Consider the following 270,735-nt stretch of genomic DNA (forward strand, 5'->3'; position numbering starts at 1 on the left):
CTCAACATAATCCCAAATTCCATACAAATATCAATTTGAAAAGTCATCATATCTAAAAAGCATTGATGGACTTCCCAAATTCTTCCTAAGCAAGCAATCCCTCACCAGTAGAAACAAAAATCCTCCAGGTCAGTAGTATATTTTTAATTTTGGAAATAACATCAAGTCTAGAGGTAAATTGTGAAAATAAAAATAATATTAAAACATTCATATACTATTTATATATATTCACCTATTTTTTATATTTTATCCTATTAACTCTGTCATTAATGTCACTTGTCTATGTATCTATCTATATGAAAACGCTTTTTTGAACCATTTGATGATATTTCCAAAGAAAAGCAATATTATGTTTTTCATCAAAGAACAGTTGTCAACCTTGACAAATTTAATATCAATAATTGTTTTTCTCTAACATAACTTTGCATTACAGCTTTGTCAGTTGACTTAGCAGCATCATATATCATATTGCATAACCACAATTCCAGTATAGGATCCAGTTTAAGGTCAGATCATTGTTTTGTTTTGTTTTGTCATATCTCTTTGACTCGTTTATTGTTATTAACCACAATTGACTTATTGTACAATAGATTTCGGTAATGTATTTCTCCTGTCTAAATGAAAGTTTGTGTCCTTTGGCCAGCCACCCTCCAATCCTCTTTTACTGCAGCCCTTGATATCCACCATTCTAATCTATAATTCTATAACCTTGAAATTTTTAGATTCCATATATGAGAGAGATCTTGTGGTATTTGTCTTTCTGTTCCCAGCTATTTTGCTTATAATGTCCTCCAGGTTCATCTATGTTATTAAAAATGACAGATTGTTAAAAATAAGAGTGGGAATGAGAAAGGGAGAAGATGTACAGTTCGGCACATGTTCATTCAGACTAACCCTTAAGGGTAAAGCTAGAAATGTGCCATGGACTCCAAATCCCATTAACTTGGTAGGTACCAATGCCATATTACTAGTTAAAGTGATCAGTTTAAGTTCATAATTGATCATAAAGATAGCATTAAATGTCAAAGGGATCACATAAATAAGACCAGTGTCTGCTAATAATAATTGATAGAATTAAAAAGGAGAGAACAATCCAACATGGGAAGTGGGATACATACAGACATAGAATGGCAAAGGTCCTAAACAGCACTCTAGCCTCAGAATCATCCTTTAAGGCATTAGGATCTGGCTAAAAAAACCCATGAGAGTTTCTCAGGTATGGAAAGCCAAGATACTGTGGCAAAAAATGACCTAAATGAAAGATCTCTGTGAGTGAGATCCCAGTGGAAAGAATGGGCCATCAAAGAAAGAGGTATCTTTCTCTAAAGGGAAGAGAAAACTTCCACTTTGAATATGGTCTTGTCTAAATAAGATCAGAGTTGGTGAACTCAAGAGGTTTCCATAGCCTTGGCAGTTCATGACAAGAGCCTAAGGTGATTACTGACGCCATAAAGAAGAGTGTCAATTGTTAAATCAACAACAGGAGTCACTGTGCACTTACTCCCCATGTAGGATCTCTGTCCTTAATGTGATGTACTATGAGAATTAATGGTAAAACTAGTATTCAAACAGTACTTTCTACTTTGTGTGTCTGTGTGGGTGCAAACTGTTGAAATCTTTACTTAGTATACAGTTGACCTTCTGTATATAAAGATAATTAAAGAGGAATCTTAATGAAGGATGGGATGGGAGAGGGAGTAGGAGGTGAGATGGCTGTGGGTGGGAGGGAGATCATAGGAGGAAAAACTGCTGTAATCCAAAAGTTGTACTTTCAAAATTTATATTTATTAAATAAAAGTTTTCTAAAAAAAGACTTTTCTTCCCTTCTAAAGTCCAATACTATTCCAGTGTGTATATATATTTTCTTTATGCATTCATCCATATGTGGACATTTAGGTAGACTCCATTCTTGACTACTGAGAATGATGCTACAATGAACACGAAAGTGCAGATATTTCTTCAACATATCACTTTCTTTCTTTTTTCTTTCTTTCTTTTTTTTTTTTTTTTTTTTTTTACAGGCAGAGTGGACAGTGAGAGAGAGAGAGACAGAGAGAAAGGTCTTCCTTTGCCGTTGGTTCACCCTCCAATGGCCGCCTCGGCCGGTGTACCGCTCTGATCCAAAGGCAGGAGCCAGGTGCTTCTCCTGGTCTCCCATGGGGTGCAGGGCCCAAGCACTTGGGCCATCCTCCACTGCCTTCCTGGGCCACAGCAGAGAGCTGGATTGGAAGAGGAGCAACCAGGACAGAATCCGGCACCCCGACCAGGGCTAGAACCCAGGGTGCTAGAGCCGCAGGCGGAGGATTAGCCTATTGAGCCAGCCCAACATATCACCTTCATTTCCTTTGCATAAATATCCCAAAGTGTGATTTCTAGATCAAATGAGAGTTGTGCTCTAAGTGTTTGAGGAATTTCCATTTTGCTTTCCATACAACATAGTATCAGTGTACCAATTTTAATCACCATCAACAGTGTACCAGGGGGCCAATACTGTGGTGTAGCGGGTAAAGCAGCTGTCTGCAGTGCCTCATCCCATATGGGTGCCGGTTTGAGACTTGGCTTCTCCACTTCTGATCCAGCTCTCTGCTATGGCCTGGGAAAGCAATAGAAGGTGGTCCAAGTCCTTGGGCTCCTGCCCCCGCATGAGAAGACCTGGAGGAAGCTAATGGCTCCTGGCTTCAGATCAGCACAGCTCTGTTCATTGTGGCCAATTGAGGAGTGAACCAGAGGATGTAAGACCTCTTTCTCTCTCTGCCCTCTTTCTCTCTCTTGTAACTCTTTCAAATAAATAAATAAATAATTTTTTTTAAAAAATCAGTATATCAGAGCTTCCTTTCTCCATAACCTCATTAACACTTATCTTTCATTTTTTATCTTTCAATATGAAACATTTCTAGAGCCTTTTTTTGTCTTTCATGACATTGACATTTGGGAAAAATGTGGTCTCTTTGTTTAGAAAGTTCCTCTTTTGAGGTTTTCCCAATTTACCTAATATTTTTTTCTGATTATATTGAACTGTTATAATCACAGCTGAAACAGTACAGAGGTGATATTGTGTCCTCCGCGAGTGTCACGGCTGGAGGCACACAATATCTAGCTGTTCTTCAAGGGTGATGATAACTAGAATCACAATTTTCTGCTGCATAATTCCTGCATTTTTAAATCCACTTTATAACAGATAAGCAGCCTGTGGTCCTGTTCTTCATCAAAATTTCTTAAGAGATTCAGAATCCATTGATTATTCTTATCTGATCCAATCTGTACCATGATGATCATAAAATGGTAATTTTCCACCTCCAATCCCCCCCAAGCCAAATTCTCCAGTTTGTTCTTGGTATTCTATCTTCCTTTTTGGCATATTTATGTTATAAGCGTTTCAGTTTCATCTTGTACCTCTCTTGAAATCAGTCATTTTTCTCAATTATGTTTTAAAACTGTTGTTTAATGCCTGTGTTTTCTTAAAATGTGACACATTTACATCTGCCTTATCTTTATCAGAAAATTTTAGTCAAATATAAAAGCATAACAAACAGGATTCAGTGGAAAATTCTACTAATGGCTCATTTCCCCTCAGTTCCTTGGACAGGAATATATACTGCAATATGAGTTGAATTCTACTTATTGAAAATCGATGTATTATTATCCTAATCTTCTGAGAGCCAGTGCTTGGCAGATTTCCTCAAATTTTATTGTGAGTTACAATGCTGGTGATCAACTAATCCAATAAATTGCTCAGTTCTTCTAGTTATTTAGATCAAATATGATTGCTCTTTAAAAAAACACAAGCTTGTTGGAATCTATTTCTTCATCTACAAGTATAATGATTTTGACTAATTTTACACAAAAATATTGCCATGTGTGGGCTCCATAAATCTGTCTTTTTTTGTTACTTGCTACTCTCTACAGCTGCTTTGAGCTTAACAAAAATTTGCCAAATCAAAAAAGAAAGCTGTCATGTGCTACAATCTCCTCCTTGCGGGCATCTTTAACTTTTGTCATTATGTACATTAATCTTTAAAATATAGGACATGCATCTGATCCTATGCCCATGAAACAGTGATTTCAACTTTTTAAAACAAGAATTAAGAATTCAGGGAATGTAGTATTACAACTTGAAATTTGTCTTGAAGATTTTATGTGACAAATGTCAGCATCTCATCTAATTACATTTGTTAAATTACTCATCTTTAGGAACAAAATGTTAATGAAAACTCAAAACACTGAAATGACAAACAATGAATTTCCTTCTTGGCTTCTATGTTCATGTTGAAGGGAAGTCTACAATTCTTTGAATGACAGGCAGTTGATGTGATAGACTTTTGTGGTAGGCATACAAGATATAATATCTAAGAAATGCAATGCCAATGGCTAAGAGTTTAAATTGGTCAGAGTTGGTTCATTGGCTACTACAGCATAATCCAGATCATGTTTCATTAGGTTAAAAATTCAGAAGAGGTGAGAAATGTGGAGAAAAGTTTCTTTAAAACAACAACTTTATTGAAATACAATTTACATATCAGAAAATTCACTATCTTGATGTGTACAATTCAGCGGTTTTAGTATATTCACAAAGTTGTGCATAAATCGCCACTGTCTAATTGCTGAACATTTCCTCACCCCAAAGAGAAACCTCATAATCATTAACAGTCAATTTCCTTCCCCCATTTCCCTCAGCACCAGCCACCACTAATCTTTTTTTTATTTTTTTTTTTATTTGAAAGACAGAGTTACAGAAAGAGAGGTCTTCCATCTGCTGGTTCACTCCCCAGATGGCCACAACAGCCAGAGCTGTGCCAATCCGAAGCCAGGAGCCAGGTGCTTCTTTCAGGTCTCCCACATGGTGGTACAGGCTCAAGGGCTCACACCATCCTCCACTGCTTTCCCAGGCCATAGCAGAGAGCGGGATCGGAAGAGGAGCAGCTGGGACTAGAACCAGCACCCATATGGGATGCTGGCACTTCAGGCCAGGGCATTAACCCACTGCACCACAGTGCTGACCCCCACTAATCTTTCTATCTGTATGAATTTACCATTCTTAATGTTTTATGTTTTATGTCTGGCTTTCCACTTGATATAATATTTTCAAGGTTTGAAGTATGTGGCAGTGCTTCATTCTTTTTAATGGCCAAATAATATTCCAATGTATATATAAATACAAGCATTTTGCTTATATGTTTTTCAGTTGATGGATAGTTGGGTTGTTTTCACATTTTGGTTATTAAAATGCCGCTGTGAATTTTCATGTATAAGTTTTTGAGTGGACATATATTTTCAGTTCTCTTGGGTATATACTTATGAATGGAATCACTAAATCACATGTTTAACTTTTTGCAAACTTCCAGGCTGTCAAAACAAGTGTATCATTTTTAATCGCCACCAATAGATACAGATATCCAATTTTTCCAAAAACTCATTGACACATTTTATCATCTTTTTTTAAATTTTTATTTAATGAATATAAATTTCCAAAGTACAGCTTATGGATTACAATGGCTTTCCCCCAATAACGTCCCTCCCACCCGCAACCCTACCCTTTCCCACTCCCTCTCCCATTCCATTCACATCAAGATTCATTTTCGATTCTCTTTATATACAGAAGATCAGTTTAGCATACATTAAGTAAAGATTTCAACAGTTTGCTCCCACACAGAAACATAAAGTGAAAAATACTGTTTGAGTACTAGTTATAGCATTAAATCTCAATGTACAGCACACTAAGGACAAAGATCCTACATGAGGAGTAAGTACACAGTGACTCCTGTTGTTGACTTAACAAATTGACACTCTTGTTTATGGCGTAAGTAATCAACCTAGGCTCTTGTCATGAGCGGCCAAGGCTATGGAAGCCCCCTGAGTTCACCGACTCTGATCATATTTAGACAAAGCCATGGTCAAAGTGGAAGTTCTCTCCTCCCTTCAGAGAAAGGTACCTCCTTCTTTGATGACCCGTTCTTTCCACTGGGATCTCACTCACAGAGATTTTTCATTTAGGTTTTTTTTTTTTTTTCCCCAGAGTGTCTTGGCTTTCCATGCCTGAAATACTCTCATGGGCTTTTCAGCCGGATTCGCATGCCTTAAGGGCTGATTCTGAGGCCAGAGTGCTGTTCATCTTTTAAAATTATAATTATTCCAGTATATGTGAAGCAGCAACTCATTGCACTACTTTTTGTCATTTTCCTAAAAACTAATGATCTTGAGGATCTTTTCATGTTTCTATAGACCATTTTTATACCTTTAGAGAAATGTTTATTCAAATCCTTATCTTGAATGTAAGTTGGTCTATTTGTCTTTCTTCTCCCCATCTGTGGGTTGTCTTTTCACAAAGTACACTGATAATGTACTTTGAAACACAGAAGTTTGATGAAGTGAATTTTATTTTTTTCTTTTGTTGTTTGTTTTTTTTGTTTCCATGTCTAAGAACCATAGCCTAATGCAAAGTCAGAAAGATTTACTCCTGTGTTTCCCACTAAGAGTTGGATAGTTTAACTGTTACCTCTGTATTTTTTTATCTATTTGAGTGAAGTTTTATAGGTGGCATGAGAAAGCAACCATTTTCATTCTTTTGCATGTAAGCAACCAGTTGCCTCAGTATCATTTATTAAAGCGACTCCTCTTTTACTATTGAATGGTCTTGGCCCCTAAGTGTAGAGGAAGAGTCTTAATGAACTTATCTCCCACAAAGTTGGAAAAGACCTTGAAATTCCCTTTAGATTCTCAGTAACAAGACCCTGGGTTGCATAGAAGAATATAGTGATTTTCTTTGTCCTTTAATGGGCATGGATCCTTCTTTATTGAATGCCTGCAACAGACCATTAATGCACATAGGGAACTTTCCCTAACAACTGTTGTTCTCTGCCCTCTGAAGACCACGAAAATAATTATCTAGTCAAACACTGTCTCAAATCTCAACTGAGGCTCCAGAACCATAAGAAATACTTTTATTATTGAATCATTAAATAGTATTTTTGAAAAAGTGGTCTAAAATCTCCTAAGTTCACAAATTTGTGATCTGAAGTACAGATAAAGATGATACACTGAAAGGTTATTGAGGCAAACATTTGAACTGAGAGAGGGTCAGATAAGGTTGCAAGTAACCAAAAATCCATTGCAAAAATAGATTGGAAAGGTAAATCTGAGTCTGAGTAAATCATTCCACTTATAGATCCAAGTGGCATGAGACATAAACTATTTCTTTTTTATCTCATGTTAAACTCTGTATCAACAATTTCACCTTTATTCTTTCCTTGGAAGAGATCATATATTATTTCTAGCAAATCACTATAATAGACTACTTTCTTCTTTTGTTTTTTTTTTGGACAGGCAGAGTTAGGCAATGAGAGAGAGAAACAGAGAGAAAGGTCTTCCTTCCGTTGGTTCACCCCCCCGCCCCAAATGGCCACTAGGGCCAGCACTGCGCCAATCCGAAGCCAGGAGCCAGGTGCTTCCTCCTGGTCTCCCATGTGGGTGCGGGGCCCAAGGACATGGGCCATCCTCCACTGCCCTCCTGGGCCACAACAGAGAGCTGGACTGGAAGAGGAGCAACCAGGACAGAATCCAGCGCCGCAACCGGGACTAGAACCCCAGGGTACCAGCGCCACAGGCAGAGGATTAGCCTAGTGAGCTGCGGTGCCGGCCTATAACAGACTACTATCAAAATAGCCCCCAGTGATCCCTGACTCCTTGTGCAATCTTGCCTCCACTGTGGATAGGCTAGACCTACTGATATCCTGTCAGTATCTTCTGAAAGGAGATTATAAAAGACTATTACTTCCATCCTGGTAGCACTCTCTCTTGTCCACGTGCTCATTTTGACAAAGTCAGCTCCACTTTTGTTAGCTGCTCTATAGAGAGGCTAAATGGTAAGGAACCAAGGGCCTTAATACCACAGCCTATCAAGAACTAGACTCTGACAACAGCATTGTAAGCTTGGAATCAGATCCTACCAGTTAGGCCTAGAAATGGCCACAGCCTGGCTGATTGATACCTTGATTGCAGCCTTGTGGGAATAAGCTGGAAGATCCAACTAAATCATTCCCAGATTCCTGATCCATATCCAGTGTGAGAACATGTATGTTCTTATTTTACACCTCTGCATTTTGAAATGATTTATCATATAGCAATAGGTTACTCATACATGGTATAACATGATTTTCTATAGTTTAAAATTCTGTGCTATACTTTCTCAAGAAACTGAGAATAACATTGAAGAACTGATTCCTATATCTTGGGTTCCCAAATCCTTTCTCATAGCTGTATCTTTCCATTCTCTCATCCTTATTCAATTACTAGACCATTCTAGCCTTATTCAATACTTCATAGTCTCATTTTAACCACATCATCTGAAGGTTCAGTGTATTACCACTAAATTACACCTTTCCCATTCTCAAACTCCGCTTTTCTAGTGTTAACCCAAAGTAGGCTTTTGCAAAACCACATCAAAGCCTCTTTTAAAGGAAGAGATGCCTGCTCATATCCCCTAACTCACCCCAGCATCCAGTTCTGTATTTATGCCATTCACTGGTAATGAGATCTTCAGTCAGCTATTTAAGCTTTCAAAGCATCAACATCTTCATTTATTAACTGGGAATAATGACTACCATGGGAGATTGTTGTAAAATTACTGAAATGCTGCAGGCAAAAGTGACTGCCAGTGCTTATCATTCAGCACATAGCCAATTTATATAGGTTTTCATTTTGTGATACCAACTCCTCATTAATGTATTCATCGGTTTATTACTGAATATAGTACGGTAGTGTTTTTGAGCCAGGTCCTGGTGATACAAAGATGAACCAACCTTCAACGGATTCACAACCTGCCAATGGAGATATAATTTATCACATACTCAGTGTAATTATTGGTTGTCTCAGAATAGATGTTCATACTCTGGGAACACAGAAAAAGAGTAGCGCTACGTTACTCTGACATCTCCAGTAATTTATGTCACTTACTTACACCTGTCTCTTCGTTCCTCTTTACTGCAGTCTAGAGAATTCTAAGACATTCTCCATCCCTCACTCTCTAACTTCCACTCTTCTCTCACCATTGCTCCAAATACATTCAGTTACTATATTAAAATTATTTTAATACCTTGAGTTCACAATTCCTAGACATGTATTAAACCTAATGCCAAGCCAACTTTTTCTATTCACTAGGCTAGCTATCTTCACTCCTCTCTTAGACTTCATTCAAAAATGTCCGTCTTGTACTTGCTATTTACTTCTCCCCATAACATTTCCCTTTCCTATTGCTTGATTAATTTCTACTCATCTTATTCTGGTTTGTTCTTTGCCAAATGGGGCCCAGGTGATCACCAATCATTTCCTTACAGATACCTGATGATGCTTCAGCCTCATTGTATCAATCCCTATTTTCAGACACAATACATAATTTCTTTCTGAAATTATGCTCATTTTTGTTCCTTGAGAAGTGACCCTACCTTTCAATTAATATTAATCTATCAGAATCTTAATCATCTTCCAAGAGATGCCTAGGAAAATTTTCTTTTTATAAATGTCTGTACTCTCCTTTTTCCTAACCAACAAAGAAGTCTGTACCTCCTCGACAGTACTTAAACTATGTTACTGAGACTCAGGTGGTAATTTTCAGTAGTATATTTAGTGTTTGAGCTATATTTCCTAATATGTAACTGCCAAAATCATCTCCATGGCAGGATAAGAATTCTAATTACAGATCTTCAAATTTAGACAGAATGGTTGAACACGAACCCAACCTGCTGAACTCTGAAATCCCATATCTCATTTGTTCATTTGTGCCAAGGCTGTCCTCACTGTAGGCTGCTCCTGGCCAATGACTGAATACAACAGGAAATACCCAGACAAACCATTCTTAAGAGACTGAGACTTATTCTGACAGTCAACAATGACTTATGGACTCCCAAGTACACTGTTGAATTTCTGTTGGACTACACCATAGTCTGGAGCTTCTCTTACCCTTTTCCATTTGGGGTAGACTTGCTTCACAGTCTGAAAACTCTCACAGTCTATCCCAACTCCTTCCCTATCTCCCTTTATATGACATTTCTCTCAACTGTTTTCATACCAGTTTATTATTTTTTATTTGTTTTAATTTATTTGAAATGCGGGGAGAGAAACAAAGATCTTTCATCAGATTGTTCATTTCCCAAATGCCTGTAAGTGCCAGAGCTGGGCTATTTCAAAACCAGAAACCAGAAACTCAAGCCAAGCCTCCCATGTTGGTGGAAGGAACACAGGTACTTGAGCCATCACATGCTGCCTCCTAGAGTATGCATTAGTTGGAAGATGGAACTAAAAGCAGAACCATAACTCAAACTCAGGCACTCAGATATTAGATGAGAGTATTCTAAGCAGTATCTTAACTGCTATGCAAACACTTACCTACTTCTACATCTTTAATCTCATCTATCTTGCTATCTACTTGTTAGAGGACTCAGAATAACAAAAATGATGCCAAGAGAAATCCACAGAACAGTAGAGTATATGAGGATCTAGACAGACTGATGCACCAGTAGGCAGAGGAAGAGGGAAGCATCCTGATTGGTAGGAAGAGCATGGTTAGCATGAGGTAGCTTACCATTCCTCCAGACCAGGATATCATTTTCCACTGCAGACGTTCCTCTCACACAAAACTATAGATGCCTATGGGAAATAGAATAATATATACCACCAAAAGATGTCCATGTTCTAATGAAAAAATAACCAACATGTCCACCAGGTGATCCCCATGATGACTTTTAGCTATTATAATATTATTATAATAAAATTACTATGTTTAATAGTACTACTCCCATCATGCACCTGAGGCTATGACTCTTCCAAGATTTCCAGGACAGGGAAGGAAATGGGAGGTACTCAAATCTAGCCCCAAATTCCACCCTCCATGAGTATCAGTTAGACTCTATTCCAGACACCACTCCCCATGCCTTCAGATCTTATAAAGGGATTGCCCCTAACATTGCTGAACACAACTCACTCAAATATGCCCACATTCCCTCTCAAGTATGTACTTCCACTTTGCCTGTAATTATTTATTCCTCTGCTGACCTTTACCTATGTCTCACCTTGAATTTTTTTCTTGCATAAGAGATAAGAACCTACACCCAGACATCTGATGACATCTTGAACCAGGCGTTCCATGACTCAAATCTCCAGAATCTGTGACTGTGTCTCCTTACAAGGACCGTGCGAGTGTGAGTAATTAAAATCATGATATCTAAAAATTATCCTGAATTATTTGGGTGTGTTCACTATAATCAAGAGTCCTTTAAAGAGGAAGGAAGTAGGGTGGTGTTAGAGAAGTAGGCATAATGATGAAAGCAAGAGAGAGAGGGAGAGACAGAGATAGAGAGAGAGAATTGAAGATGCTATGCCACAGAATTTGAACATAGAGGAAATGACCATAAGTCAAGGAATGCAGATGGCTTCTAGCAGCTGGAAAAGGCAACTTCTCTCCTGCTGACATCTTAATTTTTGTAAACTCTGACTTCAGAACTATAAAATGCTCTTTGTATTTTTATGTCACTAAGTCTGTGATGATAATTTATTATATTAGTCACAGGTAACAAATACCATGTCCTCCTCAGGAGATATTCTCTCCTGGATTCCAGACTGCTAAGTAGGATTGATCTCAATGTAGTGCAGCGAGGACTCTGCTGAGTCTGATAAACTCAGAAAGAGATTATATTCATGTAACAAAAGAACTGTGTCCACTGTTTAAAAAACCAGATGATCAACTTTCAGCCATGGAGAAATACCCAGGTTTTCCTGGTAGGTGATAAGGAAACAAATAAAGATTGAGGGATATAGGCATACTGGGATGATTAAATTATGTGAGTCCAGAAGACCCACCAGAGAAGTGTACACTGGGAAGCCTGGAAAATACAGACATCATTCACCAAAGCTATCAGGAATGCACCACTGAGAAGAGACAGAGCACCATCACTAAGACTTTCAGAGGCGGGTTTCCTTTGCAGGTCATGGATGATAAGAAGCAAGATACCATGAAGCTTGGTTTGGTAGTATCCATGGGAGGGATGAGGGTTGTGCCCATGAATGTCAGCATAATCCACAACAAGACTGAGAGTCTGATCAATAGTTTCAGAAATGAGGCTTTAGTGAAGGAGAATTCAACGTATCAGTAAAAAACATAGTGAGGAAAAGTCCATATTTCACCAGTTCTTAATTCACCACCTGACTGATTTCAGCAAAGTTTCCATAATATGTTCTAGAGTCTTTATGAGGTTTAGAAATTTTTACAAAATAAAATTCTGCATGTAGTATGTGTTTTGATCAGTCTTACCTTTGCTAGGCATTATGTGTTTAAATAGCAAGGAACAGAAACTAACTAACCATTGACAGTTAAATAGTATAATCTGTAGCTAGATTGTAATCAATATATACAGATGTCATGCCAGTTATTTACTATGTAATCATAACCACTGTATATCTTACCAAAAAGGAGACCTACCGATAATACTGTCATCAGTACAGAAGAGGAGATGACAAACCCTTGATCTTGTCCAGAGGCATCATGATATAATGGGAGAAAATGGGCTCACAATAAGAGCTTTGAATGTCAGCTCTTCCATTTTCTAGTTTTACCATCCTACACATACATATTAACGTCTCTTACCTCAGCTTACTCATCTACAAATGAGAAAGAAGTGCAGGTTTCTTGAAAGCAATGTCTGATAACATCAACTGACCTCTGATCAACACATGCTAGTTCTGTCCCAACTCTCACTCCTTCTTGTGGAAGTATATTTCCTCTCCATCTCCATGTAACCCAGTATTTCAGGCTTACAATGATGGGGAGTAGACTAGAATATACCTAAGAGATATAGACCCAAACTTCAAAGGCATTTCCGTTCACTTCACTCAGAGGTCTCTTTAATTTAAAATGTTGGGTGTTGTGTTTGTTTTATTCAAATGGTTATACATATAAGAGTACTTCAAAATTAATGAAAACTAAAAGATAAGCTTATTTTGGTACAAAAACTAGAAATTCACCCATAGTTTCTTTCAAAATACATGTTTTCCGTGAACTTTTTGAAGGCTTCTCATAGTCTTCTTTTTAAAAAGTACTTAATATGAAATCCACTCTGTAAGAGATATGTGGGTTTATTGTCTATGTGAACAATGTTACACAATAGATTTTAGAACTTAAATTGCATATCTGAAATTTTATTCTCATTTGTTAAAAATTCTCCATTTGTAGCTGGGATTGTGGCATATCAGGTTAAGCCACGGCTTGCAGTGCCAACATCCTATATGAGTGCAGGTTCAAGTTCCAGCTGTTATACTTCTTTTTTTTAAACTTTTATTTAATGATTATAAATTTCCAAAGTACAGCTTATGGATTACAATGGCTCCCCCCCCCCTTAATTTCCCTCCCATTCACACCCCACCCAGTTCCTGCTCCCTCTCCCCTTCCATTCACATCAAGATTCATTTTCAATTATCTTTATATACAGAAGACTGATTTAGTATATATTAAGTAAAGATTTCAACAGTTTGCACCCACACAGAAACACAAAGTGTAAAATACTGTTTCAGTACTAGTTATAGCATTAAATCACAATGTACAGCACATTAAGGACAGAAATCCTACATGAGGAGTAAGTGCACAGTGACTCCTGTTGTTGACTTAACAAATTGACACTCTTGTTTATGGCATCAGTAATCTCCCTAGGCTCTTGTCATGAGTTGCCAAGGCTATGGAAGCCCCCTGAGTTCACTGACTCTTATCATATTTAGACAAGGTCATAGTCAAAGTGGAAGTTCTCTTCTCTCTTCAGAGAAAGGTACCTCCTTCTTTGATGACCCATTCTTTCCACTGGGATCTAACTCATGGAGACCTTCATTTAGGTTTGTTTTTTTTTTTTTTTTTTTTTTTTTTTTTTTTTTTTTTCCCCAGAGTGTTTTGGCTTTCCATGCCTTAAATAGTCTCATGGGCTTTTCAGCCGGATCCGAATGCCCTAAGGGCTGATTCTGAGGCCAGAGTGCTGTTTAGGACATCTGCCATTCTATGAGTCTGCTGTGTATCCCTCTTCCCATGTTGGATTGTTCTCTCCCTTTTTTGTTCTATCGGTTAGTATTTTCAGACACTAGTCTTGTTTATGTGATCCCTTTGGTTCTTAGTCCTATCATTATGATCAGTTGTGAACTGAAATTGATCACTTGGACTAGTGAGATGGCATTGGTACATGCCTCCTTGATGGGACTGAATTGGAATCCCCTGGTATGTTTCTAACTCTGCTGTTTGGGGCAAGTCAGCTTGAGCCTGTCCCAAATTGTACATCTCTTCCCTCTCTTATTCCCACTCTTATATTTAACAGGGATCACTTTTCAGTTAAGTTTCAACACTTAAGAATAACTGTGTATCAATTACAGAATTAAACCAATAATATGTTCAGGGAGAACATATGATATTTGTCCATTTGGGACTGGCTTATTTCACTCAGCATAATGTTTTCCAGGTTCCTCCATTTTGTTGCAAATGACCGGATTTCATTGTTATACTTCTAATCCAGCTCCCTGCTAATGCACCTGGGAAAAGCAGAGGAAGATGGCCCAAGTCCTTGGGCCTCTGCACCCATGTGGGAGACCCCAAGTAAGCTCCTGGCTCCTGCCTAGCCTACCACCAGTGGTTGCAGCCATTTGAGGAATGAACTAACGGATGAAAGATTCTCTTTCTATCTCTTTCTCTCTGTCTCAGTAATTCTGTCTTTCAAATAAATAAAGAAATCATAGAAAACAAAAATGTTCTCCGTTTACCCCTCACTCTAGCCCCTGACAACTGCAATTCTGTTTCTCATTTCCATGAGTTTAGGCAGACTGAGAAAAAAATCCTTTAAGATATTCCCTATGGGAACGGCATTTAGCTGAGCAGATAAGATACTCACATTGCATATCAGAGTACCTTGATTCAATATCAGGCTCCAGCTTCTGACTCCAGCCTCCTGCTAGTGCAGACCTAGTAACTGCACTTGTTTTTTAAGAATTATTTATTTATTTGAGAGGTAGAGTTACAGAGAGAGGCAGAGACAGACAGAAAGGTCTTCCATCTTCTGGTTCACTCCCCAAATGGCCACAATGGCCAGAACTGGGCAGATTCAAAGCCGGAGCCAGGAGCTTCTTCAGGGTTGCCCAAGTGGGTGCAGAGGTCCAAACACTTGGACCATTTTCTGCTGCTTTCCCAGGCCACAGAAGAGAGCTGGATTGGAAGTAGAGCAGCCAGGTCACAAACTGGTGCCCTAAAACTTCTGGGATCCACACAGATCTTTGCAAATCTTCCTCAGATAACCCTCCATCCAGAGACCTCTTCAGAAGTTCTGCAGCTGGTCTCCATTGTCAGCATCTGCCTTAGATAGTTAAAAATAACTATGTGTGAGTGTGGGGCAAGGTGAGTGGGGAAGGTGGTCCTTAGTCCAAGGCATTGCTTTGGTCAAGAAATCATTTATAAAGATCCATCGGCCAGCGCCGCAGCTCACTAGGAAAATCCTCCGCCTTGCAGCGCCAGCACACCGGGTTCTAGTCCCGGTTGGGGCACCGGATTCTGTCCCGGTTGCCCCTCTTCCAGGCCAGCTCTCTGCTGTGGCCCAGGACTGCAGCGGAGGATGGCCCAAGTCCTTGGGCCCTGCACCCCATGGGAGACCAGGAGAAGCACCTTGCTCCTGCCATCGGATCAGCGCGGTGCGCCGGCCGTGGCGGCCATTGGAGGGTGAACCAACGGCAAAAAGGAAGACCTTTCTCTCTCTCTCTTTCACTGTCCACTCTGCCTGTTAAAAATAAATAAATAAAGATCTGTCATTGGTTTTGTTCCTCAAAACTAGCACTTTTCTCATGTGGATTTTTAGTTACAACCAGCAGATAAAACACACTAGCTAATTTATGTCAGTTGAATAATGGTATTTAATCATTTAATGCAGAAAAATCATATTTGCATACATCTGTGGTGTTAAACAAGTAGTAACACTCCCTCCAACATTTAGCAGTGTCTGGAGACATTGGTGGGTAGGCAGTATCCTGTTGGCACCTGGTGGCAAGGCTCAGGAAGTTACTAAGCTTCCTATAAAGTACAGGGTAGTTCTCTGCAAAAATGAATAATCTGGCCCTGGTCCCTCCATAATTCACCTATGAGTGCCTGTATGTCACAAAAGGAAAGGGGGCCTATAATGTGGTATCCAAAAAGGATTATCTTGGGGCTGGCGCTGTGGCGCAGCAGGTTAAAACCCTGGCCAGAAGTGCCAGTGTCCCATATGGGTGCCGATTCTAGTCCCGGCTGCTCCTCTTCCCATCTAGCTCTCTGCTATGGCCTGGGAAAGCAGTAGAAGATGGCCCAAGTCCTTGGGCCCCTGCACCTGCAAGGGAGACCTGGACGAAGCTCCCGGCTCCTGGCTTTGGATCCGTGCAGTTCCAGCCATTGCGGCCATCTGGGGAGTGAACCAGCAGATGGAAGACCTCTCTCTCTGTCTCTACTTCTCTCTGTAACTCATCTTTCAAATAAATAAAATAAAATCTTTTTTACAAAAGGATATATTATTATAGTGAAAAGGGAAGCCTACACAAACATGATCCCTGTCACAGAACAAAATTTATGATGTTGAAATGAGGAGCAAAAGACTCTAAGGGAGTCTGCATTTCAAACAAGTCACTAAAACTAACTCAGAAGACAACAGAACAGTGCCCTTCACTTGCAAAGTATGCCAATGTAACTCTGACCTCAAAGACTCATGGGCACTATTCTAGGAATAAGAAATAAGTTCCTTTCATCTTTGCCTTTGTTTGAGCACTGACAATAGATGAATTCCCTGTGCCAAATCCTGCCCATGAGAAACTGATACACTGATCTAAGAACATGAATTGGCTTTATAGTTTCTTGTGGCATCGGGCTAACCTAACTGGATCAAACACAAATAAGATGCGGAGGCAGATGGTTGTAGGCAGTATACCATCTCCTTACAAATATATACTTACTAATAGGCAACCTGTTAGCGAACATGAACAAAAGCATCATTGCTCACAATCTCTATAGCTCCTAATACAGCTCTATGTGTAATTGGTGCTCAAGATCATTGGTTTACTATTTAATAAGCTATCTTGACAGGGATTCTCACAAATTCAGAATGTATAAGCAGATGCATAAAAAAGTTCAGCTAAGGACTACTGATTGTATACCAAGCACTGTGCCAGGGGCCAGAAATACAGTGATTGAATAAGATGAATGTGTTGTCCAATCTTTTTGAGTTTATATTCTCCATCAGGGTTTTTTCTGTGGCCTTTTCTACCTAAATGAGATAGAAACCCATTCCTATGGCAGAAGTAAACTTGGAATTCTCAACTCCTTGCTTCTTCCGTGAAGTTTTCCATCAGTACTATGCTAGCAGGATGGAACAAGAAATTATAATGTGTATTGACTAAATGGGAGTCAGGAAGTGTTGGATGAAGGGTAAAGAAAAATGATGTACCTTTGTAGGTAAGGAAATGCTCTTCAACAAGCTCTGTTGATGGTGGGGAAGAAAGTAGGCTGAGGGGCACAGAGTAGAGGTAGGAATATTCACCAGGGCCACCAGAACTACAGCAAAGATTCCAGCATTTCTTTTTTTTTATTATTTGGAGCATTTCTGTGACCAATGAAATAGTTTATAACCTGTCTGCCAACCTGTAGATCTTTTCCACCTGGGTATTAATTAGCATCAATATTTTATCAGCCAATGCCTTTAATAAAAATATTTGTGTATTTATTTGAGAGATAAGAGTTACAGACTGGGGGGTGGGGAAAGACAGAGAGAAAAGTCTTCCTTCCATCCACTGTTTCGTTCCCCAAGTAGCTGCAATGGCCAGAGCTGAACCAATCTGAAGCCAGGACCCAGGAACTTCTTCTGGGTCTTCCATGCAGGTGCAGGAGCCCAAGTACTTGGGCCATCTTCTACTGCTTTCCCAGGCCATTAGCAGAAAGCTGGATTGAAAGAAAAGCAACCATGACATGAACTGATACCCATAAGGGATGCTGGTGCTGCAGGCAGAGGCTTAACCTACTAGACCGCGGCACCAGCCCCACAGCCAATATGGCAAGCTTTGTTTTTTCCTCCTGCAAGAAACCCATCAAGATTACAGATGCATATATATCATGCTCCATATCTTCCAGGATAACTGGAATTATTGGCTTGAATTTTTCATTTTAGTGTAGTAATAGTTTCAATAAATGAAATTTATTAAATCTATTTATAAATGTGATTCAATATTTCTATCTATAGAATGCTTCCCATCTTTCATAAAGTTGAAAATTATGTCACACTATTATATACTAACTTAAGTAAAGTGGTCATCTGTTCACAAGATTAATAATCCCTGTTTTGAGGCTTAGAGACTCTGCAGAAGGTGACTTGACCCGAAGATGTGACTAGAAAATCAAAATTGTCCCACTTCTATTAAACCTGCCTCACTGGCACAGCCCACTTTGGTTCTCCTATTTCGTAGGATTTCGAAGGCTGGTTCTACATTCCTGTTGTCTCAGCAATAATTCTTGTCTTTCCACTAAAGCAGTTTTATTTCCTGACAGGCACTGCAGCTTATGGAAGTCAGTGCTATTGGGAAAATATTCCAAATGCACAGGTTACGTGGCTGATGGAAAATAGGCATTAACGGAAAAGGGACTGGCACCAAGTTCTCTTCCGATTGCTATTTTGGAACTTCTGGTTTTCCTGTGGAACTCCAAGTCAGTGGTGATTGCAAAACCAAAAAGCCCAAACAGAATATTAGAAAAGCAAATGGCCAGAAGGAGCTCATTTAGAAAATAGATAAATACAAGTTGTGTTTTATGAGTTTTTATTTTGAACTCAGACAGAATGGGTAACATCTAGAGAATGGGTAATGTTGAGCCTTAGAGAGCGATGCAGTGGAATTTCTTTATTTCTCCTTTGTTTCAAATCGGTCTGTATTTAATACCAGCCTCCTTAGAAAGATTCTGCAGTTGCGTGCTATGGGTACAAGGCATGATCTGACTTGTAGACAATTTTCTCGTGCAGCCTGTGGCAGCCAGCGCCACCTAGCTTCTCTATTTTATTCTCAACTCAATTTTCAAGATTGTTTAAGGAGTCGTTGTAGGTGCTCTCTACCCCTCTCACTGTTGGAAGCAGGGTCAGGACTGCCCTGAATGGCTTTCAGGTGGCAGGGCATGTTCTCCCAAGTCTGTAGAACTTTAGGTGGGATTGATGTGGCTTCTCAGTGCATTGCCTACTTGTCTTGTCTTTGACAAATCTTTATGTGGCAAGCAAATAGTGTGCACAGAGACCTGGCTTCCACACTTCAGTCACTATGCTACACATTTAGGAGAACTTCTAAGAAGCGAGTCTGTGCTAGGCTAACACTCAGGGACTGCTTCCTAATAAGGGAGATAAGAATAGGTCACCCCAAAATATGCTACTTTAATGTAAGTATGATTTTGACCTGGAGGCAACTGAGAAAATTTAAATATAGAATTATCTACCTATCCCCCTTAGGAAGATGTCCACCCCCTCTCTAATCCCGTATCAGAAAAAAGATTAACCTCTTGCTTTCTGTTCACATTTTCAGTCTCACTCTCACGTAACATCTTCAGTTATGCATGGCCAACCATGATCCAAAAATACTAAATGGAAAATTCCAGAAAGAAACAATTCATAAGTTTTAAGGTGCATGCCTTTTTGAATAGTGTAATGACATCTGGTATCAACCCACTCCATTCTGCCTATGAAGCATTCCTTTAGCCAGTATATCCATGCTGTGTCAGCTACCTGCCCATTGATCACCTAGTAGCTATCTTGGTTATCAGGTCGACTGTTGTCATGTCCCAGGGTTAGTATTCAAGTAACATTTCATTTAATAATGTCCCCAAAAGCACAAGGGTAGTGATGCTGGCAATTTTGATAGTGCATTGCTATAATTGTTCTAGCCTAATTTATAAATTTCACTTTATCATAGTCATGGATGTATTCATAAATAGGAAAAAATGTAGTGTACATGGGTTTCATTATTACTTCAGTTTCAGGTATTCAACATATCCCCTGCAGGTCAGGGGAAACTACTGCATAAAAAGCCTTCCTAAAGAGCCTTTAGGGGCTGGCACCGTGGCTCAGCGAGTTAAGCTGCCAGTTGAGGTGCTGGCATCCCATATGGGTGCTGGTTTGAGTCCCAGCTGCTCCGCTTCTTATCCAGCTCCATTTTAAAGTGTCTGGGAAAGCAGCAGAGATTGGCTCAAGTCCTCAGGCCCCTACATCCATGTAGGAGACCCAGAGGAATTTCCTGGCTCCAGCCATTACAATCATTTGGGGGAGTGAACCAGCTGAAATGAGATCTCTCTGTGTGTCTCTACTCTGTAACTTTGACTTTCAAACAAATAAATAAATTTTTTGGAAAAAAAAACTTTGTTTACCATTAATTGTCCCCATATATTTATCTCCTCACAATTTACCACATCTAGAAGACAGAAATCCCTTTCCTCTGTCTTATTAATTCTCTAAAACTTGCAACTCTTTGTTAAAATAGTATATGCGTCCCCAAATTTAACTGTTCCTCTGAATTTCTCACTTCTTTTTTGTGAAGTCACCATGCACGTCAATATATACACATTAAATAAACTTTGTATGATTTTCTTCTGTAAATCTGTTTTGTGTCAGTTTAATTCACAGACCCAAGCACTGAGTGTATAAAGTTAAAGAAAAAGGTTTTCCACCCATACACCTATCTAGGCCCAGTGAACAGTTGATGACTAAACCATGAGAAAAGTTAGAATGTCTAGGGAAAGAGGTATGAAGTGCTTGGCCTTCGTTCAGAATGTACTTAATCTTTCTGATGTTTCAAAGATAACCATGACTTCATCCAAAGCTTCCGTGCCCATGATAGCCAACTGTTATCATGTAAGAAAGAGGGGACATAGAATCATGGACAGGGCTTGTTCTTTGCTGTTGAAACCAAGTGTTCAGGAGCATGATTTCATAGACTTTAGAGTCCGTGAATGTTTGGAACATAAAAATAAAATCAACACAGGGAAATATAACAGGCAGGAAAATCATATACTTGGATTTTCTGGAAGGCCTTTCTTTTCGTTTTGTTTTGGAAGCTGGGACAATATAATTAACAACTACTAGTTCAGTGAGGGAATTTTCCAGATGGTGATGATGATTATGAAGACCAAGAAATTAGAAGCTGTTACATATTCATGAGAAGACTTTAATGGGCTAGACTCCCTGCTGCCTCCTGTAGATGTAGACTTTTTTTAAGAAAATGACTAAAATTACTTCAGTTTCCAGTGGTAGCAACTGGAAGGAGAAAGAAATAATTCCTACAAGTCTAAAAACTCTTTCCATTCCAATGAAAAATTAGATGAATATGTCCAAATTCAGCATGTTTCCTTGGGAGCTAAAATTCTATTATGCTATGTACTAAATGAGTCTGTTTTCCCCCAAAAGGCTCTGATTAAGAATACAAACCTGGGGCCAGCATTATGGCATAGCAGGTAAAGCTGTCGCCTACAATGCTGGCATCTCATATGGCACTGGTCTGTGTCCTGGCTGCTCCACTCCCCTTCCAGCTCCCTGCTAATGGCCTGGCAAAAACGCAGTGGAAGATGGCCCAAGTTCATGGGCCCCTGCTACCTACCCATGTGGGAGCCCTGAAAGAAGCTTCTGGCTCCTGGCTTCAGCCTACCCCAGTCCTGGCCTTCTGGCCATCTGGGGAGTGAAACACTTACCTTAGCCAAAAGGCTGAGAAATGATGGGGAGTGAAACAGCAAATGAAAAATATTTTATTCTCTCTCACTGCTTCTCTGTAAGTCTGACTTTTTAAATAAATACATAAAAATCTTTAAAGAGAGAGAGAAAAAAAATCTAAGTTACAAAACAAAGATAATTGGAGTCTAGCAAAAATCTCCAGTTCCAAGACAATCATTCTTTACTGATAAAAAGTGTGGATAAAAGTTCAATGTAAAATCCATGGAATTCTCATGCATGTTGTTTTGAACTGAGTTTGGACTATGGAATTCTTGAAATAACTCACACAAAAATCTCAGATGTTGATGTCTTTCCTGACCCTCCTCAAGGTAGCTATATGAGAAATAGCAATGACTTTCACCCCAACATTTGCTGACAGTAAAATATAATGTAAAACATTTATTTGTCATTTTGGAAATCACAGTCTGCATACCATTTAATGTACCCATAGTGTATTTCATTTCAATTTAGCATAGATAATCATAAAACCAGTTATTCTCTGATGCAGACCTTTTGATTTTTGCTTAAATCTAGCAATTTAAATGATGCTTAGAATCAAGACCCAACCAAAATTACATTTACAACTAAACATTTTAGAATTTTACAAGTTTTAAAATTTACAAGTGACAAAATAAGGAGGTTTTTTCTTTAAAAAATAAATATTTTCTTAAATGTAAACCATTAGCAAAGGGAGATTTTGGTTTACTCTCTGTAGTGGCCTGATTGGTGATCACTATCAAAATACAGGTCTATCCAAACCTATGAAAGTGAGTAGATTTGGGGAAGGGGGCTTGGGCAGACACAATTAAGTAAAAGACCCCAAAATGAGATCATCCTGGATTAGACGAGTGCCAGTTCCAGTAACAATATCTTTATAGGACAAGAAAAAGACACAGACAGAGAATGAGAGAATGAGACCATGAGACCATGAGAAAACAGAGACAGAGCGGGAAGTGACGCTGCTACAGAACACCAAATGCCTCAGGCCACCAGAAGCTGAAAGAGGTGAGAGAGGATTCTCCTCTGGCTTCATTACTGGAAGCATGACTCTGCCAGCACCTTGATTTCAGCGTTGCAACCTCCAAAAACATGAGAATACACTTATTTTGTTTTAAGCCACCAAGTGTGTGATGGTTCATTACATGAGCCCTAAGAAATTAATATACTCAAATATTACCAAAAAAAGTACCCACACAGAGGAATGCATATTTAAAAACAAAGCCTTCTCCACTAATAAGTGCAGGGAGCCGTCCCTCCCATTCAGCCTTTACACCCACCGGCATAGATACTACAGTAAGAAAGTTTTCATACTTTAGAGCTTGGAAGTCTAAAAATCAAAGAAAGCAGTGAAACTACTGAAACTACTTTTTATGCATCATTCCCCAAGGATGTTTTATTCAATTACTGCTCTGGATTTTCCTAAGATGCCCTCTTCTATTTAGGGAACCCCTATATAACCTTCAAGATGCAAGTCAATTATTGCCAATTCTTTTATAAAGCTGCCCTACACACACACACACACACACACACACACACATATATACACACATACATGCACATTACTCACTCTTTACTCCAGCTTCTACATTATTTGTGTATTTTTTTTTTACTTACCTCTATTGGAACACACATTACAATGCTTTGTAGTTCCCAGTTTATAGATCTATCTCACCCTCTAGGTGGTAGGGTTTCTAAGTACAACTGTGCTACCTATTTATTCCCCTACCTCTCTATATGTAGTCTGCAATCATTTCATGGTGCAGCCTGGATTTCTTTACAGCATAGTTTCTGGGAAGCAGAAGCTACCAGCTCTCCTAAAGCCTCAACTCCAAAGTCCTAGAGAGTCACTCCTGTTTCATTCTTTTTTTTCAAAGCAAGTTATAAGGCTATGCCCAAATTCAAGTCTGTGGGAAACAGATCACCTCTTGATCTAAGAAACTATGCAGGCTTGTAAAGAGGTGGGAGAACAGTCGGTGCCCTTATTTGGAAGCTAACTTATCTCACCTGCGCTTTAACATGAGCTCTGTTTCTTAGTGATGGTGTGACCTTGGCTACAGATACATGAATTCTATATTTGACATCTTTTTATTTGAGACTGGGATATCACTGTCTACTTGATAAGACTTTTTTAAAAGAGTCAAAACTATATTATAATTTACTTCATGTAGCATATACTCATCTGTTTTCCATTACTATAAATCAGTTTCTGAATCTTGGTGATGTGTACAGAAAAGAGGTTGATTTAGCTGATGGTTTTGGAGGATGAAAATTGAGGAGCAGGCAGTTCCACACTTCTGGCAATGGTGAGGACCCCACAGTGGAGGGTGCCATGGTGGAGAGTACCTGAAGAGAGGTCATCCGGCAGGACCAGAGTCAGAGCCTAACTGGGGTGTGAGGACTACACCAATCCTTTATGATGATGGTATGTCCCCAACAACCTCAAACCAGGTCCATCTCTTAAAGGTCTCACCACCTCATAATGTTGCAAAACAAAGCTGCCAACACATGAAACCTTGGGTGCCACACTCAAATCATACCCAAACTGCAGCATGTTGTTCTTTGCACACAGTAAGTAGCCTTTGAACAACTAATTTTCCTCTTCTCCTAAATTAGGAAGTATTAGAAAACAAGAAGTCAGTAAATGCCTGAAAAAGGAAATGGGGGGAAAATGAAGACACAGGGACAACAATAACAACATTTATCAACTCCAATAATTTTTTCTAAAACCTAATCGTGTTATCATTAAGCAGCTATAGCTGAAATAACCATATCTGTGAAGAGACGCATTCTTGGTACTCAGCAGCAAAGAGCACTCTTCTAGGAAACTTCATCATTAATTTTAAGGGTAGATTCTGCAGCTTTGCAAGATTTAGAGATTTGTGTTTTTTTAGAAACAGTTATTGCCTCAATTAAAGCAATACAGACATTGAGAAAATTTTAGATAATATAGGAACAGAGTAGGAAGAAAATGATAATCACTCAGAATGATATCACAAAATATAATGATTAGAAATATCTGAACATATTTTCTTAAACTTATTTTGTTATCAAAATGTGCATGCAGGGCTGGCTTCGTGACTGTACAATCTGTGTAGTCACACGGATTCCTATCTCCACCAGGCCTCATTTCTTATTTCAAGTACTCCTGCTACCATCTTGAAATTCTTAATAAGCTTTTCCCTTGTAGTCCCAACTTACCATTTTGCACATAACCCTGCAATTACGTGGCCAGTCCTGGTTGCACATGTGTTCATGTTTTCAGGGATGTCTGTGAACAAAAATGTGGATGAATTATTTGGTATACGTACATTAAGGCTTCAAGTATATTTATAATTGCACTGTCACATTTTAATATAATATTTCAATTTTACTGAACATATTTTATAAGCATTATTTTAAAAGCTGTATAGGTTTTTTGCACAAATTTGTGTTTCAACAAACTATCCCATTTTTATTAAACTCTCAGGTTATTTACATGTCAAATTTTATTAATTATTGTACAGCAAATAAATTTGTGCATAAATTTTCTTCTTCATCTTTTATTTATTTCTGTATTACATCCCTGAAAATGAATTAAAATAAAAAAGTATGACCTTTATAAGTTTTTGGAAAAATATCTTTAAGTTTTTGGAAAAATATCTTCAAGATTTTTTTTAGTAAAACTGTCCAGATTTATAGTCAGAGGAGCAGTCAACAAATGTCTTTGGTATATTTTGTAAAAACCACTTATATATAGAATTCATTTAGAGTCAATTTGCGCAATGTTTGAGAATTCATACTTCAGTTTTAATTATCTCCCTAATATTTACTACTGAGGTAAAGATTTTGCACAATCTCTCTGTGCCTCAGCTTCCTTATCTCCTTACATAAGAAAACCAGAATGCGTCTGGTTTTCCATTTGGATGGCAGGGACCCGAGTACTTGAGCCACCATCTGCTGCCTCCCAGGGTGTGCATTAACAGGAAGCTGTGTTGGAAGCAAGATCAAACCCAGACACTCCCTTTTCAGGTGCAGACATCCCATGCGGCAGCCCTACTTCTAGGCTAAACACCCACTCCAAAGCAGAAAACATAGTACAAGTGTAATGAGTACTATGGAAGAAGAAGAAGAAGAAAAAAGCTTTTCAAAGAGTATCCAGCTGAGCATTACAAATTTAAAAAACTGGATCTGTTGGATAGGTAACAGTATATACTCAAGTCAAAATAAGTCAATGAATGTCAGGTTGAAAGGTGTACCTGATTGGCACCGCAGTTCACTGGGCTAATCCTCTGCCTTGCGGCGCCAGCACACTGGGTTCTAGTCCCGGTGGGGGCGCCGGATTCTATCCTGGTTGCCCCTCTTCCAGGCCAGCTCTCTGCTGTGGCCAGGGAGTGCAGTGGAGGATGGCCCAAGTGCTTGGGCCCTGCACCCCATGGGAGACAAGGAGAAGCACCTGGCTCCTGCCATCAGATCAGCGCGGTGCGCCGGCCGCAGGGCGCCGGCCGCGGCGGCCATTGGAGGGAGAACCAACGGCAAAGGAAGACCTTTCTCTCTGTCTCTGTCTCTCACTGTCCACTCTGCCTGTCAAAAAATAAAAAATAATAAAAAATAAAAAAAGGTGTACCCTAGTGTAATAAGGTGGGTGTCCATATGAAGAAGAGTCAGGAAATCAGGGGTGGTGGGAGGTCAGAAAAATAACAGAAAGGAGGAGCCTTGTGTGGGCCAACAAGAAGCATGCTGACGATTCATCCTGCGGACAGCAACTAAAGCACCAGGGCAAAGGTACCTAGGATATTGGCAAAAGAAGTGACTAAAGCCATGAACTGTGGAATCCAAGCTATGGAGGAATGGAAATAAATAACAGAGGGTGCTCACAGAGAGAAATTAGAGATATTCAAAGACCAGAGGTCATGATCAAGACTAAAGAGAGGTCAGAATAAGAGGTCCTATAAGAGTCATCTGTAAGATAAGGGATTAGAGTCAGAGCAAGGGAACTCTGGTTTCCAGGATGGAGTAGCTTTAAGTGAAAAAAAAATGGACCAAGTTACAGTCATGACAGTAGGAGAGGAGATCAGTGGGACAAAGATGTCATCAAAATTAGCAGCCAGTGCAATGGACTGATTAGACACATGTAGCTGACATTAAATTTGGAAAGCATAAAATCACATTTATTCTAAGTACCTAACACTGTGCATAGTATAATCATAGTATATGTCTGGTTTTGATCTTGCTTCCAACACAGCTGACATTAAATTTGGAAAGCATAAAGTCACATTTATTCTAAGTACCTAACACTGTGCATAGTATATTCAAGAATTCAATAATTGGTAGATGTCATTGTTCTGAAAGCGCTCAATGAAATACACAAACCTAGAAGAGAATCAGAGTCTTACAAAGAAAATAGATGTTATCTTACAAAAGTGGTATCATTAGGTACCACAAATAAATACTACCTTACAAAAGTAGTATCCTCTCCAAAGATGGTTTAAACTCAAATTTATAGTATTTAAGAATACAGAGATAACAGGATGTTAGATACACCACTGATTAAAGGTATTTTCCATCTTACAGATTTATATGGAAGATGCTTGCTTCTCTGTCTTCAGTTATCAAAACAGAAACAGTTGTTTCTCGTTTTTTGTTTTATTTACTTTTAAAAAATTATTTGAAAGGCAGAATGAGAGAGACAAAGAGTGAGGGCATGTGTGTGAGGGACCCAAGGACTGGAGCCATGCCCTGCTGCCACCCACAGTGCACATTAGAAGGAAGCTGCATGGGAAACGGGGCAGGCACTCTAATACAAGATTTTTGCATCCAAGTAGTGTATGAGTAATAAGTGCCACACAGCCATCTCACTAGTGACTTTGTAATCAGAAAATTTCAGAGTGGAAGGGAGCGAGGAATAAATGCTTCTGGGACCATCCTAATTTGGAGGGTGGAGAGGAAGGAGAAGGAGAAGACAAAATATCTTAGAAGGAAGATAGCTACACAGCTCCACAAGCCATTATACAGATGCACTGGGACACCCAGATGGCCAAAACAAAAAGGAACCTGCTCTCCATTCTTTCCCACTTAAACAATTTCTACTTCATTTCATATAAAAACAATCTAGTTTAACGAGTTTTTAAAAAATTCAAAAAGTTGGCCAGTGCCATGGCTCACTAGGCTAATCCTCCGCCTAGCGGCGCCGGCACACCAGGTTCTGGTCCCGGTCGGGGCGCCAGATTCTGTCCCAGTTGCCCCTCTTCCAGGCCAGCTGTCTGCTGTGGCCCAGGAGTGCAGTGGAGGATGGCCCAAGTACTTGGGCCCTGCACCCCATGGGAAGCCAGGAGAAGCACCTGGCTCCTGCCATTGGATCAGCGCGGTGCACCGGCCGCAGCACATTGGCGGCCATTGGAGGGTGAACCAACGGCAAAAGGAAGACCTTTCTCTCTGTCTCTCTCTCTCTCACTGTCCACTCTGCCTGTCAAAAAAGAAAAAATTCAAAAAGTCTTTATTCAGAGCAATTTTCTGCCACAATATAATATATAATACATAATAGAAAGGGACTTCAAAAAGTTCATGGAAAATGGGGAATTAAATAATAATAGACTTTTCTATGAAGACCCCACATTTAACACTATACAACATTTGGGATATGTTTGGCCAAATACCAGAAATTTTCTTAAATATTTAAACTTCTTTTTCCTCTTTATAAGATGGTATTTATTTGAGAGGCAGAGAGACAGTGACAGACACAGAAAAAGAAAGAGACAGAGCCCCATCTGCTAGTTCACTCCCACAATAGCTGGAACTGAATTAGTTGAGCAGAAGCTAGGAATTGGGAATTCAATTCAGGTCTCCTACATAGGTGGTAGGATCCCATTTACTTCAGCTATCACCACTGCTTTCCAGATTCCAAGTTACTAGGAAGCCAGAATCAGGGACCAGAGCCTAGCATCATATTCCAACATGAGATGCAGGCATCGTAACTGCCAGACTAAATGCCTACTCTATTAAATGTTTAAGTTTTTGATAGAGGATCTTAAAAATCCAATTGTTCTCCTTGAATTTGATCTTATTCTGCCCTCTGAAACAATATAGGAATGAAAAGCATAAATTGAAGCTTAACTTCATTTAACCATCAATGCCTTTTGCTCTTTGTCAAATGGCTTGGTCCCACAACCTAACTGCAGAGAAGGCAACCATAATCTGACCCTGGAGAAGGCAATATAGTTGAGTCCAAAATTTTTAAGATGCATTCTCTGACTCAAAGTGTTTAGTACAAGCTGAAGTCAGTACATTTGGGGCAGGGAGAAGGGAGTTGTGAGTCAATCCTAGTGTGTAGCACAGGCCTAGGGATAGGCTAACAATAGTGACACAAAGATTTTGTTATGGCAGCCAAAACAGGGAAGATGGGAGGCTGGATGTGATTCAGTTACTAACTTGGGAAACCATGAGTTCTTATGAGTAAAGCATGCCCAGGATAATGAAAGTATAAAAATATATTTACACAATAGTCATTGAAGTTGAGTGTTTTTCATCTTGTTTTCTAGTCTACTGGCTAAACAGGAAGTTTTTTGCAGGATGCTCCAATATCCTCTGTTCAGGGTAACAACTTTAGCACTTTGCTTTCCTTTTCTCCCACGATACACTTAATGTTTCCGCTCTAGGTCCTGGACTCAGTCGCAGATTTCCTGCAGGAAGCTCAGGCTCCTTAACTCTCTGCAAGGATCAGTAATACCCTGCGTGAGAGTAACCAGGAATCACTTAGAGAGAGACTCGATTCACTGATGTGCCTTGGGGAAGGTCGGAATTGATGAGCTAAGGAAACCTCATACAAAATATTCTCTAGAAGTACTTAAAATAATTACTGATTGATCAGAAAGGAGAATAATAATAATCCACTGGGGTTAATTTTATGTGAGAAAGGTCTTCCTCCAGGCCCTCTCTTAACACCTAGAAATCATTACAAAGACTAAAGGCTATTGTTATTTAAAGATGATGATGAAAACAACATTAAGCCAATGGGAATTTGCCATGTGGTTTAATATCCAGGGTGATTATCTCAACAACTTCCAACTTTTATTGTAAATTAATCTCCTATTCTTCTGGTCATATTTAATTATAAGTTCTGCCCTTCTGATTCAATATGTTATAATTACGGAGAATGTGGACTGAGTCACAGGGCCCTGGGTTTAAATCACAGCTCTGATACTTCCACCTGTGCAATGTTGAGGCGGTAAGTCTATTTTGGGAGTTTCTGTTTTTCTTCTTCTTTAAAATGGGAATGGTAATCATATTTAACTGAATCACAAAATTATTTCATTCTTGTAGAACAAAATCCACATAATTTGTTATAAGGATTAAAGAGTTAATACATGTAGAGTTCCTGGCATACTGCTAAAGTTAAAATTCAATAAAGTAATTATATTTTATTTTTATTATGTTACATCATTTGTCTTTTCAATCTATAATTTTTGAGTGTTTTAGTAACATTCTGGAGTATAAGATCTTGAGGGCACCAGGTCTATAAGCATTGCTATAGGCTATAAGCATTCAGCCCTATAATAATGCCTGATACCTAGTATGAGCTCAATAAATATTTGCTGCATCGATGAATAAATTAATAGCATGCAGATAATTATAACAAGATAGACTTTACCACCAGCCTGATAATCTGGAGCTATTTTGTCCCATTTCTTGTTTAGTGAAATGAGCTACTTGTTGAAACAGCAACTTTTCCAAGATAGCAGGATTGGTGTATTTTTGAAATCCCTCATCTCTAGAGATTCCGTGACTTTCCAGAGGATCTACAGGATCAGACTAAAGAAACAGCTGAAGTTAAAAGGAGGGCTGTACTTTGAATAATGATTCGCAGCAGGGACACCCCTTATTGGCTCTTCTTGGCAAACTCAGCCTAGTTATGCCTATTCAGAAGCAAAAACGGGGCTGAATTTTGCCATTTACCTTCTCAACTTTATCTTTAGCTTAATTCCTTTCCCTCACAATAAACAAAGATAATTTGTAGCAAAATAGGTCTTAGGCCTGACCCTTGGCATTGACTGAATTTATCAGAAAGATAAGAAAATGGCTTCAAGCATGAAATTTCATGGGTATTTTGAATCTATAAATAGACATTGGTAATTTTAGCAAAATTAACATACTGATCAGGACTTTTTTTTGTAACAGTTGTATGGTCTTTAAGGAAGAGTGTGAATGTAACACAAGTGACTTCAAAAGTTCATGGAAAATGATAGAAACAGATACGTTTATTTGGGTACAGAAAATGCTGGAATAATGCATACTCTTTTTTTTTTTTTTTGACAGGCAGAGTGGACAGTGAGAGAGAGACAGAGAGAGAGGTCTTCCTTTTTCCGTTGGTTCACCCCCCAGTGGCCACTGCGGTTGGTGCGCTGCACTGATCCGAAGCCAGGAGCCAGGTGCTTCTCCTGGTCTCCCATGCGGGTGCAGCACTTGGACCATCCTCCACTGCACTCCTGGGCCACTGCAGAGAGCTGGCCTGGAAGAGGAGCAACCGGGACAGAATCTGGCACCCCAACCAGGACTAGAACCTGGTGTGCCAGCCGGAATAATACATACTTTTTAAAATAATATGAATTCCATTAACTTTTTTAAAGATTTATTTGTTTATTTATTTATTTATTTGAAAGGCAGAGTTAGAGAGAGGCAGAGAGAGAGAAAGAGAGGTCTTCTATCCACTGGTTCCCTCCTCAGATGGCCGCAACAGCTGGAGCTGTGCCAATTTGAAGCCAGGATCCAAGAACTTCTTCTGGGTCTCCCACATAAATGCAGAGGGTCCTAGGACTTGGGCCATCTTCCACTGCTTTCCTGGGCCAGAGAGCTGGATCGGAAATGGAGCAGCCGGGATTCAAACCAGCACCTTCATAGGATGCTAGCACTGCAGGCAACGGCTTTACTGGCTGTGCCGCAGTGCTGGCCCCTCCATTAACTTTTTGAAGACCCTGTGTATTCATGGATCTCAAAAATTTTTTGCACCAAAACTTATATGTTAATTCAATTTTCCACAGAATTTTTGAAGTACACATATATTTCCTAGTAAAAGTAAGAATGGTGGAACCAGTATCATGGCATAGTCACCTGAGCCATCATCTACAATACCAGCAGCCCTTATGGGCACCAGTTCATGTCATGGGTGCTCCACTTCCAATCCAGTTCCCTGTTAATGGCCTGGGAGAGCAGTGAAGGATGGCCCAAGTACCTGAGCCCATGCAAGCCTGGAAGGGGCTGAAGCCACTTTGCTCCTGGTTTCAGCCCAGCCCAGGTTTGGCTCTTGCAGCCATTTGGAGAGTGAATCACAGATTTCTCTGTGTCTCTCCCTCTCTCTGTAACTCTGCCTCTAAAAATAAAATTTTAAAAGTCTTTATTTTTAAAAAACAATACAAAGTAGGGATGGCTTACATAGGTACAATTTCATGTCAGTTAAAAATTTTTAAGTTGATTTTAAAATAAAATAATAAAAAATATAGCTAATAAAAGACAAGAATGGTACAGATAGGCTAAAGTGTAAGTAGCAAATGAACTGGCTCTGGGATACACAGTCTGCGTTCCAGCCTTTGGTCCATCACCTACTTACTGTAAGATTCTGGGAGAGCTACCTCACCTCCCTACGCATATGTTTCCCATGCATTAAATGAAAGTGCACACAAAGCAGCTTGCACAATGCCTGGGGTGGTGAGCACTTAATAAATGTCATTTTTTGCTGTTAATATGGTGTTAACAGAGATAACATCTGCTTCGGAAGAGGCGCTTCTGGAAAGACAAGATCATCAAAACCCTTTCTTCTTTTTGTTTTGTTCCCATTTGCATCATTTCCCCTAAAATAGTGTCAGTCTTGAGGTATGTAAATTTTTGCTCAGCTGAAAACAAGTTTAGTATTGTAGATATGACATGGTTGATCATATTCATGTGCTTAAAAATAAAAGATCAACACCAACAAAAAAAACCTTTTTGATGATGTCTACCGGAAATCTTGCAACTTTGCTTTATCTCTTGACCATCTTCCTGTTTCAATAAAGATTCTCATGAGACTCTTAGAAGAATAGAATCAAACAAACCCAGGAGTGAGCTGAACACTCGCTGGTGTTTTGAGGATGTTGTTGATATTTTAAATCCTGTTTTCTTCCTGGACGGAGTGCCGCTGGTACCAGGTGCTTCTCCCCCTGTTATCGTGTCCTCCCGGGCCCTAGCCTGCTGGAAGCAGCTTCCTGCAGCCCCTGTGTGACACTGGCTGCAGAAGTATAGGAGAGAGCCTGTCAAAGGTTATCTTCCACCTGCATTACAGTTTCCATGCAAACCAAGGTTCACCACAATCTGGTATGACCATTTACATGACGTGCGAGGGGCCACATAGAAGAGACAAAGTTCCTGGTGAAGGAGAACTCAGAAAAAAATGACAGGGGATGGGCCACTCAGATGCTGAAGAGAATCCCAAGTCAGATGCTGTAACACTGGATAAAGGGAAAAGTAACGAGTGCTTGACACTCTGTATCTGACTTTTAGATTTCTTTATGTATATCTGATGCTCATGTCACTTCCAAGAACAACTTGGGTTTAGCCATCCAGAGAGATAACTTTTTGAACCCTGCTTTGAAAGAAAAATGCTTTTATCTTCTTGGATAATAGAGCACAAAAACTGAGAAATAACAGACCAATTTTACTCTGAGACTCAATGACAATTCATGAACTAATCAGAAAATAATAATTCTGGGAAAAGCGTTTGGTGCAGTTATTGAAACACCACTTGGGATGTCTGCATCCAATATTGGATGGCCTGGGTTGGAAACATGGCTACTCTTCTGATTCCAGCTTCTTGCTAATGGACTTCCTGAGAGGCAGCAAGTGATGGCTCAAGTACTTGGGTCCCTGCCACCCACATGGGAGCTCTGGATTGAGTTCCTGGCTCCTGGCTTCAGCCTGGCCCAGACCTAGTTGTTGTGAACACTGGGGGAGTGAATCAGCAGGTGGAAGACCACTCTCTATCTCTCTGCCTGTCAAAACACCTAAAACAAATAAATAAAAATTTTTCAACAGAAGCAAAGGATCTTAATTTTGTACTCAAACCTCCTAATTCACAGAGTCAAAAGAAAGATCAACTTCTGTCCAGCACTCCCTCCGAGACTGAGAAAGCTTGCAGGCAGGCAGGCAGGGACTCCCTGAAATCAACAACTGAGAATCTGAAGTCTTACTAAAGCCCAGTTACACATTCCAAGGCTCGACAACAAACAAACAACGTGTCTCTCTCCATAAGCCACTTACTTAAGGAAATGAATTACTAAGGTCGTATCCTCTGAGTTATCAGTTATTGACGGTAAAAGTAAAGAGTCAACTTAGGAATAGGGAAAATATTACCCGTGACACTTCCCCTAAGCCAGTCACAGCTATTTCCCCTCCACTACTCATGGCTTCCTTTCAGACACTGGCAATCTCAAGCAGCAGTCCTATAAATCCTAAAGCAGGCCCATTCCACCCCAGCCAGCTCAGTTACTTCAAGGGCAAATCACAGATCACACATCACAAGGGCAAATCACAAATTACAGCATGATTAGTCATTCTCCTGCTTGGCAGATTAGAGGAAAAGAATGTAGTGGTAGAGGGGTGATGCTGGATGAGGGGAAAGGATTTCTTAGAATCATTGCTATGATCAGTTTTTTATAGATTTCAGAAAACAGGGATTTGGAAAATACACAGAACAGCTTTTGTTTGGAATCAGCTTTTCTAGATTCAGGTAAAAACCCTTTTTCCTGAAACCTAAGGAAAATCCCTTTCCAGTACTTAGACAAAACTAAGAAGTTTTTAGAACACAGAGGGATTCAGAATTCCTTCTACTAAGCTAGAACAAGACTTTGTATAAGAGAAGTCATATTTCCAATAAAGAGACTTTGGAGTCTCAAAAGTAAGTGAGAAAAACTATTAATTAGATTTCTAAAAAACAAGCAAGCTTCATTACTCTTTTTTTTTGGGGGGGACAGGCAGAATTAGACAGTGAGAGAGAGAGAGAGAAAGGTCTTCCTTCCATTGGTTCACCCCCACAAATGGCTGCTATGGCCGGTGCGCTGCACCAATCCGAAGCAGGGAGCCAAGTGCTTCCTCCTGGTCTCCCATGGGGTGCAGGGCCCAAGCACTTGGGCCATCCTCCACTGCCTTCCTGGGCCACAGCAGAGAGCTGGCCTGGAAGAGGGGCAACCGGGACAGAACTGGCACCTCAACCGGGACTAGAACCTGGAGTACCGGTGCCACAGGCCAAGGAATTAGCCTAGTGAGCCGTGGCGCTGGCCAGGCCTCACTACTTTTAAAATTCTAATCAAAAAACAATAAGATGTTCCAATTAAACTGCATATAATATTTGAACAGTGCTAAGACTCCACTCCAAAATATGTCTAACACAGCATCTAGCTGGAATCAGAAGAGGAGCCACTGCTCAAATTTAGAGATTTACCCACCTGAGTTAGGGTACTTATAGGTACCATATTAAACAATGGCTTTACAGAGATGTTAACAACACAGGGTCTATGCACTAATATTTAAATGTACTCCCTAATGAATTGGATTAAAAAGCAAAAATTGTCCAGCAATATTTCAAGCATTAAAATAAATCATAGTAACAAAATAAACCACAAACAAAATTAAAGACCAATGCGGTAGGAGAGAGAGAGAGAGAAAGAGCACATGTGCACAGAAGCTCTTCCTAACAATGTAATTCCAACTGGCAAACATAGATGAATAAAAAAAAATTTTTTTTTTGACAGGCAGAGTGGATAGTGAGAGAGAGAGACAGAGAGAAAGGTCTTCCTTTTGCCGTTGGTTCACCCTCCAATGGCCACCACGGCTGGTGCGCTGCGGCCGGCACACCACGCTGATCCGATGGCAGAAGCCAGGTGCTTCTCCTGGTCTCCCATGGGGTGCAGGGCCCAAGCACTTGGGCCATCCTCCACTGCACTCCCGGGCCACAGCAGAGAGCTGGCCTGGAAGAGGGGCAACAGGGACAGAATCCAGCACCCCGACCGGGACTAGAACCCGGTGTGCCGGCGCCGCTAGGTGGAGGATTAACCTATTGAGCCACGGCGCCAGCCAAAAATTTTTTATTAACTTCTGTCAACCTATAGTAATAATTGATATAGAGGTGAATTGTCAATAAATAACTCACTGATTAAAAGTTTGATAAGAAAAAAGTATGCTTATATAGACTCAAAATATTTTCCCATACAATGCTTATGAAATACAAGAGGAAACAGTAATTTTACAGTGGAGAAAATCTGACAGATATCACCTGAATCATAGATATCAAAATTAACATTATAAATAATGAGGAAAACAGGTATATATACCTGTTAGGTTGAAAAAGGAACATCATCACATTTAGGATATTCTTGATACAAATGCTTAACATAGATCTAACATGATGAAAATTCAGACAAACCTAAACTGAGCTGTAGATACAAAACAAATGGCCTGTATGAATCAACGACGTCAAGGTTATGAACAACAAAGACAGAGGACCTGTTTTACAGGGAATGAGAACAGAAAGGCCTAATAATGAAATAGCATGTGTGATCCTGGACAGGGTAACAAATTAGAAAATGGTTCTCTTTTACAATAAAAGACATTGTGGACAAATGATGAAATTTTAAAAGATCTATCAATTAGATCAAGGATTACAAACCTTTTGCTAGAAGATCAGACCATAACTATTCCCTGCCCTGTGGGTCATTTGGTGTCTGTTACATCTACTCAACTCTGCTCCAGAGAGCAGCCCTAGACAATCCAGGAAGTGTGCATGGCTGTTCTGTACATACAGAAGCAAAAAACTGACTCAGTGTCTCATGCTATGCACACAACACAGATGACTTTTGATGCCAGATGTATGGAGGTTTCCCCCACACACCCAGCAAGCAACCAATTCTGCACTAAATATCAGCTGGGGGTCTTCTAATTCAATTTAGTTCTCACACTATCTACCTGAATACCTACAGGCAGTATCAGATCCCACAGGCTGACTGCTCCCCCAAGACCGCTTCTCCCAACCTCAGATGCCAGTTGTATCTGTCCTTCTAATTGACTGGCTATAAATGGGGGTTTCCACAACCCCTACCTTGGGTTGCATCAGTTTGCCTGAGCAGCTCACAGGACTCAAAGAAGCAACATTTACTACTTAATTATAAAGGATATTTCAAAGGATGCAGATGAAGGGATGCATAGCCCTATGCATCCATTCCCTCTCCAGCTTCACCAGCCTCTAGGAACCTTGCTCGCAGATAGATCCCTGTCCTTTCGGGTTTTCGCGGAGGCTCCATTGCATCTGTGGGATTCTGATGGACAGGATGGGAAGACCCAGCAAGGCCTGGCCCTCTCCTCTCTCTGCAACATTTCTTCCTCCAGGATACAGGGCAGATCCCTAGGAAATGAGGAGAGTTTCCATGATCCATACAAATTACAATTTGTATGCCCTGCCTTGGTGAGGGAATTATAATCCAGGAATTATAGATTAACATAAAAACATACATATTATAATATCACAGCAGCGTTCCTTATTTACAAAGACTTCAGCAACTTCCAGACTATACAACAGTATCAGACAGATGTTAATTTTCTAATTTGTTAATTATTCTTTGATTAGGTAAGAAGGGCTTTATTTTCAGGAAACATGTGTCAAAACATTTCAGGGTAAAAGACGTCATCTTTATAACTTACTCCCAAAAAGTTCAGAGGAAGAAAAATTATAAATGTGATAAAATTTTAGTATTTGTGGGAGCCCTCAAAGATATACGGGAACTCTTTGCAATATTTTTGCAGACTTTCTTTAACCCTAAAGTATTTTCAAAAAAGAGAGCTGAAATGCAAACAAAATATGCATGCAATAGAGCAATTGCTTGGCACAGAAGCCACCCTTTGCATTACTACTAGGCATACAAATGGTTCTCGGTTACTGTTTGTTCAGAAAAGGAAAGAATTAATTCCTCAGTATGTTGCTTTACTAGGTACTCACTAAAGGAATGATAACCAGGACAATGTAAGAGGAATTTGAGGAAATTTATTATGGGCAGAAGTCCAACCGGAATGACACTATGTAGACACAGAGGATGACTTGAGAGATGGACGTATGACAGGCAATAAGCAGCTAGACATAAAATTTACAACAGAGACAGAAAACAGGGACAAAATTTCCTCGAGGGCTGTTTTCGAAGACCGACTTGAAGTAAAAAGGATTCCCACTTTGCTACAGGCTATAATCTTACATGGTGCTCCCAAAGCACAGTTGTCATAAATGTCTCCTCTGTTATGGCCTGTGTGCAAACGAAGGGTACTGCTCCTCCATTTTCCCTTTTTCACTTCTCGAATTGTTGGGCTTGTCTCCACAGGCATATTTGCATAAGGCAAACAGATGCCAAACATTGCAACCAAAACTTTTCTAGAAAAATGTCCAAATGACTGAGATATGAATGATGAGGTTGTGGAAAATAGGATCTTTACATCTAGGACCTTTCTAGGGTACTGCATGGAACCATGATCAAAATGTGGATAAATATTCTGATGTTAAACAATGATGCACTTCTTTAATTAAAAGGTGTGTGACTAGGGGCCAGCACTGTAGCATAGTAGGCCAGCACCCACCTGTGGTGCTGGCATCCCATATGGGCACCAGTTTATATCCTGGCTGCTCTAACTCCGATCCAGCTCTCTCTATGGCCTGGGAAAACAGTGAAAGATGGGCCAAGTGCTTGGGCCCCTGCACCCATGTGGGAGACCTGGAAGAAGCTCCTGGCTCCTGGCCTCGAATTGGTCCAGCTCTGGCTTTGTGGTCATTTGGGGAGTTAACCAGTGGATGGAAGACCTCTCTGTCTGCCTCTCCTTCTCTGTCTGTAACTCTACCTCTCAAGTAAATAAATAAATCGAAAGAAAGAAAGGAAGGAAGGAAGGAAGGAAGGAAGGAAGGAAGGAAGGAAGGAAGGAAGGAAGGAAGGAAGGAAGGAAGGGATGTGTTACTGGCCAACCAATGCTCTGCTGAGGTAACAGGAAAACCCCAAAATATGGGTAGACAGACGCAGCAAATGTTCATTACTTGTTTTTGTCAAAATAAGGATTATTCTGAAGAAAATCCTCTCAAGGATTCCACTATCTTATGATGCCACCAATTCACCATCTCAGCTCCCGGGGCCTTTGCAGTACAGGAGGACAGAACTGAATAGTCAAGAACAACTTCTTGACAGACAAGAAAATAGGAGGTGTGACCTCAGCTTGTAGCCATCTGTCAGAACCAGTCAACAGTTCCAATCCAGAGTGGGTCAGGCTAGACAAGGAGGCACATGAGCACTGATATTTTTTGAGCATTAAATATCTCCTCCACTAACTTTCTCCCAGATTTTATTTAGTAAAAGCCCACAATCTTAATCAACACTGCTATTTAGGGGCTGGCATTGTGGCGCAGCAGGTCAAGCTGCCAGATGAAAGGCCAGCATCCCATATGCGTGCTGGTAGGAGTGCAGATTATTCCACTTCTGATCTAGCTCCCTGCTAATGTGCCTGGGATATCAGAATATGGTCCAAGTGCTTGGGCCTCTGCTATAGATGTGGGAGACCTGGATGCAGTTCCTGGCTGCTGGCTTTGGGCTGCCCCAGTCCAAAGGCAGTTGCTATTATTTAGGTAGTGAACCAGCAGATAGAAGATCTCACTCTTTCTGTCACATACACACACTTACTCACTTTCATTCTCTCTTCCCTACTGCCTGTAACTCTGCCTTTCAAATAAATAACTCTTTAAAACAAAACAAAACAAAAAGACTGCTATTTAATAGTGCATGGTATTAGATAAATACCAAAGGCTACTCTATAATCAAGTTTACAGGGCATTCTCTCCCAGTTCTAAATATATTTTTAAAAAAACTTGAAAAATATCACAATGTGGTTTGGTATTAAACCTCTGCCTTTGAGAAAGTCTGTGTAAAATTTTCTTTGGAGCAAAAATTGATAGCAAACATTGCTTTGTTGTTCTTGTTGACAGGGAGAGGAGGTAGAAAGAGAGGGGTGGGGTTGGTTGGCTTTTTATTTCTACTACAACCTTGGAAAACTACTCAGCAACAAGTAAACAGAATACCAGCACCACGTGATAATATTGCAAGAGAAAAACATCTCAAAGAGAAAGAAGTTAATACATTTCTGGCATTCCAAGGTGTGAAAGGAAGCAATCTGACGTCTACAAGCCGGAAAAAAAACAGTTTCTTGGCCCATACTGCTCACATGCACCGAGGTCACCTAGGAACTTATTAGAACTCAAAAATAAATGAAATTAAAAGTCTATTTTAAATGATATCCTGAATCCGAAGGTTACAAACAAGCTCGTGCAGACTTGAGCATTTTCTCGCTCTTATCTGAAAATCCTCAATAACACAAGGCCCTTGTTGAATTCAGATTTTAAAATGATATCCTGTACCCGAAAGTTACAAGCAAGCACATGCAGACTTGAGCATTTTCTCACTCTTATCTGTAAACTCTCAATAGTGCAAGACCCTTGCTGAATTCAGACAAACACTGGAATTAGTGAATGATCCCCAAACACATTGCCCACCGCATATGGATACTGAAAGAGGAAAATTCTGGGAAGATTTTTCATTCAAAGATGCAAAAAGTGAACGTCAATACCCGAGAAAAGTTGGATAACAGAAAGGAACAGCCTTACTAGAATTGATGTTGTATTGAAGCAAAGGAAGCAAAACAAGATTTTTCCTGAAAGTCAAATGCTCTGTGGTTTCTAAACTACAGCTTAAGGGGAGATGTTGGTTTAAGATGCTTAAACCCTTATAAATAAAAGTCCTTCTTAGCATTTGATTAAAAGAAGTCCAGGAAGGTTTCCCTACAGAAGCAGAAAACACACTCCCTAAAACTTCACCCACCAATAGGCATTTCATTAGAGCTCATATTCCTGGACAATAATTTCCTGTGTCTGTCTCTGTCTCTGTCTCTTTCTCTGTCTCCCTCACACACACATGCATACACATACACACACACATACTAAAGTGACATGGGATTGGTGGGTTATTAATTGCACTCTAGTTCTAATATATATTTAGTGTGGCAAATTGGAAAGGCCATGCTGTGAAACAACGACAAGGGAGAGGTACTGAAAAAGTAGAAAAAATAAGACAACACTGATAAGCCTGAAATCGCACATCTTCTATTTGCATGCTATGATTATCATTTGTTAGTTCTTGTGATGTGTGATATGAGATGTGAGATAAATTACATTATTTCTCCAAGCCTCTGTTTGATTCTTTTTAATACAGGAATGACACCCCCAATTAGGTAAGATCTACAACACGACACAGCATTGACCATGCACTTCTTCCCTCAAGGATATCATCAATGTCATTGTGACCCTGAAAACCTTCCAAACACCCACATGTGTGTTGTTAATACGTTGAAACTGAATAACAAAATACACAGACTTAAGAACAGTGTCATTGCTGATAAAGGTGTGAAGAAAGAGAAAAAGGAGGTAACACAAAGGTTGTATTGGCACTTAGCAGAACAAACTGACCTATTTTTGGCCAATAGAATATTAAACTACTGTGACAACCCATCCTTTCCCCCAACCCCAGCTTCATCATGAAACAGAAGCCTACTGAAAACTACTTGCTTGCCATGTCGCTTCAAAAATTTTGGCAAATTATTCAACTCTTTTGAGTCTTGCTTTCCTTGTGTATAAAGTCGTAATGACTATTGTGAAAATAAGAAGTTGTATATAAAGAATCTCCACGACAGTGCCTAGCAGTTTTCCTGGATTCCAGCCTTCTCCTCACTCCATATATCTAATTCATGGGTAATTCCTGTGACACGTACCTGCAACTCTTACAAAAAGCACTCACTTGTTCCTATCTTGCAGGTTTAGTCTTAGCTCCTTACAATCTGTAAGTCACATAGTGTATTAGTATTTTCTAAAGCAATAGAACAAAGGGGTTGGACAAAGAGCTTGAGATGTTAATGAATTGTCTCGAGTGATTATAGGGACTGACAAGTCCAAAATCTGCAGGAAGTAGGCAGCAAACTGGATACCCAGCAAGGAGTTGATACTGTGGCCAGAACAGAGCCTGGAGGAAGAATTTCCTGTTCCTGTAGGATCACATATCTTTTTTCTCTTAAGGTCTTCCATTGATTACCTGTGGTCTACTCATTTTATAGAGGGTAATCCACAGCACTCATGATCTATTGTTTTAAGGGCAATCTCATCTAAAAACTATTTTCACAGAGATACGTAGACTGGTATTTGACCAAAAGTCTGGACACTGTGGTCCAGCCAAGGTGAACATAAAAGTAAATTTCACGTATCCAACCACCACACTTATCCCTGCTTCTGGGCCTTTGCTCCAACTCTCCCCACTGCACGGAAAACTCTTCCTCAGCTCCGGACTTGCTTCTTCACTCGGATCTCAACACAAAAGTTGCTTTCTCAGAGAAACCTTCCCTGCTCAGTCTGTGTGTTCCTGTTTCTCACTGCTTTCCTTACCACAATGCCATCTTTTGCCTCTCCCCTTTTATTTTATTTATACACTAAAAAAATTGTATTTATGCAGTGTCCTATAGTGTATCTGTGTTCTCCATCAACTCAGGGATAACTGGCTATGTGTAAGAAAAGATGTTTGCTTCACACACTATCTTTACTAGACAGAACATCTAATGTTGAGTAAGTGCTCGATAAATATTTACTGAGTGAATAAACCAACCAAATGGCACCTAAATACTATCTGATTATCATTCCATAGTAACTAATTTATATAGTTGATTATTATTACTTGTGCTCTAGTCTTTTGAAACCATGCCTATCCCATCTCTGGATCACCCTTTAATGATAGATGTTGGATTTATCCTTATTCCCAACATAGTGATGGTTTCAAATAAGTTTGTGAAATTTAAATTCTATGAAGTGAGGAGCAGAAGATGGTCTATAAAGGAATTGGAAACGAGTTATCTTACAAAGCTTAATATTTTATATATTAATTTTTCTAATTATGAGCATAAACAATAGAACTGTAAAAGATTATACCTATACTCATTTTCAAAACAAAGATGCTCAGGCAGAGAACAGATGACAGATGTGCCATCCCCCAACACCATGAGACCCCATAGGAACCACATCTCTGTGGAGTATTTATTCACTGGAAGCAAGACGGTAACAGAGACCCTCTAGGCCCTGTCACTGTCTTCTTTAGAGAATCTAACTCATCCATTACCCATTTTATATGGAGATGAGAGGGGAAAAGGAATCAAGCCTGATGCTGAGCCCTTTACCCAGAACCCCACCTTCTCACATGGAACAACTCCGGGAAGTAGGCATTGTTATTTCCATTAACAGACCTGGGCAAGTGATCTAACCTCTCAGCGACCCAACTAGTCCTAGACAGAGGCACGATTAACTTGTTCCACTTAGTTTCAAAGCCTGCCTACAAGCAACCTTCCATCCAGAATCAGGGAAAGCTGTTCAGTGGAAAATGTAAAGGCAGCAACCACAGAGAAAATATTATAGGACTGGCTTCTTAGAAAAACAAAGGAAAAAACATGTATGGCAACAAAAAGACATCATAAAGTTGAAAGACAAATGACAAAGTAGGATAATGCTTGCATATGTAAAAAGAAAGTAACATGCACTAGAAAATGAATCTTGTTAATCAATTGGTAAAAGAAAAGCAACTTCATGGAAAAATATTTTAAAAAGTAATTAAAAATAGCTAATAATAACTAAGATCTAAATGCAAAAATGTTCCAGGTACCCAATAATAAAGATTATGGACAGAGGGACAAAGATTAAGAAGACAAACAAGGAAAAGCATTTTGGTACAGAGGGTTAAGTAACTGCTTGGGATGGCCCACACCCTGTGTCTGAGTGCCTGTTCTAACCTTGCCTCCCCAGCTTCTGACCCAAATTCCTGTCAATGCACCTGAAGAGGCTGCAGGTAATAGCACAGTGCTTGGGCCCCTGTCACTCTTGTGGAAGACCCAGAGAAGTTCCAAGTTCCTGGTTTCAGCCTAGCCCAGCCCTGGCTGTTGCAGACATTTGGAGAGTGAACCAGCAGATGAAAAATACCATATCTTTCTCTCTGTCACCCAGCCATTCAAATAAATAAATTAAAAAAAAAAAAGACAAACTACTCTATGGCCAGGGTTTTGAGGAAATGGAAGTTTTTATATATTTTTGGAGAAATTATAAAATGGTATAGTCATTTCTGGAGAGATGGGCAGTGACTATAGTTATTATTTACTTGAAAATTGCCAACAGAGCAGATTTTTTTTTTTTTTTGACAGGCAGAGTGGACAGTGAGAGAGAGAGAGACAAAGAGAAAGGTCTTCCTTTGCCATTGGTTCACCCTCCAATGGCCATCGCTGCCACTGCGCTGTAGCCGGCACACCGCGCTGATCTGATGGCAGGAGCCAGGTGCTTCTCCTGGTCTCCCATGGGGTGCAGGGCCCAAGCACTTGGGCCATTCTCCACTGCACTCCCTGTCCACAGCAGAGAGCTGGCCTGGAAGAGGGGCAACCGGGACAGAATCCGGCACCCCGACCAGGACCAGAACCCGGTGTGCCAGCACCGCTAGGTGGAGGATTAGCCTAGTGAGCCGCGGCGCCGGCCACAGAGTAGATCTTAAATGTTTCACATTGAAAAGCAATGTTTATGAGCTAATGTGCATGTTTATTACCTTGATTTAACCATTTATAATGTATGCATGTCAAAACATCCCATACATGATAAATATCTACAATTTGTCAGCTACCTCTTGATAAAAAATTAAATTTGTAAGCCCTGAGTCAATAATTTCACACTTAGAATTTAACATGAAAGATAAAGCACATGAGAATTAGTGGTAGTCTGACAATAGTTTCCCCCAAAAAAATTCATCGATAAGCAATTCATTGAATCATACTGACCCTAAGATGGATGTCAGTTTTGAAAAAGATATCTAGTATGGGGGGGAAGCCATTGTAATCCATATTCTGTACTTCGGAAATTTATATTCATTAAATAAAAGTTAAAAAAAAAAGAAAAAAAAGAAAGAAAAAGATATCTAGTGTGCATGCAGATTTCCCTCTCATCTTTGTATCTTCCTTTTTTTCTACTGTAACCATAAAATTTTTTTAAAAAGTACTATCTCGAATCATAAAAAAATTATATAGGTAGCAATGATTTTGCTTTCTAATCTGTCTGAATAAAAAGATTCATTTCGGATTCAGCGAAAACCAACCATAATTTTTAAGGCCTTCAATATACCTAGCACTTTACAATTTACTAAACACTTTCCCACATTTTATTTTGTAGTAAAAACCAGCTCTCCCGTCCAATGAAACTAAAGTTTTTCATGCTTGCATGCCAACAGCAATAATTTCTTCTTTGCCGAAATTTTTTTTAATTGCGTAAAAAAAATGGAAGTAGGCTGGCTACCCGATGTTTGAGTTCATCAACCACGATCAAAAGGGAGGGGGAAATAGAGTTTATTTCAACCCCTCAAGCATCTTCAAGATCCTCTGGAAGAGCTCTGCGTGGTGCACCCTGTAGTGTTTTCCAGACGCAGCGCATTGAGACTCCACCTTCCCTGGGTTCTGGGGGGCTGGCCTTTCGTGTGGGCAGGAAGGAAATGACTGACAACTTTCTCATCTTTATGGAAGGTGGACTTTATTTCCAGCTTTCAGGTCAAAAGGTGGCGGAAAGAAAACAACACCGCTGAGAGATAAAGGCTAAAAATAATGTCCTGTGGAGTGAATCAACCCAGTTTGGGACCCTGAAGACAGCAACAAGGCAAGGATGTGCGTAGGGCTAAAACTGCGTCACAGGTGGTCGTGACCATTCTCAAAATGCCTGGACGCGAGAGGAAGCATCTCTGCAAACAGGTGCGCTGGAGGGAAGGCGTGGGGAGGGGAGAGGAAAAAGCCATTGAAACAAGTCTGGGCTGGGAGCCCAGACACTTTCCCAGCATTCACCTCCGGGAGAGCCCAAGGGCTGGGCACGGGCGGGGAAGGAGCTAAATTTGATTTGGGGTTTTGTGGTTTGGGTGATGCACTTTGAGTTTAAAATAGAAATAGATGTGTTTATGCTGTCGGGCTTTCTTTCTCTGTGCTTTTATTTGTCTCTTTAGACGAAATAAATCTATGATTCAGTGACTATTGCCAAAAAAAAAAAAAAAAAAGTTCTCATTAGGTGTTTTCCTATTTTATAGGAAGCAGTGGGAGAATGGGTTTAAAAGTCACACTAAAGACATCCGCTGCGGACTTTGATGATGAATATACAGATGATTTATCTTATTTATATAGTACTTTAATTGTGCTGTTAGCAACATTCTAATTTAGATATACAATCATCCTAGTATAGATAAAGTGGCTATTATTAATCATATTTTACAAGTTAGGAAACTGAGGTCAGATAAGTTAAAGGATTGTGTGTGCCCTTATAACCTGAGCTATAATAATCACACACAGAGAGAGAAAAAGAGAGAGAGGGAGAGAATCATTATTGCTCTAACTGTAGCACTGGAAGACTTTTAAAAGGGAAAACTGGTATTTAGTGCTAAAGAATAAAAAGCAAAAAGTAGTACTAAATGCAAGAAGTGTGAGAAGCCATCTAGCTACATGGATTTAATAACAAGCTCCATCACAAATGGGCCTGATAAGTACCTTACCGTGGGGCCGGCACTGTGGCGTAGCAGGTAAAGCCATCGCCTGCAGGGCCGGCATTCCATTTGGGCACCAGTTTGAGTGCCGGCTGTTCCACTTCCAATCCAGCTCTCTGCTATGGCCTGGGAAAGCAGTGGAAGATGGCCCAAGTCCTTGGGGCCCTGCACCCACGTGGGAGGCCTGAAAGAAGCTCCTGGCTCTTGGCTTCAGATCAGTGCAGCTCTGGCTGTTGCGGCCAATTGGGGAGTGAACCAGCGGATGGAAGACCTCTCTCTGCCTCTTCTCTCTGTGTGTAATTCTGACTTTCAAATAAATAAATAAATCTTAAAAAAAAAAAAAAAAAAAAAAAAAAAACAGTACCTTACGAGGCCTTTCCAATTGCACCAAGTGCCCTCACCTGGATGTCCCACTTGTACAAGACACCAGAGCGAGGTGTGCAAAACAAGACTGCTCACGTTTCTTTATTTCCTTTCCTTTCTATAGTACTTACTGCACCTTTCCTGAGGCTCCCAGACTCAAATGAGTTTCCAGATTCTCTACCCCTCCTTGCCTTCTACATTCAGTGAAGTCTCTACACTCAACCAACTACTGAAATAATGGTCGTAAGTATCTTGTCTTATTACCTGTTATTCCCATCACCTAGACAAATGCTATCAGTTCTTCTCACTGTTTCCAGGTCTGTTCTAGGTTCAGTGGGTTTCACACTCAATTTCAGCCAATCGTCCTTAAATGTGACTTTATTATTACACTAACCTGCTCAACATCTTTTGCTTGCCATAAAGTCAAAACAAGTTGGCCTTGACATATGAGACCATCCTTGGTCCCCAATTATACATCTCCAAAGATCTTCAAATTAAACAACACTGAAAAAGCATTTTGCCTTGAATGTGTCTTCTTATCTGGATGTCTGCACAAATTCTTGCATTTCACTTTTTAGTCTACAGAAACAGCTGCATCTTGCATTCTGCCCAGTTGTCCTGTCCTTGACAAAGCCCTCCCCAGTTCTCTGGGCCATTAGATGTCCCATTTGTTTCCCTCTGCCTCCACTGGCCTTGAAACCTCCCTTGCACCATTTATCACACATGGCCTAGTCATAACATTGTTTTGACTCTAGACAACAAGTTTTAACTAATAGACTAACAGCTCTATAAGGGAAAATTATATCCCATCTATGTTCATGTCATAGAGTGTACTTAAAATAATTCTATACTCACAAAAATATCCAATAAATATGTTAGACTAATAGAATTAACTGGAGTTTGTGGCATAACTTCTGAGTTATTTAAACAGAAAATAATAACACCCAATCACTGATAGTCCCAGCAATGATTACAGTAGAAGCAAAAGCTATCCTTTTCGGACATTTATTATATACTGAGGATATTACATACATTGTCATACTCACCTTATACCCATTGATATCAATAACCTCTTCAGCCGGCGCCGCAGCTCACTAGGCTAATCCTCCGCCTGCACCGGCACCCTGGGTTCTAGTCCCGGTTGGGGCTCCGGTTCTGTCCCGGTTGCTCCCCTTCCAGTCCAGCTCTCTGCTGTGGCCCGGGAGTGCAGTGGAGGATGGCCCAAGTGCTTGGGCCCTGCACCGGCATGGGAGACCAGGAGGAAGCACCTGGCTCCTGGCTTCGGATCGGCACAGTGCGCTGGCCGCAATGCGCCGGCCATAGCGGCCACTTTGGGGGTGAACCAAAGGAAAAAGGAAGACCTTTCTCTCTCTCTCTAACTCTGCCTGTCAAAAAAAAAATAAAATAAAAAATAAAAAATAATAACCTCTTCAAAGTTATACAGATATGAAGCAAATGAGATAGTCAAGTCATCTAATTCCAGAATGTGTTCATAACTACTATGCAATAACCACAAGTGACATCATAGATGTATTTTCACAGCTTCCCTGGGGAGTACAACCAGTTTCCCTTAAAAAACAATAATTTTTCACCAAAGCACATGTCCTCTTGCACAGCCTCCCTTGAGAACAGCTGTGTAAGATCGTGACAGGTACACTCCATGGCTCATTAGTCTGTGAGCTGAGAGGAAGACAGACTGCCGGAGAACTAGAATTGAGGCCAAGACGGGGCAGATCCCAGAAGTGACAAGGGTTGAATCCAAGACGCAGGGAAACTGAAACTGGACTTGGGTCAGACAGGGGTGGACAGATGGACAGGCACAAAATCTGAAGAGGCCAGCAGTAGGCTCAGGAACAAAACAAAAAGCTGCTCTACAAAGGGGTCCAGGTCACAGACAAGAAGAATGGGCAAAGAGTCAAGTTCAAGCAACCCCAAGGCCACAGTCCCAGATGTGCTGCTGTTTCTGGGAAGACAGGACACAATCCTGAACATTATCTGACTTGGGACTTTTAGGTAAAGATAAAAGGAAAATCCTGCCTAGAGAAGAGGATGGTGGGGGTAGATAGTTCAGAAACTTCTGATAATTTATTTGTACATCCCCAAAAGGGAACAACACAATTGACAGTGCACGGTAAATACTGCATGTACATTTGTTCAATATCCGTTAGATGTTGGAGGGTCGTTTGCTTTCCTCTCGTGAACACAAAGTAAATCACACCGAGTCATGTGTCTACCAAGGCCAATTCTTTTGCACAGTGCAGAGTTGAACCCTGTGGGAGGAAGAGTGTTCTATTTCCTCAGCCCAAGTGACTGGAAATGCCATACCTCTTTGCCAGGGAATCAGCAAAGAGTCCCTGCCTGTTTAGGAGTAAATACAAGCACTCCTCCAAATATTAGGATTTCAAACAGCATTCAGGAAGTCAGCTTGAGTATGGTCAAAATTCATCTCTTCCAGAAAGACCTACTCTTTAACAACCCTTCAAGAAACATATCTTCTTGTCCAAATTTTTTTTAAATGTACTATAAATATCATCAAATTTCCCAAAAAATCCAGGTTATCTCCATTACAGGTGCCAGAATTCAAAGCCAATCACTCACTCCAATATGATATTTCAGTTTGAAATTCCCAAAGTAGACTATAGAAGATAAACTCTGCCCTTACAAATCATGGGAGATGACAATTAATCTTTCAGCAATTTTCCCTGTACTCCTTGTTCTCAGAGACTCTGAGAGCAGTATTATTATTATCACTATTATATTCCAAATGATTACAGTAACACAAGTCATCAGGGCAAAGCATGTTTTTCATTATTTATGAAACACCAAATATTTATGCTATGAAACTTAGAAGACTTAGAACCTTAAGTAAAATACTCCCCTGCATGGGTCACCCTATAATAATACTATAATACTTTCCACTTGATCTTAGATAAATTTTCCCTGCCTGTTAGACAGAAATAAAAGGAGTCCACAAAAAGTTCATGAAAAATGTATATGATAGAAAAACCTACACACCAATATAAACTTATTTTTCAATTCCATTTTCCATGAGATTTTTGAAGTACCCTCACATAAAACCTTAAAAACCATGAACCAATTAAATATTTTTCTTAGATAACCTTAAAAAGTAGTAAGTCTTATATTTGTCCTGGATGTTGATATCAAATCATTATTCTCCATAAGAGGATTTATGAGGGCTGGCAATTGCCACAGTTGTTGAGTTGTCATTGGGACACCCAGAAAATGTACTTTTAAAAATAAGCTTATCGGCCAGCGCCGCGGCTCACTAGGTTAATCCTCCACCTTGCGGCGCCGGCACACCGGGTTCTAGTCCCGGTCAGGGCGCCGGATTCTGTCCTGGTTGCCCCTCTTCAAGGCCAGCTCTCGCTGTGGCCAGGGAATGCAGTGGAGGATGGCCCAAGTGCTTGGGCCTTGCACTCCATGGGAGACCAGGATAAGTACCTGGCTCCTGCCTTCGGATCAGCGCGGTGTGCCGGCCGCAGGGCGCCAGCCGCGGTGGCCAGTGGAGGGTGAACCAACAGTAAAGGAAGACCTTTCTCTCTGTCTCTCTCTTACTGTCCACTCTACCTGTCAAAAAATAAATAAATAAATAAGCTTATCATGCTATCATGCACATACACAAAGCTTAAACCCATGCATATGAGGAGTCTGCATAAAGTTGATGGAAAATGCATAGTATGAGAATAATGATGCATGAATTTATAATTTTTGCACCGTTAAACTTAAATATAAGTCATTTTTCCATGAACGTGTTATAGTGCCCTCACACATGGAGAGTATATCCATACTGTAGAATATGATACAACTATTTAAAGTAAACATGGTTCCATCCTGGTATGGAAAGAGCATTAAGAGATACTTAATGTGCCACAAGCAAGCTCTCGTTCATGTGTGTGGGTACTATCACTTACATCCAGCCAATACTGTAAAGAGCACAGATCTTCCAACAGAGTGTTGGGATTGAGGGTAGTCGTCAAGAAGGGCTGTGGGCTCAGATAAAAGTTTACAATGGATGTATTTTGTGTGCAAATATCTCCTGCTGCTCTGCCCTTCCTCTTACAAGGGTTTCTGCCAGTCATGGCTGCCGTGTTCAGTGATGATCAGGGCAGATTCTCACAATGAACAGCCCACCAAGCATGCATGCTGGGCCACACAGCTCTCATAGCACACACCACATGTGTGCATCTTGTTGGGAGATTTCTCTAAGCGTGCAGTTCTGGCTTTGGTTTGTCTTTCTAACCCAAGACTTTTGAGCATTTGTGAGACTCCACCATTTCATTCAGTGGAGATGGTATGCTGCTTTTGCAAGGAACTTCTGGGTCCCTTCTGCTCCCTAAAGCCTCCTTAGAGGGTCCCTACACCGACATCATCTTTTTTGGAATTAACCAATCTTTTTGTAGATTTCTGAAGCATTTAAGAGAGCACCACAGCTTATAAACCAGAATTAAAAACAACAACAACAAAAACCTATACCTTTTTATTTCCTCCAATTTATTGGGTTTCCCCAGGGTGGAAAGAGAACATCAACATTTCATAATGATCCCCCCAAGTAAACTAATAATGCAAGCCACACTAATAAAACATTGCAAGTCCAGAATTGTGCTAGTGACAACACCGTAGTTACAAAATTAATGATTTCCCTGAACTCTTCATCCAAAATCCTCCCACAGCACTTAATGGTTTTAAGATACCAAGGAGTTTTTGCACAAGCAGTTTGCTGGCTGCTCCCAGAGAGCACACATGGCCAGGATGGGAAATGTGTGCACGAAACTGGAAAATTACAAATATGTGAACCAGCTCTTGAAATTCCCCTTTGCACTGGATCAGAGCCAGGATACCAAGCCTTACACTTCCAGCCATGCATGAAAGATGCTTGGGGATTTTTTCTAATCCAAGACCCACAGGAGTTTTTCATGTTGACTTACAGGGGACAAGGCACTGAGTGAAAGCATATCTTGCCACACATTTGACTTTTATATCTTTTCTATTTATTTAAATGTGTCATAGCAGCTAACCACATATTTTATTGCATCCCATTAAGAAATAGGAGAGAAGAGTTGAGCCCATCATTGGATTTTATAAATAAGGACTTAAATCATAAATCTGAATCAGGAGAAATCTTCAGAAGGCCTGAAATTGAGCATTATTCAAATATAGGTAAAAGCATTAAGTACCACCCAATCTGTCCACCCACTGTGCATTAGCTTATCCACATAAAAACACTCCCTCAACTGTAGAGAGTGTTGCAAATGTAAAATATTATTTTAAAGGCTAATATAAAAGGTCTAGCCAGGACTGTGACCTAAGCATATTGTGCAGCACTGAATGTAGTGTTGGCAGGCACTAACACAAATAATTAGTGGAACAGCTGCCCATGAGACAAACACTAATCTTTGATATAGACTTACCAGGAAGAACTTCCGTGTTTCTCAGCCTCTTTCCTCTCCCCTCCCCTTGAATGAGTAAGGTCGACCATGTCTAGTGCACTGTGTATGTGCAAAGCAGCATGTGTAGACATCACACTCTTCTTTAAGGAACTTACACCCAAAGAACCGTGAGGAAGGAGCAAAGCTGAGTGTCAGAGTTGACTTCCAATCAGGATATCCCACCTGGAAGCAAGCCAGCTTCCGCCCCTTTGAATAAAGCAAGAAAGACGTGACCTTTCTTCTAAGTGAATGAACAATACCATTGGCACGGTCACTTTTGTAGGCTTCTGTCTTCAATAGGACTCCAAGTCTTTCGGTAACAAGTGAATTCCTGAGAAAGAGCCTGGTTTAGAAATAGTCATTATCCAGGATGGCAAAATTAAGCTGCCTCATCATTCTTCTTTAAAAAAAAAAAAAATCCCCTTTCAGTGGCTGGGTTAAGCTACTGACTGAGTGACTCCAGCATCCCATATGAGCACTGGTTCAAGTCCCAGCTGTTCCACTTCCAAACCTGCTTCCTGCTAATGCACCTAGGAAAACAGCAGAAGATGGGCCAAGTACTTGGGTCCTTACCACACATGTAGAAGGCCCAGTTGGAGTTCCTGGCTGCTGGCTTTGGCCAGGTCCAACCATAGCCTTTGTGGCTGTTTGAGTAATGAACCAGCAACTAGAAGATCTCTCTCTCTCCCTCTGTGTGTGTGTGTGTGTGTGTGCGTGTTTATCTCTATGTAACTCTGCCTTTCAAATAAATAAATACAAAAATATTTTTTTGAAAAATTCACTGTTAAATATTTTCTTTAACTTCAGGGATTAGAAGCAGGGTAGTTCAAATACTGATGAGAGAATATATGAGTAAGACCTTATAGTATCTCAGCATTATTTAATAACAAAAATTTTAAAATGTTCTTAATCTTAAACATAGAAATCCTACCTTTATAAATTTATCCTAAGTAAGCATCTGTACTCTCACAAAAGTTGGGCTACAGGAACAGTTTTTCATAAAACTTATAAGAAGGAAAAATTGCAAAACACCTTACATATCAAATAATGGTCAGTTACATTAATTTGGGTACACTTGAGTATGCTAAGTGGAACAAAAGCAAAAGTGTTTCCATTTTTGTAAATTTACATTAGTATTGAATGCATTCAGAAGAGAAACATACACACACATATACACACATATACATACACACATACATACATACACATCAACAGGCTATTCCTTAAAACGTTAACTATTTGTCTCTACTTGCTTGATTTGTAGATGAAGCACATTTTATTCTGCTTGCTTATGTATATTTCCTACCTGTAAATATTGTATTTTTATAATAATGAGTTCTTAAAAATTAGTTTAAAAATCTTGAACCCAGAGAAATAAAGGATGATTCTTGGTTTGGCTCAGTGTATTGTAATTGTTGATATTTTATTCGTTTCCGATTTTGTTTAGGCTTGTTTGCTGTTTTACAGAGAAAGCTATTGAGATACATTTAACTTCATGGATACAGGGACCTCTCCTGGGTAGACATCAGGTTTTCCTGCCTTACTTGTCTTTGCTGGCTAACCTGATGGAGCTGTCTCACCTACACTGGGGAAGGAAGGCAACCTGAAGAGGCAGAGTCAGAATAAAACAGAGGTCTACAGCCTAAGCAAGGATTGAGGGGCCCTTGTGAACACAACTGAAGTTCCAGATTGCCTGGCAGTCACCCCACATCCCCAGAGACCCATAGTTAGGCTTCCTGATGCCACTGGAGTAACATCCTTACTCTGCCACTCCCATGGGATGGTGGGGGTAATTCTGTTAGCACACACACAAGATTAAATCATCTTTTCATTTTCCAAAACAGCACATAACATCACCCTGACAATGAGCGCGGAGTCCCCAGTGACCTGCATATGACGCTGCTGTAAAGATGAATCTCTACTCAAAATCCAAGTTCTCACACAGAGAAAGACGAGCTATTCTAACTGTTGTTTGCTTCCTTTACATCATATTTTCCTTTTAGGTCATTTCCAAAAAAGGAAAGTAAATATATGTTCTAAATCATCTGTGGCAATGTCTCAAATTATGTGATTTCTTAAGAAGGAGGAGGAGGAGGAGAGGGGAGGAAGAAAGAAAAGGGAAAGAAGAGAGGATAGGGCAGGAGGAGCGAACACAGGAGTGGGGGAGGGGAGGGAAGACAAAAAACATCAGTGACTATCCTGGCTTCTTTTCTACAGGAGTTCCAACATCCTCTGATATTCTGGCAGCTTTGGGAATGAGCCATACAGACACATTTCTGATTAAATGCATAAATAGTGTCTGTGTTTACTTGTTTGTTTGGCAAGAACAGGTTTCCATGTTGAAAACCAACCTAAGAACCTCCCTTACAAATATTTAGCAAGTGTCTCATTGCGTCCTTAAAACTGAAGCACGGTGTCAGAAGAGAAACAGTATTCTACAGCTTATCAAGAATGAATAGAGGAACCTTGGTAAAAAGTACAATGTATGCATTTTCTAAGGTGACTGTTCCTTCTCCATGTTTTACAGGATAACTTCTCAAGTGTTTAAAGAAACACAGTGCATAAGAAATCTGCCACGAATTTAATGATGTTTCACAGTAGCTTCATCTGCAGGTAGGGGACCCAACAAGTATCACGGAGCTCTCCTCAGGGCTCAAAGAGGCTATGTCCAGCTCTAAAAAACCAAGAATGGAGTAAGACCTTAGAGAAGCCATTGACCTTTAACCTCCATTCATGCTCTACCTTACCCTAAGTTCTGACACAGTCACCCTGCCCCTTGCTCTGTAGAGAGAAAAATGTGAAGAAATACCATGGTTTTCAAGACCCACCCTCAATAAAGATAAATAGAGTCTGCCTAGAATTGTCCCCCAGTGCATAGCTATTCAGTGTCAAGGGCACAGAAGAGAAAACAAGACAATTTACATTTATGATATAAAAGAATACTGATTTTCAAACCTGATTTATATAAATATTTATTTATATATTTGAAAGACAGACAGAGACAGAGAGACAAAGACATAAAGACAGAGAGAGCAAGAGAGCTATCTTCCACCCACTGTTTCCCTCCCTAAATGCTCATAATAACTAGGTCAAAACCAGGAGCCAGGAACTCCATCCTGGCCTCCTACATGGGCAGCAGGAACCTAAGTATTTCTGTCATCATCTATGGCCGTAGGTGCATTAGCTTGAAGCTGAAGCAAAGAAGCCAGAACTCCATCTGGTGCCCCGATGTGGGCTGGTGGCATCAGAAGTGAAAGCTTAACCCACTGCACTGCGACCCTGGCCCCTCAAATACGGCTTTCAAAGTCAACAGGTGGTTAAGTAGATATGCTAAGGACATTCTCCATTCACTTTAATCTTTTGAAATTGATGCCATGGTGGCCAATTGCCATTTGAACACTTTTAGCAACAGAATGTGTAACATGAAGGATTCTGATCAGACTCCATTCTCCTTTGCAATGCCCATGGCATTACATGAGGAAGCGAGGATCAGACAACAGCTTCTATCCTTCTGAAGGTACAGTGAAGTTTCTGTCAAATAATTTGTGAAAATAAGTGAACACCAAGAGAAATCCCTTGTGTTCCTCTAGTATTAATATGAAGGGAATAAGAGTACATATACTAGTCCAGTGCTATGGCCTAGTGTGCTAAGCCTCTGCCTGCGGCACTGGCAACTCATACAGGCACTGGTTCTATCCCAGCTGCTCTTCTATGGCCTAGGAAAGCAGTAGAAGATGGCTCAAGTGCTTGGGCCCCTCTCCACACCCACACGGGAGACCCAGAAGAAGTTCCTGGCTGCTGGCTTCAGATCAGCTAAGTTCCAGCTATTGCGGCCCTTTGGGGAATGCAATACCTTTCTGTCTCTCCCTGTCTCTCTCTGTAACTCTACCTCGCAAATAAATAAAATAATCCTTTTAAAAAAAATAACAGTGTATATACTTTGTAGGTTATTAGGCTTTTTCTTTGTGCTATTCATCTATCTTATGAGAGAAACTACTGATTTAAAATAATGAAGATTATGGGGATAATTAAGCTCCTTTAACCCAAGAGTTTTTGTTCTTAGGGTTTGGTTTGCCTGGTTGTAATTGTAATTTATAAAGCACACTCCATGCAATTATTTAAGACACATGGTGAGCAACATGCTTTTACAGGTCTGTGAGGAGAGCTACTCCAAATAAAATGGAAAGAGGGGTCCCGCCTCATTTAGACAAAGGGTGCATTTTGTCATATTAAGAGAGACTAGGTGAAGCAAATTCTATGCATTTAGATTCTTCCTTAAAAAGACTAGAACATACAATAACTCCAGGCATCACCAGAGCTGAGTCAACTAATTTCAACACTTAATCCTGCAGACAAGGATGGCTCTGGATGTAGGAGATGCACAAATGGATGCGGTCATGAGTTTAAAGTCCTGTTGCTATAAATAGATTTTTTAGCTGAGCCTGGTTTGGGTCTGAAACAGTTGGGTGGCAACCACTTCTTCCATGACTGCAAGGAAGTCTCCCCTCTCCTCCCTCCCACAGCCTCTGCTGCCCTGATCCGTGCTAGGGAAGAGGGTCATGAGTCTGCCCTGTGCTGGCCCACTCCAGCTGCTAAGACATTTCCAACACCTGCAGGTGACTCTGACGACTTCAAGAGCTACCAATATCAGGGGAAAATAATGTGGGTAGGCACATGGCAGAAACAGCACCTATGAATCAAAAGCTCTTAGTCTCAAGCCTCAGCTCTTCCATCTAAGTTATATTAACCAGGCAGTCAACCTTTTTGAAATTCAACTTTTATTATCTATAAAAATGGTAGGAAATTAAAACCCATCTCTCACACTAGTTCTAAAAATGAAATAACCATCAGTTAACCACTAAGAAATGAATACTCAACACTACTACATCTATTATAATCATTTTACAACTGCTAAGTTCCTTGAATTCTTAACCATAGGCCAGACACTGAGCTAAAAGGGTGACAGGTATGCTTTAAAACAACCTATTGTATTAACCTCATCCTACAAGTGAAGAAACCCAAACACCTATAGATTAAGAGGCCAGCCCAAGGCTATACAATTTCACAGCCAGCATGCCTGGCAACCAAATCCAAATCTGATCATTGCCCTGGACTCTCCTGTATTTCTGGAAGTTTCCCAGCTGAAGTGCCTGGTAATTGGTAAGTGGGTCACGGGCATCTGTGGCTGCTTCTGCGAAACAGGAAGCTTCTTTTCAAAAGTTAATCGAATTGTCACTTTCCCCCGTTGTTCTTTGTCCCTGGTTTGCAGGAGGATCTCAGTGGGAGGAGGAGGAAGAGGAATTTACCTTGTGCTCCCCTGTTAACTGAAATGAGCAACTGTTGGGTTTTAGCTATTGGATCTAACCCTTTACAAGAAACACCTAGAAAGCTGGTCTCATGTATTCAACTATCCTACAAAGTAGAGGCCCCCCGCCCCGTCCTGGCTCACAGTTTCACTGTTTTTATGCTGAGGGTGGCTCAAAACCCAGGTTCTTCAATTAGTTCTTTCTTTTCCCTTCACCATTCCGCTGCAGCCAGGAGGCGGATTGTTCTTGCTTCCCCGCACGAAGGAAATCCAGTGTGTTTTGCTACCACCTTGTGGCCAAGTTAAATTTTTCTCTTTCAAGGGCTACAAAACCTGGATTAGAATTTTCCGATTAAAAATTCCTCACCTCAGAGGACCACGTACGCATTCTTTGTATGTACCATAAATTCAAATATATATAATATATACATATATATATACACACACTAGAATGTTCAGTTTCCTTTGAGCTCTGAACGATAGAGATGTCTAAATTCTCAAGTGTGTCCAAAAGGGGTCTTTGCTTGAAACTTCCACAATGTGAGACTATTTCTCTCCAAAGTTTAATATAGAAATTTGATCACTCCCCATATTATCAACATAAATATAACTTTACACAGAACAGGACAGAAGGAGAACTACAACCTGATGATCTGTATTATTTGCTTTATATGAAGATGCTTAACAATTTCAATTTTCAGTTGAGAGAAGAGAGAAGGCAGCATAAGAGAGAAGCCTCGAGTTGTTTTAATTTTACTCATCAGTGCTGGGGACATGTGAGACATCACATGCGCAGCTGAGACACTGACCAAGAAAGGAAAACACAACCCCCCACCCAAAAACACTACCAGGCATATGCATGCTCAAAACATTCATAGAAATTGTTAAGAGAAAATTTGTCGCTCCCCCTCTTCGTGGAGGAGCAACACAGGACCCTGCGCTGTTCTTTCGTCTGCTCGGCCTTCCCCGGGTTTGCTGCTGGTTCTTCCCGGGTTGGCTACTATCCCTTCCACCTCCGTGGAAGGGCAGTTCCCCCTGGCCACATTCCCCACTTCCGCAGGGGAGCGGCACACCGCCGGCCGGCTTTCTCGGGGGCTGCACGGGTTCCCTTAGATGTTCCCCATAGATGTTCCCGGTGCATGCCGTCTCTCTCCTCCTTTATAGTCCTCCTCCGCCAATCCTAACTCGGCTGCCCACACGCCGAGTACGCTGCTCTCCAATCAGGAGCAAGTCCTACAGTTTATTGGTTGAACTGGAGGCAGCTGTGCGGAAGCTGTTTACTTCTCTCCCAGTGCCATATTGTGGGAGAGCAGATGCATAGAATAAGTCTTAATTCGAGTAACTTAGTCTAGTCCGGATTGCTCCCCACAGATCCCCCTTTCTTTTTATTTTTTAGCGTTGATACGCGCCTGTCTTCGGTGTCCCGCGGCACACACTCTGCTCTACTTGCTAGAGTTGCCACAGGCTCTTACAAGTCCTATCAGGCAAACCGAATCCGGGTCCTCTCTTCGCCATTGTGAGGAGGTTTTTAGGCGCTGATGCGTGCCTGTGTTCGGTGCCCTGCAGCGCATGCTCTGCTCTGCCCGCAGGGGCTTACAAAACCTATCAGGCAAACCGAATCCAAGCCTTCTCATTGCCTTTTTGTGGGGGAGACTTATTAGTGTTGGTTCGTGCCTATCTTCGGTGACCTGCAGCTCATACTCTGGTCGAGCTGCTTGCTGGCGCTTACCGCCTTAAATCAGGCAGACCGAATCCAAGCTTAATATTGTTGTATTGTGGGGAAGCCTTACTGATGTTAATTCGTGCCTGTCTTCGGTGACCTGCGGCGCATAAGCTGGTAGCTGCCCGCAGGTGCTCATCGCCTCACTTAATTAGGCAGACCGAATCCAAGCTCTCACATTGCAGTGTTGTAGGGAGGCCTTTTTATTTCTCTATTTCTCTATCTCCGGGCATTCCTATTTCTCCCATTTTACTTCTATCTTCCAGCATTCCTATTTTTCTCACTTTACTTCTAAACTTCTGTTTCTCTTATCCCTGCGGCTTTCCGGCACCTCGCCCCGCCGGCGGGTTCCCGGCTCTGCGCCGCTTCAGCCCGCGCGCCTCTCTCATCTACGCAGCTTCCCGGCTTTGCGCGGCTCGGCTTCGCGCGCTCCGCGGTCTCCACGCTTAACCCTTTCACGTCTAAACCACGGCCTACGCCAGCGTTCCCTATCTATTCACGCCCCGTGCTCTCTCTGCACGCGGCGGCTTCCGCGAGTAACACAGCGTAGCTTGCGTCTCCACCACTAGCATTCAATCCAAGTTCCCCGGGCTAGCCTGGCGAATTCAACCCAGCGTACGTCTCCGCCCCACGATTTGGCTTCCCGTCCTTTGCTCCCCGGGCTAATCAGACGGATCCCAATCTGGCTTACGTCTCAGCTTCTGGTTTCAACTTTTCGCCCCCTATTCCCGGGCTAACTTGAGAACCCCAAAGTGGCTTCCGTTTCCGCCTCGGCCTGCCCCCCGCGGCTTCAATTTCCCTAACATTTTTCTCTACCCGGTATGTTTCCTTAAGTTTTCTTCCAACAATATTCCTCTCATTTCTCCTGGCTTCTCCCCACAGTCCGTATCCGAGTCCAAGCCTCCTCCAGGTTTCACTTTCGCTTTCAATCTCCTAGCTTCCCCGCCATAGTCCGCATCCGAGTCTATGAAAGCTTTCACTTTCGCTTTCAATCCTAACTTCTTTCCCACAGTCCATATCCGAGTCTATGCCTAGGCTTTCAATAGCTTCTTCCAGCACCTTTCTCGTCTGGCTTTCCCCTAGGCTCTTCTAGTCTCTCTCTCCGGTATTTTCCTGCTTCTTCCCGTTTCTTCCCTCCTAAGTTTCGTATCCGTCCTAAGTTTCCTATCCGAGTCACGTTTCTTCCCTCCTAAGTTTTCTATCCGTCCTAGGTTTCCTATCCGAGTCACGGCACCATTATGTCGCTCCCCCTCTTCGTGGAGGAGCAACACAGGACCCTGCGCTGTTCTTTCGTCTGCTCGGCCTTCCCCGGGTTTGCTGCTGGTTCTTCCCGGGTTGGCTACTATCCCTTCCACCTCCGTGGAAGGGCAGTTCCCCCTGGCCACATTCCCCACTTCCGCAGGGGAGCGGCACACCGCCGGCCGGCTTTCTCGGGGGCTGCACGGGTTCCCTTAGATGTTCCCCATAGATGTTCCCGGTGCATGCCGTCTCTCTCCTCCTTTATAGTCCTCCTCCGCCAATCCTAACTCGGCTGCCCACACGCCGAGTACGCTGCTCTCCAATCAGGAGCAAGTCCTACAGTTTATTGGTTGAACTGGAGGCAGCTGTGCGGAAGCTGTTTACTTCTCTCCCAGCGCCATATTGTGGGAGAGCAGATGCATAGAATAAGTCTTAATTCGAGTAACTTAGTCTAGTCCGGATTGCTCCCCACAAAAATTTTCTTGGATAGTTTTAAAGCCAGTTACTTAATTTAAATATCTACAACTTTTCTCCAACTTTTTCTGTGGTTCACTCATATCCATACCATACCATACATTAATTGTAGATCTAAGATTAATAGGGTGTTTCTCAACAAAATGAAAACAAATAGTTTAAGGGAGCATCATTGTGTTCCATGAAACAGTAATGATCAAATGTTTCAGAATGATTTTCTGCTCTTTTGCCAAAATTTCCTCTCCTCTACCTCCATTAACAACATAGTGAACTCTAAGTTTTGGATTGGGGTCAGCACTGTGACACCGGGTTCTAAGCCAAAGTCTGCAGCACTGTCATCTCATATGGGCTGCAGTTCGTGTCTAGGCTGCTCCACTTCAGACCAGCTCCTTGCTAATGCATCTGAGAAAACAGCGGAATATTGCTCATGTACATGGGTGACCTGGATGAAGCTCCTGGCTCCTGGCTTCAGACTAGCCCAGCCCCAGCCATTGCAGCCATTTGGCAAGTAAATCAGAAGAGAGATCTCTGTCTCTTCTGTCTCTGTAACTTCTTCAAATAAACAAATCTTTTTTAAAAAAAGTTTTGATTTGGGACTGGTGCCTTGGTACAGTAGGTTAATCCTCCACTTGTGGCGCCAGCATCCTATATGGGCACCTGTTCTAGTCCCAGCTGCTCCTCTTCCATTCTAGTTCTCTGCTGTGGCCTGGGAAAGCAGTAGAAGATGGCCCAAGTCCTTGGGCCCCTGTACCCGTGTGGGAGACCAGCAGGAAGCACCTGGTTCCTGGCTTCAGATTGGCACAGCTCCGGCTTTTGAGGCCATTTGGGGAGTGAACCATCGGATGGAAGACTTTTCTCTCTGTCTCTCTCTCACTGGCTGTAACTCTACCTGTCAAATAAATAAATAAAAATCTTAAAAATGTTTTGATTTAAGCTGCCATTGGGCAGTAAAAATATTATAAAGTGTATTTGTTAGGGTGTAATAAATCTATATATTAAGTATATACTGTACTAATACAATGGTTCTTCAGAAATTTCATTGAAAATGCACATTGTGGGGCATGGGCTATGGCATAGTGCGCTATAGCCCCCCACTGTGGCACCAGCATTCCATATGGACACCAGCTGCTCCTCTTCTGATCCAGCGCTCTGCCATGGCCTGGGAAAGCAATAGAAGATGGCCCAAGTGTTTGGGCCCCTGAATCCACATGGGAGACCCAGAGGGGGCTCCTGACTCCTGGCTTCAGATCAGCTCAGCTCAGGCCATGTGGCCATCTGGGGAGTGAAACAGCAGATTGAAGACCTCTTTCTTTCTCTCTCTCTCTCTCTCTCCTTCTCTGTAACTCTACCTCTCAAATAAATAAATAAATCTCTTAAAATGCATGTTATGAAAAAATTACTCATGGGTTTCAAAATTTTTGCACCAAGAAAAACTTTCAATTCCATTTTTCATGAACTTCTTGAAGTTCCCACATAGATTTTAATAATATAACCATTATATATAAAGTACATAGTAAATATGTATGATCATTATAACATAGTACCATATAGTATAAAGTATTATATAAAGAATATATGAAGTACATATATTGTACAAAGTATAATATGTTTTAATATTACATACAAATATTCAGTTATTTTAAATATATTTAATATATAGATAGTGCTTAAAAGAGAAAAGTTGCTGTAGATGTTTGAGTGTTAATGTGTTACAATCATTTAATTATCTGGTCTGGATAGGAGATGGGACACATTACTAAAATGCATAATAAATGTGGTACTCTTTTTTAATGTAAATAATATATTTTACCCTTTCACTTAATTGGTTGCAGAATGTTACTGCTCTCCAGAAAATGCGCGTGTAACATACACACACAATTTTGCACTTAATTTTGGGAGCCCATATTCCTTTACAAGCCATCCCTCAGTCCCCATGAAGACAATGGTAACCTTTGTCCAGAGCTGTCCATTCAGCACTGATATGGTTCATTACACTAATGGGAAGAGCACTAGCTCCCGAGGTTGAGGACAAGTAAGGTAACGTTCCAGTTACCGTTGCATGGTGATGGTATATGCAAAGCTAAGTGTCCGAGTGCCACTCTTTGGATGGTATATGTGAATTCAGCATGTTTTGGTGTTAAGGCAATCAAATAGGCCTGTGAAAATGCTGCATACAGATTTTACTCTGTAAATATCTGTAGATATTATTACTGACATTGCTTCTGGTACACCAGTACACACTCATTTTTTAAAAGACTATACCATATCCTCAGTAAATATTTGAAATCAGAATGTCTTACCAAAAAATAATTTTATAATTTGAAATGGATGCAGTTGTCTGATGAAAATTATATTGAGACATTGATTCCATCTCCAAAAAGTTGTTTGTATTGGTTTTTAACCAAAAAAGACATCATTTCTTTGGGGGGAAAGAGAAAAAAAAATTGCCAAATTGGCTGAATTGCTGACAAAGTTCAGGATTATCAACTACCTGACATGAAGTAAACCATAATGTTGGAATACAATGGAAAGAACTAGAGCAGAGCTTTTATGCTGTTCCTTGTTCACAAATCAGACAGTTCCTTCTAAACTGACTAGAAGCCACAGCATAAAACATCATTTCCCCTGCGAATGTTTGCTGACAACCAAAGGATAATGCAAAACTGCACTGTGCTCACTCTTGCAAGGAAAATGGAAATTCATGTCACAGGCCCAAGTGTATTATACATCTGAAAATATTTCCATCTGCTTCCGAAGTTTCCATAAGAGAATACCAGAAAGTCTTTTACGGATTAACAAGAGGGAAAATGGAGAGTTTTCGTGGAGCCTTTCCCAGCCACATCTGCCCACTTTCCCTGCCTGCTCCCCATCTTACATCCCTAGGAAATGTTTCCTATCCTTTAGCTCTTAATGATCCTCTACTCATATGCCAAAGATATTAACACTACATTTTCCATAACTTACTCTGACCACAAGAGACGTCCATTCATTAAATTGGAGACTATGCCAAAGAAACTGCTTGCCTATGTTCATCAGGTCTGGGATGCATATTGGGATGCTAATCACCCCATGCCCCCACCCACCCCCGTTCCCACTGCCCCTGCCTTCCAATTCTCTTGGGCCCCAGATCTTCCAATCCGATGTTAGAAAACATTACATTCCCTGGAAATCACTGTGACAGCTCAAAGGATCTAATCGAGTACAGTGTTCTCCCCTTATCAATAGAGGATAGGGTCCAAAGACCCCCAGTGAACACCTGAAACCTCAGGTAGTACCAAACCCTATATATACCATGAATCTTATGCATATGGACCAATGTTAAGGTTTCATTTCTAAATTAGGCACAGTAAGAGTTTAACAACAGTAAACAAAATAGGACAAATACAACAATATACTTTAATAAAAGTTATGTGAGTGTGGTCTCTTCCAAAATTCCTACTGTCCTGGACTCATTCTTCTTGTGGTGATGTGAGCTACTTGAAGAAATGACGGTGGCTTCTCTTGGCACCTCGGAATTGCCAGTATCACTGCCTCTGCTCCTGGGGGCCATTATCAAGTGGGACAAGGGTTACTTGAGCACAGCAACTCTGACACCACCATGACAATCAATCTGATAACCAAGACAACCTCCATGCGACTAATGGGCAAGTGGTATACACAGTGTGGAAACACTGCACAAAGTGATGATTCACCTCCTGGGCAGGAGGGAGGAGGAGGGCAGGAGATTTCATCATGCTAATCAGAATGTCGGCCGGCTCCGCAGCTCACTAGGCTAATCCTCCGCCTTGCGGCGCCAGCACACCTGGTTCTAGTCCCGGTTGGGGCACTGGATTCTGTCCCAGTTGCCCCTCTTCCAGGCCAGCTCTCTGCTGTGGCCAGGGAGTGCAGTGGAGGATGGCCCAAGTGCTTGGGCCCTGCACCCCATGGGAGACCAGGAGAAGCACCTGGCTCCTGCCTTCGGATCAGCACAGTGCGCCGGCCGCGGCGGCCATTGGAGGGTGAACCAACGGCAAAGGAAGACCTTTCTCTCTCTCTCTCTCTCACTGTCCACTCTGCCTATCAAAAATAAATTAATAAATAAATAAAAATAAATTAATCAGAATGTCATGCAATTTGATAGTTATAAGTTGTATATTTCTGAAATTTTCTCATTGAGTATTTTGAGAAACTAAAATAGAGGAAACTAAAATCACAAATAAAGACTTCTATGTTTTGTTCAGGCATGTATGACTATATTTATGAAGGATAGTAGAATTTTGTCTTGACAGAGCTCTGTGTATGTGTGTCTAGACTATATATATATATAATTTCATATATATAGGAGGAGTATATATATATATATATATTTCATTTTAGTTGAAAGGCAGAAAGGGAAAAAGAGAGAGAGAAATAGTTCATCCCCTGCTTCACTCCCCAAATGTCCACAACAGCCAAGCCTGGGCCAGGACAAAACCAGGAGCCCAGAACTCAGTGTGGATTTCTCATGTTGGGTGGCAGAGACACAACTACTTGAGTTACCATCTGCTGCCTTGCCAGGGTATGCATTAGCAGGAAGCTGGATTGGAATCAGAGCCTGGACTTAAACCAGGTACTCTGGTCTGGGATGCAGGAGTCCCAAGCATTATCTTAACCACTGGAGCAAAACACTCACCCCTGACATCAGTGACTCTTGAAGACTGAATTGTCTCCTTTTTCTCCTTTGGCCTAGGGAGTATAGGCAATTCATGTGCCCTTTAGCCTTGGTTACCAACAAGTAAGCCTCGTTTTTATTGTTTTGATTTGTTTTGTTTTGTTTTTGTATATTCCATCTAAATGGCATGGGTCAATATGCTTCCTATGAGTATCAAGTTTCAAAGGTGGCACAGGGTGACAATTTTGATTTAGACATTTTTAAGGACCTCCTGAGAGTGACAAACAAATGATTTGAGATCTCTTCTTCCTACACTTCTTTACATGTGTTCAGTGTGGGATCACCCATTCCTTCCAGATGGCAAATAGAATGCTTTGCCTCTGCTTTATGCTCAAAATTATAGGCTGTGGCTCCTCATCCCTTGGTGCCCCACATTTCTTTGATTGGACTCACCAACTTCTTTCACCTTAAGACTCAGTCGCAGCCCACCCATTGTGAGTGTGAAACAATAGTGTTGGTAGCCTCTGCAGCTGTGGCTGGCCACTCTCCACCCCAAATGACGGGAGCTGGTTTACAGTCCTGATTCCAGATCTGGCTGTCCTGTTGTCATGACTACCAAATTACGAGGTTCCCTGCATCAGGTCCTAAACTCCACAGTCACCTTGACTGTGATCCTTAAATGAGGTCAGGTACTCTAGACAGCCTACAACTCTCCTGGCTCTTAGGCTGGCCCACTGGTCTTGGTTTCTATTTTTACCTTCTTTTCTGAGCCCTGATCAGGACCCAATACTTTATTCTACTTGACTCCCCTCTAATAAAGCCAGACCCCACCCTAAAGTCTGCCAATTGCTGGTCTCCTTCCATTCCCACCAGGATACAAACTACACATTCAACTAACTCTCCCAATTCCAACCCTCTGGGCTTGCCTTGGCCAATGGTGACCCCATCTAGGGTTTGGTCCTCAATGGCCTATTCTGCTACTCAGGCCCACCCAGAGTACCCACATCCCAGATCCTTAAATTGGCCCTTTTAGAACACTAGTTTCTCTTGAAAACTGGGACTGAAAAACTATTCCCAGGGTCACGATAATCAGGAAATATTTCCTGTGTTTTAATACAAATCTAAAAGATACAAGACAGAAACCAGCCCTTTTTTCTGGCCCCTCCATTTACCAACTCTGTAAACTTGCTTGAAACTCTAGGGCTATCCTTCTCCAGCTCTAAAAAGGGTAGTGCATGGCTTGTGGACATTTTCCAAGATTTAAGTGGAATAATGCTAAATTGTTAATGTTACTATCACTTCAGATGTCTTCTCCTAAAATGAAATATTACCTTTTTATTATATTGAAAGTACATAAAATGGCCATATATCAAAACTTACTATGGACAGTCATTTTTCTACATGGTACTAGGTTAACTAAAATTCATGCATGTCAGAACCATGTTTCATATTTCTATGGAAACTAAGATCATTACCTCACCCCAGTTAGCATGGCTATTATGAAAAACACAAAAATAATAGGTGCTGGCAGACACAGGGAGAAAGGAAAATACTTAAACTCTGCTAGTAGGAATGTAAACTAGTATAGCCACTATGAAAATAAACATAGATCTACCCTATACTCCAACAATACCAGTATTGGGTATATATCCTGTGGGGAGCAACCCGGACTAGACTGAGTTACTGGAATTAAGACTTATTCTATGCATCTGCTCTCCCACAATGTGGCGCTGGGAGAGAAGTAAACAGCTTCCGCACAGCTGCCTCCAGTTCAACCAATTAACTGTAGGACTTGCTCCTGATTGGAGAGCAGCGTGCTCGGCGTGTGGGCGGCCGAGTTGGGATTGGCGGAGGAGGACTATAAAGGAGGAGAGAGACGGCATGCACCAGGAACATCTATGGGGAACATCTAAGGGGAACATCTATCCGAATAACACCTGTGCAGCCCCCGAGAAGAGCCGGCCGGCGGTGTGCCGCTCCCCTGCGGAAGTGGGGAATGCGGCCAGGGGGAACTGCCCTTCCACGGAGGTGGAAGGGATAGTAGCCAACCCGGGAAGAACCAGCAGCAAACCCGGGGAGGGCCGAGCAGACGAAAGAACAGCGCAGGGTCTTGTGTCGCTCCTCCACGAAGAGGGGGAGCGACAATATCCAAAAGAAGTGAAATCAGTATGTCAAAGAAATACCTGTACCACCATGTTTATTATAGCACTATTCACAAAGGCCAAGAAATGAAAACTTCATTGCTTATCAATGGATGAATGGATAAAGAAAAGGTGGTATGTATGTATAATGGAATATCATTCAGCCATAAAAAGTTAAATCTTTTAATTTCAGCAAAATGGATGGAACTTGAGGACATATCTCAAATATAATAAGCTAGACAGAAAGACAGATATTGCATGTTCTCTCTCAAATGTGGAAGCTAACAAAAAAGTCAATTTTAACATAAAATGGTAATACTAGAGGCTGGGAAGAATGGAGAAGTGGAAACACAGAGAGGTTGGTTAATAGGAACGAAAACACAGGCAGTTGGAAGGACTCAGTTCATCCATTCCACAGCATAGTAGGGTGACCAGAGTTCACAGAAACATTTTATATCTTATGAAGAACCAGAGGAGAGGAGTTTCATGGCTCCCAGCAAAGTGAAGATAAGGGAATGGAATGGCTAATGGCCCTAGTATGATCAGGATGTTCTGTGTACATGGGTTGAAATATCACACTGCACACAATATTTACAATTATTACACCTTAGTGAAAAATTTAAAAGTAACATTTCTAAATGAACTGAAAAAATACATTTTTCTTTAAAAATGAACAAAATAAGTCATGTGCAAAATGAAGACTTTGTTGTATATGCTAAAGTTCCAGATTCTTCTCTTTACAATTCTTACTGCCTCTAAATAAGATCAGAGTGTGTGAACTCAAGAGGCTTCCATAGCCTTGGCAGCTCATGACAAGAACCTTGGCTGATTACTGACGTCATAAATAAGAGTGTCAATTGTTAAATCAACAACAGGAGTCACTGTGCACTTACTCCCCATCTAGGATCTCTGTCCTTAATGTGTTGTACTATGTGAATTAACAGTAAAACTACTACTCATACAGTACTTTATACTTTGTGTGTCTGTGTAGGTGCAAACTGTTGAAATCTTTACTTAGTATTTACTAACTTGATCTTCTTTATATAAAGATAACTGAAAATGAATCTTGATGAAGAATGGGATGGGAGAGGGTGCGGGAGATGGGATGGTTGTGGTTGGGAGGGAGGTTGGGGTGGGGGGGAAGCTGCTATAATCCAAAAGTTGTACTTTGGAAAATTATATTTATTTAATAAAAGTTAAAAAAACAATTCTCACTGCCTTTCATTTATACATCTATACATTTATAACAGCTCTTACCATTTTCTCCTTTCTTAAGTAGGAAACTGAAGCTTACAATGTATAATAAACATATCCTAGGACCCAAGAGCTAGTAGTCAATAGAGCTGAGATTCAAAGACAGGCCTGGAGGACATCAAATATCTTGGGCTTTCCACTGACAGGTGAGTGAGCTCTGAGAACAGCAGCAACCATGGTTTCCAGAATCTCAAAACAGCATGGAATAGTTTCACAAGCACTTGATAAATGATAAGTTTTATATCTGAAATTATTTTTTTCTTCAGTATTCAAAGCATATCCTAGCATGTATGGTATTTTACTATTTGTGGTTAAATGAAATCAGCACATGAAACAGTTATCTGTACCTCCATGTTTATATTAACTCAATTCAATAGCTATGATATGGAATCAACCCAGATGTCCATAAACTGGTGGCTGGATAAAGAACATGTGGTACACATACATGATGGAATAGTGCTCAGTCATAACAAAGGATGAAATCCTGCCTTTTGCAACAAAATGGATGAAACTGGAGATCATGCTTAGTGAAATGAGGCATACCCCAAAAGACAAATATCACATTTTGACTTATAGCTAATATATAAGATATAAAAAAATGCAATGAATGTGACTGAAATTGACATCTTGAGATATGATTGTTTTTTGTAGCCCTTACCTGTACTCCTGGCAAACAGTGGTCTTTCTAGATTCTACTTGTTGAATTCTTTATTAGTGGAGGATTAATCACACGATATAAAGTAAATTGAAAACATGTTATTGTGGCCGGCGCCGCAGCTCAATAGGCTAATCCTCCACCTGCGGAGCCAGCACACTGGGTTCTAGTCCTGGTCGGGGTGCTGGATTCTGTCCCGGTTGCTCCTCTTCCAGTCTAGCTCTCTGCTGTGGCCCAGGAGTGCAGTGGAGGATGGCCCAAGTGCTTGGGCCCTGCACCCACGTGGAGACCAGAAGAAGCACCTGACTCCTGGCTTCGGATCAGCGCAGTGTGCAGGTTGCAGCACGCCGGCTGCAGCGGCCATTGAGGGGTGAACCAATGGAAAAGGAAGACCTTTCTCTCTGTCTCTCTCTGTCTACTCTGCCTGTCAAAAAGAAAAAAAAATGTATTGTAAAAATTAAAAGGAGAAAAGGAAAAAAAGAGGAGGTAGGGAGAAGAAAGGAAGGGAAGTATCATTATGGGTTTAAATTATGTATGGAATACATGAAATCTATTCTAAGTAAATAACTTTTTAAATCAGCACATATTGTTTGCCCTTTTTTCTGATGTATCGAATTTTAATCTTAATGTTATGAAAAGTTTTCCAGTATATATTGGATTTGCTATTTCAAAACTAGTTGTCACTGTTTTAATTTCATAAAATTGGGTTTGCAGAAGTCAAACGTTGCCTTTGTCACTTACATGAGTAGGTTAACAGAGTTTATAGTCTAGTATAGAAAATGAAAAATAGAAATATGTGTTTGTGACATAGACATCTGGCTCAAGTGTACCATCCTGCACATTCAGCCAACAAAAGCCAAGTGCTACTGTGATGCACTGGGTTAGAGGTTCTAAAATTCCTTTAGACTTGAAATTGCTTCAGTGTCTTTCCTTTGTATATGTAGTTATTTAATTATGTTTATTGAAGCCAAATTTGGCAGAGGATAATATCAGAAAAAACTTAGTGATTATGATGTGATGTGGCAGACACTAAGCTAAGTACTTACATTTACAGGCTTTTTTTTTTTTTGACTGACAGAGTAGACAGAAAGAGAGAAAGGTCTTCCTTTTTTCTGTTGGTTCACCTCCCCCAATGGCCACTGCGGCCAGCACACCACGCTAATCCAAAGCCAGGAGCCAGGTGCTTCTCCTGGTCTCCCATGCGGGTGCAGGGCCCAAGCACTTGGGCCATCCTCCACTGCACTCCCTGGCCACAGCAGAGAGCTGGCCTGGAAGAGGAGCAACCGGGACAGAATCCGGCACCCCAACTGGGACTAGAACCCAGGTGGAGGATTAGCCTATTGAGCCACAGCGCTGGCCTACAGGCATTTTTTAATTTAATTCTCACAAGCACTCTAAAGTGATCTTTTTTACCATCTCTATTTTGAGGGGTAGTAAATAGAGGCACAGAGAATTAAAGGTATATATCCAAGGTCACACAGCCAGTAGGTGATGGAGCCAGAATTCTAACCAGCCCACATGGCTCTAGATTGGAGTCCTTTTCCTTATTTCCGTACTAACTCAACAAGGACAGCATTGCTAGGACAAGACATGAAGTAAAAGGATTCAGGCATAAAGGGACAAACACAAAGTGTTCTCACTCTCATGCAGAAGCTAAAATGTTCTTCATTTCACAGGAGTAAAGTGTAGAATAGTGGATACCAGAGGCTGGGAAGGGTGACGGGGAGAGGGTTACTAGGAGGATGATAGGTACTAAGATGTAGTTACAACAGAAGAATATGTTTAAGTGTTCTGCAGCACAGTAGGGTCACTACAGCTGATAACAATTTTTGATGTGTTATAAAGGACCAGAAAGAGGAGTTCAAAGATTCCCAGTGCAAACATGACGCTTAAGATGGAAATGCTAATTATTCTGATTGTGACCATTATGCATCCTATACATGTATCAAATTATCACACTGTACCTCATATATATGTAAACTATTATATGTCAATAAAAATGTTTTGGTGGAGAACCTCCATCCTCTCCATGCCTCCTTAGTCCACTTCCTTAAATAGTTTTTTCAAATGGCATTTAGAATGAGTTGATATTGGTTTGAATATTTAGTTTTATTGTTTTTCCTCTCCTATGCCTCTAAGCTAAAATGTAAATTCCATGACAAGAAGGACTTCTTCTTTGATCATTCCTTTATTCTCAGTGCTAACATGGCATGCAGTAAAGCTCCACAAAAAAAAAAAAAAATCATTGAATGGAAAAAAATTAACCAACACAAGCTCCATTTCGTGCTCAGTTATTTAAAATCAACTTCACTGTTTTCAAGTAGTTCACCACCCTTTTGATTAGCATTATCAAGTTATGTTTCAACTTACATTATCCTGCAATTGTATGTCATCAATCATGGGTAGTTTTGCACAGGAAACCTAATTTTCAGGTAAGCTACAATAAAACTTGCAGGCTCCTTTATTTCTTAGACATTACTTGCACAAATGAAGAGAATTACTATTCTTTGTTATTGGCAAAAAGACATTAGCACTTGCCTTAGGCTTGCGGTTGGAAACCAACCTAATCTATTCTTCTTTATGAGTTTAGAGAATTGGATGCCCTGGCAAATCAGTATTTATGTTCGTTCATCTCCAACGATGACTCATTTGATTCCAGTGAACGGGTCCCAAAAGCCAATCAACTCTAGGAAAGGATGACCTGTCTAGTGATCACTATCTGAGTAATGAGACTAATTTCGCCACTTGATGGTGGAAGCTGTGAATCTTTCAGAAGTTTCCTGCAGCACACGGTGTCACTGGCTTGATTTTCCTGGCTGCCAAAGGGGATAAGCTAGAGAGATGGCAGCTCCTGGTAAACAGTTCTGCAGTTGTTGAAAAGGTCAAGTGGTTTAGCAAGTTCTTGTCTGAGAACAAGTCTTTGCCTCCCAGCACATAGGGTCATCCTGGATCATAGGATAACTGACTGCTCGGAGCCCAGATGACAGCTTGTAGGCAAAGGGCAGTGGGTTCTTGGGCTGCTCCTCATCATTCCTGGCAGGACAGAGCTACCATTTGCCAAGGAAGCTTCAGACAAGACTACCAGTGCAACGAATGACACAGACCCAAGGTGGGGCATGCTGAGTCCAGACAATATCAGGAAATCCCTGAATTTGGAAAGAGTGCAAGCAGTACTCTTGTGGTTGACTCTCTGAGCTTCATGGTCACCCTCTCCTGGACCACCTTTACTATGAAGCCCACCCAGTGGTCTGCAGCCCTAAAACAGCATTCAACTTCACTTAGACTACAGGTTGAGTGCTCACCACACCAACTGCAAATTCTGACCTTGACAATTATTGGCATCAGAATCATTGGACTATATTGTTGTTTTTAATTGGCAAACTGTGATAGCTGCATATTTCATAAATATAACAATGTCAACAAGTGGCATTACATTTAGAAGGGGGAAAAAGGCAATCTTCCACTTGTTAGGGGCAGACTTTATTTTCCCGTCCCTATGCTCAATCCTTTTCCTTCAAGAACTTCTTCTGAATAATTTCTTCCTCTGTGGATATTTCTCAAAGACATTCCTGATGTTCTATTTGACTCAGGGCATTTACCTTTAGGGCCATCAGGACATCACTGAGTTGGTAGATTCCAGCACTGCACATTTCCAAATCTGATTTCTGGATAAGCCTGGTGTCTTAGTTTAAAGCCAAGACCTGGAGAAGAATGAGTACTGTAGACTGGAAGGAGAGAGCTATGTGGAGATGAGCAAATCAAACTATTGCTGATGTTAAATCAGGAAAGTGATTAAGATCTTCTAGCTATTTAATACTTTTTCAACATAGACTAGTATACAAAAATCGTAAGAATATTAATCAAAATCCAAAAAAAATCAAAACTTCCACCAACAGTGAGACAGGTAAATATAAAATTAAGACATTTAAGCATAAATTACAATATAAGGTAGCCAATAAACTGCTAATGCTATGTGTATTAATTGACTTGATAAAGTGCCCATATATATATAACTTGGAAAGCAAGGCAGGTAAAAATAGCATAATCCCATTAAGTTATCCCTTTAGCATGCGTGCGTGTGTGTGTGTGTGTGTGTTTTAATGGGAAAAAAAAAAAAAAGGTATGAAGAAACAGATTTTTTTCCCCACTTGCAAGGCAGTGAGACACAGAGAGAAAAAGAAAGAGAAAGAGACCAGGAGGGCAGAGAGAGAAAGCAGGTGTGCACTCACATCTGTGGTTCATTCCTTTAATGCCCAAAAGAGCCAGGACAGGCACAGGCCAAAGCCAGGAGCCAAGAACTCAATCCAGGTCCCCAAGGTGGGTGATAGAAACCCAAGTATTTAAACCATCACCCCGCCTCCCAGGGTGCACATTAGCAGGAAGCTGGTGTCAGAAGTACAGCTAGCACTCAGATCCCAGGACTCTGAAGAGGGATGTGGGCATTTTAACTGGCAACTTAAACACTAAGCCAAACACTCATCCAAAAGATATTTTTAAATGCATGAACAATTAACTCAGAATTGTTTTTAATGCTTTTTTTTTTTGCATGTATTCTCTAAGTTTTCACAGAATCTATTAGTTTTTAAAACACAAAATAAAGCTACTTCCATTTTAGGGGAAAACACCTACTCAGCAAGTATTTATGAGCCATGACCATCTGGGTTGGTGGAGAAGAACAGACAGGGGTTCTGTGAGTCATTCATATCAATATTTAATTTTCTCCTATGTCATTTTAATTCCAACTATGGCTTAAGGTTTTCAGGCAGAAAAGGATCCCTTGCCTTCTACAGGAAAATGTCGACATTTTTATCAAAGTGCCTTCCTGCATGAAATTATGGGTGATGATTAAATATTAACTAATTTCAACATTGATTTTAATTCATTATTTCAACTGCCTCTTGACTACCAATTTAGGGAAGGGGGAATAAGACCAATTTTCAATGTTTGCTAGTGTATTCTAATAATATTGGGCTAACCAAGTAGGGTAATTGATTTTCGAGGATGTCCCCCACCATGAAGCACCCTTGTCAGTTTCCACAGTGGACCTTAGGCTGTGTGATTAATTCACAGCTGATTCTGGAGACATTCTACTTCCATGGAAAAAAAATCTGACACTTTGAGACAGCCAGCCAGTGATTAGTCCCAGATAACCACACAGAGGCTACATGGAAAGAGAATACCCAAGTGGCCCCATGATATCCCAACTGTTGAGGAGGTGAATTTGGGAAGATGATGTTTATCAAGTTCCCACACCTTTTGTCCATGCCCCCTTATCTCTGTCCTCCCATATGTCTGTCTCTCTATGGTAACTAGTGTCATGGTAACTGACAGGCCTACCTGCATGGCTAGCTGCCCACAAGTGTTTTATGTAAGTTTGGCTCTGGTCCACTTTTGTCTGTAAACCCATATAAGTAACAGGGATATGTCTAGGTGCTGCTGCTTGTGAATAGATGTGGACATGGGCACGGCAGTGTGTGGATGTCTGGATTTGTGGCTGTATGAGGCTATTGGTAGGTGTGGCCATACGTGGCTCTGTGTGTGTGTCTCACTACTGCCAAGGACATAAAGACAGACATCTCCTGTAGCCCACTGTCGTTAGGGGCAAGTGTCTATTCCTCATGTACTTCCTCCTGTTACTGTGACTAAATCATATATAAACCCACAAATGACTCCGAGTTGTCCTCTGACCTACTGGAATCTGGATCTGCTTGTCCTCGGCCCCAAGCCCTGGGCATACACCAGCCATCCCTGTGCAGCCACAAAATGTGAACAAAAAAGCCACCCATGACTCACCCCCACCACTGCATGAGAAATGCTGAGACTGACGGGCTGAGCCCAGTCAACCTGCAGATTGTCAGAAATAGTAATAAATGGTTGTGCTAAGTTACTAAGTTTTGGGGTTTGCTATGATTCAGTGAATAACCAAAGCACCAAGACACACTGCCCAAATGCTTTTCTGATTAACCCATTGCCTTTCTCTATTTTCTATCTTAATTAACAGCTTCCTACAAACTCTTGCATAAGCAGGGAGTCATTTTGATCAGGCATATTAGTATCAGTATTAGGAGAGAAGAGGAAAGAGAGAAAGCATTATACTCATCAAATGAAATGTACCATAAGATTTGATGTTATCTTAAAGTATGAAGACGAAGAATGGCTGTAGAGAAATGGGTAAAAGAACCTTTACCTATAACTCACCATCTTAATCATGTTTGTTTATGCCCTCCCTCCCCCACATACTTTCACCATTTGTAGAAACTTAAAATTCCTAGTGTTAAGAGAGACCTATACTTACGAAAGATGAAGGCTAAAAACTTTCATAACACAGTCCAGAGGGATGAGGACTTCAAAGGTGGTAGCATGGAGCCCACTGTTACTGGAAAATCATTTGGATGATGTTTGCAAAAGTGCAGAGACGTCTTCACTGCAAAACTACGGTGAATCCTTCACTTGGGATCCTAATCCCTGAAATGATGTAAATCGGGTGCTTTTAAAGAACTCAACTCCTGACTCAGCTGCTTCAACTTGTTTAGCAAGAAGTAAGACAGAAGTGAACGTGTGCCTCCTTAATAATGGTGATCCACTTAAACTATTAGTGTGAAGGCCCAATAGTTCTTCTCTAAACCAAATACATCTAGACATTTGGTTTATAGGACAAATCAGAGAACTTCGCAAACTCAACCACACTTAATGTTAACATTTTCTTTCTTCCTGTGATCATCGGAATCATGGCACTTCTCGAATTTCCTAACATGACACCTGTAGACATAGGAATGACTAGTTGGTCTCATAGTTCAGTATCAGGAACACCTGGAAGCCAAAAGAAAGTTGGTCTGAATCTTTTCATTTGAGCCATCTGGACTCGTCCTCACCACAGCCATCTGATTTCAATAATGAAATCCTGGCCTTCATGTCGAACCTAGGCTGCCTATGAGAGTATTGGATCTGGAGTGTACTAGGGATGAAAAGATTTTCTAATGAGTCCTCAAGACTGCAATCCTGTTGTGTGGTTATGTTTTGTTCTATTCTATTTTGGAAATAGGTGGTTGAGACAGGAGAAGAAAAAAGGAGAAAAAAAGAGGATAAATAGTCCAGACAGTTCTATCTGAAGGGCCTTTTACGCATAAAAATAGAATTCCTGGAACACATGAAAAATTCAATTAATATACAGACTCACTATACTTTTTAAAATATCTTTTATTGGTTGTACATTTGCTTATGAGATCAACACACCATTTCTCTCAAGGGCACGTTTATCCTGAATACTTATGTTGCTTGCCCTAGCTATGGAAGTCATAGCAAGCATTTTGACAGAAAGAGGAGGTTGGGTGTTAGTTTATTTGTTGCCATCATCGCTGTCTTCTCTATCTGTAAATTGCCGTTTGAGTCAGTTCAGAGATTGACACAGCATTGAGCACAACACACACAGTGTGAAGTTTTACATACACACGCACAAACATCTGGAAACCAGTTACAGTGTCAGAAGCTTGTTCCTTTCTCCTCAGCAGCAGTATGAAACCAAAGAATATCCTGAGATAGGAAATCAAAGTGAACACTCCTCATCACAGAGGAGTTCAAGTTTGACTTAATCTCCCAATTTCATGTTCCTTTGAGGTGGTGAGAGAGGAGCCAGGACGGTAACCACATGAACCATGTAACAACCTCTTGGTTTAACATCTCAGCCATGGATTCAAAGAAATATGTCACAGCACATCAGAAATACACTCTTCCTTTAATAGGCTCTTGGATCAGAAAGGAGGAGGGAAATGATAAGGTCATGCTTTTTAAAGGATACAGAGACAGGGAATTTCACTATAGAATAACCATATGCTTATAAGGCAAAATTATCCCCACCTTTGGCAATCATAATTCCTTGTTTATGGACAGGTAGAAGCCAATCATCCAGTCTACCAAGTACATCTCACCAACAATACTGTCACAAAAAGAAGAATCACTCAAGGATACAGAACTGGGGCAGGTGGCTTCTCCAAACGTTAAAAGCAAACATGACTTTTATCCTTCAATTCAGCATATTTCTGAGAACTCTATTAAAACCTAATCTTGTATCTATCCCAAGCCTGCACATTAGCTGTCTTCTTGGTTTTGGGATTCTAGATAACATAGCACTTATGATAAGCAATAGTTCAGAAGAAAAAAATATACTCAACTGTGGTAATAGAAAAACTAGGCTACAATGAAAGCATATGAGGCTATAAAAGTCAACAGGCAAAGAACACAAATATACACTGCCCCCCAAAACAGGTATTTCAAAATACAATCCTGGGTACTTCTGAAGTTATCATTTGACACACACAAATTTCCCCATTCAATAATGGAGAATGTTTTCAGTTTCAGAAAGTGTCGCAATTATTTCCAATATAAAAAAAAAAAAAAACCACAAAATTAAGTGTGGATCCCAACTCCTTCCTACTTCTGCAGTTCACAAGCAAAAAAATTTCCTAGAGCCAGAATTTAAAATTCAGCACTCACCTCAAAGGCATGGAAATATTCCACCCACATCCGTCAAAAATCCTTACTTTATAAACTTCTAATGAATTCCACACTCCACAGTTCAGCTTGTCTCATTCATAAAACAGAGATACCACAATCCACAAAGGAGTAAGGACTCCAACTAGGGATGGCTAGCAGTGAGTTGCACAGGTCAGGAAGGACTAAGGACTGGATGGGAGAATCCACAAAATAGTATAAATTCCTCTACTACAAACTCTGCAGAGACACTGACTTTAAGTGTTGCAGATGGATTTTGAAGTATAAGAGTGCAAAATCTCTCCAATTCTCTTTCAGAATATTTTAGGTGTCAAGAAGACGTAGCAGGCCCCTAACCAGCATATGGAATTACTTCATTCTAGTATTCCACTTGCCCAGGAGCTCTCTTAAAATAAGCATGGTTTGAAAATATATTCAGGGTGCAACACAGGAAAACAGTCAGTCATGTATACAAATAAAATGTTGTCTATCATAAAATTCACAGAATGTAAGAAAAAACTTTTTTTTCTAATGATCAGATTCATAAATGGAAACAGCATTTTTGGCTTTGAAACCTAAGCACAAAAGAAGTTGGGGAAATCCACCTATCCTATTAAAATTTTTTGTAAATTTCAATTACATAGGGAAGTTCCAACTAGTGTCTAATTGAGATTTCCACAAAATATGTAGAAAACTATTCATAAATAATTTGCAACTACTCCCCTAAAGCCCCTTTCAAATTATCCCATATGATAATTTTGTATAATAGAAAATATGTTCTATTTGTGTAAGTTAATTACACAAAGAAAACATTTTTCCTCTAAAAATACCTACTATTGTATTAAAACATTTCAGCTCATACAGAAAATCACTCCACTCAGAAAATAAATTTGAGACTAAACAATAAATCAAACACAAAGGTAATAAAAGAGATAAATTATCCAAATGCTTTTAATCAAAGTTCCTATGACTTTATAGACATATTGGCTGAAAATATGATGAAGGGTTGCCCACTGTAATTTTTTGGCAAAAATGAGTACAAGGTTCTAAACTGGTTGCTGTGAAACCCAAGTTGCTAAGTTTCCTTCAGTGGCAAACATCTATTGTCAAAATTCACCACCAACTCTTTCTCCACGTATAGAAGGGACCTGAGATGATGCAGAAAGTATCCACGCATTCCCCTTGTGTTTCGTTCATGACCAACACAGCTGTGTACTTTTCAGTGTCTAATGACTGTTACAGGTTTCCATTACCCTTGTACATCAACCACACCTTGTCAAAACCCAGCAAGGGGAAGCTCTGTTAGCTTGAATTCCAGATAGTATCCTTGTCTGTGTCAAAATCATCTGAAGAGTTTCACTTTTATTACTGCAGTTCAATGGACACAAATTAGAACTTCTCCACTTATATATCTAGAAATTTAAAAAAAATCCCACTATGTATCAAGACCTCAGTCATACCACTCCTCATCACTGGGAGAATGAATGGAAATCAGACCATTCCCAAATGATTTAGAAAAATAATCCATTTAAGGGTCTATATTTCATGGCCATCACTTATTGATTCTGTGTGTTTTCTGTCAAATGCATGGTGCTTTAAAATTAAAATAAATGGCCCTCCCTTCTTGTAGCCCACATCCCTAACTGTGTTAGAACTCAGTATGGCAAAAGCCCAAGATTCACAGATATGGGTGGCTAAAACTTTCCCAGATTCGGGAATTGTTTTGGGTCCTCAAAAGGTCATTTAACTTAAAATTCCCATGCCTTTAGTAGACACTGGGACGTGCAGTTAAAAGGAATAATAATGATGACCTAATGCTTCAGTTGAAAGTTAATGGGGCTTCAGTAGGCAACAGCAACCTTTATCACACTTCTTCCCCCTCCGCTCCTGACAGGAGACCTCAGGTGCCACTGAACATGATCTGGAAGCCACTGCCATCCTTCCTTCTTACCTCTCGAGATACTGAACATTCAAGACAGATGACTTGGGATCAGAAAAAGACAGAGCTACTTCTCCACAATTCATCACTTCTGACTAATCAAGAGTTTTGAGTGTTATATTTTAAAATTATAAATTCTAGCTCTTCTGATGAAACCTGTAGTCCATTTCTAGGAACACTCACAGCTTTCTACATTATGAACAAAAAGAATGCTCATCACATACACTTCTTTGGTGCCCACCTTACTTAAATACAACTGTCATGAGAAGTGAAGGTCAAGGGCTCAGGTTTCTCCTCCATATTTCTTTACCCAGAAGGCAGCTGAGGGATGAGCTATGTACACTTAAAATGCTTTACACACTTGACTCCTTTTAGTCAACTCATGTATCACCTCCTCTAATCATTTACTCTTATTGTGGGTGCCATCAGTTTCAAAGGGTGACGTTTTAGGATCAACAACACTAGAAAAGCCAAAGACAATTTTCTGAATGCCATTCTTTAAATTTTCTCATAGCTCAGGACATTGAAGGGGAAAAAAATAAAGATTTGACTTCTTGATGGCTTTTCTCATAGAAGATCACCTTCATAATATAGTAATACTGTAAATAAGTTAAAGGATATGTCTGCTTACCAGAATCTTTTATTATTGTTCTTCCTCCAAAAGGTTTCTAATTTAGTACCACTCCATGCATTTTTTTTTTTTTTGCCTCTCATTCATCAAGTATCAGTTTCTCATTACTCTTCACTCTTAAATTCCTAAGTCTAGTGACAAGAGAATGGTCTGACTTGCTTTCTTGAAATATCTTGCAGACTCCAGCAGAAATGTTGGTAGTGACCAAACGATGCTAATTACTCATTTCTGACCACAATACTTCAGGGACTCAGGCGCCCAACTCAGCTCTTCTTTAAAGGTCACATGGAAGTTCCTTTTACAAGGTCTCATATTTTGAATGAGAGTTTGTGAAAAGACCTCTTAGCTTTCCCTTACATTTTCAAGAACTGAGAACAACAGAGTTCAGCTCAGCAGACAGATGCAAAACTGTTGGTTTTGATTATTGATACATGAAAATGGCTGGATCAGTTCCTTTCCACAAAAGTATTAAGTCAGCCCATGTTATGTGTGACTGACTGAGGAATAATAACAAGCAAATGCAAGAAGAGAAACCAGAGAACACTACTGATGGCTGAGTCTAAGCCTCAGACCCTAGGGATTTCTTGGGAAATTCTGCTTTCCACATGAGAACTCAAGTAAATGACTGTACTTGCCCATACATTCCCTGATCTCAATCTCCAGGTCATGAAACCATTAGCCCCATTCCTTAGACCCAAAATCTCAGAAATGCAAATATATAAACTGGGGAAAATCGTGCACAGTCAAGAGTAACTGCACTTCACACATTTAAAGTTGTCAGGATGACAACTTTAAAAAGGAAATACCATGCAAATATCCCCAAATCTGTGAACTCCCAAGAACAAAAAGCTCAATGTCCTAATTCAAAAATGACAAAATGAGTGATATCAAGATATTGAGTCCTAAGGAATTAGGCTGAGTAATTTTAAATTCTATTAATAGGTGTTTATGTGACAAAGAGACATTGGTTTCTTAAAAACAAAAGCCTGTAGTACAAAGTCCTTGACTTTGCCTTGTGTTTCTGCTTAGGCTCAAAGCTTCTTCACCTCTGATAGGAAAGGGACTTGTAGAACATTTTTACTTTAAAAAGGAGTTTGGGGCAGGAACTGAAAAGATTAACCCCAACTAAAGTCTTAATTCCAAACTAGTCCCTTAGATAACTTGGAATTGTACAACAATATTTCCTTAGATGTCAACTGCAACTTTCTCAACTCAGAAAACCAATACTTCTTCCTTGCGGTCACCAGGAACACGTGGTGAGTGAACGGGTTTGGTGGTGATGGCCTGGACGGATAATTTCACTTTGCAGGCTTTGGAAGCCAGGTTTTTTTCCCCTGGGTGGAGAGAAAACATTCTTTTAGGTAAATCGCCAGATCAAATATTGAAATATGCCCTCTTAAGGCGTTTCTCAGCATCATTCTAAGTCTAATTGTGTTTTCCTGACAAGACAGCAGGGGAAGACAAGCGTTTCTGAGTAAGAAGGAGCCTACAGCTTTCACTCAGATGTGCTCTCCCCCTCTGCATGAAGAAAAAGGAGGAAGCTGATAGCTCTTTGTATAGTGTTCTGGGCAGCAAAGAGGGTGCAAGCACAGATGAAGCAGAACTCAGTCACGGAGCTGTTCTGCTCCAGAGGGAAGGCGCAGCTTCTGCTAGAAGTTTCTGGGGTCCAGAAACTCAACGCAGGCTAAAAAGCCAAGAAAATCACATCAGAAAGGAGGCATTTTGAACAGGCCCTTCAAAACTGAAATTACTTATAATTAAACAAGCATACTCCCCTGCAATCCAGGCACAGAACACAAGGGGGCAGGCCTGAGGCTTCTGTTCCAGGGAGAACTGGAGCTCCAAAGCTACCTGAGAACAAGTACTTTGCCCAAAACTACTCCTTCTTGCTTTCTCAAAAGATGGACAAGTAGACAAGGTGGATGAATTGGAAGATGTTAAGAATTCTATCTAACTGAGGTAAGCTCGGCCTTCCAAATCCCTAAACCCTAGGACAGTTCAGGGGATAGGGAAACACAATGATTTGTGTCCAGGTTCATGATTCCCCTGCATGGGAATCATACTACAGAAAAAAAAAAAAATGCAAAGAAACTAAGAACCAAGGAGACAGCTAACATGGAAGAGAAATGTGCCTTTAGTTTCCCAACTGAAGTTATGTTGCTGACTACGTAGAAGAGAAAGCAAAAACTCAGTTTATTCTGAAGAAAATTGTCCATTAACTTCCAGAACGATTAACACTTAACCTGAGGAAACTAACAAGCAAATTCCACGCAATTAAACAGCCCCCATCCTTTCTGAATTCATTTTCCTATGTCCAGCTTCCTAAACTGTCTCAATAGCAGCTGAACTAAATATCCACTAAGTGGAAGAACTCTTTATAGATAGCCAATCTGTATTTTATGGTCTCACCATGGCCTATGAACCAAATCTGGGCTATTGCTTGGTTTTGTAAGTAAAGCTTTATTGGAACACAGCTGCCATGCTCATTTACTTACATGTTGTTGATGCCTGCTTTAATACTACAACATCAGAGTTGAATAGTGGGAAATAAGACTGTATGGAACACAAAGCCAAAAATCAATATTTACTATCCAGCCCTTGACAGAGGAAGTTTTCCAGCCTTGGTCTAGGATTCACAGTACCCATTCTAGAGAGCAATGTGATTGATACTATGGGGGTCTAGAAACTGAAATCCCGCCTAGCAAAAAATGTTTCCAAAGTGGTGTGTTTCATACGATGTGCGTCTTCCTAGGGAAAAGGTCCTAGCTTTCAACAGATGCTCAGAGCAATCCAGAGTAACCCAATCAAAGCCAAGAAAACCAAAGAGTATCTTAACTATCAGCATTTTGAGCAGAGCTAAAACAAGCTCCCTACCCCCAGCAAAGAGGTATATGAAACTTCTAGAATAAAATATCTTTTTTCTACTTCTACCACATTAGGTAGTTTCCTCTTTCTAGATATTATTCTAGCATTCTTCCATGTGAATTATGCAAATTATCAGAGACCTAAATGAAAACTGCATCCTGCATTTGAAAAGTGACAACAACAATTAAAACAATTGGAGGGTTGTGGGTGGGTGGGAAGTTATGGGGGGGAAAAGCCATTGTAATCCACAAACTGTACTTTGGAAATTTATATCTACTAAATAAAAGTTAAAAAAAATTCTTAAGAAGGTGACAGTTACTCAAATACCTTTTCACTTGCTAATTCAATAAAAGTGGAAGAGTCTTTTGAGCCAATACATCCCTCCCTTAAAGTTACAGATAGATGTTAACAAGGCAAAATTCCAGCACAAAAGAAATTTAATTCATTTTACCAGATCTGACCACAAGCTCCAATGAATTTTATGAATACATGACTTGTACCTTCAAGGTCAGAAGGAGCTACACAGCCCCAAAAAGAATTTAGGTGGGAAATTAGGAATTAGGTATCTGTTTCTTGTACTTTCAGTGTTTTGTTGGATACTTCAGGGAGCAACAGAGCAGCTTCTCTGAGCAGAGAACTAAAGCCCCTGGCCAACAAGGACATTTTTTTGTGTTAAAGTGTGAAATATTAGTCCCTCTCTGCCTTCTTTGGGTATGGGTATTCCAAAGACATGAAATCTACTTCATTTGGAGAAGTCAGGGACCTTGTTAGTCCTGGTGCCAGCATCCTCTGACACAATGGCTGACGAGTACTTTATTTCCTAGACTATGTGGTCTTACAGGACTGGTCAACAGCAAAGGGCAGGATAGTAATTAAAAATTGAATCAGCCAGAAGCAAGCACAAACAATAACTTAGCAAAAATGGAATAATACAAATGGAAGAGTGACCAAGAATTCCAATTTGAGGGTCACCTGTTGTAGACAGTTGCAGGTATCACCATAATAAATATCTATGGTGCCCAAACTGGGCGTGAAGTATCCTAAGACTACTGCAAACTCACAGGCATGGCAGGGTCTTATGTATTTTTAAGAGAAACATGGAGTCATCTATATATAGGGCATAGTGAAAACTATTACTGTTAAGCTGGTTGACCCTAATTACTTAATACATTGAACTGTTAGGCTATTTGGATTTGGGTACCATAAAAAATTTCTAAGACAACTGATGGCACCATGAACAGCAAGTGTTTAGGAATCTGGCATATACAATTCTTTTAAGCTTGAAGGATATACAAGAACTTACCACACAATCTTGAGCTATACCCACACATACTTATTTCTATTTCAGATGGCTTAACCAAGACAGAAATTGCTTATTTAACCAATTTGTTTTGATGAATATCAGTGTGGCCAAACACAGTCTTTTGAATAATGGATTATTCCTCCACATCAAAGTCATAAGTCACAGCTAATAGATGATGCCACGTGTGAAATTGGTGACTCAGATAGTTTATCAACAAATATATACACATCTATGGAAGTTATTTCTCCTTCTGAGTGTTCTCTTATAAGATGACATTTATTAGAGGAAGTCGATTTGGCTTAAAAATAATGCACCCTTTTTTGGGAAACATCATTTGAAATTATCTTCACAGCCCTATAAAACAGCGTTTTACAAAAATTTGGTGATGGCTAAACTCCTTCCTTGAGGACAGATTTAGCTTTTAGTAATTGCCAAACAAAGCTTGGTACTACATCTGATAAAACAGGTAAATCAAAGAGGAAAATAACCTGGTAACGCTTTTTGTAAACAAAACACATGACAACAGAACGTGAAAGAGGAACTCTAAAATGATTACATCTAGATGGAAGGGAATGAATTCTGAAGCCTTTGCTGAAAGGGACACAATAAACATTTTCATAGCATTATTTATATAAAGAGTCCCTCAAGGAGGTTACTATTAAGGGTAATAGTCATTGACAGAGACACACATATTGCTAGCTTTTGTGAAATCATTCACATTACTTTTTTGGCACACATCTTAAATCAACAACATATAGAGAGAGATGAATATTTCTAAACATAAAAAGTATAATGTGGACAAGTGTCTGATGCCAAATAAAATACAATTGGAAAAATAATCATGCTCTCTTTTGTAGAGTTACACTGATTCTGTAATATACTGATAGATATAGACAGGGCTGATAATCAGACGGTCCATGATGGTTGAGCATTAACTATGTATTCAGAGGATCACCCCTGAATACAGTTATCCTTTTCTCTACACATACATATCTATCTGTATATACAGGAGACACCCAATTTATATGCATTTTGTGTATCTAAAATTTACTTTAAAAGTTGGTTGTTTAGAACTTCTAATGTAGGTCTCCAAACATAAAATTGTGTTCTAAAATTTGGAATCCTAAGGCTATCAACCCATTATACTTCAGTACACAGGAAACTTAATCATCATAGAGAAATTGCTTCTCTGGGGAAAAGGTATTCCAACTTTCAAATCAGTATCCCAGGGATATGCCTTCCCTGATGAAGATGAAAATACCCATACTGACGAGGATAGGGAAAGAAATGGGGCTTCCTGGTACTCTCATACAGAGTCATTGGTTACTTCAAGAGAAAGAAATTCTTAGGAAATCCTTTCTCTTTGGAAGGTGCTAGTCCAGTGTCTTTAACCCTCCTGCGCATAACAATCACATGAGGACATGCAAAGGAAAAACAGACTCCCAGTCTGCACTCCAGAGACATTGAAATTGACAGTGTTCACAAGCTCCCAGATGATCCCAATGTGTAACAGGGACGAGAATCCTAGTCCACGTCCTTAGTGACCCTGCTATAATTGTGTTCTAAGTCCCCGCCCAGGGCATACGGAGAGGCATACATATGAGAAACACACACTTTGTTAAAAGTGTTTCAAAGTCAAAAAACAAGTGAATCAGGCCAGAAACATGATTTGTTTTATCCATTTCACCAAAAATCATAATGGAGTGATCCCACATTTCCCCCTATTATTTCTAAGATGGGTGATCAGAGTGAAGAATATAGTTGTGATTGCTCTCTCACTTAGGAAGCTAAGTGAGCAAGTGCATGGCCATGAACACTAGGATAACACTCCTTTTCCCAGTAGAAAACAAGAGAAGACAGAGGTAGCTTCTAAGATGAAACTGATGTTTAATCAAGCAGACAACTCATATCCCTTGGAACTGCATACAAAGAACTGTATGCAGTACCATGCTCTCTCTGGGTAATTGCCACGAGCAAGAGATCCAAAGTAGGATGAAAAAATACAAACAACAAAAATTGTATGACAGCACTTCAAAATCTGTAAGGGAAAGGAAGAGAATTTGGGAGAGCACTTCTCTCCCCATTGACGAACATTGAGGCATTGAGACAAGAAAAGAAACAAGGTGTGTGTGTTTTTTCTTCTTTTCTTTTTTTAAAAATAAAACCCCTCTGACTTTATATTCCAAGAGTATCATTGTATAAACAAAACATCCAAAAGCAGTGCTTCGTGGCTATTTATTATAATCTGTATTTTCCCTGTCAATCACTTTACTTCTTGATCCTAGAGGAACCTAGAACCCCTAACGGAGAACCTGTGGCAAGGACAAAGAACTTTTGTTGCTTAGTTGACCTCTTAGGAGCTCACATAGTGAAAGCCTCCTACAGTGAAGTGAGCTAACACACACTGCTAAAGGTGGGCTCAATTCTACCCATCACACTGCTGTCATCTAGTCCTAGGAGTTCATTCAACCCTCCCTGTTATCTTGCTATCTTATCAGAGAACCACTAACTGCCTTTCATTTTCTTCTATTGCAGCCCTTCTGTTAATAGTAAGGCTTCTTCATTGAACAAGAAAACAACAAATAAAGCAAAAGAACACATTAACTAAAAGGCAATCCTTGGGGCATATACATTGGAGGAGGGATAAATGAAGAAGGCACAAGTTCTCTGTGGCTTGACCTACCCCCCTCAAGACAGGCAAATGTCCTCCTAACTAAACACAGATGTTCATTGGAAACCACTTGGCAGGACTTAGTACATACACACATACAGGTATGTGAATATAAAGGCAGATATTAAATCACATCACAAATCACTTTCCACTAATACTATACCACAAATGTCCACCTTTTTTTTTTCTACTGTTGGTGCTGTGATAAAAGTGACTTTTATGTTTTCCACAGTTGAGGAAAGAGTAGGATTCACTGGGATGTCTTGCCCCCTCACCTAAAATATGTGGTGATTACCCAGGATTGAGCAGCAGTTTAGAATGTGGCAGCAACCATGACAGCTGGCACAGAGACTTCACAAGAAGAGGTCCTTTTTGATATCTTTATAATATTCTTAAAGATGCATATTAAATAATTCCTTCTGGACCACAGACACGATTGAACTTAAAAAATAAAAGCCCTATAAATATTGCTAACCCAACTCTGTCTTTTGTATTTCCCTTCTTGCATAAAATGGAATCTTTGCAACCAAGCGCTTACACATAAATATTAAAATAATAAGTGGTACACACAACAAATCTACTTACAATTTCATCACTACGGTAGCACCTTTATGCCAGGGCCAATGCATTCATTTTGTAAAAAACAAGAGAAGTCTGAGAAGCTTAAGGACTCATATGACACATCATTAAATATTTAATCATCTTTTCAAGTCCTAAGCCTTTATCATATTTCATCCAGCTAGACAGTTCATTCTATACTATAGATTCCAAGGCCCCCTAAGGAGGGGAAAAAGAAAAGAAAACAGGGAGCAAACACCCTCTGAGAGACAGGGTTAAATTATCTCAAAGATGACTTCCTATCGGCGCTGTAGTGAACTTGCTTCACCCTGTAAACCCACCAATCCACAGTAGGGTCAACTGATTAAGTCCATTGCTTTTTAGTCTCCAAGAATCAATTTTACAAAAGATGCCACATCTGTTGCTTTGGATTCATGTACAGTGAAGAATGGATGTTGCTGGGAGAAAAAAAGAAAAACAGAGTATTAACATTTATCATTGACTATATATAAGACTAGGAAATTAACAGATTTGTTTGATAAACATTAAATATGCCTACCAGGGCAAATTTGGACTACTCCTCCTCTTAAAATCATGCACACATCTAATAATGCCAACATTTTAAAAGTATCTTTTAGGGGACTGGTGTTGTGGAGTGGCAGATTAAGCTGCAGTTTGTAGCACCAGCATTCCATATTGGCACTGGCTGGAGTCCTGGCTGCTCCACTTCTGATCTAGCTCCCTGAGAAATCAAGCAGAGGATGGGCCCTGCACCCATGTGGGAGACCCAGAAGAAGCTCCTGGCTCCTGGATTCAGCGTGGCTCAGTCCCGGCCATTGCCGTCATTTGGGGAGTAAACCAGTGGATGGAACATCTTTTTCTCTCTCTTTGTCTCTCTCTCTCTGTAATTCTGCCTTCCAAATAAATAAAATGAATATATTTTAAAAAAACATTTCTTAGTTACCATTCTTTCCATCTTGATGACTATAAATCTATTGCTTTTAAAAATATAGATGTAATTATACTACATAAAGTCCAACTACAATAAAACACAAAGATTGGCAAAGACCACCCAAAATTCTGACTTAAAAATAACCCTGTCCCCTACAAAGTAAGATAGAAATTTCATAGATTTAGGGAGCTTCATTTCCCATGAAACTGACAACAGAATGAGAAACCAATTTTGTTGAATAGTAAATGCGTGAAGAAGCGAGTTTCTGCTCTTGACACAGGGGAGCTGGTTTGGACAGAAACAATAAAAGCCATTTTCAAAGCCAAATTTACAGCCATGGGTTACACTTATTTCTCTCTTGACGAAGACTTGATCCAGCTGGAGGAGGGTGTGCCGGACTGCCAAAGTCTGGCCATGTGCAAAGAAAATTCAACCTTGAGATTAAAGATTAAAAAGGAAAAGCATGGTCTCTATTTATGCAGCTGAGATTAAATAAACTTTAAAAAATTCTTGGGTATGGCCGGCGCCACGGCTCAATAGGCTAATCCTCCACCTACCGGCGCCGGCACACCGGGTTCTAGTCCCGGTCGGGGCGCCGGATTCTGTCCCGGTTGCCCCTCTTCCAGGCCAGCTCTCTGCTGTGGCCTGGGAAGGCAGTGGAGGATGGCCCAAGTGCTTGGGCCCTGCACCCCATGGGAGGCCAGGAGAAGCACCTGGCTCCTGCCTTTGGATCAGCGTGGTGCGCCTGCCGCAGTGCGCCGGCCGTGGCGGCCATTGGAGGGTGAACCAACGGCAAAGGATGACCTTTCTCTCTGTCTCTCTCTCTCACTGTCCACTCTGCCTGTCCAAAAAAAAAAAATTCTTGGGTCTTAAACTTTGCTTGGAGAACAGGCACAGTACAATGGAAGAGGCCACACATTTCAAAACAGTTCTGAGGGATAGCCATTTTCTCTGTACCAGAACAATCACCCTCCAGTTGCTCAATTTTGTTTTACAGTAAGTGCCTGGCTATTACAACGGAACCTTTCACCTCTGATCAAAAAGGGATACAGCAGGCCATGACCCACAGTTCTGACAGCAGTAATAGAATCAACCAAACAACTCTAGAGCAACATGGGGACCCTGTGCCCAGAGCCACCCCCTACCTGCCACACCCATGTTCCCAACTGTCTGGTGGTAGGCACTATTTTCAATGATCAGTCGAGCAGCTAAATACGAGCTTTTTGCATGCAGACATGTAGATGACTCACTCTGTTTCCCCTGACTTTAGGGATTTGGGTTTACAACCTTCATATTGCCTATATGTAGGTTGTCTAATTATATTTGTCTTAAACTTGACAGCAGAGGGCTGAGTGAGTCAGCCCTGTGGGGAACCAAATGCCCACCCATGGAAGTTTTAGGAAACAATGTCAATGGGAGAGGGACAAAGAAATAACCCCCACACACACACACAAAAAGGTAGGTGGTCATTGTTAAGTATTGTGACTCAGAAAATGGAAGAGGTTTTCTGCCTTTGCCCACCTGAGGGCACAGGTTGGGCCTGGCTCAGAGCCTTATAGCCACAAGATCCACTAGACCTAGACGCCGGGCCTTTCCTCTGGAGCTCCTTGACAACTAAATAGCAGCACCACTTTCAATTCCCAACCACTTACACAGCACACTTACCAAGTGCTTTACCATCATGCTTATTAGCTTCCCCACATCCTCTTGACATTTGGAGATCCTTTAATGTATTTAAAAGCTTTTTACTATCAAAACAGGACACGTCAAACCTCAGATTATCTGGCTGATGGCTTCCAATGCCTGCCAGCCCCACCTTGCCTCTCGCTCTGTTGATATTAGCTCAGCAGATGTAGCCTGAGTCTGTGAATCAATTAAATAACCTGACCTGAAGTCTTTAATTTAAAAAAACCCGTAGCTTTCAGTTTATTCCCAGGCTGGGAAAATGCTGCGAGAGCCAGGAGGGCAGGGGCAGGGGACAGCTGGCAGGCATGTCAAAATGGAAAGTGTGACTGGTCTTCTAGTGTGGGTTTTGAGGCTGAAAAAGGGTTGGGAGGGAACCTAGTTCCTTAGATGTGTAAGGGATCAAGAATAGCAAGGACAGAAACAAGGAGATGAGCAAAAGGTACCATGAACAATCCCCAGACCATAGTCCCAGGCTGTTTCCCAAAAGAAGATTCAGGTACATGAATGGAGGATTCTGCACCATTCATGTTCACTGTTGTGCCTAGAAAAAACAGGGAGACCCAGGAGCATCCTGCCAGGAATAAAGAGAAAACGGGTCCCCATAACCCATGCACAACTTTTCATCCCCCAGAACTAGCTGTCTACGTGTTCAGGCATCCTTGTCTCACACTGCAATTCAATCTGAGACTTCCCAGTGTATTTGGAGAACATAATCATGTCTATATGGGCAATGACTTGAGTGACTTATCATTTCCTATGTTATTATCTAAGATAGGGGTTACCAAACTGTGGTCCCTGGGCCAAATCCAGCCCAGTGCCTGTTTCTTAAAGTTGTAGTGGAACATGGTCACAGCCACTTTTCTCTTTACAAATTGAATACAGTTGTTTTCATGCTACACCTGCAAATTTGAGGCATAACTCATAGCCCACAAAGTCTACAATACCTACTATGCGGACCTTCACAGAAAACGTTAGCTAAAACTTCCTGTCAAAGAACAACTCTAGGGAGTCTTGAGAGACATTTGGAAGAACAAGCAAATGAGGCACGTTACTAGGGATACACCCCACAATCTGTAGTACAGAGAGAAACACGTTGATTCCTGGGAGGTGCACATATGAGGCTTTAATGATATCATCCCTCACCTAAGGAAAGGATACTTTTTCCTCCCTATTTCTTCACCAACTCTTAAAATCTAAACAATAGTTTCTCTGCGTGTGTTTTCCCAATGCTAAAATCAGGGAGTTTGGACTCAGATTTTTCCATTGAAAAACCTCAATTCCACAGAAAAACAAGGAATAGTTATGGTTCTTAAAAGGCAAGTCCATTTCCAGTACCACAAAGACTAATGCCATAGAAAGAAGCAGGGGAGGAGTCCACAGGATTTTACAACATTAATATGTAAGCTATAAAATGTCACAGTGCTGAAAGCTATCAAGAATGTAGAATCCATCATGGGTAAATATATAGAAAGCATTTTTTCCCTCCAGTATGTTACAATGAAATTTATGAATAAAAGGTCATTTGGAAGAAAAAAATTCTTTATTTAAAAAGCCAAAAATATAAGGGAACTCCAAAAAGTTCATGGAAAAATGGAATTGAAAGATAAGTTTATGCTTGATACTTAAAAAAAAAAAAAACCTTTGTATGGTTTTTCATACTATATATTTTTTGTGAACTTTGTGATGAGTCCTGGTATACAAAACATGTTCTTCTTTTATGTGAAATTAGTTTTCAAAAGCACCAAGGCGACTTTAAAATAGGATCATAGAAGGGACAGATGTTGTGGCGCCATGGGTTAAGCAGCTTCTCGAGACACCCACATCTCATTTCAGAATGCGTGATTCAACTCCTGGCTACTCAGCTCCCAACCCAGCTTCCTAATCATGTGCCTCAGAGGCAGCAGTTGGTAATTTCAATGATTGAGTCTGTACCATCCACGTGAGCACCCAGATTGAGTTCCAGGCAGCTTTAGCCTGGCCTGGCCCCAGCTGTTGGGGCAAATGGATAGTGAATCAGTGGATAGAAGCACACTCTCTCTCACTCTCGCTCTCTCTCTCTCTCACTCTGTGCGTGTGTGTGTCTGTGTGTGTGTGTATACCTGTGAGTCTTTCAAATAAATAAAAATAAATAAACTTTAAATAGGATTATAGATTATAATATCTATAGAGATCATTTTTAGTCTACTGAATTTTATGTAAAATTAATTTTAAAATGGCCTAGGGGTTGCATACGCATACCAAAAAGGTTAGCCAGGAATGACAAGGCTATTAAAAAAACAATCACAGAAGAAATACTCAACCCAAAATGTAGGATGTTGAGATTTTTCATAAGTATTACTTGTCTTTTTTTCTTCTATAACTGTGGATCTTATTTGCTTGAAGTTGTTGAGAGCTGAACACCACCGACTGCCTTTTTAAGGGGACAGATGAAGCCCAAGGAGATGGCCTTGGCTCCAAATTATCCAACTGGAGAATGGACCACACTTAAATCAAAGCTTAACCATCAGAACCGAAAACCCACACAACTGGCTCTAAGTGACAGCTTTCCAGAACTGTCCTGCCTTGATCTCTCCAAGGTGCTCTTTCCCCAGGTCTCATCCACAGCAGGATACTTCTAATATATGCCCCAAGTAAGGCTTGAGAAAAACACTGCTTGTGGGTCAGAAAGGACAGGAACAAGTATTTAATGCCACAGGAATAATTCTCTTCCAATATTGGTTTCTGTCTCTTTCAGAACTGTGCATGAACCTAATTCTTCTCCTGCTCTAATTAAAAGGTTGATAATTGAAACAAATCTAGGGAGGGATTAACACAGCAAAGCAAAAAGTCTGAATTTTATAATCTTTGCCCCCAAAATGTATTTTTCCCACATTCAACATTTACTCAAATGTTGAACAAAGCATCACCAAGTTAAGGCCCCATCGAATCATCTGGAATTAGCTTAGAATTGGAATTACCACAATTTAAAATCTATTTTAAAGCAATGACACTGAGGTCTTATTTTCACTGTTTCTGTAGATAGAAAAGAATGATAAACTGCAAACACAGAAGTAGTATAATTCAAATTAATAGTGCTTTATCTTACAAGAAGTGGGGGAAAAGTTATGTTTCCCTTCCTTATCCACCTACCAAAAAATGCTCATCTAATAAATCCTATATTTTATCAGAAATTGATTGGTCATTTATCATTTATTCTTTTCTCTTGGCTGAAATCTCTTAAATCATGCTTCCCTTAATTTATATTGGTAATTTTTTATTCCTAAAATCTTTTACATTTAAAATATACATTTTATATATTATGACAGGATTGTCAAACTGAAAACAACTGCTAGGAATAGTGATATGTTCTAGCTTATATTAAATAATGATATACTATGATATACTATGAATGAAGGACTCAACTCTCTTTTCTTGAGTTCAGTTTCCATTACCAATGTCTCAATGAGTCAAGTCTCCCAATTTGATTACTTGATTATAATTTAGAGTACTTCCTTCATCTTTACTAGGTAGTAGTGAAAACTTGTTTACATTACTAACAATACTCACCATAAGCTCTGGATATGTAGGCCTTTCTTTGGAATTCTTCTTCAAGCTAAAGAAAAAAATTAAGCACATTAAAATCCAGCAACAACTTTTCACTAGATGGACTAGGATTTTAGAAACTCTAGTAATCAGTTTTACAATATATTGAAAATACTGGCCTCTCATTTTGATTTTTTTTTTGTTTGTTTGTTACATGTATAAGTTGCTTTTCCATTCTGGGTGTACCTTAATGTGAAATATTGGGGTATGTGTGTGTTGGAAGTTTCCTTTTAATACTTGTAATCAGTGACATTCAGGCTTTTTCTGATCTATTGTCATATTATGAAGAGGTATCAAAAAGTTTGTGGAAAATGAAACTAAAACATAAGCTTATCTTGTCACAAAATTTTTGAAATTCATGCATACAAAGGGTCTTCAAAATTTAACAGAAAATTCATGGTATAAAAAAATTACACAAGGGTTTCAAAAAATTTTTGCACCAAAATAAACTTACCTTTTAATTCCATTTTCCAAGAACTTTTTGAAGTATTTTCCTTCAAAACAGCTTTTAAGTCCATCTTGATTGACAAGGAAATTGGCAGATGATTCTATATTACATTTATGAATCTCTTTACTATCTTCAACTATCTAGTTGCCTTTGCTTCTGGTTTCCCTGGATGTATAATTTGCTTTCATCACTCCTAACCAAATCTGCCTCAGACAGAAGAAATAAACCCATAACATTTCTAAAGTAATTCCTCTTTACTATATCTTGGCTAATCAAAGAGAAAGCACACTCAGCCAGTGATTCAGCAATTACTCTTCTCATAAATAAGTTATGGTCATGTACTACTGTCAGTGACTTCTGATCACTCAGCTTTCAGTATTACCCAGCCATTTAATAACATTTGATTACAGAGACAAAAGTAATACGACAGCAAGGAGAAGAGACAAACCCAACACCCCACTTCTCCACCCGCCCCTATCCTGTATCCACCCATGGCTATAAAATGGAAACAAAAAAAGAAACAGTTTACTTGGGGGTTAGAATCCCAGGTTACAGAATGGAGGAAAGGATGGTTTTGAAAGCCATGAGTTGCAAGGCAACCTTCAGACACCTGTGTCCGTCAGGACACAAAATCATACATGAATGGAAAGGAATTTTGCTTGGAGTTGAAGGAACCAAAATGTGACAGATTATTAGGTTGCTGGGATTTGTGCTAATGGTTCAATCTGAGAAAATGAGATCTCGTGTGGGTGATATGAGCGCTGGTTCACCCATGTAAGTTAATCACAATGAGGAGAGAGGGCACAGAATTGTAAGAGTGAAGCCATTGAGACACTTGGAGCAACTGTGGTTGAAAACAAAACAAAATGAAAAAAAGAAAGAAAGAGGGAAAATAGTAGTAGTAGTTTCTGAAGCAAAACAACTTAAAAGCAGCCTACCCGTTTATTCCAGGCAATGCTGTGGGTAGAAGCCAGGGAACCTGGGACAGGGTACAGGTAGATGTGAGGAGAGAAGTTTCAACCTGGAACTGAGGGCACACCTAGGACCTAGTGACCTCAGTGACAGACAACCTATGAGAGAAAGTGTCATCTCAACTGAGGATAAAAATAAGAGCACATTAGAAAGAGGAATTATCAACTGTCCAAGACGGATTGACATGCAAAAATGTGCCTGAGACCAATGAGCCCCATAGATGGCATTCTGTGCTTCTTTATCTGGATAAAGGTAGTTCTCAACTGGGGGTGATTTTGTCCCCAGGGGACATATGGCAACATCTGGAGGCAATCTGAGTTGTCATACTTCATGGCAGGATGTTATAGGCATGTTGCTAAATACACTATAATGCACAGGGCTGTCCCCTACAGCAAGGAACAATCCAGTCCAAAATGTCACTAGTGCAGAGGTTGAGAAGCCTTGGGTCATGTGGACTAGGGTGTCCCTCCACGTTGCTACCTGCTAGCTGCTCCTCTGAGATGGAATTCACTTAAGAAACATCATCAACTGGTTCCTCTTTCCTGTGGGCACAATCTCTCTACTAATACCTCCCACCCCCACCCCAGGAAGGAAAGTGTTTCTAAGCTCAAAAGCTAGTTCACCAAAAAGGAATCGAAGAATAAGAAACATGATTCTAGGAGCATTTCTAGGGTGCACATAGACCCTAATTAAAAAAACAAACAGGCTTATATACAAAAGCCCTGAATTTCCAGAGCTCATGTTCAAACAAATCAAAACTTGGAAATTCTTCTCTATAATTTGAACAATTTAACTTGCTAAATCAATAACAAAAAGCACAAAGACAACATTATATTGACACTCAGTATCCAAGTGATTAACTTTGAGTGCCACTATTTCGATCCTTTCTCTGCATTGAACTGGAAGCATTCTCATGGAGGACCGTGGCCCAATCTTCCATGCCCAGCTTGATTTGGTCAACACCAGAACCAAAGAAATGATGGTCAGGGAAGAAAATCTGGTTTCTCAAATGTCGAAGTGACAGCCTCTTTTACCAACTAGAGATTTCTGGGGTAGTGCTAATTTTTGACCTTCTATTTAGAAGATAATGAAATGAGACTCTCTGCCCAACAGGTAGGAGAGCGTCAGTGCTTCCATTTCTTAAGTAAAAGTGATTTTTTTTTTAATCACAAGGTCTTATCTTTCTTCTTCTGGAACAGGTTATGAAAATTTCTCCAGAAACTTTACATTTTAAATATTTATATGGAAAATATGAGGAAAGTATCCTACGTGAATCCATCCTAAAGTGTGTAGGATTCCTGAAGCCTCAGAGACTGCTGGAGAACAGGCTATTCAGTGACTTATACCCCTAATCAGAAAGCTCAAAGTTTCCCCCATGCACTTTTACAGAGTATTACAGGAAAACTTTTACACAGCAAAGCCAGGCTGTTTATTGAATTGATATAACTGATAAAGCTTATTTTTCTCCATCTTTCACATCAACAACACTTCAAAACATGAGCTAAGAATAGCAAAATACCCAGGATAAGGTTAGGGGAAAAGACAAATTTTCCATGTTTAATAGGAAGTGCTTGAAATTCAGTATAAAATAACAACGGCGGAGTTCAAAGCTACACCAATTTCTTTTTGGATTTGAATCAGACTTTTGAATTTTCAAGTGGCTTGTCATTTTCAAGCGTGCAATTAGCTAACTGCCCTAATTCCTCTTCCAAATGCCACAATACACGCTTCTGACCAGAGCTGACACTAAAAAACAGCCTCAGGCTGTCTCAAGAATTGCTAGCCTGAAGTTTGTGCTGACCAGAGGATTTTTGCCCGTTTCAATTCCCCTGATCATTTCCAAGAAGGGCTATTTGGTCCATCCACAGAATCAAAACACATTGCGTCTCTCAAGCCATACATTTGTCATCAGCTAAACAAATACCCAGGGCTGGTTTTTACTGTCTTTCCTGGACAAGTAGGAGATAGTACTTGATTATCACAATTTTATACTAGTTACTCTCAGTCAAACAGTATTGACATCTGGATGGGTCTCCAACACACTCCAAAATACCATCAGGCTGACGCTGGCACTGCAGCTCTTCAGCAGGCCTGGAAGGAATGCAATGAAGAGGTCCAGCAAGCTTGGCAGTCGGGAGTGGGTTTCCAGCAACTTCCTTCTGTAAGCCTACAGGAAGAGGTTATCGCAAAAAGGAGGGGACTTCAACAAGTTCATGGAAAATGCCTGTTCTGAAAAAGCTATGCATGGAATTTCCAATATTGATGCACCAAAATAAATGTATCTTTTAATTCCATTTGCCCACAAACTTTGCAAAGTACCTTTACATAAGTCTGGCAAGATTACTTTTTATTTTTTTTTAAGAAACTCTTTTGCTAAGCCTTCTGTAGGACTGGAATACCAGCCTTTTCTATTAGAATTCTCTATTATGCAGACACATAGTCTATAAGTCTGCTCTACTCACCATGAAAAAACTCTTTAAAATCTCTATGATAAGGAAATCACATGTGGGACCAAAGGAAGAAAATATTATCTACTTGTTCTCTTTTAGAATAAGTACAGAAAGGAGAGGTTTGGAAGATACTGTGTTTTTACTTCAAGTTCATGAAGAATAAATGCCTAAACTTCCTTTTTTTTCCTTCAAGATAGCTTTACTCTGATTATTACCAAGAAATATGGCTGCTAAAACTTGGGGCTGCACATGCAACCTTGGGTGTGATGATGGCAACTTTAACAGCTTTCCAATCCATCCCATAAGCCATGATCTTCTGTCAGCTCACAAGCAGCAATCTGTACCGGACCAGGGAAGAGTGGTTGTCAGGCTGCTCTCTGGAGGCAAGTGCTGTGCTGTGACATCACTGAATACCTACGTAGGATACTTCCACAAAGGGTCACAAATGCTCTGACAGATTACCTTGGTTGTGACTTACATACCCTTTTTCTACATTTAGTCCATGTAGGAGATAAAAACATAGATGGATTTACCTTGAAATTTGTGATCAAGAGTGGGCATTTGGCCTAACAGTTAAGATGCAGCTTAGGATGCCTGCCTTTGAATCCCAGTTCTCCCTATTTCAGCTTCCTGCTAATACACTCTCAAGAGAAGTAGGTGAGAGCTCACATACTTAGATCCCTGCCTTCTATAGAAGAGACAAGTATGAGCTTCCAGCTCCTGGCTTCAGCCTGGGCCAGCCCTAACTGTTGTAGGCATTTGGGAAGTAACCCAACAAATGGGCAATCTCTGTCTCTGTCTCTTTGCATTTCAAATAAGTAAAAATCAGTGAATGAAAGAAGTTCTGCTGAGAGGTTAACCTTCTCCCTTCTTTAAAGTAAAATGTGAGATTAAATGCTTAATTTTCCAAATCTGTGTTTCCCTTTCTATACTTATCACAAAGACTTGGGAGTTTTTGAGAAGGCTCAAAGGACTACAGCCCGATTATGTCATAATGGAGATCACTCAGAAAACAGTCCTTTTAAGAGAATGAATTTCATTAGTACAGCTTTGATAATAAGATCATACAGAATCAGCCCATGGTTATAAAGCATAGCCTCTTTTCATCAAGTAATAAAGGGGCTCTCCAGTAACCACCTCTTCATTCTTTCCAGCCATCTCCGTAGTAAAGCTAATTCTATCAGTCACAAAACAAGTGAAATAACTAGACTATGACAGGGTGGAGGCATGTACCCATACATTAATATATACAAAAAATAAAATTACTTCTACAAAGATCTAAGCCAATCATGAGTCTAAAAGGAAAAAATCAGTACCATTTTTAAGCACTAGACAACATTTTCAACTCAGTTAATTCAAAATAATTTAATGTTCATCCTTAGGAGGTATCAAAGAAAATATATTAGTAGTTTATGGCAACAAAGAAAGGATTAATTTGGGGGGTGGTGCTGTGGCTTAGCTGGTAAGGCCACTACCTAAAGGGCTGACATCCTTTATGGACACCAGTTCATGTCCTGGCTGTTCCACCTCCAATCCAGCTGCTAATGGCCTGAGAAAAGCAGCAGAAGATGGCCCAAGTGCTTGGGTCCCTGATTCCATATGAGAGACCTGTAGGAAGTTCCTGGCTCTTGGCTTTGGACCAGCCTAGCTCCAGCCACTGCAGCCATTTGGTGAGTGAATCAGTGGAAAGATCTCTATGTCTGTCTGTCTGTCTGTCTGTCTCTCTGCATTTCAATTAAATAAATAAATCTCAAAAAAAGGATTATTCTGGTATCTAAAATAGGGGTCCTTGTATGTTCATAAAGTTCAATTGAGGGTAAGTAAGAATGCTCATAAACTTCAGAATTAATGCTCCCTTCTGCTTCCCATTCCAATAACAACAAAAAAAAAGACATACTCCTTTACAAAATTGATATTAAATGTCAGATTTGACCAGAGCTATAATACTGAGATTGAAGAAGAAAAATTTAGTCTTTGACAACTTCTAAGTTGAAGTGATTCAAGTTTTGCTTCTATTTCTATTATAATTGTTTTTAATAAGCCCCATGAGTGAAATAAATTCACATCTGACACAGAACTAACAGTATTAACAGAAGTAAGAGTTCCAGGAAAGCTGGATCATGTCCACAGCTCAAGACTGCTAAATTAATGAACTATGGTAACTGAGACTAAAACAGAGAGGACGAAAATGAGAGGGAGACCTGGGAGAAGTGGCCATGATTGACACGACAGGTGCTATGGAGGGATGGGGGCACAGTGTGGTCTCCATATAAAATAATACTGGTAACTGGAATGTCTACATGTATGTGTATATATAAACACTGGAAAACATTTCTCTCTCAGGCTTTCATTTTGAAAATAACTTTGGTGAAAGAAAAATAATTGAAATTTTTTAACAAACTGCAGAAGATAAGAAACATTCTGAACAGCAGGCAGTTGATAGCAGGTGCACAGATCTTATTTCAAAGCCAAAGCTATGGTTTTCCTAGATACATTAGAATGCTGGAGGAGCAGTCACAAAATGCTGATATTCTGGCCCCTCCCCAGACCAACTAAATCAGAATCTCGGAGGGTGTGGCCACAGGATAGTAGTTTTGAAAGTTCCCTGGAGTTTTAGAAAGGAGGGGAATTGAGAATCATTGGATTAAACCAATGATTCAAATAACACACTCAGATTTCTTAAATTTTTTACACTAGCCTCATTCTTCCTGAAATTTCTTGATATACGAAGAATGCTAGAAGGGGACATTCGGGAGAAAGATAGGGAGCACATGTTGAAGAGGCTTCACTAGATAAGATCCTTTCCCATTACCAGTTCTCTTGAGAATTCTTGGTCTGAACTATCCAAGATGACTCATGCCTTTTCCTATGTGACCTTTAAACATTTGTGGATAAGGCCAAACAATGAAACAAAACAACAAAAACCAAGTTCTTGAATCCAGAAGGCAAAATCACGATCCCATTCCAACCTGGCAGATGTACATTCACTCAGAGAAAACAGACTGCAGGACACGCCCAGGAGCCCAGAGGATGCATATTTCATAGGCTCCAAACAACAGTGTATTAGAGCTTAGTGTCCCAGCTCCTCCATGCCCATTCAGCCAAACACAAAACCAAAATCAAGCAACTACAGACAAGCCGTATATACCATTAGGAAAAAGTGTTAGGGATGAGAAGGGACCTAGAACTAACACTGTCCAAGAGACCTCAGTTCTACAAAATAACAGACAGTTCCTTGAATCATTATGTGTCCCAGTGAACCTCTATTCAAAACAGTTCTTCCAAAGGGCATAGAGGTCAACACCATGAGGAAGGGGTTGCTCCAGTCTTCTCTGAATCCCCAACTTCAGAGCTCAGAGCTCAGAGCCTTCAGAGCTTGGGGCCCCCCAAAGCCTCGAGTGGTCAGCATTGCTCCTCTCAAATGGTCATAGCTGGGCTTGCCTCCAGCTCTGACAGCTCTTCATCCCAATTCTCATCTGCTTTAACAAAATGCCGAGATAAACTAACTTGGCTCATTTGGGGCATTTTTGGCCACCATCTTGCACAGCACTGGCAATGGTAATGACTATGAAGTTAGGCTAGGCTTCCAGGCTGCAGGCTGCAATGCAGATGGAAAGCACTCCATTATCTGAACAACACTATCCTCTCTCTTACTTTACTGATGGCAAAGGCAGTTTCCATAGAAACAAAGAGTTGGTTCTTTCCACTCTAACTCTCTCTAATCTGCCTCCACCAGACCCACAACACTGCCCATTATATCCTCATGGAGCAGTGAATACACAGTTGGCAAGTGTTCTGTAGGAGCCAAGATTCCATAACACTTCTGTGTACCTAAGTGACTTTCTCAAAGCATTCACTATCTTCACACTTAAAGTGATTCTTTGAAGCTACTGCCTATCCCTAGCTTCTAGAGGTTTCCACCATCTTTTTATTTATGTAATAGTCAATATCAATGTGCTTACAACTCTCAGAAAGGAGTTTCTTGCTTTTGTGACACTGTGCATGATATTTTCTCTGTCTAGAATACCTTCATCTTCTGCTTGGAAAATAACTTTAATGGTTTCAGCTCAGAATTTATCTCCTCTAGAAGAATCTGTCATGATGCCTTTCTTCTGAGTCCCCCAATACCATATGTGGATCTCTATAACTGGGCTTGCAATATTGTTGTGTAATTATCAATTATGAAGACTTCCCTACAAGACTTTGAGCTCAGTGAGGGCAAGGATGTGATAGGGTCATCTTTGTCTCTCCAGCATAGAGGGTGTATTCCATAAATGCTATCGGAATGAATGTATGTGGAATGTACTAAACCTGGTGGAAGATTCTCTTTTAGCACTGACAGTTGGATATGAGGCTCTCTTACCACTGTGAGGTAAAGTCAACAAATTCTGCAGAGAACTTGTCTGCTGGGAGTTGTGGCGATGGCTCTTCTACCACCTGTTTGAGTTGCTGGAAGGGAGTGCCCCAAGAATCATAGGGAAACCGGAGGATGGCCAACTCAATCTAGGAGAGGAAACAAGGAGACAACTGTTTAAACTGGACTGACTTAGACAATCAGCAGGTTTCATTCCAGGAAAGCCAGAGGGAAATACAAATCTCCCTGAAGTTCAAGTTTAATTTTGTGAAAAATAAACAAACTGTTATTTTTCCCCAAGTTCCTAGAGTTAGTGATTTTTTTATTTATTTATTTGAAAGTCAGAGTTACACAGAGAGGAGAGGCAGAGAGAGAGAGAGAGAGAGAGAGAGAGAGAGAGAGAGAGGTCTTCTATCTGATGGTTCACTCCCCTATTGGCTGCAATGGCCGGAGCTGTGCTGATCTGAAGCCAGGAGCCAGGAGCTTCCTCTAGGTCTCACACATGGGTACAGGAGCCCAAGCACTTGGGCCATCCTCCACTGCTCTCCCAGGCCATAGCAGAGAGCTGGATGGGAAGAGGAGCAGCCGGAACTTGAACCAGTGCCCATATGAGATGCCAGCGCTTCAGGCCAGGGTTTTAACCCACTGCACCACAGTGCTGGCCCCTAGAGTTAGTGATTTTAAAATAATACCTAACTACAGAAGGCCATGTAAACTCATCTAAAGTTGGGTAGGTTTTGTGGTATAGTGGGTTAAGGAGGCCTGGGACCAAGTCTCTCCTGTACTTCCAGTCCAGCTTCCTGTTAACATGCACCCTGGGAGGCAGCAGGTGAAGGCTCAAGTACTTGGGTCCCTCCACCCACACAGGAGACTTGGATGGAAGTCCTGGCTCCTGGCTTCAGCCTGACCCAGCACTGGCTGTTGCAAGTATTTGATCTCTCTCTCTCTCTCTCTCTCTCTCTTTCTCTCTCTCTGCCTTTCAAAGAAACAAAAGAAACTTTAAAATAAACTTATCAGAAACTAAGTTGTTCACTAAAATCAACTGTTGTGCTTCACAAACATTCTAAGACAACCTAAAGCAATCAGGTTTTCAAATGTTTGGTCTGAAAAGTAAATCACACTGGAAGACCTAGACAGAGCTGGACATCTGCTGCCACCTGCAGGTCAGTTGGTGAAAAAGGGAGGAAAAAAGTAATCTAGGACCAAATGACTGATCTGTTTTTGGACTTGATTAAAGACCACTTTGCTGTGCTGGGATCACGTGTTTTCTGGGCATAGATGTGAAATAACTCACAGGATTTACTCAGCTGCTGTGCCTGGAAAGGATCCAGGACTATTGTGGATAATTCTAGACTTTAGTGATACACTGAAAATTTATGATCACCAAAGTTCTAAATAACACACTCTTTGTATAAATGTAGGGCCATGCCAAAGAACATTGAGCTATTTGTTACCAAGTCTTTAGAATATCCCTGACCTGTTCAATAGTCAAGACATCTAAAATAAAAATGCCCTGGGAAGCAGAGTCCATGTCTTGGATAACAAAGATCTTTGGGACTCTTTCTGTAGCTTCAACTTCTTGCCTTAACTACAACAATTTAAATTTTAAACCCTAGGTAGCATCTAGTCAAACACTCTCACTTTCTAGATGAGGACAGAAAGCCCATGTAATTACACCATTTACTCAAGGGCATATAATTATTAAGAGGTAGAATAAAGAGAAAATTCGGTTTGCCCAATACCAGTTCAATGCTTCTACTTCACAACACTGTAAATAATTATCTCTCAAAATCTCCTGCCAGTGCAGGCAAAAATGAATGATGAAGGCTAGCATTTAGGATATTGCAGCTTGGTCCCAAAATCCACCCATTGCAGCTTCGTTCCCAGAACCTCAAGTCCATGTTGATTATCATACACTACCATGGTGATGCCCAGACTCCAAATGTCAGACTTCACACTGTATCCCTTCTGGTTGAGCTCTGGGTTTATTCTTTCAGGCTGGAAAGGAGAGAGACAAGTGAGAAACTGGAAAGATAACTGAGATGACATTTTTAGCTCAATAAAGTCTTTGGGATGGGGGTCAGCACCACCGCCAAGTGAGCTGTTTTAAGCTGCTAACATGACTCAGGTCAGAAAGACTCCATAAATATAACAAATAACCATATCTCCATGGGGTTTTCCAGATATGTTAGTCTTTTCTCAGAGACAATAATGGGTCAATGTTCATTCCCAACAAATTTTAATTTTGCCCTAAGAAGAAACAGGTTATATGTCATAAAACTCCTTTGTCCATCTAGATTTACTCTTGTTAAAAATACCAACAGTAGGGCCGGCGCCGCGGCTCACTAGGCTAATCCTCCGCCTTGCGACGCCAGCACACCGCGTTCTAGTCCAGGTCGGGGCACCAGATTCTGTCCCGTCTGCCCCTCTTCCAGGCCAGCTCTCTGCTGTGGTCAGGGAGTACAGTGGAGGATGGCCCAAGTGCTTGGGCCCTGCACCCCATGGGAGACCAGGAGAAGCACCTGGCTCCTGCCATTGGATCAGTGCGGTGCACAGGCCGCAGCGCGCTGGCCGCAGCGGCCATTGGAGGGTGAACCAACGGCAAAGGAAGACCTTTCTTTCTGTCTGTCTCTCTCACTGTCCACTCTGCCTGTCAAAAAAAATATATATATATACCAACACTAATAAGAATCCCCAAGAGTGACCGAGCTCTGTCGGGTGAGAACACACCCAAGAAGCTTTCATCTAAAGACAAATGGGAAGCTTTGCAATCCCAAACACAAGTCCATTTCCAAGCAGGATACTCCCTCAGTTAACGAAGATCCCAAGGTCTCTGCTAACGGCAATGAATGTACACAGTTGTGAGGTTCTCTCACGATGAAATGGCCTTCCTTTGAGTGATTTAAATTCTACTTGCTATCCTGTCCTCAACAAACAAGGCGACATTCACCTACAAGTCACCGTGGAAATTCTGTGAGCTGTATGTATTACTTGTGAGTTTTTTCAAAGAGTGTATTGCTTTGATTTTTAGGAAAACAAATTTCGAACACTGTAGTCTGAATGTTTGTGTCCCCCCAAAATGTTGAAAGTCATCCCAATGTGCAGGCATTAGGGGGCAGAGCCTTTGTGTAGTGAGTAGGCTTCAGCACCAGCTCCAGCAGTGCCCTGAGAGAAGAGGCTCTGTAGTGAACCCCTTGTCTCCACCACATGTGAGGGCACAGCTAGAAGGCTCTGTAGTGAACCCCTTGTCTCCACCACATGTGAGGGCACAGCTAGAAGGCTCTGTAGTGAACCCCTTGTCTCCACCACATGTGAGGGCACAGCTAGAAGGCTCTGTAGTGAACCCCTTGTCTCCACCACATGTGAGGGCACAGCTAGAAGGCTCTGTAGTGAACCCCTTGTCTCCACCACATGTGAGGGCACAGCTAGAAAGAAGGCACCATCTGCGAACCAGACAAAAACAGACCCTGAATCTGAAAGCACTCTGATTGTAGACTTCCCAGCCTCCAAAATGGTGAGAAATACATTTCTGTTGCTTATCACCCCTGAGTTTACTCGTATTTTGTTAAATGTGACCAAAGGCACTAAGACAATGTATGAAGCCAGTGACTAAGGATTTCAGACCGGAAATCTTTAGGAATAAAGAAGATACAGAATATTTCTTGAGTCCTCAGGCACATTTCCACTTTTTTTTTTTTTTTTCAGTGGCTATCACCAATTTCGTACTTCCTGGAAGGTGCTAGGAAGTTTTGCCAGCACATTCATTCTGACACCATCCCCAGCTGCTATACTTACGGCCATGTATGGTTTGCAACCCGCATCAATTGTTTTAGCAACTGAATCCACCAGGTAGCCACTGATTCCAAAGTCACACATCTTCACTTGGCCCAGGGTATTAATCAGCACATTAGAAGGCTTGACGTCTGAAATAAGAACAACCGGAATCCATGATTCCAGCCTGCTTGGAAGTTCATCTCTCTGCCAGCAGGTGGCCTGAAATCTCTACTTGCCCTTCATCTTCTTTGCCCTAAGCTGCCCAAGACAAAAGTAACTGTCAACCTGGACACATACTTAAACACTACTCACTGCTTTCAGCTTGATTTTCCATTTCATGTTTAGTAGTTTTCTTGAAGGATTGCAATTAAAAATCAAGAAAAAAAATGATTTCCTCTACTCAGCTTTTCACCTTCATTGCCCCCACACATGTACCATGAACTTAAAAAACTATTGCTGTACCACATGCTCAGTTCAAAATAATCTGTTGCATACAGGGTACTTTGAAAAGTTCCTGGAAAATGAAATTAGAGGATAAGTTTATTTTGGCACAAAAAAAGATGAAATCTATGCATAAAAGAGTTCTTCAAAAGTTTGTAGAAAATGTGTTATGAAAAATCTACGTATGCATTAAAAATTCTGTACCAAAATAATTGTGTATTTTAGTTGCATGAATTTTTTAAGTACCTTCACATATACTGGAGGAGTAGTAGAAGAAGGAATGAAAAGGTAGATTTTAATACAATGATGATACACTAGCCGGCGCCGTGGCTCAATAGGCTAATCCTCCACCTTGCGGCGCCGGCACACAGGGTTCTAGTCCCGGTTGGGGTGCCGGATTCTGTCCCGGTTGCCCCTCTTCCAGGCCAGCTCTCTGCTATGGCCAGGGAGTGCAGTGGAGGATGGCCCAGGTGCTTGGGCCCTGCACCCCATGGGAGACCAGGAAAAGCACCTGGCTCCTGGCTCCTGCCAGGATCAGCGCGGTGCGCCGGCTGCAGCGGCGGCCATTGGAGGGTGAACCAACGGCAAAGGAAGACCTTTCTCTCTCTGTCTCTCTCTCTCACTGTCCACTCTGCCTGTCAAAAAAAAAAAAAAAAATGATGATACACTAACGAGGATCAAAGCAACCAGTTCTGCAAGAGACGTTTCAGGTATCACCATAGGGTAACACACAATAAACCCAGTATTCCAGAAATACGGGGCAGATCATGGGAGAAAGGGCATTACTAGGTGGATTTTAAGTGAGTTCTGTGGACTTGAAAGATATAACCTACCTATTCACATGCTCAAAAAATGAATTATTGTTATATCTGGGTAATGAAATTAGAAAATAGTTATTTTTTCCATTTATGACATTCTTTATAAGGAACATGGAATCAGAAGGAGATAGTTACTCTAAAAGCCTTAAAAATTATCTTTCATAATTTTTTCCTGAGATTGAATGACATATATATGTAATTCATTTTATTATTTTGTATATCATATATACATTCTCCAATAGGAATTAGTATTTCATAATTTTAAAATAAACCCTTAAAATCAGTTTCACATTTGTTGGCAGTCCATATTCTTTCTCCAATATGTATTCCTCCCTACTTTCTTCTCTTCTTCCTATTTTTCCAATTTTTAAAGACAACAATTAGTAATAATAAAAACAATAATAGGCATACTTTGCAAGGCACTTTACATTATTTACAGCCTCAGAGTTTAAGAACTACCCAAACCACAAAGTTTTATTAGATGAAATTACTTTCCATGAATTTTCTCAAAGACCTAGCCAAAGGCATCTTTACAAAGATTTCCCTGGCTATTGTCTCCCAAAGACCAACAGTTCCTGTTTTCCATTCTACCTATATTTGCATATCTGATGTTGTCATATTTGTAAGGTGGTTTATGTTTTTCCCATGTTCTTTTTGTATCTTTCATTTGGTTCTCTATCAAAAGAGCCACAAGGGAAAAAATGAAGGCAGGAGAGAAGGAAGTGTAAAATCATTTCATTCTGCCTTCTGGCTGTCTGAAATGGTTCTACTTTATACCAGAGACTTTCACACATTTTTTTTGTGCACAAGAGTCAGCTGGGGGCCTTGTTAAAATGCAGAATTCAGATTCATTTGGTGATTCTGCTTTTCTAACAAGCCACCATGTGATGGTCAATATAAGATGGATTTTTATCTATTTTCTAAAATTCTGAATGATGTAATCCCAAGCACTGCTTAGTAACAGGTACTTTATATTCAGCTTAGGTAGACTTTAAAGTCCATGTCTTCCTTAGCTCCCAGCCAAGTTAAAGAAAAAAAAGCTTCTTATTTGATTGGCTATCCAGTCCTCAAAGGAAGCACTTAGTTCTACTGCCTGACTCAACTCCACAGCCATCCTTGGGGAGGGATGGAGGGACTCCAGGTAAAAGAAATAAACTTTATAAGAGGAATAGCCCAGGAAGCTCCATGGTTCTTACCTCGATGAATGACAGAGAGCTTACTGTGTAAATGTTCTAATGCTTTTACAATCTGCAAGAGAAACACAAGATAGATTTATTTACCCTATCACTGGAAAGGAATTGAATGACAAGTATATCCAGGTTTATTATCCCTGGCTTAAGGAGACAGGGTGAGGTATTTTCTTAAATAGTGCTGTCCTATCCAGAAAAATACACAGGGAGTTACACAAATTGACTCCATCCACAAGAGAGGACTGTATCTATAGCAGAGAAGATGCCCCACACTGTCTATCTTGTTTTCATTTGTCCTCAAGAACTGTTTTCCTTCTTTACCCTCCTGAGCCTTAATAACCATTAAGGTCACAGTCATTCCTCCTATTTCTTCTATGCCTATTGGTCTTAAGAAAACATTCAAAACTCTACAAATAAAAATTGAAAACACAGGAATGCAATCATAGCAGATGAACACACTGCTTACAGTCATTTAACCTGGAAATGACAAAACTCAGTCAGTGGGAACATTGCTATGTGGTGCTCATAAGGAAAAAAAATATTTATCCATCTACCAATGAACTCATGCATTCAACAGGCACACGCTGGATGGTAGCTACTGTCCAGGCAGAGTTTCTTCATACTGAACATACATAGACATACATGGCCTGGACTGCTCACATTCTCCTCATGCTTGCTCATGATGTACTCACAGAAACAGCTATTTTCCCTAAGATGTCCTCTGGAATTGTTTGGCCTTTATCAATGACTTGTTTGTAGAATTTATCTAGTGATGTATCCATGAGCTCCATGCAGATCCAGACATCACCCTGAAGATCAATAAGTTCATGGATTGTTAAAGAGAATGGAAAAGGGAAAGACAAGAAACAGTTAACACCAGTCCTCAAGAACTGACCATTGTTTGCTTGAGTTTTGGGAGGAAATGCACATCTTCCCTTCAGGATCTCAAAGGAATTTCTAAGTGAGCAAGATTACCTCCAAAGAGCAACCCAAGTAAAATGTGTTGTGATCTCTCACTCATTCACAGAAACTAGAACCTAATTCCTAATGACCATAAGCAACAGAATCCTAGAAACCCAAGCCTTTACCATCACTGCCATCCAGGAGGATGTCCAGATACCTATCAATCTCTGATTTCTCACACTTGGTCAAAAGTCTGATTTTAAGACTGAGGTAATGCTTCATACTTCATGTAACAGCAAAGTGAAAAATGGAGGTAGAGGAAAAAGATAAAAGGAAATCCAAGGGGTTCATAAACGTATATTTGGCCAAAGGATAAAGCAATCTACAGATTCAATGTAATTCCTATCAAAATACCAATGGCATTCATAACGGAGTTAGAAAAAAAATCCTAAAATTCATATGGAATCACAAAAGATCTTAAATAGCTGAAGCAATCCTGAACAAGAAAAACCAAGCTAGAGGCATCACAATACCTGATTTTGAAGCATTCTACAAAGCTATCATAATTAAAAAAGCTTGATGCTGGCATAAAAACTGATACACAGATCAAATGAACAGAACAGAGAGCCCAGAAATTAATCCACATACATATAGCCAACTGATTTTTGACAAAAGTACTCAGATCATATGGCAGTATAGGGATAAAAATCTCTTCAACAAATGGTGCTAGCAAAATGTATGTATATGTGTAGAAGAATTAAATTAGATCCAAACCTCTCACCATATACAAAAATCAACTGAACATGGATCAAAGGCATAAATTTAAGTCCTGAGACTCTGAAGTTGATGGAAGAAAATGTAGGGAAAACGCTCCAGGACATTGATGTAGAGGCCAACTTCTTGGACAAGACCCCCAAAGCATAGGCAATAAAAGCAAAACTAAACAAATGGGACTACATCAAACTCAGAAGCCTTTACACAGCAAAGAAAATAATCAATAGAGTGAAAAGAGGACCAAGAGAATGGGAAAAAATGTTTGCAAACCGTATGACAAAGATTAATATCCTGAATACTCAACAACTTAAAAAATTTAACAAAAAAAATCAATCCAGTTGAGAAACAGAAAAAGAATTTCAATAAAAGTTCTCAATTAAGCAACACAAATTCACAACAAATATATGAAAAAATACTCAACATCACTAGCCATCAGGGAAATGCAAATCAAAACCACAATGATATATCACCTCACCTCTGTCAGAATAGCTAAAATCCAAAACAGGGAGTGACAGATGCTGGCAAGGATGTAGACAAAGGGGAACACTTTAATACTGTTGATGGAAATGTAAATTAGTGCAGTCACTGTGGAAAACAGTGTGGAGATTTCTCTAAAAAACTAGTGGCATACACCACTACTGGGTATATACTGAAAGACTTGAACACAGTGTATCAAAGAGATACTGCACCATCACATTTATAGCAGCACTGACCACAGCAGCCAAAATCTGGAACCAACCAAGGTGTCAATCCTAAAATGAATGGATAAAGAAAATGTGGTATGTATATCTGATGGAATATTATTCAGCTATAAAAAGAATGAAACTACCATTTGCAGCAAAATGGATACAACTGGAGGATAACATGATGAGTGAAATAAACTGGACTCAGAAAGGAAAATACTGCATGTTCTCCCTTATATGTGGGAGTAAAATTGAAAAAGCAAACAAGAAAGGAAAAGAAGGAAGGGAGGGAGGGAGGAGGAGGGCGGAAGAGAGGGAGGGATGGGGAAGGAAGGAAGGCAGAAAATGTGTGTATCAGTACTGCTGCAGATATAGTTTTGTAAAACTGTGTTTTATATCTTTGTGAAACAAATAGCTAAGAATGATATACTACTACAGTTTTAGTGATTTGTGATTACTTTATTTTTAAAGCTTTATTTATTTATTTGAAAGGCAGAGTTGCAGAGAAGCAGAGGCAGAGAGAGAGAGAGAGAGAGAGAGAGAGAGAGAGAGATCTTCCATCTGCTGGTTCACTCCCCAAATAACCTCAACAACTGGACCTGGACCAATCCAAAGCCAGGAGCTAGGAGCTTCTTCTGGGTCTCCCATATGGGTGCAGGGGCCCAAGGACTTGGGCCATCTTGTACTGCTTTCCCAGGCCTTAGCAGAGAGCTGGATTGGAAGTGGAGCAGCGAGGACTTGAACCAGCACCCATGCGGGATGCCAGCACTGCAGGTGGCAGATTTACCTGCTACACCATAGCATTGGCCCCTGTGATTACTTTAAAATTTACTGTATATGGGTAAAATGGTCATTTTTCTATTCAATTATTATACACAGCTGTTGCCTATATGCCCACAAAACTAGGGTCTTTTTGCTTGTTAAACTTCTTATTCAGTGAAGTGTTAAGCCTTTTTACTGTAATGTAAATTTAAAATGTTATGTCAAAAACTAAAAAAATAATACAGAAAGGGAGAAAGAAGGAGGATGGGAGGCAGAGGAGAGGAAAGGTGGGAGGAGGAAGGAAGGGAATATCTTATGTTCTCATCTACAAATCACATTGCATATGCTAAAAACTAAAATTAAAATTAAAAATATTATTTAAAAGCACAGAAATAAAAGAAATCAATGCAAGTCAATCTATTGACTTAGATAGTTCTACCAAAATAGACAAACCAAAGCAGAAAACAAAAGAGAGCCTCAGGATCTTTAAAGGGGCTAAGGATGCTTAGAAATCCCATAATTTCAAGCCAAACTAACACCAGGGCATGGCAGGGTTGCACAAGTGGAAAATCCTCCACACAAGTCAAGACTGATAAGAAAGTGTACCATGATGTGTATGGGACTCATGTGTCCAGAGAAGCTTCTTGGTAAGTGGTTAGTCTCTCTGGGCTTTGAATTGAAGGATCACCTACCTCCCGGAAGAGGGCGCCATAAAAGGTGACAGTAAAGGGACAGTCCACTGTCCTCATGGAAATATCCAAATCCATCAATAGCCTTTTCTGCTCCTGGCTATTTACTGTGGCCCGGATCCGCTGAATGGGAATGCATGGAAAATTTATGGTTACTACTGTGAGGATGTCACTTAATAAAACGGGGACCTTAAGGAGTTCCATCGTAAGAACAGTACAACACGTCACAACACAGCTCCTAGCACTTTGAATATCAACTCTAAGCAATCAGCTATTTGTAAAAAAGGAAAAATAAGGAAAAGGGAAGACATTTATTCTTGTGGTTTAGATGCCAGTTAAAACACCATCATTCTAGATCAAAGTACCTGAGTCTGATACCAACTTCTGATGCGGCTTCCTATTAATGCAGACTCTGGGAATTAGTGGTAATGGCTCAAGTAATTGTGTCCCTGCCACATACATGAGAGACCTGAGTTGAGTTGCAAGCTCCAGGATCCAGCACCGGCCGACTCTTGGTCATTGTGGGCATTTGGAAAGTGAAACAGCAGAGGGAAGTACTCTCTGTAGCTCTCTCTGCTTCTCAAGTGAATAGTTTTAATGAGAAAAAAATAATAAAGACTGTTACTTATTTGATTTCCTGAACAGTTCTTACTAAGAAAAAAAATTGATAGCATGTTTGGAGATTAGAAAAATGTTTGGGGGCTGGTGCTGTGGTGCAGTAGGTTAATCATCCGCCTGCAGTGCCGGCATCCCATATGGGCGCCGGTTCTAGTCCCGGCTGTTCCAGTCCTGATCCAGCTATCTGCTGTGGCCTAGGAAAGCAGTAGAGGATGGCTCAAGTGCTTGGGCCCTTGCACCCACGTGGGAGACCCAGAGGAAGCTCCTGGCTCCTGGCTTCAGATCGGCTCAACTCTGGCTGTAGCAGCCACTGGGGGAGTGAACCAGTGGATGGAAGACTTTTCTCTCTCTCTTTCCCTCTCACTATATGTAACTCTACCTCTCAAAGGAATAAATAAAAATCTTAAAAAAAAAAAAAAAAAGAAAAATGTTTGGGAATATATTCCAGGCTACCAAACTGATTTGGCTTACTGTATTCTGTCTATTGGATGTATAGAGTCCATAATTATTTTTGCTACTTATTTTTGGGTTAATATGAAAAATATCCCAGAGCCCAACTTTGGGAACCTGTAAAATTGCAGTAGCCACAGCTGTCCCTTGGTATCTCTGAGAGATTGCTTATAGGAAACCACACCCTCCACCAGATATCAAAATCCATAGACATTGAAGTTCCTCATATAACACGACATAGTATTTGCATATTACATATCACATCCTCCCCTATACATTAAATCATCTCTAGAGATTACTTATAATACCTAATACAATGTAAATGCTACACAAATTTTTGTTGTATTGTTTAGGGGGAAATATCAAGAAAGAAGTCTATTCATGTTTAATACTGACAATTTTCCCCCCAGATATTTTCAGTACACAGTTGGTTGAATACATAGATGTAAAGCCCATGGATGGAGAGGGTTGACTGTATCTGGAATAAACAGCTATGGTAAGAAAATCAGTACAGCTATAGGGAAAAGATGCAATCAAGCAGAAGCAGAAAAGCTGTTGGTGCCTATCCCAGTGCTACTGAGAGAAGAAAAACTTGTCTCACCAGCAGAGACTTCCAGAAATATGATCATGTTATTAAGTGACAGGAAAGAGATCCTTTGTCTTCACATTTTTTGCATACTTAGCAAAGGGTCAGTGGATGAACAGACTAGAAAATCTACAAGATAAGGGGAAGAAATCTCCATTCTCCAGGAGCTAAGAGATCTGAGTCACTAGGCCATTCCCAACAATGACTCAAATCCATCTGCTCATCTAGAGATGGTGATCTTTTCTAAGATCCTTCCAGTATCTACTCAAGGAACAGGAGATGATTCCAGATGTCTTTCCATAGTTCACAAATACTGCAGATTTACTCTAGAAGGATTTGTCCTCCCTTCTTCCACAAATGGAGATACTCTGTACTCTCAATTCTGGCTTCTTGATTTTCAAGAAAAATTCTTTAAAAGCAACAGAATTCAGAAAAAGACATTCATGATACATAGTAACAAAGTGCAACAGGTAAACTTTGGCTTGGATGCAGATTTGAAAAACCAACAGGTCAAAAAAATAAAAACACTTCAAATTGATCGTGGAAATTTTAATTTGTACCAAGTATTACATGAGGTTAAGGAAGTAGTAACTTTTTACATATGATGATGATATGGTGGTTGTGTAAAAAAAAAAATCATTTTAATGGTAGAAGGAGAGGTAAAGGAGACCTAGTTTGTTTTTTTTTTTTTGTTTGTTTGTTTGTTTTTTTTGACAGGCAGAGTTAGACAGTGAGAGAGAGAGAGAAAGGAGGGAGACCTAGTTTTTAAAAAAATATGAAGTAGATACAACTCAAAGCAAGTAACCATTTTCCATAACTTATAGGGAAATACTGTTCTCTGGAATAACATGTTCTTTCTTTCTTTTAAATTTTATTGATTTTATCACAGAGGCAGGGGGGAGAGAGATGGAGAGAGAGAGAGAGAGAGAGAGAGAGAGAGAGAGAATCTCATCCACTGGTTCAGTCCCCAAATGCCTACAATGGCTGGGGCTTAAGCAGGGAACTGAGATCACAATTCAGGCCTAAAACATGGGTGGAAAAATTCAATTACTTGAGCCATCACTGCCGCCTTCCAGGGTCTGCACTGGCAGGAAGACATATTCAGGATCCAGAGCCAGTAATCAAACCCAAGTTCTCTGATGTGGGGAGCAGGCATCTCATGGGTAGGCCACATGTCTGCTCTAATCTTTTCTGCTTCACCCTATCAAAGATTGTTTTGCTTCTATGCAAAGGGCTGGTTCACAGTTGAGATGGACAAATGTATACACCGCAGATAAAAAACATTTGGGGAAATGTCAACTCTACCTTCACCGCCATGATCTGCCCGCTGGGCACGTGCCGCATCTTCTCCACCACCCCGTACGCACCTCGTCCCAGTTCCATTATAGGTTCCAGGTCATCTGCCTTAACCTCAAAGTTCTGCAAGATAAAAAATAATAATAATAACCCAATAGGAAAAGATGCACCAAGTAGACACAGACAGTAGTCCACTATGGCGTCTCACAGTGTTCTCAGGGTTGTTTCCGGGTTGGAAGCTTTCCTGGCATGTCAAAGCAGCTGCTTCAAACACAGAGTTACAAGAAGTGCCAGGAGATGCGAAGGCTCCCACAGCAGGCCACCTGCCTGTCACAGGCAACACAGAGGCTCAACTCCACCCAACCCAGCTTCTGAATAGCTTATTTGAAGCCATCTACACTGCAGTTCCTTAACCATTCTCTTTTAAATACATTTATCATCCACAACGGACTGATAGAAAATAGATCTATGGCCTTTGAGAAATGCCCTTCCAAGAGCATCTCTACCCTCCAGCTCCTCCGATCAGAACCACAATAGCCTGATTTCAGTTCACCATTACACAGAACAGGAGAGCCACATACTACCACCCTTCACTGTCTAGATTTTTAGTCATTTTTTATCCTTTTAACAATTTTTAGTCCGGGGCTGGTGCCGTGGCTCACTAGGTTAATCCTCCGCCTGCAGTGCCAGCATCCCATATGGGCACTGGGTTCTAGTCCAGCTCTCTGCTGTGGCCCGGGAAGGCAGTGGGGAATGGCCCAAGTGCTTGGGCGCCTGCACCCACATGGGAGGCTAGGGGAGGCACCTGGCTCCTGGCTTTGGATTGGCGTAGCTCCGGCCATAGCGGCCATTTGGGGGTGGACCAGTGGAAGGAAGACCTTTCTCTCTCTCTCTCTCTCACTACCTAACTCTATCTGTCAAATTAAAAAAATTTAGTTGACATAATACTTATACATATTTATGGGACACAATATGATCTTTCAAGACCTGGATACAAGGTGTAATGATTAGATCAGGGTGACTGGTCCACCACTTTAACGTTAATCATTTCTTTCTGTTGGGACTACTTTCTTTGAAATTCAAACTTTTTTGGTTCATCCCTTGACAAAATGTTACAAAAAGTAACCTTTTCAGTGGCCAGTCAGAAAGCATACACATAAAATGCCCGAAAGTATTCACGGTAAGCGTGACTTCTCTCACCTGATTTCCAATAGAAATGCAAGCCTTGGAGTCTAAATCTCGAGGTGGCCTAAAAAGATAAAAGGAAAAAGAAGAAACCTGAGATCTTTAGTCAGGTGTCTTTCCAAAACCATATGCAACAGGAGAGGCTTTTCCTTACAAAGATCATGATAGAAAGGTAAAGCAGCATAAGAATCTGACTAGCACTCGATCACTTTGGGCGTCCCTTTCTTCCTTAAAATGGGGATATTGATATGTGTATTAGCACTTCATGGAATAGGAGCAAATATTAAATGAGATATTCCAGGTACAATGCTTAGTAGAATGCTTGGCACATAGTAAATATCCAATAGGTAGGAGCTATATGTATATAGTTATATGATAATAATGCTATAGCAGTAGGCTTCCCAGTTTTTCTTTCATTCGGGAACAACACTGCATTCAATTACTGCACTACTTTTTCCACAATTGTTCAAAAAAGAAAAATAGGCATATGGTTCTGTTACCTTACAATTCCAAATCTAATTTCCTCCCTCCTAGATAGACAAGAGACAGAGAGGTGAAGGGACTTGCCCAAGGTCACAATGACCTGGGACTCCTGATTTCCAACTCATTATTCTTTTGATTTTAATAGACTGTCCAATGACATCCAGTGATACTACTTCTGCACATAGTGTGCACACACTTCAGGAGTTTTCTCAGAATCCAGAGGTTTGAAGAGTCTCCTTTCGTGTATTTATTTGAACTACTTGAATGCTCTCTCTGCTGGGATCAATCTAGTTATAAGAAAGATGTTTGGCTTTGGCTAGTCCCTAATTAGGACCCCAGAAAGGCATTTTCTTTAATTGAATGTATCAAAAGTATCATGACAAAGGTGGCATGCCAAGAAACATACTGTCCCTATAACCAAACATACCAACCAGCAGCTAAAGACAAAAGAATCTGGTGTTGCCATTATAGAGGATGAACCAGCAGGGTGAAACTCAAGTCTCTCTGCAGGCATAATTCCTGCCCAAATTGTCTTTAGAAATAGCCAAAGAAAATGGAAAGGAGGGAGGAAGAAAGGATCTTTTGCCAATGACGATGTTTCCCAACACTAAAGAATTATGATTCTATCCCTGCTGCTGAAGCTGAACATACAATAAACCGACAAGGAAGAAGTAGGAAAATATCCATAGATATAAACAAGAATCTAAGATTTTAATGACAAGTCTTCCCTCATCTCAAAATTCCTTTGATACACATAGAATATTGAAAATAAAGTTTTTCTGTTCCTACTTAAAATCCATGTACCGAGAGCGATAGCGAGATAAAAACAAACAACAGAATCTAGACACATAAACACTAATGGCAGGGAAGGTGTGATACAGCTTGTGTTCCTGAGCAGGGAGTTTCCTTCAGAAAACTTTCCAGAAGAGTCAAATTTCTAAAAGTTTCCAAAGCTGTTATTTTCAATTTTTATAATTTATTTATACTATTTGCAATGGTACTTTGAAATAAAAGCAAATATAAGGTGAAACAGGGGCCTAATATAAACACTAAAAATCCTTCGTAATTACTCATACTCTGCCTTCTTTAAAAGTATGAGGCCACAGAAAGGTTACTCATTATTCAGGGTTATCTCTGTTTTCTGGTCATCCAATGAGAATATTGAATAAGATTTCCTCTAGGTCTCTTATTCTTGTATTCTATAGAGAGCACAGCAAATAACAACCTGTGGTCCAGCTAAGAATGGCTTTTACAAGCTTAAATGGTTATAATACACAACAAAGAATATCCAACTGAAGGCACTGTGGCCTAAGTAGCCTAAGATATCTGGCCTTGTGCAAAAAAGAAGAGAGAAGAGAAGAGAAGAGAAGAGAAGAGAAGAGAAGAGAAGAGAAGAGAAGAGAAGAGAAGAGAAGAGAAGAGAAGAGAAGAGAAGAGAGGAGAGGAGAGGAGAGGAGAGGAGAGGAGAGGAGAGGAGAGGAGAGGAGAGGAGAGGAGAGGAGAGGAGAGGAGAGGAGAGGAGAGGAGAGGAGAGGAGAGGAGAAGAGGGGAGGGGAGGGGAGGGGAGGGGAGGGGAGGGGAGGGGAGGGGAGGGGAGAAAAGGGGAGGAAAGAAAAAATAAAAGGTTTGGGGCCAGCACTTTGACGCAGCCTGCAGCGTTGGCATCCATATGGGCACCAGTTCTAGTCCTGGCTGCTCCACTTCTGATCCAGCTCTCTGATATAGCCTGAGAAAGCAGTAGAAGATGGCCCAAATCCTTGGGCCCCTGCACCAACGTGGGAGACCCAGAAGAAGCTCCTGGATTCTGGCTTCAGATCAGCTCAACTCAGACCGTTGCAGCCATTTAGGGAGTGAACCAGCGGATAGAAGACCTCTCTCTCTCTCCCTCTCTCTACCTCTCTCTCAGTAACTCTGTCAAATAAATAAAATAAATCTTTTTAAAAAAATGTTTGCTGATCCTGGATCTGTACTAACTTTGCATTTTTACATTACACCTTGACCTAATGAGAAGGCATAATGTCATTTTCCAGATGAAAAGAAATGAAACCCATAATAGTTTTGTGATGTTTTGAAGCTGTACAGTCAACAACAGAGCTGAAAATAAAACCCAGTTCTCTTGCATCTTAGTTTGCACCTAAGAAGGGGAATGAGAACAAGACAGAGGGACCACGAAGAGTGGTTTTAGTGCTTCGCCTCTTACCATCATTCCCATCCAAATGCAAGGAACCAGTTCCCCTGCAACCCAGCCCCTTCAAATGAAAAGGATCAATCCACCTAAGCCTTGGGTCGTTGGCTTCATCCAGTCTGCCAAAAACATCAAATGATGAGGCCAAGACTGACAGCTGGGGTTGGATTAGTTCACACTGTGCTCTTTCTGTCTAAGGCTAGGCATATTAGCTTGCCTGGAACATTGAAACTCTATAGGTGGTTTATATGATAGGTAGATGTTCTCTGTTAATTATTTGATATTTTAGTTCTCTGGGGGGAAAAATCAAGCATATTACAAAAATTACTTTCCTTGAAGACAAAAGGTATTGAACAACCAGATTTGGTTTACTATAATAATTATTTCTTCATAATTTTATATGATTATTATTCACCGATTATTGCTACAGTGAGTATTCAACAATATTTTAGTAAGCAACTACTTGTGCCAGAGATTCTGCTAAACCTTTTAAATAAAATAACTTCCTTAATTTTCATGACTCTTGAAGGTATTGCTATGTCCATTTTAATGCAAAGAAAGAACACTGAATGAGATTAAATAATGTAAGGTTATTTGAAGAGATGATGAGATTATAAACCAGAGCTGTCCCATGATGACTACTCAACCAAAGAAGTAAAGAATACTACTTCTTACTTCACTAACCATGAACTGTTTGGTTACAGTGTCAGCTTGTCTAATGTTTGGCTAAGAGAATATAACTGAGAGCCAAAGACCCCTGAGTTTATACTCCAGCTCTTCCGCTTAGAACCTGTGCCATAATAATAGCTTGGAGCCAACTTTCATTGAGCAGTTACAATGGACCAGGCACTAGTCTAGACATTTAATATGGATTATGACATTTAATCCTCATAACAACCACATCATTGTTTATTCCAGTTTTTTTGGAATGGAAAACTAAGGCTTAGTCCAGTGAGGTGTCTTGCCTAAGGTATTCAACTAGTGAAGTTCAGATCCCAAATATAAACCAAGGCATTTTGGCTCCAGAATCTGAACTCCTACCTACTAAACAATGCTGAACAGCTTTGAGCAAAGCACCTGACCTTTGCACAGTTCTGCTTTTTTTCACTAGTCAAGTGAGAGTAATAAAAAATGCCTCCTGATTTCCTTGGGAGGGTTAAATGACATGATATTGAGGAGCACAGAATTGATTTAGAATTAGTGACTATCAATCAAGTGAGGAGACAGCCCAGAAACCCGAGTCAAAGACACACTGGCACTGGCAACTTGAAGGAAGAGCTCAGGCGGAGGGACCACACACATGGAGCCAGGGAGAATGGAGCTCTGTCCCAGGCTATTTATTTTTGTGTAGCACTGCAGAAGGAGGCAGCATATGAATAGTAAGAATCATCAAACCAACCTCAAAACATTGCCAAGGAAAACACAAAATGTGGAAGTTACTTCTTTAGGAGTACAAATTGAAGCCTCAGTATTAAAGTAATAATAAGACTCCATGAACTAAAGTGGCAGTCTAATGAAGCATTGCTGTTGACCTTACAGTGAAACAGGAAAGTGTATTCAAAGTATACTATATCACATGAGGAAAAGAGAAAATAGAAACTACTTTTATCCTTACATAGATGTTTCTTCACTGACTTATATCAAGGAAGGATTATGGAAGCTTTCAAAAATTCATAAAGGATAGAAAATTAACACAAACTAGTCAAAGGCAAAAAATGAAAATTTTAAAGGGAAGGAATATAAAACAGCTAGGTGGTCTATAGAAGAATATATAACGGAGAGCAATGAAATTAGAAACAGAAAAACAATAAAAGAAAACTAGTTCTTTTTAAAAAAAACAATAAAATTGACAAACCTCAAACAAAACTGTCAAAGATAACCAAAGAGAAGGCACAAATTACCAAGGAAAGAAAAACGGGATATCATACAACATCCTGCAGCATCTGAAAGGGTAATTAGGAAATACTCAGAGAGCTTTACTCTCATAAATTTAACAACTTAGAAAAATGTACCATCTCCATTAAAGGCACATACTACCAAAAGTTAGCCATGATGACATAGATAATCTGAATAGTCCTACAACGGTTTTGAACATTGAACTTATAATTTAAAATTCCATAAAAAATCCAAATCCTTCACTAGAAAATTTTAGCAAATATTCAAAGAAGACTTACTACAAATTTTATAAAATACCTATCAGAAAATCGAAGGAAAATTCACCAACTCATGTTTATGAGGCAATACAGCTATATTACTAATATCAAAAATAATAGTACCAAAAAGTTAATAATTCAGCACAGTCAAGCCATCTCCCATGAACTTTGATGCAGAAATCCTCAAGAAAACGTCAACAAATAGAATTTCTTAAAGTAAAACAAATGCATAGCAAACAACCAGGATTTATTTTGGGTATGTAAGCCAAGTTTAATATTTCAAAGGCAATCTATGTCATCTACCATATTAATAGGACAAAGAAGAAAAATCTGCTGACCATATCAATTGATGCAGAGAAAATATTTAACAAAATTCAACACCATTCAAAACTGTCAGTGTACCATACAATTAGAGGAGAACTTCAATCTCATAAACAGCACTCACAAAAACCCTGGAGTTAATGTCATACAGCATAGTAAAAGACCTCTAAGACGCAAAACAAAGCATGGCTGACTGCTCTTATCGATCTAACCCAGCAGTGAACAACTTAGGATGGAGTTCGGTGCAACAGTTAAGCTACCACTTGTTCACATCTTACATCAGAGTGCCTGGGTTCGATTTCTGGCTCCACTTTGGGTTCTAGCTTCCTGCTAATGTGCATGCAGGAAGGCAGCAAGTGATGGCTAAAAAGTTGGGTCTCTGCCACCCACATGGGAGACCCAGATTGTGTTCCTGCTACCTGGCTTCAGCCTGCCCAGTCCTAGCTATTGCAGGCATTTGGGAAGTGAAGCAGAAGACAGAAGTGGTGGGCATTCTTGCCACTTTAGTAAGGCTAAAAAAGAAAGTTTGAAAAAAGTGCAGACTGGAAAAGAAACAAAACTGTCTCTGTTTACACATGGAATGATGGTCTAAATATCTAGGGGATCTACAAAAAGACCTCTACTAGTAAGTGAGGTTAGGAAGCTCAAGGTTACAAAATCAGCACAAAAAAATTCAAATGCATCCCTTTATGCTGTCTATGAGCATGTAGAAACCAAAATCAAACCTTGAATACCACTGACATTTGTGTCAAGGAAAATGAAATATTTAGGTGTAAAACTTTTTTTTGTAAGATTTATTTATCCATTTGAAAGTCAGAGTTGCAGAGAGTGAGAGAAAGAGGGAAAGACAGAGAGAAGAGAGAGATCTGCCAGCGCTGTGGCTCACTAGGCTAATCCTCCGCCTTGCAGCGTCGGCACACCGGGTTCTAGTCCCAATCGGGGCGCCGGATTCTGTGCCGGTTGCCCCTCTTCCAGGCCAGCTCTCTGCTGTGGCCCGGGAGTGCAGTGGAGGATGGCCCAGGTGCTTGGGCCCTGCACCCCATGGGAGACCAGGAGAAGCACCTGGCTCCTGCCTTCGGATCAGCGCAGTGTGCCGGCCGTGGCAGCCATTGGAGGGTGAACCAACGGCAAAAAGGAAGACCTTTCTCTCTGTCTCTCTCTCTCTCAGTGTCTACTCTGCCTGTCAAGAGAGAGAGAAAGAGAGAGAGATCTATTCACTGGTTCATTCCCCAAATGGACTCAATGGCGATGGCGGCTGGGGAAGGCTGAAGGCAGGAGCAGCAGCTTCCTCCAGATTGCCCACCTGGGTGCAGGGGTCCAAGCACTTGGACCATCTTTTGCTGCTCTCCCAGGCACATTAGTAGGAAGCTGGATAGGAAGTAGAGCAGCTGGGACTTGAACTGCAGCCCACAGAGCATGATGCCAGCACTGCCTGTAGCATCTTAATCCTCTGCACCACACCATTTGCCTGGTTTAAAGCTTAACAACACCTAATACAGGAAATCTGCACTATAAAATGCAAGAAGGAAATAAAATAAAATCTAAATATTTAAACAAATGTAATAAAAATCTAATTAAAATAAAAGTTCAACACATGTGAATGGATTTAAAGACTCAATATAGGAAATGTGTCAATTTTCCCTAAGTGGATCTATAGGTTAGACACAATTTCTACTAAAATTTTGGGCATAATCAAGCTTATTCTAAAACTTACATGAGAAGAGAAGAATGCTTTGAATAGTCAATATAACTTTAAAAAACGTAGTGGGAGAAGTTGCTTTTCCGGATGTTATGACCTTAGTATTTATCTCCAGTAATCATGACAGTGTAAAGCTGGCAGAAGGACAAGCACATAAATCAGTGGGGCAGAATAGAGAACCCAGAAACAGGTCCAGCAAACAAGCAAGACTGATATTAGAAAAAGGTGTAGAAGCATTTCAACAGACAGGGGATCGCCTTCTCAACAAATGATGTGGGAACTATGGGAAATCCAACATGTAGGCAAAACTCAACCTAAACTTCAGATTTTGTTCCCAAATTAACTCCAAATGCATCATGGACCTCAATGTAAAACTATAAAACTTTTAGACAATAATACAGAAGAAAACTTTAGGATCTAACGGCAAGGCAAAGAGTTCTAGGACTTGTCACTAAACCGTGATCTGTAAGAGGAATAAGTGATAAATTGAATTCCATCAAAATTAAAAACTTTTGCTCTTTGAAAGATCTTGCTAAAAGGATAAAAAGAAAATTTTAAACTGAAAGAAAATAAATCTATATCAATCCCATAGTTCAAAAAGTCTTTGTGTGTAGAATACATAAATAACTTTCAAAAGTCAAGAACAGACATTTTAATTAGACAATGGGCAAAAGAGATGCACAGACATTTCACCAAAAAAAAAATATAGATGGAAAATAAACACCTAAATGATATTCTATGTCATTACCTTCCAGAGAAGTGAAAATCAAAATTGTAGTGATATTATTACTACACATCAGAATGAAAAATACTGGTAATACGAGAAATTGGATCTTTCATACATTATTGGTGAGAATATAAAATGGTACAATCACTCTGGAAAACAATTTGGCAGTTCTTTCAGAAATAAAAATGGGCTTACCATATAATTTAGCAATTATAATATCAGCCACATAAAGTAGAGAAAAGAAGAGTTATCTTCATGCAGGAACTTACATGTGAAATATATTTATTTATAATAGCCAAAACGCTGAAAACTACCCATGTCTCTTCATAAACCTTCTGTGTGAAGTAAATATACCATAGAACAGGACTCAGTGACACAATGGAACTCTTGATATACACAACAACTTGAATGAACCTCAAGGAAATTATGCTGAATTAAAAAAACTCTTAACAAGAGATGCATGAATCCTTTATAGAGCAATCATGAAATAACAAAATGGTTAGTGGTTGTCATGAATTAGGAATGGGAATGGGGAGACGAGGTGGGTATAACTATAAGGAGATACTATGAAAGGGTCTTGTAACATTCAGAGTTGAGTATCTTGATTATAGTTGTGTTAATGTAAGGTTACACATGTGAGAAACTGTACAGAGCTACACACACACACACACACACACAAACACACACACACGTAAGTACATATATTTATGGTGGAATTGGCTAAGTTCCATGGTTTGTACCAATACTACTTTCTTGGTTTTGATATGCAACATAGATATGTAAGAGGTTAACATGTAGGGAGCAGGAATTTGGCAGAGGCTGGGGCAAGGGTGCTTCCTTCTACTTCCCTCTGTAACTTCCCATGAATCTATAGTTATCTCAAAGTAAAACAGTTTTAAGTATATCCCATAAAACAGTAGAGAGGTAGTAAGGGTAAGCCATCTATGTGACTCCAAGCTCTCAAGTAACCTATAAATTGGTGGGAACCACCAATTGCCCAGAGGGATCAAATAAAAGAAATAGAAAAAAAAAGTAATCTTGACTATAGGTATGGGAAGAACTTCTCCCTACAGTTCCTCCTTAGAGGTTTTGCCCCTTTGAGCTGCAGTCCAGAAGTCTGAAGAGAAGCCCTATACTGGATTCTGTCCTGAAGGTTCCTCACTGGAAATTTTCTTGTTACATGGCAGCCAAGGACCAACAACATCACCAAAGTCCTAACAATAGACATGGTCATTTTTTAAAAAGATTTATTTATTTATTGGAAAGGTAGAGTTACAGAGAGAGAGAAGCAGAGACAGAGACAGGTTTTTCATCCTCTGGTTCACTCCCTAAATGACCACAATAGCCAGGGCTGGGCCAGATGAAAGCCAGAAGCCAGGCGCTTCTTCTGGGTCTCCCACATAGGTGCAGGAGTCCAGGGACTTGGGCCATCTTCCTCTGCTTTCTCAGGAGCATTAACAGAGAGCTGGACCAGAAGTAGAGCAGCTGGAACTGAAACCAGTGCTCATATGGGATGCTGGCAATGCAGATGGCAGCTTTACCCACCGAGCCACAGCACCAGCCCCGACGTGATCATTTTTACAAGCACATCCCAACACTAAAGGGTAGATCTTCTGATAAAATGGATCAAAGTTAAGGAGAAAAACTTCTAAAAGGGGAAGCACTTTTGTAGATATGAGCAAACACCTTAAAAACTTAGAATTCCATTAGGGATGATTTCCCTTTGCTTATTCTGTCTCCTTGGAATCTCTACTGTAATCTGTTTTCTTGGGATTTCCATCCCTCCCATGTGGATGCTTTAGTAGGTGGTTGGGCCTCCAGTTAAATAGGAGGTACCCTCTACACAGGACAGAGAGACAAAGAAGCAAGAAGAAGGCTCATAGACACAGTGTCTTGCCTCACTAGAACTTGAGCTAACTCGGGCATTTGGGCCAAAGCCTCAGCTAATAAAGTTGTGTTCCTTTACTTCATCTTGCCTCCTGTTTATATGGGAAAGCATTTAAGTGTCAAATGTGGGTCCTCACCAAATACCATATTTCCATTTCAGCTCAAGTTTTATAGTAGTGGCCCTCACAGAGATTTGCTTGTTTGCTCCAATCTACAGGAGGAGGCAAGAATGTCTACATTTGAGGACCTCTTCTGAGTTGACACAGGGCTCCATTTGCCAAATGCACTTGACACTCAATTCTTTCATAATTGATAACTGGGGACATTGAGTTCAGAGCCATTCAGTATAGACTGACTGATGGGGCATAATTATTTCAGGTCTAAGAACAAGGAGCAAATGGCTTTTCCCTTGAAGAGCTCTTCCTTACAACAACTATTTCCAAAGCTGAAACCTCACTTGATAGTGCAAAATGGAACCCCCCTTGGAAATGGACAAAGTGCAAGTGTTCGAAAGAAGATGATTTTGTCAACTTACGTGGAACTGGTCTGAGGTTGTTCAAATGCTTCTTTTGGAATTTTAAGGCCAGGGTTTCGTTTTTTGCCTGTGTGAAAAGACATAAGGAAAAACTTATGATCTGAATCACAGAAAGCGAGCAAGGGCAGAGACTGTGACAGAAGGAAATGAGCGCTCTGTGTGCTCAGCTCTCATCAGCACTTCCACCTAAGGAGTCTGAGTGATGGAAATAAAGGACCAGGCAGAACCAACCTTCTCCAAGGCTGACTGTGGTTGTAGATGAGATGCTTCATCAATCCAGGGTGGAAATGTCAGAATAAGAATGCCAACTCTCTCTTCCTCCAAAGATCTACTTTCTCTACCTGCTGAGAGAGCCATTCCAACTTGTTTTATTTTTCTTTTACACAGTAATGGCGATGGCTTTTGCTTTCTCTTGAATGTCACTAGAATATCATCTCCTTTACCTTAGTATCCTACAATGTTCCATATCAGTCTGTAAACCACTGCTAGAGTTAACAATGGAAGTAGGATAAAAAATACTTTTCCACTGTCCTGCCCTGCCCATTAATCAAACACCTGCCACGAGCTGCAGGATAGAACAATATTCATTTACATTTGCCCTGTTCCAAAAAGGATTAAGATAACAGATGGGCTCATGCAAGGAGGTTATCACTCATTGTGGGGCCAGATGGGAAGGGAATCTGATGTTGTTCTTCCCTGGGCTGAAACCACGAGAGAGCTTGGCTCAAGTACTTTAGTTGATGAGCCAAAAAGAACCAGGCTGAGAAACACCAGCTTAGGAAGCAGTTCAGAGACCAGAGTCTTGTAAGAGTCTGGGATGTTCCTCATATCTGGAGATCCTGCATCTCTTTGCCACTTGCAGGGGAAACCAAGCAGAGCTGGACAGAACGAGAACGCCCATGGTTCCACTCTCTTTCTCACCTCTTTCTCCACACTGCAAGGGAGAACTGCAGGGCCGACAGAAGCCACGGGTAAGCCCCTTTTAGATCCTGAAGCTGCAAAGAAACTTAAGAAATCAAACAGGGAAACCTCCTTGCAAGGAAATGACACCCAAAGACTTCAGTGACTCCTACCACAGGGCAGGCAATGACCCAGTCAAATCAGAGTCCGAGTCTCCTGACACCCAAAGTGGGGGCTCCTTCTACTCTTCCACAATGGAAGAAGTGTAGAGAACAGAGGCGGTGGGATGGGAAAGCATGGAATTTTGGATTTTTTAATGGGTGGGGCGAGGGAAGCATGTTTTGAGCTTTTGTTGGTCGGTAGGAGAGCTTGCAACTTTAAGTCTTAAAATAACTGGCTCACATCTGGTTCTTCCACCCATCAAGTGACCTCCAGAGTCACTTTTCATCTGACTGTCAATTTGCTCAGTTACAACACAACATCAATGCGCACTTCACTGGACCAATGTGAGAATCAGCTCTGATAATGCACATGAACACTGAGACACCACAGGTAGTTCTTACTTATAGTCATAAGGGAAGCAATCTACACAGTCCCATTTTTTTAAATTTAATATTCTAACTTTATTTTTTTAAACTTTTATTTAATGAATATAAATTTCCAAAGTACAGCTTATGGATTACAATGGCTTGATGATGCCATAAACAAAAGTGTCAATTTGTTAAGTCAACAACAGGAGTCACTGTGCACTTATTCCTCATGTAGGATCTCTGTCCTTAATGTGCTGTACATTGAGATTTAATGCTATAACTAGTACTCAAACAGTATTTTTCACTTTGTGTTTCTATGTGGGTGCAAACTGTTGAAATATTTACTTAATATATGCTAAACTGATCTTCTGTATATAAAGAGAATTGAAAATGAACCTTGATGTGAATGGAAGTGGAGGGGGGAGAGGGAATGAGGGTTGCAGGTGGGAGGGAAGTTACAGTCTCATTTTTTAAGAGGTCAACCAGACAATCAGGAACAGAATTGCCCATATTATCAGAGCTCAATATAATGTATAATTGAGCTCTTTCTTTCCCTGCTTTTAAACCTAAAAGCTTAGATAACTTCTGCCAACTTGTATACAGTGAGAAAAAATATGCTTGGCAGACATGAACCTAAAGAACGTCTTTTAGGGCCACCTTCACTATAACAGGTTTTCTCAATTCTCTCCTCTTTAGGGCTTATCTGTGCATTTGATAAGATTCAAAACTCACCCTACTCTTGAAACCCAGATCACAATATAGCACTTGCTATTAAGTTAGTCAATATGAACTGAAAACACATGGAGTGAATAGCAACACACAATATGAATTCAAAATGCATAGGGACCATTATATTCCAGGAGCCATGCTAGGTGTTGGATTCAGTTGTGAGAATACAAATGCTATATGACCCAATTCCAACAATTCCCATCCATTTCCCTCAAAGAGATAGCAGATGCAGTTTTACATGAAGCAGATAGTCCAGTGAGGACTAAATGAGAGAGTCAGAATGGATTTGTTCAGATAACCACATACATATTTCAGTCCTGGGAATAGGCAATCCAGGTAATCCCAACAGATACAACACTCTAGTTCTCTCGAATAAAACAAAGCTAAAGTAAAATATATTTTGCCTGTGAAAAAGGGTGCCTGGTGGCTACTGAAGCAAATTGAAAGTAGAGGTTACTCTTTAAGTTCCTTTCTCTCTCTTTTCTTCTCTAACTCAGTTCTTAAAAGGTAGATGGAGAGATGGCTATTTATTGAGGAAATCTTCTTGGAAAAACTTTTACCAAAGCAATTAATTAGTAGCAACTACTAATAGCAATTACTATACCATAACTCAGCAAACCATAAATATCTATACGAAGAAACAGCAGAGAGGGAGAGAAAGAGAGAGACAGACAGACAGCAGAAACTGCTGGCACAGACACCAAATAAATGATCTGAACAATGACGAAGTATTCCAAGGATGGAGAAGGCGGCCCTGGATTCTCCCCCCACTTCACTTTTATACCCACCCAATCCTCATCCCACATCAACATCATTCTTACCCTGAATTCGCTGCCTCCTGGGTTAAATTACCAATCTCTTGTCTCTAGATTCTAGACCCTTGATTACATATAAGCTGAAGATTTGCATAGTTTTCAAAGTTTTCTTTAAATCCAATATTTCAAAGCCTATCAACTTCTTGCAGCAATAAGAAAAAATAGTTCAAGGAGACACAAAACCAAGTTGAAATACACTGTTAAAAAATGTCCTGCTTTCGCTTTAACAAGTACATCAAATGAAACACAAATCACACACACACCAATTCATTTACATAATTCACTTACTTGCTTTCCTGTAGAAGAGTAGAACAGTAAAAAACCAGGGGAAGAGGCTCTGATGAGATTTTCAAGTTTGCAAGCAGGGCCAGCATCAGGAAACCCCACAGAAGTCATTCTTTACTTAGCTCCTAAAACCACACTTCAGCTGGAAGAAACAGAACTGAGCAGACTCCACCCCCTCCTCAAGTTCAGATGGCAGTAAACCTCTGCAAGTTCATTGTTCCCAGCTAAGTGCCGCTGCAGGGAAGGGGGAAGGAGAGTGGGTTCCTCTGGCCACCCAGACATGGTGTTAATCATTAACCAGAGTTGGAGGAATAAATCTATAAAGTGATTCTAGACATCACCGGGTTCTCTGGCCTTTCTATAAATGCCTCTTCCAGTCCTTAGAAGAAAGAAAAAAACAATAGGTGGTCCGTTTCCAGCTGTGTTTATTTCAAAGCAATCTGTCCCCCAAGGAAGGCTGCCAACACCTGATGCTAACATTGAGCACTCTGTTAAAAAAATTAACGGGAGGGAGCAATCGGAATAATAAAGCTAAATGGCCAACTATGCGAAATGGTCTTTTCCCTTGATCTTCTAATGCAAAAGTGACAAAAGATCAGAAAATGGGCTTTGTATTACGCCACATGCTAGCAGCAAGCCTTCTCGGAAAGAGAATTCTGTGTGTATCTGCAGATCTCAGCAAGCCTCTCTCTCTTGTTACAATCTGCAAAGAGTAAGCTCATCTGTCTGATTGGGTGCATGCACCAATATATTACATCAGCGCCTGTCACACCCACGCCTGTTTTCTCTGAAAATATTGTAGTCCCAGCACAAACATATATTTTCAAAATTCATCTTAAACCAAAGCTGGGTCATTATAATCCTAGCCTGGAGCAAATGGCACTGCAAAAAAAAAAAAAAAAAAAAAAAAAAAAAAAAAAAAGCAAAACAACCCTTGCCAACAGCTAGAAAATATTTACCAGGCCACAGAAATGTTCACTAAGCTATGACCGTACCGAAAATGATGGGGTGCACCAGAGATCTTGCTCAGCACCCACTCGGAGAGGGTGCGCATAAAGGGCTTCTCTGATGTGCCTTATTACATAAAACAGAAGATTGTGTTCCAGTGCCAAGCAAAACAGCACAAGAATCCCACACAGTCAACAGAAGGTGGCATCCTGAGAATATTCGGATGCCTAAATATTTGTCAGCTTGGCCGAGAGTTGAAGAGCATGATTAGGAGGGTTTACGATTATTGACATAGCTTCACAAAAGGATGGCAGTGCTTCCAGTGCCAAATTTATTTTAAAAATTCGTTTCCCAAGATGAATGGGGTTTGTAGCCAAGTAACTGGCAACCTGGAGGCCTTGGCTGCCCTCTGCTTACTACTTGCAGCTAGGCTTAAGTTCCAAGGGTAGTTGGCAATAAAATTGGCAGAGAAGTGTCATTAGATGTTATTAAATTGCAATGCTCGTATGTAAAGCAACTAACAGGAGAGGGCAGAAAAGGGGGAGTGCAGGGACAAAGCTGGCTTTACAACAGCCTCTTAAAGCAGACAGGGAAGTGCTGGGAACACCTCATATTGTAATGCCTGCCTGTAGCCCTGGCTACACTCCTTGTTTCAGCTTCCTGCCGACATGCACCTTGGAAGGCAGCAGGTGACGGCTCAAGTAGCTGGGATCCTAACACCCATATGGGAGTCCCAGGTTCTGGCGTGGACCTGGCCCAGACTCAGCTGTTGTATTCGGGGTGTGAGCCAGCAGATAATCTCTCTCTCTCTCTCTCTCTCTCTCTCTCTCCCTCTGCCTTTCAAATTAGCAAAATAATAAATAACATTCAAAGTAGACAGAGACCCTTCCATCCTTCCAAACCACTACATCTTGTACACCACGGAGACTCCTGCCAATAGGGCATATTTTTGGAATTATGTAAAGTTTAGAGAAGCGAAGTTGAAAAACTCATGTGAAAACATGCAGCCACTTGGATATCACGGAGGCAGAATGAAGCTTCTGGGAGCTTACCAGTCCCCGGATGGTCCCCTCATCTTGTGGAGAGCTCCAGCCTTCCTGAAGAAGAGTACTAAGCTTCCGAGTTCCACTGCCTTGTCACGTGCGCCACAGAACCTTCGCAGACCTTACTGAGAACTCCCTGAGGATCCCTGTCCACACAGCCCTGCTTTCACATTCCAATATCCCACACAGGGCCTGGAACGTAGCGAGAGTCCAAGACAACTTTATTCAAACTTTGGTATTTTCGTTTAAAACATCTCTCTAACATAGATCTCATGGCCACTTTCCATCTATTTTCCTACTTACTTTTCTCACAATCTATAACAACCTTATTAATTTTGGCATTTGCTTATTACTTATTGGTTAATTAACAATGACCCCAAGAACAGTGAGTTTGCCAGCACCTACACAAAATAGCTGGTTACTGAATATTTGTTGTTTGTTTTCAACTGTTTTGAGCACTCACATTGAGCCCTTCAAGAAACAGAGAAAAAAAAAAAAAAAAAGAGAAACCCAGAATGGAGTAGAAAGAACACAGACTTAAATGCTAATAAGATATTATTCAAATACTGGCTGTACCACTTACTAACAAGGTGATCTTGAGAACACTTCTTATTGCAAACTCAGTTTCATGCAAACTGGAGATGATGGACCATCTCACCAGGTCACCAAGAAACTCGATGGCACACTGTATGTGACCAAGTCTAACGCTGTCCAGCATGTAATAGATACTCAATTAATACTCTCTCCTGCTTGTGCTTTTGTTTTTAAAATTTGAGCTAAATAGAGTGTCCCCAATATGGGCAACTAATTTCTTCAAATTCTCTTCTCTGTTTTTCCACTCTTATGTGACTTATGCTAAAATTACATGTTCCCAACATCTCAGCAACCTTGAACCATTCTCTCCTTGTCCCCTCTGCCTTGGGAGTTACTTTAGCTCTACAGATTCACGATCCCTGAGAATGAAATCTCAGCAGTCACATTTCTTACAAATGACTGAGATGCCAGCCAATATCAAGAACCCCTTGTCTAATATGTCTATGTAAAAGTTTCCCCTTCTTTCATCATTTTGTCACTTTACAATGAGAAGTTCACTTCCCCAACAACCAACCAGTAAATTTTGGCTGGTAGGAATTAAATTCCAAGTGAAACTCCTCTCTAGCTTTGAGCTGGCCCTGTCAATAATTCACCAACACAGACACTGCAAGACACAAAATTCAGTAAGATGAAAATTCTGCTTTGAAAGAGGTAGGAGTGGGGGATGAACATTCTGCTTTTAAAGGGGTAGGAGGTGAGGGTCGGAGCTGTGGCGTAACAGGCTAAGCCTCCACCTGTGGTGCCAGCATCCCATATGGGAACTGGTTTGTGTCTCGACTGCTCCACTTCTGATCCAGCTCTGCTCTGGCCTGGGAAAGCAGCAGAAGATGGCCCAAGTCCTTGAGCCCCTGCACCCCATGTGGGAGACCCAGAAGAAACTCCTAGCTCCCGGCTTCAGATAGCTCAGCTCTGGCCATTGAGGCCATTTGGGGAATGAACCAGCAGATGGAAGACCTTTCTCTGTCTCTTCCTCTCACTATCTGTAACTCTACCCCTCAAATAAACAATCTTTAAAAAAAAAAAAAAAAACGAAGTAGAAGGTATGAAAATCTAATTCCTATAACAATGAGTAGGCATGGTGGACAATATACAAATTGAAAGCCAGACAGAGGAAATGAGGAAACTAGAAATTGCTTGAATGGAAAAAATAGCATTTTGGATGGTCCTTTGGTAATCGGTAGCATTTGAGGGCACATCAGCGTTCACTATACTAAATATTTTCTTTGTATAGATTTAAATGTTTCCCAAATGGAAAAAAAAAAGTAACAGGTAAGGTTTGGGGTTTTTTATAAACGTTTTTTTATTTAATTGGCAGATAGAGATAGAGTTAGACAGTGAGAAAGAGAGACAGAGAGAAATGTCTTCCTTCCGTTGGTTCACCCCACCGAATGGCTGCTATGGCCGGAGCTATGCCCATCCGAAGTCAGGAGCCAGGTGCCTCCTCCTGGTCTCCCATGCAGGTGCAGGCACCCAAGCGCTAGGGCCATCCTCCACTGCCCTCCCGGGCCACAGCAGAGAGCTGGACTGGAAGAGGAGCATCTGGGACTAGAACCGGCACCCATATGGGATGCTGGAGCCGTAGGCGGAGGATTAACCCAGTGAGCCACGGCGCCGACCGCCACAGGTAAGGTTTTGACAGGACCAGAGAAGGCAACAGAGGGATTCCAAGTACAATGAGGTTGGGCTACAATGGTGGTGGGAAGCACTGTGGTGTCCTCAAAGATCTAAGTCATCTACTTTGGACAAGTGACAGGTGGTGGTAGAGAGAAGCCTGGATGGAAGGCTGGAATCAGAGAATGGAAAACTAACTGAAAAATGAAGTATTTCAGATTAAAAAGAGAAGTCGGCCATGTGTTTCAGTAGAGATGTGCCGTGACTATGTTTCAGAAAAAAAAAATCCTGCAACAGGATTAATTAAGCTAATATTTGCAGGATGTTCTGAAACTATGGTACACACACACACACGCACACACACAAAGAGAGAGAGAGAGAGGGAGAGAGAGATAAACAGGCTTTGATGTTTTCAGCGTCCATACAGGTCTTTGTTCATGTTTTCCCTAAGAAGTTCTTATTACCTGGTTCTCTTGGTCAATTTCAACATTAAGATCCAGCACCTTCTTCTCCAGGAAGCTGGGAACACAATGAACACCTGACTGTGCTGTGACAGCACCCCAGGCCTATCTTTAATGACAGCCTTCCTACAGGTTAACTGGGCCCAATTGTTCATCCACCTCTTCCACTACACATGGCTCTTCAAAGCCAGAGCCTGTGTCTTAACCTACAAACAGAGTAAGCAATAGACCCAAGAAACATGAAGAAAAGACCGCAGCTATCTGGTTAATAAATCAGCCACTTAAGCATTTCATAACCAAAATCTATAGGCTCTGGTTACTTATTAGATAAGAAGGACAAAGGAAAAGAAGCTAAGTAGTAGGAGGAGGAGCAACAGTAGTAGCAGTCACTGCCTCCATCATCATCATCATCATCACCTGGCTTTGCATGTCTAGCTGAAATTGAGTGAAATAAGAAAGCCAGGCCAATTGGAATGGGAGATGTGGAGAGAGCCGGCAATGAGTTCTAATTCAGGTGTATTGAGCATCAGATGCAGGAGGAACCAGTGGTGGGGTTCAAGCAAGTAAATGTAGCTTTGGGGGCGCCTGGGGAACATGGATCTGAGAGTGACAGAGACGTAAAGCACTGAAGACAGAGAGGGGAATGAGGAGGACAGCAGGAGAGAAGGCAGCCAAGCCAAATCAGTTTGGGAAAATCAGATGAGAATGAAGAATCGATGAAGAATCACTTTCCTGTCGAAGGGAATGCACCAGTGTACGCAGGGCTGCACCATCAACTAATTAGAAAATAGTCCTATTTCCAAGGAACGGAGACTCAATTCTCACAGCTTCACGTGACGGACATTGTTTCTTAAGATCTGGTGGCGATGAAGTGTGTTTTGCCATGTTAACAATTCAGTGCTGGGGCAGGTGTTTGGTATAGAGGTTAAGAAGCCGTTTAGGGAGCCTATGTCCAACATCAGAGTGCCTGGGTTCAAGTTCCAGTTAAGCTCCCTGCTAATGCCATCCTGGGGGAGAGCAGGTGATGGCTCAAGTGCTCGGCTCCCTGCCACCCACCTGGAAGAACTAGGTTGCATTCAAGGCCCTGACTTCAGAGTGGCCACACCTTCGTTACAGCAGTCATTTATGCAATGAACTAGCACATGGGAGATCTCTCTTCCTGTCTCTGTCTCTATCTGCCTTTCAAATAAATAAAAATTAATGAATAACAATTCAGTGCTAGCTATGAGCTCTTGAAAGAACCTAAAAGCAAATCACAGTCAACACCCTCTAACTGGTCTAGGCCAAGACTAGAGCTGAGGTGGGCAGGGGTTCAGCAGTAAATCCCCCTCATCTGCAGTCATCTCCTTCCTCATTTTTTGGTATTGCTTCATGTGAGTCTTTCAAAAAGATCTGCATTCATAAGGTTGTCAAAAATACCATTTTAAAATAAAAATATGTCAACAGGTTGCAAAGAATTGTAGGGATGTGTTTGATTTTTTTTCCAAATGCACACTGATCACAAAAAACTCAGAATATTCATAGTGATTGTGAGAAAGAAAAAAAAAAAGCTGTCAGAATGGCTATCGTCTAAAAGACAGCAACAAATCCTGGTGAGGATGTAGATAAAGGGGAACTCACTCATACACCATGGGTGTGAATGTAAATTAGTACAGCCACTGTGAAAATAGTCTGGAGATGTTTTAAAACACTAGACACAGAACTGCCATATGATCCAGCAGTCTCACTACTGGCTCTACACTGAAAAGACGTGAACTCCTGTTATCAAAGAGATAACCTACTCCCTCATGTTTATAGCAGCCCTCTTCACATTAGGCAAAATATGGACTCCACCAAGGCGTCCAACATCAGATGAACATATAAAACAAACGTGATAGTTATAATAGAATATTACTCAGCTATAAAAACAAGTGAAATTTTATCACTTGCAGCGAAACGGTTGGAACTGGATGATATCATGTTGAGTGAAATAACTCAGACACAGAATGGCAAATATTACACGTTCTCATTTATTTATGGGAGCTAAAACTTTTTAGAAAGAGAAAAAAGCAAACAAAGAAAAAAATCCATGAGTATCAGTTTTGCTGCAAATACAGTGATTGATCAAACTGGAGACAATTATGCTTAGTGAAATAAGCCAATCCCCCAAAAACAAATATCATGTTTTGCCTAATTTGTGGTAAATAATATACAGAGTATAAAAAAGTAATGTTTATGTGCAAAATTAACATCTTGAAATTTGATTATTGTTTATAGCCCTTGTCTATACTCTTGAAGAACAGTGGTTTTTCTACTTATTACTACTTGAATTCTTTGTTAAGTGGAGAGTTAAGCTTGTGATTATAAGGAAAACTGAAACTATGTCATTATAAAAGTTAAGGAAAAATAAGAAAAGAAGGAGGGGAGTGGGTAGCAGTGAGGGAGGGAGGGCAGGTATGGTGGGAAGTATCATTATGCTCTTCAAACTGTATATATGAGGGGGCTGGCACTATGGTGTAGTAGGCTAAGTTCTACCTGTGGCACACGGCATCCCATATGGACACAGGCTCGTGCCCCAGCTGCTCCTCTTCCTGTCCAGCTCTCTGCTATGGCCTGGGAAAGCAGTGGACGATTGGGCCCCTGCACCCAGCAGAAGTTCCCGGCTCCTGGCTTTGAATCAGCTGTTACAGCCACTTGGAAAATGAACCAGAAGATTGAAGAAGTCTGTAACTCTGCCTCTCAAATAAATAAATTCTTAAAAAAAATAAGGGGGGGGGGGGTGCTGTGGCCTAAATGTTCATCAAAACTCGTGTGTTGAGGCTCACTAGGCTAATCCTCCACCTGTGGCGCCAGCACCCCGGGTTCTAGTCCCGATCGGAGTGCTGGATTCTGTCCCGAATGCTCCTCTTCCAGTCCAGCTCTCTGCTGTGGCCCGGAAGTGCAGTGGAAGATGGCTCAGGTTTTTGGGCCCTGCACCCCATGGGAGACCAGGAGAAGCACCTGGCTCCTGGCTTCGGATTGGCGCGGTGCGCCGGCCGCAGTGTGCTGCCAGAGCGGCCGTTGGAGGGTGAACCAACGGAAAAAGAAGACCTTTCTCTCTGTCTCTCTCTCACTGTCCACTCTGCCTGTCCCCCCCAAAAAAAGAAAGAAATAAAAAATGCCCACTCGAGGCTGGCACCATGGCTTAGTAGGTTAATCCTCCACCTGCAGCGCCGGCATCCCATATGCACGCCAGTTCAAGTCCTGGCTGCTCCTCTTCCAATCCAGCTCTCTGCTATGGCCTGAGAAAACAGTACAAGATGGCCTAAGTGCTTGGGCCCCTGCACCAGTATGGGAGACCCAGAAGAAGCTTCTGGCTCCTGGCTTCTGATTGGTGCAGCTCTGGCCATTACAGTCATTTGGGGAGTGAACCAGTAGATGGAAGACCTCTCTCTGCCTCTCTTCTCTCTCTGTAACTCTGACTTTCAAATACATAAATAAACCTTTAAAAAAAAAAGACTACTTTGCAGGTGATCTCACTTTTAATTTATGTTAAACTGCTGGATTTTATACAACCTAGTAAGCCATATTAAACTCTTTTAAGATTTATTTATTTACTTGAGAGGCAGAGTTACAGACCTAATTACAATCAGGGTAATTATATCTGATATGTCTTCAAATATTTAATATTTCTTTAGAGTGAATACATTCAAAATCCTATCTTCTAGGATTCTTTTGGACAGAAATACTCAGTACACTAACATTATCTATAGTCATCCTACTATTTAATTACACTTTAAAAATATTTACCAAAGCTGAATTTTTCTGTATGTCTACTACAACTTGTGTTCACTTTTTGTGAACTTCCTGTTCATGTAATTTGCTCACTTTTCTATTAAATAATTATTATTTTATTCAAAAGAGGGCATTGCCCCTTTTATAAACACACACATACACACACACACCCCAGATGTGCACATTCGCTTTTTTTCCTTTCACATTATACAAAGTTTTTAATTTTTATGCTCCTTACTATCTCTGCATTTTCATAAGGCAGGAACATTCTTTCCTCTTCCTCAATGATGACATAGCTGTCTCAATACCACCTGCTAATTCTGCTCCTCTTTGCTGGAGTAAAGGAAGAAATGCTGACCTTCTTCCAGTTTTTTCTAACTCCCTGCCATCTGGGAGAAAAAGTTATAAGGAAGAAATATAGCCCTTTCTCCAGGCCTATGGCACATTCTGAAATTCTTCATGTTCCCTACCACCAAGAAACAAAAGGGTAAAGAAACAATGGCCAAAGCAATATTAAATATATGACAAGATGATTTACCCTATAACTCAAATCCTACAGCCTGAAAAACTTTAATCCTTCCCCCTCGTGGCTGTTCCTGCAGCATCAAGCCACCTTTGTCTCCAGAGAAGTGGGGTAGTTTCGAGAGTCGTGTTTTGCAAAGTGACACTTGACTTTTGTTTTCCTTTATACATTCCTGCCTAAGTGCATCTCTCACCGGTACACTTCCAGCTGGAGGTCCATGACAGTCAATTAAAAGGCAAAGATTAAGAAATAGTTTTAAGGAAACTACCTTTAAAGAGAATGTTAATCTACAAAAAAAAAAAAAAACCCTTATTTTTCAAAGTAGTTTGCTTTATGCAAGTGTATTTATATTTCAATACTATTTCAGATCTTCACATAATCCTTAAAGGGAAAATCCCATAGTTCTATTGAACTTAAACTTTTGTGTTTTACTTCTGAATAAACCATCATTGTTACAATTAACAAATATTGCTTCAAGCAATGCCATAACTCAGGGTGTGAAAGGAAGTGGAGTCCTCTTAGTCTTGAGGAATAACTGTGAAACCATTCCAAGCTGTCACCTTGAAATATGTAAATCAGTTAATATCCAAGCCTGAGCATGAGAAAAAAGTATAAAAATTCCCTATTACACAAAACAATGTTCCATCTATCTATGTGATCTCAGAAATATTAGATGTATGGATTTAAATATGCTTGATGATGTCTAATACACATTCTTACCCATATAGTGTCCAAACTGATTTCAAAGGCTAATCAAAAATAGAAGGAGTCAATTTATAATGATCCCTAGATACATTAAATTCATAAGATTTTTTGAAGTTTTTATTAGAGTAATTTCAGCTGAATGTCATTGATGAAAATTCTTGCAAGCTTTATTACTGGAGGCAGTACGAAATATTGAAGGAAGTGCTCACTCATACCTATAGATAGTCAGATGATTTGAAAGTTTCCAAGAGAGCCACATTGAATTCCTGGCTCTTGGATCTGGCCTGGTCCAACTCTGGCTGTTGGAAGCGTTTGGGTTGTGAATTAGCAGATGGGAGATCTCTATTTCTTTTTCTCTCTCTTTCTGTATCACTGCCTTTCAAATTCATTAAATATAATTTAAATAAAAATACATATTATGGGGCCAATGCTATGGCATAGCAGATAAAGCGGCCATCTGCAGCGCCGGCATCCCATATGGGCGCCAGTTCAAGTCCCAGCTGCTCCACCTGCAATACAGCTCTCTGCTATGGCCTAAGAAAACAGTACAAGCCAGCGCCGTGGCTCAACAGGCTAATCCTGCACCTAGCGGCGCCAGCACACCGGGTTCTAGTCCCAGTCGGGGTGCCGGATTCTGTCCCGGTTGCCCCACTTCCAGGCCAGCCCTCTGCTGTGGCCAGGGAGTGCAGTGGAGGATGGCCCAAGTGCTTGGGCCCTGCAACCCATGGTAGACCAGGAGAAGCATCTGGCTTCTGCCTTCGGATCAGCATGCCGGCCGCGGTGGCCATTGGAGGGTGAACCAACGGCAAAGGAAGACCTTTCTCTCTGTCTCTCTCTCACTGTCCACTCTGCCTGTCAAAAAAAAAAAAAAAAAAAAAAAAGAAGAAGAAGAAGAAGAAGAAGAAAAGAAAACAGTACAAGATGGCCCAAGTCCTTGCGCCCCTGCACCTGGGTGGGAGACTTGGAGGAAGCTCCTGGCTCCTGGCTTTGGATTGGCGCAGCTCCAGCCATTGCGGCCAATTGGAGAGTGAATTAGTGAATGGGAGACCTCTCTCTCTCCCTCTCTGCCTCTCCTTCTCTCTCTGTAAATAACTCTTAAAAATAAAAAATTTTTAAAATAAAAATATATATTATAAAAGTGTTCAAGAAAATTGTGTGTGATAATTTGGGAAAAAGAAGCCTAGTGGGAAGGTGCCAAAGCCATTCATTAACTTGAGAACTTGGGAAGCTAATATAGATAAATCTCATCTTTAAAATGAGAATACCAATATCTTCCTTGGCAGAGTTAAAAGGACTAAGCAATATATACAGTGAAGCTTTACAAACACATGTTTGGTAAATGAAGCTTTATGAGCATATGTGGGTAAGAGGTACTTTCTTAATAACAAGTGACTACTAATGAGAAAAACATCATAATGTCAATTTGAATTTATTGGGTACTTGTTACATGTAAAGCACATGCATTATTTAATTAATTAATTTTTTATTTTTTTAAATTATTATTTTAATGAATTATGTTTTTATTTTTTAAAATTTTATTTAAGAAATACAAACTTCATGCATTACAAACTCAGGAACACAGTGATTCTTCCCACCCTACCTCCCTCCTGCCCTTGCTCCCACCCTTCCTCCTCCTTCTCCCATGGATCATTACAATTGCAATGGGGTGAGTGTTATCTCCATTATTTCAATGACTCTGTCCAGATAAAGCTTATATGGATAAGAGCAGTCAGTTTTCTCATACAATATAATTGCATTTAGTCCTTCAACCAAAACTGCTCTTCATCACAAGTCTATTTCCACTAGCTTGTGGAAGGATTGTTGCTGAACTGTGTCAGGGCTATATATAAATTCTGAGATCCAAAGGAAAAAGTCCTGGATTAAATCCACTGTACTGGCTTTCTGCTCATATGACCAGGCTTCTCTAGATAACACATGCAAGTTATAAAGCTGTTTATTTACCAGGAGCTGATGTGACATGATCTAGGCGGTTCAGCGGTCTAGACTCAACTAGAAAACTATATTGCTATGACTTTTGCCCAGGATATTATAACCTTTCTGGATTTCAGTTCCCCTGATGCTAAATGAAAAACATTAGTTCAATGAACCAGTTTTCTCACTAAATAATGTTCTCGTATTCGAGAGGCGCCCTATAGAAGTTTATATATCAGTCCATAAAGTTTTCTACTTGTAGATACCTCTGCAGTGTGTTTAGAAACCAACAGCCCTTTCCTAAGGTTCATGATGACAATGAGAATCTTTTTCTCTACCTCACATAAATTACATTAGCAGGAGGGGTAATAATCAAGGGACTATTTGAAAAGCTGTAGATGTGGTCCCTGTGTGCAAGATGCTGTGTCTAACTGATGCTTGTGTTGTGTGTGGTGATGTTTCCCTCACTATATCAAAGAAAAGGGCTCTTAGTGAATCCATGAGTCATCGATCACCCTATCCTGATGGCAATGTCAAATGACGCTTCTCCCTTCCTGGTCAAGGACTCACCAGTCCCAGACTAAACAGTCAAGGTCACTGAGAATCTTAAATTTGATGTCATGCCAGAATTCAAAGCATGAAAATAAAATGAATACACAAAACTAAATATATGTCAGTGATTCTCTTGGGGCATTTTCTGTGTAGAAAGAATTTCTCTCTCTTAGGACTAAGGACAGTATTTTCTCTCATTCTCTACATGCCTAAAAAAATAAACAAACTAGGTCTTATACCAAATAACTCACTGAATCCAGCCCTGTAACCAGAATGTTTCTACTTGTGGTTGCTGAGCTTCTAGCACAATGCCTGGGAAAACAATTTAGAAAATCTGCTCTCCTCCATGTGGCAAGCTCATTTTTCCATCATATGAAGAATGTTTCTCAGTGTGATACATTCTAGACTTAATTGTAGCACAAGCCTCCCAATTCTGTCATCTCAGTCTCCTTATCAAACATTTAAATAGGGGCCAGCGTTGCAGTGCAAAGGGTTAAACCACCACTTGCAAAGCCAACATCTCATACCAGGGTGCTGGTTGGAGGCCTCACTGCTCCACTTCCATTACAGCTTCCTACTAATGCACCTGGGAAAGCAGCAGATGATGACCCAGATACTTGGGTCCCTGCCACCCACACGGGAAACCCAGTTGGAGTTATTGCCTCCTGGCTTCTGCCAGGCCTAACCCTGGCTTTTGCAGGCATTTGGAGAATGAACCAGTGGATGGAAGATCTCTCTCTCTGTCTTTCCCTCTCTCTGTCACTCTACCTTTTGAATAAATAAGTAATTTTTTTTTTTAAAAAGTTCACATAAATTGGGTGAGTGTTGGGCCTAGTGGTTAAGATACATTGCTGGGCCAGTGCCATGGCTCACTAGGCTAATCCTCCACCTAGCAGTGCCGGCACACCGGGTTCTAGTCCCAGTCGGGGCGCCGGATTCTGTCCCGGTTGCCCCTCTTCCAGGCCAGCTCTCTGCTGTGGCCCGGGAGTGCAGTGGAGGATGGCCCAAGTGCTTGGGCCCTGCACCCCATGGGAGACCAGGAGAAGCACCTGGCTCCTGCCTTCGGATCAGCGCGGTGCGCCAGCCGCAGCGCGCCAGCCGTGGCGGCCATTGGAGGGTGAACCAACGGCAAAAGGAAGACCTTTCTCTCTGTCTCTCTCTCTCTCTCTCTCTCACTATCCACCCTGCTTGTCAAAAAATAAAAAATAAAAAAATAAAAATAAATAAAAAATAAAATAAGATACATTGTTGGAGTTCGTGGGTTTGGTGTCCGCCTCTAGCTCCTGACTGCAACTTCCTGAGAATACAGACCCTGGGAAGCAATGGTGATGCCTCAAATAATTGGGTTCATGCCACCAACCCAGAAGCCCATACTGAGTTTCCAGCTTCCAACTTCGGCCTCTGTCCAGTCCTGTCCCTTGCAGGGATTTGAGGAGTGAACCAGTAGATGGGAGATCTCTATCTATAGTGTTCTCTCTCTCAGTGTGTGTGTGTGTGTGTGTGTGCATACACACACCTGGCTCTCAAATAAATAATATTTTTAAATGTTTTTCAAAGTTCATATAAATGAAAATAAGAGAATCCATAGAAAATTAACTGAAAAATAAGAGAGCATAGTATACCAGGAAAAATAATGATCTAAGGAATATTTGGATGCTTAGTTTCTATATATTTGTTGTTACTCACTGTCAAGGCAAGAAAAGAAGCTGGAGGGGTCAAGGGTCACAAGAGGGCAGAGAGGTGCACAGACATGACGGGGCAGTAACCCCCAAAGCACTGTGTTTCTGAAAATGCAGTGGAGTGATGAAGCCTCGGAGGAAAGAGAGACGATCTAATGGGAGGGAAGTTGAGAGAGGCACTCATTATTGATGTATAACTGGGTGTTCTGCCAAGATTTTCCCTGGGGTCCTATGAAACACAAAACCAAGAAACAGTAGAATTGGAGTTTCTGCACTTTTTTTTTTTTTTTTTTTTTTTTTTTTTTTTGACAGGCAGAGTGGACAGTGAGAGAGAGAGAGAGAGAGAAAGGTCCTCCTTTGCCGTTGGTTCACCCTCCAATGGCCACCGCGGCCGGCGCACCGCGCTGATCTGAAGGCAGGAGCCAGGTGCTTCTCCTGGTCTCCCATGGGGTGCAGGGCACAAGGGCTTGGGCCATCCTCCACTGCACTCCCGGGCCATAGCAGAGAGCTGGCCTGGAAGAGGGGCAACCGGGACAGAATCCGGCGCCCCGACTGGGACTAGAACCCGGTGTGCTGGCGCCGCTAGGTGCAGGATTAGCCTAGTGAGCCGCGGCGCCGGCTGGAGTTTCTGTACTTTCAAAAGAAATTTTACCCAGCACTTGTATAGTGTACAAGCTTCCGAGAAAGTAGTCAATGTCCTGCGAGAAACATGAGAGAAAATTCGAACAGGCAAGCAAACTATGCAAGGCTGAAAAGCAGACATGACCTGAAACTTCTTGATTTCTAAAAGCCTCCTCCTTCCCAAAGTTCCTCATCATAAAACCTGGAAACAAATGACTCAGAAGCGGTTCCCAGTTCAAGAACTGTGCACACATCTCAACGGTCACATGTAAGTACGTGATTTCTTTACTTTCCTAAAAATCTTGAAAGGTATTCTACTAAAGAATTTCAATCCACAATCTCCGAGTTACACACCCCACAGTCTAAAATATGATTCATGATATTATCTTTGCACTACAATTCTTATTAATAGCTGCTGAAATGTAATTTCATCTACTCACCTATTTATCATACAAATGACCTATTTAAAAGTGTGTAATACAGTGCCCATCACAGTCAATTTTAGAACATTTTCATCACCCACAAAACAAATACCACACTCACTAAAAGTCACTCCCCATCCATTTATCTCCATCACCTCCACTCCCACTAGCCCTAGGAAACCACGAATCAACTTACATTCTCTCTAGATTTGTCAATTCTAGACACTTTGTATAATGGAATCAATCATTATGTATGTTTTTTTATTTTTTGACAGACAGAGTGGACAGTGAGAGAGAGAGACAGAGAGAAAGGTCTTCCTTTGCCGTTGGTTCACCCTCCAATGGCTGCCGCGGCCGGCACGCTGCGGCCGGTGCACCTCGCTGATCCGATGGCAGGAGCCAGGAGCCAGGTGCTTTTCCTGGTCTCCCCTGGGGTGCAGGGCCCAAGTACTTGGGCCATCCTCCACTGCACTCCCGGGCCACAGCAGAGAGCTGGCCTGGAAGAGGGGCAACCGGGACAGAATCTGGCGCCCCGACTGGGACTAGAACCCGGTGTGCTGACGCCACAAGGTGGAGGATTAGCCTAGTGAGCCGCGGCTCCAGCCTCATTATGTATGTTTTTATGACTGGCTCATGTCACTTAGAAGAATGTTTCAAGGTTCCTCCAGAACATAGCCTGTATCAGTCCTTCTCCTTTCTATCACTAATAATGCCCATTCATCAGTTGATGGACATTTGTAATGTTTTCACTTTTTGACTATCATGAATCTTGCTGCTATGTGCATTCATGTACAGCACAACATTTTACAGATATATATATATGTATATATGTATATGTATATTTCATTTTCTTTGGTATATACCTAAGGGTAAAATTTCTGGGTTCAACAAGAACTCTGTTTAATCTTTCATGAAACTGTTAAACTGTTTCTCAAAACAATTATGCCTGTTTACATTCCCACAAAATTTGGATAGGATTCCAATTTCTCCACATCCTGGCTAACACTTGCTATTATTATTATTTTTTTAATTTTGCTATAGTAGTCATACTAGTAGATGTCAATTATATCTCGTGGGGTTTTGACTTGCTCTTCCCTGATAGTTAATGATGTTGAAATTAATGCCTTGTTTTTATTGGCTGCTTGTATATCTTCTCGGGTAATGTTTCTGTTTAAACCCTTCTCTTATTTATTAATTTGGGTATCTTGTTATTTATTTTTAAATTGTTAAAGTTCTTTATTCTAGATACAAGTCCTTTATCAGGTATATGATTTATAAATATTTCCTCCCATTCTTCCAGCTGCCTTTTCAGCTTTTTGATGTATCTTTTGACACACAAAAGTTTTTAACTTTGATGAAATCCAATTTATCCTTTTATCAGTTTCTTGGGGATTGACTGTGTTATCTGAGAAACCACTGACTCGCCTGAGGCCATGAAGTTGACAGCTATGCTTTCACATAAGAATTTTGTAGTTTTGGCTTCTACATTCAGATATTTTATTTATTTTGAAGTAATTTTTGTATGTGGTGTGAGGTAGGGCATCCAAATTCACTCTTCGCATTCGTATATCCAGTTGTCCCAACAGCATTTGCTAAAAAAGACTATCCCTTCCCCCACTGAATTCCCCTGGCTCTTTTGCTGAAAATCAACTAACTATAAGTGTGAGAAGCTATTCCTGGACTCTCAGTCCTATCCCACTAATAGATGTCTATCCTTATGTCAGTATCACACTGTCTTAGTCACTGTAGCTTTGTAGTAAGTTTTGAAATCAGGAAATGTGATTCCTTCATATTTGCTGTTTTTTCTAACCTGTTTTGGCTACTCTGTATTCCTTGAATTACCTTGTGAATTTTAGGATTAGCCACAGAAATTCTGATGAGAAATGCAATTCATCTTTAGGTCAATTTGGGGACTATCATCATCCTGACGATATTAAGTTTTCTGATCCATGAACATGGTGTGCCTTTCCACTTTTTAAGGTCTTCTCTAATTTCTTTGAAGAGTTCAGCTCCCAGGGCTGGTGTTGTGGTGTAGTGGGTAAAGCCACTACCTGCAACACCAGCATCCCATATGGGTTCTAGTTCATGCCCAACCTGCTCCACATCCAATCCAGCTTCCTGATAGTGGCAGAAAATGGCCCAAGTATCTGGGACCCTGTCACTCATAGGAGTCCTGGAAGAATCTTCTGGCTCCTAGCTTCTGGCCCAGCCTTGGCCTTTGTAACTGTCGCTCCCCCTCTTCACGGAGGAACGACACAGGACCCTGTGTTGTTCTTTTGTCTGCTCGGCCCTTCCCGGGTTTGCTGCTGGTTCTTCCCGGGTTGGCTGCTGACCCTTCCACCTCCGTGGAAGGGCGGTTCCCCCTGCCACATTCCCCACTTCCGCGGGGGAGCGGCACACCGCCGGCCGGCTCTCTCGGGGGCTGCACAGGTGTTCCCCTTAGATGTTCCCCTTAGATGTTCCTGGTGCATGCCGTCTCTCTCCTCCTTTATAGTCCTCTTCCACCAATCCCAACTCTGCTACCCACACGCCGAGTACGCTGCTCTCCTCCAATCAGGAGCAGGTCCCACAGTTTATTGGTTGAACTGGAGGCAGCTGTGTAGAAGCTGTTTCCCTTCTCAGCGCCATATTGTGGGAAAGCAGATGCATAGAATAAGTCTTAATTCCAGTAACTTAGTCTAGTCCGAGTTGCTCCCAGTTGCTCCCCACAGTAACCATCTGGGAAGTGAACCAACAGATAGAAGATCTCTGTTTCTCTCTCTCTTTCTGTAAGTCTGACTTTTAAATAAATGAATTAATCATTTTGTAAAAAGGAGTATAGCTTTCAGAGTATAAGATTCGCTTTTATTTTGTTAAATTTATTCTCAAGTATTTAATTCTTTTTGGTGTTATTATAAAGAAATTTTTTTCCAAATTTCATTTTCAGATTGATCATTACTAGCCCATAAGGATAATTGATTTTATATACTGATATTGTATCCTGTAACCTAGCTGAACTTGCTTATTCATTTGAATAAGTTATTAGTGATTCCTCAGAATATTCTGTACATACCACTTACAAGTAGAAATTGTTTTCCTTTCTCTTCCTTCCCAACATGGATGCTGTTTATTTCACTTCCTTGCTTTACTGCCCTGGCATTGGATAGGCCCTGGCAGTATAATATTGAATGTAAGTGGAAAGAACGAACATCCTTGTCTTGTTCCTGATCTGGGGACGGGGGATACCCTCTGATTTTGCCTCAGCTTGTGCCAAGCCCTCATACCATCATCACCAACTAAAATAAGGCTGCTCTGATATAGTAATTTGCCCTCATTTAAAATTATTTGAAGGGCAGTTTGACTAAGCTTGTCATATTAACTACACAGTCCTTTTGTCCTAGAAATTCTACCACTAGGAATATATCCTATAGATACAATTCACACTCATGCAAAATGACATGTGCGCAAGTTTTCTCAACACAGTAGTGTCTATATCATCAACTGTTCAACAACAGGGGATTGGTCAGATGAATTCTAGGAATTCACACAATGGAATTCTACATAGCTGAACAAGAGACTATGGCAGTTTCTTACATATTAAGATGGGAAGTTCTCCAAAATATATGAAGTGAAATAATGAAGATACAAAAGACTATATATTCTCATTTGTATTAAAAATGCACTTATTTGCTTGTATATGCATAAAACACCATTGAAAAAATACATTAGAAACTAATATTAGTTGCCAAGATTCTGGAAGAGAAAGCTATTCTACTGCAAACTTTCGTAAACTTTTTCAGTTTGGGTCATGTGGATAGGCTGTTTTAGGGAGTTGATCTGTAAAAAGAGAAGGAGGAAAGTGTATAGAAAATAAGCAGGAAGCTATTAGAAAAGATGTGGTCCAGGAGCCTGCATTGTGGTGCAGTGGTTTAAAGTCTTGGCCTGAAGCACTGGCATCGCATATGGGCGCCGGTTCTAGTCCCAGCAGCTCCTCTTCGGATCCAGCTCTTTGCTATGGCCTGGGATAGCAGAAGATGGCCCAAATCCCTGGGCTCCTGCACCCATGTGGGAGGCCCGGAAGAAGCTCCTGGCTCCTGGCTTCTGATCAGCGTAGCTCCGGCCATTGCAGCCATCTGGGGAGTGAACCAGCGGAACCTCTCTCTCTGTCTCTACCTCTCTATATAACTCTTTCAAATAAATAAAATAAATCTTAAAAAAAAAAAAGAAAATAGGTGGTCCAACCAGTGGTTGTGCTGTCTAGAATCCAAGACAAAAGAATTTGTTAGGTAGAGGTGAAATTGGTTAAAAGATTACTGATTATAGCTTAATTCTCCCTTTCCTTGAATGTGAGCTGGACTTAGTGCATTAGTGGACCAAGTGATTAAACTAAACACCGCCAGAAATAAATCATACTGATATCACATACTTCCCAATATAATATTATGGGAAAGACATGTCACCTCTCTTACAGTGTTCTCTTAAACTCACAATGCATTCTGATTATAAGAAAAATATTTCATGAGAAAAATATTAAATGGAACTAAAAGAGATTCTATGGACTGAATATGCCCCCTTTAATGGATTCATACTCATCTATTGAAATCCTACCTTCCCACATCTGACAGTATTAGAAAGTCAGATCTTTTGGTAATAAGGCCATAAGGTTAGAATCTTCAGAAATGGGATTAGCACGCTTATAAAAAGAGATACCAGGCCGGCACCACAGCTCAATAGGCTAATCCTCTGCCTTGCGGCGCCAGCACACCAGGTTCCAGTCCTGGTCGGGGCGTCGGATTCTGTCCCAGTTGCCCCTCTTCCAGGCCAGCTCTCTGCTGTGTCCCGGGAGTGCAGTGGAGGATGGCCCAAGTGTTTGCCCTGCACCCCATGGGAGACCAGGAGAAGCACCTGGCTCCTGCCTTCGGATCAGCATGGTGTGCTGGCCGCAGCGCGCCAGCCGCGGCAGCCATTGGAGGGTGAACCAATGGCAAAAGGAAGACCTTTCTCTCTTTCTCTCTCTCTCTCTCACTGTCCACTCTGCCTGTATGCAAAAAAAAAAAAAAAAAATAGAGAGAGATACCAGGCAGATCCTCTCTCTGCCAGTCATGAGATTATACAACAAGAGGACAGCCATCTGCAGAGTATGGTAGTTCTTCATCAGGCCTGGGATCCTCACCAGGCTTGCTGACATTTTGATGTTGAATTTTCCGGTCTCCGGGACTGTGAGAAATAAATGTTTGTATATGTAAGTCACTGACACTTTCAAATTCTGCTACGGTAGCCCAAATGAGCTAAGCCAAGGAATCTTCTACAAAATACTTGATGAGTGTTCTTCACAATTGTAAAGATTGTGAAAATTAATGGAAGACTTCAAAATTGCCACGGATCAAAGGAGAAAAAAATGTATGTTGACTAAATGCAATGTGCTACCATGGATTGGATACTAAGATGGAAAACTGGTGAAATGCAAATAAAGCCTGAACTCTGGCCAATCATGACACACCAGTGTTTACTGCATAGCTTTAACAAAAGCATCATGGTTTTATCAGATGTTCACATTAGGAGAAATGGGATGAAAAACACTAGGGAACTCTCTGTGCTATCTATACCACATTTTTGTGTGACTTTATACATGTTCTAAGATTAAAAAAAAAGTTAATCTAAAAGTAAAGAGAAAAGAAAAACAAAGTCAGATGACACAAAAGCCAGAAAACAGTAGCAAATAACAGAACAGTCTACAGATTGGATAGAAGTGGTATGTGATTCCATAAAGACTCCTGTTATCACAAGGACCCAGTTTATTTCCTCAGTCTGATGTAATTAGAATCTTGGAGACTTAAGTCACTTAACTTTCCTGGACTCAGTTTCTTTGCTTAAAAGTCCAGGGATCAGACTAGTTAATTTTACAGTCTACATATTTAATTGAAATATTTTCTGAGGTCAACCTTACACTAAGCCCCTTACATGCATTTACAGCTCATAACCATCCTATAAAAATAAACTATTTTCTAAAAATTTTAAAGTTGGATTGTCATATGATCTAGTAATTCCAGTCCCAGAGATATAACCAAAATAATTGAAAACAGAATGTTACAGGCCAAAATGTGTTCCCATAAAATTCATATGTTAAAGTTCTAACTCCCAGGATGTCAAAAATATCATTTTATTTGGAGATACGTCTTTAAAAAGATGGTTAAGTTAAAATATGGTCATGAGAATGGGGCCTAATCTAAGACTGCTGGCATCCTTATCAGCAGAAAAAACATGGACACACATATACACACAGTGAGAGGCCACTTGAAGATACACAGAAAAGATGGCCATCCACAAGCCAAGACAAAAGACCTTAGAAGAAACTAACCCTGATACCACTTGGATCTCAGACTTCCAGCCTATGGAATTTCCATCAATTAAGCACTATCTGGGGCACTCTGCTATAGAAGCCCTAGCAAAGTAATACACAGTCTTCAAAAAGATATTTTTGCACACATGTTCATGGCAGCATTATTTATAATAATCAAAAAGTGGAAGCAACTCAAGTGCCCATTGATGGATAAACACATTGTGGTATTTTACATACAATGGAGTGATTCTGTCTTAAAAATAAAGGGAATTCCGGCACATGCTACAACACAGATGAACCTTGGCGATCACACACTAAGTAAAACAAACCAGTCACAAAAGGACAGACTCTGTATGACTCTACTTATTATACAAGATACCAAGAGTAGTCAAATTCAAAAAGAGAAAATAATGATGGCTGCCCAAAGGCACAGAAATGAGTTGTAGGCTTTCGATGGGTGCAGAATTTCACTTGTATCAAATGAAGAGTGCTAAAGACAGATGATCAACCACATGAATGTCCTTAATGACATTGAATTGGACTCCAGTTAAGACAGTAAATTCCAAGTTATATGTGTTTTGCCACAATTACAAATAAAACTTTTTTTTCAAAAAGCAAAAATGAACTAGCATTCTCATTTTACAAGTTCAGAAACTAAAGTTTAAATGCCAACCTGTCCTTACGCACTAACAGTCAATATTCCTCCCAATTCAGGTCTAAATTCAAAGCTCAAGCTAGAAGTACTACTTTTCCAACCCAGCAATGAAGTTTTCCATTTTAAATAAAAAGGAAGCATTATTTTTTATTCTGCTTTCCCCATATATCCCTGAACTCAGGTTGTTTTCAGATGATTTTGCTTTCCCAACATGCATTTTGTTTGCTTAGCTACGCCAGAGGTGTAGACTTTCTTTGGAAGCTTATTTGAGTCCTTCCCAGCCTTCGCCTCCCTTCCCAATCTCTATATTCCCAACTGGTACTATGGCCCCTTGTTTCAGGATCTAACAAGAGGAAGAAAGAAATGGACTTTTTCCAAAATACCCAGTGGCTCTGGTGACAGATGCCAAGACAGCTTCCTCCTTCTATGCCAAAGGCTACATTCCCCGAAGTAAAAGGAGTTGCTACTTCTCCCCAATTGTCTCAATATCCAAGAGCTGTTGGGCCAGAAGCTTTGCTTCATGAAAAGCTGAAACTTATACCGTCCCAGGGGGTAATACTATGCAAAGAGTCCTGTTCTCCCTGCATGCCAAGTTGCAAACAGGTTAGGGCTGGTGGGGAGAACGGAATGTCCTGTGAAAAAGAGGAGGGGCTCCTGCTGTGGTGTTTCACGTGCTGGGGAATGAAAGTGAAAGAACATGAAGCAGCTGAGGGTAGAGATGCAAAATTCTAGGAAATGGTGCTGATTTTTTTTGGAACAGCTTAATTCCCAAGAACATACGCTCGTGAACTATTTAATGGTTATAAACATACATACTTTTTTCTTGAATTTTTATACACAAGAAAGCACTCAACCTGGGAATGTCAGATTATTTCTCCAAACCCTTCTGTGTTAGGGAAAAGCAAACAAAGAATGACGTGGCCAGAGAGATAGCGGACAAAGTAAAAGGACGTTTCCCAGGCTTGGCTCTCTAAGTATTCTTATGGTAAGTCAAACATCTGGTACATAAACTTCCAACATACTGAAATTCTTTCACATTTAATTCTCTTTGGGATAAGTTGGCAATTATGTTATTTTTATAAAACAAACGTTTATGGCTATTGTAGCAGGCTCTTTCCTTGCAGAATGCATCCTGGCCTAGATATTCTGGAAGAAGCTATAATCACTGGTCACAATAAGATTCCTTCTGAGTATTTACACAACCACATGATTTCTCAGTGAATTGAAAAATCGTGAAAGCAGGGACTGAAACACAGCTTGATCTGACCTAGGAAGATAAATGGAGAAACATACATTCAACATGAACCAAAGATCAAAATCCGCCCAGAGCCTTTATCCTCAAGACTTAAGAGAAATTGCGTTTGCAGTAGCTAGGAAGCAGGCCAGCGGTCCCTTCACAGCCAGTGCTGGCACAAAGAAGGAAAATGTCTTACCCAAGGGACCACATAAGCTAACAGTGCCATCGAAAAGGGAACTGGAAGAGACAAACACGGAGTGTTTTCATTCATTCATCCTTTCCTCAAATATTTACTCAGTATCAACTATGTTCCAGTACTGGGCAATGCCATGAAAATAAGAAATTAGAGCCAGTGTCCGTGCTCCTGCCCACATCCATCCCCTGGGAATGCTCTCTAATCTCAATGATTATATTAAATAGTGATATATTCTCAAAAACTGCAGGAAGAACAATTTCAGTAATTTCCTATATGGGCTGAATGGCACATGGGTAAGAAAAAGGAAAGTGGCCACTTTGGTTGAACTCTCAGTCTTTCAAGGAGTTTGCCCACACAACCTTCCAAATTTCCCACCAAATATAATTCAAACTCCTCCAACTGGCATTCATGAGCCTCCCTTAGCTGTTCTATCTTCCACTTTCATCCCCAAGAGACAGCCAAAAGGAAGTCCTTTCTATTTCCCTGGATGTACCTAACCTTGGTTTGGACTCTACTCCTCTGGACATGCTGGGCCTGTCACCTGGGATACTGCTACTTCTCCCTGCAACAGTAACACATTGTCCTTTGCCTTTTAAGAGCTCTTTTTTTATTTTATTCTACTGCCTTCTTCCTATGAATCTTCCCTCATCAATTGCCTCTTTCCGTTTCCCTCCCACTATGAGACAAGAAAGTTGTTTGTGCATCTTGCAACTTTCCATGGTTAGTGAGTGGATCACCAACATTTATACCTGGACCAAAGCAAGAAGTTACTGATACCATCTCTGTTAACCCTCTCAGTTGCAAAATGAGTTGTTATCCTCAGTGTGCAGATGAGAAAATGAACTTTAGAATGAGCAGGTAAATAAGTCAAAGTATTACAACTAGATAAGAGTGGAACCAGGTGTGTCATGCTCAAAGCCTTCAGTTTCTTTACTGTTTGTAGTGCAATGTGTCCGTGAGATACAATTTAGGAACATTTCTCTTAACTCATCTCCCCCAGTCATTGATGTGGCTTTCCGGTTCACCATAGGTTTTGACCAGCTTCCCAAAGAGATGCAATTTGACAGTGTCTCATTTTCAGCTGAGCCATCTTCTTCTCTAAATCTCCAATCTGCGGTTCTCTAAGAGTTGATGGAATGTTCTAGGCCTGCTGACATGCATAACCTGGGAGCTAAAGCATATAGAGCCATTGGTGATCAATGAACAATGAACCACTCTAGTCTCTTGGGCACAAAGTTCTGAGACACATTTCAGGAGGCTCGTAGAAGATGCAATGGGATCAAATATCAGTTGTCCCCGGCAATGGCCACTATATTGGTGTTCCCTTCTTCCCTGTCTCAACTCTACTGCCTCCTACCTCTTGGGTTCACACTGATAAACATGTCCCACATAAATAAGCCTCTATTTCAGGCTGTACGTTTCAAGTTAGTAGGTAGAGAGGTACAAAGCAAGAGAGGACACAGCAGTATTCTGGACTGTAGTGCAATATGCCCCGTAACTCAAGCCATATGAATCAGCAACTCCAGTGGTGCTTGATGGAACACATGACTCTTATATGGATGTCAGCCAGGTTCGTCTCCTCAGTCACCAGTGCTGGCACAGGGGATGCACAAATGCAGCGTCTCAGGTAGCAGGGGAAAAGGCTGTGCATGGTTCCAGCATTAAGGGCTCCCCGTTACCAATGACTGAGTTATTGCAACTGCTAAATGCCCAACCAACAAAAAAAGCAGAGAGAGATGCTGATCATATTGTCTCTTTAAGGATATCAGCCAGACCCTTGGTGAAAGGTTGATCATATCAGATGAATTTTACCCTGAAGGGAAGAGGGGAGATAGCAATTCCTGTTTACTGGAGTTGACATCTACTCTAGATATGGGCTTGCCTTTTATTTTTTTAAAGATTTATTTATTTATTTATTTACTTATTTATTTGAAAGGTAGGGTTAGAAGAAAGAGAGATATTTTTCATCCAGTGGTTCAATCCCCAAATGGCCACAATAGCCGGAGCTGGGCCAGTCCAAAGCCAGGAGCCAGGAGCTTCTTCTAGGTCTCCCACACAGATTCTGGGGCCCAAGCACTTGGGCCATCTTCTACTGCTTTCCAAGCCACATTAGCAGGTAGCTGGATCAGAAGTGGAGTAGCTGGGACTTGAACTGGTACCCACATGGGAAGCTGGCATTGCAGGCTCTAATTGCTAAACAACAACACCATCTCCCACTTCCCCCTTTATTTTGTCTTCTCTGCATGTAATGCTTTTGCAAGCTCCAGTGACATAAGAATGTCTAATCTTCTAGATACCATGAATCAAAAATTGGTTTAATATATTTAACCTCCCAAACACCACAGCTTAGCAATATTGTGAAGCACCAGTCATTTCCCCTCATGACTGAGAGCTGACTGGGAGCTACTGCATGTACCCAGAATATTCTGGCCACTGCCCAGAAGATGAAGAGAGTACTGTACCATGTATTGCTAGTGTGAAAGGGTCAAAATTCAAAATCTGAAGTACAGTTTCTGCTGAATGCATGTCACTTTAATACCATCATATAATTGAAAAATCATAAATCAAACCATTAAAGTCAGGTACCATGTATTATAAACCTTATTATTTAAAAGCAGCTGGCGGGGATGAATATTTAGCCTAGACATTATTGTGCCAGTTTAGATGCCAGCTTACCACATCACAGGACATGGGCTCAATCCCCAACCCTGGCTCCTGACTCCAGCTATCTACTAATGCAGACCCTTAGAGGCACTGGTAATGGTTTAAGTAACTGAGGTCCCGCTACCCATGTAGGAGACGCAAATTGAGTTCTCAGCTCCTGGCTTCAGCTCCCCTCACCCAAGCCATTGGGCACATTTGGGGACTTAACCAGCAGATGGGCATGCTCTCTCTGTCTCTTTCTCTTTCTCTCATCACCTCTCAAATAAGTAAAGTGATGTTTAAACAATCTGCTGTCTTAATTGAAATGTTGAATGGTCTGTTGAAGTGTGGACTGGTCAGTTAGAGCACTAGCTTGTGGAAAACAACCTAGTATCCCAGTATCACCATGATTCATGCCCAAGTTCTAGAATTTCTGCAAGGAGGACTGTTTCCTGTTAGTGAGAAATGCTGTCAAGATCTGGGTACCAGGTGTTCTCCTTGTTATTCTTCTTGATCATTTCACCAATCAGAACTAGGAAGCACATGAATGTATGAACATGCATGTAGACACACACATTTATAAATAAACATACATACATACCTGCACGTGAACATGTATACATACCTCCACGTGCATATTTTAGAAATCATGGGTTTACACAAATCTGTAATTCTAGTCCATTCCATAGGGTGTGTGTGTGTGTGTGTGTCTGCTCTCATTTGTCTAATCCTATAATACCACTAAGAGTTTCAAGACTGCTTCATGAGTACTACTGTCTTATTCTCATTTTAAGTGATAAAACTTTTCCCCAAAGCTCCCCAGCAAGATTACATGCCTGTCATATTTGCATATTTGTTGGAAATGTACCAAATGCTCATGCCTGAGCCCATCATTGGCGAAGGAATGGGACCACCATGATTGATTTGGATGATCCATCTCACACACACACACATACGCACACACACACACACACACACACACCACTGCCCCAACAACAACCATCCCTGGGGCTGGGGTCAGGCCTTCCTCCAAACACAGTCACAAAGAGGAGGGTGAGATACCTGAAGAGAAAAGGGTTTCTAATCAGCAAAAGGAAGGGAGGCTGCAAAGTGCAGATACTGGGGAAGCCACTGACTATCTGCCACCTTATCTCACAATCCACACCGTGGAGTGGGCAACATCAACCGTCTGCAATTATATGGAAACTGTTCGTTGTGTGTGCACATGCATGTGCGAGGACACCCCCCCAATTGTATTCCCAGAGTGCTTAGTGACCTAATGTTCGGCATCACTTTCTTCTAAACTAACACACTCTTCAATTTTATATTTACGGAGTCCAAGAGGTTTCCAAGAACCTAAAACCTAACTCAGCAAATGCATGCGTTTTCCCAGTCTCATTTACTACATTTCTGCTGCGAGGGCAAGCAGCAGAAGACTACAAGGCCGGTGCCAAGAGACAAACATTTGTCTCAACTTGAGTCCTCCTTGTACTTGTTCCTGGAGACTGGCTTTTCAGACTACTAGGGTAATTAAGGGGCACTAAATCCTCTGCGAATTAGACATGCTGCCTTTTAAAACGCTCATTTTTCTAAAGGAAAAAGGGAGTCAAACAGGAGTCCCTGAAGGAATAAAGGAAGCCGAAGTACAAACTGCCACACAGAAGAAACAAACCTATGGCTCTGGAGCCAAAGAGCAAATGTCAAGGCAGCTTGTCAATTTCAATGTGTTCTTGGGATTGTATCTCATTGCTCCCAAATGCAGTGTTTAAGGCCCTAGGAGTTTTACCACCATCTGCAACAGCTGTGATAATAGAAAGAGATCAACTTGTCCAGAGCTTTAATCCTCTAGCACTCCTTTAACAGTTCTATTTCTCTATCTGAAACGGCTTAGCACAAAGGCATCCACCACAGCCATTCATAATGCAGGGTAAGGGGGGGATGGGGCAGTCAAAAGCATGTACCCTCGGGTGTGGCTCTTAAATATTGGCCAGGCAAACATCTGCTGTTCTGGCAGATATGAAATCATGGGATCCAGAAGATTTTACATAGCTGCCTCAGCCAAAGGGTGGTCTTATAAAATAATCATTCCGAATAGGACACCTGAGAGTACATTAATGATTACAGCAAGACAAGAGTGCAACAGTGAAGTGGGACAGCCCCTGCTCAGCAGATATATGGCATCCGACTCAGCATACATTCTGCTCTGCTCTGCTTCCTGTCATTCACCCAGCATCACAGAGAAAATGAAAAAACAATTAAAATAAAATAGCATACCATAACATGCCCCAACATACCGGAACACACTATGTGAGCTTTGCTCATTAGAAGCCATCTATCTTCACTCCAACATCACTCTAGTTGCCTTAAGCAATAGCTATTTCTTTGACTCGCCTTGAAACCCAAAGTATCTGACGATTACTTTAGGCTAAGGCAGCAGGAGCATTTATTTGCATGTTTTGGCTTTTAAATCTTTGATTGAGGATATGTTCAGTGACTCGCTGATCTATTTTTGTCATAGAAATTAGCTGCATTAAGAAAGTCTTGCTATAATTAAACAGGCCAAAGTAGATGGACATCTTCTTAGGAACCACCGGAACAGCTGCCAGAGGTGGGAGACACACAGAACTGATTGGGTTTGCCTTGAAAGTATCTTGAGCCCTGATCATATTTTTACATTAACTTATCTCTAAATCCTCTCCTGGATCAACGATCATTTGTTTACATTCATCATCATTCTCTAGTCTGCTTGGTTAAAAGACATTTCAAATCCAAGACTCCTGATTTCTTGTACTCTTCAATGTTGCAGAAAAACAATGGCCATTTAACCACTGATGCTCCAAGAAATTTTTAAAAATACTTTTAAAAACAATAGATTTCCCAAGTTCAGAAAGTACAAAGTTTTGTTACAAAATTTAGAAAATAGAAAAAGACATAACAAAAAATCAAAATTGCCCCAATTCCACCAAAGGCAAAAATGGAGTTAATATTGTTTTGTTTTGTTTTTGTTTTTTGACAGGTAGAGTTAGACAGTGAGAGAGAGAGACAGAGAGAAAGGTCTTTCTTCCGTTGGTTCACCCCCCAAATGGTCGCTAAGGCAGGCACACCACGCGGATCTGAAGCCAGGAGCAAAGTGCTTCCTCCTGATCTCCCATGCGGGTGCAGGGCCCAAGCACTTGGACCATCCTTCACTGCCTTCCCGGGCCACAGCAGAGAGCTGGCCTGGAAGAGGAGCAACCGGGACAGAATCCGGCGCCCCGACCGGGACTAGAACCCGGGGTGCAGGCACCGCAGGCAGAGGATTAGCCTAGTGAGTCGCGGTGCTGGCCCTGGAGTTAATATTGTTGATGTATTACTTTGTAGACATTCCTGTACACAAATCTAAACTATATGTGAGTTTACTCACATACATAGAGATTTTTCTCTTAAAACTAAGATCATACTATGTATACAATTTTTAACACTGCTTTTATCACCTAGCATTTTACTGTGAACATTTTATGCAGACATTAATCATAGTTTTGTAAATGTTTTTAGTTGCAAAATATTCCATTGAAAGTACTACAAATACTGAGTGGGATGATGTGTATTTATTTGTCATTGTTAAGTGACCAATTTCCAAGTTCACATGCATTAGAAGCATGTATGGAATGTATTTGGTTCTTTAAAAAGAACAAGTTGGAGAATGATACATTAAAGTCACTCAGCTTTATAGAACTTGACATCAACCCACTTTGAAAAACTCACGGCCTCTGAAATGGATAAAGATCAGAATCAGGGTTCTTTCAGGCTACTTTTCTCCAAAGGGTATCAGGGAACAGAAGAAACTCCAGAGGGGAAGACCTGCTGGATAGCACAGCTTTTAGAAACACAGATAGTAGTAATGATTAAGTCATACAAAATCACTTATTTAAACATTTTAATGTTTTCTACAGGCTTTGCACTGTGCTAAGAAGTGGTGATACAAAGATGACTAAGCCATGATCTTTCTTCTCAAGGACTCTACATCCTACAGAGAGATAGAGATTCAAAGCTGACACTTTGAATGCTTAAGCCCACTGGAAACTGGCTGTTGAGAGTGGGCAACATGAAGCTATATAACAAGTTGGTGAAGAGCATAACAACAGTTCATGTCCACTGAACACATTTACTTTTCCTTATCCTATTCTGATATTGCTCACATATATGCGGAATCGATTTGTCTACCACAATACTGTTATATTCAACACTTACTGAGCTCTTAACATGCATAGGCACTGCGCTAAGTGCTATAGACACCAGGATGAAAGACACCTGGTCTCTGTCCTCAACAAACACGTATTTTGGTACAGATGGCAGTTACACAACAAATAATTAAATTAGAAGTGATAGAAATATAAGCAGAGCACACTGAGAGAACCCACGCTGCTGACTAGCTGGGGTAAGGGTGTGTTCCAAGGCTTGATCCTGGGGAAGAAGTGTGCACGGGGAGGTGGAGGGGGAAGATAGAAGTGGGGAGGAAAGGAAGGCGTGATAAAGGGGAAGGTTGGAAGCTAGAAGGTATTCCAGTAAAGGGCACCAGGAAACACAAAGTCAAGAGCAAGAGGTGTGGAATGTCCAGAGACCTATGTGGAATTGTGAGACTGCAATACAAAATCCAAGGCAGACAGCATCAGGAAATGAAGAGTGGTAAGCAGGCAGAACTGTGGACAAGCGACAGATTGGTGTGGTCATAATTCTTAGATGACGCTCCTGCTGCACACTTCACTGAAGAAGGAATGAAAGGCATGCCATGGGGTCTTATTCATCTCCCACCTTCTTGAAAAACTGTGGCATGTCCTTCCCATCAAAGGCCAATCCCTCCACTAGGCTCTGGACTCATTCACTCATGTCCTAGAAAAGTTTTTGTGTTTCAGTTGTTACATTCCAGTGCTGCGTCCTCTGCCTGATGGGCAAAGCATTCGTCCTTCCTGGATAAAGAACTCCAGGGTCTCATCCCCTGTCTGATGAAACTCCCTGGCATCATCATCATACACTCTTTTCTGGTTTAATTTTACCAGCAAACAACTATATTCTTGAATTTGCCATAAAAAATGGTTCACATTTTTCCATATCCCTCTCCAGTCATAAGCCCAGTTCTCTAAAGAGTTGTCTACACACTATGTTGCTTCTACATCCTCACTTCCACTGTATTCCTCCACTGGCCAAGGCTCTCCTTTGTCACCACACCCCTGAAAAAGCTCTTGCCAAAGTCACCAACCACATCTACAGACACTTTATCATTTGACTCCACCTCTGTGGCAGGCAGAACCATGCCCACCCCACCTTCAGAGAAACCCATGCCTCAACCCCTAGAACCCACGAATATGCTACTTTACATGGCAAAAGGAATTTTGCAGATGTGATTCAGATGAAAGACCTTGAGGTGGAGACATTATCAAAATATTTTGGTGGGCCCAACTAATTACCTGAATTCTCAAAAGTGGAGGAGTTAGTCAGAAAAATGCAATGTGAGAAAAATTGTTCTGCCCTAACAGGCTCTGAAGATGAAGGAGTGGTGGGAAAAGTAAAATCAGCAAGTCAACAGGGATCTCAGTCTTACATCCCAAGGAAATGGAGACTCAACCTCTATTATTTGCAGAAGGAAACACAAGCCACCGACACCTTCATCTTAAGGGTCTGATGAGATCCATACAGAACTTCTAGCCTACAGAATTGTAAGATAATAAACAGATAGGAATCATCTAGGCTTCTGTAGTTATGATAGTTTGATACTGCAGCAACAGAAAACCAACATAACCCCTCTCAAGCTTTTGCCACATTCAACCATTCTCTCCTTAAGACAGTCTGCTTTCATGGCTTCAAAACCAACGCTTTCTTCTGGTTTTTCTCCTGGTTTACTGGTTGCTCCTGCTCATTCTCCATTGTTGGTTTCAGCTATACTTCACCCCTAAGAATTGCATTAGGCAGGCATCCTTCTGTTCTAATTGATACCACACTGACAGTCATAAATTCCAACTTTGTGACTCCATATTAAATCTACACGTAGGCCACTTCTCTGATCATAAAACTCAACTTTTAAACATTTCCCTGTCATTATTACTTGATCATCTCATAGGCAATTTAATACATACAAAATTCAACTTTTGGTTTCTGCTTTAGGCCAAAATCTTTTTCCCTCCACTCATTTAGCCAAACCAGCTATCCTGAATCTCTTCTCTTACATGTTGCTTTTTGTCTAATTCAACAGAACATTCCCTAGATTTTATTTCCAAATGATATCTCAACTCTTTCTACTATTTTCCATGTGTATTGCTAGCACCTTAGGCCAGATCATCATCACATCTTACAGACTTCTGAATATCATCCTACCTGGTCTGCATACTGTCTTTTATCTTCCTCTAACACATGGTCAACAAAACAAGAGTAATAGTAAAATGTAAAGGAAATAAATCTGCTCCTGTGCTTAAAATTCTTCAGTGGTTTCCCTTTAACATGGAGTAAAACACACTCCTTACTATGTTTACAAGGTCCTGTGTGTTATGATTCTTCCCAGTTCTCTGATCTCATCTTTTATGACTCCTGTCAACTGCTCTGTGCTTCATCTCGCTCTTCTAGTTCTCAGTTCTTTGGAACCAGCAAGTTCTAGCACAACTAGAGAGCTTTGTACAAACCGTTTACTGTGCCTTGCACATTCATTCTTCCACTGGTTTCCACTCTAATTCCTTTGCATCCTTTGGATCTCAACTTAAATATCATCACTAAAGAGAACTTTGTTCATCAGTCCCAGGCAAAGTATGTCCACCACTTTATTCTCCATCTCAAATCCTTGTTTCCTTTTTAACACAACACAGTTTATAAACATTTACTTGACAGCTTACATAGCTTTGTTGGTCTTCAGCACCAGAAAACAAGGCTGATGAGAGCCATAACAGGGTCAGGCATTTGGTGCAGGGTTAAGACACTGCTTGGGACACCCACATCCCATACCAAGAGTTTGAGTTCCAGTGCAGCTCCACTCCCAATTGCAGCTTTCTACTAATGCACACTCTGCAATGTGGCAGGCGATGGCTCCAGTAGGTTAGGTTCCTACCCCTCATATGGGAGACCTACACTGAGTTCTCACATTCAGGGCATTTACGTAGCCAACCAGTGAATGAAACACTTCTCTCTATCTCCCCACCCCCATCTCTCTGTCCCTCTCAAAAAAAATGAGTACTTTTTAATTAAAAAAAAAAAAAAAAACCAACATTGTGCCATAGGCAACCCAGCAGCAGAGCTGCCTAAAAGAGCCAGTCAACACACAATGAAAGGAAACTCACTACAATGCCATTTCAGAGCTCTATGCAGCTCTCTCCTCCCACTTTTCCCCTCCTGATTATCTCAAACCTTCCTGGCTACAGATGGCCCACTCACTAACAAACATCAGCCCATGAGCAACACACAGCATGTTCCCTGCCAAGAAGACCAAGCAAATATCTCTAAGAATTAGATACAACGCCAACTCTGGCTTTCTCTGAAAAGTGTCAAAACAAGGATTCTAACATATTCTAGTCTCTTTCTATAGATATGTATTCATTCTATATGGTATCTCTACTTAATTCTATATTCTTTGCCTTATACGTAAATGGACTTCAGAAAGTTTGTGGAAATGGAATTAAAAGATAAGTTTGACAAAAAATTCTTTGAAATCAATGCATGGTGTTTTCATGATACACATTTTCCATGAACATTTTGAAAACCCTTCCAATATATGGACTTCAAAAAATTTTTGCACTGAAATAAACGTATCTTATTCCATTTGCCACAAATCTTTTGAAATAGCTGTGTAGAGACTCCTTTCTTCCTACTGGGTATGTGGGCATGAAGAAATAATTACCTGAGCAATATTCAGCTACCAATGAACAACTAACCAGAAGGGCAGAATGGGGCTCAGTCAGATTACTAGTTCATGAGTCATTATTGATTCTTACTGTATCCATGTAAATATAAGGCTGCCCTTTTCTGCTTCCTTCACCCTCTCCTTTCAACAGAGCCAACCTAGCATCCACCTTAACCAACAAAGGTGTATCAAAACCTCACTTGTTAACTTGGTGGCTTAAAGCTCTGAGTTGGCAGGGTTACTGAGCAGCATCTTTGGCACAGCCACTTAAGTCACGGCTTGTTCAAGACCGACTACATTGCTTCTGATCCAGCTTCCTGCTAATGCACACTCTGGGAGGCAGCAGATGATAGCACAAGTTCTTGGATACCCGTCACCCACGTGGGAGACCCAGATGGAGTTGTGGTCTCCTGCCTTAAGTCTGGTCCACCCTGGCTGTGACAGGCATTGGGGGCGTAAACTAGCAAATGGAAGACATCTCTGTCTGTCTCTCCCTCTCTCTGCCTTTCAAATAAAATGAAAATAAATATATAACTTTTTAATTCCACATATATATTGTCAGACACATAACATTTCAGTAGGGAGTTTACGACACTGGGCTATCTAAAGCCTACCCAACTTGAAGCTTATGTGAAACACGAATCTTCGAAGCTGGAAGTGAGTGGAAGTCAATTCATCATTTATGAGAAAATTGAGGCTGCTGCAGAGCAATCTGTAAATAACACTTCAAATCAGTCCCTCAAGTGTAACCTGTTTTTAAGAGAAAATGCCATGAGATTTCAACCGGGGACGCGATTAGCTTTTACTTTGACAGCAGATAGATAGTGGGTCTTTGCCAGTTTCAAACTGCTGGAGGGGATGTGGCATTGCTGTCTCGAGAGGGACCTAGAGAGGAATCATCTGAGGAATGGAGGTGAGGCGTGGAGAGGAGAGGAAGATCTAGACGCTGGCAAAGCTGAGGACCTAATACCGGAAATCAGACAGAGCATCCTTTTACATTTTTGACTTCTGTATAAAATGCCTTCACTTAAGAAAAGAAGGTAGAAGAGACAGGAACTAAGAGGAGGCCTAAAAATTTCCAAGAGGAACAAAAGGCTGAGAGGATGAGGAGCACCGAGAAACATGACCAGGGTGGGCAAATCCTTCCTTGTCACCTCAACAGCTGACAAAACCAGCAATGAAGACGTGTCGGGAGGCAGCCTTCCTTCCTTCAACCCACTGCAGAGGATACAACAGGTTCCTCAACAAATACTTGCTGAATGACTGCACAGTGAAGAAATGTTTGCCTGTGCTGAGGCTTACAAGTCAGAATAGGGTGCTTTTGATAGCAAATGCAAAGGACATTAAAACTTTAAATAAAAGAAATAAGCAGATCGGCGCTGCAGCTCACTAGGCTAATCCTCCGCCTTGCAGCGCTGGCACCCCGGGTTCTAGTCCCGGTCGGGGCGCCGGATTCTGTCCCGGTTGCCCCTCTTCCAGGCCAGCTCTCTGCTGTGGCCAGGGAGTGCAGTGGAGGATGGCCCAAGTGCTTGGGCCCTGCACCCCATGGGAGACCAGGAGAAGCACCTGGCTCCTGCCTTCAGATCAGCGTGGTGCGCCGGGCCGCAGCAGCCATTGGAGGGTGAACCAACGGCAAAAGGAAGACCTTTCCCTCTGTCTCTCTCTCTCTCACTGTCCACTCTGCCTGTCAAAAAAAAAAAAAAAAAAAAGGGAAATAAGCAGGCATACTGTAACTTACTGATTTATAGAACACAATAATATCAATGTACTTAACACTTTGTGTTTGAATTAGCCCAACTGGGGTGCTAAGAGACATGGAATGAATCTGGAATTCCTACATGGACACAGCCCAATCTCTATACAGAATGAAACTCAATCCACTACAGGGGGCTCTAGCCATTAAAACAGCTGCCTATCATTCATTCCATCAGTCAATCAACAAATATTAGCGAGAAGTCACTATGCATTAGGCTCTATGGAACTCCATAAAGATAAAAATAGATATTTCCTCTGTTAAGTAAGCAAACAATCTAGCAGAGGGGACAAATAGATACCTCATAAAAGTAACAATAAGCAGTGAGTGAGTGTTTATAACGAGAAAACACCGTTCCAAACACTACATTTGGAATAACTGAATCTTCCTAAAAATTACCTATAATCAACTATTACTGTCTCTATTTTACAGATGAGGAAACAGACCCACCACCAAAATAAATAAAACATCAAAATACAGAATTCTGTTTAATGCACTCACAGCCAAACATATCAATAGAGATCATGGCAGAAACTAGAAGTAAAAAAGTGGTAGTTTATAGCACACATCCTGGCTTATTTTAATGCAACTATTAAATAACGATACTGGGGCTAGCGCCATGGCTCACTTGGTTAATCCTCCACCTGTGGCGCCAGCATCCCATATGGGCGTTGGGTTCTAGTCCTGGTTGCTCCTCTTCCAGTCCAGCTCTTTGCTGCGGCCCAAGAGGGCAGTGGAGGATGGCCCAAGTGCTTGGGCTCCTGCACCGCAAGGGAGACCAGGAAGAAGCACCTGGCTCCTGGCTTCAGATCAGTGCAGCAACAGCCATAGCAGCCATCTGGGGAGTGAACCAATGGAAGGAAGACCTTTCTCTCTGTCTCTCTCTCTTTCTCTCTCTCTCACTGTCTGTAACTCTACCTGTCAATAAATAAATAAAAATATTTTAAAAAATTAAATAATGATACTTTGTTTAAAGAAATAAAAATAAAAATCTGGAGTAAATGCTAACCCAGATGGAAAGCAGAACAAAGGTGTATTTCAAAACTGTCCTGGGCCAATCAGGATGCATGGCTGTCTAATGACTGCACTGTACTTGTCACCAACATCTGTAACAGGAAGCAGATGTCCCAAGAACCCACCACGAGGAAGCTTCAAACATGTGTGAGAGACATCATCTCTGGCTTGGGTAACAAAAGCTTCTGTTTGTTTCTTTGTCCTTGGTGTGCTATACATTGAGATTTAATGCTATAACTAGTACTCAAACAGTATTTTTCACTTTATGTTTCTGTGTGGGAGCAAACTGTTGAAATCTTTACTTAATGTATGCTAAACTGATCTTCTGTATATAAAGAGAAACGAAAATGAATCTTAATGTGAATGGAAGGGGAGAGGGAGTGGGAAAGGGGAGAGTTGCAGGTGGGAGCGACGTTATGGGGGGGAAGCCATTGTAATCCATATTCTGTACTTTGGAAATTTATATTCATTAAATAAAAGTTTAAAAAAAAAACAAATTTCAACCATGCTAAGACAAGATAATAACCCCTCTGTACCTATGACTCCTGTTAAATAATTACCAATTCCTAGCCAGTCTGTCTCACTTCATCTATACTACCACCTCTATCAGGCTTCTTTGAAGCAAATCCAAGGCATCATATATTTCATCTGTGCACTTCCACTATGTATGAATATTGCTGAATGATAAGGACTTTTGGAGATAACTCTATATACCTGATAGCATTTGAGATAAGTCTCAAAAACATGATTTCTTGCAGACATATATAGAAGAAAAAGACAGTCTGTCGGCAAAGGAAGTATGAGGGTTTTGAGAGAAGTCTGTTGAAAGCCAAGCATGTGCCAAGAATGAGAACAGTACACAGTCAGGAACATAGGATCATGTATGTAGGGCAAAGACATCATGGCACACAGATACATCAGGGTTCTTCAAAACATTCATGGGAAAATACAATTAAAAAGTATGCTGGCACAACCAAAATGGAAATACATGCATAGCTTTTTCATAATATGTATTTTCCAAGATTTTTTTTGAAGATCCTTCATGCAGAAGATGAAACTAGTGCAGAATGGTTAGGAAATTTACCCAAAGCCATGAAACTAAAATACAGCAAAACTGGGATTCAAACCTAAACCTCTTTGAGCTGCTGGCCTAGAAGTCACTGGAGGAACCCACCTTTGTCATGACTTAGAGGAGGAAGTAGATGGCGGAATAGAAATCCAGCAGCAGCCAGCAGCACACTGTGTTCTGCTCTGATGTCTTGGAGAGACCGTAATCACCGCACCAATCATTTGACCGGAGCCCATGCCCTGCATAGAGACTCTAGCCTGCCCCTCGATCACTGAACTGAAATGTCCTCTCTTGCCAGTGCCCATTTAGCCAATGAAGAGTTATCCAATGTGACCAGGGTAACAAGATAAAGCCAAGAGGGCCTGAGATGGAAAATCCAGCATTATGTTTGCATGTTACAATCCCAAATGTGTGTAATTCCTTCCAAATGTGAACTGGAAACCTCACTAATTTCACCTTCCTTTCCAAATTGCCTCCTTTCAAGTTTCTACACATAAAATCTGACTAAAACTGACATGGCGTTTTCTGCAAGGGAAAACAAGCTGATTGCCAACCATGGAGGCAAAGTTATGAAAAGTGGTACACAGCTGCTGCCTGTGTGTGTGTGTGTGTGTGTGTGTGTGTGACTGACCATTCAAATGGAATCTTGCTGGCCGGAGCTCCTTCCTGACCACTATTAAGCGGGTAAAGTTGGCAACAGTGTCTTTCCCCTCACTATCGGAGTTACACTTGGGACAAGGAGGCAGAGGCCTCAGATGACCCTGGGCAACGGGTGCCTTGGGGTACTAAATCACAGCTCTCTGGGGGGCCCTGGAGATAGCCCCAGAAGGAAGTGGAGCCCCACAGCTTTCTCAGCAGCTTGCTGTCTCAAACCGGCTCTGGCTAGAACAAAAACGACCCTGTTGAGGACCATCACCAGCCAAAAACGCACGCATTCAGACAAAGCCAGGCTATTCAGTGATCCCAGAGCTGTCTCTTCCAACCCCTTGGGCTCATTGACCCAACAACTGGCAGAGAATTTGCTGTAAAAATTGGAAGGAAGGAATCTCTGCACAAGGAGAAAGGAATGAAGACAAGGGCACATCCACTGCCCTCCCTCTTTCTGTTTCATTTGGACCACATGCTGCTGGTCATGCTAGCAGGGAAGGTAAGTGATTTAGAAATCATGTCCCATACAGTCCAGTGGGGACAACTGGCAGAGTGCAATGCACAAAGGGTGAGATTAAGGAAAAGCAACACAGCCTCCTTCCAATCATCTCAAGTGCAGTCATGTCAAAGGAAGTCATGTCATTCTGAGTTACTCCAGGAGGTAAAGGAATAAGGAACTACCAGTCACATGGCTATCAAGGGGACTTTCTTACAGCTACTTAGAAACAGTAGTGCGTTCTGCCAAACAGGTTTTCCTCCTACGTCTCTAAGCAGCTCTTCCCCACTCCTCCCCATCAAAAATTCACTTTCCCATGATTCCATCGTCAGCTTGTTCCCTCCACATGGCTCTCACCTATGGAAACCTATTCTCAAGGTGACTTCTCAAGGTTGAAGTTTGGTCTAACACATCTTAGCCAGACTCGCACACTGGTTTTCTTGTAGATCTGCCATCTTTCAAGGTTGCACGTCTCCAGTTCACAGTCATCCTTGTTGTCACTGAGATGAGGTCACAGTTCTCCCCATATTACAATCCAAACGCGTTCTCCTCCTTGCTTACCTTACCTCACCCCCTCCCCATCTCAATACTCCTTCAGTGCACCAGGCAACATCACACCCCCAGGTCCTGCTCCTGCAGTGCAGGGCCTGAAATACCTTTGCCTCTGCCCTCCTAATGCACCTTTCAACATTCAGTTCAAGGGGCCAGTGTTTGGCCTGGTGGTTAAGATGCCGATTGTGATTCCCATGTCCCACCACAGAGTGTCTGAGTTCGATTCTAGCCTCTGCTCCAGTTCCCTGTTAATGCAAATCCTAGAAGTCAGGGTATGACTGATTTGAATCGTCAAAAAAAAAAAAAAAATGATTTCAATCCTGCCACACAGAGAAATCTGAATTGAGTTCCCAGATCCTGGCTTCCAGGGGCAATCACAAGTATATGGGCGAGTGAAGCAGTGGATGGGAGTTCTCTCTCTCTCTCCCTCCCTCCCTCCCTCCCTCCCTATCTCTCTCTCTCTTCCTCTCTCTCCCTCCCTCCTTCCCTATCTCTCTTTCTCTCTCTCCCTCCCTCCCTATCTCTCTTTCTCTCTCTCTCTTCCTCTCTCTCTCTCTCTCTCTCTCCCTCCCTATCTCTCTCTCTATCTCTCTCTGGTTCTTTAACTCCCAAATAAATAAATAAACCTTTAAACATTAAAAAAAAAAAAAAAAAAAACAGGGATGGTTGGCCGGCGCCACGGCTCACTAGGCTAGTCCTCTGCCTGCGGCACCGGACCCCGGGTTCTAGTCCCGGTTGGGGCGCAGGTTCTGTCCCGGTTGCTCCTCTTACAGGCCAGCTCTCTGCTGTGGCCCGGGAGGGCAGTGGAGGATGGCCCAAGTTCTTGGGCCCTGCACCCGCATGGGAGACCAGGAGAAGCACCTGGCTCCTGGCTTCGGATCAGCACAGCATGCCAGTCGTAGCAGCCATTTTGGGGGGTGAACCAACAGAAGGAAGACCTTTCTCTTTGTCTCTCTCTCTCACTGTCTAACTCTGTCTGTCAAAAAAATTTTTTTAAATAAATAAATAAATACAGATATGGGCAATTGGCATAGGTTAAGATGCCATTTGGGATACCTGCACCCATATTGGAGTGCTTGGGTTTTAAGTTCCAGCTCCATGCCCAATTCCATCTTCCTGCTAATGCACACCCTGGGAGGCAGCAGTGACAGTTCGAGTAGGGTCCACGCCACCCAGGTAGGAGCACAGATTGAGTTCCTGCCTCCTGGCTTCAGCCTGGTCCCCCTGGCTGTTGCAGGCAGGTGGGGAATGAACCCGTGAATGGAAGATCTTTGTCTGTCCCTGTCTCTCTGCCTTGCAAACAATTACAAATTAATCAATTGAAAATAAAAACATCCAATTCAAGCACGGGCCCAATTCTATTAAAAGTCTGCTCATTCTCCTCTCATACTGCCTTTGTCACTCCCTCCTCCTGCCATTGGACACCCACATCCTTGTATGTTGAGCAATCTGCTAAATCGACTTGATGACAACACTTCCCCATGCTTATATGGAAGCATCAAAGGCGAGGAGCCATGGGTGTCTCATGATTCTATCTCCAGACTCTAATATACTACCTGAGATGTGTTTGCTGAGTAAGTGAAAAGAAAAAGAAAAAAAGGAAAAGGGAAGAAACAAGAAACAAAACTTTTCAGAAGCATGCTCTGTATTCGGTGCAATTTTTACTCAATTTTCTTTGACTCTAAGGACTTTCCCGTCCCTTGAAGTTTGAAGAATTACCTATCAGGTTCCCAAAGCAAAGATAAGGACTTATTTGGCTACTCTGAATACATTGCATTAGATAAAGCAAAGCAAGACTCTATTTAGAGTCAGCTACAGGATGTTAAATATCATAAGAAAAATACAGGCAATAATTTACCTGAAGGAATTCAGGAATTAAAAGAATTAGGAATTAGGAATTAAAATAGCTATTAGGAAAAAAATTGTAGTAAATCTGAATTTATAAAACATGTTTTTAGGTACTAAAACTTCTGGTGACTGACAACTTTCCTAACCTGGAGGTTGGCAAATAGAAACAGAATAACATCCAATTTCTCCTTGGCTTCAAAGCTCACATTCACACTCAACTTTGCACACCAGCAAAGGAGGTTAGAACCAAAATACATTACTTTTTATAAAATTGCCAGCCTCTAAGAGGTTTGCTTTAAAGTGCTCCAGAAAGTCCGTGGATATGAAAATAACGAAGTCCCTAGTGACCTTTGCAAAAAGAGTTTTGGTGGAGAGGTGGAGAGAGAAACCAGACTCCAGGTTCTAAGAGATGAGTGGATGCAGAGGAAACAGCAAATGCAGACAGCAGCAGCACACCATGAACTTGACAGGACAGCAACACGAGTAGAGAAATGGGACATTACCAGAAGAAGCCACCGCTGCAAGCAAGCTGTTTTAGTTTGTCTCAAAAGCGAGACACTGCACATTTTTTTTTTTTTTTTTTGACAGGCAGAGTGGACAGTGAGAGAGAGAGACAGAGAGAAAGGTCTTCCTTTGCCGTTGGTTCACCCTCCAATGGCCGCCGCGGCCAGCGCGCTGCGGCCGGCGCACTGCGCTGATCCGATGGCAGGAGCCAGGAGCCAGGAGCCAGGTGCTTTTCCTGGTCTCCCATGGGGTGCAGGGCCCAAGCACCTGGGCCATCCTCCACTGCACTCCCTGGCCACAGCAGAGAGCTGGCCTGGAAGAGGGGCAACCGGGACAGAATCCGGCGCCCCAACCGGGACTAGAACCCGGTGTGCCGGCGCTGCAAGGGGGAGGATTAGCCTAGTGAGCCGCGGCACCGGCCAACACTGCACATTTTTAAAGACAAGGTATAAGAGTGTTTTGACCATGGAAATGAAAACCAAGTGGAAAACTGGGGGCAGCAGGAGAATGATAGTGCTAGTAACAAGAAGGAAACTGGAAAGTAAATGGGTATGAATCTCAACAGACTTAACACTGATTTTGAGGATGCATCTCTTCTGTCCAAAATTTGAGTGAAAGCAGAGACAACTGAAGAGTTAAATTTGCTGTGAGATATGGTTATTAGACTTCAGGGTTATGTGGATCTCCTGCAGTGTTTGTTTAAAATGAAGTGGCTCCACACCCTTGAAATTCTGACTCAGTAGCTATAGAGCAAGTCAGTGGGAGACCAGGAGAAGCACCCGGCTTCTGCCATCGCAGATCAGCGCAGCGCGCTGGCCGTAGCAGCCACTGGAGGGTGAATCAACGGCAAAAGGAAGACCTTTCTCTCTGTCTCTCTCTCTCTCACTATCCACTCTGCCTGTCAAAAATAAATAAATAAATAAAAATAAAAAAAAAAGAAGCAAGGAAGAAAGAGGGGGAGTTGCTGTTTTTTTAAGCTTCCTACATTCAAAGGTGATTGTGTTGTAGGTAGCAATAGGACCATAATTTTAGACCAGCCTAGAGTACTGTGTTTCAAACTATAACATTCTTGCGAAACTTCTGATGGGAGTAGGATATAGATTCTGATGCAGCCAGTCTGGGGCAGGACTGCATCTGTATTTCCTACAGCCTGCTGCCAGGATGCTGATCTGAAGGTCCAGCTACCATAGTTCCAGTATTGAGACTCCAAGCACTGTGGATTCCCAGATAAATATTGGCCAACCTGGGGGAGAAACATGTCAGAAGGCATAGGATAAAAGAGAAAATATTGTGCTAGTGCTTAGCAATAGGAGTCTTTCCTTCAGTGCTTCTCTTGGTGCACAAAAGTAATGAGAGGCACTAGAAGGGAGCCTCCACCCATCCTCTAAATTCCCAAGCTGCATCCTTCAACAAAAGAAGTCCCATCACAAGAAGTTGCTGAGGTCTCTCTGAGATGGGAACGCTTTCCGACAAAGTTTCACAAGGAAGAGAGCACTCCAACTGATCAGAAAAAATAGTTTCATGGTGTCCAAGTGGTAAAGCAAAAGGGGATGTTCTGAAAGGGAACAGTATGAGCAAAAATGTGGATTCTGAGAGTTCCCTGTGGGTAGCCGGGGAAACAGCAGGTCAAGTGGAGTTTTCAAGCTATCTTGATGGCCAGAAGGAAGCCGTGGGGACAATTTCAAAGAAGAAGAGTGGTGATAGACGCTTTGTGGAAAGAATCAGAGGAACGGTTTAAGGGATGGGGTCTTAGAGTGACAAGAAAGTTTTTATGAAAGGCAGATCATCTAGGAGTACTCACAAAAACAGTCAACACCTAATGTAAAAAGAGTCATCTAGAACAGAAAGAGAAGGCCAAGTGAGAGAGACATCCCTAGGTAGAAATAAAAAGGACTTTGTAGCATGAAATCATGAGGAAAAATGGCTTAGGACAGACATCACCAAGATGCCTAGAGCCTACTGATAACATTGGTACATCTCTATATGATAGCAACACCTCATCCTCCAATTGCTAGATCCACCTTATAAAAGTCACAGATGAGTAGCGCTGAGCAGACCAAACTATGAGTTTCAAAATTTGATTGTTAATAATGAAGAAGGTAATTCAGCCCAATTTTCTAGAAACAATGATTTTCTGACGTTCTAAACACATAAAGTAGCCTTACTTTAAAATATGACTCAACAAAATCCCAGGCCATCCCTATCCAAGTTTATGCCCTGTAATAGAAGAGACAAGCCCAAACTCCAGGCACTATTTTCCTCCAACGAAGTCCAAAGTACAGGCACTTCCCCAGGCCAGCCACAATTAGGTTCCAAGAAGGCCCACTGAACAGGCTGACCAACTCCTCCCAGTCTGCTCTTGTGTCCTGAAATTTCTTCTGAAATTCCAGCACCTCAGGAACCCACTCAGCCATGGGCATATCTGTAGGACTGCTCATTATGTAACTAAACGAAGATCTTCATGATGACTTTTCTAGCCCACGGTAAAGAGTATTAGGTAAAGACAAACAGAGGCTCAGTTAGCCTGTTACTTTATTAGAACTTGGTATTCATATCCACTTAATTTTCACTGTGTTCCTAGGAATTAATTTTACAAGTAAGTGAACTAAGAATCAGGAAACTCAGGAACTCATAAGGTTAAATAACAGTATCACTTAATGTCTTTATTTATTTATTTATTTATTATTTTTCTCCCCAAAGAAACCTTTTCTTTAAGGAATACAGACTCCATGCATTTCATAAGTACTTTAGGAATATAGTGATTCTTCCCACCAAATCCACCTTTCCCACCCACTCTCCCACTTCTCTTCCTCCTCCCTCTCCCATTCCCAGTCCCATGCTCCACTAAGATCCATTTTTGATTAACTTTATGCACAGAATTAATTTATTAATTTAATTTAGGTATCAATTCATCCCACCTAGAGTGTGGCACATCGTTATCCTTAGCAAATGTTTGATAAGCAATGAGGTTCAACACTCTCACAAGGGAATCTGAGGCTATGCAAGAGTTAGAATCCCATTAGCCAAACTCCAAAACTAAGGCTTGCTACATTCCAAGATTGAAATTTTTACCATCATTTGAAGATAATTAACAATTCTCTGCCTTTATCTGTTTTACTGGTGCTATGTTTTTCTATTTAATTAGCATTCTCCCCCAGACATAATTCTTTTCATCATGAATAGGAATTTCAAACACTAGAGCCTTCTCTAATTCAATTTCATCATCTTTCTTTGGTAACACTATGTCTTTCTTAATCATTCTTCTGAAAATCTAAAGTCTTCAGTGTGACATATGAAGATATGAATATGATTTTGTAAGAATATCATCTAAAAATCTAAAGTCTTCAGTGTGACATTTGAAGATATGAATATGATTTTCTAAGAATATCCTAATATTAGCATCATTAAAATGTTTGGGGGTCTGTGAAATCTAAGACCACATTCATATATTCTTTTGCATTTTTGAAACATGCAGTATGCTCTCTGACCACCCATGAATTTTCTGACAATTCTCAGCCTCCCTTGCAGGAAGTTCTGGCCAGTAGGATATAGGAAGTGACAAGCATCATTCACTCCTGAGCTAGGAGGTAAGAAAGAGTTAGACACTACAGATCTCTCTTCTCATACCACAGACACCTTCAATTCCAGGTGTGCTAGGTGGTCCTGTTAAAGAAGGATTGTCCACGTTTTATCCAACTTCAAATAACACAGGTGAAAAATCTCTGTGTTTAGTCACTGAGATACGCAAGTTACTCTGCAACCCTAGGATAGCTTCCTTTTCTTTCTGCCTTGTCTCTTAATTATGAAATATCTTGTATGACTGGTAAAGAAAAACATGCAAATCTTAAAATATGGCAAAGATCAACTGCATCTTTAAATGACATACTTCTGCAATGGTTCTCAAAGAATGGTACTCGGATTATCAGTATCGGCAACATTGTCAGAAATACCAAATCAAACTGCCACAGACCTTCTGAATGAGAAACTGTGGCTGGAACCAGTGATTTTGTTTCCACCAGTTCTTTTGGTGACACTGATGGGTGCTAAAGTGAATGACCAATTGAACTACAGTATTGTCTAATTGTGTGACTTGTATTTACTATTGATTAGGGCTCAGCCAATTACGAATACTCAGTCTCCTGATCTTGTACATGACTGAATTATATGTATTTGATGTATGGTCACTATATATTTGTATGAATTACATTTATAACTAGTTAGACATTATACGTTGACAGTGATGAGTTGCAAAATCAATGTGAAATATTTCAGCACTTCATAGATTTGTAAATTTTGTGAAGGATGAAAGCAAAACTTTGGCAGGCATTTGAGTAAGTGGTTAAGATGCAGGTTGGGTTACCCACGCACCATACGGAAGGGCCTGGATTCAAGTCCTGGCTCCACTTTCTGATTGTAGCTTCCTGATAATGTGCACCCTAGGAGAAAGGGGGTAATGGCTCTCCTGTGGGAGAAGTAGATTGAGTTCCCAGTTCCTGGCTTTGGCTTGTCCCAGCCCCAGCCACTGCTGGTATTTGGCATTTGGGGAGTAAATTAGCATTTAAGCCTCATTTCTTACTCCTCTATGTTCCTCCCTCCCAAATACATGTTTTTATTTTTTTTAAATTGTAAAAACTAAAACTATGTAAAAATTGCTTTCAGAGATTTTCTGAATCCATGAGAAAGTCTATTTTACAGCCTCAAAATTCTGTTGAAGCATCAACTGGCTGCATATACTTTGGGAGTTACATTTCTGTATGTATATCATCCACAAATATGTCAGGGTTATGTAAAAACAGGGGAAATACTACCTAGAAATATGAAGATATAAAGAGCTGATAAGTACGAGAAAGGAGCAACCTTTGCAGTCCCAGCACTATTTGTACTGGGGCCTGATGATTCTTTATTGTCAGAGAATGCCCTGTGCATCATAGAAAGTTTCATAGCATCCTCAGCCTTCACCCACTAGATTCTGCTCATAACTCCAAGTCTGTGTAGACAACCAAAACCATGTTTAGACATTGCCTGATGAATTGCACAGGGCAGCAACACCCCAAACTGAGACCCACTAGGTTAGAAAAGTGCTTAATGAGCAGGAAAAGATGTTTTGAAATTACAATGATAACCCTACTGAATTTTCATACATCAGTAATCTGATTATAATACAGCTTTTCACTTTTATCATCTTCTTAGTTATCTATTCTTGGAGACTACCAATAAGATTCTGTACTGTTGTACTGAAAATGAAAGGGTGTGGAAAAGGAGAAGAATGTAACCTAAAACTTTTTTTAAAACAGAAACAAAATGAGAATTGGATAAACAAAGGTTTAAGACAAGGTAGGAAGTAAAGGACTGGGAGCTTCTATTGTTATAACAGCAAGATGCCATCAAGTCCCTCCTTCTGGAAAAATACCAGTAAAGCAGAAGATTGTGGAAGGGGCAGTACTACTTGCTCAGTACCCCACTGGGTACGTGCTTGGACCTGGCCACTGAAATATGAGCAGAGTGAAATATATCACTTGTGGTCTGAGGAAGTGACTATCTCAAGAGCTTCCTCCCATCTCTCTTGCCCTTGTCATGGTAACTGAGGAGACCAGATGTTGCAGATGGTGGTACTACATGATGGTGGAGCCTCCAACTCCTCCCTGTGTGAAGCTGGACTCGCTGCTGACTCCTGTGAGATGTTCCATGATCAAATTACAATATTTTCTTATGTCTAGCCACTGAGATTTCGACTTACATTTCCCCTGGTCTAATCTGACTAATAGAGAATATCTCCATTTCAATAAGATAATAATATAATTCTAATTATTATTATGAATACCCTAATAATAATAACAAAGTCCTCAAAATTCATATCCCAATTTGTCTTCATCAAATTATCCATGGCCAAACTACCTTGCTTTTTTGTATAAATAAACAAGATACAGAGTTAAGAGTTCTGACTTGCCCACAATGGAGTAAAATTGAAAATCACAAAATGATGTCTTGCTATCATCCAAGAAACAGAACTCCATGCATATATATGACAGAATACCCCAGAGGTAATATAGGGATATGAAAAAGCAGAACAACAATAATAACATAAGCAGTTACTATTTATTAAGGGCCTATAGTGTGCCAAGGATTGCATTCATTACTTTATTTAGTTACCCATTCAATAATTATTACAACAATTTTACAAATTGCATATTGAGGCAAATACATTTGGCTGCTCACTCAACTTGTTAACATCGCAGTTTTGTTCAGAAAATCAGTGGCAGTTTGGGCAGGGGTACTCAACCCCTGCAGCCTTAGGAGAGGAAATGTAATTAACTGCTTTACGCCAGGGCCAGGACCTGGCATACAACCCTGGAGCTGTTAACGTTTTTTGCATTTTACAAGGTTAAAGGGAAAAAATAAAAAAAGAACAAACAAAACTATGCAACAGGGGCTTGCAGAGCCCAAAATACTCATAATCTTATCCTTCACAGAAAGCCTGCTCACCCCTAGTTCATGCCAACCACAGTGGGCCCTCCCCCACCCCTTTGCCAACACAGGTTTAAAGTGAATAAATGACAGAGTTTTTGGCTGTGGGTTTGAGAACCCAGAGGAAGTCTGCTGGGAGCTCCTGGAAAGATTTTCCTTCCTGATGAAAATAATAACAATGAGACCCAGGGAAAAAATGCCCCCTTCTCTTCCTGCCCTTTGATGTTGCTATATTATATCATAATATTTAGGCCTATGGTAGTCATATGCAGGCCAAAGGAATCAGAGTTCACCAGGACAGCATCCAAAGCCAGGTCTGCCTAAACTACTGAATTAACCAACCCTGCATAGGTGCCTATCTATGGATCTTCCTTGCCCAGGGAGGGGCTGTGGTAATGAGGCCCTCTTGCTGCAAGCATGCTTGTTGGATATCCAGTTGTACCCAGTGGACACAACCCTATTCTCTTTCCATCATCCTTCACTAAACTCTCCCATCTGTCATGGAACCTGAGAAACAGCAGACGACATTACAACCCCTTCCTTCCAACTGGAAAACTCTTCAGAGCATTGCATCCTTCTTTGTCCCTGTGCCCTGCACCCCTGCCCCTAACCCATGACTCTCTAACTGTCACTTAGGGAAGACAGCACTTAATCTTCGCAATTCAGCCTAGGGGCAGGTGTTGTGGAACAGTGGGTTAAGCTGCTGCCCAGGACACTAGCCTTCTACATAGAAGTGCCAGTTCAAGTCTTAGCTACTCCACTTCCGATCCAGCTCCCTGTTAATGTATCTGGGAAACAGGAGATGATGGTCAAGTACTTGAGTCCACGCCAGAGACCTGGATGGAGCTGCTGGCTCCTGGCTTTGGCCTGGACCAGCCCAGTTGTTGCAGCCATTTGGGGAATGAAAGAATGGATGGAAGGCCTCTCTCTCTCTCTCTCTCTCTCTCTCTCTCTTGCTCTCACTTGCTCTCTTGCTCTCTGTCCCACCTTGTCTTTCTGCCTTTCAAATAAATAAATCTTTTTTTAAATTGAAATTCAGCACATTATATGCCTTAGTGAAATGGCCCAGTATCACAAAATAAAAGCCTTCCATCTGTAAGGTGAAAAGAAGGATGTTTGTGAGCAAAACACCATGTGATTCCTTTTAAAAGTTCATACTAATAAAGCACTAGTAATCATGGCAGCTTCCTGATACTTCTATTTTTAAGATTTATTTATTTTACTTGAAAGGCAGAGTTACAGGCAGAGAGAGGGAGAGACAGAAAGAAAGGTCTTCCAGCCTCTGGTTCACTCCCCAAATGGCCAAAACAGCCAGAGCTGGGCTGATTAGATGCCAGGAACCAGGAGCTTCTTCCTGGTCTCCCACATGGGAGCAGGGGCCCAAGCCCTTGGGCTAGCTTCCTCTGCTTTCCCAGGTGCATTAGCAAGGAGCTGGATTGGAGAGGAGCAGCTGGGTCTTCAACCAGCGTTCATAAGGGATGCTGGAGCCATAGGTGGCAGCTTTACCCACTATGCCATAGCGCCAGCCCATACTGATACTTCTTGTATTGCCTCTACCAAACAACAAGAAATAGTTTTAACTCTGTCACTAGGAAGTAAACTTATCTGGATAGAACCCTTACAATCTGAAAAACTCTATTTTCTTATCTTTAACCCAAGGCCCATAAACAGTTCCCTGCACACACAAATTTACCTCTTGATTTCAATGCAAGCAATGAGGACACTAAGTCCAGTGAAGTGACTCTTGACTTTGGCTCTACATGGGAATCCCCTAGAAAGCTTGAAAACACGGTGATGCCTTGACATATCTCCCGGGGCCTGAGTAACCATTCCAAATGCAGCCTGGGCTTTAAGCTCCTGAGGTGAAGTGAGATATACAGCAGACTCATAGAATGGCAGATGCCCTAAACAGCACTCTGGCCTCAGAATCAGTCCTCAAGGCATTTGGATCCGGCTAAAAAGCCCATGAGAGTTTCTCAGGCATGGAAAGCAAAGACACTGTGTCAAAAAATATGACCTAAAGGAAAGATCTCTGTGAGTGAGATCCCAGTGGAAAGCAGGGGCATCAAAGAAGGAGGTACCTTTCTCTGGAGGGAGGAGAGAACTTCCACTTTGACTATGGCCTCATCTAATAAGGTCGGAGTTTGTGAACTCAAGAGGCTTCCATAGCCTTGGCAGCTCATGACAAGAGCCTCAGGTGATTACTGACATCATAAACAAGAGTGTCAATTGTTAAATCAACAACAGGAGTCACTGTGCACTTACTCCCCATGTAGGACCCCTGTCCTTGATGAGTTGTACTATGCAAATTAATGGTAAGACTAGTACTCAAACAGTACTTTACACTTTGTGTGTCTGTGTGAGCACAAACTGTTGAAATCTTTACTTAGTATATACTAAGTTGATCTTCTGTATATAAAGATAATTAAAATGAATCTTAATGAAACATGGGATGGGAGAGGGAGTAGGAGATAGGATGGTTGTGGGTGGGAGAGAGGTTACGGGGTGGGGGGGGCAGAAACTGCTATAATCCAAAAGTTGTGCTTTCAAAATTTGTATTTATTAAATAAAAGTTTAAAAAAAGCTCCCCCAGTGATGCCAATATCAGTCAAGGTTAAGAACTGCCCCAACGTCTACAGCAAAGAGAAGAAAACATAACTAAGAGCTACATCCAAGAGAAAAATAAATTATATTTACAAAGGGCTACGAGAAAGGACTATAACAGGTTCCTGCTAATATGTAACACTTCCAAAAATAATAGAAAATCAATTACTATCAATCAATAAGCAATTCAAATATACTCATACATACATACATTACATGCTTATATAGAGGTATGCATTTTAATTATTCAAAGAAAGGAGAGAGATGACCAGGAGAAAGACAAAAATAAGGGAAAGAAAATGAACGTGTTCCATTCCCTTAATCATAAATCTTATAGTTGAACTTCCATCCCTATATCCACACTTGCTTTAAGCAGTGCACCAACAACAGTTTTTAAATGAATTCTGCTTCACAAGACGCCAGTCTAGGGATCAGCAAATACTAGCCTGCCACCCATTTTGATAAAGTATTACTGGAATACAGCACTTGAATTCATTTGTACATCATCTGTCTGCTCTCACATTACAACAGCAGATTTGTAACAGAGACCATATGGCCCAAATGTAAATTTTTGACTACTTGGCCCCTTATAGAAAAATTTACCAGACCACTGCTCATCTGTAATACTTAGTTTCCAGCACCAGGGATTATATCTCTCTTTTATTTTCTTCCCACTAGTGCCAGCCCCAGAGAACTGCAATTCTGTTTTCATGACAACCACCACTGCCCCACCTTGTCCGTGCCAGCAAAGTGCAGTCACCGTGTTTCCAGGACTCACTTTGTCCAGACAACCTGTTTGGTGATGAGTCATTGGCTCTGACAAGGACGTCTCCAATCACTTGGCTGAGGTTGTCATTCTGTGTAATAACCAAATTTCAGCCAAATAAAAAACACACATGTTCTCATCAACTGACTGTAACTGAACATGCCAATGTTAAGCAAACTAAGATGTGCATCTTATATCATGCTTCTCCACCACCTAAATTCTAACTTCGCTAATCGACTTGGGGTCCTGTGTAATTAAATTGTCATCATTTGCTTTATTATTCTACTGAATTCTAAGCATTGCATTTTTAAAAGATTTAAATGTATTTGAGAGGTATATACACATATATATTAAGGTATATACATTTAAATGTATTTGAAAGGTATATACACCCTATCACACACACACACACACACACACACAGAAAGAGAGAGAGAGAGAGAGAGAGAGAGAGAGAGAGAGAGAGATCAAAATCTTCTATCAGGAACTCCGAGTTTCCCACTCAGAGTAGAAGGAATTCAAGTACTTGAGCCATCATCTGCAGCTTCCTAGGTGCATTAGCAGGGAACTGAACAGAAAACAGAGAAGCCAGCACTCGAACTGGCACTCAGGAAATGGGACAGGGGTGGCTCAACTGGGGGCTTACCCCACTGCACCAAAACGTCCACCTCCTGGGCAATGCATTTTTAAATTTACCCCTGTAGTCCTACTATTTCTTCTCAAAACTTTTACTATGGTAGCAAAACCCAGAGGTTATTCTAGTATTATTTGCTTGTTTTCTTCTACTCCCATCTCTCTATTTTTAACTAGAAATGAAACTCCACTTTTGTCATTTGCAGGAAGAATCCGTTGCTATCTAGAATTATCATTTTCCTATGCAACACGTAGGGCTTTAGAACCAATGTGATATATTTCCTTACAAGCTAAAAGTTCTTCTCTATCTGTCTGCAAAGTGACAGCTCCACTTCTGCATTCTGTGACTGAATTATGGGTTCGACACCCGGATATTCAGGGCAGAAAAAGTGAAGGAAGATATCTCATACTTCTTTTCCTTTGTCGCTACTATCATCATAGCAGTATTTCCCAAAGTCATCGTTACTGATATTTTGGACATAATCATGTTTTGTTATGGGGCTGTCCTGTGCTCTACAGGATTGCACTAGCATCACTGGCCTTGATATCCTCCAAAGATTCCTTGCACCACCAGGCAAAACTTTAATATTGTTGCTTCATTGTTCAACCACTCCTTCTGCCCAAACCTGCTTCCTTAGCATCATCTCAAATGCTGGTCCCAAGAATTCTCTTGCAAAAAAATCTCCCTCCTCGGGTCTGTTTCCTGAAGGACAGAACTAAAAACATGGCTCTATCTTGCTGAGTTACAAACCTGACCATGTGGCTCCCTTGCCAACCACTCTGCACTCACTCTCCCATCACCTACACTGAGGAGCCCTAAAGAAATCTTTTGGAAGTGGCATGCAAGAGCCTCACAATCAGTGGTATGTCGGGGAGACAACTTTTTAGGGAGTAGGGGGACAATGTGATATATGGTGTTTGCTAATTTCCAAGGTGTGACTATCTCTACCACCGTTGATATCAAGCTACCAACACTTCAATAACCAGCCTGCAAAATTACTCGCTATTTAACACCTCTCAACAGTCAAGCACACGCCAGCTCCAGGATGTAACTGGGAGCTCCCAACCATGGTTAGCACTTGTTGTTCTCGTCATCCATACCTCATTTCAGCCAGGACAAATTCGTGCAGTTCTCTGACTGCCTGGATGCTTTGTGTTACTATGTCCTTACTCATGATATTCTCTTCTTTCCTTTCCCCGTCTGACTCATGCAGACCTACTCAATGCTCTGGATTCAACTCAAATAAAATCTCTTCAGCCAATATTTTCTTTTTTATTTATTTATTTATTTATTTTTTGACAGGCAGAGTGGACAGTGAGAGAGAGAGACAGAAAGAAAGGTCTTCCTTTGCCATTGGTTCACCCTCCAATGGCCGCCGCGGCAGGCGCGCTGCGGCCGGCTCACCACGCTGATCCAATGGCAGGAGCCAGGTGCTTCTCCTGGTCTCCCATGGGGTGCAGGGCCCAAGCACTTGGGCCATCCTCCACTGCACTTCCGGGCCACAGCAGAGAGCTGGCCTGAAAGAGGGGCAACCGGGACAGAATCTAGCACCCCGACCGGGACTAGAACCCGGTGTGCCAGTGCCGCAGGCAGAGGATTAGCCTAGTAAGCCGCGGCGCCGGCTTCAACCAATATTTTCAAGACTCATCTCCACCCATCCCATTTCACTGAAAAGATAGAGTCCTCTTTTCTTTGTATCTACGTGTGCCACAAATACTTTCCATTGCAGAGTTCCTATTATATTTTATGACACATGTGTGTTACAAAATATACTATCTATTTTTTAAAAGATTTATTTATTTATTTGAAAGTCAGAGTTTCACACAGAGGGAAGGAGAGGCAGCGAGAGAGAGATCTTCCATTCACTGGTTCACTCCCTAGTTGCCACAATGGCTGGAGCTGCACTGATCTGAAGCCAGTAGCCAGAAGCTTCTTCTGGGTCTCCCACGTGGGTGCAGGGGACTTGGGCCATCTTCTACTGCTTTCCCAGGCCATAGCAAAGAGCTGGATTGGAAGTGGTGCAGCCAGGTCTCGAACCAGTGCTCATATGGGATGCCAGCACTGTGTAGCTTTACCCGCTACATCACAGCACCGGCCCCAAAATCTACTATCTAGGTTGTAGATACTCTGAGGGTAGGGTTCTATCTCTATTTTCAGTACCTGGCACACAGTTTGCTTACAAAATATGTTTCTGGATAAACTAAAAAAAAAACTTTGTCTCACTTTCTAGTTGTTGTTTTTTTTTTTTTTTTTTTTTGACAGTGGATAGTGAGAGAGAGACAGAGAGAAAGGTCTTCCTTTTTTCCATTGGTTCACCCTCCAAATGGCCACTACGGCCGGCGCACTGCACCGATCCGAAGCCAGGAGCCAGGTGCTTCTTCCTGGTCTCCCATGCGGGTGCAGGGCCCAAGCACTTGGGCCATCCTCCACTGCCCTCCCAGGCCACAGCAGAGAGCTGGACTGGAAGAGGAGCAACCGGGACAGAACCAGTGCCCCAACCGGGACTAGAACCTGGGGTGCCGGTGCCGCAGGCGGAGGATTAGCCTAGTGAGCCGCGGCGCTGGCAGCCTAGTTCATTTTGATCATGAAATGTGTTTCTTAAAAATGTCACATGGACATTTTACCCCAAATTTGAATAACAGATCTGAGTCCACATTCATTATTTCCAAAATGTGGCAGAGAAGCAAAGCAAGAATGAAGATAGAGCACGTCTTCCACCGCTTTGCCACAAATGCAGGAGTCTCTGCATCGAGCAAAACAGCACTCAGAGACAACAGCAACTTTTGCAGGCCCAAAGATAGGACACAGATGAAGTAACAGGTTACATCCTGGCCGTGCAATCTGGATGCCAGCCTTTTCAATACAAGGGCACTTCAGAAAGTTCATGGAAAAATGAAATAAAAACATAATGTGCATGAAAGATAACATGCGTTTTCCATGAACTTGCTGAGAACCCTCCTACTCATGTCTGAGACTCAGAATCAGGCCAGGAATTTACTGTTCTTCAGTTGTAAACCAAATGACACCTGCCTACTCAGAGCCCACTACTTATAAAATGCTATCAATTTAAAATAAGGGCATAAGAAGCAACAACCCAGAAGGGTTGGAGGAATAATCGCAAGCCTTGCTCTTAGATCAAAAACAAAAATATACCACTCAAACCTCTACAAAAATGAGTAAAAACAATATTTAACTCCTGTAGCCCCTGCTTGCTATATACCATCTCTATTCTGAAGACTTCATATATACATATAAACCACACATGTACAGTATATATATAGTTTATATATTGTATATCATATAGTATTCATAATGTATATGATATAACATATAATCTTCAGGTTAACCCTCTTGTCTTGTGTATTACTATTATCCCCACTTTGCAGATTAAAAAACAAAGATGTTAAGTGAAGTGACCAAGGCTACATGACTAGGAAGTAGAAGAGTGGGGACTTGAATCCAGGGAAGGCTGGCTTCAAAAATTCAATGTTCTTAATAATACTTCGAGAAGAAGAAAAACAGGCTCCTTTACAACTGTTGGTCAATGTCATCCAAGGATTGGTGGTGTCCTTTTCACAGACTGTAATCTTTGCTCTTGGCCCAGGCACATCACACATGGCTGATCACCTGCAACACCCAGCTACGCCCCGCCAGTCCTACAGCAGCTACGAATGCCTCATTTGTCAGTAAGCCTCTTTTTTAGCAACTTCAGCATGCGGGAAAGCTATGAACCCTAAGGACAGAGGAAATGAGCGGTCAAAAAGGAAACGAAGGCACCTCCACGTCCAGCAATGAAAACAACTTTTCTGAGTAATGCTGCACAGAGCCAGGGTAAGCTAAGGCACCCAGAGGACATTCAGCCCTGCAAACAATTAGCTCACTGAGCAGAAGGATGGCCCCTTCTCAATACCTGAGGGTGGCTAAAGAAGTAAACCACAGGGGTCAAGAGTGGAGATGTGGCTGAGGACAGAAAGCAGAAGAAAAACACAGTGTCAAGAATGGAAAGAGCCTTGGTCAAGAGCAGCTGTGCTTGGGAGTGGGGCCTCGGTAGTGACTGGCAGATACTCTGACTGCAGTGATGTGGTGGGATAGCAGTGGGGAGACCACAGCCACCCCCATCATGGGCTAGAAACAGAAGGGCTTGCACCTTAGCAACCTCTAATGGGCTCTCCATGCACCGCAGGCCTGCAAAATGATCATTGAGATAAATAAAAAGTTAGACTGCATTTAAGTGACAAGAAAAAAGACAGAGCCTGTTAGAAAAAGTCCTATGAGAAACAGAGTTGGGGTGGGCATTGTGGTACAGCTGGTTAAGCCTGGGACACCCACATCCCACATGAGAGCATTGGTTCACATCCCGGCTCCTCTGTTTCCAATCCAGCTTCCTGCTAATACACCTGGGAAAGCAGCAGATGGTGGCCCAAGTGCTTGAGTCTCTGCCACTCATGTAGTAGACCCAGATGGAGTTCTAGACTGCTAACTTTAGCTTGGCCTAGCCCAGGCTATTATGGGCAGTTGGGGAGTGAATTGATGGTTGGAAGATCTCTCTCTCTCTCTCTCTCTCTCTCTCTCTCTAACTCTGCCTTGCCAATAAATAAGTCGTTTAAAAAAAAAAAAGGGAAGAGAGGGAGGGAGGAAAAGAGAGGGAGGGAAGGAAGGACAGAGGGAGAAAGGAAAGAAAAAAATAAAATAAAAGCTGAGTTAAAGTAACCCTCAGAGGTTAGAAGGTTACACTTAAGGGTTTCTTGGCATGGGGGGTGGAGGTGGGGGTGTTTGGTTGGGTTTTATTGTTGTTGCTTTAATCTTTTTTCCCTACAGGGTTAGATAATTGAGCCACTGCATGATTCAAGGATGGGGTAAGGAGTCCTGAGGATATAAATTAGAAACACCAAGATGAAACAGAGATACACTGTAACAATATCTAGGTGAATTTCTTCTGGCTGACTGTAAGGAGAGGCACTTAACAGATGCTTTCCTGTTTTGGTCCAGGCTAACTGGCTTCCTTCTTTGTGTCCCTAGCCTAAAAGTAACTCAGTTAACTTTTTCCTGAGTTTCAGATGTAACCTCTCAATTTTCAGTTGATACAGCCCTATCTGCTGGCTGACCTCAACATGCTGATAGTTCTGGGCTTTCAAGGACTCAGCCTGATGGTCTCATCATCACATCTCCCTCACCTGGACTCCCTTCTAGGAGGACGTGTCCCCCCAGCTCCTGCTGCCCCAGGTTCAATTGTGTCTCTAGTTCATGCTTTCTTCACCCCCCGCCCACTTCCAATACCCACTTCTTCACTACACTGCCTTCTGTACAATCACCACATTCCAATTCCCAGACCTATCTTTCCACATGACTCCTTTGTACAAGAGACTTCAAAAAGTTCATGGAAAATGGAAGTAAGATACATTTAGGGGACAATATTGTAGTGCAGTGGGTTAAGCTGCCACTTGCCATACTGGTATCTTGCATGAGTGCTGGTTCAAGTCCAAGGTGCTCCATTTCAAATCCAGCTCCCTGCTAGTGTGCCTGGGAAAGCAGGAGAGGATGACCTGAGTGCTTGGGCCCGTGCCACCCACATGGAAGACCCTGATGGAATTCCTGGCTCCTGGTTAGCCTGGCCCAGCCCTGGCCATTGCAGTCATTTGGGAAGTGAACCAGTGGATGGAAGATCTCTCTCTCTCTCTCTCTCTCCATCTATCTCTCTAGCATTGCCTTTCAAATAAAATTTTTTTTGAAAAAAGTGTATTTATTTTGGTCAAAAAAATTGAAATCCATGCAGTTTTTCCTACTTTGCATTCCACATGAACTCTTTGAAGACTCCTCTTATGTAGGAAACAAAGATTACAAATAAATATGAAGTTATATAAATCATTCATATCATCAAACCTGCTACAAGTATCAAATTAATGACTACTTCACAGAATTATGTAATTCAATCTTTTAAAAAAATCATTGTAAAATCTAGCAATTGTGTTTCAAGCACCCAATCCTCAAAACCCAGCAATTGTGGGAGGGTGGAGAAGGCATTCATGTGTGTGTATTAGTGCCTGTGGGACATTAAAATGATGCCAAAAAGCAAGGGGTAAGCAGAGGCTGCAAGGCTCTATCTCTGGAGTGCCACAATCCATGTTTGCAAACCACCTCCCCTCCCCGCTATTAACTAGCTCCACCAATGCCCAGAAAATTATTCAACCTCTTGAGCTCTGGTTTCCTTGCCTGTAAGAGAAACAACACGTACCTAATAAGTCAGGAGCAAGGAGCTCATTCATATGCATGAACAAACTGGTGCATAGCAAATGCCTACAAACACTGGTGGAGAAACTGAGGAACAGAAAGTGATCTCACTCAGCCAGTCCTGCTACTGCTACTGTGGAGGACGCCTGTGTAACCCCATTCTCAATCCCCCAACTCGATCTCTCTGTACTCACTATAGTTCAGGCATTCTGCGTGTCACTCAAAAAGCTGTTGACTAATGTAAATCCTGGTGGTATCTTTGTGCAGTGTTCTCAGTCTCTGGGAGAATGCTAGAGTCTGTTGCTAAACAGTAAACTGTCACCCATTGGATTGATTATATAAATTTGATATTCCTAGGCCAGTTGATAGACCCACCTTCCCCCCACCCAGTTTCTATTAATCTCTAGAAGAGACTAAAGCAATAAAAGCTAATCTAATGCTAAAGCAGACAGCATCTGGTAAGACAACCTGCTACATACCGAAAATACCTTTGTTGCAGGGTAAAAAATGAACATTTTATTGCTTAAACTTTTAACTCCTTAGGCGTCCATGTACCTATTTGATTTCTTATGCAATGTGACATATTTTTAAGACTTTTATATATCTGAGCAGCAGAGACCTATGCCTCCATATGGATCTCCCACGTGGATGGCAGAAATCCAAGAACTTGAGCCATCACCTTCTGTCCCCAAGGGTGCACATTAGCAGAAAGCTGGAATCAGAAATGGAGTCAGGACTTGACCCCAGGCACTGTGATATGGGTTATGGGCATCCAAAATTGTGTCTTAACCACTACGCCACCTACCCCTACATTAACACTTTAAGGAATTAAAATTAACTGAACCTAAAATTGATACATTTGAAGCTAATGTTGAAAGTATGAATTTCTCAAAATAAGGACAAGAGACCTTCAAAAGGTTTACTTTTACAAGTCGTAGTATAGAGAGACATCACATCCCTCATTCAACCAACCACAATAATAAATAAAGCCAGTGTGTGTTTGTCTATCAACTCAAACATACCTAAAATTAGGGGCTCTTTCCAAGATCCTTATGCTGAGGCTTTAGAAATAATTCATTCGTTACTTATAGGAAAGGGAATTCTTCAGGGAAATACTTACTGTATGGTGAGGACACAAAGAAATATGGAGATGCAGAATCCTACCCTTGGTTTACCACCTGGTAGTTATGTAACCCCCAAACAAGCTACTGGATTTAAACATGCAACAGTTTTCCCACCTTCAAAACAAGAAAATTACTGGTTCTTTTTCATTAAGTTTTTAATGTGGATTAAATAAAATTGATCTAGGATTTTATCTATGATTTCTGAAATCTGCTTACAAATCGGGTCAATGCTGTTCACATTTGAAATTTCACTTTTGTTAAGTGAACCAGAATTAGCTCAGTGACGGACCTAGCTAAGGCTGAGCCAGCCCTTTTGCTTTTGAGGTCAGTAAGTAATCTAAGATCCAAGAGTTTACTCTCTCCACTGCTGAGCTTCACTGAGTCAAATTTCCTTCCTCTGTCTCAGAGAGTTGGTAAAACCTTCCTCCGATGCAAATTGCAAGTCTCAGTGAAACAAACTTGGTGGCATTCATACGATGGCCAGCTTGCAGATTACAGTGGACATCTGTCACGCTTCTTAGTCCCCTTCTATATCTGGAGAGTCCTCCACCTTTGAGTCAGAGCCTGCCACCCACTACAGAATCTAAAAGTGCTAGACACTCACTTTCAGAGCATCCTTGGCAACTAGAGCATAAGTCCAGGGCAACCCCTACAAGTTCAGAATCAGTCAAACATTGATACAAACATGGAGGTATAGCACATGATCCATTTCAGCACTTGACAATGAAAATGATATCTCCATTTCAACACGTGGGAAGGCTCTTTTGACAGGCAGAGTGGACAGTGAGAGAGAGAGACAGAGAGAAAGGTCTTCCTTTTGCCATTGGTTCACCCTCCAATGGCCGCCTCGGCCGGCGCACTGCAGCCGGCGCACCATGCTGATCCAAAGCCAGGAGCCATGTGCTTCTCCTGGTCTCCCATGCGGGTGCAGGGCCCAAGGACCTGGGCCAACCTCCACTGCACTCCCTGGCCACAGCAGAGAGCTGGACTGGAAGAGGGGCAACCAGGACAGAATCCGGCGCCCCGACCGGGACTAGAACCTGTTGTGCCGGCACCACAGGCGGAGGATTAGCCTATTGAGCCGAGGCGCCAGCCAGCAGCAGTTCTAATGATGTCCACATGCCTTGTCAGTAACAGTGGTGAAGCAGATATCTATACCCACTTGTGGTAGTAGTGGTGTCTGCACCAGGCCCCTTCTTTGATACATTCTGGGGGTTTGTTCCAATCCCATTTCCTCTGATTCTAGTTCTCTGACTCTCTACTATGAGCTATCTCAAATGGGTTCTTACCAAAAATACTAAGAATCAACTTCTGCCTCATTGATTCATAACTCATCCTCAAGGCAAGGAAATCAACCAGGACCAGCAGGACACCCTGGAAACCTCTGAATGAGGGAACACAAACTTCATGACCCTTCTCAAAGATTCCATTCACAATATGTATCATACACAAAATTCAGGGATCGGGGGGGGGGGGATTAATGTTGGAGAAAAAAAGCAAATCTAGAAGATACTGATAAACTGAAATAATTTTGCAACCAACTCTACTCAGAAGTAGAATAGAATAGTAAAAGAAGGGGCCGGAGCTGTGACATAGTAGACTAAGCCTCCGCCTGCAATGTCGACATCATATATGGGCACCGGTTCAAGTTCCAGCTGCTCCTCTTCTGATCCAGCTCTCTGCTATGGCCTGGGAAAGCAGTAGAAAAATGGCCCAAGTGTTTGGGCCCTTGCATCCACCTGGGAGACCCAGAAAAGTCTCCTGGCTCCTGGCTTTGGATCAGCACAGCTCCAGCTGTAGTGGCCATCTGGGGAGTGAACCAATGGATGGAAGACCTTTCTCTGTCTCTCCCTCTCACTGTCTGTAACTCTGCCTCTCAAATAAATAAGTAAATAAAATGTTATAGTAATCCAAGTTTTCATCATTCCCTCCATCATCTTTCCTCCTCCTAGGTACTAAGAATATTACACCCCTACATATCCCAGCTGTACCAATGAACTGATAACCCACACAGGACATGTCCATGACTCCTCTGCTTTCCCAGACTCCTCTCTCACACTAAAACATGTTCTTCTGTCAGGTGAACTCCTATCTTTCAGAACTCAGTTCAAATATCACTTCCACTGTGAAGTTTTTCTAACCCTTTCCACTACACTAATCACTAATTTCTCTGTGTGCTGTTAGAATCTCTACTTTGTCGTGATGCTCATTTGGTTTTGAGAGTGTCAGTCATCTTCTCCCTCCTCTTCACTCCAATTGTGAGCTCCTGGGACAAGTGATTCTTAACAGGACACAGACCAGGTCAAGGCAAGTGAGCTGCCTAAAGCAGAAACTTTTGTTCTCCAGTGCAAGTCCATGAAACTAACCTTTTCCTAGTTTTTTCTTCAATAACTATTTCAAAGGATACCATATAAGCAAATTTTGTCAATTGGATGGATGCTGAGTGAATTACAAAAGCATATATAATTCAGAAAATACTTTGTGATATATGATAGACAGAGGACAGAGGTCGGATAACATTACTGAAGCCACTTAACCTGGAACTACATAATCTCCATGGTGCCTTACATTTTCACAGTCCATGGTTTGGTTACTCTATATAAATTTATGCCAAAGCTCATCATAGTGAGACATCTGAAAACAAACAAAAACAATCTTGAAAGCAACTAAAAAGAAACAATGCATTAGAGAAACCAAGTTCATGACAACAGATTTCTGCGCAGAAACAATGAAGTACAAGGAAGTGGCAATCTAGAATTCTATAAAACAGGGAACTAATTATCAGGAATGCAGAAGAAATTGTACATTCTCAGAGGACAGAAAACTATGAGAATTTGTCACCAGCTGACCTTCCCCTAAAGAATGGCTAATGAAAATTCTTTAAATAGAACAAAAATGAGGAGATAAAAAGTCACAAGTGAAACCTACAACCAATGTCATTAGTGCAGAGAAAGTGAGATGTTGAAGAGATGAGGTTGCATTGCAAGGAACCAGACAAAGAGGACTCTAAGGCCCAAGAGGAAAGAAACTGTATGGGGTGGAGATTGAGGTATGGTGACCAAGTACGGCATAGTGACTTAAAAGTACAGAGGGTTCAAATCTCTACTCAGCATCTTTCAAACTGTATGACCTCGGATAAATTCTTATGCTTTCTAATCTTTAGCCCCCCCTCCACCTTTTTTGGAAATAATTAATTTTTAAATGTTTGATTGGCACATAGTAATTGTAGATATTTATGGGGCAGAATATGCTATCTCAATACATGTATATGATGTGTAATTATCATATCAGTGTAAATGGCATTTCTAGCCCCTCAAGCATTTATCATTTCTTTGTGTTCAAAATCCTTACTACTAGCTATTTTGAGATATGCACCTGTTAACCACCCCCTCTGTTCTCCAACTCTGATCCTTCCTCCCTTTTTGTAACTCTTACACTCTGTACTTCTAAGAAATCAATTATTTTAACTTCCACATATAAGTGAGAACATACAGTATTTGTCTCTCTATGCCTGACTTATTTCACTTAACATAATAAGCTGCAGACTCTCCATATTGTCCTAATGCTGGGATTTCACTCCTTCTCATGACTTTATATATTAATATATCTATGTGTACGTACGTCTTTCTTCTTCGTTCATTCACCTGTCAATTGACACGTAGGTTGATTATCTTAGCTACTGTGAATAGTGCTACAATAACTGTATTTTCTCACTTTTAAAATAGTAAAAACAATAGTACCTATCTTAAAAATTTATTATGAGCTAAATGAGACAACACTTATAAAAAAATCAGTACAATGTCTGACATTTGAATTGTAGTAGCTCAAGAAATGATATTCCGATTCTTAGTAAAAAGTAACTATTTTAGCTAGAGGAGGAGCTCACCCAAGGGAATGTTCTCAGGATACAAAGTTAATACAGAAGAAAAATATTCTTGGTAAAATACGGGGAGGGGTGGAGATGAAGAGCTTGTACACGAGGAATGAGGTGGAGTGTGGTGTTGGAGAGATAGCCTTAGATGCACAGATAACATCAGACAGAAGTAACAGCACTGGGATAAGAAAGATTGAGATTCAAACTCCGCCCCAACAATTTATTTACTGATATATCCTCCAGAAACAATTTGACCTTCCCAGGTTTCAACTCACTCTTCCTAGAAATGGAAATAATAAAACTTATCTTACATATATCATATCTAAACCTTACTTGCAACCATATGGAGTGCTTGATCTCACAGACATCTAATAACTGGTAATCCATTATTACTCAGAATAGATGAATCAGTGAAAAGATAGACACAGAAGGAGAGGGGCGGTCAGGACAGCAATGCACGCTGGGTGGGAGGTATGGGATCTATTTTAGATAAACTCGATTTCCTTTTTTAAGCAAAGAGACAAACTCAGTCTTGCTGGTGAGGGAAGGCAGAGACCTCATGGGAACCTATAAGATCTAAGTAATTTTCTCAACAATTCTCAGAACACTAAAGTTGAAAGGGACCTCAGAAATAATTTAATTCTTTCTCTGCCTCCATTTTATGGATGCTATCAAGCAAATCTGTCATGCAAAGGGGCAGACAGTAAATATTTGGGGCTTTGTTGACCATACAGTCTCTCTTCCAATAACTCAACTCTGTCACTGCAGCACAGATAATACATAACAAATGAGCATGGCTGCATTCCAATAAAACTTTATTTATAGAAGCTGAAATTTGAACTCCATATAATTTTCGCATGTCATGAAATATTCTTCTTTTGCTTTTTTTAAAAAAATAAAACAGTATTTAAAATGTATCAACCATGTCAAACATTAGTTTGTGGGCTGTATAAAAACACACAAGGGGTCACAGATTGCCAACCTCTACCATATAGTGGTTATGAGCTCAGGCTAAAGTTAGTCAGACACAAGTTGAGTCTCTCCCTCACAAGGTACTAAAAGTGAAACTTCAGCCATGGTATTTAGATTTACACCTTCTCATTCACAGACTCCTCATTTATAAAGTGCAGATAACATATCATTTGTAGGAGGATTAAATGAGATATTACTTGTAAATAAGCTTTACAAAGGGTTTGATACAAAGCCAAACCCAAAGTAACCAAATGACAAACAGAAACATTAGACCCAGGGAAATGCAGGCAACACAGTTAAATAACAACTAAACCAGGATCAAACCTGTGAGTTCGTCTACTCGGTTCAATGCTTTTTCCAGTCCCACAGCTATTGGGAGATCTAGCTTTACAAGAAATCAGCCGTTCATGAATATATAATTGAGTGGCACTAAGAAAGTCTTCTATGCCCTTGGAAAGCTTCTCACACTCCTGACTTTTCACTGTCAGAAATGTACTCCTTTCCTTTAAGCTATTTCCCCCTGAACACTGCAAATTCCCTTGGATGAGTTCTCAATTGAAAACCATATAAGATACACTTATATGTGATTTATTACCTCATTTTTCAGCTGTTATCTAGATGCTAGATTTTTGATAGGAAATATATAGAGGAAAAATATGGTATATCAATACAATGGAATATTATTTGGCTATAAAAAAGAATGAAGCAGTGATGCAGGCTATGTATGACATAGTTGAACCTTGAAAACTTCACTAAGCACAAGAAGGCAGACACAAAAGGTCATACATTGTCTATATCATGTAAAGTATTCCATTTATAGGAAATGTCCAGAAGAAGCAAAGCCATGAAGGCAGAATGTAAGTTAGTGCTTTCCAGGGAATAAGAGAAGAAGAAATATGAATGACTGCGTAATAGGTACAGGGTTTCCTTCTGGGGTGATAAAAATGTTTAGTGACTAGACATGGTGATGGCTGCACAATCTTGTGAACATACTAAAAGTCACTGCATTGAATGCTCTATAACATGATTAAGAGGGTGAATCTATGTTATGAAGTAAGAGGAAAGACCAGAAGAGGTTGAATTTACCAAAAAGACATCCTTAGTTTATTTTATATACAAGTTTGTGTAAGGTGGCCTGGACACTGATAAAAAATAATTTATGTCTACCACATGTCAGGCACTGAGCAAATAAGATTGAAAAGTGTTTTTAAAATTCTGTGCAATGTGTAAATAACCAAAGGAAAAGCCCATTTACTCATTTTTATGAAAATATATGCTGAATATTTACTATAAAATCACAATTACAAAGCAAAAATTATAGCATTTCCTCATTGATTCTCATTTTAACTCTGCCTGACAATTAATATATCCAATAGTGAGAAAAGGAAGCTAAAGTTCTTTGAACCAAGAGAATCAAAGGACTGCGCTCTGAGTTCTTGCCAGGGGTGGCATTAGTGGAGCAGAAGCTCCAGGAAAAGAGATGGAATTTAGATGAGATCTGTTAATTTGCAAACTTGTTATCTTTCCAAAGCTAAATCTCTACAGAGGACAGAGAAGTGTGACAGCTGTTCACTTCTTTTAAAGTGTTGTTTGCAGTCTAACAATCTAATGTTGCTGGCAGCACATCTATTTTTTTCTTTTAAATTCATTCCAAATAATTGAAATATATTTTAGATTTTTTTTAACTTCCAGAAACATCAAATCCAAACCGAGTCACAAAGCTGATGCCGTCCTTTTGAAGATTTCCAAACCTTTCTTGTATTTACGCCCTTATTCAAAGCCCATTCTTCTTCTACCTCTCTTGTTTATCTTTCATTGTTAGCAGAGTGAAAATGTGTAAATGCATTTTGGAAAACAAACAAGAGTCAGTTACACATAAATCCAGGTTACAGTTGAGAGTATGGCTTAAGGAGGTAATTTCTTCCAACTTCCAAAAACTATAAAAGCATGGATGATTTCTTTGAGCTCAACTGAAAGAAAGGTGAAATGTTTGAAATAATCATCCAATAACACTCATCTGTCTTCATTTTTGTTTATGTATTTGTACCAATTCTCTGCATTGTCCACATGTCTTGCCTTAATGTATATTTCCAATCAAAACAGGCATTTCTTGAAAACAATAGGATGTGGGGACTGTCCAGTTACAGGGGGGAAACTGAGGCCCAAGCAGGTTAGACAACGTGAGTGAGTTCACAGTTCCAATTAAAAATACAACATTACTAGTTCATTTTGTTCTCTGATTTGTTGCTAAGTTTGTTGCTAAGAATTGGGCAGAATGTTACATACAGATTTCTGAAATTTCACATTAACAAAAGTTGAAAACATCACACAAAAATAATATCTATTGCTTATGAAATTTGGAAGAGGCCACCTTTGGTTTGTTTTCTATTTCAGCTTCACCTGGGTGCTCCCTCTGTACTTGGGCAAGACTCTGTGAAGCCCTAGAGCACTCTCCTCTTTCAGAAAGCAAGATGGACTTCCAGAGGTACAGCGCGTCTCCAGCCCCACAACAGACACTGAGTTTGTTGCTCTGGAAAACGTCCAGAATGGCAGGCAATCAAATGTGAGTAGCACTAGCATGATCTCATAGGCACATGGGAAGAGCCAGCGAGCTCCCTGGTTCTTGGCAGGCAGGATTGTCAAGTTAGTTAGCTAAAAAACAAAAAGCAGGGTGGGAGACATGCCCATGTGAATGAAAACCGTATCATCAGACCTCAAGTCGCGTCATGTTAAACAGAGGGCAAGTGTGAGCTGGTGAAATGCCAACAAACTGTCATTATGAGTTGAATCATCAAGTGGTAGTTAGAGCAAACTATGTTCAATACCAACCAACCCCTTCCCTACCAACACTGGAATCTTTATTTTTTTCTGAGTACAGTTAGCCAGAGACTTGTCAAAAGAAAGCTCTTTAAAGCCAATTTGGCTTTCTATCCCGCCCCATATCAAGCTCAAAATATTAATAAAAACCTGTTGCTAAGGGATATAGATGCAGATTTGAGTCTAAAATACAGAACCATGCTAATCTATCTGTTGTAAGAAACCTCTCATAGTACATTACAGATTTCGAGTCAGACAATGGATGTCCCCTGAATTTCAAGGATTTTCCTGCCCCTTGCCCCTCTCTCTGACCTCATTTCTCACTGTTCTGCCAGATGATCCCTACATTCCCAACACACAGAGCTGTAGGATTTCCTGCTCCACAGACCAGAGCTGAGTCTGCTGCTTTGACTACCCATCCCCAACCTCTAGTCTTCCCATTCGCCTTTCAAGATCTGCTCAGTTAATTACTTTTCCTTTGAGCTGTCATTAAATCACGAGTATTTCTAGACATATCTGTTCCCATTAGAATGTGAGCTTATTGGAAGTAGAAATCGTCTCTCTACACACTCCCCCATTCCTAGCGGTAAACCACAAAGAGAAGCAGCTAATAAGACACAGAATGGGAATGGGGCACTCATTGGCCCAGTGGGTAAGTGTCCAATTAGGAGGTCCACATCCCCTATTGGAGTACCCACATCAGAGTACTTGGCTTCAATTCCCAGTCCAGTTCCTGGACAGTTCAGTTATGGTCATTGTGAGCATTTCAGAAGTGAACCAGCAGATGGGAGTATGCTATTTCTCTCTCTCGCTCGCTCTCTCTCGCTCTCTCTTGCTCTGTGTGTGTGTGTGTGTGTGTGTATGCACGCGTGCACTTCTTGCTGTCTCCCTGCCCCTAACATAAATAATTTTTTTTAAAGTCCAGCGAATCAATAAATGGATGAATGCACCAAAGACTGAACAGACCAATTCAATCATTTAACCAACTAAATAAGAAAAATTCCTAATTTCTAGGGTGCCTGATGATCTACCTCTGACATTAAGTCTCAGGGATTAGTTTCTGTGCTTACAGGAAGTATATAAGGGTGACCAGAGAATCAAATATTGACTTAGCACCTGAGATGCTGAAAAGCAGCCCACATTCTGGGATTTCAGATCTGTCTTCCTTACTTAGCTAACCACTACCTTGACCTTTCTATTTACTTAATCTCTCTTGGCCATATTGCTGCATCTATAAAAGGAGGTGGTCAGCCTAGATGATTCCTGAACTCTCAGCCAGATGTTTCATGATTCTATAGTCTCATCTTTACATTTTGCCTAGTATCTGCTGCCCAAACTTTGTACCACATATGCTTAGACAATTGTCTCATCATTGGACAATTAATCTGTATTCACACTCAGTCATGAGAGATGTGTGCCTCCTATGTGCTGTTCTCTGGGTTCCAGAGAATTGCCTCAGTTTGTTCACCAGATGGTATTACTTCTCCTGTTACTGTTCCAGTAGCGTCCTTAGAAAGGCAACCAACCGGCAACAGGAAAATCACAGTGTGTATGCTCTGAGCCTCTTCCACTCATGTAAAGTATAAGCAAATCTAAGGAGATGCTTCTCCTATAACAATCAAGTAAAGCTTCAAGTTTTTTATTTCCCATAGTATGCAACTTTATAATGAAGTTTTATTAAAATAATGATAGGAGCAGGAATTGTGGTACAGCAAATTATGCTGCTGCTTGGGACACCAGCATCCCATTCATCTTGAGTACTGGATGCTCCATGCTTCGAATCCACCTCCCTACTAACGTGTCTCGGAGGCAACAAAATGATGGCCCAACTACTTGGGTTCCAGCCACCCACATGGGAGACCTGAAAGGAGTTCCTGGTTCCTGGTTTCAGTCTGGGTTAGCCCTGGCTTTTGCAAGCGTTTGTGGAGTGAACCAGTGAGTGGAAGATATTTCTCTGTCTCTCCCTCTCCTTATCACTCTGCATTTTAAGTAAATAAATATATTTAAATATATATAATATAAAATAATGATATAAAACACCACCAGTCACAACACTGTCAAAGCATCATTTAAATTAACCACCCACATTTCGTTGCTTTCATTTTTTTCATACATTTCTTTCCAGTCTGCTTATTCTGTCAATCTGTTTGTCTCTCCCACCTATGTCCCCAACCCAGAGAAGCTGGCTCTATAGAACCTCCACATGGATGGGGGGATCCAATGGTAACCCCTCAAATGCACAAACATGAGCGATTGACGCTCATCAGCCAATCCAGCAGCCATACATCAATGGATTTTCTTTTAGGAAAGAGAGAATTTGATCTCACATCAGAGACTCTAATTATCCAAGAATGGTAAGAATTGTACCAAAACCACGAAGTCCTACAGATGCCAAGCTGGTGGCTCCTCTATCCTATATGCCTGGTGATGAGTTAACAGAAGCCTGGCCCACAGAGGAAGGCAGAGACAGAGAACAGCTTCAGAGGAAAGTGCAGTGAGGCGTGCTGAGAAGGGAGAGTGGGAAGGAATGAGATCAGAGAACGCCTTACTTAGTTCCCACCATACCCAGCTGTTTCTCCTGTCATTGATTTGGCGCAATTCTCCCTCATGAAGATTACCTTACTTGAGGTAAAACACAAGTGAAATAAACACACGGATACATGCACTAAATTCAAACCACACTTCAGATATGCTTACATCCATACTTCCTGGGTTACACATTCACATTATTATCCTCTCTTCATAATCTATTACATCAAGTGGGCATCTGATAATTTAAACTATTTCCATACTATTATTAAATACGGGTGTTTCTATTTTCCACTATTTTGACATGGTTGTGACACAGTAAGAAGCATGAACTTTAGAATTTAAATGAGCTAGAGTCAAGTCTCTGGCTTCACAATCACTAACTGTATGATCTAAGAAGAGTTATTCACCTGAGGTCCAATTTTCTCCTCTATAAAAAGGGAGATAATATGACCTATTTCTTTGGTTTTCACGAGGATTAGAGGTAATATGTATCCCAAAGCCTTGTAACACAGTAAAAATTCACTCAGTAATCACCATTGTAAGACAGAGTCCTGGAGCAGGCGTTGCGGCATAGCAGGTAAAGCTGCTACTGGTGATGCCAGCAACCTAAATGGGCACGGGTTTGTGTCCCAGCTAGTCCATTTCTGGACCAGCACCCTGCCAATGGCTGGGAAAAGTAACAGAAGATGGCTTAAGTGTTTGGGTTTCTGCCACCCATGTGGGAGACCTAGATAAAGCTCCTGGCTCCTGGCTTCGGCCTGGTCCAGCCCTGGTCATTGTGCCTACCTGGGGAGTGAGCCAGCAGATGGAGGATCTCTCTCTCTCCCTCTTTCTCTCTGTTTCTCCCTCTCTTTTTTCCTCCATCTCTCTGTCTCTGTCTCTCTCTCTCTCTCTCTCTCTCTCCCTCTCCCTCTCTCTGTAACTCTTTCAAATAAATAAATAAATAATCTTTTTTTAAAAAAGGAGTCAGAGTCCCATAAAAGGAAATCTGGATCAAATAGTGTGAAATCATGCAAATTCTTGACACTGGCCAATTGCTTTCCCAAAGACTGTGTCTCCCTACATCCCCCTTGATACATTATCAGAACAGAATGGCTATACAGCTCTTCCCTTAGCACTTGCTTTACTTCTTTTTTAAAAAGCTTATTTATTTTATTTGAAAATAAGAGTTACAGAGAGGAAGAGGGAGAGGCAGAGGCAGAAAGAGAGAGAGACAGAGAGAAAGAGAGATCTTCCATCCTCTGGTTCATTCTCCAAAAGTTCTCCCATATGAGTGCAGGGGCACAAGCACTTGGGCCATCTTCCACTGCTTTCTCAGGTGCATTAGCAGGGAGCCGGATTGGAAGTGAAACAGCCAGGACTCGAACAAGTACCCATATGGGATGCTGGCGCTGCAGCCAGTGACTTTACTCACTATGCCACAGCACAGGTCCCATGCACTTACATTACTCTTATCCAGTTCTGCCTTGCACTTAAATATCTGGGACCCAGGGATGATTTTTCACATTAGACCATGTGCACCTCCTAGTTTGAGAGAAAAAGCTGGTGGCTGTCTTCTGTCTTTAAAGGTACTATCCTAACAATACAGCTGATTCACTGGTCCATTTGCCTCTAATTCTATTCCATTGAGAGACTGGAGCAGGTACTCGGCATGGACGGTAAGTCTGGGCTCATTTTAAACTAGTTTCTGTATCTCTTTTTGTGAGTACCCTTCTGTACCCCAGTTTCCTGTGAATGCATGAGCACACAATAGATGCATGAACAAAGGTTGCTTCTGAAGTTGGAACCGGTGAGGTGGATAATCGTTGCTTATAGGCAGAGCTATTTGGTGGCCTGTATGCGGCAGCCTGGTTCCTTGGACCCTTCACTGAGTCCTGCTTTCCAGCTGACCATTTTGCTTGTTCTTTCTTCCCCTTCCATGTTGACTCATCTAGTTCTTGACTTTCTGCCCAGGTTCTGCTGCCCACTTGTTCTTTCATTCTTTGGATTACCTATCCCACGACCATTTCCCCACCTCTAAGAGATGCCTGATATTTGCCTCACCTTCCTGTGACGCTCTCTGAGTTGCTCACCTGACCCCAACACTTGCAGCCTGCCACCATCAGCACCTTGGCAGGACAATGTGGCATCTGTTATAAGCTGGAAAACTTCCTTCCACTGACCTTACCCCAACCACACCACGCAACACGCCTGAGCACTTTCTTTACAGATTGTCCCCTTACTGAAGTGACTCCTAGTATTTTTAAAACATCATTTTATGCTGAACATACCCAGATCACATTAAGAAAATAAAGTTACCCTATTACCTCTAATAAGTATCCACACAATTATAGTAAGCTTTGTTCCATTAGCCCTAGAACCACATGTTACAAATGGAAGGATGCTGCTTCCTGCAACCACTAAAGTTATCCCTGTATCTATATATACAGCAAAGTTGTAGGTGACAAGCACTGAACACTAATTAAGTTTGGGGACTCATTATAGCAACAGTATGTGTGTGCATGTTTTCTAATTTAATACTGCCCAGTTTGGAGGCATCTAGTCAATTATTAATGACAGAAAATCAGAAGGAAAAGCAGTAGTCTGCTCCAGGACAAGATGCCAAGTCTCTTGTTTTACTTCCTTATTCCCCTGAGAACCACACTTCAAGTGCATTCAGGGCAGCTTGGTGTCCTCGCTCTACTCACAGCCTCTCCTGGCTTCCCAGGCTAATTTGGGTGCCTCACCTTCTTCAGCAACCTTAAGGCCTCTGGCGCCAGACCTTACAGGCAGCTTGTCCTCCATGTTATAGGTTGGACAATGTCCCCTGTCCAAATTAATATGTTGAAGTCCAAATCACCAGCACCTCAGAATGTGACCTTACTTGAAAAGACAGTGGTTGCATACATAATTAATTATGATGAAGCCACACTGGAGTAGGGTGGGCTCTCATCCTCATATGTATAAACAGAGGGGAGTGTGGATAAAAATAGGGAGAACACCATGTTAACCTAAAAGTGGAGACCCAGGTGTAGGAACATCAAAGATTGTATTCAATACGTGTAACTTATAAACTGTATTTTTCTGCAATTAAAAATGAAAAAATATTAGATTCCTTTGTCATTATCCAAAACCAAATTTGGGAAACTAAGTTTGGTAAAACAAAGAACCTTGCGGAATTCCACTGTTCAGCTAAGTAAAACGCGAACTCAAAAGTACGCTGAACAGAAACTAACCACCAGAAACTAAAGCATGAAACAGAGCAGAGGGAGCAGACCCTAATGTCATCTTGATCTTAGACTTCCCACCTCCCAAACTAAGAGATGGGAAGTTCCTGTTATTTAAATGGCACAATCTGTGTTACTTTGTTACAACGGCAAACAAACACACCAGACTATGTGCTTCTCCAGGGTCAAAAAGGGATCCTGTTCATTTTTGTATTCACATAGAACGGTGTAAGTGCATATAATTTATTTAGTTTTCAATACTGCTCATTAAATTCTACCAGGAAAGACAACGTTCTCCACTGCCCACTCTCCGCTCAACACTAACTAGCTGTCTTGACCTTAGGTCACATCAGTAATAAAGACTGATATTTGAGATGGAAAAAATATTTAATATATCAAAAATTTTAAATTCCATTTTTCAGCCAGTTCCAGAATGAAATCTGCATTTCTCTCCCATGTTCCCTATAAAAATAGAAGCCCATTCAGGAACAAAGTCCTGCATGAGAAAACCTGAAACGCCACTTGTATGAGACAATATGGCTGGCAGGTCCTGTCTACCAGCCGGGTCATATGTTCTCTTTAACTTCATGACAAGGTGAGGCAAAGACTGCTCTGTGAACCAGCGTGATTCAGTTTAACCCCCTTATGCACTGCACTGACTCTGACTGAAGGAAGTCATTGAGAAGAAAGAAGAAGACTACTAGATTCAAGAAAACAGTCCATTGTGAGCCCAAGAGCTATAGGTCACTATGGTTTTGAAACCAAGGTAATATCAAGGGAAAAAGTAATTTAATCAATCAATGATAGATCTTTTAACTTTAGTTTTCTGAAATTAAAAATAAAAAAAACAATCCTGAGTTCCCTTGCTGGCATCTAGTAACATTCCTAAGAAAGTAATTTGGCGAAACAAAGAACCTTCCAGAGCTCCACTCTAGAGCTAAGGAAAATGAGAAGTCAGAAGCACATTGAGGGGCCGGCGCACTAAGGTGCAGTAGGTTAATCCTTTGCCTGCAGCACTGGTATCCCATATGGGCACCGATTCTAATCCCAGCTGCTCCTCTTCCCATCCAGCTCTCTGCTATGGCCTGGGAAAGCAGTGAGAGATGGCCAGAGTGCTTGGGCCCCTGCACCCATGTGGGAGACCGGGAAGAAGCACCTGGCTCCTGACTTTGAATCGGCATAGCTCCAGACATTGCGGCCATTTGGGGAGTGAACCAATGGAAGGAAGACCTTTCTCTCAGTCTCTCCCTCTCACTGTCTGTAACTCCAGCTCTCAAATAAAAAAATAAAAAATAAACAAAAGAAGTACATTGAACAGTTTTCCTCTTATTAAACTGATTTCAGATGATTCTAGAGAAGAGAAAAGCACTAAGAAATGGAACATGCAGGTTGGCATGTTAGCAGGTTATAAAAAATGAAAATTACAGCTGTGGTCAAGCTCTGGAAAATATTCTCTGACCTAACTAAACGTTGATTATTGAACCAACAGCTTGCTTATATAATTACAGTGTGTCTATAAACCTGGTTGATATGATAAACTTGTTTAACTATTAACCTCTATATTTCCTGGAGTTTCCATGATCCAAAAAAACACCTAAAAGTTTGACATATGATATATTCCATCTATTAACCTGTTGTGATAAGCTATAATACAATATGTATCTTGGTAAGAAAAGGAAGTTCTTAGAAAATACAAGGTCTTTTAAGCTCTAGATAGTTAGCTGGGGCTGTCTTACTCTTCTAAGGAATTGTTCAGCCTGCATTAACCGACACTGAACAAAGAAAGCTTCTTTTGCTGCCACTGGATACCATAAGTCAATATATATTCTTTCCATACCTACATCGGATTGAGGAACCACTTTCCTGGAAATCACTCCATTTCTGCACTAATTGCCAACACCTTCCTGATCTCCCCTCTCATCCGCAGGACTTCACAACTCAGTGTCTCTGCTAGGATTCTAGTTTATGTTCACGCATTTTCCAGCTCTTACCTCCTACCAGACTTTAAGCTCCTAACGACTTGTGGGAAAGGCAGAGATAAGCAAATTTATGTGTATAGACAGACTACTATAACACAGTGCCTCAAACACAAAAGAACACTCAATGTTTGTTGAATAAATGAATATCAAACATGGGCCAAAGCATATTACATGCATGACCTTGCTTAATCAACATAACAACTCCATGAATGAGTGCTAGGCCCTCCCTTTAGAGGTGAGGAAGCTGAAGCTAGAGGTTAAGTAGATTTTCTAAGGCCTCATAGCTAATAAGTGGGAGGACAGAGTCAAATGTGTTTCTGTCTATTTCCTTCCAGCACAATGTCTTGAACACAATAATTGGTCAAAAATGTATTTGTTGAATTGGTTGAACAAACCCCCTTATTCAAGTTCTCTCTTTAAGTATGCCCAAAGTGTTTAGGATTATTATTTTTTTTCAAATGGCAAAGTGGTATGGGTGCAGGAAGTGGTGGAGAAAGTAGGAAGACCACTTTGCAAGATTTTTAAATATCACAGACAGGTTGTATCTGAATAATTACTGCAAAATCACTTCCATATTTTTTTATCATTCTGTTCCCACTGGTTCTTCAGATTCTAGCCATACTCTTTTTCAAATGTATAATTATTTATTTTGTTTCACTAGAAAGAGAAATAAAGAGAGACAGATAGACAGACATCTTCCATCTGCTAGCTCATTTCCCAAAGGCAAGCAAGAACCATGGCTACGCCCACCTGAAGCCAGGAGCCAAGAACTCAATCTGGGTTTCCCATGTGGGTGGCAGGGACCCAATCAACTGTCACCTGCTGCTTCCCAATGTACACATTAGCAGAATGTTGAAATCAGAAACAGAGCCAGACTTGAGCCCAGCCACACCAATGTGGAATGTGGGCATCCCAAGAGGCATCTTAACCGCTATGCCAAATACCTACCCCTACTCCTAACTCTTATCTGTAACTCATCCCATCCCACATGGGATTGAAGAGTGGGAATAAATGAAGGAAACAGATAACTCCTGGCTTTACCATGGAATCATGGGAAACAACTGAAGCATAGATGTGGTTATTCTGTTTGGCTGGAGATAAAACCAAAAAAAAAAAAAAATCCATCGGTTTAAATGAAAAATTATTCCCACCTCCCCCCATGCCCCATCCCCTCTACCACAAAAAGAGACAGTTTTAGTTTCCTCTGCATTGTCCAGTACAGGAGGAAAACACTGGAAACATGAATTCATTCACAATTTCAAGGAAACTGCACTTGTTATATTTACAAAGAAATAACCAGGAAGAAAGGAAATCACTAAACCAAAAAGGCATTGAACTATTTTTGGCCTTAGGTATGCTGCCACATTGGCCATGTTTTTATTGCTCTTATAAAGCAATTTAACTTAGACATGCAAGGAAACACACAGGGTTTGGGTCTACTTAGTTTCTATGTAATACAGCCTACAAGACACAAAATGGAATCAGTATATGATACTGATGTTTTATCATAAACTCCCTATCGATGCAGATCAGAATCTGTCAACAGACCAATTACAGCCAGCTTCCTTCAACCAATGGACAGGTTATACCTGGAATTCAACCTTAAGAGTCAGAATGAGTCAGACTCAATATTCTGTGGTCTACAGACACTTAAAGGGACAGGTCCAAAGGCATCTATACAGCTAGATACAAGTCAGTCCCTCTTAATTATCTTTCATGGCCCTTTTACACCCAAATTTAACCAAATTCCTATGGAATCCATTCATGTTTTCTATCTCCAACCATGTATTTAGCGTCATGGGCTTCAGAAATTTATTTTGGCCTGACAGCTCAGGCGGAGCAGTCGGAAGCTCAGGTTGCGGGGTCAGACAGACCTTGATTAAAGCCTCCACTCTGACATTGTCAGCCTGGCACCTAACGTCAGTTCTTAAACTCGGGCCTCAGTTGCTCACCTACAAGACAGGTCATCACCTCACTGAGCCCAAGTAAGGATAAAAGGTGTAATTCATGCCCATCACTAAGCAGAGTATCTGGAACACAGTGAGACTACTCAATGGTGATGCCATCTGAGATAAAAAGAATTAGCACTTCCTGGTATGTGACTTAAATTTACCTCATTCTGAATATGGTAAACAAATCTGGGTTCATTCTACCAAAGCCACTGTCTTCAAGGGGCTTCCACCTCTCTTCACCTTCAGAACATGTATCACAATCTTCCCTCGTAAATACATACAACACCCATGACTTATGTGACTCTAAGGAAAAGGACCTTTGAATTCATAAAGAATTGCCCATCCAGGATTACACAGTTAATATAAGAAAACTTCTCTAACATTCGTAGGTGGTGATAACTGTAACATCTCTGGGTAAGATGAAGGCAGTCTAACTATGGAGAGCGACTTTGGTCTTTACACAAAAGACATGGCAGGGGTTGGACACTTGGTGTAACGCTTACGGCACAGAGCTTCGAATGCCTGCATCCCATATCAGAGTGCCTGAATTACAGACTCACCTCCACTTCCAATTCCAGCTTCCTGCTAATGTGCATCCTGGGGGAGCAGCAGGTTGTGGCTCAAATAGTTGGGTCCCTGACACCCATGTGGGAGACCCAGAGTAAGTTTCTGGTCCTAGTTTTGGCCTGGCCTGAGCTGTTGCTGGCATTGGGGAGTGAAGCAATGGATGGAAGTTCTGTATCTTCTTGTCTCTTTCTGACTCTCTACCTTTCAGATACAGCCAAAGTAAACAAACAAAAAAATTTTTAAAAAGAAGTGATAGGACCTCTGAGGTGGGTCATGATGATAGTCAACCAAGGTAACAGTGTGACCATGAGTTGTGTTTCAGTTTATTTACTTTCTAAACATAACAAGAGATCAAGGAGAGAATTAGGAGACCAAAACAAGAGTTATTAAACACCTTCTCAATGGAAGGGAAAGAAGAAAAGACGCAAAGCAAACAGGAAGAGCACGGCTTAGGGGAAAGGACCCCAGGATGGACTAAAGGAGACGGGTAGCTTAGTTCAGAGGAAATGAGCAATGACCTAAAATTCTCATAACTAGGAGAAACACCACTCAGACATTTCCTGTGGGCTGAGACCAAGAGGTCGCTGAGTTGCAGGCCAGTATTTATCCAGGTTAACAACTTCTAATTAAAGTCAAAGAGGAATGTAATCTGGGAGCCCCATCATGAAAAGATTCCCCTACTCTGATGAGTAAAATCATGAAGGACAAGGTCACAAACTTTTTCTGAAAGAGAACAGATAGCAAATATTTTTTTGTTTTATGGGACATACAAGGGTGCATGGATTTCAAATTATTTTGCACCAAAATAAACTTATTTTCTAATTCCACTTTTCCAAGAATTTTTTGAAGTACCCTCCTACTCTGTCTCTGTTATACCTATTCAATTCTATCACTATAAAGCAGAAAACAGCCATGGAAAACATACTGGTGAACATATAGGTGAATGACCACAACTTTGTCCACTAAAACTTTCCTTGTGGACACTGAGCTTGAATTTTACATAATTTTGTGTGTCATAAAATATTATTATTTTGACCTTTCAATTATTTAAAAATGGAAAAACCATGTTAGCTTGTGGGTTGCACTTAAAAACAGATTGGACCGGATCTGGCTTAGGGGCTACAGTTTGCTAGACTTATGATCACATGGGCTTGGCTTTGCATCCCACCTATGCCACTTGCTGGCCGTCCAGCCATGGACCAGTTGATCAATAGTTCATTTCCTCATTTGTAAATTAAGGATGATAACAGTTTCTGCCCTCATAGGGATGTGACATTTGAAAGCATAATGTCAGAAATGTGACTGTCTATAGTAAATGATGATGATAGTATTGTGTTGGAAGTGGAGGGGAGTGGATGTGATCAGGAGAGAGATCTGGGGTTAACAGTCTATACAGACAAGGTTAACCCCAAGGATCTGAGTGAAGGAGGAATATGCACACCAGAAAGTAAAACAGAGGGAATCCCGCAAGTGCCTGTTTGATGCTTTAACCCAGAGCTGAGTTAACTAAATGATGATAATTTGGTGTAGACTTTAGTTGAGTGGATTATAACTTAAATAATCTCTGCAATGTAGAAAGAGAGGTATATGGACTAGGTACTGCACTGTGTGGACCAGCTCAGCAAAGGAAGAGGTTCTGAGGAGATACAGCAGGAAACAAAACCCAGGGAGGAAGTGGATGGGCAGTGCCAGCGGTTGAGGAGGAAGTGGGGAATCATCTCATTTTGGGGTCATCCCTGTGCAGTTCCCTGTGTTGTCAGAGGACAGTCAATTGTTTAAAAGCTTCTAACTGTCCCTGACAACCTCAAGAGGCTCCAAAGACTTAAAAACCAGCCCTTGATGGCAGCACAGGCCAGACACCCATGCCAATCCTATCCTGATTGGATTCCTTGAACAACTCAACTTAGTTCTGCACACTTTTAAAAGAGAAAGTTATCAAAGGATCATGCAACCTTTAAATCTGTTTAGAAGGCCTAAGTAGGATAAATGACGCTTCTTTATCCATAATAACTTGCATTTTATTCTTTTACTGCAATTTTAAAATAATTAAACGAAGACATATGAGGATATCAATGCAAAAAAGAAGCATAGAAAGAAAATTATATTATAATTTCATTACTTCAAACCTCTTATAAGACTTACTATAAGAAAGATAGTTGACCCTACTAATGAAAAATACTTTCACTGTCAGACATCGACTGAGCACCTATTTATAAGCACGGTGCAAAAAATCCGGAAATGCAAAGATATATGAGATTACTTCAAAAATTTCTTGGAAAGGGGAATTTAAAAGATAAACTTATTTGTGTGCAAAAAATTTCTGAAAAACATGGATAGTTTTTCATAATACGTTTTTGTCATGAATTCTTTGAAGATATCTCCTATGCATAGATTTCAAAAATGTTTTGCACCAAAATAAATATATCTATTAATTTCATCTTTCCTATGAACTTATCAAAGTACCGTTAAGTATAAGAAACCTAGCTACCCAGTAGGGGCTTTCAAGTGAGCTGGTTCATAGAAGGCAAGCAACAGTCACAGTGGTTAAAACCTACAGCTGCACCATATAGGCACTGGGAATCAGAAGGAGAGCATTTGAAAAATATCCTTTGGCAGAAGACTGCTGAGAAATCCGCTGCCATGATTCATGTATCACTATTTCTCAAGCAAAGAAAGCTACTCCCTGTTGATGGCACCATCAGGCCCCTTCCAGCCTGCGTCCCACAAAAACAAACAAAACACAATTGTGAAATATAAAAAGATTCTGTGGGGCCAGTGCTCAGCGGGTTAAAGCCCTGGCCTGAAGCACCGGCATCCCATAGGGGCACCGGTTCCAGTCCCAGCTGCTCCTCTTCCTATCCGGCTCTCTGCTATGGCCTGGGAAAGCAGGACCTCTGCACCCACGTGGGAAACCCGGAAGAAGCTTCTGGCTCCTGGCTTCAGATCGGCACTGCTCCGGCCGTTGCGGCCATCTGGGAGTGAACCAACGGATGGAAGACCTCTCTCTCTGTCTCTACCTCTCTCTATAGCTCTTTCAAATAAATAAAATAAATCTTAAAAAAAAAGATTCTGAAGAAAAAAAATATGTCGTGTATAGAATTACTGGTCTTGGTGTGGTTTAGTGAGAGGAACTCTGGGAAAAGAACCAGGAGACTCAAGTTTACCTGTGGCTGTACTGCCTTCAGACAGACCACTCACTCCAAAGCCTCAATCAGCTCACTTGTGAACTCCTTTCATAATTCTCAATTCTATCACTGAACACCAGGAGACATCAATAAGCGTATTGATTATGGCTATGTTAAGAATATGTTTAGTCAAATTGCCTTAGAAAACTAGAGAGATCATCACAACTGACCCTGCCTTAATTCCTCTAACAAATCTGGAAAATTTAAGCCAATCACCCTTTGCAATTAGGCATTGTATATGAAGCCAACAAACCAAAAAATACATTCAGCCACAATGCACATAACACAACCAGGTGCTATGTAAGAATTATTCACTTCTAAAGAAAAACTAACTTTGCCCATAGAGATTACAGAAAATGCAGATATGCCCAGTCTGAAGTTATTTCCCAAATTGGGATTTTAATCAGATCATCACATTTTTCTAATTATTTCCATATGGGTCTGGACAGTTACAGCATAAGAAATATGAGCTTATAAAATATTAGAAGACATTTTGGTTAAAACTAAAACTAGAAGTTATCAATGAATTAAATTATTTAGATGTATGGAATCTATCTTTCAACCCATGATTACCTATCAAGTACAATATTGCAATTATCTTGTCTGACTTGAAAAATAATTTGATCCCCAAGTTAAAATTTAGATATATATTTTATGAGACTATAAAATAAACCCCAATACACAAAGCAGAAATTTTTTAAAAAGTGAAAGATTAGATTCATTACTAAAAAACACACATACGAGTAGATTATTAGTATGTTTTATCAGGTTGTCAAAGATTTTCTTAAAATTATTATACCCAGGATGAAGACAGGCATGACCTTTCTGGGGAATAGTTTATTTGGCAATGTTTCTACTATACTGATTGAAAGGAGAAAGTGGAAATTCCAAATATTATCGGTAGGAATGAGAATTAGTGTTACTTCTCTGAAGGCAATTTGGCAATATAACCAGGGCTGCCCTTTGGCCCAGGACCTCCCCTTCTAGGAATAATTGTAAGGAAATAATTGGGCAAAAGTGCAAAAGGATATTTTCAAGGTATTTCTTGCAGTGTTGTTGATTGCTGCAAAAAAAATTAATGGCAACAATGTGGAAATCCAATGGCAGGATAGTTTAAAAAATGGCTATATTCTTACAAATTAAAACAGATAATTGTGAAAAATAATGAGGTAACCATATGCACATCAATATGGAATCATATCTACGATAAATGCTAGAGTATAAAAAGGCAAGTTGCAGGATATCACATATAGTATGTAAAACATCATAATTGAGTATGGATAGATACAAATGCACAGATAGTCACAAAAACTAAGCAGTAATCTGCTTGAGTTGGCTTTGAGTGAGTTTTACATTCTCATTATGAATTTCTCTCTGGTTTGAATTCTTCAATGAGTAGATATTGGTTTTATAATAATAATAATAATAATAATAACTATTTCCCAAAAAGAATGTAGAATGGGAAAAACTGGACGTGCATAAACTGTAGTTTCACTACCAGGAATTTAGTCTAAGGTCATTATTTGCACAATAATGAATGAACTGGGACGATCAGCATGGCAAGACTTGTACTATTGCAAGTTTAAACAAATATAATGGATTTGGATATTACAAATGTATAAATATATTAACTTGTAAATATTTTATGGCATATTGGGGAATGAAACAAAAGGTAACTAAACAGACATCAGTTTTTATACATTTTGGATTTACATACATTTTTGGATATATACATATATATATATTTCATATTTATAAAATGGAAGAAAAGTCCACCAAAAAATATAGGCCGAAATACATACTTCAGTAATTAGAAATTCTTATTTTCCTTTTTTATCAAATGCTTCTAATGATAAGCAGGTATTATTTATATATCCTTTTTTTTTAAAGTATTCTTTGCAGATCTTTAAGATTTTAAGGTGCTAGGGAATAGTTAATATTCATATGTGAAAAACAAAAGGATGAGAATATCAACTCTTTTCTCAAGCATTAAATTTACCACCAGGAGATCCTCTGAAGCCCCCTCCTGCTAACATATATCATACTCGAAAAACTGAATGCCACCCTCGTAGAAACAAGCTCAGGAAACCCAAGGTACCTATTCTGATTTTGTGTCCTGAGATGTACGAGGTTATAAAACACACTGGCTCAGATTACAGGCTAAGCATGACAACTCCGTCTGGTACAACCTAACAAAAGAATTCACACAGAATGAGAAATTTACACATTTCATTTCCCAGGGTGGAACGAATCAGAGACGCAAAAAACTCAGTAGGGTTAAGCCCTTACCTACCTCTTCTGCTATATGCTTCTGAACCATGTCTTAGAGGTACTTCTTACCTGATTTATTAATTACTATAGCAAACTGAAATAAACTAATATTTTTAAAGATGAGCTGGAGAAGTGAAAAGAGTATTTTCACAGGATCAAACTTTTTGTGTATTTTCAGGTGAACTGGGAGATGTCAGCACTCCCGCCCTTTGCCCCTCCCTCTCTCAAAAGATCATTATGGCTGATAACAATAGTTTTTCTCTCCTGGGTAGTGTAGATGACACATTTTTCCTGTGGCTTGTCTTCCTGTAATGTGCAGGAATTCCTGCACTTTCTGGGTGTTCTTCCTGTTAACTTACATTTCAGATTTCCTCAAAAGGCATTCTACTGTTTTAATATTTGAAAAAAAAAAAAAATGTCAGCTCAACCCCAGACAGCTAATATAAACAAGCTGAAAAGCATACCACCTAAAGTTACAACTGTGGAAAACACAATTTCTTTTTAAGAAATTCTTTCTCAGAATCTCACTGTTGGTAAGGCTGCAAAGAAGTAACTCAGTACTTCCAGCTCCCAGGGAGTCTGTAATTCTTTGCCTCTTCTGTGCCTTAAATTAGAGATCTGTAAAACCAAATTATAGTGATCTAGAAAGTTCATAAAGGTCCTTGAATTGAACATGTTGTTAAATTTTTCAATACTATGAGATTGTATCCACCTTTCACTTTTCCTCCCATTTTGTTTGGCTGGAGTATGGAAAAGAAGTTTCGTACTGCAAAAAGATTTGTGTTGGCCATTTGAGGATAGCATGGCTGAATTAGGCTAATTCCACACTCAAAGTCCAGGCCAAGGCACCTTTGCTGTTTCTAAAATGATCACCCACTTCTTTCCGTTAGTAATTTTCCTTTTAGACAAGAACCCCATGTTCACACCACATGTTCCAAAGGGTTCCAATCAAGAAAACGCATCTGGGTAAACGGGAATTGATTTGAAGTCCATCCGCACCTGATCCTTTCTAGTTACACCCATCAAGGAAGAGCACCACTCTCATGTATCTTCTCTGGCTTCCAGACTCAAAAGTGTTTTACTAAGAGGGAGCAATTTTGGGAGTCAGCCCCAAAACTTGCAAAAAGAAATCAGATTTAGTTTAGACGCTAAGATCCAAAGATAAGATCATGCTAAGCAAAACCTCTTCCCAAAACCTTTCTAACTATCAAATTGTTAGGATCACTCTGAATTCCAACAGTGCCATTTCTCTTCCATATCTGTCCTATTATCTTGTATTATAATGGTTTCCTTACACGCTCACTTTCATCAATCAGATGATACTAAGTTCACTGAAGGAAAGGATTTCATTTTAAATAATTTTATGCATCCCTAAATCCTATGCACGTGCAGGCACACTGTACTTGCATATATATACACTCATAAATATACAAGTGAACATACATGAACATGTATGAGTGAACTTCAAAATGTTAACAGAAATATAAGACAATGTACATTTTCCATCAACTTTCTGAAACCTCTTCATATAACATATACTTAAGCAAGTATTAAACTGAACTGAATGAATGAGTGGATGTCTACCAAATACAAAGTAACTAGATGCCATCACTTGACTACATCAAGTAGGGACTGCATCACCTAAATTATTATTTCTCTGTACAGTTAAGAGATTTTGGGTTTACCCTATTTATGAAACCTCATATGCCAATTCTGAGGTTATTCATCACTCTTAATTTTTCAGACTTTCATTTTCCCCTTCATTCAAGGAAAAGTAGAAACCCACTGTGAGCTCTTGAAGAAATATTATGTCCTTCTCAGACTGTTGAGATAAATGACCCCTCATCAGGAAGAATTAAAAAGCAATGCCACAACTTCCAAAAAAATGTGGCAAAAAAAGCTTATTTAGACACTTTAATTTCACCAACTCTTACTCAAATAATGACCCAGGTGCCGGAACTCATTTGTACCTAACTCATCTCTTCATGCCATACATTCTTATATGGCGTATGCTTTTAATATAAAGAAGGAATTGTTCTTAAACAAGTGACTTAGAATTCTATAGGCACCTTACAGCACTCGCTCAGCTCTTAGATGCCATGTCAGGAATTTATTTAAAATTCCCTCTCCAGGATAACATCAAGCCTGCAAGATACAACTTTGAAAAAAAAAAAAAGAAGAAGAAAAAAAGAAAAAGAAACAAATGTAAAGAAAACAACCATAACCCTGAACGTCTGACCTATTATAGGTGACTAAATATATTCAAAAACATGCTTAAAAGATTTCATTATGGTTGTCAATGAAACAGTGCAGTCGCCTCATGTTGCTGTTATGTTGAAAAGTAGTTTTCTCCTTGATATTTCTTCCCCGAGATGCAAAGCATCTCCCAAATGGGCAGACATAAAACATTATTTAGGTCCTCTCTGCTGCTTTTAAATACTGTGCACCAAGAGCAATTGGTGTGAAGTGCAGACCTCCGAGGAGCAGAAGTTCACGTCTGCTTTTTTCTAATATGCTGTTATTTACACTTCACCTTTACTTCCTTTAAAAAAAAATCAAAAGTTGCCTAATGTTCAAAGCGATATCAATGGAAATTCAGCTAAATACTAACATCGCAACGGTTCATTCCCCAAGGAATATTAGATTACATTAATTTCCCAGTAGTTTACCTCAACTTTTACCTTTCATGTTCGTCTACAGACTTTTGAAAACTTTGTAATCCTGTTGCACACAAAATTACTTATCATATATGTGCATACTAAAGATTTTTACAATTACATAAAGCATTGCACATTTAGACGCTACCAACCTGCTCTATCTTTCCTGACTGTGCAAAAGGCAAAAAGAGCTCAGTAATCCTAGCAGAAGAATGCAAATAACGTCAATGCACAGCTGAACTGCAAGCCCTGCCTTACAGGAACTCTCTGTGTCTGCAAAAAAAGGACACATACTAAACAGGAAATGCAACTGAGCTGTGGAAAACCTCAAACTTAAAAATGCAATCGCCAGGCGAAAATTGCATCCATGCATTCATAAATGCATGCACAACCCTTTGCATTTTTGCAAGTAATGCAAATAGACTCTTACCTTTCGACTGAGACATTTTCCCCTTTCCTTTGATGGGGGAGGGGAGCACAAAAGACTTTGCCTTGCTTCTCTTCTGTAGCTAGTTTTGCAACAAAGATGCAAGCTGCAGGCGTGCAATCTTCATGCAAGTGGAGTTTCTCTTGACCGATGCAGCAGATGGACTTTCAGAGAATCAAGATGGAAATGCACACCTTGCAAAACAGGCAGGAAAGTGATTTTTCCTCCAGTTGCAACGTTAGGGAAGGCTGTGCTGCAGCTACATGATGGGCCAGGGCTGGCAGCTAAAAGCTCCAAACTTGGAACTGAGTATCTTAGTGCGCAGACGTCCTTCCTGCGAAGGACGCGGGGGCCTCTGGGTAATGTAGTTCCCACGCGGAGTACGCGGGGCTCTGATTTAAGGAAACGTGGTCGTCTGGGTCGCTGCGCGAGATGACTGGGTTCCACAAAGATTGCGCCCGGTTAGACAAGTCAGACGCACACTCGGTAGTAAGTGACGGGCGGAACGTTGCAAGGCGAAGGGCAGGGGGCGTTTTTATTCCCGAAAAGCCCCTGAAACAGTTAAAGAACGCTAGGTTAACCAGGGAGCCTGTGGCTGCTCGGGAAAGGCTGCTGGGTGGTTAGTGGGTCGATTCTGCCGCTCCAACACCTGTTCTGCCGTTGCTGCCTGCAGGCGTGTTACCCTCCCACCTCCATTTTTGAAAACATTTTTCTCGCACGGAGAATTTGCCGGTGATCTGGAGAAGATGCAAAGTTCCATGTAGTCAGAACCGATCCAGAGCAGTTCTTTTCAAGGAATCTGAAAGTCACTGCGGGGTAGGTGTGGGGCGGGGAGGCTGGAGAGGTCTCATTTCTTACAGGGTTTCAGAGGAAGTTCTCCTTTTTAGATGTTGTAATCCAAGAAATCATAAACGAAGTTACAAGCAAAGAAATTTAGGCACTTTTTTTCCTCCACCTAGGAGGTGGCATAGGAAAGTCCCTGGCCTAGGGGAGAAAGTGAATGCTAATCTGGAGTAACTAATGTTAAAACCTTTAATTTATGAAGTAAAAGTAACGATATTTCTTGAGCACCCAGGATTTGCCGGGGCCTTTTCTGGGGCCCTGGGCGATCTCTTTGCCCTGCATTGCTTGTGGTTGAAGGGAGACTGGTGTCCTGGTGGAGAAAAGCATTGCTCCCTTCACGAAGAAGCCACGGATAGAAGGGTCCTTAAAAGTACTTCTTCGCAAAATAGAATTCAAAGATAAGTTTATTTTGGAGCAAAAAAAATTTTTTTTAAATACATGCGTTGCTTTTTTTCATAATGTGCATTCTCCAGGAATGTTTTTGCAGATCCCTTGTATGCATGGATTTCAAGAATTTCAGCAGCAAAATAAACTTGTCTTCTAATTCCACTTTCCACAAAGATTTTGAAGTACTCCCATGCATAAAATAATTATGTACAGGGAATGGAGAGGACTGGAGGGCTTGGGTTGAAATGAGCTCAGACTTTATTGAATAGAAGAGAGTCAGAAATGTTCTTTTTAAGGTGGAAAGGGAGATATTGAGGGTGTCAGGCTACAGACAGGTAAGCAAAGCTTGGTGAGATTGAGGATAATCTCTTCCGAGGACGGTGCTGCCTTAAATGCAGGAGGGGGCCAGATTGATAGGTGAGGACTTCCTAGGGCCTGAGAGGCTGGCTAGATGTTTGGACTTTATTCCTCAGGTGCTTAAGGAGGTGGTGAAAGGGTTTTGAGAAGGCGTGTAGTCTAATCAAAGCATTGTTTTAGAAAGTAAATTTGCCCTCAGCAATCAAGTTGAGTTAGAACTGGGAGAGGCCAGAGATAGGTCAGGTCATTAGTGAAAGGCAAAGGGAGGCGCTTTGAGAAACGATTCAACCACATTTGATGACTGCAATGAAAACTATTGGAATTTTATTAAGAATTCTAGGAAGTCAGGGTCATCTGAATAATGGATGAATCAGAGAGAAGAAGGCCACCATGTTTTACTGCAAACCAGCAAATCAACCCTTAGAACAAATATGCAGTAGTCAAGTAGGGAATAGTGTTCACTGAGCTAAGTTGATCTCCCTTACAGACACTATTGAGAATTAATCAGGGCAATCTCACATTCGTGTCAGCTTTTCTGCCCCTAAGAGAAAGGCATTGCTGGCCCATGAGCACGGGTGCAAAGACTTTCTCACTCTCTTTCACTTCCCTTTGGAGCTAATCTATAAATTATCCCTTCCTTCCTTGTGCACAAAAGCTCAGAGTCTCCTTGAACCAGTATTTTTTCTTGCAGAATCGTTTAACCAGGAGACATATGCATGAAGAAGCATTTCATTGCATACACTTCTCTTTCCCAGACACTGATGAAGCGTCTGTAAAGTTCCGGTCCGGAGGTAGCTTGCTTAGCTCAAGCAGGGCCTGAACAGCCACCCAGAGCTTGCTGCAATTTGCATGTTATATGGTCAGTTGCATTGCCCTTAAATTGCTTCAGAATCCCTTCTTTCTGGAAGAGTTCTAATCACTACCTCTCCGGTGCTTTTCACTACTGTCATTTGTACCCATTCTTTCTCTGCATAGGTGTGCACAGCTCATAGCTGGCCAATGAGTCATGTTCTGAAAGGCAATCTAGAATCATTTTTCTATATATGTATATGTATCAATTGCCTTTCTTGAGGTCATCTGTGTGTGCTTTTGCCTTGAATCCTTCATCTTTGTAATTTTCTGTAGTTTAGATATTTATAAAATGAAGTCTGATAAACTCTCCTCTCGGTTTCTAATTATCATCAGGATTAATTAATTTATTTTTTATATTTTTATTTATTTATTTTTTGGACAGGCAGAGTTAGACAGTGAGAGAGAGAGAGACAGAGAGAAAGGTCTTACTTCCGTTGGTTCACCCCCGAAATGGCCGCTACAGCCAGTGTACTGTGCCAATCTGAAGCCAGGAGCCAGCTGCTTCCTCCTGGTCTCCTATGTGGGTGCAGGGCCCAAGCACTTGGGTCATCCTCCACTGCCTTCCCATGCCACAGCGCCACAGCAGAGAGCTGGACTGGAAGAGGAGCAGCCAGGTCAGAATCCAGCGCCCCAAGCAGGACTAGAACCCCGGGGTGCCGGTGCTGCAGACAGAGGATTAGCTCTGTGAGCCGCGGCACCGGCCCTCTTTTTTTTTTTTTTAAAGATTTTATTTGTTTTATTTGAGAGTTAGAGTTACAGACAGTGAGAGGGAGAGACAGAGAGAAAGGTCTTCTGTCCGCTAGTTCACTCCCCAAATGGCCACAACGGCCAGAGCTGCACCAATCCGAAGCCAGGAGCCAGGCACTTCTTCTTGGTCTCACATGTGGGTGCAGGGGCCCAAGGACTTGGGCCATCTTCCACTGCTTTCCCAGGCCACAGCAGAGAGCTGGATTGGAAGAGGAGCAGCAGGGACTAGAACTGGTGCCCATATGGGATGCCGGCACTGCAGACGCAGTATTAACATACTGTGCCATGGCGCCGGCCAGGATTAATTTCTAACTCCTTGGCTTGGTACAATTGGCTCTGCAAGACGTGGTCCATGCCTACTCTCAAGAGACTAAAGCTAGCAGAAGCCAAGATTTGTCCTCTGCGTTTTGATACGCTGTTCCTTCTATCTGGCCACCCTTTTCCATTCTGTTTGGCTTGTTCTGATTTGTTCTGTTCTTCCTTTGTGATGCATCTCCCTGTCACCACTCTCATATGAATTAGGCCTAGTTCCTAATTTTGTAACACCCTCCACATACCACTCTCCTAACACTCATCAAAGGGCCACCAGATGTTCCTTTATGTATTTGTCTCCCCTGGAGGCTAGACTACTGGAGGTTAGACATTCCCTGTTACCTCTGCATGCCTACTGCCCAGGACAGTGTCTAGCACATCTTGTACTTAAATGAAGATTGAAATAATAGAATAGATGAAGAATAGCTGAAGAAAGGACCTATAACCTTGGCCAGGCTGGAATCCCTGGATTCCGACAATGGAGCTCCCAGCACTGGAGAAACTAGAGCCCCTGGGAAGAGTCTGAGCTGTTGGGTTAGAAGTGTGAGATTCCTGGAAGGAGGCCCTTAGGTGACATCAGACTGGCTTCCGAAGAAATTATTTTAGAAGCATGTGCAGGGGGTGGGGATAGAGGATATGTATGATGTTACATCAAATAGGAGCAGTACCTGTAACTTAGTATCTCAGTAGCAGTGGTCTGTACTGGGGGGCAGTTTTGCTTCCTAGGGAGAGTTAGCAGTATCTAGAGAGGTTTTGTCACAATGAGGCTGAGGAGGTGATACTGTCGCCTAATGGGTGGATGCTAGTGATCACACTACTGTACACAGGAAGTCCCCCCCTGCAACCAAGAAGTTTCAGGTTCAGACATCAATAGTGTCAAGTTTGGGAAACCCTGTTATGCACCTTGCAAAAGTACTAAACATTTTATTTTTAAGCTTCTTTAAAGCTAATGAAAGTTGCTAACATTCAACTCTTTAGACAGGAGAAAAGCACTAGAATCTAAGAGATTGGATTCTAGTCCTGGCTGTAAAAAAGTATAGCTGTGTCTCCTATGGCAAGTCGCTTCACCTTTGTGGACCACTGCAGTTCTGCTGTAAAATAAGGAGAGTCAGAATAAAGCCACTTGGATATCTAGCATTCCATAGCTCTAAACCCAGCTAACATGTCTGATTAAAACCACCAATGACCTACAGGAAGAAAGACCTCCTTTTTTTTTTTATTTTTAGGAAAAAAATTGCTTTGGCTAAACATTTTTTAGTTCAGGAGTGAGAAAGAGTTCCTGATCTTTGCTTCAGCAAGACAACCAATGATAACTAATGCCCATATGGGCATTAGTTCTAGTCCCAGCTGCTCCTCTTCCCATCCAGCTCTCTGCTATGGCCTGGGAAAGCAGTGAGAGATGGCCAGAGTGCTTGGGCCCCTGCACCCATGTGGGAGACTCGGAAGAAGCTCCTGGCTTCAGATTGGCCCAGCTCCGGCTGTTGCAGCCACTTGGGGAGTGAACCAATGAGAGCTGAGGCAAGAAATAATCATGTGACCATTAGACATGGTAGCAACCCTAGTCTATATTTGACTTTATGAATGTTTTCCAAAAGTGTCTGCAGGATGTCGGGAGCAAGGGAAAGTAAGCTGCCAGTGTGAAAGCCAAAATTTCATGTCTAAATAACTACTTTTCTAGATTCTAGGAAATAGTGATGTATATAAAGGTGTATTGTACCCATTGAGATCTACTGGGGAGAACCATGTGATGCATTTATGAGACTGGATGATGAGTTGTGGTTACAAAATAACTTTAAGTGCATTTTTCAGTATGTGAGTGTATTGTAATGCAATGGCTAGCAGAAATTTTAGAAATCCCATTAAAGATGTAGTATAGCTTTCAATGCCTTCCCCCCGAATGGGCACACCTGTACCTGTGACCTTCCCCCGTTTAAGCAAACTAGTTAAAACAGGATTACTTTCCCTACTGAGACATGGGTTCACAGGGCACTACTTTGATGTGTCGGCTCACACTGCTGTTCTCTGACTGCCTTTTTCTGGGTTCCACTTCGTTTTCTAAATTCTACCTTTCTTCTTTCAAGGTTCAAGGTCATCTCTTCCATGAAGATCGCATTCCTAGGTCACATCCTTTTGTGTTGTTAAAGACCATCCTCCCCTTTAAATGCTGAGGACATCTGTTGGTCCATATAAGGCCATGTGCCTGGTCATACTACTTGAGTACAGAGCTTCTGCTAAATGCTCCCTGTGCCTTCCCAACCTTCTCCTTTGAGAAGGCTTCCTTACTTACCTGTATTTGACCCTTGACTCTAAGCTTAGGCAGAGAGAGTTTCATCATTATCATGTGGCCCCAGGTCTCCTACACATCGTGTACAGACTATGTGCTCAACCAATATATTTTTATCTGATGTATGCATAGACTTTTCACCTACCGAATGAATTTATCCAAGATAGGTTGACTATCTATTAGCTTTTCATAGCACTGCTCTTTTCTCAACTCCAGCTGTTGACTCCAGCTTCCTTCCAACAAAGAAGCAGCAGATGATGGCTCCGTTAACTGGATCCCTGCCACCCATACAGGAGGCCTGAATTGAGTTAAAGATCTCATTCTCTCTCTCTCGCTCTGTCTCATACTCTAATAAATAAGTAATAAATGCCAGCATAGAGATTTGCTTGAAAGAGAAATTTTTATTTAATTACGATACCTATTTTAAAAATTTTTGTTTAAAATTTTAAGACTCCTATTAAGATTCTAGATTTTCAAGTTACTGTCAACAAATCTTTATAATTAAAAGTGTCTGATGGAGAAGCCAGTAGACCATCTTGAATCCTCATTGGCTTACATTCTCATTCAATAAAAAAAATAAACTATGAATGTTCAATTTGTCTTAATAAGCTGTACTTTGGAAATTTATATTCATTAAATAAAAGTTAAAAAAAAATTTGTCTTAATAGTTGAGGAGCCATGCAGTGTTCCAGTATGATGCTGTTGCACTTTTTCCCAGTATTATTCATGTTAGCATGAACTGACTGAAGGAAAGATATAGGTTCTAGGAGAGTAGTAATTATTGCAGGTTAGCTTTCACTGGTAACAGGTGTCAGTGTACTTTGTGTAACGTGTTAAAGCACTGGCAAGTAGCGAACTTCTGCATCATTAGATTAAGTCATACAAGGTATAAGAAAGATTTCAAGTTTTGTTAGGTCAGTGGAAAAAATAGTAATAATATCTAATCAAACATTAAATTTTTCCTTTTGGTGTCTTAATAAATCTCTATAGATAGGTATGTGTGTAAAGATACATTTTTGCAAAAATAGATATAAACATATTTACATATATTCACCCATACATTTAGATGCATGTGTATATTCTTCTCTCTCATACTTTTTCCTGGGCTCTGATCCTGCCCTGTCTGACTTTAGAAAATGTGAAGAAAACAGAGCTCTACAAAAAGGCAAATAAAGGATTGTACTCTCTAGTCATATGTGAGTCTCAGTTTACACTTAAACTTGGAACTCCTTTGTTACACACCTAATCAACTCCATATTTAATTAATTACTGGCTTGTATTATTCAGGGTGATGGTACAGGAGTAGCACATTGGCCACTCAGACCCTTTGATATCTCATTTTGCAACTTCTTCCAGAAAGCGTAACTCCAGAATTTCACGTTTGTACTGCTGCTTCTTTTTCAACCTTAAAGACATTAAGAATCTGATTGTGGCTGCCATTTCAGTTGTCAAAGGTAATATGCTACAAAGGGGTTAAGGGTGATTGGTTCATGCCCTGATAATGTGAGGAGTATTGAATGTTTATTAAATTGTAGAGAAAACTGGGAAAATTCATTTAGAGTAAGGATTGTCAAAGTGTAGCCCATGCTCCAAAGCTAGCTGGCTGGCTGTTAATGCAAATAAAGTTTTACTGGAACACAGCAATGCCCATTCTTCATGTATTGCCTATGTGTTTGTACTACAACAGAGTTGAATACTTGCACAGAGTGTCTGGCCTCCGAAGTCTAAGATATTTACTATCTAGACCTTTACAGTGTAAATATGTAGAGCCCTGCTTTACAAATTGATCCAATGTGTACATCCCAGTTACTGATTAATGCATTTCCAAAAATATTCAATTCTTTGGGCATCCCAGTATAGTTTAATTGTCTCTATTACTAAAGTCATAACTCCACGGTTCAACTGTAAAGTTCTTGAAGATGCTCAAATAGGCCCTATTATATATATTATATAATATATTATAGTAGATCCTAATAAACAAAGCAGTGAATGGATAACAGGCCTGTTATAAATATTTCTGCATATATTGATTAAGTTGAGCATTTATCATTAGAGTAATCGATCCTGAAACTGAAAAAAATTCTCACTGTTTCCCTTGAGAACATATGACTTTTCATCTACTTCTCTTTTTATATATACCTTTCAGAAGGTTCAAGTTCTACTATGTTTAAGTACTATGTCCATGTACTTCTAAAAGATGAAAATATGAAATATAGCTTTAAAATGCCAGGTAGAAAAGACATGTGTCACAAATCTGCCTTTTCTTTCAGGGACCAAGAGAAAAAAAAAGGGAAGTGCCCCAACTTATTATATCCCATTTTAAAAAGTAATGAGACTTTGATTAAGACCTATAGTCATGGTAGGTATTGTATGGATTACAAAAATGAACAATGTGATTCCCAGCCTATGAAACTTAAAATCTTGTGGAAAGTGTCAATAACATTTTTGTAACATTTTACAGTTTAGAATCTCTTTCTGTATGTGCCATATCATTTCATCATTACAATAACACTACGAAATGGATTGTTCTGACGTCCCAGTTTATCATCATCATCTCACACTGTTGCTTTTCTTTAACAAGATGGGAAATATGTAACTTAAAACCGTCTCAACTGCAAATGTAAAAACTTCTCTTCTGAATCTTAGTTCCCTGCTTTAATATATTTAATCTAGTTTTAAGCTTGGTAACTTTTCATCAGTGCCCTCGATATGTGTCTTTTTCAAGCTAAGAGAAATCTGGTAACATTTTGCTTCATTTATCCTAGTTGTTAATGAGATAAATTCAGTCATGAGTAAGAAAACCCACAAAAATCTGTGTATATCCTTTATACTCTGTACCTTGGCCAATACACTGTGGCAATTCAATAAATGTTGTACTATTTGAGGATGAGTTAGAAACACTGATATAGGACAAAGTGCTGTGCCCTTCAAGCCTCCTTGATCTGTTTACATTGATATTAATAGATGGTTCTGGGCTTCAGTCACAGACCCGAATGATTCAGGTCAAACTGACCTGCTGCACTTTTTGAAAAAACTGTAAAATATTCTGGGAAATTTTTGTAGGGAGGTGACATATACAAGTTGCAGAAACAATTTAGAAGTTCACAGAATATTAAGTTCTCAGAACTACAGTTATGTGGGAATAATTAGTCAACATAATAAATAAACTTACTTGTAAATTATTCCATTTGGATCACTGTCCAAAGGAACTATTTTATAATTAACAGCATATGGCAGATAAGTAGAATATGATACTAATTTTCCATATTTACTATCTTTTGTACTTGGCAGATTATAATTATATTTGTAGACTAAAGTAAAAAATGGGTCCTATATATTTTTAAACAGTATATGAAGGTACTGAAAAAAGCTCATGGAAAATGAAATTGAAAGATAAGTTTGTTCTGGCACAAAAAAATTTTGAAATTTGTGCTTAGTTTTTTAACTTTCAAATTCACATTTTTCCAGAATCTTTTGAGGACTTCCTTGTGTCACATAACTGAGCAGTGTTTTTTTTAATAAGTTTTTTGTAAACTGTTCGAAAGTAGCTATTTGAAAATATAATACATATTTCATGGCATTTTATAGATTGAGCTTTCTACCATCCATAAAAGTTAAGGTTAACTTCTTCATGGTACAATACTGCATGCTTATTCAGGATTCTGTATCCCACAGTGTAAGGAGTAAAACAGCAGAGACTCTTTGATTCCTGCCTCTGGAATTCTTTGAAGTTTATTCCAGATTCCCTTTCCAGCAGCCTTCCCTTACTGACATACACTTTGGAAATGAAGAGCGTATTTGCTAAAAACAACTGTAGATTTCTACTTTATAGGTCCTTATTTATCCTTTTGTTTCTGTTTTATAAACCTAAATAAATACCAACAGGCATTTATTAAACATTTTTGGGCATGTTTCCAAATCGGATGCTACTATATATAAGGAAACTGTGTGGGGTACGGTAACACCATCTGCCACTGTGAATGAATTTTGAAATGCTTGTGCAAATTTCAAAAAAAAGTAAGAAAGTTTGGATATAATTTTCTTGAACCTGTTTCCATGAAATCCATGATTTAGGATGCTTTTTTTCAACACTCAGATAATCCTTTATGAAAAAAATATGTCTGGCTTTTAACTTTTAATAACTCATTAATATTGTGTAATAGGAGCTTCTAATTGTAGTTATTTAAAGTATTCTATGCAAAATAGTCTTTAAAATATTTATGGCCATCGTAATACTAATTCTTACCCCATCTTAATGAGGTAGTAAAGCAAAGTACTCCCAGCCAGGTTGAACCTAGGGGAGTTGATCTATGTTTGTAATATATGCTTGATTCTTATAGAATCAGGAAAGGAAGGAAGGTACTGCTAATTTTTGGCCCATGTTTTATGCTTCAAGAACTTTGGTAGAGGCCGGCGCCGCAGCTCAATAGGCTAATCCTCCGCCTGCGGCGCCGGCACTCCAGGTTCTAGTCCAGGTCGGGGCGCCGGATTCTGTCCCGGTTGCTCCTCTTCCAGTCCAGCTCTCTGCTGTGGCCCGGGAGTGCAGTGGAGGATGGTCCAAGTGCTTGGGCCCTGCACCCACATGGGAGACCAGGAGAAGCACCTGGCTCCTGCCTTCGGATCAGCGCTGCGCCGGCCGTAGCGGCCACTTGGGGGGTGAACCAACAGAAAAGGAAGACCTTTCTCTCTGTCTCTCTCTTTTACTGTCCACTCTACCTGTCCAAAAAGAAAACAAAAAGAGAGAACTTTAGTAGAGATAGTAAAGCACACCTTGCTTAGGACATTCAACTACTTATTATGCTATATTAAAAAAAAATGGTCACAAAATGTGAACAGAATAAGGCCCCAAATGTAAAATACATTGCTTTATTTATTTATTTTTCTATATTTATAGATCCCTCTTTCTTTACTCATCAATCATATGCTGATTCAGGTTTTAATTTGGTAGGTTTACAGCACTGTTTGAGTGTGCAAGCAGAGCGTACACATTGTCACAATTTTAAATGGCATAGTTTTAGGTGATGTTGACCTAGCAATTATACTAGCATGAAATTCAAGTCATTAACAGTTATTCTGTATTTAAAATTAAGTATCAAGGAAACAAGGATTTTCAAATATGATTAGAACAAACTCAAACTATCTGCATGTTTCCACATAGTAGTACACCTCCCCACCCATGCATATAAGCCCTGTATTCTACACTGATGTTTAGTTATTTCAGGTTCAAGTCTTTATGTAACCAATCACCCATAGAAGAGCATCAGTGACTCTAAAATATAGAATGTTTTGGCTGTTGGTGCTAGTCAAGTGCTTCTCTATATAATATGCTTCATGTTTCATGTTGTGTTTCAGAACATTTTTATAGGAAATCAGGAGATGTTACAGGAAAAAATTATTCTAAGGATGCTTCTCAATTTGTTTTTCTCCCAACCATTTCCATTTAATTGGGGGAAGGAATTCCAGTAAGTAAATGAATGTCCACCCTATTTATTATTCAAGTTTTATATCATTAGAAGAGATAACTATGATGAGTATCCCTTCAAAGCAAGTGTTTTGTGAAGACCAGTTTAGGTTGGAAGAAGTAAAAAAGTTTAGAATGATAGTATTTTGTATTATATTATATTATATCGTATTATGTTATATACAAATATTTCAAGTGAATTAAGTAGATATGGCCAGATGCTTATACAGAAAAATAAGAGTCTCAGATAATTTGGAGTGTATTTGATCTATTTATAACTTTTACCTTAAACACAAAATCAGTATGCAAAAAGTAAAGTAATGAATTTGTGATTTGAAAAAACTCAGGTCTGTTTCATGAAGAAGAGTCATGTGCATGGAGGTCGACAAGCTCTCAGTTACCATAGTTCCACTTACAACCATTGTTTTTGTTTTACTGGTCAGTTTTGGTGGAGGACTTGAGACACCAGCTGATGGGACACCATTCATTGTGATTTAGGCCTCAACTATTTTGAAAAATTATGGGCATTAAACATTCAAGTAAATGTGAATTTTGACCTCCAGTTTTATGTTTCAAAGGCTTTGGTAGAGATAGCAGAATGTCAAATGCCAAGAAAATTTACTCTCGAAAGGGTATACAATATACCTATACAATATTCCATGGAAGAAGATAAATCAGAACAACTCTGGCACTTGTTTTTATGGCTACTTCTGGTTTCTGTTATCTTCTTCCACTGTTTCATATTCATAGGTCTAATTTGACCACGCATAGTATACCCATATAGTTTGGTCACCATCGTGAGAAAACTAAGTCAATGGTTCTGGGGCCAGACTACCTAGGTTGATCTCCTAGCTTCCCAACGAGTAGTTCTATAACCTCCAGCTAAGCAAATCACTTTTCTTACTTGTAAAAAGGTGATGTGACTAGTATGTACCTTGGAAGACAGCTGAAAAGATTAGGTGAATAAATGCGTTTAAAGTGTTAAGAAGAGTGCCTGGCACATATGTGCTCAAAGGTTGTTAGCTACAGAGGCTTTTGACTATTACAAAACTTTCCGATTTTTTTAATTTTTTTTTATTTTTATTTATTTATTTGACAGAGTTATAGACAGTGAGAGAGAGACAGAGAGAAAGGTCTTCCTTCCATTGGTTCACTCCCCAAATGGCCGCTATGGCTGGCACTGTGCCAATCTGAAGCCACGAGCCAGTTGCTTCCTCCTGGTCTCCTATGTGGGTGCAGGGGCCCAAGCACTTGGGCCATCCTCCACTGCCTTCCCAGGCCACAGCAGAGAACTGGACTGGAAGAGGAGCAACTGGGACTAGAACCCGACACCCATATGGGATGCCGGCACTGCAGGCGGAGGATTAACCAAGTGAGCCACAGCGCCAGCCCAAAACTTTCTGATTATTATAAAGCTTCTTGGTCATTATAAAACTTGCAGGCTTTAACTCCTTTCTCTAGAACAAAGGTATTGTGCTTGATTCAGGAGAAAATTAGGATGTAGAAACATGTATCCTACCAAGCGATAAGAAAAAAAAGTTAAGACCAGAGATAAGAAAGCTCTGATGTTAGAAGAATGTCACCAGCAACATGAGGAAAGATGCATAGAAATGCTTAGTCCAATGGAATGGACAGAGAGGAGACTTCTTTTATTGCAGCAAATCAAAACACCGCTGGATGCTTGTTAAGGTGGAATGGAGGCCATCTGGGGAAAACAATTCCATTCCACAGTGTGGAGTGGATTTAAAGGACAGCTGAATAGCTAGGGCACCAATTGTGTAGGCCTTTGGCCAGATCATGTCATAGATTAACAAAGTGAACAGCAGGGGGCGTGGTGGTGATTAATGAACCATGGAAAGAGTTTCAGTGCTCAGGGAATGGCATGATTTTCCTTACTAAAGAAATACACTTATTTTGAAATAATTATTTTGATTAATTCTAGTCATTCACGTGTTTTGGACCTAAATTTTATAAATACTTCCATTTTATTTATTCTAAATATTTCTTATGTTCATTTCTTTTGTTAACTTTTTTCTTGTAATGTTTGCTAATTGTGCTATCTTTTTCTAATTAACTTGTTAATTAGCTGATTAACTCAAATTAATATGTATATTAGGCATATTATCTGGTAAATAATTGGTATGGGCATTAAGTATTCATTGGGAGTATTTTATTATTATTTTTAATGTAGGAACTCTTACTAAATGTTTATTGATTGAGTCTACATTTAAAATAATTGTATAATACCTTTCCAAAATGATTCACGTGGATTGCTTGAATTTGGGCTACAGTAAGAGGAAATAACCAGAATAAAAAGGAACTGCAATAATTTACTTTCCATCATAATAAGTTTAAAAATATATAGACAATAAGTATTCTTTCTTTATGAATGTAAGGAGATATTAAAATGCAAAAACCATTCCGTAAGAATCTGCAGTATTTCAAAAGAACAGAATTATACTGAAGTTGAATGTGTTCTCCAACCGATATATTCTGTTTCTTTCTTGCCATAATATTATGACCATTTCCTCTATTAATTATGTATTCTAAAGCTAAATTTTTGATTTAGCTAAAAACGTATGCATTATAATTTATCTGGATAAATTATTTTAAGAATTTACAATCGTTGCTAGTTTAGACAAAAAGTGAAGAAAATAAAGTATTTTCAACATTGCATGAACAGCAACTGAGATTTATTCAAAGAAAAAAAGGTTTTGCAGCAACAGCTGAGCAAATATCTATCAGTGCACCTTCCAGAAAGTGAATTGTGCCTTGGATCTTAAAAACAGCACTTTAAAAATAAGTCAGGGGGAAATAAAGAACTCAGCAGTGATGCGCCTCTTTGGTAGATGATATTCGTTTATTCTTCAATCAATTCTGGATAGTGCTTTGGAAGCAAAATAACAAGCAATATGAAATCATTTTTCAAGATGCTATATGCATACACTCTGAGTTCTATTTCTGTTTTCATTGGAACAGACAATTTATGGGATGTCCTCATAATACTGCAAGAACAAAGACCAATTTCCCTGAAGGTTATGAGCACTCTTGAATTTTACGAATACAAAAAAATTTATTTTCATGTTGTCACATTTAGATAATGAAATGGGCTAGATTTACAGAGTCTCCCTGATGAGTCTCGGGAAGTATGCCCACCGTGTCTATTAATTTTATTCTGAGATTCAGAAAGTGGATGTGGCTGTTCTTAAGAGGCATTGACAAGTAGTAATTAACAGTGAGTATTGTGGAAGGTAGAGGTCTAAAAGGATTTGGGCATTAGCTTCTGAACGGGAGTATTTATCATCATTGAAAAAAAAGAACTGGTATTGAATTGATCTGTTCATGATCTTCAGTGTAGGTTTCAGATTCCAAACATGAATCTGTGTGTGACTGAAATGAACCACCTGTTTCCTTCAAGTGGAAGTGAGGAAAGGGTCGCATAAGGACAATATAGTCATCCTTCTGGCATGCCATAGCCATTTTGCTTGTTCTGTTTCACTTTGGGAAGATGTGTGGGGTTGAGAGTAAAAATGCCTTCCGTTTGAACCCCTTGAGCCATTCTGCACCCAATCACCTGGTGCCATTCAAGCAGGCAGTAGCAATGTAGGCGATTCCAAAGTTCAAAAGTAGTGCTGGATCTTTGTTCCTTCTGGTTTCCTCTTGACTGTTTACATGGTGTTATTTGCTCTTTAGCTGTCAGGCTGGAGAACTGTGTCTCTCACAACATACGTAGGAGCAGTGTTCATGTTTAAAATGTTCATAGCTGTCTAACAAATAATCACATGTGGAATTCCACGTATTGCAAGAAGCACCACTGTGTTGGGGCTTTCCTTCCATTCATGAGGTGTAACCTGAGTCAACAGGCACCAGTTGGTTACTGTTACTCCATGAACTTCCCCTGAAGTTCCCCCTCCTTGGGGACAGAGTCCTGCCTGAACTCGTTTCTAGCACATTCCACACGCAGGGCAGAGTTCTGCGTGTGGAAACACTCTCCACTTGCCCAGTACCATGTTATGTAATGAATGAAAGTGCTCTCTTGTGCCTGCCTATAAACTATGAGAAGGAAGGGGACAGTGCAAAACTAAGCCTTGACAGAGTTTCTAACTGAAAGAAAACCTTGTACCTTTCCACTATCTAAACAGAAGCAGGCAGGCACTGCTGCCCATTTTACAAAAGTGTGTCACCGTCTTATAAGATCACAGAGGAAGACTGAGACAGAAAAGAACTTGAGTTCATAAACCCTTGTCTACTAGTCCTGACTGCAGAAATTTAGAGCTGGTTTTAAAGTGTTTAATAGTTTGCTTTATTAGCTAACAGTTTGCATGCCACTCTTAGGTTCCAGTTGCCGAGAGACCAGCAGGCTCTTTCAGGTATATTCAACTGTTGGAGCTGTCCCGTGTGATGACTAAAATTGGCTGGAGAAGAAAAGGAGGGGAGAATAAAAATACCAGGACATAACTTGAGACTGAAAGAATGCTTTGGGGTCAGCTAGTGTGAAGTGTCAATTCTAACTTCACAGGTGTCCCAGACAGATGGGGAGGATAAGGATGGATGGAAGCAGAAATCTGACAATCAACTTCTTGAGTCCTGCCACTCATTTTAATGATGTTTTCACTTATTTATTTATTTGTTTAAGTGTGTATTTATTAATTCACTCATTCTCTGGAGGGAAAATAGAGTAAAGATGACACTGAGTCTAGCCATCTTACTTGATGTTCTCATTCATTTTTTAAAAAAAAAAGATTTATTTATTTAAGCCAGCACCGCAGCTTACTAGGCTAATCCTCCTCCTTCGGCGCCGGCACCCCGGGGTTCTAGGCCCGGTTGGGGTGCCGGATTCTGTCCCGGTTGCTTCTCTTCCAGGCCAGCTCTCTGCTGTGGCTCGGGAGGGCAGTGGAGGATGGCCCAAGTGCTTGGGCCCCTGCACCCGCATGGGAGACCAGGAGGAAGCACCTGGCTCCTGGCTTCGGATCAGCACAGCGTGCCGGCTGTAGCGGCCACTTGAGGGGGTGAACCAACAGAAAAGGAAGACCTTTCTCTCTGTCTCTCTCACTGTCTAATTCTGCCTGTCAAAAAAAAAAAAAGATTTATTTATTTATTTGAAAGCCAGAGGTACACAGAGAGGGGAGAGGCAGAGAGAAAGAAGTCTTCCGTCTGCTGGTTCATTCCCCAATTGGCCACAGTGGCCAGAGCTGTGCAGATCCGAAGCCAGGAGCCAGGAGCTTCTTCTGGATCTCCCACGTGGGAGCAGGGGCCCCTTGGGCCATCTTCTACTGCTTTCTCAGGCCATAGCAGAGAGCTGGATTGGAGTGGAGAAGCTGGGACTTGAACCAGTACCCATATGGGATGCTGACACTGCAGATGGCGGCTTTACCTGCTACGCCACAGCGCCGGCCCTGATCTCATTCATCTTAAGAGGTTAACCTATCTACCTTGTGCAGGAAGAATGTTGACTATAAAATCAATCTCAGATAACATTGTTTAGATAGGTGGGCAATGGTGGCAATCGTTGTTCTTAAAGTTGCATTTTAACTTCTTTTTTTATGTACTTTGGAAATTTAAGAGGCCACTAGGCTAAGCTGAGCCTTTGGTAAAGAAACGATGGGCAATGCAGAACAAAACTACAATGAGTTTTCACCACACACCCTCTAAAATGGCCTCATCCAAAAAATAAGAAAGGAGTGTTAGCAAGAATGGAGAGCAATGGGGTCCCTGGAGTGCTGTAGGGAGGAATGTGAAAGCGCATTCCCGTTGTGGAAAATAGTATAGAGGTTCCTCCAAAAGATCCAGCCATCTCACTTCTGGGCATATGCTCAAAAGAATTAGAAACAGGATCTCCAAGAGATATTTGCATACATTTATCCATTGCTGCATTATTCACAGTAGCCAAAATGTGGAAACGATCTAACTGGATGCAAAAGTAAAACGTGGTATGTGCGTGCCATGGAATATTATTCAATCTGGAAAAAGGAGGAAACATTTTTGTGTGCTACAGGATGGATGAAACTTGAGAACATTTTGCTAAGTGAAATAAGCCAGTGTCATCACAAAATAAAGCGATATATACTGACTTTCTATCAAACATCAAAATGATTTTTTAAATTGCTGTGATGCGGGGCCAGCACTGTGGTGTAGCGGGTTAACGCCCTGGCCTGAAGCGCTGGCATCCCATATGGGCGCCAATTTGAGACCTGGCTGCTCCACTTCTGATCCAGCTCTCTGCTGTAGCTTGGGAAAACAGTGGAAGATGGCCCAAGTGCTTGGGCCCCTGCACCCACATAGGAGACCTGGAGGAAGCTCCTGGCTCCTGGCTTCAGATCAGCTTAGCTCCAGCCGTTGCGGCCAAATGGGGAGTGAGTCAGCGGATGGAGGACCTCTCTCTCTCTCTCTCTCTGCCTCTCCTCTCTCTGTATAGCTCTGACTTTCAAATAAATAAATAAATATTTAATAAATAAATAAATTGTTGTAATGACTTAAAAGAGTGTGTTTAGTGAAGGTCTAGTTTTATTATGTGATGACTAGCTCTTGTTACCTAGAATGGACTGCACATATTTTCCAGGACAAAGAGAGACATTTCAGAAATTACAAAGAAATTGGCTCTTTGTACTTCTTATTAAAATATAGACTTCTGATTGAAAAAAAAAAAACTTTCACTTTCCAGTAGACAAACCTGGTATCCAATGTCCAAACAGATTGGAGTAACATGGATAAACTTCATGATAAATGGATATATTGTGTTGGGAAAATTAAATAAATGATAAAAATGAGGAACTGGAAACACAACCATTCAGAAAAGAGTGAAGAAAGACACTAAGAAGATTGGAAACATGTACATAAATCCCTCCATTTCTATGCAAATAAAATATAATTGTTCTCTAAAAAAGATCAAAAAATGACAAATGCTCATGATTCCACTTCTATGAGTTATAAAAAAGTGATCAAACTCTTAGAAACATAAAGGTGATAGGTGGTTTCCAAAAGCTATAAGTAGGAAAAGAGACAAGTTGTTGTTTAGTGGCTATAATTTTGGTTTTGCAAGGTAAAAAACTTCTAGAGACCTATGGTACAACAGTGTGCATTGAGTTAACACTGCATACTGCACATTTAAAAATGGATAAGATAGTAAATTTTGTATTACGAAATTTTACTGCAATTAAGGAAATAAAGGGTAACTGAGGAATGGGTGAGGGTCCCAGGAAAACCCCAGTTGTAATCTTAAGGCTAGTTAGCTCTATAGATTGCTTTAATCTTAACCAATAGTTTGTTCAAGAGTGTATGTCTTTTTTGGTAAATGAGCTTAAAATTTTTGGAAGTAAGCTGGGTAGAAATGATCAATGAATGAAAAAGAAGTGTAATAATTTATCTCTTCAATTGCACTAATCTTCATCTCAATTCATTTCAATATAGCTGGCCTTTTCTTTGCTGGTTCTAGGGCAGGGTTTCTCAGCCTCAGTGCTGTTGTCATTTTATGCCAGATAATTCTATGTTTGGGGGACTGTCTTTTGAACCTCTGACCTCTCCAGCCTTTACCCACTGGATACCAGAAGCAGTTCCCCAGCTGTGACAATCAAAAATGTGTTCAGATATTGCCAAATGGTCCCTTGGAGACATAGCGACCCAAGGCAGATAACCACAACCCTAAAGTGAAAAAGTTTTCTAAGATAGTCCCAGTTTACATGTGTTTTCCCAAGTGTGGAGCATCCCTTTTTATTCCCAACAGTGTGATGATTTGGACAATGAATTACATGGGCACCTAACCTATCTCAGTTAATAGCAACTCCATGTTTCCAGCTGCTCATGCTAACACTCACAAGACATTCATAACTCCTCTCTTTCCTTATGTTCCCAATTAACCATTAGAGAATTGTATTGAAATTACCTTCATGCACTTGTTTCCACAATGAATGGCAATACACTGGTCCATGGTACCTCTTTTCTTACCCCCCAAAATACGTCGTTCAGACTTTTCTGGATCAGCTACCAAAATTATTATGGTTAATTAGCCAGTCAGATCACACCACTCCTCAGCTCAGATCCTCCCAATGTCTCCCTGTGCACTCAAAGAAAAAGCCCAAGTCAGAGCCATGTCCTCAAAGTGGCCTTGCAGGACCGCTGTTCAGCCTCTTGGACCTCTTTGCTGTGCATTGAAAACCCAGCAAGCTCCTGCTGTAAGGCTTTCCTCTGTCAATTCCTTCTGCCTACATCCTCTCCCAGCTCCAATACATTCATACAGTAGTGAAATCTTTTTCTAAAGTCAACTTCACAGTGAGGCTTTCTCTGACCGCTCTTTATCTTTAGTTTACTCTTTGTCATAACCCTATCATTATCTGACATACTAAAATGTTACCCACTTATTGATTTTCTCACTTGTTTATTTATTGTGTGTCTCTCAATTATTATGCAAACTCCTTGAGGGCAAGGTTTTTCTCTGTTGTGCTCACTGTCATAAACTTAGCACTTAGAGCAGTTTTTTAGCAAACACATAGTAGAGACTTGGTAACTATTTATGGAAGGAATGCAATAATGAATTTCTTGAATAATTGCTTTCTTCTCCACATCAAGGTAGACCTCAACAATACAAAAGTGAATACACTGTGGTCCTTGCCTTCAAGGATATTATGATCTAGTCAAGGACACAAATATGGAAATAAGTAATCACAGTAAAGAGAGTTGCATGAGATAAAAAGGAAAAACACGGCTGAAGTATAGTGGAATAGAAAAGATTTGTGAAGCTCAAAGGATTGCAGTGCACTGAGAAAGTGGAGGTTGTAAAGGGATGCTACTTGAAGTGTACTCTCTTGCTTCCCTGTTCCAGTTTATTATCTGCACAGCTTCTGCAATGCACATTATAGTACAGGTGCAACGTAAAGCTGTGTTCTGTGACTCTTCATCCTATGCTCGTACACCTGCAGTGTGGAATTCAAACTCTTCAACAGTAGGTGAAGCCCATTATAATATGGTTTCCTTTCCAGACTTTTCCACTGTCATTCTTCTCCAATGAGCCTTTCTGCCTAAATAGATTGGTAGGAACAAGATGTGTTCTGAACCCTTTGAGTTTTTCATTATTCCTGGAATTCTCTCAGCCATTATCTCTTTAAATATTGCCTCTATTTCCTTTCTCCTTTCCTGCTATAATTGATTAAGCTTAGGTTAGATTTCTCCACATCTCTTAAGCTCTCTTCTATATTTTTCCTCTCTGTACTGAAATTCTGACTAATTACTTCAATCTTCCCATAAACAATTCTTCAACTTTATTTTATGTTTCCTAACATATCCCTTAAGCTTTTAATTGGCTTATTTTTCAAATCTGCATAGTCACTCCTAGTTTCCTGCTGCCTCAAGTATTTCCAAGTTTTTGCATTTATTCCTTTGTCATATATTCCTTATGATCTTTTGGATATTTGCTTGATAATCTGTATCTGGTGATTTGTGGTGCTGTTTTTGTTGTCTCTTGTTTCCTTTGGCTGTTATTCGTGTTGTCTCCATACCTTGTGTCTCAGTTGTTATGGATGGAGTGCTGGTCATTGTCCTTGAAATACTTTGGGGAAGTTCTGCATGCTTCTCAAGAGGGTGGCCATGAATTGGAGACCACCTCAAACCGAGTCCAGGACTTGGGATTCCGTGGCCCATCTCAGCTGTGTATAGCCAGGGGTAGATCCACTCGTCTGTGGCCCTATTTTATCAAGGATAGAAGGTTTATCCCCCATCCCATTTTCTTCCACACCCAGGCAAGCTGTAAGATAAAGAAACCATGAAATTGATGTGCTAAGGAGATAAATTGTAGTTTCTCTTTACCCAGAGATTATATTCTCTGGGGAGTCCCAGCTAATAAAGGAAGGGAAAATTCTCTGTAAAGCCCTCCAGTTTAAATGTGCTTTGTTCCTTGACTTCTTCTTCTCCATGACTCTACTTAAAGCCATGGAACCAAAGCCCAAGTATAAAGAATCAGCAAATGACGTTATGAGGTGAAAAAAAGAGGAAAAGTCTTTGATGCTCTGACGTAAATACTGGCTAAATTTTTAAAAGATTTATCTATTTATTTGAAAAGCAATGTTGGAGTGACAGAGAAGGGGGGTAGGAAAGAGAGAGAGAGAAAGAGAGAGAGAGAGAAACAGAGAAAGAGAGAGCCTCCATCCACTTATTCACTCCCCAAATGGTGCAATAGCCAGGGCTGAGCCAAGCCAGAGCCAGGAGCCAGGATTCCGGGTCTCCCAGGTATTTGGCGGGGCCCAAGTACTTGGACCAAATTCCACTCTTTTTCCAGGTTCATTATTAGGGAGCTAGATAGGAAATGGAGTAGTCAGGTATAGAATTGGTATCCATATGGGATTCTAGCATTACAGGCAGTGACTTAACCCATTGTACCACAACATTGACCCAATCCTGACTAAATTTTTTTTAATAAAGAATACATAAAAATCCAAAGAAGAAAAAAACCAACTTTATTTTTGCTACGTATAGTTCACTGTTATTTACATCTCATCATGCTTGTTTTGCTAATTTTTTGTTTTTTGGTAATTTTTGCATGCCTTCTTGGAGTAATTTAGACAAGGAAGAAGTGTAAATACATGAGCACTTAAAAATTATTTATTTATTTCAATTTTATTTGAAAGACACAGAGAGAGAGAATAGATAAGAGATCTTCCAAGTCCTGATTCACTTCACAAATGACTACAACATCCAGGCATAGGCTAGGCTAAATCCAGGAGCCTGGAATTTCATCTGAGTTTTCCGTGCGGTCCAGGGACTCAAGTACTTGAGCTATCTCTGCTGCCTCCCAGGATGTGAATTAGCAGGAAGCTGTAATCAGAAGCACAGTAGCTTGGACTCGAACCAGGCACTCTGATGTGGAATGTGGGCATCCTAGGTGGCATCTTAACTGCTGTATCAAATGCCTACCCTGGGACATGAACATGTAAGTACATGTGTTGTCCAATACTTTGTTACAGATAACAAAATACAGCTAGGGAGTAGGAACATGTTCTAGTGTTCTACAACACAGTAAGTGACTATACTTTACAACATTTTGTTATATACTTTATAAAGAGCTAGAGGAAAGAAATTCAGATTTCCAACACAAATAAATGATAAATGTTTAAGACATGGAAATGATAACTACCCTGGTATGCTCATTGCACATTGTATACAAGTATCAAATTATCATACACTATCACACAAATATGTACAATTATTAGGGATCAATTAAAATTTTTAAATCATGCTAAATACCACTTCAGTGCAGGTGAACAGATGGAAGATTAGTGATGGGTGGATAGAGAACAAGATAAAAATGCTATTGTAAAAATGGTAAGTATAAATACTATTGTCATTAAAAATTTTCTTGAATTTGCTACAAGAAAAATAAAAGGAAGTGAAATTGAAGAGACTGTTGAACTCAACACATCTCTTCATCATAGGAGAACTCATTTTCTGGAATATCTATGATTATATTTTTTAAAGCACAAGTGTAAACATTAAAAGTGTTTAAGATGATGGAATCATGCTTTAAAAAAAAAAAACACAACATCCTTCAGCTTTATATGGTATTTGTAGGCTATGTTTCATGAAAGACTGGAATATTCTTCATCCCATCTTCTCTGTCATAAGATATATCATTCTTATACCATAAAATTCACAGTCATTTCTTTGACTACCATTCTCATGGCTGTTTTTCTGTTTGTTCAGTTGGATTTGTAGTTAGCTCTGTACTTTCACTTATTGCTTCTTTGTTCCTGAACTCTTTTTTGAGACATCTAATATTGTTGTCAAGAATTCAGAAGGGCTGATTCCTAAGTAATTTCTTGCTTGAGAATGCGACCTGTAAATAGAATGACATGGTAATTGCGATATAATATTCCTGGCAACACCTTCTTTTTGTAAGAGCTTTGTAGCTCACTAAAATCTCAAACTTCACTGCTTCACTGGAAATACCTGGGGACTTGTTAAAAATGTGGGTCCGCAGGTCTGTTCTTGGGCCCGAGATTCTGCATTTTTAACAAGTTCCCAGGTCGTGCTCATGCTACCTTCCTGCAGACCAAGGATTGCGTAGCATGTTTATGGACCTTGCTTCGTTATCTTTGGACCTTGAATGCTGCTATAAAGAAATCTAACACCAGCTTTCTGTCTCCCCTCCTGGAAGCAATTTGCTTTGTCTGCCTGGGTGCCTGAAGATTCCCTCTGTCATTAAGATTTAATCATCATAGTGGATTTGACCATTTTCTATCAGATTTTTCTGAGAAATTGTGCTCTTTTAAATTTAAATACATTTTTTCTTTCTTTCAGGATACTCTCTTGTTTCAAATACAACTTCTATACCATCTAAGGGGTTTCTATGTCAGGGGAAGAAATTCTTTTTAGGGGAAGGTGCTGTGGTGCAATGGGTAAAGCCACAGTCTGCACAGCGCCAGCATCCCATGTGGGCACAGGTTCCAGTCCAGTCTACTCCATGTCCAATCCAGCTCTCTGCTAATGTGCCTGGGAAAGCAGCAGGGGATGGCTCAAGTGCTTGGGCCCCTGCACCCATGTGGGAGACTCAGAAGAAGCTCCTGGATCCTGGTTTCAGATCAGCCCAGCTCCAGCCATTGTGGCCATTTGAGGAGAGAACCAGTGGATTGGAGATCTCTCTCTCTCTCTCTCTCTCTCTCTCTTGCCTCTCTCTCTCTCTCCATAGTGCTACCTTTCAAATAAATCTTTAAAACAAGAAGAAACTATTTTTATGTAATTATCTTGGTCTGTGTTCTGAATCACCTAGCTTTATTTATTGCTTTGTTTTCTTTGTGTTTTTACATGCATTCACTCTGATTATCCAAAGTTTTTCCTGTATTTCAATAATTCAGTTCTCTATACTATCTGTTGTGTGCTACTTCTGATTTTTTAAATTTAGTTCAATAGTCGTGTTTTAGACCTTGTGATGTTTTTCTTAGGGTAATATTATCCCTTTCTATTCCATTCTTGATCTGTGCTCTCCTCTGTGATTGCTCCTAGCCTCTCACATGCTGGAGTCCTTCTTCCCTCCTGGGAATATTTGCATAGTTACCAAGCTACCTCCAAGACTTGAGTGGTTCTGTCTAGACCTCACGTTTGCTCAGATGTAATGCACATGACTTCTTGAATGGTTTTGCATAATGCATGACATCTGTTCATCCACTCTTTGTATCATTTCTCTCAATTCAGAGTTGGCCTTGGAATGTTTTTATCCATCAGAGAGAGTGAATCTCATTGTTTGTTTCTCTATCACACCCCCTCATTCCCAACAATAGTTTGTACTAATCCTCAGTCCAAAGAGAGAAAACAGGAGTGCACCAATCCAGTTTGATTGTCTCTAATTTTGGAGGAGGATTTTTTTTTTCAATATATATTTTGGCAGTAGGAAAGTGGGCTGGAGATGCATAGGAACAGGGCTTAGATTCCTCTCTAAAAATTCTTCCATTTGTTTCTTTGCTGGTCCTTTCACTGATTGAGGTTGCTGATGCTCTTTCTTCTGATGATACTGTTGAAGTTTAAGTCAGATCACATCATTTTGTTGTTTAAAATTCTCCAGTGGTTCCACCATCTCTTAGTGTGTCACCCAGAGACCTTCTACTGTGTCACTGAGCCCATGGGAATCTGCCACTATCCTTACCCCGTTGCCTCCCTGATCTTTTCCACTTCTCTTATCCTTAGTCATTCTTGTGAAGCTAACTGGAAGATTCTCCCTTCTCCACTCATCCACCCTGAGACCTTAGGGTTAACTTCTCTTTTGTCTTTGCTTAAACATCACCTCTGACCTTCTCAGACCCAGCTCCTTAAATCTGCAGCCCTCAACCCTTTCCCTGCTGGTCTTCATTTTTCTCATAGCATCTATCACTCTCTAATACACCATTTTTGCTTGTTCATCTTACTTCCTCTCTGCCTATCTTGTTCTGATACTTGCTGTCTGGCAAGGTGGCATTATAAGGGTAGTGAATTTTCCGGTTAAAACAGTCCCTGACAGTATTTAATAAATGGTGATTCAAGTTTGCTTATTTTTGAGGGAAGAAATTCTCAGAGAATCAAAGGATGCTTCTGTGGGCTCATTCGTCCTTCCTATTTAATCTTCTACAACAACCTATTTAAAGCATTTTGATGAAGACTGGCTTTGCTTCCTGGAAATCTGTCACAGTGTATTATAAGCTTGTAATCAGAAATCTTTTCTATTTATCCAAGCTAGATTCTTAACCCTAGCAAGCTCAGGTTTCAGTAGGGTAAAATAGAAATACTTGCATAAAGACAGTCTCCTTCACTTTTTTAATAAATGAATATTTGAGAACTTTTAAGATTTTTTAAAAATATTTATTTATTTATTTGACGGGCAGAGTTACAGAGAGACAGAGAGAGAGAGAGACACACAGAGAGAAAGTCTTCCATCTGCTGGTTTTCTCCCCAGAAGGCCACAATGACTGGGGCTGGGTGGATCAGAAGCCAGAAGCCAGGAGCTTCTTCTGGATCTCCCACGCAAGTGCAGGGTCATCCTCTGCTGCTTCCCCAGGCCATTAGCAATGAGCTGGATTGGAAGTGGAGCAGCCAGGACTCAAACCAGCGTCCATATGAGATTCTAGCACCACAGGCAGCAGCTTTACCCCCTAAGCCACGGCGCTGGCCCCGCCCTCATTTTTTTAAGGTTTATTTATTTATTTCAAAAGCACAGTTACAGGCCGGTGCCATGGCTCAACAGGCTAATCCTCCGCCTTGCGGCGCTGGCACACCGGGTTCTAGTCCCGGTCAGGGCGCCGGATTCTGTCCCGGTGGCCCCTCTTCCAGGCCAGCTCTCTGCTGTGGCCCAGGAAGGCAGTGGAGGATGGCCCAAGTGCTTGGGCCCTGCACCCCATGGGAGACCAGGAGAAGCACCTGGCTCCTGCCTTCAGATCAGCGTGGTTCGCCGGCCGCAGTGCGCCGGCTGTGGCGGCCATTGGAGGGTGAACCAATGGCAAAGGAGGACCTTTCTCTCTGTCTCTCTCTCTCACTGTCCACTCTGCCTGTCAAAAAATAAAAATAAAAAAAAGATTTATAAAAAAAAAAAGCACAGTTACAGAGAGGCAGAGAGAAACAGAGGGAGAGAGAGGTCTTCCATCCACTGGTTTACTCCCCAAATGACTCCAATGGCCAAAAGTGGGCCAGTCTGAAGCTAGGAGCCAGGAACTTCTGGGTCTCCCACGAGGATGCAGGGGCCCAAGGCCTTGGGCCATCTTCTACTGCTTTCCCAGGCCATAGCAGAGAGCTAGATCGGAAGCGGAGCAGCCAGGACTCAAACTGGTGCTCATATAGGATGCCGACACTGCAGGCTGCAGCTTTACCCACTAAGCCACAGTGTCACCCCCCCCACACACACACTTTTTAAAATTGAAGTCTATCTATTTTGGTGGTAAGATAGGATATAAGTTTAAAAAAAAAAGACAGTTGAAAGTTTATTTTACTCCCTTATTTTGACTCCTTTACTTGCCATTTCTACTTATATTTCCACCCCCGATGGTGACAAAAGCCATCTCGTTAATAATCTTTAGCAAGTTTCTGTAAATGGAGAACCATGAGCAGTGAGAAGGTGGTTCCCTTCAACTGCCACTACACATTCTCACAGGTTCCCTTGAGTCTCTGTATCCCTAGGCACTTTAGATGGTAACCAAATCTCTATGAGCCCCATCTCAGGTTTCAAAAGCATTTAATATGAAATCCAAGCATGTTTTTAAGTGAGATATTTCTAATGATATCTAAGTCTTTTTTTCAAGTCTATTGTATCTTAACTATCCTTCAATTACCTCTGCTCAACTCTTTGTGTTTTCTAGATTTCTTACCATTTAGCTGGGAATCAAAACTAGAATCAAAACTCACTTGTTTAGTAGACTAAATATGAGTCATAATTATAATCATATGTTTGGGTACTGTGCCACGTACTTAACATGCTGCTGCTTCTTTTATCCTCGCAGTAGTCTAGTGATTTATGCAGATTATAGGATAATTTTTAAGAACTTTTGTTTGTTCACTTATTTTATTTATTTGGAAGGTAGAAAGAGGGGTCTCCTATCCAATTCTTTATTTCCCACATGCCTGCAACAGCCAGGACTGACCCACACCAAAAGCGGGTGCCAGGAATGCAATCTGGTCCTCCCATGGGTGGCAGGAACTCAACTACTTGAGCCATCACCTGCTGCCACCTGGGTTGCACATTACTAAGGAGCTAGAATCGGAGTTGAGCTGGGACTTGAAAACAGCACTCTGATGTGGGATGATGTGTCCAGTCCAGGTGGTGCCTTAACAGCTAAGCTAAACACCTATTCATAAGGATAATTTTGAAAAGATGAAAACCATGGCTTTATAGCAACTGTAACACACTCAAGATCTTACGTAACTTATTAATTGATGAGGAAACCAGTAAGAAGTTATAACTGATTCAAAACAGGTTACTATCAAAACTCAAAGATCTATTACATTTTAATAGGTATAATTTGCATTTCTGTGTGCAAGATCATTTATATTAGTATCAGTGTTTTTTATCTTATAGAATTTTAAAATAGTCAAAGACAACGAAAGGCAGAAATGATCCAAAAAGTTGTTCTGGACAGAACATTCAGTGCTCTGCTCATTTGAAAGCTATTCCTGTCATTCTAACCCAATACATAAAAATAAAATTTCAGCTTAATATATAAGAGGTTTTAATTTTTATAAAACAAAATAATCTTGAAATCAAGTCATCACAGAGTATTAGAACTTAATATTATAAATATTATCTATTTTATTACAAGTATTACAAATCAAACTTCACATTTTATAAATTAAAAAAACAAGGATAATTAATCTGCCTCAAATCAGAGAGCTGGCTGTTGACATGTCCAAGAGAAGAATAGAAAAACACAGGTTTTTCTCCTAGAGTATTACTAAAATATATAGAAACAAATAAATACAACTTTTGTGTTAAAATTATCTTTAAATGTATTGTACTTAGTGAATTACTGCTCTAAGATAATTAGGGAAATTCCAAAATTTATAGTGCAAAAGAAGACCAGAGACCGTGTTACTCTCAGTGAATCAGTTTTGGTCCCATCAGGGCAAATGTGATGAACTCACATTGCTTAATTACACAATTATCCTAATTTTTTAAATTGCAAATATATTCTCTTAACTGTAAGGTGTTACTGAGCTGATTATTGTTTCTTTGATTCAATGTATATGCACGGGGATGTTTTCTGAGAAGACGTGCTCATTGACTGATGTTCTCTTTTTAATGAAGGCAAAGTACTCCCTTGACTGAAAAACACATTATCTAGGTGATTGCTTCAATTACAGATGTGAACACTGATTTCATAAATTGAAGATGTACCTGACAAGGAATCCAACAGTTAGCTAACCTGAGTTCGGCAATATTTAAATTGAAATTAAATCATGTTCAGATTTGATTAATGTATAGAACAACTTTATTAAAGAGTTGTTTTTCTGTTGCCTAGGTTGCTGGGCTGCAAATACCTGTAATCAAAACAACTTCACTTAATGTCTAAAGGCTTTAACAAGTGTGAAAGTCCTGGAGACTCACGCCTCTGCCCTTACCAATCTGACCATAAACACATACCGTAACTTACTGTAGTGGAAAATATGCAAGGGTTCCTGTTATAGACTGAGTCACATAGCTCTATTCTTTGGACTTACTAATTTATGTCCCTTGGACTATTTGGAGACCATCCCACTCTAGTTTTGAGAAACCCTTTTCTTCTCTGATTGAAGTCATAACTGCTCTGTTATCAGTGGTACTGGAGTAAGATTGTTTAACTATTACTTGACTGAAAGGCTGGCAAACATCTGAGGAACAAGGAGTGGGGGTGTTGCAACTTCCCTTTGGAACAAAGGTTGACTGTCTTTGTGCAAATACACACTTGGCTTAAAAAATCATTTGTGCTGGCAAAGGCATTGGTTTTTCCAACATAATGAGATTTTCTTTCCAGGTACATTTTGCATTTGGAGAAAGCAGACATGTAAGAAAAATCACTGGACTTTTGATTCTGATCGGTCTTGCTTACAGTGTCAAATTAAATTTCAGACACCACAATTTGAATATCAGATTGAAACCTCAGGTGTGTAGGAAAAGAAAAAACTGTCATTAAAATTGCCAAGTTGGCTTTGAGAATATATAACACAGAGGGTCTTAGTCTGCTCAGGCTCCTATAACAAAATATCATAGACTGGGTAGTTTAACCAACAGACATTTGTTTCCCACAGTTCTAGAGACTGGAAGATACAAGACCAAGGCTTCAAGTTTCCTGTTTCCTGACTTGAATGCAGTTGTTTTCTTGTTGTATCCTCACATTGAAAAAAGAGGATAATTTGGGTCTCTTCAGCTCCTTGATAGAGCACTAAGCCCATGCATTCATTAGGACGACCATCATGATGGAATCACTTCCTGATGGCCCTACCTTCTAATACCATCTTTCTGTGGGATTTGAATTTCAAATATATAGATTCAGGGTGTGAGAAGCAAATCATTCAGTCTATGGTTCCAATCTATATCTGTCTCATGGAAAATCTATAGGCCCCAACATCAACATTTATACAGAAACTAGCTTTTAACATAACCTACACCTCCTTGGCCCAGGGCATTATCATCTCTTATTTGGATTATTGCAATACTTAACTTGCTCCCTGAGTTTTCCATTTCTGAGGCAGCCTCTTCTCAACCCAGTTCCTGACAGTGGTCCATTTCAAGTGAAAATCAATCATCTCAAATCTTTACTTAAGGATTCTCCAATGACTCCAAGGTCACTGGATAAAAGCCACAGTCCTTACTATGGCCTACACGCTGGTTGAGGCCCAGTTCTCTCCAGAGTAGAGCCTAGATAGGCCTTTGTGCAGATAGTGTATTATCGGAAACTGATCCCCCAAATAGGACTGTTTGAAAATGAAAGGAGGAAGAAAGGAAAGGAAAGGGAAACCAAGGAGGTATTATTGAGCCAAACACCAATGGAAGCAAATTGGAGCTGAATTCCTCTGGGAAACCCCAACTAATGTTCTGTGTATGCCCTGAGAATTATTTTCCAAGAGATGGGAGAAAGAAGCACTTATCCACTGGTTCCCAGCCTCTGCACACAGGGCTAAGTGGCTTCATGCATGTGTCCCATGTGGCAGTGGGGGTGAAGCCATCAGGAAAGGTGCTGTGGGATTACACCTGTGCCACTGTTGTCTGGGTAGAGTTAGAGTGAAAGGATGGTTGATAGCATTTGTGGTGCAGCCCAAGTGGAACCTGATAAAAAGTCCCATCTTACCCTCATCATCTCTCTGACCTTATTCTTACTCTTTCCATCATTTGTTCCTTCACAGTTACTCTGCCCACCATGCTGGTCCTAGCCCAGATTGGAATGTGTCCTCCTCAGGGCCTTTGCATTTACTGCTCCTGCCAGCAAGGAATGCCCTCCTCCTACTTCCTCTCCTTCTTCAGGTTTTAACTCCAAAGTCATCTTTAAATTGAGACATCTTTAACTATCCCATCTAAAATTTAGATCCACACTTCTTCCACATGCTAGGCCCCATGCCTTAGTCTGTTTGCGCTGCTGTAACAAAATGCCACAGACAAGGTAATTTATAAATAGTAAAAATACATTTCTTGTAATTCTGGAAATTTGGAAGTCAGATATCGAGACACTGCAAGTAGGATGAGGGCCAGTTCCTCCAATGACATCTTCTCTTGGAGTCAGGTTCAGATGACAAAAGGGGACATGGCTAAAGGGGTTAGATATCATGGTGGCAGAGTAGACACGAAGGGCCTAAGCTTGTTTCCTCCAGCTGTTTTTCATAAAGTACTAATCCATTCATGAGTGTGGAACCCTTGTGACTTAACCAGTTTCCTAAAAGCCCTCACCTCTGCATACTACCACAGTGGGGTTAAGTTTCAACACAAGAGTTTTGAGGAACATATAGACCATAGCACCTTTTAAAAAATATTTAATTTATTTATTTGAAAATTATAGTTATGGAGAGAGAGAGAGAGGGAGGGAGGGATAGAGAGAGAGAGAAAGGTTTTCCATCCACTGATTAACTCCCCAAATGGCCACAACAACAGGAGCTGGGCTGATCCAAAGCTAGGAGCCAGAAACTTCCTCTGGTCTCTCAAGCGGGTGCAGGGACCCAGGCACTTGAGCCATCTTCTACTGCTTTCCCAAGCAATAGCAGAGAGCTGGACTGGAAGAAATGCAGCCAGGACATGAACCAGCGCCCATATGAGATGCCAGTGCTACAAGTGGAGGTTTAGCCCACTATGCCACAGCACTGGCCCCGATAGCACGCTTTTTCCCATTAATTTTGTTCTTCACATGAGTAACATTTCACCTGCTTTGCTTTTTGTTTTCTGTCTCCTCTACTGGGATTGTATGTATGTATATGTGTATTTTATTCATTATTATATCATCAGCGACTAGTTCATTGTTCATCACATAATAGATATTTGTTGAATAAATAAATGAAGTGAGTTGAATCAAATCATATTGAATCACAATGCTGTGGCAAACCTCATGGCCCCTATTCTTGTTTATGAACAGGCTGGAGAATACAAAGGGAACTGTGTACCCCAGTTTGAAACTATGATACACTAAAGGAATATATTTGACTCACAAATAGAATATTCCCCTTTGTGAAGACCTAGGCTTGATCATAATGAAACTTTTTCAGCCTTATTCTGAGAACATGATAGTGAAACCACACTCTTGGCAAAATACACACTTAGGATGATCTTCCTGGTCATTTATGAGACCTGAAAATACTGCAGTTGGTAATTTCATGTGGTTTAGATACTCCAAAGTATCTTGGGATCATGTATTTCTTCTCAAGCCAGGGCCATCACCAGCATCTCTCAGAGAGCGCAGCAATGGCTCTCCCAGGAGCATGCATCTTTTCAGTTGCATCCACGGTTCAGTGTGGACCTTAGTGGAGCTCATTTCACTGCAGACACTAGCAAGCAAATGCAGCCAGGTGACTGCTGTCTTCCAACTCAATACACCAGACAATCAGTTCAGCCGGGCTATCACCTTTGGGAGTCCACGGTCTCTTACTTCAGCACATCCTCTGAAACCCTCTTCTAACTATTCTCAGAAGGTGGTACTATTCTAGGCTATGTCAAAAAGTGGCTCTGATGTGGTAGCTGAGACCTTATTCTTGATTGAGCCATTAAGTAATCTGTTGAAGTTTCCTGGTCTGGACATGCTTCTAAATACATTCAGCACCGGTGTCTCAAGAAACCTGTGTAGTTTCCACCAAACTAGACCCTTTTAGTTTCACAACATAACTAGCATAACTTCCAGGGTGGAGGATGGCATGACCAACTATAAAATGTATTTCCTAGGCAAAGTATTTTTTTTTTGACAGGTAGAGTGGACAGTAAGAGAGAGACAGAGAGAAAGGTCTTCCTTTGCCGTTGGTTCACCCTCCAATGGCCGCCGCGGCCTGCGCGCTGCGGCCAGCGCACCGCGCTGATCCGATGGCAGGAGCCAGGTACTTACCCTGGTCTCCCATGGGGTGCAGGGCCCAAGCACTTGGGCCATCCTCCACTGCACTCCCTGGCCACAGCAGAGAGCTGGCCTGGAAGAGGGGCAACCGGGACAGAATCCGGCGCCCTGACCGGGACTAGAACCCGGTGTGCCGGCGCCGGCTCCTAGGCAAAGTATTAACATTAATTTCAGATTTTGTTGTTTTCTTGTATTGATGTGAAATGTTAACCTATCATATCAAAAACTACAGAAAAGAGTCAACAGGGAAAGTTACGTATTCATGGAGCAAAAAGATGGCTGTCTGCAAACCAGGCACAGGGGCCTTGCAGAAAATAAATCTGCCTTGATCATGGGCTTCTAGCCTTCAGTTCTGTGAGAAATGAGTTCTGTTGTTTAAGCCACCTAGTGCATGGTATTTTGATATGGCAGAGCAAGCTGACTAATAAAAACATTTTAAGTTATTGGCACATAATGATAAATTATTTTTCAGAAAGGTATTACAATGTTGACCACTCCCACAGCATAAAAGGAGCCTAGCTGCACTGCACCATTATTAAAAAAAAAATTTAGCCAGTGCCGTGGCTCATTAGGCTAATCCTCCGCCTTGCAGCGCCGGCACACCGGATTCTAGTCGTGGTCGGGGCGTTGGATTCTGTCCTGGTTGCCCCTCTTCCAGGCCAGCTCTCTGCTGTGGCCAGGGAGTGCAGTGGAGGATGGCCCAAGTACTTGGGCCCTGCACCCCATGGGAGACCAGGAGAAGTACCTGGCTCCTGCCTTTGGATCAGCGCGGTGCGCCAGCCACAGCGCGCCGGCCGCAACGGCCATTGGAAGGTGAACCAATGGCAAAGGAAGACCTTTCTCTCTGTCCCTCTCTCTCTCACTGTCCACTCTGCCTGTCAGAAAAAAAAAAAAATTTAACTTCATTCTAAGATATACAAGAATACTTCACAAAGTTCGGGAAAAATGGAGTTAAAAGGTAAGTTCATTTTGGTGCAAAAACATTTGGAATCCATGCATAGTTTTTTCTAATATACAATTGTATGAACTTTTTGAAGATCCTTGTATGCATAGATTTTTAAAAATTTTGCGCTAAAATCAGCTCATTTTTAATTCCATTTCTCCAAGCATGCTTGTGTATGTTTATCTTAAAAGTTTTAAAAATATTATTCTTTTAAAGATTTATCTCATCAAGGTCATTTAGCTTTCATAGCTTTGTCCCCTCAATTGCTATTATATGTTGAAGCTTCCAGTTCTAATAATATTTCATAGAGATAAACATGTCCACTGGAAATCTCAAAGCAAAACAAACTCACAAGAAAACAACTTTTCAGCATTTTATCATCTTTATTTTTTGTATTTATGGAAAGGAAAAAATTAAGAACTTGAGATGGTTTCAAGGCCATGCAATAACAGGATCAAGTATCAAAGATTATGATATAGGCTATTTCCAATTGAAAGCACTTGCCTATTTTAGACAGAAAGATTGTTATGTTTGAAAATAGTAATACAGAAAAACTGCCATAGAAAACGAAGAGAGACTCCCCTTAGTAACTTTATTATACTTTTTAAAATAAGACCCTTGCATGAAGAATGCTTTCCTTTTACCCCAAATTATTATATGTCTCACGCACAATAATTTTTCCACCTTTGGCTTGCAATAGTAATAAATGTCTTGAGAAATAGATTAGAGTTAAGAACTAAAGTCCACTTCCCCATCTAATTTTACACTAAGGACAATGTACTGTGTGCTCTCCATGAAGTACAAATATTTGTAGCATAAATTATTTTGCTATTTAACTAGCAAGAGATCTGCCTGTTAATGCCACGGACAGTTGTCTTGAGGACAAATTCACGATGTTGTGACTTTGTGACTGACTCACTTTTCCATTCTTACTTCATTTTGACTCACCTGTTCCGTTCAGTATTACTTTACAGCACATCGTGCACTGTTTTCCTAACTTTGCCCGGAGTTGGCACCAACTGTGCAGAGATGAAAATATCTTTCACGTCAGTCTGTCTTGCCTCATAACATTCTCAAGCTGTTTTCCCCATTTTAACATTTCAAGGGCAGTTCTCTCCTACTGGGTCCTCTTAAAGTTGATTGGGTTTCTATGGAAGAGGTGCTGGCAGAGTTCATAATAGAACAAACAAAAGAGAAAATTAAATTCACCTATGCTGACCAACAGGGCAAGGCAATGTCAAACAATGACTATTTCAGAAGTCAAACTTAATGGGCTTTTGTTTTATGGAAAACCCATCCAGAAATGTCCTCGGCTCAGAAAGTTTTCCCTTATAGGCTTTGAGTGTGCATCTTAATGTTATTTTTATAGCATCTTTATTGGTTTTCATGTATTATAAATAGAAAAAAAAACCTCAACAAACCACTACATTGAGGAATTGGAATGATAATTTGAGTAGCGTGATGAATGGGAAGTGTATGGAATAAAAATGCCAGTTCTTCATATAGAAAAATGTGATTTTTTAAACACACCTCTGTGATTCCAAAAGAAAGTCATCTCAGTGATGCCTTTTTGTTCAATTTAGAAGTATAGATATAACAAGTCTAATTTCTTAAATGTCTAATACACTTTTAACAGAAAAGATGTAATTAAGTGTATAATTCACTTAGAATGAAATTAGGTTCAAATTTAATTCTTTGTATGTCCATTGCAGTTTGGAAAATGTGTTTCAAAAAAATGATGTTTATATACATTAGAATCTTACAGGAAAAGGATTTCTTATGTGTATGAGGATCTAATAAAAGTAAATGTATGCTAGGAAATACTATTTACCCAGTTTCAGAGGAAACTTTTAAAAAAGACTTGTGTATAATTCAAAGAACATTTTGATTCCTATAAAAGATCAGATGGTACTTCTTTCTGTTGATGAAAATGTACACCCTCTGATAGATGGTATCAGAGGATATCCTAGGTGATCTGTGGCAATTCTGTGTCACTAAACTTCAGCCAGGAAATAGAGAATTAAATATATCAATATTTTTCTGCAAGAGGAAACTGTCCCTAATTATATACAAATGTATCACAAAAGTAGTAACACACAGCTTTATCTAAAGTGTCAAAAATGATATGTATCTTGGCAAATTTTAGACAAGTTAAAGATTATCAAACCCTGATCTAAAAGAAAACAATAACTATTTTGTGATTATTCTGTGCCAGGATATATGCAGTGTCATTTGTATTGCCTCATTTCATTCTCATATCTCTATGAAATAGTTACTACTGTTATTATCATATTGTAGATGAAGAAACTGAGTCTAAGAAGTGTTCATTTATCTTAACAAGATTATACAGCATTCTCTGTAAAGAGCACTGAGGAATAAATATAATATTTTGAGACCAGTACATGGTTAAGATGTCACCATGCTTGATATTATAACTGAAAAGCCTACGAAGTAGTCTGAGTTTCCCTAAGGTAGCCATTGATGTCTTTGAGCTGTTTTACAACTTCACAAGTTATAAAAAATGTTAGGGTAAGGCAGATGATTCTTGTCTGTAGAAATGCAAATGAATGTTTTCCAGAGAAATACAACTGGTCATTGCCCTGTGAATCTTGACCAATTTCACAATCATTAGCAAATAATTTCCTGTGGCATTCCTGATTTCGCAGCAGGATATGTGTTTTGTTTGACTTCTTTCAACGAGTTGTAACATCATAGTGATAACCTCAGTATTTAAAGGGCTAAATAAAACCCTTAGCTTATATTCTTTTTGCATTTGTATATGACTCACCAGTTTTAAAACATCCTTGTAATGCTATCTTTATGTCTTCCTTCTTTCTCTGCACCTATTACAAGAATTGACAAACTATATCCTAGGGACCAAATCCAGCCCAAATCTTGTTTTTGCGTGGTCCACTGGCAAGGAATGATGTTTACATTTTCATTAGCTAAAAAGAAAGACTGTTTTATGGCATGTAAAAATTATGCAATTTTCAAATATGAGTGTCCGTAAATAAGGTTGCTTGGAACACAGCCCTGCTCATTCACTTACACATTGTCCGTGGCTGCTTTCTTGCTTCAACAGCAGAGATGAGTGGTTGTTGCAGAGATCATCCCTACATGTTTTCACCTCCTGCCTTCCATCTATGACTTTTTTTTTAAGATTTATTTTTTTGAGGAGCAGAGTTACAGACAGAGAGAGGGGGAGAGAGAGAGAGAGAGAGAATCTTCCATCTGCTGGTTCACTCCCCACATGGCTGCAATGGCCGGAGCTGCGTGGATCCAGAGCCAGGAGCCAGTCTTTTGGGTTTCCCACATTAGTGCAGTGGCCCAAGCACTTGGACCACCCTCCACTGCTTTCTCAGGCCATTAGCAGGGAGCTGGATCAGAAGTGAAGTAGCCGGGACTCGAACAGGCACCCAAATGGGATGCTGGCACCACAAGCAGGGGTTTAACATTCTATGCCATAGTGTTGCCCCCCCCCCCCATCTACAAATTTCAATTATTTTCTAGGTTTTTCTTCACCAGGTACCATCTGACTGAAAGTCAACTTTGAGCAGGGAAAACTCTGGAACCCTCTCAGATTTGGAGGTATGGGTGAGGCTCCCAGCAATAGCAATGCTCTTTTGTTCCCATATGTTTATGATCCCAGAGAGAATTCTCTGCTAGCCAGTCTGCTACCCACCCTCTTTCTCCTTCCAAATTCACCCATTATATTCAGGTTATAAGTACAACACATTGTATTAAATTATAATTATCATATTTTGAATTCTAACAATTAAAAAGTGGAAATTTGTTTTCTCTCTTAATAACAAGTATCTACATAATATCCTCAATGTTGCCTCTTGGCCTGTGTTTTCATTTTTATTTATTTATAATTGAAAGTCAGGGAGACAGAGCTCTTTCATCAGCTGGTTCACCTCCTAAATGTTGGGCCAGGCTAAAAGCAGGAACCAGAAGCTCATTGCAGATCTCCCATGTGGGTTGCAGGAACCCAATTACTTGAGCAATCACCTGATGCCTCTCAGAATACGCATCAGTTGGAAGTGGACCTGGGACTTAAACCCAGGCACTCAGGTGTAGGATGCAGGCATCCCAGGTGGCATTTTAATTGTTGTGCTAAACACCTGCCTATGTATCAGGCAGCTTCTCATTTCTTTAACTAAAGTATCTGAGAGGAGTTCCTTGGAAAGGAAATGGTTTATTTTGGCTCACAGTGTAGAGGATTGCGTGCTGTTTGATGTTCTCCGGTGGTGGCTCCGTAAATCTGGCCTCTAGTGGAGACTGGCAGTGGTGGAGCACATGCAGAGAAACAATCACATGGTGAACCAGGAAGCAGGAGATTTGGGCCAAACTTGGCTTAAATAACCATGCTTGTCGTGAGAACTCCCTTCTGGAGACAAGCCCCTGAAGACCTAAGGACTTCCAACCAGCCTCACCTCTCAGGCACTATAATTATATTAAGTCTTTACGCTTTGTCCATCAACCATCTTCACAAATCTTTGGGAACTATACCCATGAGTTTGGGGAGCCAAGTCTTACTCAGCCCACACAGCCTTCAAAGCCTAAATTATATTGTCTATAGCCCTTTACCGAAAAAAAAAATGCCTACCTTGTCCTATAAATGACAGATACTATTCTATCCTCCTCAGCATATGAATGGCAGAATTCAAGAAAGAAATAGTCCCTACCCTTACAGAACTTCTCTTCTTACAAGTAGATTGATCATAAACCAATTAATGATTATTTACATATGGGAGACCAACTCTATTCCTAGAAAATATCCAGCAAAAATATTTATGAGGTAAAGGGGTATGACATATGCAACTTATTCTTCAGTGGTTCAGAAAATAAAAACAATGCATGAGAGGGGAATCACGTTGACCAAGAATTCTATGCTCTGATGAATAATAGCCCATGCATCAAGACAAAGGAATGCTTTTCAAACATGCAAGGGCTTAGATAGTATGAGGATGCTTCAAAAAGTTTGAGGGGGCTGGCACTGTGGCATAAGCGGGTAAAGCCGCCACCTGCAGTGTCAGCATACCGAGCGCCGGTTCAAGTCTCGGCTGCTCCACTTCTGATCCAGCTCTCTGCTTTGGCCTGGGAAAGCAGCAGGAGATGGTCCAAGTCCTTGGGCCCCTGCACGTGCGTGGGAGACCCGGAGGAAGCTCCTGGCTCCTGGCTTTAGATCAGCACAGCTCCAGCCGTTGCAGCCAATTGGGGAGTGAACCAGCGGATGGAAGACCTCTCTCTCTGCCTTTCCCCTCTCTGTGTAACTCTGACTTTCAATTAAATAAATAAATCTTTTTTTAAAAAAAAGTTTGTGGAAAATTGAATGAAAAGGTAAGTTTAGTTTGGAGCAAGAAAATTGAAATACATGCATAGTTCTTTTTATAGTACATAGTTTTCATGAACCTATTGAAGCCCACTGATATAGCAGCTGATATGCTATTGCTGAAGAAATCTTTGAAAAGAAATTCAAAATTTAATGCATCCATGTATCATTTAACAACAAGGATACATTCTGAGAACTGCATTGTAATGTGATTTTGTCATTGTTGCAAACATCATGGAGTATACTTACAGAAACTAAAATGGCTTTGACATCACTAAGCACTGTATCTTTATGGGCCCACTATTGTATATGCAGCCCAACATTGACCAAAATGTTATTATGAAGTGCACAATTGCAGTCCAAACCTTCTATGAAGAAAAATGATAGAATTCATAAATAAGATCAAATCACCTTCATTAAAAGCACTAACAAATTGAATAAACAACTTGTTAGCTTAATCATGATTAAGGGAACAAGTGGAGGTGAACAGAGAGTCACAGAAATTTAAAATAATTATCTGAGCATGTATTACACTCATCTATGCTAGCACATTAGAAAATTTAGATAAAATGGAAATCTGAAGAGGGGGTGGAATATACTTTTCCAACGTTTTTTAAGAAGACAATAACAATGAAGTAAAATAAGTATTGTCAATAAATAACCCCTATAAAGTGCCAGGCTTAGACACTCTTGGGGTAGAATCTCCTAAATCAGTAAGAAAGAGAAAATAGCTTGCTGTCATTGAAGATTTGTAGTCTCCCTTCCACAATACAAAGTTATTACTGAGAAGTGGCTGCAAAGCTAAAAATGACTTTCCCCTAGTATCAGAGTAGAGCTATATAGCTATTTCTCACAAAAGAAGAGGCGTAAGTGAGGAATGTTGCTTCAGGGCCTGCCTGGGCCATTCACAGCAGAGACACTTGTGCCTTTGTGCCCTTTTCAACTTCTTGATTCCTTTTGAGCTGTTACATGAGTAAGAAATAAATATCAGCTGTGCTTGAACTCTTGTACATGTTGGGTCAGTTGGTCTATTACCTTCTACACTAAATAATGTGTATCAAAACACACTTGAAATGTTCTCTTTATTCATGTACTTCCCCTCTTCCTTGCTTTTAAAAGAATCAGTGTAAGCCATTTTAACAACATCACCACCACCAAACTGCAAAAATAAAAATTTATTTGGAAAATAAAAACTTTTCAAAAGAAAATAAAAAACCCACACACACAAAAGACTGTCAGTGCTACTTAGAAAACTATCCATCTAACTAGATAGACTGTTTTTCTAGAAAATGACACAAAAACATGCCAAAATAATAGTGGGCTGACATAAACATTTAGCAACTAAGAATAAGTAGTGCCCAATGTGATCTTTTTAAAAAAAAAAAAAAATGTTTCTAGCTTAGCAAGAGCCCTCTGAGTCAGCCCTCAATCTGAAGCAAGCATATAATGAAAGTAAAAGGAACAGATCTGGTCTCATTGCGCAGTTGTCAGGTATGTTATATCTATATTTCCTATCCTGCCCTTCTTCCCAACATCCTGGCTCCTGTGTACCTGTATTTCCTCTTGGCATAAAATAGACATCTTGGCATCAAATCAGAGAATCTTCTGACAGGCACTCTGGGACTCTGTTTTGTAAATTTATCCTTGTAGGTTTATTCTAAGGAAATTTACTCATATTTTGTTGCCTTTCCTGGAGAATTAAGAGTCATGACAACTTCTGTAAAGTGACATAAGCCACATTCTACTAAGTATTAATAATATAATGTTTATCATGGTGATTACTAGTCTGGTTATCAGAATCATGCAGCAGCAATTTAAAAATTACAGATTTCCAGGTTCTCTAACCTAAATATTCTTTCTTAGGTTGTGGATGGGTTCTGACAATAAATAACCAATCTACAAATAAAAGCTTCCTGGGTGAATGTGATCCTCAGCTCCATGTAGTATTTATGAAGACTGTGACTGTGTTTTTCAACTTTGCATCCTCTGATAGAATGTCTTGTACATATCACAGTAAAAACAGAAAACATTCATGGAATTCAATTAAATAAGGGCTGAAATTTCTAGCTAGTTGTAGGCATTTTCATTGTACCTTCTTTCCTATTTAGTAATAATAAAATATTATATGATTTTGATGTAGTTGAAGATAGTGTAAGCGTTCTTGTTTTAACTAATAGTATATAAGTTTTCTCCTAGATATTTAAAAGTATTGGGTATAAAAGAGCCAAATGGAAATATATATACATACATACACACACATAAAATAGTTAAAATACATTATACTTTGTGTGTCTGTGTGGGTGCAATCTGTTGAAATCTTTACTTAGTATATACTAAGTTGATCTTCTGTACATAAAGATAATTAAAAATGAATCTTAATGAAGAATGGATGGGAGAAGTAGGAGATAGGATGGTTTGTGGGTGGGAGGGTGGTTATAGGGGAAAAACTGCTATAATCCAAAAGTTGTACTTTTAAAATTTATATTTATTAAATAAAAGTTTTAAAAAATACAACTAACTTTTTGGAAACTCTGGGAAATGATGATTTTTTTTCAAGGTTAAAAAACCTTCATCAAGAAAGACAAGTATATGGTGATCATAGTATTCCTCATTTCTACTATCTCAGGGCAGACATAGCTAATAGAGTAAGGTACTCTTTTTCACTGTAGTGAGACTTGGGTTCCTTCTCAACCCAGTCAACATTCCACACAGCCAATGATGAATTATATGAGGAGGCACATGAATGAAAATCAGTTGTTCATCCTTGAAATAAGGGAAAAGTTTGATTTAGAATTATCATTTATTAGTTCTTTTTCCTTTCTTGCTTTCCATTTAGATGATTTTTTTCTCTTATTTTTACTCACTTACATGTTGTATATCTCCACAGGTTGAGTATCCATTATCTAAGACACTTGGGACAAAAACATTTCAGATGTCATACTTTTTTAATTTTTATTTTGGAATGTTTGCATAGGCATAATGAGAAACGTTGGAGATACGACCCAAGTCTAAACAGCAAACTTGTTTGTTTCAGATACACTTTATATACATGACCTAAAGTTAATTTTATACATTATTTTTATTTATTTTATTTTTTATTGTTTTTTTTTTAAGCGAAAGGGTTTAATGGGGGAAACCCGACAGACTGGAGTAAAGGAGCGAAGAAGGAAAAGAGGGAGAAGGAAAGCATAAGAAAGAGATCGAGAGAGAGAGAGAGAGAGAGAGAGAGAGAGAGAGGCAGAGAGAGGAGGAGAGAAAGAGAGCTAGGAGTTCAGAAACAGGTCTTTTTAAAACTTTGCCAGGGGGTGGGCAGGGAAGTAGGATCAGCGAATCCCTTTAGGATGGGGGTGGAGCTGACACCAGTGGTTGGGCCATGTAGTCACCTGGCTGCCAGCAATGGCAGCGGGGGCTAGAGCCTAGGATGGTGTCTGGGGTGTAGATTGTGCTATAGATAAGACCGCGCCATTTTACATACAGCAAGAGTTGTATGGGATATTAGCCTCAAAAGTCCAGGAGAGGTAGCGGGATGATTATCTGTCTTTAGAGCTACTTCTTGCTGAGATGGGGTGATGAGTTTATATATTATTTTTAGTGGCCTGACTTTTGACTATAAGCCATCACATAGGTCAGCTATAGAATTTTCCACTGGTGGTGTCATGTCAGTGCTCAAAAAATTTCAGATTTTTAAAATTTTGGATTTCAGATTTTTGGATTAGGGATGGTCAATATGTACATTTTAGTGTCACTTCAGTGGGAAAATTACCATTGGTAATTACAATGGTAGCCTCCAAGTCCACTACCAAGGTGCTGTCCTAGAAAAGCTCAGAGACCAACATGAGATACTGAAATGACACTCTACTGAATCAAAGCATGCAACAAGAAGCAAGGGGAAGAAGTGGAGTAGATTAGTGATGTACAAAGGAAAGGAGGCAGTTGGTATGGAAGGATCAAATTACGTGAATTCTATCAAAGAATGTTTGTAAGTCCTCTCTCTTATTTTTCTGCAGTGTTTTCCCACAACCATTTTGATTTTGAGGACCAGAGTTGAAAGTGAGCTAAGAAGATAGAAGTTCCTAGAGCCAATTCATATTTTATCTACCAGAAAGACTCAGGGACTAGTGTGCCTGCCTATGATTATAACTCAAATCTGATATCTTGCTGAGCATCCATGGATATTATATAACTATCCTAAGCAGAGGACACAAGGGACCAGAATGAGTTCTCATGTATATAAAGTCTCCTAAATAACTAGTGCTTACCTGGTCCTTCCACTTCTTCCTGTATATGTATTCAGTATACATGAGCTCTACTTACATTATATATATATATATGTATATTTTGACGGGCAGAGTTAGACAGTGAGAGACAGAGGGACAGAGAGAAAGGTCTTCCTTCCATTGGTTCACACCCTCCAATGGCCGCTACAGCCGGTGCGCTTCAATCGACATGCTGCGCCGATCCGAAGCCAGGAGCCAGGTGCTTCCTCCTGGTCTCCCATGTGGGTGCAGGGCCCAAGGACTTGGGCCATCCTCCACTGCCTTCCCGGGCAACAGCAGAGAGCTGGACTGGAAGAGGAGCAACCAGGACAGAATCCAGCGCCGCAACTGGGACTAGAACCCGGGGTGCTGGCGCCAGAGGTGGAGGATTAGCCAAGTGAGACGCGGCACCGGCCCTGTATTATATATCTATGTATCTCCTCTTCCTTCTTTTCTCCTTTCCTCCCTTTCTTCCTTTCATCCATACACGCAGAATTGAATATTCTTCAAAGATGCAGCAAGTCCACATAACAGGTGGTTACACTTAAGATTTTTATTTTTATTTTTTTTAATTTTTTTTTGGTTCCCAAGTTTTATTCAAGAACTGATACAAAATTTTCCAGATAAATGAATTTTAATCCTCATCTTCCTCCTCTTCTTCGTCCTGGTTAATCTGGAAGTATCGTAATTCATAACTCTCTTTGCTGTTAGCAACTACACGCAACCAATCATGTAGATTATTCTTCTTCAAATACTTTTTGGTGAGATATTTCAAATACCTTTTGGAAAAAGGCACCTCAGAAGTCACTGTGATCTTGCTCTTGCTCCTCTCGATGGTCACGGCCCCGCCCCCGAGGTTCCTGGCTTTTCCGTTCACTTTGATTCTCTCCTGGAGAAACTGCTCGGAGTTGGCCTCGTCCATGATCCCGTCTTCCACAGGGTGGGTGCAGTCCAGGGTGAACTTCAGGACCTGCTTCTTTTTTTTGCCCCCCTTCGCCACAAGCTTTTTCACGGGCGCCATGGCGGCAGCCTACACTTAAGATTTTTAATAGGCATATGTGATTTTACAAAATCTAAAATTAATAAGTGCAGTATCCTCTCAAAAAACGGAATTTAGAAACAAGGAATATTTCAACTGGGATTTCCTTTTCTTTCATGTTACAGTATTTTAACTTTATTGGTCATAAATATTATTATATATATTGATGCTTAATTTCACTAGTATTTTGACCAATTACTCTCTTCAATATTTCTTCTTGAATCATGCTTCTTCCTTTTGAATTCATGTTCCTTCTTCTTGATGTGTATCTGTCAATAGTTCTTTTAGCCATGGTCTGTGAATCATCTATTGGTCTTTGTCTGAAAATGTGTTTTTTTTTTTTCATTTTCTTTTTGAACGATAGTTTAGATGCAAAGAATTTCCACAGCTTTTTTTTTTTTTAAGATTTATTTATTTATTTGAAAGTCAGAGTTACACAGAGAGAGGAGAGGTAGAGAGAGAGAGAGAGAGAAAGAGGTTTTCCATCCGCTGGTTCACTCCCTAAATGGCCACAATTGCTGGAGGTGCACCAATATGAAGTCAGGAGCCAGGAGCTTCTTCCAGGTCTCTCACGCAGGTGTAGGGGCCCAAGGACTTGGGCCATCTACTGCTTTCCCAGGCCATAGCAGAGAATTGGATCAGAAGTGGAGTAGCCGGGACTCAAGCTGGTGCCCATTTGGGATGCCGGCACTGCAGGCGGCAGCTTTACCTGCTACGCCACAGTGCTCGCCCCTCCACAGCCTTTTAAAATTTTTTATATAAGTCTTTATTTTTGCCACTTTATTTTTGCTGTCAATCTTATTTTTGTTTCCTCATTACTTTGCCATTCTGTTTTTTTCTTAGTCTTTAGTACTATTTAATTTTTTTTGAAAGATTTTATTTATTTGAGAGGTAGCATTACAGACAAAGAGAGGGAGAGACAGTGAGAGGGGTCTTCTATCCACTGTTTCACTTCCCAGATGGCTGCAATGGCTGGAGCTGAGCCGATCTGAAGCCAGGAGCCAGGAGCTTCCTCTGGGTCCCCCACATGGACGCAGGGGCCCAAAGACTTGGGCCATCTTCCACTGCTCTCCCAAGCCACAGCAGAGAGCTGGACCAGAGAGGAGCAGCTGGGACATGAACCAGTGCTCATATGGGATTCTGGTGCCACACATGGAGTCTTAGCCCATTAAGCCGCAGTGCCGGCCCCAGTACTCTTTAGTTTTAACCAGAAGTTTCCAGATATTGTTTCTTTTAAAAAATTTATCCTGTTTAAGGCTTACTGTAATCTTCCATGTGTTATGCCTTCTTTTATTTCTGAGGAATTCTCTGCTATTTTGTATTATATTTCCATGATTTCTTTTCATTTTGTTTGGAACTCCTTTTAGATATGTGTTGGATCACATTATTATATCAGTACATATATTGCAAAACTAACTCTTTTACTCTCTATTATTTTATGCTCTGTGAGTACTATGGGTAATTTCCTCATATTTATTTTCCAGTTTATTAATCATCTCTTCCACTGCATTGAGTTCATCTGTTTAACTCATTTGGGTTTTTTGTTGTTGTTGTTGTTGTTTATTTTCAGTAGAATATAAACTCTGTGATAGAAGGGAATTTGCATATCTAAGTAATCATTTCAACTCCAGCACCTAGAACAGTGCTAGAACTTGTGAATTTGAAATAAATATTCGAAAAATTAATCAATTAATTCCTGTTCTTTTGAAAATATTTCTTTCACCTTATATTTTCATTTGATTTTATTTTCCTTTTTAAAAAATCGTGTTATAGATTTTTGTTCTGTAGTCTCTTTCAGGTTGCTTTACTAACATTGTTTGGACAAATGTTTTCCTGTTTGTTGTGTCTTTGGGATGGATTGTTCCCTCATGATATGCAAATTTGATTGAGAGCTCATCTTTAGTGGAGATGATTTATTCTGTGAGGCAATTTTGTGCCGTGAGTTGTGTGAGTGTCCTTATTAAGGATTTTTATATTTGATTTTGTATGAATCTGGAAGATTCTGGGCCTACACGGGATTGTATTTTAAAATGTTAATATAAAATTGGGCTTCCATGAGCGAGGATATTCAATTTTCATGGAAACTATTACCCTCACTGCCACCCAGTTCGGACTGCCAAGTTAGAAGATAAGCTTCTTGGCATTTTCTACAGGTGTCAAAACATGAAAACCTCTTAGGGGTCCTAATTTATTTAGGAATGTTAGTTCCAGTTCCTCAAAAGTGGCTTTAGGACTACAACTTCTGATCCTAAATGGTGTTAAATCTCAACACCTGGCTCTTACTACTATGATTTTGAGTATCTTTATATGTGGTACCTGACGCCTTTGCGCTCTCTAATTAGAACTCAGCTTTATATTTTTAAAGTTTATTTATTTATTTTTATTTGCTTGAGAGAGAAAGAGAGGGAGAGAGAAATATCAGTGGCTTAACCTGTCGCACCACAATACTTGCCTCTAAGCTTTCTATTTTACCATTGTTTCTAAATATTTGGAAAAGGTGGGGCTTTCATGCCATGATTGTGATTATTACTCACAAGGATGATTTCGTTCCATAGGTCTTGCTAATGGATTGTATCCAAATTACACAGAGAATATCACTAAAAATTACCATCTCATTTTTTATCTTAGTGTTTTTGGCAATCATCTTATGAATACTACCATTAAGATCAGCTCAATAAACACTATGCTAAATATTTCAGAACATGTAGATGACTAAAATAGTCTCTACACTCCAGAGGCAAACGTTATATAGTGCAAAGAATAAAAAGGTTCATAAATAATCTTAAGGCAGAAAGTCTGTAAGTCTTAGAGGTACATACAGCTCTTTAAAGTAATGCATGGTACATTTACTAGTAAACAAATGACTAAGCTTGTTAAAAGAATGAAAATCGAATTGTAAGAAGGGATTTTCTGGAGGTCATAATAGGAAATTGTCGCTCCCCCTCTTCGTGGAGGAACGACACAAGACCCTGCGCTGTTCTTTCGTCTGCTCGGCCCTTCCCGGGTTGGCTACTATCCCTTCCACCTCCGTGGAAGGGCAGTTCCCCCTGGCCGCATTCCCCACTTCCGCAGGGGAGCGGCACACCGCCGGCCGGCTCTCTCGGGGGCTGCACGGGTTCCCTTAGATGTTCCCCATAGATGTTCCCGGTGCATGCCGTCTCTCTCCTCCTTTATAGTCCTCCTCCGCCAATCCCAACTTGGCTGCCCACACGCCGAGTACGCTGCTCTCCAATCAGGAGCAAGTCCTACAGTTAATTGGTTGAACTGGAGGCAGCTGTGCGGAAGCTGTTTACTTCTCTCCCAGCGCCATATTGTGGGAGAGCAGATGCATAGAATAAGTCTTAATTCCAGTAACTCAGTCTAGTCCGGTTTGCTCCCCACAGGAAATACTTTATGGTAGGCTTGCTAGTGGAAAGGGCCTTGAAGAATTGGGATTTCTGAAACTAATATGGGAAAGAGCATGGTTGGGAAGAGCGGAGGGCGACTATTCCAATTACAGAGAAAGCATTAGTTTAGACAAAGAATTGGGAAGGTGGAAGGGTGGTCTCCAACAAGGAACAACAGGTCATCTGATTTTTCCAGGTTAGACTATTGAAACAACATTATGAGCCGGCGCCGTGGCTCAATAGGCTAATCCTCCACCTTGCGGCGCCGGCACACCGGGTTCTAGTCCCGGTCGGGGCGCCGGATTCTGTCCCGGTTGCCCCTCTTCCAGGCCAGCTCTCTGCTATGGCCAGGGAGTGCAGTGGAGGATGGCCCAGGTGCTTGGGCCCTGCACCCCATGGGAGACCAGGAAAAGCACCTGGATCCTGGCTCCTGCCATCGGATCAGCGCGGTGCGCCGGCTGCAGCGGCGGCCATTGGAGGGTGAACCAACGGCAAAGGAAGACCTTTCTCTCTCTGTCTCTCTCTCTCTCACTGTCCACTCTGCCTGTCAAAAAAAAAAAAAAAAAAAGAAAAAAAGAAACAACATTATTACTAGAAAGTAAAAATAACAGAAATGAAAGTAAAGCCTTGGTGGAGGTGGGTAGGTACAAGATGGCAGAAATTTGAAGGTAATTTAATTTTATATTTTTTACTGTCATATTTATCCAGATAAAATATGATGTGAATATATGAAATATATGAAAAAACATGAAAAATATGAATAAATTTAAAAATCAGGATCACTTAACATTTGAATTGGGCAGTTTCTTATTGTCTTGGTTCTGCATTGGTTGGTTCTGTTTTTTTACAGGAGGGTAAACTGATTCAGCATTTTTGTCTCTCAGGCATACAAGTACCATCTAGTGGTAAAAGAATGTAATCACAAGAATGAAACAACAAAGATTTCCATTGGGTTTCAGTTGATATTTATATTATTACTAGCTATTAACAGAGGGCTGTGTTCTAGATGGGTAGGAAAATAATGTTGTCTACAGCAAGAACATTGCCTGATTATTGAATTGAGAGAACTCAGCTTCAAATAAAACATGGATTGTGGATAAAAGCTTCATTAAATATGAGACACTTGAGAATTTTACATCAAGAACTTTCCATCAAATTATATTTTGGGAGTTAACCTTTAAAGCAGGATCTACTTGAGTTTGTAGAGAGAGTTGGGTAAAGAATATCAATAGTAAATGAGTATTAGGCTGAAACAACCTAAGGTAATAGTATTCTTATAGAATGTTCTCTCCTCTCCCTTTGCCTAACTCTTGCTTTGCCTTAAGAACTTCATTTAAATGTGGCTTCCTCTGGACAATATTCCTGTTCCTCCAGATCAGTATTAGATGAATCACTATCAACCAGTTCCATGATGGTAATGATCACACTTCATTGTCACTTCCCATTCTATAACTCTCATTATAGTCTGTAGTCTGTTACAGCTGAAACCACGTGTGATCCTCCGCTATTCTATCCTTAATGCTTAGGATAGTGCCTTACAACTAACAGTTATTTTACAAATTCTTACAGCAGTGGGCAGATTGGTGAAGAGACAGGAATACAGAAGGCACAAATACTGAAATTGAATCTCAGTAAAGTTTAAATGAAAAAAGAAAATAAAACTTCAAGGAAGTAGAAACAAATTTTCTTTATATATATATGTATATATATAAAAGACAAATTTTCTTCATTGTATATCAATTCCCTGTATGATTTCCATTTATATGTAATATCTGGTGCTTTAAGTATTCATGGTACTTAGCTTCTGTCTACCTGGGGGGAAAGTAAAATTATAGTACATGGCTTGCTTTGTCACAGGAGTTGAATAAAAAAACTACACATAAAAGATAAAGAACAGTATGTAGCACTAGTTATATGCTGAACAGTTGGATTTTCTTATGTCACACACTTCATCTCATAAACTCCTTGAAACAACCCAGAGAGTCAGAGAGCCATCTATTTTTTAAAGATTTTTTTTATTTGAAAGGACAGTGACAGAGAGTGAGAGAGAGATCTTCTATCCACTAGTGCACTCCCAGATTGTTCACAGCAGCAGTCTGGGCCAGGCAGAAGCCAGAAGCCAGAGCCAGCAACCAGGAACTTCATCCTAGTCTCTCACATGGATGGTAGGGTCTGCAGCCTACCCAGGCACATTAGCATGAGGCTGGATGGGAGGCTGAGTAATAGGGACTCCCACCAGCACTCTGATATGGTATGCTGGCATCGCAAGCTGTGGCTTAACCCACTGTGCCACAGAAGTCAGCTATTTTATAGTACTATTGCATGAATTAGCAAATGTGATTACAAAAGCCAACTGAGAGACATGGGTGATTATGGAATCACTTCAATTACCAATCACATCAATCATTGTTCTATGATATCCTATCCTTTGCCTAGAGGGAGAAAAACAAAAAGACACTTGGGTCCTCAATACTTTCAGTGCTACAACACAGAGAATCAAAATAACTTACAAGGGATGTATTAGCTTTCTTTTGCTGCTGTGCCAAATTGCTATAACCTTAGTGATTTAACACAACGCAAATGTATTATCTTGCAGTTTTGTAGGTTACAAGCCCAACACATAGGTCCCCTTAGGCAGGGTTCTGTTCCTTTCTGGAGGCTATTGGGGGAGAATCTGTTTTCTTGTCTTTTTCAACTTCTAGAGACCATCTCTTTCCTCCCTCCATCTGCAGAGGCAGCAGTGGTGGTTTGAGTTCTTTCTGTATCCCGTCACTGTGGCCTCTTCTGCCTTCCTCTTTCACTATCAAGGGCCCTTGTGATGATACCAGTCCACCAGGATAATCACAGATAATCTCCCTATTTTAAGGCCAGCTCTTTAGCAACTTTAATTCCACCTATAATTTTAGTCCTATTTATCCAAATTTGGCAACATATTCACAGGTTCCAGGGATCAGCATGTGGGTATCTTTCCAGAGTCATTATTCTGCCTACTGCAGGAGAACCATAAATTCTAAGAAAATTGGGAAAAGAAATGAGGATCCCATTTTCAAATATAAGCCTTAGATATAACTGCATGCTACTTGTGATATATTAATAACTCACCTTGATTCTGGCAGACTCTAAAACTACTGTATGCCTTTTACTTGGCTAAACTAGAATCTATCCTGTTCAATATGAATGTAGGAAATTTCATGTATTTCTGTTGAATTTTATCTTTTAGGTGTCAGCTCAGAGGTCAAAATTCTTTAAATAATTTTGGCTTCTTGACCTGTCTTCTATCTTGATTTCAATATTATGTTGTTTTATTTTCATCCACTGATTTGACCAGAATGATTTCTATGTCTTCATCTATGTCATTTATGAAAAATATGAACAGAAATCTCGATATACTTATTCAAACAATGTTCAATTTACCTAATTATAACATTGTTTATATTTTAATATCTTATCCACTAAGATATAATGAAAAATTGTATTAAATGTTTTGGTGAATTTTTATCATGACTATAAAATTTCATTTTATTTCAAAGATCAAGTAAGTATGCATGGTATGACTTATTTTATTTACTGTTAGTTCAGAGTGACCACCAGACTTTTTAACATATTTAATTATGTACTCTGGAATTGCATTTTCTGGTCTAAAGTTTTAAGTGTCTATACCTTTTCTGTCATTTTTTTTTAAAGCAGATGAACCATCACCTTTTAAATTCTTTACAGTTTCTAAGGACTCACTAGAAATGTGTCTTCAGTTACCTGTAAACAGCTGCAGGATGGAATTTGTGCCTGGAAACATGAACTTATTTGAAACAGATAGGTATTCTCTTACTAACTCCTCACCTGTCTCAACTTTCAGTTCTCTTTCTATGTTGTTTCACCTTTACCAATTTAAAGTCCATTTTCTATTCTGAAGAGGGAAAAAGAACACAAGATGGATCAAGTTTCTGTTTAGCCTTTATCTTATTCTTGTTGTTAAATTACTATCTGTGTTAACAAAAACATATGCAGACTTATTTCTCTCTTTTCTATGCCCTCCAATATATTCTCCATTTTTTTTTTTTAAATATTTATGTACTGATTTGAAAGTCAGAGTTATGGGGGGGTCAGAGAAGGGGTGAGATATTTAATCCACTAGTTTGCTCCCCAGATGGCTGCAATGGCCAGGTGGAAGCCAGGCGCTTCACTGGGGTCTCCACATGGGTGGAAGATGGGCCATCTTCCATTGTTTCTCTAGTCCGTTAGCTGGGAGCTGGATCAGAAGTGAAGCAGCTGAGCAAGAACTGGTATCCATATGGGATGCCAGTGTCCCAGGTGCTGGCTTTTCCCCATTATGCCACAATGCTGGCCTCTATATTTTCCATTCTAACTAAACCAATCTCTCATCTATCCTTCTTGACATTACCAGGTAACTCTACTTCTCAATGATTTCTCTGTAACATTTAATCATTTGCACCACATGACTTAATAGAGGAAAAACATTATTTTCCATAGTTTGATATTTTATTATTTTTCTGTTTTAGAATAATTATTGATTTCTTTACTTTTTTTTAGTTCACCTAGAAAGTTGGAGTTCTTACTAAGCAAGAATACTGGAAGCTTGATAAATATTTGGTTGAGTATAAAGTATCAAATTTGATAATACATTCTTCAAACAGCAGTCTCCTTGACTATCTTTCTGTTTGAAAAGACACAAAGAATAAAATACTTGAAATTCTCTTAAATAGTATTTACAGTAAAAGTCAAACAAAACTATCTTCAAGTCATTCCTTTCTCCAACTCTCTTCCCTCTAACACTCCACTATTTATTAGTTAATCATTTCCCTAAGCCATTTAATAACAAATTCAGCTACATTTGATATGGTAGTTAGGAATTCTATTGATACAGATGATCAAGTCCCTTTCTATTTTGTCAAACAGTGCTGCATTTCTTGTTTTGTTTCATTCTAGATAAAGATACCATTATGAAATTCTTTGAAATTCCATCTAATTTAAAACCTGAATTTAGAAACTGCATCAGCACCTTCTTAAAGCTCATATACATGGCAAATGTTTAAAACAAATACTAATTAGTGTTCAATAATATAGTTTAAAATGTTACATGCAATTTTCAATGTATTGATAATCATGCAAAACAATATACTAACTTGACATTAGCAAAACATACTGGAACAATATGGTGATTTTGCTCTGAATTTTAGCAACAGTAGCATTGAAAATCCATTAAACAAGGCTTTGATGACTAGCAAGTAAACAAAAATAAATAACACAATTAGAATCCATTACTCACCAGCAGGAGGTTAGGTTGTAGGTTGGTTTCTGGGTTAGCAAGCCTTATTTGCTTTCTCTACAATAACTGCTGTCAAAATTCTGGCTCACTGTTAATTTTGTTCAACTAGGGAACTTGATGAATTTAAATCTACAACTTCTATGATCTGTGTATTCCCTTGTGACCTATTTGTCTAAAGAATCTATTAATTAGATGATGTGGGAATTTGGGGTGCCACCATGACAACCAAGCAGTGTGGCTTGTTTTTATTTCCTAGATACAGAAGCTCAAGAAGGAACATCTTCTCTCCTACTGCTTATTTAGTAATGGAACTTGGGAATTTTGAAAATTTAGATTGAGATTATTTGGTTAAATTGTTTTTAAGACACAGGCAGTCTGATAAGTAGCTTGCTGTCCAAAAAACAGTTAAATACGTCGGCGTTCATATGCTAATTTGTACCAATCTATTTAAATAACTTTTTTTAAGAAAAATAATTAATTGATTTGAAAGACAGAGTTACAGAGAGAGAGAGAGAGAGAGAGAGAGAGCTAGTTAACTCCCCAAATGGCTACAATGGCTAGTAATGAGACAGGCAAAAGACAGGAGGTAGGAGCTTTTTCCTGGTCTCCCACATACATACTGACTTTCACTGCTTTTCCAGGCACATTGGCAGGGAGCTAGAGTGGAAGTGGAGCAGTTGGGGACTTGAACTGGCGCCCATATAAGAAGCCATTGTCACAGGTGGCAGCTTTAGCTGCTATGCCACAATGTTGACCTGTATCTAAGGAATTTTTAACTGACAAAAACATTGTACCTGTTTATGGGCACCTATGTGATGTTTCCATACATGTTTACCTTGTATAATGTCCAGTCAGGGTAATTATCTCTTTAAGATCATCTTTTAATTAATAGGTCTTATTTAATATTTTATATGATTCCCACAATTATATTACCATTATGAAATTTGTGAAGTGCTGACACATTGGTGGAAAGTAATACTTGGATATTCTTTCTTTTACATGTAGCATTATCAGTAACATTTACTGCATACTTACAATATAAGACTTGGAAAATTCAATTGGTATAACAGAAAGCTCTTAAGCTCAGACTACACGCAGCCTAATTGAAGAGATAGTACCTAAATGAAATGAACAAGATGGTAGCATGCCTGCAGTGGAGAGAAGACTGAGATAATTTTGTCTGAGTCATGAGGCTCTGAGAGGAGAATCAGGTTTTTGGTCATTTCACTTTGAAGCAATAATAGAAGTGGGTGCAGACAGAATGAATGTCAACAGGACAAGAATAAGACACTCAGGACACAGAGAGCTGGGATGAAAGTATAGTTCAGCAACCTTTTTGCCTATTTATCTTTGAGCTACATTTATTTACTTCTCCCCAAGTTCTAGGCCACTTTTTCCTTTTTTTCCTCTTTAACACCTTGCAGAGCAAATGTTGAGGTGATTTGGTTTAAATTTGAACAGAGGCTGGCGATGCAGCTCACTTGGCTAATCCTCCACCTGCGGTGCTGGCACCCCGGGGCTCTAGTCCCGGTTGGGGCGCCAGATTCTGTCCCAGTTGCTCCTCTTCCATCCAGTCCAGCTCTCTACTGTGGCCCGGGAGTGCAGTGGAGGATGGCCCAAGTGCTTGGGCCCTGCACCCCATGGGAGACCAGGAGAAGCACCTGGCTCCTGGCTTCGGATCAGCGCAGTGCGCTAGCCATAGCAGCCATTTGGGGGTGAACCAACGGAAGGAAGGCCTTTCCCTCTGTCTCTCTGTTTAACTCTGCCTGTCAAAAATAAATAAATAAATAAATAATTGAACAGAAAAAAACCATACGCGGTATTCACAGAATTTTTAGAAAACAAGCCTTTAAAAAATACGACTCTGCAAGGAAACGTGGGCATAGAAAAATCTAGAAAGTACGTGATATTATCGTTGTGACCGT

General features: G+C 40.5%; 2 protein-coding genes and 2 long non-coding RNA genes across 6 annotated transcripts; 1 reads left to right on the forward strand and 3 right to left on the reverse strand.

Annotated features, from left to right (window-relative positions):
- Nucleotides 1-31,338: 31,338 nt before the first annotated feature.
- LOC138846027 (uncharacterized) lies at nt 31,339-52,315 on the reverse strand. The gene is made up of 2 exons (XR_011383396.1): nt 52,186-52,315; nt 31,339-31,559 (listed from the first exon to the last, which is right to left on the reverse strand). It is a non-coding gene; the product is annotated as an uncharacterized lncRNA (long non-coding RNA).
- Nucleotides 52,316-86,709: 34,394 nt separating this feature from the next.
- Nucleotides 86,710-216,477, reverse strand: MAP2K6 (mitogen-activated protein kinase kinase 6). Of its 3 annotated transcripts, none has more exons than XM_008271757.4 (12): nt 215,837-216,477; nt 126,679-126,745; nt 116,704-116,752; nt 115,513-115,626; nt 112,557-112,676; nt 109,435-109,551; nt 108,749-108,800; nt 106,315-106,442; nt 104,440-104,517; nt 102,529-102,668; nt 94,260-94,305; nt 86,710-88,533 (listed from the first exon to the last, which is right to left on the reverse strand). In XM_008271757.4, exons 1-12 carry the CDS (start codon nt 215,850-215,852, stop codon nt 88,456-88,458), a joined length of 1,005 nt encoding a protein of 334 aa, XP_008269979.1. In that variant the 5' UTR covers nt 215,853-216,477; the 3' UTR covers nt 86,710-88,455. The 3 variants fall into 3 exon arrangements, with proteins under 3 accessions (XP_008269979.1, XP_008269980.1, XP_069916489.1); XM_008271758.4 differs by lacking the exon at nt 215,837-216,477 and adding an exon at nt 129,941-130,855; XM_070060388.1 differs by lacking the exon at nt 112,557-112,676 and having other exon boundaries at nt 215,837-216,171.
- Nucleotides 216,211-222,203, forward strand: LOC138846028 (uncharacterized). Its single transcript, XR_011383397.1, has 3 exons — nt 216,211-216,322; nt 216,507-216,649; nt 221,413-222,203. It is a non-coding gene; the product is annotated as an uncharacterized lncRNA (long non-coding RNA).
- Nucleotides 222,204-259,651: 37,448 nt separating this feature from the next.
- On the reverse strand, nt 259,652-260,153 carry LOC100354980 (large ribosomal subunit protein eL22). The gene has a single exon (XM_002719496.5). It carries the CDS (start codon nt 260,120-260,122, stop codon nt 259,736-259,738), a length of 387 nt encoding a protein of 128 aa, XP_002719542.2. The 5' UTR covers nt 260,123-260,153; the 3' UTR covers nt 259,652-259,735.
- Nucleotides 260,154-270,735: the final 10,582 nt, after the last annotated feature.

The sequence above is a fragment of the Oryctolagus cuniculus genome, chromosome 17 (genome assembly GCF_964237555.1).
Source record: "Oryctolagus cuniculus chromosome 17, mOryCun1.1, whole genome shotgun sequence".
Taxonomy (NCBI): Eukaryota; Metazoa; Chordata; class Mammalia; order Lagomorpha; family Leporidae; genus Oryctolagus; species Oryctolagus cuniculus.

Coding starts and splice junctions, on each gene's coding strand:
- LOC100354980 (XM_002719496.5), bottom strand. CDS start 260,122: ATGGCGCCCGTGAAAAAGCTTGTGGCGAAGGGGGGCAAAAAAAAGAAG.
- MAP2K6 (XM_008271757.4), bottom strand. Junction 108,801..109,434: donor TAGGGAAAATAGCTGTTTCT/GTGAGTACATCA, acceptor TTTCTCTTGCAG/ATTGTAAAAGCATTAGAACA. Junction 104,518..106,314: donor GTTGCAAACCATACATGGCC/GTAAGTATAGCA, acceptor TCTCCTTTCCAG/CCTGAAAGAATAAACCCAGA.